The sequence below is a fragment of the Calypte anna genome, chromosome 1 (assembly GCF_003957555.1).
Source record: "Calypte anna isolate BGI_N300 chromosome 1, bCalAnn1_v1.p, whole genome shotgun sequence".
Classification (NCBI taxonomy): Eukaryota; Metazoa; Chordata; class Aves; order Apodiformes; family Trochilidae; genus Calypte; species Calypte anna.
Window position 1 is genome coordinate 183,838,353 of NC_044244.1, and position 288,358 is coordinate 184,126,710.

The 288,358-nt window shown below is 37.5% G+C and overlaps 4 protein-coding genes across 4 annotated transcripts in view; 3 read left to right on the forward strand and 1 right to left on the reverse strand.

Moving 5' to 3' along the window:
• Nucleotides 1-43,062: 43,062 nt before the first annotated feature.
• Nucleotides 43,063-194,646, reverse strand: DYNC2H1 (dynein cytoplasmic 2 heavy chain 1). The gene is given in 95 exon segments (XM_030446994.1): nt 43,063-43,288; nt 51,360-51,476; nt 59,656-59,737; nt 60,069-60,178; nt 72,214-72,303; nt 75,091-75,300; nt 80,926-81,042; nt 95,162-95,266; nt 97,037-97,248; nt 99,061-99,136; nt 101,093-101,248; nt 103,147-103,257; nt 105,547-105,672; nt 107,428-107,588; nt 108,360-108,432; nt 110,578-110,709; nt 111,909-111,986; nt 114,096-114,146; nt 116,890-116,955; nt 119,797-119,886; nt 121,270-121,413; nt 122,151-122,285; nt 124,447-124,566; nt 125,852-126,015; nt 129,125-129,248; nt 130,115-130,213; nt 130,573-130,682; nt 131,183-131,324; nt 132,908-133,034; nt 134,266-134,352; nt 135,079-135,200; nt 136,931-137,054; nt 137,221-137,381; nt 139,824-139,937; nt 142,309-142,446; nt 144,038-144,192; nt 145,052-145,133; nt 146,035-146,177; nt 147,048-147,161; nt 148,142-148,250; nt 149,083-149,331; nt 150,519-150,643; nt 150,773-150,940; nt 151,789-151,891; nt 153,119-153,263; nt 153,775-153,926; nt 154,649-154,895; nt 155,549-155,808; nt 156,315-156,470; nt 157,809-157,938; nt 158,299-158,382; nt 158,384-158,475; nt 158,477-158,505; nt 158,813-158,848; nt 158,851-158,874; nt 158,877-159,025; nt 159,027-159,071; nt 159,324-159,325; nt 160,095-160,294; nt 161,096-161,211; nt 163,802-164,025; nt 164,184-164,366; nt 164,567-164,749; nt 165,266-165,468; nt 166,793-166,943; nt 169,118-169,237; nt 169,323-169,435; nt 169,594-169,711; nt 169,804-169,936; nt 170,555-170,937; nt 171,123-171,293; nt 171,678-171,792; nt 171,891-172,046; nt 172,856-173,061; nt 174,020-174,169; nt 176,536-176,663; nt 177,866-177,981; nt 179,099-179,226; nt 179,653-179,881; nt 179,970-180,109; nt 181,631-181,729; nt 181,840-181,992; nt 183,792-183,887; nt 185,080-185,275; nt 186,285-186,460; nt 187,792-187,916; nt 188,156-188,267; nt 188,460-188,573; nt 188,670-188,804; nt 189,055-189,287; nt 190,018-190,162; nt 190,685-190,803; nt 191,113-191,248; nt 192,226-192,393; nt 194,194-194,646. Coding segments are annotated over 95 exon segments (12,906 nt in total). The 5' UTR covers nt 194,395-194,646; the 3' UTR covers nt 43,063-43,129.
• A 1,474-nt stretch (nt 194,647-196,120) lies between these two features.
• Nucleotides 196,121-213,640, forward strand: DCUN1D5 (defective in cullin neddylation 1 domain containing 5). Its single transcript, XM_030458939.1, has 8 exons — nt 196,121-196,298; nt 198,920-199,011; nt 200,850-200,920; nt 201,303-201,394; nt 207,878-207,986; nt 208,091-208,195; nt 209,136-209,238; nt 209,964-213,640. The coding sequence occupies exons 1-8, from the start codon at nt 196,213-196,215 to the stop codon at nt 210,017-210,019; spliced, it is 714 nt and encodes a 237-aa protein (XP_030314799.1). The 5' UTR covers nt 196,121-196,212; the 3' UTR covers nt 210,020-213,640.
• Nucleotides 213,641-246,469: 32,829 nt separating this feature from the next.
• On the forward strand, nt 246,470-254,293 carry LOC103534500 (collagenase 3). Its single transcript, XM_008500469.2, has 10 exons — nt 246,470-246,615; nt 246,714-246,955; nt 248,123-248,271; nt 248,357-248,482; nt 249,246-249,407; nt 250,116-250,233; nt 250,808-250,941; nt 251,582-251,741; nt 252,674-252,777; nt 253,348-254,293. Exons 1-10 carry the CDS (start codon nt 246,493-246,495, stop codon nt 253,446-253,448), a joined length of 1,419 nt encoding a protein of 472 aa, XP_008498691.2. The 5' UTR covers nt 246,470-246,492; the 3' UTR covers nt 253,449-254,293.
• Nucleotides 254,294-282,453: 28,160 nt separating this feature from the next.
• The window catches only part of LOC103534502 (stromelysin-1), a 6,461-nt gene continuing 556 nt past the window's right edge, over nt 282,454-288,358 (forward strand). Inside the window, exons 1-9 of the mRNA XM_008500470.2 lie at nt 282,454-282,558; nt 282,712-282,956; nt 283,434-283,582; nt 283,674-283,805; nt 284,606-284,767; nt 285,368-285,587; nt 286,660-286,793; nt 287,396-287,555; nt 288,259-288,358. The exon at nt 288,259-288,358 is cut by the window's right edge and continues 4 nt beyond it. Of these exons, the coding sequence (XP_008498692.1) occupies nt 282,454-282,558; nt 282,712-282,956; nt 283,434-283,582; nt 283,674-283,805; nt 284,606-284,767; nt 285,368-285,587; nt 286,660-286,793; nt 287,396-287,555; nt 288,259-288,358 (1,407 nt within the window). The remainder of the gene's footprint in view (nt 282,559-282,711; nt 282,957-283,433; nt 283,583-283,673; nt 283,806-284,605; nt 284,768-285,367; nt 285,588-286,659; nt 286,794-287,395; nt 287,556-288,258) is intronic.

Genomic DNA, 288,358 nt, shown 5'->3' on the forward strand with positions numbered 1-288,358 from the left:
CCTGGCACAGCACCCTGACTAGGGAACAGCAAGAAGCTATTATAATTGCTCAATAGCTATTCTTTTTACGCTGAAGTTGCTCCATCACTGTGGCACCAAGTCCTGGTCTGCTTTCTGTACTCCATGTGCTTCATGTATTGCAACTGGCTTGAAAGTCTAGTGAGTAAGCAGTATTCTGAGGAACAGTCTGTCCCTCTTTACTACTTCCATCATAAACGGTGAAGAGCAAGTCCTGATTTTGGGGTAAGTACTGTTAACTCCCTCCCTCCCTTGGCAGAAGCTACCTTGTCCGGCACAGAAATAAGTAGTAACATATGTATGTAGTGTGGGTCATCAGGGCATTGCATGTGCAGGGACAGCCTGAATATTCCCACATCCAACAAACCCTGCCATATATTTTCTCCCACTTACGGCTTCAAATAATGTATTATTTTTACTTCACCAAACATTTTTATGCCATAGGCTAGACCTTCCCATTATAAAATGCATGAGTCACAGATGAACAACTCTAATGGATATCTTGGATGGTTGAACTATGAACCTATTGCAGGAGGATTAATATGTCATATATATTTAAAAAAAAGCCTAGCACCAGCAGGCCACCAAGCCTGATATCCATGTGTCACTCTTTCTTCAGTAGCATGGAAGCAATCATTCCACAAAGACAAAAACTGAAATGCAAAGTCATTGTACTGTCACATGGCATGATGCCCAGTGAGAAACAGAGTTACGAAACACCAACCATCTCCATCATGTACTGTTCTTAAAAAGAACAGTACTTGAGGTCAATAACAAGTCTGGAATTATTTCAAAATGTTATTTATTTGAGTCCTAACAATAATTATTCTCTTCTGCTATTCTTTAATTTTTACAAAAAATGTGGATTTTAATTTCAACATTAGAAGAATAAAGAAAGCAATCTCTGACATATAAACTATTTCACAGGATAAAACTTCATTGTCTGTTCATCCTTTTGTTCATTTTATTGTGACCATGTTTGCACTTTTACAGTTTGCAGCATGACAGTGGTCATTTCTGTTGAGACTGGATTACACAGCAGAGACTTAATAGCTAAATTTTCACTAATCCAAGTGCTGTGTTTCATTCCCCTTCTAACTTCATTTCTTCTGAATTATTTGCCTACAGTATGTTTATGAGACCATGGACAACATGCTCAAAGCTCCTCCTTCCCTGTCTCCTTCTTCTCCTTCGCAAACATGATCTAGGAGAAAAAACAATGCTGCACCTCATAAATCGTTGGAAGGGCAGAAAAAGGGAGAAGGAAAAATGTGTATGTACTTGAAACTATGGGATTAAACCCATTCCAGACTCACCATTAATTTGCAGTCTCAGGCTAAACCTGTGTTTCCAGATAACACACAATTTTCAACCCCATCACTCTGTAAAGGAGAAGACTTCACCTTTGAGCTCTGCCTAACAGTTAATGAAGAAATATCACCTCCAAAGGTCTATTAACTAAACTTAGGAGAGTAATAACAGTGTTTACTTCCATCCATTGACTGTCAGTGACACCCTAAACATCTGCTAGGTTGATGATCTGATGGGCAACTAGAAAAAGGGTGTTTCCTTAATAACGAAAAGTGGCCATTCATCATCAATTATAACATTTAATATGTTGCTTTTAAATAAATAATGCCATTAATGTCTTCAGAAGACACAAGAGATTCCTGTCAGCCTCTGACTATTAAAATGGTCTCCAGCTTTACCTGTGGCTAAAACACCAGAGTAGAGCTGTGCTACTGACACCTTCATCTTTGTATAATGCCAATGTGTAGAAACATGTTCTGAAAGGCAACACAGAGGCTCATGACCAATACCAGAGGCAGAGGTGGTTGGGGATCACACGTTTGCCATGTGGGATCCTGTTGGCCTCTTCTGAAAATAAGGGCAAATAGTGCAGATATTTCCAGCCAAGCATTTTTGCTTGGTTTGCCAGCTATTTGTACCCTTACAGGAAGGTGTTCAGCATTACATATGTTCTGATATTTCTTGTACTACCAGCTTCCCAAAGCTGGTCCGGAATTCTGTCAAGCCCCTTTCCCTCTTCTCTTTGATCTGGGACATCTGCCAAGCTGGTACAGGGCAACTGGCTGGCATTTATCCTTGATGTAGGAAAATTGAATATGGCACAAAGGAGACAGGTTAATGCAAATAGCAGAGAAAGACACGATGGTATTTTAACTCGATTTGAACTCTGTGAGAAATTCAGGGTTCTGCTATGTCCAGTAAGTCAACAGGACTTTCCAGACAAGGTTCTGGGAGCTCTTTGTAGGACGGACACTTAAGTCTTGCACTAGATAAGGTTTCTCTGATCTGCCACTACAGGAAAATATTTCTCATCCTACAAACTCAAGGAAAAATATTTAGCTCAGAGGAAAAAATATTTCATTGTGTGAGAAATGGCATCATTTTAAAATAAGTTTCTGCTCTGAATTAGATTGTTTATGAAGAATGTTAAAATCTATGGAAAGAAGAATGCCTCTGTTTAAAAGGGAAAATGCCAACTAAAACCAGTGACATTTTCAATACAAATTAAAGTATTCTACTTGCTGAAAGAAAATCAATTCGTACCTGACAAATGGATGGAGTGTTCCTGTGACTTACTCACTTTTGAAATGTTGGGTCCAATTTTTTGCCTTTCTGTTTTCATCATCAGATTTGTTTCTTAAATAATGGAAATCAAGTTTAGGTCAGATAAATTATTTACCTATGCTACAAAATCATGTTTCCCAAAGATAATTACCCTGTATCAGGGGCTTCAGGAAGCCTTGACCACAGCATGTGACACATGCTTGGTGTATATTTGCATGCCTCCATACAGATACACCCCACTCTTTCTGGGGTAAAATTCTCTGATTTTTCATAGAATCATCGAATCATAGAATTGCCTGGGTTGAAAGGGACCTCAGAGATCATTAAGTCCAACCTTTGATCCACTGCTGCTGCAGTTACCAGACCATGGCACTGAGTGCCACATCCAGTCTCTTTTTAAATATCTCCAGGGATGGAGAATCCACTACTTCCCAGAGCAGCCCATTCCAATGCTTGATCACCCTCTCCATAAAGAAATTCTTTCTAATATCTAACCTAAACTTCCCCTGGCACAACTTAAGACCATGCCCTCTTGTCTTGTTGAAAGTCATCTGGCAAAAGAGACCAACCCCCACCTGGATACACCCTCCTTTCAGGTAGTTGTAGAGAGCGATGAGGTCTCCCCTGAGCCACCTCTTCTTTAGGCTGAACAGCCCCAGCTCCCTCAGCCTCTCCTCATAGGGTCTGTGCTCGAGTCTCTTCACCACCTCCTTTTACAAAAGGAGGCTTTAACTTCCTTTGTGTCAGGCTCCCAGCAGTCTCTCCACCCCACTGCAGCAAATTTACTGCTTGTATTAAGCTTTACTGCTTTGCAGTATGTATGCACTTGCAAAGTTTATTCTGGCTACTGAGATACTACTGGAGCCCTAAATTAAGCAGAGGAAGAATAGCTGGAATTGGAAATACTTCTGAAACCACAGTGAACTCCTGAATTGTACCTACTGTTTCTGTAAATTACATCTGCCCAGGAGATGTAATGCTCTATATTTTGGGATTTGTTTTATTTGGCTTGCTGTTGGTGTAAAGGTAAGACCATTAGTAGAATAAAATCCAAGCAACTTTAAAATTCAACTGTGAAGTAAAAAACAAAGGAGAAAGATTTCCTTCCCTTAGTATCCAGGTGGAGGATTATTATAGCTAAGATAATTATTTTCCTAACTTCTTGATTGTTCTTTGGAAAAAGCCAGCAAGCACAGCCTCCCCAAAATACAAACCCTCTCCTGCCCCCAGAAAAAAATTTAAGCCTAAAAGAAATAAAAGAAATAAGCCCTTTTCCCTCTAAACCGAAAGCTATAGGAAGCACCTTGGATTCAGATTTGTCCTCAGCTTTTTCAAAGAACATTTTGTCAATTTAAATTCCCTTCACGGCCCTCACTATTTAGCTTTCTCCTGTTTGCAAAAGCTGCCTGCTCACCATTAGTACAATGTGAATATTTTTCAGCTGTCAGCCTTTACCCTGAGTCACTGTGCTGCGAAAGCATCTTGACTGTGGTGCTGGATGCAGAACATAGAATGATTTGATTAGGTTCCCTTTTAAAAACCTGACACAGGCAACAGTTTTTATATTATCTCATAATGAGAAAACAAAATGAAAGCCTGAAATTAACAGGCTATGGAGAATTGCATCAGCTGTGTGAATGATAGGCTAGCACTGTGGTGTGCTATGTTTAACCTTCAGACTCTGGAAAGGTAAGAGCACAGTGACCACATACAGCTGGGCTAATGGTTATTCTCAGGCTGGTGTTGATCAGTAAGGCTCATGGTGTTTCAGTACAATAGTTTATAATATATCAAAGGCTTGAGTTGAGTGAATGGATTAGCAAACCAGGCAGTAGGTAAGAATAGCCTCAAGTCCTATGGCAAGACAATAAAAATGCCTTGTGCATGTTTTCCTCTCCAGACTGACCAGTCCTAGCTCCAAGATACCCTGTGTCTCAATTGCACATCCCAGGGGGGACAGAGGAAGACTTTGTTTTTTGTAAATGCAGCAGAAAGCAACAGAGGTTGATCAAGACCCATGAGAAGGTAGAACATAGTAGAAGAGACAGTATGGATTATTGGCAATACTGTCCTAACCACAAAATATGACACTCACCACTGAACACTTATCATGTTGGGAAGGAAGGAAGGAAGGAAGGAAGGAAGGAAGGAAGGAAGGAAGGAAGGAAGGAAGGAAGGAAGGAAGGAAGGAAGGAAGGAAGGAAGGAAGGAAGGAAGGAAGGAAGGAAGGAAGGAAGGAAGGAAGGAAGGAAGGAAGGAAGGAAGGAAGGAAGGAAGGAAGGAAGGAAGGATAAAACAAACTAAGTTAAGCTGTACTAAAAATAGACATTCTTAGGTTGCATTAGCAAGACCAAAAGTAACTGATGAGGTATATTCTTCTATACAGAATAATTGCAGAAGTCCACAGATGTAATTTTGACCCAAATTATGACATGGTTGCCCATGAAGTATGTCTCTTGTTAATGCTGGGGACCTAAGAATGATTAATAAAGCCTATTTAATTCTGCTTAAAAATGCTAAAATTTTCACACCAAAGCCATCTTTCTGTGGAATACTGCTAAAAATATTGATTAATTCAAGTTTTTTCAAGTCAAATCCTGACACTATAAACCAGGTTCATGGGTTTGAAAAATCTTTTCATGAAAAGCAAAACACCTAGATTTCTCAATACCTGGAGTCTCACATTTGACAACTGACCTCACAGAGTCTTCAAATCACAGAATTGCACAAGCTGGAGAAGAAACCAGGAGAAACTCCCCCATACAAACCAGGGATAACAGATACAGATAACCTGATACAGATCAGGTTGCCTGGGGTCTTGGCCAGCCAAGGTCTGAGTACTTTCAAGAATGGAGATTCACAGCCTCTCTGGGCAACTTGTGCCCATGCTTTACCACTACTGATGTAAAGATTTTCTGTCCTCTTAACTGAAACTCATATTTGTTACCGATGGATCCCCAAGGTTCCCTGAGCCTTCACTTTGGCTAAAGAGTCCTCCCTTTTGCAGCCCCTCTTCACACATCAGGTGCTTCAGCCCCCTCACCTGCAAGTCTCCACACTGGACTTGTTACCACATGCCCACATCTCTCTTGTGCTGGGCAGCAGCACTGGACACAGCATTTGAGGTGTGTCTGACCTGGGCTGAGCAGAGGGGAAGAATCTTCCTCAGCCTGCTGGAAATGCTCTTGCTGAGACAGCTCAGTACATGGAAGCTGCCATAGCTGACTTCTGTTCTGTTGGTCATCCCTCAGGTCTCCTGCAAAGATGTTTCCCAAAGTCTTGGTACTTGGGTTGTTCCTCCCTAGGGCAGGACTTGTCATTTGCACTTGCTGAGCTTCATAAATTTCCTATCAGCCCATTTCTTCATCCTCTTTGGGTCTCTCTGAATGGCACACCTGTCCTGCAGCTTGCTGACCACTCCCACCAGTCAGGCTAACCACATATTTGTGCTCCTTCACAGAAAAAAATCCCAATCTGAGAAAAGATCCTGAGGAAAAAATAAATAAAGCAAGCAAACAAACAAAAAAACAAACAAACAAACAAAAAGCATAAGCACACATCTCCCACACTTGTGCATCACTATAAAAAACATTCCTGGAAGAAAAGTCTCTGTATGAAAGGAGTACATCCAGCAATTAACCACTGGGCATGATGTGTTGAATCCAATGGCTGGACCTGAAGGTCTCTCAAGACGTTCAGTTGTCACCACTAGCAAAGAGTGGAAATGATGTGCTGAAACAACACAAAGTGCTGAACACTGGCTTGGCATTCCCTGGCATTCTTCTGGGGCAAGGAGCAGCCTGCCCTACACATCTACCCTGGGCCCAGACCTTGCTGCCCACCTCTGTTTCTCAGCAGGTTGGTGCTAAGATCCCCTTGCAGGATGTGATATGAGAGAGCTACTGAGACATTTCTGTACATCCAGGAGAGCTTTACATTGTGAATACTAATTTCTCTCTCATCACTTTTCTCTTTTCTTTTCCTAAGGTATATCTGAGCAAATTCACCTTCCTGACAAATTGCTATCAGCTACTCAGCATTAAAAGAGGTAGCTTTTAAATGACAATCAGCCTGTTTTTCCAAATGAGTTGAGCAATCAAGATAATATAAAAATAAAGTAATTTTTACTTACACTACATTTTCAGGCAAAGTAGGGGGTAGACATTAGAATTGTTGGAGAGCATGAAGGTTAACAATGCCTGATTTTGCACTGCTGGCAGAATATTTGTACTTAGGGGGAAAAATGAACATTTTTTAGCATAACCATACTGTGACTGTGATTCAATGAAACCAGGAAAGCCGTGGAACAGGGAGATAATGCTGGTTTAATCTATGACTAGCAGAGACTGATTTCCATTGAGAGTACAGGCAGGAAAAATGTTAATGTAATTACTTTCCTTTGGAAAAATACAGTCTCAGTGAAATAGCATATCTTTATTTTCTGTAGTATTTTTGTGTACAACAGTTAATAATGTCGGAAAGCAAAATATTTGGACTGCAAGAATATGAAGATTTTATTTTATGATACAGGAAAAAACCTGCATAATGCAGAAACCTCTTTTTTGCACATTGTATTTCTGAAGCTAAGGTCTGACCTTTGCAAAACATGATTTCCTTGTCCCTTGCAAGTCACACACTGACCTGTGTAAGGTCTGTTGTAATTCTGACGCTCTTCATGATGTACCCATTTCATACAGAAGACCCAGATTTACAGGAAAAGCAAATATTATGGGATGCAACAACCTTAAATCAAATATTTTAACAAACTATAAATTGATTCTCATCCTTTTGCATAGACTAGAGGTCATAAGAGAGATCTGATGACTTCCTGCATGGCATAGTCCACAGAGCACAACCTACAGCTGACTTACACACCACAGTTGGTTACATACCAGAAGTGCCCTGAATTTCCACTGGTAGTACTCAATGTCTTTAATTGATTGCTTAGAAAAAAAGATCTGACAAAATATGAGAATTCTGGAATTTGTTGAACTTGAGTGTTCCACAGCAATGCTCCATAGCAGGAAAGTAGTGCAGAAGCTGTCAGTGGAGTCTGTGTCTCATCATCACCTTTCAGGTTTCACAAAATTTCTTTCTCAGCTAAATGGAGCAGTCTCCTCCAGCACTGCCAGGGACTGGCACAATCACACTGCCAAGCATCAAGCCCATTTAAGGTGTAATCTCTACATGAAGAGAAATTTCAAGTTCCCTAGAAGCCCTCCAAGTAAACCGGGAACACGATTCGTGGTTTCAATGGTAACCAAAGCCAAAGTGAAATTAAGTGCATTTTGGAGGCTGTAATTTTCTGTTTATAGGTTTGAGCAAACAAGATGAATGCACATGGGAATGTGAACAGACTAATACAAATCATTTACATTTGAAAACAACTTGTCAGCAGAAAAAATTCAAAGCAGAGGTATTTTATCTTGGTGAGATTTTCACGAAAACAAACCGTATAAGTCACCTATAAGACTGCTGGGCTTGCAAGAAAATATTAACTGACTTTTCTAGAAGAGCACAATTTTCCCATTCTAGTAAGTTTTGTGCAAGCTGTTAGTGTAGAAGGATACTTCACTTAACAAATTTAAGCATCTACAATTGCAAGGATTTTTTTTCTAAAACAGTGAGAACAATGCTATACTGCACATCAAAGGCTTATTTGCATGCACTGCCTCATTATTTTACACTTGTTGAGGCCTCCAACATTTTGCTTACTGCTTCAAAGAAAGATTCAGTCCTTGAAAGGCTTTTACTAGGTTTGTAAAAGGAAATATCCTCAGGCACACACCTTTTTCAAAAAAAGGGTAAAAGTGTAACACATGGCCTGCCTTGAATGGAGCTATATGGAGGTCTGAGGTAAATTTTCATTGTTGGTTTCAAGAAACTTTTAGGAAAAAAACCCCAACTTTTGTTTAGTGCACTACATGACATAGATTAAATAATGAAAGAGATGTTCTGTCTCTCTTCCTCATTGGTAAATGGTTCTAAAACTCAAAACATTGTTCTGGTCAAAAAAATTTATTAAAATAGGAATTCACTGCAATTAACCTTCAAATGATGTATCTGCATCAGTTGAACTTGTAAGAGGGGGTGAAGGATAAAAGCTGAAACATCTTGTCTGTAGCAGACTGTTATTTAAGTAATTCCTCCCAAGTCTTACAGTCTAATGGGTACAGTCTGGTAATGGCTCCTTCTGGATCAGATCTAAATAATGCAACTGATTGATTTACATGTGGTGACTGAGTGGGTGATGAAGCAGATGCTTTGAGGGCTTGGCAAGAGGTAGACTGCAGCTAACTAAGTCAGAAATACCTGACCAAATAAAATATGGGACTTGTCAAGGTGTCCCTGACTTTGACTTGGGACTGCACAGGACTGCATGCATGAAGCTGGGCTGTTTCCCAAAGGGGTGGAGGGGTAGCACGCCAGGATTAGATGTGTTAGAGCCACCCAGTGAGGACTGAGGCTGTGGCTGGGCTGGAGACAAGGCTGCCAGGCTTTGAAGAGAGGAAAAGGTGCTGTGGAGAGGGGAGCAGCGGAATAACTGCCCTGGAAAATACACAGCACTCACTCTCACATGGACAATACTGTATTTCTAGGACCAATGTCCTCAGGACTGTGATCCTTGAAAAAAAATTATCAGCTTTTCCTCTCTACCTTTCCTTTAGTTTTTCCTTGAATTATATATGTATTACCTCTGACTGATGTCCTCTATAGAAACTAAACGCTTTTAAAAACACCAATGGCATCTGTACAAAATAGAGGCCACAGTTATGATTCTCCAAGGCTTTTAACCCCTTGGAGCAAAGGAGGTGGTGCTTACCTCCATACAAACTTTTTTCTGTATCAATGCTTTCAATACATTTGAGCCTCACCTGAAATGTCGTAAACCTTATTGAATTTTTTAAGGTAAAAGCCAGTATTGAATTATAAAAGAAATAACAAATACCCACTCAAAAATGATGGCTCCCAATTTACTTAGATGATTGTGCTTTTTATTCAACAAAGTTCAAATTTTAGCAGTGGCATGCAACAGCTTATATATTTTCTTGTATGATGAAATACTTTCACTGTTCTATTTTTCTTCAATATAGGCCAATTCTAATGGGACAAAGCCAACATCAGACCTGAATTCTGATTGTCTGTGAGATAATTAAGGATTTGAGTAAAACACAAACATTTTAAAAAGAAAAGAAGAAATACACTCCAAAGCAGAAAGAAATAATCCATAGTGTCTGTTAAATCTAACACCACAGAGCTGTCCGTGTTATGTTTCAACCTGTGTGATTTGTGATTCTATAATTACAGAACAAAACCCAGGACTTGAATATTGTCACAGAGAAATATGGAGTCCAAGCTGATGCTTTCATTGGCTGCACTCAGTGGTAGCAAGTAGTGGCTCTGATCCCCCCAAAAAGGTGGGAGGGGTCTGGTGGCTCATCACTGACACACCTCGCTGCTCCAGTGCTTTTTGATAGTTTATATTTTTTAGCAATATTCTACCATATTCCTGCTGCATTTGATGACTAGGAGCCCAAGATGCCACCTGTTTGGGAACCTCTGCTGAGTGACCAGGTCAGATACTAATTACATATTCAAGTGAGAGTATATCTCTCAGCTGTGATGTACAGTCTTGGTTAACCTGCTCAGCACATGGGACATCCCCATCCTCTAGTGAGAAGTTTCTATTTGTGCCTGCACAAGAAGTGTTCTTGCTCCTGGTGACTCTTAGGAAATCCCTTTTCACCATGCCTGGCAGTCACCATAGACTACCCTTGAAAGCTGGAGTTTCTCCAGGCAGGAGGTCTGGAGCTCTCCCAAGCCTACCATGAGGCAGAGGAAAGCAGTCTGGAGAGTCCAGGCTGAAGAGGAGTCATATGAGTGACAATGGAAGGATGGGCAGGAATCCAGATTGATCTCCATGTGCTGTCTCTGATTTGCTTCCAGAGCTGTCCCAGCTTTTGGAGCCAAGTGGCATGGGGTGGCTTGTGTCTGCACTGTCATCAAAGGGAGGCTGAGCCATCCTGCAGTGCATCTGAGAGATGCTCAGTGCATGTCACACATAACACTGTGTCACATACTTGTGACACTGAATAGCCTGGCACTGTGTTTGTCTGATCAGGGCAGTTTGCCACATGGCCCTTCCTTTTTCCATGTCAAGTAGCACAGCTTGGGGCTATGCTTGAACCTCTCAATATGAGGCCACCTGCCTGTGTCCTGAGATGGCCACGAGAGTCCTGGCCACCACAAGTCCCTTCCCAGCACTAATGGAGGGCACCATGTTTTCACCCTGTTTTGAGGCCCTTAGAGTCACAGACAAGTTTAATTTAAAATGCTTTTGAAGTTCTTAGTGTCTTATGAAACAACAGAAGGACTGGGTCTGTGGCTACCTGCCAGGTTTGTTACCCTATAAATAACCCAGGGGTGAAAGGCCAGCAGCCCATGTGTAGGGGAAAGGCTTCTGGAACAGCCTCCAAGAACCACTCTGAGCCAAGGCACTAGGACTTGGTGCAGTCCCATTCACATTACCAGGTGAAGTAGTCACTGGACGTGTCCAACCACAAACCACCCTCAGTTTTTACTTACTTATTTCTTCCATTCTCAAATAAACAGTTTAGGTGATATAGCATGCAGGCCGTGGCCCTTCAGGAGAAGAGGGACCTGGAGTGAACTGAAGAGAAATCCAAAGCAACAATTTAAATAAAGCCAGTGGTTGCAACACTGGTATAAATTTTGCATTTAATAAAATAATCCATTCTGAAATTCTGGAATATAATTCTGAAAATGAACTGTGACAGAAGAGCTACTGGTCCATATACAGCTGATCCAAACATGGTCTGAACGCTTTCCAGTTTCTGTGTTGCTGCTCAGTCCAGCTCTCACACGAAGTGTCCTGACTCATATCCCAGCCCATGGCTAACCAGAGATGATCATGTATTATAAAACAGGAAATATGAACTCCATCAAAACTTTACTAGAGCAAGGACAGTAATAGACCTCTCCTTTTTCCTTTTCCTCAACTGAAGCTTTAACCTAAGGCTAATGAAATCTGCAAAATAACTTCTGGAGGAATTTAAGTTTTCACTTGTATTAATTATAAGCATATTCTCAGTCACATCTTTTGCTGAGAGGAAATACCGTAGCATACAAACCTTTCTGAATAAAATATCCTTTCTACTTTGAATAAGTTCCTCCTCTGAAAACTGCATTTAAATCATCTACCTATGCACATTCTGTGAGCCCATCCCATTAGTATATAGGTATCAATAAAAAGCTTAAAATCTAGAATAAAATATGCTTATTTTACATCCTCTCAAGTTTAGCAAGATTCACAGAATCAACCATAGAATCTTAAGGGTTGGAAGGGACCTTGAAAGATCATCATTCATTTATGTTCCAAGGAAATCTAATTATCCCTTCCTGAAATGTGACTACTTTTTAAAGTGGATGCTTTGTTGCTTGTCTTAAGAAATAGCTTCCAATTTCATTTTTATTTCTTAGTGCAGAGCATTATAATGTCATGGAACACCTGGGACTACTGTCCTGGTAAATCTCAGGAGTGCTAACAAGGTAAAAGAGGATCTTACAGGGAATTCAAATTTGGATTTATCATTGTGAAAAATCCCAGTTTTACATGTTCATTTCTGGCTGTCTCTTTCATCACAAATTACATTTCATGAGGAAGAACTGACTGTTTTAACACGATCTTCTCTATTACAAACACTGTAATATCTCAGGCAAGTCCAGTCAGACTATTTTTTTATTATTAAAAATAGTTTTTACTAAAATTTTGCAATAGAAGAGTAAATTTTTAAATTCAATTTGAATTGAATTTCTCCTTCTCAAACAAAACAAAATACTGAACATTAAAAATCTTATGGATCTATACAGTTCTGTAAGATTTTGTTAAACAGCCACCAAATTTGCAAGTGTTCCAGAAGCACTTAGAGGCAAGCATGACAGTCACTTTTCATTGCAGGACTTGCTTAGCACAAATCATAAGCACTGGCAGTCTTTCAGATGGAGACTGGAAGCCTATCAGGAGGTATGCACCCAAGAGGTGGGCTGAACTTCTTGGCATTAATATGATCATGCTGCTTAGTGAATGTTTTTTCGCTCATTTTTCTATCACACCAATCTGTATCACACTACTGGGCCCATGGCAAAGTTCCTACTGTTACACCTCTCTCCCAGACTGGCTAAAATCAGTACAGTTCATACTCTGCACGTGTACTTGTGGTCATATTCGTGTCATGCTGTAATACACACAATTCTACAGCTGGTAACGTCTTAACAACCTTTATTTGAAACCTCCCTTGTCATGTAACCTCTGGTGGTAAATATCATGGGTTAAATCCTCTTTGCTCCTTACAATGGTAGGCCTTGGGCATTCAGAGGTATTTTAAATTCAGTCTGCAGCTTTGTGTTCAAGATGTCACTGCCCTGAGCAGAAGGGAAGCCATCCCATACTCAGCAGATTGTGGTCACTCTCAGATTTTGTGGATTTCCATATCCTGCCAAACAATTATTACCATAAACTCGACATGGCTGGTGAACTTTTATTGTGGTAGCATGTTCAACTTGCAGAAAGGCTGCCTTTGTAGTTAAATGCTGTAGCTAAAGGCATCTGACTTACTGTGAATGCCTTTCTTCCCTCCAGGATAAGACTGACAGAGTCTTTGAGCATTTATTATCCAATAAGGAATTTATTATCATAAAATATTGTTGAAACTATTGATTGAAGAAAACTAAATCTTTCTTAACATATGATCAGGTGTTCAGCACAGCAAAAATAATTTAATAATTGCAAACTGACAGAAGAGATAATGTACGTTATATCAGTTCTCCAGGAAATACTGATCACAAAGGTTATCAGACTGAAAATTCTCTTGTGTGTATAATGCAGCAGGACTGCAGTAGCTTCTGAGACAAGTATAGCTGAATAATCCAAGCTGACATCTGTCTGGGTTCACTATCACAACTTGTTCCTTAAATTCCTAGATGCTGGTCTGAGATGCTTATTCACATCCATGATCACTGAATGAACAATTCCCTCCCAAGACAGGTGTCCATTAGCAAAATGGCATGCCTCATTTTGCCTTAAGCATGGATGACAGCTAATAAAAGCATATGAACATGTGCTATGCATATATATGCCATAAGGCATAATCCTCTTTGCTCCATGCAGAAATATTTCCTATCGCCTTGATTATCATGAGTGCTGGAAAGTATTTCAGCATGGACAATTATGTCCATAACATCTGTGTCCAGGCTGGAAACAAGTAAATATTGTAGAGTAGTATTCACAAACATCCATTTAGAGGTTATTCAGTTCCTGCCATCTATTGACTGTACGAGCCATATACAGACATTTCACTGACACATGTTGCTTTCCTGCAGCTGTCACAGGAGCTGCTGCTGGTCCTTGGTACTGAGCTAGGACAGACAACTGGTACAGGCAAAGGCTGCTGCCCCTTACTGGTGCAAAGCTGTAATCTAGAAAGCAGAGATTGTTTCTCTATGCTACTTGCTGAAGCAAATCACACCTACCCCGAAAAGGACCTGGTACGTTTCAGCATTTGTCTCCAATATCTTTCCCATTCCATGAAAAGAGATGTGTAAACACCTTCTAATACCCTTCGTGATAGGAAAGATATATTTTCTTCTAAATCTTTTATGTGACACTATGTCTCACCAAGTAGATCATAAAAATTTAAATTGCTTAAGAGAGGTGAAGATATGCAAATGCTACAAAGCTTACTGAGAGCTTGTACAACTGTGACTGCTGCAGACTTTTCCCTTAGGCAATTGCATTCTGTCTCCCAAAGAAGAGCTCATCTACCTCAGAAAGGCTCAGTCACTGGACATTTATTTCAGCTGCATCTCTGCAATAGAGCTTTACTGTGATGAACTTGTCAAAGTTGATATCCCCATTATATCTAAGCAAGTTGCCTCAAAGCAAAAACTGCAGAGCTCTTGCTAGGTGAGTTTTACATTACCAAGAAAGGAATTCTCTCTATCTAAAGCAATATAGTATATTATTCCCAGCTAGCAAGATTAACATGCCCATGGGAGTGTTTATCTTAGATACCTTGACGATTACCCAAAGACAGAAGCTCAGTAAGACAAGAAAAGCTTAAGAAAGTGCCCATCATATCATGAAGCTGGTTTCTGTATGTGACAGCCCAAGTGAACAGCCTCTGTCTCTTGCCTGTTAGATTTTCTAACAATTACCTTCAAGTGTTCTCTAAACATGTCCTCAAAACTATGAGAATGCCCCTTGAACCTGTCATGAATACCCCATGGCATCGACTTCACACAAGCTCTCCACTAATGAATGATTACAGAAAATTAATATATTGGACATGCCTATGCATGTTTATTATGACCAGGATCCATTCACAGCTTCATCATACTCCTTATCTTTATGCAACACTGTTGCACACTTTGAGTGCAGATGCAGATTATCCTCGCCTTCTGGGTTTTGGGCTGCACTTAGACAAATGGTAAATGAACTCTTAAAGTCTTGCCAGATGAGGATCCAATAGCAGCATGTGGTGGCTTGGATGGCTGTTGAAGATACAAAGAGACAGCTGAGGACTGTCTCTTCCAGTAGGACTTGACAGGTTTGTATAGGTCAGTGTTCCACAGCAAAGAGCTCTTGAGCATATTTTAGACCTCATCCCTTTTGCTACCTCAGCTGTGGTCTTTTCCTCCACATACCTTGGTGTGCTTCTTATTTCTTTCATTCTTCACTGATGTTTTTGTTTCCTGATCCTTGGTTTACCTTCCAGCCATCTTTCCACCATGCTGTGTGAATCACTGCCTATCCCTGATCTAGCCTAGCCCTGACCTCAGCCTACCACCTTGGCAAATAAAGGGAAAAGGGGAACTGAAAAAGTTATTTGTATTTACTCAGTGGAAGTGGTAGGGGAAAAGCTGAGAGGATACTCACAAGTGAATATTCACCGGGAGACCAGAACTATCCAATAACCTGGGAGCAGAGGACACTCTGGTCATGACGACAACAGAGAGGTCACTGAATAAGAGGAATCACCAAGAGGTGCTCTCAAGAATCTTCTCTGTCTGCAGCCAAAATGAGCAGAGGAGGATGAGTGCAGGGAGCAGATCATGTGCGGCTCTGGTCTCCCAGGGTCTTCCCCAGCATGGAGCACAGAGCCAAGCAGTGGGACCCAGCCAGGTGGAGAGCCTTGTGCATGAAAACTGGAGGACAATCTCCCTCCTTCCAAGACCTCATGCAGATAGATATATGTATATATTTCTCTGAAGCTGAAACAAAGACCAGGCCAGAAGTGTGTTTGGAGCACAGAAAATACAGCTACCAGCATTGTGATTTGGAAGGGTTTCAAAACCATTGTCCTAGCTGGAGACAGATGCCACAAGCCACGGAGTTTAGTAAAACAGTCCTGACCCAAGCTTTACTGCACACTTGAGGACAGGTTAGTAAAAACAGGTGGGAAATTATAAAGTTGCAAAGACTAATTGGGTGCCCTGATGGTGGACACCTCCTGTAATCAGAGGTGTTTTGAATGACACATGTTTATCTTCCCCCTCCTTGGGATGCTATTTCATGATACAGAGTATCATGGCCTGGTGATTGCTGGGCTGAAAATCCTTAAGAGGATTTTCACTTGGTGTGTGAAAGCTTTTTTACTGGTATAGATGCTGTACCCTGACCACTCTCTGGGGCTCAACAGAGGACTGGCTGTCAGGAAATAAAAGTGATTGGAGTTTTTCTCACAAGGGAAACCTCTGCCTTGGGCTGAGAAAGGCAGATGGAAGTCTCTTTTTAGACAGGGAGGAAATGTAGAGAGGGAAAACCAAGAAATAAAGTGAGAATAGATCCAGGCACATCACAGACAGTCTGAATAGAGGCAGTGAGCAATGGGACTCACATGACTTGAGCTACCATGCTTTTTTAGAGGTGACAATCCATCCTGGTGCCCTGCAGCCATTTGAGTGACCTACCACTGCTCAGGGCAGCCAAACCCCCCACAGAAATCCGTGTCCAGAGCTCTTCATCCAGCAAGGCTGGAGGCTAGGGTGGAGGCTGTTGTTTACTTAGTGATTACCAAAACTTTCTGTTCTTAGCCCCTGTTCAAGCAAGGGAGCCCATGATGGACATTTGCAAAACGGAGTGGCCACTTCTGGTATCTTAAAGGCCACTTCACAGAATCACAGAATTGTCACATTTGGAAAAGACCTCTAAGATCACTGAGTCCAACAGTGAACCCAGAAAAAAATCACCATACCTACTAGAATATGTCCTGAAGTAACACATCTCCACATTTTTTTAATACCTCCAGAGAAAATGACCCCACCACCTCCCTGAGCAACCCATTCCAGTGCCTGACTACTATAGAAATTCCTCCTAATATCTATTCTAAACTTCCCATGTCTCAACTTCTGGCCATTTCCCCAAGTCCTATTGTTATTTGCTTATTTCCAGCACCCTCCTCCCTGCCTTTCAGATAGTAGAGTGACAAGGTCAGCCTCACTTTCTCTTCTCCAAACTAAACAATCCAAATTTCCTCAATGTCTCTTCACAGGACTTGTTCTCTAGACCCTTCACCGGCTTGGCTGCCCTTCATTGCCTTCATTTCTCTCTTCCTGTGGCAAAAATTCTATCTCACCCCATATCTGATGGTTTTGTATAGCTGGAAGTCCAAGTCAATTTATGCCTCAGTCTAGTTCCTTCTACCTTTACATACAGGTTCATAACACCTGATAGACACAAGATGAAGTGGAATCACCTTGGAGGTGTTAAGAAAAGATATGGATGTAGCACTGGAGGACATGGTTTATTTGGCTGGTGGTGTTGGGTTGGCAGCTGGACTTGATGATCTTAGAAGTCCTTTCCAACCTTAATGATTTTGTGATTCTGCCATCTGCCCTGGAATGTGTGTCAGAGATGGAGCAGAGCAAATCTGTATCTGTTCTCAGCCCTGAACACCAATGGGATTGCTGGTATAAGGCTCCAGAGAGGACCTGGCTCTGGCCACAGAGGCTAAACAAAGCTCAACACCAGATGAGTTATTGGAGACAGGAACTGAGTAATCATGTTCCTACCTGTATAAACTGGAATCAAAAGTGAGTTATTCAGTCAGTGGAAATAAATGGATTTTCCCAGCTGGTGTGGCTGATGTGTACTGTGTATATCACATTTATATATCTTCCTTCCACCAACCAGCTCCCCTTCCAATAATCAAGCTCTATGGCTATAACAATTCTACTGACTGGAAAGAAATGTGTGTTCACAACATGCACCAAGAGATAAATCCTGATACAGGACAGGCAACACATTCTGTGCATTACATGTGCCAAAGGAGTAGGATTTATTCGGGTCATTTATGCTCCACTGGAGTGGAAAAGGGAAAAAAAAATAGGCCTTGCTATAACAAATTGGACTCTGAGTCCTGCAGAGAATAATCCCTATGCAAGGGCTGGAAGGGATTGCCATCCATCACAGCAGCAAGAGGTTGCTTTACAGGTCTGTTCTGGACCCACAGCCTGGTGTATACTGGTACCTGCCCAGACCTCAGCTCCCTACAGCAGCCCCTCATCCACCACGGCCAGGACTCTTCCCAAGCTTCACATGATCACATCTCACAGCCTGTTGTGCCCTGTCCTACATGAAAGCCCTTCCTTTAGCTCTCTGCCCTTTCTGGATAGGCCACTTCAAGAGAGTTCAATTTTGCACCAGTCTTTGTTCATCCTGCAGAGTGACCATTGTCCCATCTGGCTGTGCAGCCACAGAGCCACAGACTCTTGATCTAAATAGAACAAGAAGACAAAAGGGCAGAGAAAGGGGACCACAGCAGGTCAGAGCTACAGCTGAGACCAGAGCTGAATTCAAAGCCTTCACTATCCCCTCCTACAAAGGAAGAGAGAATAAATTATAAATTTCTGGGAGTTGCTGCCTCCTCCTCTGTCTGTTCCTAAGGTTTTGAGCTCTCAGAGCAGAAAACACCCCTTCCTCAGTGTTAAGGAAACAGCACATTGTGGTTTCTGCTGTGAGTAGCTGCATATACACCTGAAGGTACCTGGAAAGTATTTCACAGCTTCTCTATAAAAACAGCCAATCTAAACCCTCACTCACCAGCTTGTTTTGTTTCTTCATCAGAATTCAAATTTGTTGTTCCTAGGTTTAGGGAGAAGAACAGAGCAGGACAAAAGAAAAAAAAAAGGCTAAAGCTGTGTATTTGTGCTTCACCATCAAATAGAATAAATCCATCAGGACATCACAAGGCTGTCTATCCCCACAACGGGAAAAGGAGCAGCAAGGACACCTCATCTCTGACAGGAATAGCAGCAATGTCACTGAATGAAGTAAAAAAAAGACAATTATAACAGAAATTATCACACAGATATGCAAGTGAGTAGTTGTATTCATTGACACTTCAACAGTTCTGGAGTGTTTGGAAGTGAAAATTAAACATATTTTTCTGGATTGCTGTCAATGTAATAATGTATGTACCTATTCAAAAGAACAAGATCTTTAGTCTTTCAAAAATTGTGAAGTTGTTTTAGATAAGAAACAACATAATAGAGTGCAGATTTTTCTAGTTTTTGAGTTAAAGACTACAGACTTCCAGGATCATGTATTTCAAAACTTCAGCCTACACAGGACATCAGCAATTATGTTGCCATTCCATCTATCTGCCCTACATCTGTATCAAAACAGGGGGAAAGAAACAGGAACTATTACACTGCCCCTAAGAAATATCCATCTTTTCTGCAAATTCCATGGCATGCTTTATTCCTGTAAGTTTCAGTTTTTCATCAGTATTCCATGTTTTTGGTCTTTTTCTCATTCAAAAGTGGGCTCAATTGATTTATTTTCCATTCTACTGATGTGTAATGGACGGTACATGGATTCTTGGAACACACTTTCACTTTTCCTTAAATGGAAGTGCTGTGGGTTTTTGCTTTCTGGGAAGGTATTTGAGAGCAAAATGTGGTAGGAAGAAGAGAGATTTACAGAATGGGATACACAGTTCTAGGGAGGGAAATGCAGTTGTGAGCATCCCTCACATGAAGTCCTATATTGAACTGTAGCTCAGGTTTAGGTGTGTATAACATACATCTATTTCCACATATATGCACTCCATAGAGACACAGGTAAACTGTTTAGAAACAAAAATGATTTTAAATGTTGTCTTTTCTTTCTAAAAGGAACTGGAACTCGGCCTTAACATGGAATCTGTAAAACCACACAAAAGGCAAACAATGTGTGGTTGTGTATTTATCTTTAAGAGAGTGAAGATATTCTCCAAAATTATAAATGTTGAAAATAAGGAAGGCAGATATTCTCAACATATTTGTGAATGTCCTGATACTTCTGCCTTGATGGAATCAATAGAAAGGGAGAGCAATGAACATGGAGCTGGTGTCCATGAGTGGCTCCCTAAAGCTAGAAGAATTGGAGAAGATGGCCCAAAATAAACAAAAGGAGTTGTTGACATCTTCAGATAGATAGATCTGACTAATGAGACACTGGTGGGTTTTTGTGGTGTGGTGTGGCTTGGTTTGCTTTTTTAGGGGGGAGGGGTTGTTCGGTTTTTGGGTGGTTTTGGTCGTGGTTTTTTTTTTCACAGCCTCCCTCAAAACTGTGTTAAAACTAATCAGTATGACACTGGTGAAGAGGTCTGTTCTGTATTCAGTCCCAGCCACAATGGCTTTTATAGCAACCCAGATCTCTTCCTCAAGTCATTAGGATGAATACAAAGAGCCAAAAACATGCCCATGCTGGGAGGAGATCTCTCAAGTTTTCCTCAGTAACTTGTTTCCAGGCCTAATTCCATCACAGTTTGAGATCTGCCCTTAGCTTCAGTGTCTCCACATGCTGGTGTAAGTAAGAAACATCAATATCTCTAAGCAGAGACCAAAAAGGAGTGATAATACTATCATTGCTCATGCTTTGAGATCCTCCCAACAGAGAAGCAGATCTTTCTCAGGTGCATTTGGTAATAAGATCAGAATATATATAAGAAACACTGGTTTCTCTTCTGCCATATCCTCTATGCATATATTTCCTAGACAAATTACCCCAGAAACAGGAGACTAACAGTGTTAATCAGGATAGCATATTAAATATTCCTGATGCTTCTGGAGGGGGAGGGGAAAGTCAAATGTAATTGTCCTGAGCAGAATATATTTCCATAACAATGAAATCTGAAAATCAGTCTCCTGTTCATTTCAGCAAAGGAAAAATTAGCATATCTCCAGATACTTTGGGGCAGTGGGGATACCATTATAACCTTTGAATCTGCAAAAACCATTTCAAGCCGTATTGTTTTATGATGACTCTGTCACTGCAATGTGACAAAATGGCATGGGGTTTAGTTTACACCTGTAGATGGGGATTAATCAAGCTGTTATTCTTGTTGCTGAATACCTCCAGTGAAGGCTTTTAACTAACCAGCTGAGCAACTTGTGAGTGTGAAAACTGTGGGGTTTTTGCATATTCATGAAGAAGGAGAATTGTTCTCCCTTAGCAGAGCAATCTGCATAAAAGCAGAGGACCAAAACTTCCAGTGGAGTCAGGCAAACAGCCTGGTTACAACTAAGGCACATCTCTGGCAGTGAGAATGAGTGTCTGAGTGCTCTGGGAATCTGGATTAGTCTGTAAATAAGAGAGGATTTTCCTTGCAGGCAAAACCCCTGCGGAGTTCAAAGGGATGGCAGGAAGCACTACAATTTCTCCTGAAGCCATATAAACATCAGGTAAAACCAGAATGATCTACTGTGTGCTCACCTTGGCTGAGACATGAGACACCATTACCTCTGCATCTGGAGAGAATCAATTTAAAAGAGGAATAAAACTCCCTATCATTCTTATCAATCTCCAGGCTAAAAAACTGACATTCAGGAAAGAAACTTTAAGCTGCTACTGGGAATTTGTGACTGGATTTGGGGGCAGAAGAGGAATTTGTGTCTCTAAAGGAGACAGCCTGGAAGACACAAAGTCTAGGCATCTGAGCCAAGCATTTGAGGTAGTTATCTTCAGAATCAGCCAAGGAACCATCATCATCAAAGCACAGGTCAAACTGTCAAGAAGTGCATCTGGCCTGTCAGAGGAGCTGTGCCCCAAATCAGTTCAGTATCTCTCCACCACCAGCTCCCAAATGCTGCCTCATAGCATGGGGGTTGCTTTGTTGAGATCTAAAGTTCAGTGAGATAAATGCCACTGTATCAGTAAGCCCCAAACTGAGCCTTGGGATCCTCAGATAAATGTACTTCTTGTGGTCTTTTTGCAGCCTCCTCCAAGACACTGCAAAGCCATGTGCTACATGTGGCTGTAGAACACAATGTTCCCATGTGCAGGCAGAAATAGATGCCCTGGACCAAAGTCTGTAGAAAATTATTGAATTCAGAGAAAATGGATGATGGAGACAAGTTTAGTGCGTTCGGTAGTTTTATATTTTTATAAGTCATGGATCAGACTGGGCCTTGGGAGTCTATTCTTCAATGTCAAATCCCCTAGGAGTATAATTTCCAGAAATGCTTAATGACTATTTAATAACAGCTGCATAAAATATCTCTGATCATATTTTAATGTTCCCAATGACAGAATTGTTCAGCACTGAAGTATTTTATGGTTATAAAAATATATATCACTCCTTTTTTAGAGAGCTGCCTTTAAAGCAAACCCTGGCCATCCAGCATGACCCTCCTCTCCTGCCTGCCATGGCAGCCCAGGTGCAAGCATCACAGAGCAAAGGGAGGAGAGAGAGGTAGGAGCTCACCATGGCAAAGCCTGTGACTGGCTTTTTAGAAAGGCTGGAAAATAACAAAACATTTGCAAGCAGGCAGGTGAAGACAAGGTATGGGTAGTGAAATTCCTTGTTTGAGGGCACCAGCTGATCACCTGTGGGGTGCAAAGCAAGAATTTACCTCTACAATGGCTGCCTGAAGAGCCCAGAGCAGATGCTCACACATTACTGGAGGGCTTGGTCTTTCCTTGAAACATGAGTTGATGTCCAAAGGTGAGATACAAGTTCCACAGGAGGTTGCCACACATCTCATCTCTCCCTTGTAGGCAGCCAAGGCAAATCAAGCACTGTGGGTACAACCAACACTCCCTGTATGGCTTATATGAGCCTGCCAGAGGGACATGGGGCTCCTCTTTGTGTCTTTCAGAGATGCTGCTCTCCTCCCAACTCAGGGTGGATGCTTTTTGCTTTCCTTTTAGTCAGGAAGCCAGATCTAGCACAAACACCCATGAGTTAATTTGCCTTAAGAGAGATGTGCTCTAAATTCTCATGAACTGAGCTGCTCACTTCTGGAGATGTGATAATATGGTTATGTCTTCAGGGCAAGAACTGCCTAATTTAAAAGATCTCATTTTTCATTAGGCAGTTATCACATGGAGCCGGGGATGGCAGCTCCCAGGCTCAGAAAGTCTTGGATACCACTAGTGGTCATGTACCCCCATTCCATGCAATGGCTGTTTGGGTCCACATTTGCTCATAGTGACATCTGCAATAATCCTAAAAAGCCTCTGGTCCTAAACAGGATTACCTGAAGGTAGAGCATGCTAGGATGTTTGCATCCTTTGGGCAAATGAAGGAAATTCATTAAAGTAATTCTCCCTTGAGTGAAATGTGAATGTGTGAGCCTGCATGTGCATGTGTGCATAAAATAAAACCTAAAGGAACAGAAAATTTACATGAATTTTCAGACCATTGGAATCCAGTTTCTGGTAATCAGATTATCAACCCAGTTGGCTCATATTCTCCTCTTCTATCATTTATTGCTAGTTTTAACAGCTGCCGCTCTTCTTATGATCAATTTCCTGTGAGCTGGGGAAGTAAAATACATTCTTAAAGCACTTTGCATTCCTAAGGGGGATTGAAGTAATCCTAGACCTCGTTAGATTTCCATTTTTAACTGAATTAGTGAGCCTGTTAATATGTGCAGCAATTAGACTTTTCTTTGCAAATAGAGATGGTTCCAGAAGAAATCTTTTTTTAATATATCTATCCTCATCACTACCAGGAAACCATTTTCTCTACATTAATTACATGTGCACTTAAATTCCATTTTGAGTGGGCTTCACCACTCTGAGATGCTCAAAGTGCAGCTACCTCTGAGGAGACATAACCCATAAAAAATATTCAGTCCATTGCAGATATTGATAAGGAAGAAAATTCTGTTGAGGGTATACATCAGTCCTTGCAAGAATTTTTAGAGGATATTTATGTCTATTTGGAACTGATATGTTCTAAGGCTCTCCTGTCAAGGAGCATTCCATGGCAACCTGGAGGTTTCAGTTTATCTGCTCTGGATGCTTGCTAAAAGGGATCTATGTCTCTTTATAATTCTAGAATTTACAGTAAATCTGAGTTTATATAAATAAGCATTGCTAAATTCTTTCATTAGGTATAAAAAAAAATATTTTTCTAGAGGATAATGCAGAACTCCCTGTATCTAAAGTATTTCTTTTTGCTCTGTGTTTTCAGTACAAATTGTACATCAGAGCCAGGGAATTTACTTGTACCATTCTTTTAAGTGAAGTGAGTGATTGATGTGACTGACTGAAGCAACTCATGTAACCCTCAAACTTCTACCTTGCTGTGTTGCAGGAAGCCACAGGGCATAGAATACTCTCCCTTCTGTGTGTGGACATGCTTGAACAGTAAGGTGCAAAGGAAAGTTATTGTTTTATAGATTCTTATAGTACTTTGTTTTATCATCCTTTTCTAATAGCTGTCTGACAGCTTACACTTAATGAGCCTTACAAGGGAGTACCAAAATGAGTATGGCTGCTGTCTCATCCCTAGAACAGCAACAAGTGTTGTGGCTAAAACCCAGTAGGCAGCTAAGCCCCAAGCAGCCACTCTCTCATTCCTTGCCAGTGGAATGAGGAAAGAATTGGAAGGGTGAAAGTGAGGAAACTCATGAGCTGAGATTAAGACAGCTTAATAGGTAAAGTAAAAGCCATATACACAAGCAAAGAAAAAGGAAGAATTCATTCACTGCTCCCCATCAGCAGGCAGGTGCTGAGCCATCTCCAGGAATGCAGACATCATCATGCATAACAGCTACTAACAAAAAATATACCCTAACTCTGAACATCTCCCTTTCCTCCTTCTTCCCCAGCTTTTATTACTGAACATGACATCCCATGGTATGGGACATCTGCCTGGTCAGATGAACTCAGCTATCCCACCTGTGTCTCCTTCCCAGCTCCTTGTGCACATCTGGCCTACCTGATGGAGGGGTGAGATGAGAAGCAGAAAAGGCCTTGATTCTGTGTAAGCCCTTCTCAGCAATAGCTTAACCTCTCTTGTCTTATCTGGACTGGATTCATCGTGAATCCAAAACATAGCCCCATACAAGCTACTAGGAGGAAAATTATTCCAATCCAAACCAGTAGAACCAGAAAAATCAAACACAATCACAAATTGTCACTGCCTGAGTGGATGCAAGCTGTCTCTGAAGAGCAAAGCCTGTCTCAGCTGACCTGGCTATTGCACCAGGCAGTGAGAGATAGTATTAGATAAAGTCAAGAGTACGAGCACACCACCTGCTTATTAAAATACCCTTTTCTTCTACATGGTGTTTCAAATGTAGAAGAAAAAATATTTGTTTGTTTGGAAAGCTAGTTAAGTTGAATTATGTGGTACCAAAAGTTGAAAACACAAAGCCCAGCAAGACCCCTTGAGTAACAAGGACTGGCAATCTACAGATGCCAAAGAGGAAGAAGTTCCATAAATGACAAGAAATCACAGCAGTACTTTGCTCTTGATATTTATTTAGAGAAATTTGTTACATGTCTTTTTGGTGGCAGAGTTAAAAACTCAGAGGATCTGTACAGGTATGAGGAGAAAAGGATCTCTGAAGCAAGTTTGAGACAGGTCAGGATACATGACCAAACACTGAGTTATGATTTCTTATTAGTCTACTTTATACATTGCAAGGTGGTGATGGAGTCTCCCAAAAGAGATGGTGGCTCTGTGCCCATGGTGCAGAGAACTGGGGCATTATGGTGTCTGCAGACAGGGATGTGAGAGTCTTGCCTAGAGATGCAAAATTATTGGGAAAGGAGTTCAAATACTGACAAGACCAGCACATTTGATCCTCCTGCCCAGATCTTGTCCTGAAATCTCTAGGTGAGAATGGTCCTTTCTTCCACCCAAGGTCCTGGTCCTATGCTGAAAAAGACTGCCTGACCTCTGATGGAGATAGACTGTGGGACTGGGCCAAGCAACATGCTTCTTACTGGCTGGCTACACCAGCATCATCTACATGAAACACAGAACTGTGGGGAGATGATTGCTCTGATGTTGCTTCCTTGTGGCAGAAAGAACACAGTGATTCCCTTGAGGGTGCCTTGTTAGGACATAAAGAAAAGGTTTGACTGGTTCTTTGTGAGCCAGTCCTCCTTTGGTCTCTTTGCATGGGAGACACATGGCTGGTTTGGTATTTATTTATTCATGTGGTCCCTAGGAGCATCAGTAGGTATCTCCTGCATCGAGCCACTGAAGATTTATCCTGTCACATTGCCTAAATCAAAACACAGATCCTGAACCTGTCTGACCTTGTAACCTTAGTAGAGCCTTGTTGGCTTTGCTGGAACAAGTGGACATGACATCAGGTGCCAAGGCTTTGCCTGTCATCTCCATGGTAGCTTCACTTTGGAATGCTTTCTGGGCTATACAAATCTGTCACAGTCTAATCTGCTTGGGATGTCAAGGAAGCCAGAGCTGAAGCCTTGATGTATAAATCTTCTGTGCTGATAACTCTCTGCTGAGCTTTGATGAATGCATAAAAAGTTGGCAGATGAGTGGAGTTTTGGATTAACTGTGCTAGTCTATGCACACTCAAGCTTCAGTGAGATTGTATATTGTCAGCCTGCTGTCTCCTGTGTACTGAATTCTCATTTAAGCTTTTGTATTTAACTGGAAATTCTGATTTCTCTTTCACTATGTAGTTTAAAATGAAGTTCAGATCAGGCACAATTTACAGCATTATAAAGACTGTGTAATATTTTCTGTCTCCATAAGTAACTTTGAGATGGAATTACCTTTAATGTTTATAACTTCCTGTATTCACATTTGCATTAATGTATTTTCCTTAACAAGATAAAAATATTTTTCTACCGAGCCCATCCATATGGAGTTGTACTCATGAATATTTTTGTCCCAGATATCAAATTCCTTCATTTTTGAAAAAAGGAAGTTAAGTTCTGTTTTTTAAAGGGCAACTTGGATGTAATTGAATCATCCAGACACGGATGAAGATTGAACAATTTCTATAAAGATCAGAATTTAGATCATAACATGCAATGATGAATACATGCATACTGAGCAAGGCAAATAAATATACAGCAAATTCTGTGTTCCCGAATGGGTAAGAGATGGGGAAGAGAGCAACTGGCTCTTCTTGTAATAATGCTGTTTACTAAAGCAGTGTCTAAACAGCCACCAAGATGGGGAACTGTTATCCTAATCATGGACAAAGACATCAAGTTATACAATTTCTGTCCTGCTTTGCTTCTGTCCTAAAAGCAAAGTGAGTCTTTGGGAACAAGGACAGACATATAATACAGAAACCGTCAACACTGCAAGGTACAAATATGGCTCCAAGGTGTCTTGCTGGGTTTTATGTTTTCATTTTGTGGTTTGTGTCACTGTTATCCCAAATATAGGATCTGTTCTTACAGGCCTTACTTTTCATCAGGTTCCCATTCAGTCAGTGTCAATCTGCTGGTGAAAACCAGCCCAGCTCAAATACAGGGTTTTCCTGATTCATATCAACAGGAGCACAGCTCTATGTACTGTATAGAAACTTCTCAGAAACAGTGTTTGTAATGTAACTCTGCTTATTATAGGAGTTAATCCAGTTTACAGCCATGCATGTGAGTTTGCACCTATTTAAACTTGACCTCAGCTTGTCCCCATGATTGTGGTAAAGCTTTTGCCTGATGATAGACTTGTCTGTTGTATTCTCATGCACAGCCTCCCTCCAATAAAATTACTATGATGCCTTTACCCAGTAGTATATGTTAACAATTATTGTATATTAAAACAATTCAATAATAATAAAATATTCAATTGACAATACAAATATTCAGAAATTTTAATATAATGTAATTTTTCTTGAGACCCCTCTATTTGCTGGTGTCAGGGATATTCTATTTGTAGGAATTCCCCCCCCCCTTTCAATTCTTATTTGTGTACAGCAATGCTCTGATCTATTATTTTAGTTCAGTTAAACAGAGCATAAAATCTAACTCAATACAACATAAAACAACACAATGGAACAATCTGCTAAAGCACATTGTCAAACAAGTCATCTTTATGGTATGATACCCCTGGAAAGGAAGGGACTAGAGGTAAATAGCATGCACTGGGTTTAATCTGCCATGTTCTGCATTCCTCAGTGTACACGTTGCAGAGAAGTTTCTCAGTCTCTTTTCACTTCTTTTCATTACAATGGGTAATGGTAGCACTTATTCCCTTTTCTGTACCTCTCACTGTTTCTAAGCCATGCAGAACTCCAGTCAAATATGATGGTCTGGGTGTGTTACTGGGGGTTTGCTGCTTGTGTGGTTCTGCAGCTTGATGTATTGACAGTGTTTAAATGTGTTTATAGCCTCTGTGCATCCCATCAGCTGTTCTTACTGCAGAAACTCCCAAGAGGTCTTTAGAAAGAACTGGTCACAACTGAAGAGTTTTGAAAACACAATTTCCACTGTCCTTTTCAGGGATGGTGTCATTTACAACTGTTTTTGGCAGAAAGCCCCTGTGCCCAACAGAACCAGGAGAAACCAATGAAGTGTGGCTGAAATCTTTCTTTTATTACAATGGAGATCTCCTCAGTTTTGAGTTAGACACGAGGGATTAAAGGAAATATATTCCAAAATCAGCTCGTTTCACATCTGCTGGGATTGAAAAGACATTTAAAGGTCTGTCTCCTGCTACCAAAGCTTGATACACGATTCCTTTGCTTTTAACAGTCAGCCTGTCTCTACTGAAAGGTGTGTGAACAAATAAATGCCATAGAAAAGACAGTTAAAAAAGGAAAAAGAGAAAAAAACACACCTTGAGCTACCAAAGGCTCCAGTGCACTTCCTGTGAACATAATCTAACATTTCCAGTGCACCAGTCTTCAGTGATTTTTAAGTTGTATTTCAAAGTGAGCAAGTTTATTTCAGGGCCCATCTTCTTGTGCCTGGGGGAGCCTGAGCTCTGGTAACAGTTTTCTTAGCTGGTGATCATTCTTTCCTATTTTACTCATTTTAATTTCTTCCTTCTGTATGAAGCTTCACTTCTTTAAAGAGTTTTAAATAATGTGGATATTGTCTACTTAAAGTACAGCTCCAAATTCTGTGATTTTACGATCTAATTACCTAATTTAAAAAATTAAAAAACAATAGAAGACTACATTTTCTGCAGTTCCTACTTTGGCTACTTTGTTCAAGACACTTTTAAGAGTCCAGTTTTCATGAACACACTTTACTGGAGCCTCAGTCCCCTCAGAAATGAATTAGTAAATTACATCGATCACTATAGATGTGATGCATCTTATATAAACCTGTGTTCTGAAAATAAGGTGTCAAGACATAATAGCTGGCCATTTATCTAAAGCACTTGAAGAGAAAGATTTAATTCTGTTTAGATTTCAAAAAAGGCCTTTTGCTGAAAATTTCATGGAGGGAAACATTAGTAAGTTCAAGAAATGGTTTGTTCCACCTACCTTACATATTACATTTAGCATGGGATGAATGGATTGCTACACCTTCACTTTAAAAATTAAATAGGGATGAAAAATAAAGGTGAGTAAAACCCAGTCACAGGGAGTGTTCCATGGCATCTGGTGCCCAAGCAAGCTGCCCTGCCACCAGCCCCAGGAGTCCCAGGGAACCCGGGCAAGACTCTCAGAACCAACAGCTACAATGGGATCTTGATAGCTGAGAATGACTTTCCAGGCCAAGGTAAAGCCAGGTCTGGTCCCAACTTGGACAGGCTCAATTGGTTGGGAAACACTTCAGTAGTTTTGCATAAAGAAAAAAACCCTGCTGCTACTCCCAGTTAAAAGCCTGTGTCAACACTGCAGCAAAAAGCAGAGGAAATCTGGGGTTTACTGAGTACCAAATCCTCATTAAATCCTTAAAAGCACAAGATGGGATTTTCCATAAAGTTCATAAATCCAAAGGATTAGTGAGCCTGAGGCACTTCTGAAGCCCCATTCATAATTCTCAAAATATCACCTCCCATATTCTGAATTCTGAAGGGAAATGGTGGTGCTTGTGGTTTCAGGAACATTTTCTGTACTTTGCTCTGTGAAATAGAGTCATTTTACAAACTGAATTTCTTTAAAAGTCTTCTTGTTTGCCTGAAAAAAAATATATTTTTAATACTTCTGTTCAAGCACCAAGGACACAAAATATTGCAGTAATCTTCAAGAACAAAATAGTATGAAAAAAACAGAGCAGATGCCCTAACAAATATAATAAATACAACCTACCATAATACCTCCTACCGTAAACATGTGTTGCTGTACTTACTACTCAAGATAGTATTGTCTGGGAACAGAGTTTCAAGCACCTCATGCTGGGGAGTCATAAGCAGGGAGGTGACTTATCCAGAGGGGTCTAAAATAGTAGTCACATTTTTGAGGAAAGGCTACAATATGTACACTGAAAATGTCTAGACTCTGGAAATGAAGTTATCAAATGACATAAATGGGTCCCTGAAATCCACAAAAAAATTGTACTGAAGTATTGTAAGTTAACTTAGATCTTTGTTTACAAAGCAAATTAATTCTCTTGATATATAATTTTATTGTCAACTGCTTGAAGACATTTTACTTCATGGTTGGATAATATGTAAAAAGAAACTGAAATAGGACCGTGGTATTTCATTTAATTTCTTTTGGTATCCTTTTAGATGTGAAGAAACACGTTTAGCTTTCAAACCAGAAAATTCCTTTGAACTGAGGAATAAAGTCTTTTGTATTGCAACCATCTTGAGGGACACTCTAAAGTGGTAAAAAACTTTTTAAATCTTTTATTAAGGACTGATTTCAATGTTCTTTCCTCCTCTGGAGCATTTTCGTTCTAATGAATCCAATGGAAAAAAAAATCAGCATAAATTTCTATATCAGCCCCATGAAAAAACCCAACCACTTAGTTCTGCTGTTCAGCACAGCCATGTTCCCCACTACACACAACTGTGTGAGATCAGATTAATTCAGTGAGGTATTTCATCAGCTGGTGTGAACCAGCACAGTTGCCCTGAAGACAGCAGAGTCATGTTGATTTAGAGTTGCTGGGAGTGTCTGTGTAAAATTTCCAAGTTTTCCATGACACTTAACTAAATCCATCTCATCTGATGATTTATGTGAATGATGCTTCCCTAGTCAGGTCATCAAGGTCATCTTAATGGAATTAACTAGCAAATCATTTCTGTAATATGAGATCTAATGTAAAAATTGCACATGGATTAACAACCACACAATGGATCAGGCCAAATTTACACCTCCCAAGATTTCCCTGTCTCCAACAACAAGCAGCAGCCAATGCCTTGAGCTGAGAGCAAAGACAATTCTTCAACAGAGTTCTCCCTCCTTTCCTGGCCTTCTAAGAAAACCCAAAGACTCTTCCTATGCTTTGGAAATGTCTTCCATATTGTTAAGAACAGTTAATGCATAATATGCTAAGAAAAGAGATAAAATGTTGTTTTCAGCTCTGACACAAGGTGTATTTCCTGCTGTCTTTATTCTCTGTAAATCCAATTCTGTTCTGTTAAAAGATTGGAGCCTAGCAGCAGTAGGGAGAGGTGTCTGCCTGCTCAGGACAGCTGGGACCACTGGATGAAGGACACCAGACCTTTGTGGTTGTGGTTGGAAAGACCTGGAGAAGGCACAGGAAGAAGACAGAGGGCAGGGCCACCAGAAACCAGGCAACATCAGTAAAGAACAGAGAGCAAAGCCTGGGCCTCTGGATCTGAAGGAAAGCCAGCTTTATGGAGAGGTCCAGGGAGGATTGTGAAGTGTTATTGCAAAATAACTATGATTTTAAAGTTTTTTTTTAGGCTGGTGATATTTGCAGAAAAAATAACAGCTCCTCTGCAAAACACCAACCACTGAATCAGTTCCATCTTTAGGTGGGAATTAAATGCCAGCTATTTTAAGAGTAACTTTAAAATGAAAAGATATTTTAAAGATAAATTTAAAGCCAGTGGTGTTTTAAAGTAAAATTGAAAAAAACTTGGATGGAACTTGGATAACTCCTCCTCCCAGTGACAAGTGGTGAATTTGCAATCATTGGTTTGTCAATGAAAGAGCACTGAAGTAGTGCTGTTCATCAGGATATGAACCTTGTGGGAAGCAGTTCATTTGAGTCAAATATTTTTATTTCAAATGAAAAAAAAAAAAAGAATATATGGTGGTACCTGAAACATTCTGACCACTTAATCAAAAAAAATCTGAATTCAGAAAAACTTTGCAAACAGAGTTGAAGATTAGCAGATATGAAATATAATATTTACTCCTAACTAGAGACTCTGAAAGACTGTGTTTTTTTTTTTCAGGAGGAAATTATTAAGTGGAGATATCATAAACATCTATAAAGAATCTAGAAAGAAACATACACTTTCTCACAACTCTGAGGCTCAAAGCTTCAGATTGCTCAAAGATTGGTGCATACACATATATGCTTTACAAGAGCATTCAGGGTTAACCTATTTAACACAGAATTCCATGGACAGCGAATGAAATCTGTCCTTTGGAAAAAGTAAGACAACCTTTATTTTGTAGGAAAAAGAAGGAAACTTAAATATCTCTACTGTACTGCTTTCTGCCTGTTGCTGGGTACACAACCTTTTTTTTTTTTTTTTGGTAACATTTTAATAGAGGGCACTGGCCAACACCATTGACATACTGTATCAGGTGGTGTGTAGTCCTGACCTAAACCAGCAATGTTCACCTTCTATTCAAGACCTGATTGGGTGTTTTTCTAAACTTGAGTCATCTATTAAATATTCCACTGCACAAATATTTTCTGTTTCGGAAGGCAAGCCATTCTTTATCAGGTTAATATTTTTATACTGTGGATTAAATTCTACTCTTTAGGGCATTCAGAATGATGCCAGTGACTGACTGGGTCTTCAAACTGCACTTGCATCAGATTCATCTAGTGAAGCACCTTGTACTATTGCTCAGCAAACATGGCAGGCTCATTATTTGTGAGCCTTCAATTTTGATTTTTTTTTCTTCTAATTTAATGTTTAACTTTCTTTTATATTTAATTTTATTCTGTTTTACCATCTACTTTTTATTGGTTTGCTAATTGCCATGGTTCACTTGCTTCTTTGACATCTGCATCAGCTTTCTTGTACTTCAGTTTAGACTTCTTCCTAGTTTTACCAGTTTCAACCTTTTAATTTCCATCCAATGAAAGAGAAAGAATCCAATTAATAGTAGAATAAAATATATTTCAAACATTCAGTTTAAGGTATTTAAAAATGAGCTTTACAGGGACTAAGTACATTGGCATCAGGCACGTGACAGGATAATTTTGCCTTGCCTGTGGCAATACAAATTTCACCTCTCGTCAGCTTGCTCCTCAAAGCAGCATTGAGCTCGGAAGGGAACATCTTGAAACCTTCAGGTCTGTTCCTCATAACTTCAGGAATCCATCAGGAAATGCAGTCAGGCTACTTTTGTTGATATTAATTCCTGTGATTACATTGTTGCTGCTCCAGGGCAATCCCTGGAAGCAGATGTGGTATAGTCTTGATTTTTTTATTCAAATTTGATTGTAAACCTAACCCTTAATTTAGATTTTCCTCATTGTAATGGGAGGGAGGGGGAGAAAGCATGGGGAGAAGGGAGGGAAGCAGGGAGGGAAGCAGGGAGAGAGGATGGAAAGGAACGAAGGAAGGAAGGAAGGAAGGAAGGAAGGAAGGAAGGAAGGAAGGAATAGATCATCTGGTAAAATTGAGATTCTCAGCTGTTTTAAAATGTCACAACTCCGCTCACTCTCTCCCTCCATTTCTTTCTCAAGGTTTTTGTTGTACAGCTCAGTTCCTTTTTGCCAACTTCTCTGACGCTGAGCACATCCCTGTACAATGCATCAAATTATTTTCTTGACACTTTTATTAAGTTTCAAGCTTTTTAAAAAGTTAGCAAATGGTTCTCTAAAATCCAACTTAAGAAGTCATGATGACCTTTCTTAATTTCAAGACAGCTGAGTATCAGGTTTTATTGGTTTAAAAGGCTTTATGGAGGAGTGCTAAAAAAAGTGAACCATTCATTTCCCTGGAACCACAGTCCACTTTAAATTGTGGGTTAGACATCATATTGGATAGTGAAGCAGTGGTACACTTGAATTCCTTTAAGACTCTTGGATGAAGACCATTGGCCCTGACAACTTGTTATTTACTAGCAATTTTATCAGTTTCTTCTAAAACTTCTTATTTTGACAGGTCAGTTTAAGATGATCCCCAAGGCTCATCTCTCATTTAAAATAAAGAGGGAGAGAAATCCCTTTGGGAACCTCCCCCACCTTTTCTGAAATTAATTCTGATGTGTAGAATTTATGTTTGTGTTGTGGTCTTACCTTCTCTGACTTTTACACTTCAGTCATCTAATAAACCAATACCCAATACTCTCCTCTGCAGGCATCCTGCTTCTGATGTGTTCAGAACATTTATTTTTGTTTCTGTGCCATGAGTGAGGTTCCTCTGAATTGTTTTTGGCCTGCTCTGTTCTGGTCTGACATTTTATTCATCCATTTACTCTGAGAACTCTTTCATTTTCCACTGACCTACCCCTTAACTTGTTGATCACTTCTGAGGCAGCAGTAAAACTGAAGGACTTGCAGGTCATTTCTATGGCACTCGAAGCAGAAAGAGCAGACTAATAGTATTTTCCTATTGTAATTTACACATTTTTTTTGAAGCAATGAACACATAATTAATATGCCATTCTTTTGGTCAGAGTTAGAAGCACAGGAAAACTCAGGTTGGAGGGGACCCTGGGAGGTGCCCAATGGTAGGGTCAGCTCTGAGTCAGAACAGATTGCTCAGGGTTTTATCCAGTCAAGTTTTCAAAACTTCCAAGTATAGCAACTGCACACCCTCTCTGGGCAACCTGTGCCTCTGCCTGACTGTTCCCATGTTGAAAATATTTTTCCCTATATGCAGTTATAACATCCCCTGTCCCTTGTCCTCCATCCATGGAACTTGATAACCTCCCTGTAGGCAATCAGAAGCTGCTGCTAAGTCTCTCCCAGAAAAGCTGCCTCTGTCCTGGCTTAGCAAGTCCAGTTCCTGAAGCCTCTCCCCATAAGGCAGGTGCTCCAGCACCTCGAGCATCTTGGTGGCCTCTGTTGAACTGTCTCAAGTTTCCAGTGTCTTTCTTGTACAGGAGGACTCAGAGCTACCCTGTTCAGTCTTGAGATAAGCATTATTCTCTTCCGCCTGCAAACTGCTGGTTTGTGTCACCCTCTCAGAAGTCAAGCACAATTTTTGGTGTTTAATTGCTGTTCCTTGTCAATGTTCCCAGTGCACCTTCTAAGTATTCCACAATCTTAGTCAAAGGCAGCCATGGAATATTTGGCTGTGTCTTAATGAGGTGAGTGTGCCCAAGACATTCTCTTGCCATGGAAGATGGGTTGTGCATCAGGCACTCTCTTGCATCCTGACTTCTACAGAGAAGAGCTGGGAACCTGAACAGTGAGAGGGCCACCACATGATGTAGATCAGTGGCTCAGTGTAGGTACCACCCATATAATGTGAAAGGGGTGGGGATTGTTACTCCCTGGTGTGTGTCTGCTTAAAGTACAACTCTGACTTGTGTAATGAAGGGGTCAAAACAGGATGTTAGCTGCTTACTGATGTTCCTGTAACACCATGAGAGGCAGGCATAGTGTTGTTTCCTCTGTTTATTGAAAAATTTTAATCATAGTTTTAAGGTGTGGCAACCAAAAGTGAAATGTTTTCCCTAGACAATCCTGCTGATGAGTTTGTTTCCCCTTTATCAAGGGCACTAAAGCAAAGATCACATTTACTTTGTGGATCACTTGTTCCTGCTGATGCTTCTTCATGGAACTCTGACTATGAGAGGAATTATCTGCGCGAGAGAATCTTTCCTTAGTGCAAATGTCATTTCCAATAACCAAGAACAAATTATAGCATTTAACCTCAGATACCAAAAGGAAAACTATAATTTTGCCTTCCCATGGAAAACCAGATGGTGCACCAAGAAGTCTGGTGAAGATGCCCTGCTGAAAGGGCATGAGGCAAAAATGTCTTGATCCTCTGGAAAGAGGAGAAAAAAAAAAACAAAAAACAAAAAAACAGAAGCAAGAAGTTAGAAAAGAATCAGAGATGATTTAACGTAGATGATACAGGAACACAACTGGTCAGTGTCTGGTTTCATTTAAACTCCACTGAAACAGCAACAGATGACAGTGCTCTTTAGGACAGAAATGACATTTACTCCTTCACATCTCTTTTCATGCCATCCTCACCTTAACTCATCAGGTGAATTCAATCCAGCACTGATGTAAACATGACTGAAACTCCTCTTTCAAGGGACAGAGGTCAGGTGTGTCAGTGTCGTACACTGTGTCCAAAGGGATAAACTAAACCTGTTTCTGGAGAGGTGAAAGTCAAGTATGGTCTCACACAAGATATTTTGTGTTTTCCCAGTGCCTGAGAGTTCCTTCCAATGAAGAAAGTTCACACTGAGAATATGTCACTGCAAACAATTTTTCTTGAGTATATTTTGAAAATGCTAATATTAGAGTAAATATAGACTGGCTCCTGACTTCCAGTTTTCTGGCTTTTTCTCTGATACAATTTTTCCTGACTTGCAGAAGTTATTTTACAGACAGTATATGTTTTTCTAGATCTGTATATATATATATGTGTGTGAGCAATCAAACTGTATACATAACTGTCTCCACAGTATCAGTGAGATGTTTGCTGTATATATATTATGTTGGAAATATACTGAATTCAAAACACCCCTTTAAGTTGCAGTTTTCTAAGTTTTCTTCTCATTTTTGATATGCAATTTTTTTTACTGAAAACATAAGGATAATACTTCAAAGTCAACTGAATAAGAGAAAGATGGAGTGGACAGGGAAGTATCAGTAAATTATATTAGGATTTTCACTCATTTCAGACTTATTTGAACTCGAAGGATAGAAACATTGCTTTTAGAGACCTATGTACAGTATTTACAGAACAATGGTTTTCTCTAAAATGGGTTTCCTGTTCTCATGTCACAACGTTCCTGATCTTGAAAGCTTAAATGATTCTATTTCCAGCTACTTCACATGTTTACACAGTGAGAGAACTGTTGAGTTTAGAAACTCTGAAGATTTCTAGTCCTACCCTAATTTGTGAAGCATGGTCATGTAGAGCAGACTGCTAAAAACTGTGTCCATATGGGCTTTGAATGTTTCCAAGGATGAGACTCCACAACCTCATTGGGCAGCCTGTGACAGTGTGTAGTCAACTTTCAGGGTAAAGAAAAAAATATTTTGTTTAAAAGAAATTGCATGCATTTAAGTTTGTGCCCACTGACTCTTTCTTTCACTGGGCACCATGGAGAAGTCTGACTACATCTCCTTTACTCCTCTGCATCAGATATTTATAAACTATTGATACAATATCCAATCTTCCCCAGGCTGAATAATCCCAGCTCTTGCAGCCTCTTCTTGTCTGTCAAATGCTCCAGTCCCTTAATCACCTTCCTGGCCCTTCTCTGGTCTCAGAGCAGAATCCCCACGTGTCTCTTGTATGGGGCAACCCAGAATTTGACCCAGCACTCCAGATGTCTCACCAGGGCTGACCAGAGAGGTAACAACATCCCCTTGATCTGCTGCCCTGGCTCTCCTGATACAGCAGCCCAGGAAGCTGCTGCTCTTCCATCCTGCAAGGACAAACTCCTTACTGCTCCCTCTCCCCATGTAGATATTTGGGATGCACAGAAATAGCTGCAAACAGGCCAGGGTGGTCACTCAGTGCCTTACCCATTAACACAACCAGAGTAGAGAAATTCACTTAGTAAATTACTTATTTCTAAAAAGAACTACTTCACAACTAACCATGAGCATTGTTTTTTTTTTAATACATAGCTGCTTATTCAGCACTGCTGATAAGAAAATTTCATTCGGAACAGACTGTTGATGCAATGCTATATATGCTATAAATTGTCTTTACCTTCCAAACTCCCCAACTTTCCGTGCCAGTCTCTCACGACGGTCTAGTCCACAGTACCATCTAGTGGTAGATGTTGACAGGACCATGCCCATCGCAAAAACAACCATTGACTTTTCTTGGCAATCTCAGTACAGAGATAAAAGTGTATGAAACACCCTCTTATGCTTGGAAATAGCACCATGTGGGTTAGAAATGAGAATAACTCACCTTTTCAGGCACTGAGAGGAGTTAGACAGCTCTGACGACCAAATTGCCTCTCTGATCCACTCCATAAGCATGATTATTAATCAATTGCTTTCCTCAAAGATGAGGGAAGCTTCCTGTTCAGAAGCTGCTCTGAAAAAATAAGCAAATCCAACACTGCGTGAAGATACAAAGAATATTTTAGAGACCTCTTTTGAAGACAACCAGGAGAGTTTGCTTCCTCCTAAGAAAAAGCAGTAATTCTGACACGCTCTTCTTTAGAAATTCCTCCAGTTAAGAGTAAACAGATTTGAAATTCATCTTGGGCACCTGGTTATTTGTGTTTAGGTAACTTCCCTGACAGGCTCACTGGACACTGTATTTACACTGTACTCAAATATGTGCTTTCAGCAGTTAATTTATGTGTGGAACAAGACCATGGTAATGTGGATGGGTTTGGTAACAAAAAAGTAGAATAGTAATGTATTATAACACAGCATGAATACCTTTATTCTTGCATTTATTAGTGCTCCTACCTACAATTCCATTCTAGAAATAGCCCGTGCAAAGTCTTCTGGACATTCTGTTGTGATTGTTTATTGATTATCATAAAGAGTTCAGATAAATGAACACAAATTAATTAAAAACAAAAAACAAAAAAAAACCCAAAACAAACAAACCAACAAAATGAAAGATCATGCCCTAAAAGATATGGCTCCAGAAAACTGCCATCCATTTCAATAATTTAACAATTTTAATAACTGTTAAGATAAGTAGCCAGCTTTGTTCTTTGATTTCTAAAACACATTAGAGAAAAGTATTTCTGTTCATACTAAACCTACCGAAAGTGAAAAATGACAGTTCTGTTGCTTTCTGGACATCTTGCATAAAGGTCCCGAGAACTGGAAATAAATAAAAATCTAGACCTTAGAGAGACATTTCTTGGAACACATCAATTTAGAGAGCTCTGCTACAAGCAGCATCAGTGGCCAAACTGAAGACAGAGGGAACTGTGTGAGTTATGCAGCCTCACACCCAGGAGGAGATGAGCTGAGGTGAGTGTGGGTGACCCCTCAAACAGCAATTTCCAAGGAAGCTTCTGATATGTGAGGAACTGTGCACCCATGGAGTTTACACCTGCAGAGGGGAATGCAGCTCCGTCAGCTACTCGCACAGGGGGTGAGCTTGGTTTCTCAGATGTGACCCACTCCTTATGTGTCAGGCTCTTCTACATCTAGATTCTTGTTCCCACTTCTCATTTTCAAAGGATTAAAAATGCAAAAATTAAAAGGATTTTTAAAATGTAATGCTAGGTATAATTTATGTAAACCTGCTTTTGTCAATATAAGTTAGTCCAGCAGTTTAAGAGGTTGTAGAATGATTCATGACTGATGTTTTTGAGCATGGGGTTCAGCTGTTTTTTCCCCTTTAATCTCTAAAAATTGTATAGCTGTTCTGGGAAAAAATCATTACTGAGTAAACTACTCTGAAAGCTGAAAAAAGAAATGGAGGGAGAAAGACCAACTTGTGTGACCAGTTCTAATTGTACTCAGCATAACTTGCATAATTTCCCTTCTATTGCAGCATTTGGATTTTAATGAAATTCTAAAAATGTGGCTAAAAAATCTTAAATCAACTCCACAGCTTTCCCTTATCACTGCAACAATCTGAGGCATTCTATCATGAACATAGGTCTTGCTTTGAAAGGAAATTTCTCTCAAATAATAACAAAAACGTGGTTCTGAGTCTGCAGCAAATGCATTCTTCTGTTTGGAAACACAGAATAATCTCTGACAGCAAACTTGCTATCTGCATCAAACAGCATCTGTTCAGCATGACAGCACCAATACCCAAAGAATACTTAAGTGATATAAAGTGAAAAGTAATAAACCGTTCCTTTTAAAATATAAAATAAATACACTAGTAGGAAAACCTTATATTTGAAAACAAATATAGAACTTGTATTTGAAACACACTCGGATACTATTGCACTATCTTCACTATTTCCAGAGGTTGTATTATTCTTCAAAGGTTTTTTCACTACACATTTTGTCACTTTGATTTCTATTTATAACAACTTTCAGTTGATCAAGAGATGCTTTTTTTTTTCTCAAGTATATTAAGAAGGGTGTTTACTAAATATCTGCACATATTTTAGACCTGCAAGTTCCTATACACTTGAAACTGAATAGCAAAACACATTGAAACACTGATCAAACAATTAAAGGCATTTGTCATGTTTTTATTTTCTGTTTCCTGATTCTGACTGGCCTCTGCTTGTGATACAGCTGCACTTTGGTGGTAATAAACACTTTGCAGTTTTGTCTTTTACTACCAAAACCTTCATTCATATGACACACAGTAGTATTTAGATATACAGTAGAAGTTACCTAGAGTATCTTTCATTTAGATTACAACATTGTGTAGAAAGAAAGAACATCATAGAATGCATACAGACAATACACATGATGGAAAACATGAGAAGTAAACTGTTTCCTCTTTAGGTCACCTGGGAGCTTTCCAAAACATTGGTGTTACAATTCAAGCCATGAGAAGGAAAGAGGAGTGAATCACTTAGTCAAAGGGAGTATCAATCACATAGCTTGCAAACATCTCTGTGAATGCAAAACACAGCCCTTGTTTTGGTTTTTTGTGGTGGTATTTTTACATCATTAAAATCTATTAGATTTTAAGCTGCCAAACAAGCTTTAGATTTACTTAAAAACATTGGGATTTTTCTGTGCTAGAAAAAAAACAGCACATCAAAGACACCAAGGAAGAGAGCACTTTTCACATTTGTAACAGAGATCTGTCTAGATGAGCTCCCAAAGGAATTCTGTCCAAATAAAAATAAAATTCAATGCTCTAGTTATAGTTAAACATTAAGAAGATTTTTTTTTTTATCATTTACAGAAGAGCAGGAAGAAACAGATAGTTTTGATAATATGGAAATGCACTAAACCAAGAGGTGAAACAAAACAAAAGGAGATTTAATTGAGCTGACTGAGTACTTCCTGCTCACGGAACAAAGGTTCTCTGCCAGAAGCAGGAATGCGCGGTCTGAAAACAAAACTCTTGATGGTGTGAGCTGAGAAATACTCCACAGTTCTGAGGCACCAGGAAATGAAAGATACAAGAGGTAAGGAACCCCAACAGCAGCAATTGGCTACTTCTGAGGGCTCAGGATACAGAAAAGCTATTGGTAAGAAACTGAGCCAGTTCCTGCCCCTGAAATAGAAATAAAGATAGTGTGGTAGGTCTGGAGGAGTCTCTTCTCTATCTGTTTTCTGCAACAGCATCAGTATCTGTGTGTTAATAGAATCAAAGACTTCCTGACTAAATATGTAAGAGGAGATTTATAGCCCAGGGCTCCACATAGTATTTGTATTTACACTTGGGGGGATGGAAGGCATCATTGAAGCTTACATTTAAGACAGAAAACAAACATAAAAACCAAACTAAAGCATTAAAATCCACACAATGCTCTACTCATGTTGTATTTCAAGGTTTCCACAACCCATTACAGTAGATGTTTAAGCAAGACTGGTAATTAAAATCACCAACTGGATTTCTGGCCCTTCCTTCCTGTGCAATGTATGCTATCAGGTGATGTCTGTTTTCCAGACATCTTTGCCCTAACACAGGTAGGTTTTTTAACATCTTTATTTTTCTACCTGTCCACAAAAGAGAATCTGGAACTAGCAGGAAACAGTAGATCCCTCAATTTTGAGAAACACAAAAGCTAAAATCCAGTCCATATGCCAAGAAGAACTGAAAACAGAGTTGCCCTCAGCAGAACTTGTGATGTTTTACCAAGACAAACCTGAACAGCGGAACACTTTTCTTGAAAAGTCTCCCTGTAAATTCTCACAGAACTTGTACACACATTTATACAAGTGCTTTCTGTTTCATTGGAAAGTTTGTCACTTTCTTCCAAACTTTTTCCACTAGCAACTCTTTTCAGATAATTGTCTCACGTTCCATTATACATTGGACTCTGATTCATTGAAGAATTAAAATGTAGAAAATCTGGAAAAGTATTCAGTAAATCTATTCTGCTTTTAGATAAGATCCAATTTTTAAATTCTATGTGTGTTTGCATCAAATTAAAGTATCTTTTTATTAGAAGAAGAACTGAAATTAGAAATTTTCCAAATAGAAGACAAAAGACAAAGCTTAAAGGATAAACATGAGAGTAGAACAGAGAAAAATACTTCCTTCAGGATGTTAACCTGGAGATGTGGCCAATAGTTTTTCTTCTTTCCTTCTGGAAATAAGTCCTGCTGGATTTTGTTTCCTGCGTTTTCTGAGATTTCATCTAAATGTACATCACAGCTATGTCAGCATCCTACCATGGAACTTCATGAAGCAGTGAAATCAAATGAGTATTCTGCACTGAGAACAAGACTGCAGGGGTTTGTTGCATAAGACCTAAGACATTATTATACCTCTCCGTTAACAACTGGTTAAAAATATCTTCTGTCTAAGGAATACTTATGTATTTTATAAAATGTACCTTCTAGATAACAACCATGATGGCAGTCTAACTGAACTGGCAGTTCCACAGGAAATGTATCAATCTCCTATTATTTACTATCAATACAAAGAAATATAATTACAACTAAAAACATCATTAATACAGACTGAAAGATTTATCCTGATTTCTACATTCAAGTAAAACATTCCATTACATTCAATTTACAATGGGTAGGCTTTATAATTTTATTTTATTCATAGACACAGAATAACAGTTAAAAAACAGTAATGGAAAAAACTGATCAAAGCAAAAACACTCAATTTGAATGTATATTCAGTATTTATGGCCATAACATAGGAGATTTCAGCACATGTGAGAAAGAAATACAGCATATTACAATCCAGAGAAACAAATTAACAGTTCAGTGAATAGGGCCATGTTAACTTTTACAATACCCCACAATGCTACAATTAAATTCTATTTAAGTAGGATTAATTATATATATTCTTAAAAATACATAGGAGAATTTATAAACCATAGCTTTAAAAATATATAAAAAATGAATTTAAACTTTTCTTTTAATATGAAAAATTTGAGATACTTAAACAATCCTTAACTTCAAGAATTAATTTAATGCCATTTCAGATTACTGATTTTTTAAAAATAAAGCAGCTCCACACTGAATCCACTGGTCTTGGTTTCCTCCACAAGGCACATCAATATTTGTCACCACACGATCTCTCTCTGCACTAGTGTAGACTGGCAGGGATATGCATTCCTCTGGGGAATATGGACCATAAGCATCCTGCCAATAAACAAACACTTGGTTATCACACAAACACACCACAAAACATGAGAAAGAAACAACCTCCAATGATATGGGATCAAAAGCTGGATCCCAAGATACAGTTTAGACACTGCTGTCTTGGACTGGAGACTTGGTTCAGGCTACAGAGAAGGATTACTAACAAAGCTGAGACCAGAAAATTCTCTAGACTACCCCAAAACTAAGTGTCTACTTCTTTGTCTCCAGTTTGGTAAACTGAAAAACACAAGAACATACATAATAGGGGTGATTATGATCACATATCAGAACTATGAACTACATATCAAAAATCTTCTGTAAACCAGGGGCAAGGGAAGTGTCGACCCATTCCCAGATGGAAGAAAGTCCCTTGAGAGCCCCAGTGCTCAGTAGCTCAGGGAGCTACCGATCTGGGCAGGCTGGAGTGCTGGCTCAGGCCTTGCCCTTGCCAAGCCCTGCACCACCCCCCACCTCCCCCTGCCCCCCCAGCCCTGCAGTATCCATCCCCCTGCTGCTCCTCAGGCACTGCAGCCCCAGGTGTGATCTGCAGCTGAGATACCTGCAGGTGGGACACTTCAGGAACTGCATCAAGTAAAGTCATAGCCCACATTTTCCAGGCTACTGGAAACAGTAGATTTAAACAACAATTTCTAACATGAGTGAATCCAAACATGGAAAATATTCTCTGGTGAGAGAGAGCTTGAATACCTTACATTATAGCTTCACAGGGCCCCCATCTCACACTTAATGAAGGATATTGAGAGGAAACAAGAATTATTTCATTTAGTTAGACAAGCACTTCAAACAAGCCTTGATTCCTTAGGCCTTTCCATGTACTTCTAGCACTTCAAGACATGAAGCATATATAAAAAGTTACAATACTAGTAAAAAAATAGTAGGTTTTATGATTTTTTAATATTTTTTATTTAAATGCCATTCACACAAATAATGATCACAGTCACAATTGGGGTTCTTTTGCATGTTCATTTGCAGGCCATTTCCTTGAAGTGCCTGAATAGGAAATCATCAAGTTAACTTTTAAGCAATCAGATCTGAGCTGTGCTTTGAACTTCCAGATGAATTAATTTACAGTTTGCATTCTTCTATATCCTTACTTCCCAATTGCTCAGCATGAACAAAGACTACAATTTTATAATTCTGTAATTGCATATAGTTTTATACATAGATATAATTAATTAATATTTAATAATATATGTTGTTACATACTATATCCATTATTTTTTCCATAATGTTATATATTATTATATTATTATATCCAATCAAATACGTAACTTTATATATATAGTTTTATATGTAGAGAATTATATAATTGTATATAGAAAACCTTGACTCCCTCAACTAATTCAGCCATCAGACTATTATCCACTGTTGGTAGTCCAGGCTGGCAGTGATGACATTGCTGGACGAAGTACAAAGGTGATTAAAAAAGACTTCAAGGCACTGGGCCGTTTAGTTGATGGGTCAGGAGCACAGGTGGTGTTCGCCTCGGTTCCAGCAATAGAAGATTTAAATGAGGAGAGAACTAGGAAAACTAATCTGATCAATAGGTGGCTGAGGGATTGGTGCCACCGGCGGAACTTTGGGTTTTTTGACCACGGGACAACTTCCGTACTACCTAGTGTACTCAAAACAGATGGACTTCACCTAACTAACAAGGGGAAAAGGACTCTAGCGTATAGGTTGGAGAGGCTCATAAGGAGGGCTTTAAACTAGGTTTGAAGGGGGATGGGGTTGAAACTGGGCTCTCCAGAAAGGAGCCTAAGGGTGGTCTGCCCAAGGTACGAGACAAACCAGCAGCCCAGCTAAAGTGCATGTACACCAATGCACGCAGCATGGGCAACAAACAAGAGGAGCTGGAAGCCATCATGCATCAGGAAAGCTATGATGTAATCGCTATCACGGAAACGTGGTGGGATGACTCCCATGACTGGAGTGCTACTATAGGTGGCTACAGGCTTTTCAGAAGGGACAGGCAGGGTAGGAGAGGCGGAGGGGTAGCCCTATATGTTAGGGAGTCCCTTGACACTGTAGAAATTGAAGTCTGTAATAATAAGGTGGAGTGCCTGTGGATCAGAATCAAGGGGAAGGTCAACAAGGCTGATATTGTGATGGGAGTCTGTTACAGACCACCCAATCAAGATGATGAGGATGATGAAGTATTCTACAGGCAACTGGTGGATGTCTCCAAATCGTCATCCCTTGTTCTCATGGGCGACTTTAACCTACCAGACATCTGCTGGGAACTCCACAGCACAGAGACGAAGCAGTCTAGAAGATTCCTGGAGTGTATAGAGGATAATTTCCTGCTCCAGCTAGTAAATGAGCCCACCAGGAATGGAGCCTCGCTTGACCTTCTTTTCACAAACAGAGAGGAGCTGGTGGGAGATGTGGTGGTCGGTGGTCGCCTGGGACTTAGTGACCATGAAATAATAAAGTTTTTAATATTCAGGGATACAAGGAGGGTCGTCAATAAGACCTCTACGCTGGACTTCCGAAGGGCAGATTTTGACCTCTTCAGAAGACTTGTTCGGAGTATACCCTGGGAAACAGACCTTGAAAACAGAGGGGTACAGGAGGGTTGGTCGTACTTCAAGGAACAAGTTCTGAAAGCACAGGAGCAGGCTGTCCCAGTATGCCGAAAAGCGAGCCGGCGGGGAAGACGACCGGCCTGGCTGAATTGGGAGACTCTGAAAGAAATTAGGGTTAAGAGGAGGGCCTACCAATTATGGAAAAAAGGGCTAACTACTGAGGAGGAATTTAGGAATATTGTTAAGTCATGTCGAAAGAAAATCAGAGACACAAAAGCACAATGCGAACGGAATCTCGCCACCTCTGTGAAGGATAACAAAAAGTCCTTCTACAGATACATTAGCAGCAAAAGAAGGGGCAAGGAAAATATACATTCTATACTAGACACGAGTGGGAATATAGTTGTTAAAGATGAAGAAAAGGCTGAGGTATTTAACACCTTCTTTACCTCAGTTTTCAGCGGAAAGACAAGTTACCCTGAAGACGGATGGCTTCTGGAGCTCATAGAAAGTGACATGAATCTAAACAGCCCCCCTGTAATCCTGAAGGACAGTCTGTGACCTACTGCGATGCTTGGATCCCCACAAGTCTATGGGACCAGATGGGATCCACCCAAGGGTAATGAAGGAGCTGGCAGAAGAGCTCGCCAAGCCTTTTGCTATAATCTATCAACAGTCCTGGCTCACTGGGGACATCCCAGATGATTGGAAATTGGCGAATGTCACGCCAATCCACAAAAAGGGCCAGAAAGAGGACCCAGGAAACTACAGGCCCGTCAGCCTGACCTCAGTGCCTGGCAGGGTCATGGAACAGATCATCCTCAGTGCAATCACACAGCACCTGCAGGATGGGCAAGGGATCAGACCCAGCCAGCACGGTTTTAGGAAGGGCAGGTCATGCCTGACCAACCTGATCTCCTTTTATGATCAGGTGACCCGACTGGTGGATGAGGGGAGGGCTGTGGATGTGGTCTACCTAGACTTCAGCAAAGCCTTTGACACCGTCTCCCACAGCATCCTCCTGAAAAAACTGTCAGCCCGCAGCTTGGACAGGAGCACCCTGTGCTGGGTTAGGAACTGGCTGGAGGGCCGGGCCCAGAGAGTGGTGCTGAACGGGGCTGCATCCAGTTGGCGGCTGGTCACTAGTGGTGTCCCCCAGGGATCAGTGTTGGGCCCAGTTCTGTTCAACATCTTCATTGATGATTTAGATGAGGGGATTGAGTCCATCATCAGCAAATTCGCAGACGACACTAAGCTGGGGGGGGAGTGTTGATCAACTAGAAGGCAGGAGGGCTCTGCAGAGGGACCTGGACAGACTGGAGAGTTGGGCTGATTCCAATGGGATGAGGTTTAACACGGCCAAGTGCCGGGTCCTGCACTTTGGCCACAACAACCCCATGCAGCGCTACAGGCTGGGGACAGAGTGGCTGGAGAGCAGCCAGGCAGAAAAGGACCTGGGAGTCTGGATCGACAAGAAGCCGAACATGAGCCAGCAGTGTGCCCAGGTGGCCAAGAAAGCCAATGGCATCCTGGCCTGTATCCGGAACAGCATTGCCAGCGGGTCCAAGGAAGTGATTCTGCCCCTGTACTCAGCCCTCGTGAGGCCACACCTTGAGTACTGTGTCCAGTTCTGGGCCCCCCAGTTCAGGAAGGATATCGAGGTCCTGGAGCAGGTCCAAAGGAGGGCAACCAGGCTGGTGAAGGGACTCGAGCACAGACCCTATGAGGAGAGGCTGAGAGAACTGGGGTTGTTCAGCCTAAAGAAGAGGCGGCTCAGGGGAGACCTCATCGCTCTCTACAACTACCTGAAAGGAGGGTGTAGCCAGGTGGGGGTTGGGCTCTTTTACCAAACGACTTTCAACAAGACAAGAGGGCATGGACTTAAGTTGTGCCAGGGGAAGTTTAGGTTAGATATTAGAAAGAATTTCTTTACGGAAAGAGTGATCCGTCATTGGAATGGGCTGCCCACTGAAGTGGTGGATTCTCCGTCCCTGGAGATATTTAAAAAAAGACTGGATGTGGCACTCAGTGCCATGGTCTAGCAACCGCAACGGTGGTTCAAGGGTTGGACTCGATGATCTCTGAGGTCCCTTCCAACCCAGCCAATACTATGATTCTATGATTCTATGACTGAAGCCATGGCTTTACCTCTCATTCTGTGCCTGATGACCAAGCCGTGCTCTACCCTGAGAACAGTAACAGTAACTTTCCATACTACAAACAGTGTAAGTCTTGGATGTAGTTTTTTCCTAGGGTTTTACACAGGGCATTGACCCTACCCATGACAACAGAACTGAGCTCAAAGACTCAGTCAAGACTTCCTGCAGCATATAATGGGTGTCAACACATGGTTTTAATTTACTGTAAAAAATCCAGGGCTTGATTCAATTGATATATATTAAACTTGTTTTCCATCACACTCAAAATCTCCCTTCCTTTCAAGAGGAAACTGTAAGATTTTCAATAATAAAATAACAAAGCAGTACACTTCTCAGAAAGGAATTTGAAATAAAAGAGTTGTCTTAACATGAACATAGAATGTGAGTTAGTGAAGCTCCAATATTAGAAAATAACTAAAAACAGGAAAAAGGAAACATGCAAACAATAACTGCTTCAAGCACTTTGCCTTGCATGTCAGTTCTAAGACATTTTTTAAGAATTTTGTTGTTCCTTTCAAAAATCAACCTCTCATGTCTTTTGAACATCTGTTTTTAAATCCTTACAGAAGGTCAGTGCACTGTAAGAGCAATACAGAATAACATAATACTCAGGGGGTTGTGAAAAGAACTTGGATATTCACAGAAGGATCATACTTAGCACATTTATCCCTTGGTTAAAGCAATTGAAGAAGACAAAATGCTGCTCAGTCTGAGAACTTAAGTTCTGCCAAAGCTAGGTGTCCAAACGCTATCAGATTGCCTTCAAAGATCTGTTTTTACAACTTTCTGGGTCAAAATAGTTGTTCACATGCCTTTCTCAATCCCATTGATGTTTTAAGGAGCCACAATTTGAAGCTTAAAACCATTATGTGAAACTCTTTTTGAACCACAGGTCCTTATGTCTTTGGCTTACACAGAAGCTGCCCCAGACAGGGTTTCATACTCTCTTTAGTGACACCCTTCTCAGCTTGGGATCTATCACTGACTTAAAATTGGAAAGGACCTTCACAGTTTAATGAGAATAAATAACATGTTAGTAGCTGAAAATACTCCATGTTAGGCACTGCAGTATTTTCAGGGAGTTCCCTCAGAGAAATCCTTTAGGCTAATTTTGGTGGTTTTTTTTTTCCAGGGAGTTCACGTTAGTTTGGTTGAAAATGACCTCAAAGCATTGCATTATAAACATGGAGATTTTTGCTCACTAGATCTCATGAGATATTTATTGGGAAAAGAAAAAAACCTCAAAACTGAAGAATTCTAAGGTAATATGCTCAACTTCATGTACACTTCTCCTAAGAAGAGAATGATGAGGTAAGGGGAAGTGCATAATGTCTTGATTCTGCCTCAGGTTCTGAGCACAGTGTTTGATTATGATCAATTCTTACAAAGGAGCCAAATAACTTAAGGGCAGATCAATTCAGAAATGGGCTGCTTAGAGATTTTTATATTTAAAATCTGGCTGGTTGACAAGTTTGGAGCTGTGTTTTAAAAGAATTTTATTTTTTCCAACACAATGACTTCAGTTGTTACTCATTTCAAATATGAAGTACATCAGAAGAAGTCTAATCATTGAATTATCTTACTTCTATGTTTTATAGATGTAACTATCAGCTGGTGTCACATATAACTTCAGGATCTTATCTTTGAAGTTTAAAAAGTATAGACTTTTATTCAGAAAAGGAACTATTAGCCTATTTTTTCTCTAACACAAAACAATTTTTTTTTTCAGAACAAAGAGAAGGTTACTTAGTACACTGAAAATGAGAGTTGTAAAATAAACATTTGGTGTTACCAGGTATTTTACCACCCTCCCCCACACACCACTGAGTCCATATATTAAGACGGGGGCAATTCTGTATTTATCACACACACCACCTTTCAAGTAAATAAGAAATTTCTTTATTTCTTTGAAGAAAAACCACCTTGTAAACTGCAAAAGAACTGAAAAATCTCTCTGGTCTACTATGTAATAGGTTTTGTTTCAGGGCTTTTATTTTGTCTTTTATATGTATATATAATTTTCAGCATTTTATTTCCCACTAAAGGAAACTACTGCTAGGAGCAGCAGTGCAAATTGTGGCCAGTATTTAGTTGTGTGTTCAAAGTCTAAATCTTCACCACTGTACCTCTAATGCTGTAGTGTAATATAATACTGTAATTCCAGTGCTAGAAATAGCAACCAGGAAATTAAAAGTAAAAAAAATCCAGTATACAGTGGCGTGTTAGCAATGAAGCTCCTTGCACAATATCTATCATAATATATCACAAATTCCATTATCTCCATAATTTATGATAATAAACTCAGTTCTGACTGAAATTTCATCTGCTTTGGTCCAGTGAACTTTTTTCTTTAAGAATTTTCTAACCAAACCTAGAGAGAACTCTGCAGGGTTCTCTAAGTTGCCAAATAATAAATTCCTTCAGTTAGGAAATTCATTTGCTTTATGAGTTATATGTGCATCCACGTCTAGTTCTCACTTTCTACATTTATACTTGATTTTTGGTGTAAAAGTCTTATTATATTTTCTTTTAGATCTTTTAGGGATTTTTCTAACCTGCCTGTCCCAGAGCTAGCAGTCTATGCTGTCTCTAGAGTCACAACTAGCCAGAGATTTATCCCAGTTACTTTGGGATGGGCTTCATGAGATGCTTATCATTTACTGAAATCAAAGAAGGAACTAAGACAACTATGTCATACTGGACAAATAATTTTTAGGCTGATAAAATTCATTGAGATGAATTCCACAATAATCTTTTAGCTGTAAGACGGTCAGTTTATGAGTTTGTAATTTACACATATCCTTGAATAAGTTTTATGTAACTTTTTCCTTTATTTATCAGATGGTTATTACAATTGGAGAGTTGTAGCAGTAACGATTTTTACTGTTTGGATTATTTCACTTTCATCTTACACAGTTCTGCTAGCATTGGCATCTCTAAAAATTAGTTTAAGTAGGGGAAAGGCTTTCTTAGTTTACAGATCACACCATATTTTTTATCTTTTTATAGCTATTACACTTTAATTTTAAAAACACAAAGAAAATACATGCCAGGAATAAACTCCCGAACTCACATATGCATTGTACTAAATAAACTTTTGAAAAAAATGTTAATGCTTTTTAAAAGACAAAGAAAAAAGGTATGAGTGAAATAAATCCCTTGGCTTAATCTAAACAATAAAAGAAAATACTACCAAGTTCTTGTTTTATATAGAATAGGTAACTGCTTTTCCTTTTAAAGAGAGGGATTTTTATTTTGAAATGAGGGAGAAAACAGGTCAGCAACATTGTACTGAAAAGCTGCTACACAGAAAAAAAGAAAATTATGAGTCTTGAAAATATAGTAGTTTTAATAATTCAGTACCTGTGGAATCCAGGCCATGTAACAAGGGAGAACAGATGACACACTGGGAGAATCATGCAGATTTTCTGAAAGTCGATTTCCATCAAAACTGCAACCTTCCAGTTGTAAGCCAGTGATCTGCCATGGAAATGTAAAATATTCAAAGATATATAAGAGACTTCAAAATGTCAGTGATGATTACACTGCTTTAATAAATGGAAATTCCTTTAATATGAACTTTTAAATAGAAGGAAAGCAACTATCGTAATGTTCTGTGTGAGAATAAGAAACATAATTTTAAAGCAAGATCTGGACAATACTTCAGTGTGAACTTTCTCTGATTTAGGTTCACATTCTTTGAATGCTAGAGAAAAAGACTGATAAAAGTCATTATTTATGATGCTGCAGTTACCTGGAATTAGATAAATGGAAATAAGAGCAACAACCAAGTACACAATTATTACAATGTCAAGAATAGGAGAAGAAGAATCACTGAAATAAACATGATTGAGCTTGGAGACCTGAGCACAGCTTCCAAAGAATGGAATGCACAATTATACCACTTCTGCAGATGCAACAAAATATATTGAAGTATAATAGAAAATGTTATTTAACATAATTAAAGATTTTTAGATAAACTAGTGCTTGGAAAAATTAAATAAGAACCATATCTTCTGTAAATAACAATGCAATGCTTTATATGTAACATGTTATAACTGTTTGCTTTTAATTACTAAGTAATTTCAGTCTCTGAACTAAACATTCACTTTTTTCCCTTACTGAAGTTCTGCATAAATTAATGACAATTATAGATAGCTATTCTGGATTGTTGTTGATAACTTTATTTTCATTGTACAAATAATAGTTTGGCACTATTATTATTAATAATAACAAAAGAACACTAATAATCATCATAAGTTTGGCCTACTGAAGGGAGAACTTCAATACTAACAATAAGAAAACAACTCAGTAATAACTTTCAGGCAGCTATTCAAAAGGGGAACTCTTCAGAGAATCCCCACAATGTTCTGGTTGCAAAAGACCTTAAAGATCACCGAGTCCAACTATTAACCTAGAGTCCGGTGCTAAACCACATCTACATGTCTTCTGAACATCTCCAGGGATGGTGATTTATACACACCTCTGGGCAGCCTGTTCTGCTGTCTGAAAACCCTTTCAGAGAAGCTCCTTCTAATATCCAGTCTAAACCGGCACAGCTCGAGGCCACCTCCTCTCATCCAGTCTTAAGATAGAGCAGATATCTAACAGGAACTACAGTGTGAATGTCACTTGTTATCCTATAATAACACAGTTCTGAAGTAAATAGATGATACCGAGGTGGGCTCTCACCAAAGTGGTGCTGGAACTGGCAAGCACAATGCTGCTGGAACTTAAACAATAACACAGGGACTGTGACTCTCATGCCTGAAAGGCAATGCTTTCCTCCCAAGTGCTTAGGTTTTTTTGTTAATACTCTACTAACTGTATGCTCTCATGAAAGTATCATGAAAAGCACAAAAAGAACAAAGTTTTACTGGTGATTATAATGAGGCTTTCTCACAGACTCCTCCCTACTGTTCTCTACTGTTAACATTCTTAAGGCCTCACATTATTTCATGGACAAGTCCTAGATCACACTTTATCTGGCTAAACGTCTGACTGAATGCTTTCAAAGCTCTTGCTTATGCCTATCACAAAAAAACTAGAAAGAATAATCTCTTGTGTTCTTCTAGATCCCCTTCCTGCAATCTGCAGGGAATTTTTTTCTGGAGCTTACTTTGATAAATGTGAGAGTTGGGCAAAAGTTTTGAGGGGAGACTGGTCTGATGAAGAGGTTTTAAAATTTATTTTTAGAGTGTTCAAAGGTCTGACCATCCTGAACATCTCTAAAAGAAGTTTCAATAGAAGTGGGTCACCTATTGAAAATCTTGCCAGGGCATACACATTTCTTCTTTTGATAATGAAAGTTCATTTAACATTGTAGTTATATAAAATAACATAATTTGATGTCCTGGAAAAATTGAACCAATCCCAGGGACTCCTTTGAAGATGAAGACCAGAATTTTTACTTTGATTCCATATTAAAATACACTTAAGAAATCAGAACATTGGAACAATGTACTTTCACATACTGTTTGGCTGAGTATACTCATAGCCCTTCTCTCATTTCTATGATAAAAAAACAGAAAACACAGCTACTACAAAGGACACGGACTTCACAGTATCTATAATTACCATGCACAGAACTGTTGTGGCTCAGATCAGAGTAAGGGCTGGAGTTGATAACAATTTTAAAAATTTTAATTCTTACAAAGTAACTGGCATTTTGCAACTACTAGTACCAATTTGTTTTCAAAAAAGCCTGTTGTTACACATTACAGATTATGTTTCTTTAAAATACCTTTGTAGAAAGTGTGCTGGTATGATACTCCAAAGCATCAGTGTTTCCAAAATTTCAAAATTAGACCACTAAGAATGTCTTATATTGGTATTTATGTCAATTGCTAAGAGCATAGTTTTGATATCAATGCTGATATGTACTGTGTTCATTTCTGGGCCTCCCAGTTCAAGAAAGGCTAAGAACTACTGGAGAAAGTACAGAGAAGTGCTGCAAAGATGATCAGGGGAGCATCTCTCTTATGAGGGGAGACTGAAAGACCTGGATCTGTTTAGTCTGGAGAATATTGAGATGGGATCTTATTAATGCTTATAAACAGCTACAAGGCAGGTGTCAGGAAGACAGGGGTCAGACTCTTCTCAGTGGTCAGTGATAGGACAGGAGGCAAGAGGCACAAACTAGAACATTGCCAGAGCTATCTAAAGATGAGGAAATTCTCTGCTTTGAGGGTGGCAGAGCACTGGAACAGGTGCCCAGAGAGGTGGTGGAGTTTCTGTCACTGGAGACATCAAAACCTGCCGGGATGTTATCCTGTGAATCTGCTTCAGCAGGGGGCTTGGACTAGGTTATCTCTAGAGGTCCCTTTCACTCCCTAACAGTCTATGATTCTGTGAATATTACAGTTTTGCAATAAATTTCTTGGTTTTCACTACTTATATGAAGGTCTCCCCAAGCTCATTGCATTTAATACCCAAAAAGACTCTTATCATGTTTCTTTTCTTACACTTTTTTCTATAATAACAGAAAATGGAATGCCAAATGGAATTGCTACCTACTTTTGTACAACAGCAGAATCATTGCACAAAGCAGAGAGATGCATTTGCATACCAATATGTGATTATATTGCTATAGCCATTCATTTTCAGTACCTTTTGTTAAAGCAATCTGAAGTGATACTGAGGAAAGTGTAATTCTATGCAGATTGATTCAATAGCAAATATTAATGACATCCTACTAAGAGAGATCTATTTCACACCATACATCTAAACTATCACCTGAATGAAAATGGTAATTTAATATCAGAATTGATAATCCATCCATATTCAGGTGTATTCTTGGCCCAACTGAATGATCCTCTGCAATTCTGTAGTTATATTGGGAGTCCTAGAACTTCATACTCCTGACTTCCAGATGACCATGGGGTACATTATTTGAAATATTTGGCACACAAGGATCATTTCAAATTTTTACAATAACTGAACCATAATGCCATTTTTGTTAAGTGCAGGAGGACTGAAAAAATATTTTCATTGTAATAAGAATTTCACTTTCACTTCTTATCGGAGCAGATTCTAAGTCAACAATTTTTTTTTAATTAAAGGCAAAGAAAAAGATCTCAAAGAACATCTTCAAAACAGTCACTAACTGCCAGTGCAACTAGGAAAATTGTACTATGTATGTTTGAATCTTAGATTTAAATTTAATGTCCGTCTGCTTTCCTGATTCTCCCAATTCTTCAATAAGGATATTTTTAAAGAATAATTAAGTATGTATGGATTCAGGGACTTTAGCACAACTCTCCCACATCCCAAAACAGAGTCCCCCAGCTATGGGGATACAGAATCAATTCTTTCAGTGCAAACAGTCACAGAGCAGGAAACCTCACTATTAGCATTAACTGAGACTGACACCCCTCAGAATAGACTAAATCATCATCTGGTTCTTGTAGGGGATGTGCAAGATCACATTCTAAAAATGCAGTCTGAATCATGAGCCGAAGGAGCATGCAGGATCAACAAATCAGATCTTCTGACAAAAATAAACTGTATTTACCAATTCTACCAATTATTTTATCATTAACTTTCTGATAATTTGAATATATATTCTACATAATAAGAGTGTGGCTTAACAAAAAGAAATTAATGCACATTCATGAGATGCCAAGTGGAGGAAAACAGCAGGACTGGGCATACCTGAGTTTAATATACAGAAAAAGAGCCATATGATCAAGCTTATTCTAAGCTGAAGTCAATAAATCATAATGAAAATTTCCAAAGAATAAATAAAAGGCATTTGTGCAGACACACAAGTATGCCTACACATATATGCCATTAACTACGTTCAGAGATGCATACACAAGAGGACAGCAAGACACATTTTACATTTATTTCAGTTATTTCATTCTGCACACAACTGAAATAGAAATAGATCTCCTTTTGCTTACAAACTGAATTTTTAAATGGGAAAAATGTCTTTGTAGGCTTATCTCCAGAACGAAGGATATCCTAAGAGGAAATAACAGTTAAGTACAAGGCTGAGATACACACTGTTAAAGTCGTGGCCCACTGCACTGAGGATTTTATGTATTTAAGTGTACAATGTGTAGCTTAAGCCAGCAAAAGCATAACAGAATCGCATAATGGTTTGGGTTGGAAAGGACCTTAAAGATCCTCTTGTTCTAAGTCCCCTGCATAAGCAAGGACACCTTCCACCAGACCAGGTTGCTCAAGGTCCCATCCAACCTGGCCTTGAACACCTTCAGGGAGGGGGAAGCCACAACTTCTTTGAGCAACCTGTTCCAGTGTCTCACCATACTCAAAATAAAGATTTTCTTCCTCATGTCTAACCTAAATCTCCCCTCTTCAAGTTTGAAACCAGTTCCCCCTGTCCTCTCATTACACATCCATGTAAAAAGCCCTACCCCAGCTTTCTTCTAGGCTCCCTTCAGATATTGGAAGGCTGCTATAAGGTCACTTCAGAGCCTCTGTTCCTCCAGGCTGAACAACCCCAATTTCTTGAGCCTGTCTGCATAAAGGAGGCACTCCAGCCCTCTGGTAATTTTAGTGGCTCTCCTCTGGACATGTTCCAGGAGCTTTATGTCCTTCTTATGCTGGGGATTCCAGAACTGGACAAAGTACTCCAGGTGGGTGTGCTCTCCTCACAAGAGCAGAGCAGAAGGGGAGAATCACCTCCCTTGACCATCTGTCTGTGCTTCTTTTGATTCAGCCCAGAATCCAATTGGCTTTCTGGGCTGCAAGTGCACATTGATGGCTAAAAGTAGATGGGTTATTTTTTTGCTAACATTTTTCACCTTGTTTTTACAACATTCTGTTGTGACTATGCTTTGTTTTCCTCTGTTTCCTGTGTAACATTTTCCATTACACTTTCTGTAACAGAGATCTTATCACTTGTAGTGTTTTCATAAAATGATTACACCCTCTTTAATCAAGTAAATAACTGGTGCTACAGCATTGTATAAACTTAATGTGTTTTTTTGCATGAAGTCTGGAAAATCTTTTATTAACTCTTTCCTTAACTCTATGTCTCCATGACACCTTTTTATTTAGACTTCAAAAATGTGACTGGTTTTTAGAAAAAACACCTTTTGCCTTTGGGCAATTGATCAGAACTACTATTGCAGCACCATAGCAATTGCAGATTTTACTCTTGCCAGTGGTGAAAGACAGCTGCCCCCTGAAAGTTGTTTAATTCATTTAAGATCTGAATTGGCAAATGTCTGTCTTCATTGACAAAATCAGGCTGGTAACTTCCAATTTCTGATTTAGGTATCTAAAGTCAGGTGGGATAAACCAGGGTCCCAGCTACTTCACCAGAGATTGTGTTAAACAACTTAGCTATTCTGTTGAATGGAATGGTTTTTTTGAATCCCCACTCTAAAATAGCTCCTCATTCTATAAATTTAGCCTGAATTACTGAAACTGCTGATACATTAACTTTACCAGTATTAAAATTCATATTGTTCATGTGAACCAAGGTTAATGTGCAATCCAGAGGATCCTTACCAAACACGACACATTTTAGAGTCTGAGTTTTCTGAATCACTGACATTTGTATGCCTTAGTTACAGCCCATGTGGCATTTAGCTTTACTAATGTGGAAATTTCTTCCCAGTTCTCCTTGAGCACAAGAGAGGACTCATGGAAAGGAATCAAAATATTCAGCATGGGAAATAGTTCCAAAGCCCTTCTCTACATTAAAGATTTGAAGGAGCAGTGAAGATAATCGTGAATACTTACTCATACAGGTTCACTGAATATTGCTCTTACTGAAGACAGGATAATATTCAAATAAAGTGAGCAAACTTGAGAGGATTCTCACCTTTTTTTTTTCAAAAAATAACCTCTAATCTAAGTGCTTCTCCTATTCCAGTGGCAGAGAATTTGCTCTTAAACAAAACTATCTTTTTTTTTGAATTCCTCTTGGAACATGAGATTCACTCTTGTAAAGCAATAGAGAACACTTGTTAACCTTTTTGCCTACATATAACACTGCTAACAGTGTATTCTAGTGACTCTTACCAAAAATCTAGCACATAAATTTGCATATAATAAAGAATTATAAGATTTAATGTACTCAACTGTAGTGTTGTTAAAAAGTAGCTACTCTCATCCTTTAATTCTTTGCTTTCCAAGCAGCTATTTCAATCTATCAACTGTAAAATATTAGATAATATTATTCATGCATGGTGTTCAGGTGTTTTTAAACACACTTGTGATATTTTTCAAATCTAGTATAGTTCTGAAGAAGTCCAGATTTCTAGCATCTGCAGCTGGTAGCTGGCCTACTAGAATGTGTGGTCTGAGATGTATCACTCAATTTTGTATCACTGCCATGGACTTAGAAGTCTTGTCTGAATCTGGAACCTCAGAACATTTGACTTGCAACTCCAAAGTTTATCACGTCTCAGGTTTTTCCCAGGGCATCAAATTGCCCTGAAAATCCCATGGTTTATTTATTTCCAGGGTCCAGATTCCCATCTGCTTCTTACTTCTCGAAGTAGGCAACCATTACTCTAATTTAAATATCAAGATTGAATAATTTCCAAAAGTATATTCATTGTATTCTCTAGTTCCAACAGGAGTTAATTCAGCTAATTTCAGAAGACCGTATTGGATAAAGGTCATATTGGATTATTACAATCATCTTTTCTGGCCTAAAAATCTTAGTATTTAGTATTTTAGGTATACAAATATTCACACATTCTGTATTCATACTTTCAGATAGTGTTAGCAGTCAACCCTACCATCTCCCAAAGCCTTGGGCTTGCCTGCATTATCAGACTAGAGAAAATGCCCTGACACTTGCTTTTTCTCTCCTAGAGCAGTAATGTCCCTACTTTAGCTGCACCTAAGTACACTGTCCTGTGCCAAGTACCCTGTGTTAGTCACAGTGCTGCTGTAAGAGAGCAGCTTTAAGTGTTGTGCTCCCTGTTGAACACAGCACTTATTGCCATCAAACCAACATACCCACTGGAAGACTTAGTATAGGAAGCTGACATTGTGAATTCCCTACAAAATTAAGTACAAAACAGGTGCAAAGAAATCTGGATTCATCCAAAGTGGCAGTGTCACCTGAAATGTTAGGAAGATAAACAAAGCTGTTTGAGGATTCATCCCTACTCTGCTGTCTTAAGTGTAAGTAGTGACTACATGGCTACTGGCTGTAGCCCTAAGTGACTATTAAAAAATTGTTGGTCTTTATCAAATAAAGAACAAGTCATATTATAGTTTACTTTGGTTTCTTTACTAGTTTGTAAGTCTAATTTCTGTAATTGCACCAATGCTAAGCCATGGCCCTACGCTTAACAGATTTATATGTGTATTATTTCCTCTCGCTACATGTCACACGTCTTTCTGGACAACAGGTAAATATTAACTACTGGAACTGCAGCTTCAATTTTTATCAAGATGTTGGCTGAAGATAATGGGGCAAGAATAATTTAAAATTTTAAATAAGGACTATAACTAAGGAGGGGTAAAAAGAGTAACTGCTTTTCTTTTCCCGTTTCTGAGAAATTTTTGTGCTATTATTGTAGCCATATGCCATTAATCTGCATTTGTATCTCAAGTACACCAATGTATTTAGAATTCAGTCTTCCAGAACATTTATGGACAGATGACTTGGAGTATGCTAGTAAACTTCATTGTAAAATTCCAGTGAAAAATCCTAGCAAAATACCTTAACTTGCAGCTTGCCTTCCTGTATTCGCCCTTTCCACGATGCTGTAAATTTCAGGCTGTCCACTGAACAGCTCATTACTCTGCAAAGGAAACATATATACAGTAAATCTTAGAGACATATCACAGGAAATAAAATCCTTAAAACATTCCACAAACCTAGTGTATTTTCAATGTGTACTTTATCATAATAAAGCTCACTTTGGAAAAAAAAAAGACATTTTACATTCCATCTAAAATATAAAACCTCAGCAGTTAAATAAATAACTCACAGCTATTTTACTTTAAGTGTGATGACTAATGAAAGCAACTGACATAATTTGTTGAATCTATGTCCTGAAAATGAAATAAACAACTTCATGGGGAACAATAGCACATTAGAACACATAAATAGGTAGCTTATTTTTCCTTCACCTTGCAGTCTCCTGGCGCAAAGCATTGAGAAATGTGTCAGGATGAAACAGCTCTGAAAGGTCAAGGGTGTCTGACAGTAGTTTCTGTTTCTCTGCTTTTTCTACCCAACTCTAAAAAAGAAAAGAAAAACAAAAACAAACAAACAAAACAAAAACAAAGAATCCTGGAGTTATGTCCTGATTTTTCAACATTTATAGTTAATATGCATTTTTCAATCATTATGATTAAAAATGTTAACCTTAAAGATTAATATTAATTTCAATATTTCAAAACAGTAAACATAAATTTAACACAGTTTAAAAGTACAAAGAAAACCAGCAGCTTATACATAATTTAACTCATCCATCCTAAATAAACTATTGCTCCATTCTTTGTGCACTGCCACTCACTTTGTGGAATGAAACTTCTATCAAATTTCTAACATTATGTTGAAAACCTTGCCATTACTGTCCTTACTTTACTAGGTTCATCCTTTCAAGGATGCTTTAAGATCATTCTTACATGTAAACTCCATATGAAATTCAAGAAACAATTGTTTCTCAATCTGCAGTGAGAGTTTTAATAAGTACTTAAAAACATTTTAAATTTTTTTTAATATATCTTAGCATTAGGTTTATGCTGCCATTTTTAGTGTATTAGTTTGAGACATGAATTCATAGAATTTCTGGTAAGATAAAAACTGTCCTGTGTTGTGTTGGGTAATAAATGAAACTAATAGAACTGGGAGAAATAGGTGGCCTTAATTATCCTTACTGAACACATGCCCCAACCTACTTATTTCACCCTGTATTACATGCAGCTATGAAGCCCATTACTAGGAGAAAACAAGCTTGGAAATTCCCATCAATGCAATGCACCATGTGCCAACATGAGAGAAAAGACACACATTGCACTGTGCAGTCACAATAAACCATGTGTCCTCAGGCATGAAATCTGAGTTTGATACTCAAAACTCTAACAACCTCAGATCAAAGAATCTGTTATCCTCAGAGGAGTTATTTAGGTACCTGGGTGGCTATGCAACAGTCCATACTGAAAATCTTGTTTTGAAACTTTTATACTGGACATCTTTGGTACAATTTCCTTGCATGGTATAGTCATGTGGTGCTGTTTTATACTGTGTATTATACTGTGTAAAATAAACATTACATTGCTGTATAAACTCCACTAAAAGTGGTTGCAAACCATAAGCTCCTTCACAGGAAGATTAATGTTTAACACTAAGCCAAAAGATAATCAGAGACTAAGATTCTGCATGTTATCAATAAACAGAGAAAGACAAAGCATGTTCCTTTCTAAATACCAACTACTAGAATATTATGAAATTATTTCAATCACTGAAGAAAAAATCTTGGAAGCTACATTCTCATTACACAATGCATCTGCTAGGCATTCATATCTTGTTTCAAAAGTACTTTACTGTATTTTTTAACTGTTGGTAGATGAGTAATTCCTTAGAGACATCTAGGATGTGATAAAATCATCCAAAATACAAGTAAATATCACCCAGTGAATTTTATTTTCTCAGTGTGTCAGACACATCTCCATAATGTTTCCACCATGTTCAAACATTTAATCTGTGTTTTTATCTGTCACATCACTAGTTACGAGCCTTCAAACCAAATGATTATGAATCAGGAATTTTTTGCTTTCCATTTTCATTAGCTAGATGTACACAGCTAATGACTGTTGTCTGCAGTCTCTTTTATTATATGGCAGTAACTCTGTATTCTGATTTGGACAGATTTTGTGAGCTGTTTTGTGTAATACAAGCAGACACAATCATTTCAACTTCTATTTAATATGACCATTCTATTACTGCTATCAAATAAACTCTAAATTTAATTGCTAGAGAGAAACATTGTCAGGAACATACAATGCTTATATTCCACCAAATTAAAAGACCAATGTGATCGATATGAATTCTGAACTCACATAATTAAATAGCTCTAGGAAATACACAATAACAAAAGCTTTCATTAGATCACATAAACAAAGTTGGTAATTACTTGTGCTGTTCTACATAAAGCTGAAGACATAGCTCATTCACAGCTGTTCAATAAATAATTTAAGATTTAAATGCAATAAAAAGTGTAATAAAGTGCATTTTACAACACCTTATATGACCACATGGGAGCATGGTAGTGAAGTGCTACAGTCTAGAGAGACAACAACACTCTTTTAAATGGATCATTTGTCACTGCAACTGCCATAGAACTTGGAAGAGATCAGGTTTTGAAGGTAAGGAAGTTTAAGATAAGCTGTAGAAAGACTGAAGTTATGTTTCCTGAAAAAGAGAAATTCTGTATCAGATTAGCTGTAGTATCTCCATTTCTCTCCCAACTCCAATAAAAACATATAGTGGCTTAATATGTCAAAGTGAGGCAATGTTGTTTGACTTCTTATTGATCTTGAATGGCCAGCTAGCATTTCAGCTGGAAGGGCCTTCTTCCATCACCAGCTCAGCAGAAAATTTTGCCTTTCTGACAGAGGACAAAATCGTCCAAGCATTTGTCACTTGCCACCTGGATGATAGTGAGAAAACTATTACTGTGTTGTTATTTGGGGGTTTTTTGTTGTTGTTGGTGGTGGTGTCATCCCAGAAGAGCTTTTAGTGAAAACTAAACTTCTTTAGTTTTTTCTTTTATTTCTATGCTTAGGTAGAAATTATATTCAGTGGTGTATGAATATGCATAGCCAGGAACAGTACAATTCTGATTTTCCACTAGTTTTAAAGTGATTCAGAGTTACTAGGGAAAAAAATGCAGGACTTCAGAGAAGAGCAAATGATGGTGAGTAGCACTTCTAGGGGAGTTAAGTATAGTAGCAAATTTCAATCAATTGGGCTTTGGATTAAGCACAGGTCAATCCATCAGTGATGCTCAAGTTCTGTTTTCCTGACAGCACAGCAGCTGTTCCATAGGTGTGCTCCTATACATACTCATATAGGGGTAAGTGCCAGCAGGAGTCACTGTGTTACACTCCAGACAGACCAAATACGGAGGGTAATACATCCCTTCTCAGGAGCAATTGGCACACAACAATTTGCTCCCTTGTGGCAATTTTCTTGTATATGAAATCCTTCAGCTATTATTCTTGAGCTAGTTATTCTTTATTAAATTAACATGTGAATACTGCAATATTTTATGTATATGGTAAGTGTTGGCACATGCTATCTTTCAAATGCTAAATCACACAGGAATTCAATATGGAATCTTATTTTTGGTGTTGACATGTTCTTTCCTTTCCTGTCCTTCCCCTTCTCCTACCCCTCCTCCTCTTCCCCCTATTCCTTCCAAAATCCCTTCCCCTTTCCCTTTCCCTCTCCCTTTCTCTCTCCCTTCCCCTATCCCTTTCCTTTTCCCTTTCCCTTTATTCTCATCTGGTCTCCTCTCCTCTCTTGCCATTTCTTAAAAGACACATTCAAAGAAACTGTAGTGTCACCTCCATCTGATAAAGATTATGGTTCTACTTCACACCTCCTCTGGTTAAGAAGTTGCAGGGGAGGGAAAACAGCAGCTTGGAAGATTCACTTGCAGGTAACAGACAAGACTGCCTACCACAATCCTTGGACAAAATCAAGACTATATCAGACATTATTCCTCTGCAGAGCTCTGGAGCAGGGATGCTGAAATACACATTGTGATGGGGCTGGCGTGACTAAACAGGGGTACAGAATACTCAATATATCAGGCACTAGTAATGATGGGATACCCTGCAGTAATTTCTTTTATAGTACCTGCTTGAAGGTCATGCTACAATAAAAGCCAAATATTCACTTGACTATGGTTCATTTTTTCTGGTCAATATCTCATGTGATACAATTTCCACTAATCACCTCTCTCCCACAGTCCTTGTTCCTCCATTGTTCCTCTTCTGAAACATTGACCCCTTGGACCACAGTCATCAGTCTTTCATCTTTTTTTTTTTTAATGTTTACCAGTCATTTTCTGCCTGCTCACATCCTCTCTTGAGGCTGTCAAAATTCAGAGAAATCACTCAGCCATGGCTGTTTCATAGAACTTTCCACCATCAACAACTCTTAAGGCTTAACCTAACTCTCACATATGTATGCAATGTTTATCAAGCACAAGATAGCAATCTAATCAGAAATTGTTTAATGCTGAGGGTACACATCCCAAAACATACCCTACTGAGAAAGCAAAGAAGAAAATCTGTTTTTTCACAGTGGCTGAAACAGTGACTAATGCAAAAGATTAAACAAGGGAACTCTACAACTGCATGGCTGTGTCTGTGCCACAGCTCCCTGGGACTCACCATGCTGGCTCCTGAACACTCCACTGAACAGAACACTGCAACATGGGATTACTGCTCAGACTATCAAATGGTTTGTTCAACAAAGCACAGCTTTGTGTAGACACAGAAATCAATTAAGAGGTTTTTTAACTGCTGTAATAAGCTGCAATAGATTGTTGTTTGTTCCTACAAAATAAAGTGATGATACCTAAAATATAGTGTATGACGTATTTGAAGCCCATAAGACTTTTCCTTAACCCAGATAAGGATATTCTTTCTTGTAGCCAAATCCAAGAGAACTGCTCTTCAAAGGAAGATGTAAGTCTCTTTCACAGTCCTGTCACATTCGAGGCCTAAGAGAATGCCCAAGAGGAGCAGCATGGCATGAAGTTTCATTAAAACCTGTTCTCAGGAAGTAATCCAGAGAAACAGAAAAATATTCCACATTTTGTTAAACAACACACTTTTTCTGTTTTTAGATACAATAGGTTTAGTTTTAAAATTATTTCTGTTTTAGATATTATTTATTCATAAAATGAAACATTTGGCAACAGTAATATCTATGTCATATTAATACCTACTGCATAAATTTTTAAAGCGTCCTACAATATCATGGAATCACAGAGAAATGAGAGCTAGAAGACCTCCAGAGATACTCTAGTCCAACTTCCCACCCTCAAAATAGAGGCAGCCATGAACAGGTTGCTCAAGGAGCTTGTTCAGTGATAAGATTCCACAGCCTTCTCTGGGCTACCTGTGCCTGTGTCTGACAACCCTCAATGGGATTTTTTTCCTTCCAAATGCTTAATCAGAGGTTTTCCTTCTTTCAACTTGTTTCTCTTGGCTGAGTTCAGGAAGAGTAGCTACACGTGTCTAAGCTATCTATGAAGCATTTTAAATTCTCAGAGCATATAACTAGATATACCACTACTAAATAGTTAGCATTTAAGAGAGAAGTGCTACACTGAAGTTATGCAAATCAAGAGCTTATTCCTAAGAGAAGATTTGATGCAAAAATTACAAAATTATAGAATTTAGATTGAAAGGGACAACTGAAAGTCAACTGATCCAATCACAGCTCAAAGCAGGGCCAGATTCAATGTCAGCTTATATTGCCCAGGGCACTGTCTCCTCAAGTTTTCTACATCTCCATAACTAGAGATTCTGCAAATCCCTCTGGGCAACTGGGGCTGTGGGTTTTTGCAACTGAACAGAAAAAAACTAGACACGTATTTCAAATGTGCCCTCAAAAGTGCTCAGTAGGGAGAAATAACAACTCTCTTAAACTTTTAATATGATCCTCAAGAGTTTTGCTTCTCTGTTGTATCATGATATCTTGGTTGGCACATATTTTTCAAAAATTTACAGCCAATAAGCAACAATAAGCAATAAAATTTAATTTTCATTATTCTTGTAATATCTTACTGTATTTTTTAGTTGAATCCTTCTGTTGACCTATTAAAATTTTCTACTATTTCATCAGTCTGATGGGAATAAAATATATGATACTGTTGATTGAATAAATCCTCCTAATTTCATAATCTACATATCAGAATAATTAGCAATATTTATTTCTGAATTATTTTCTGTATTTTGCCTTATACATAAGTATTTTTCAGTTGATTAGATTTATCATATGGAGTATTAGAAATTACACTGAAAGTGGTAATGATAGGGACTTATAAGAAAATACATTTTATTTGTAAGGAAACCATTTATAACACTATACAGCAGCACTAACCTGATGGGAATTTTGAAACTCAAGTTCAAATGTAGAGAACAGATTCCCCAATGAATCCTAACTTCTGTTCAAACAGAGCCACTACATGGAATTATGAATATAAAACTCTGCTTGCAAATGTGCTCTTACACATTCTCCTCCATGTAAGGGCACACGTTTGATTCCAGTTGCACTCTTAGGGATTCTTACCCTTTGACTCCAGGGTTTGTGTTTCCTTCCTCAATCATTTACCTTGTTGAGCATTTAGAGACACAGATCACCTTGAGAAGAACTCAAAAAAAACCCAAAAATACCCCAGACCCCCAAACCACAATGCCTCTGTGTTTACTCCATTTTTAAAACACAGTCATGACAACAGAGCTGCTGTGTGAATCTGCATCCTGCACTGGTTACTTGAAATGAATGTGAACTCCCAAGAGTAGGAGCACTGCAAACACAACAGATAAACAACTTAGTTTAGCATTTGTCAAAAATTACTTTCATGAAGCTTTTCCTTCACAAACTTAATTTGAGATGACAGCTTTGAAAATTTATATATATTTTTTATATATATTTTTAAAGGAGAACAACATGAAACTATGTTACCATTTCAGTTATATGGAAGCTCCATCAAAGACAGAAAGTCATAGCTCCATCAAAGACAGAAAGTACAGCTACATTTCTGCCTTCCTCCAAAGATATGTGAAAAGATTGCTAAATAGGAATGATGCCTGCTTGTGGAATGGCAGTGGGTTTTTATTAGAAAATGGGCTTGGTTTTATATATATATGTCAGCAAATGCTATTTGAGGAATAACTACATCATGTTACCATCGATCTTTACCAGTTAAAATTCTCAAATCAAAGACAAAATATTTTGTAAGCTACTTCACCAAGCCAGCTCCCAGCAAAATATCCACCGTTCAAAATAGAACCACGATCACACCTTGTTACCTTTTAGTTACAAAGCTGTCTCATTACTCTAAGAAATTATCATTATTCCTAGGTATGCATGAGTGACTATGAAATCAAATTAGAAGTTAGACAATAAAGGATTTTGAACAGATTGCTTATTATTAGTAAACAGAAAATTTGTGTCAATGTAGTGGTGATCAGAAGAGCAAGTTACTGCAACTGAGCTGTCTAGAAAAAGGCAAAGCAGATTAATGGAATGTACCTGCAAACTCCAGGATTAACGTGTTGCAGCCTTCTCGTTTCTTAACTGCAATTTAAAATTACCGAAGTCTTTGACAGCACAAAATAAGGAGACTCATTTGAATATGTAAATGATAATATCCCTTTCCACCACTTGTACTATAATTAATTTAGCTTGAGATTTTGTCAGACAAGACCAACCATTTTCCTCTGCTTTCTCTTTTGCTGATAGCTTTGTCCATGACAAAGGAAAGCAACACAATGAAAAAACAGTTATTAGAAACTGATCAATCTACACTTTTTTTTTTTTATCACTGTTTCTTTTCAGATTTCTGTCTGTATTGTGAGAGTGTACATTGTACATTAAAGAAAAAAATCACTGTTTGGTGGTTATTTCATCAGTTTAAACAAAGTATATCAGCTTTAAACCTTGGTACAGTCTCTTGTATCTTATGGATTATATCACTGGCATCCATAGAAGACGTAAATGCAGAACACTGAACCTAGTTTTTAAATGTTTAAATGTTTAATTTTTTTAATAGAGATTTTATTCAAAATAAGATAATTTCTCAGCAAATGTGTAAAGACAGTTACTTGGGTTTGACTTCATTTGTTATAACTGATCAGCTTCTGCAATCAGTACTCTACAATCAAAGAGCTGAACAAATGGTTAGTAGCATGATAAAGGATGCTGCTCAAACTTCTGCTTACGAGGTAGCTTTAAGTAATTTTAAAAGTATAGCCATTTTCACAAGGTATGCTTAGAATTCTGAGAGTTCAATGAACAGAAGCTGACTTCTGTTGAAATACATTATTTTTCAAAACATTTAAGCCTCACTTTTATATAAACTCCTGAAAATTGAGGATGCCTCAGTTTAACAGTATGTAAACCTCACTAAGATTGCATTTCAGCAGCTCACAATGAAACTAAATAAAATCCAAGTAGAGATAGCTTTCCTTTTCCAATGCTGCTTTTAAAACTTGTTTTTCCATACATAAAGAAATTTTCTTCCAAATATTTGAGATAATCCTTGATCACAATAAAAAAAATATTTTTATTTAAAATAGCAAAATTTGCAGACTCAGTGTGAAAATCCACAGTATTCTGCAAGGAAATAATAATTTCACTTTAATAAATAGTAATTTCAGTACCTCTTGAAGGAAAAGTCTTGAACTGGTGCAAAAAACAAAAAAGAAAACTTAAGGAATCCTTCCATCTCGGGCACCCATGAATGAACACAGATTTCTGCAAGTCACGACTACACAAGCTCTCTGAGTCTTAACAAACACTTCAGCTTCTGTTTTAGTTTTCTTCCAAACTGGACCTTATTTCAGTGGACAACTGCTATGACCCATCCAAGTCCAATCCTTTCATTTTACATTCTGTGTGGCCTTCTGTTTGGGTGGTGCATCTGTACAAAGCACTGCTACTTTAGCCACTACTTAATCCATACAGTGAATAAAAAGGGAAATGATGCAATACTTGGAAATATTAGACTTATAAATTTGCTTATTACATAACAAAGTAAATAGCTACATCTTTATAGAAGTCGTTGCACATTTCAATTCTTACAAAGTCATTATAACTTAAATATAAAAATGTTTTATCTAAGTTATGACTTGGATACAAAATGATGAAAGATATATCCTGGCTGTGAAACTCTGAACAAAGTAAAATCATGCTTCAAGATCATCAGAGCTGTGGGAGCCAATTAAAGTTCAGTTTCTTAGCAGATGATGTTAGGCTGTTGTAATTCTGTTTTGATATTCAAATCAGCTGGAGACAAGAACAGCAAAAGAAAAAACCTAATTCTTCAGAACAGGGTGGGAATTTGAATTAAAATAATAGAATGGATAGGTATAAGTGGCAGTATTTTAATTAATTTTGTGTTTTAATATTAGAATACTAAATCTGAAGCGTTCTGCACTGTACAGATACCCAAGTAACAGCTGTTGAAACAGAGAGTGATGAGAGGAACAATGACAAGGTGGAGAATGAAACCAACCTAATCCATCTAACTCAGATACGCCTAAAGTCCTAAAGACAAAGCACTAAGCCCCTGTTGTAAAATATGCAAAGGCAATCTAATAGAAAGAAATCTGAAAAGCTATGAAAACTAAATGGGATTACTTAAAGGGGTATAGGCCTTATTGTGGAATGCCCAAGTAAGTGAACTTGGGGACTGAACATGAAAACTCTGGGACTGCACAAGATTTATGAAGGGGAAGGGCCAAAGGTGAGGAAAGGTGGGTGAGGGATGAAAAAGAATGTGAAAACAGAGAGAAAAGTGTCAGTACTACTACTACTACTTCTAGCAGTACTAACCAGAGGAGGGTGAGAGGTTTGGGACTTGTGTGCTGCAGACTGAGGAAGCAAGACAAGGGAGAGACAAAAACTCAGTGTGACTTGTGGAAAGTGTTTTCCTTTAGCAGTAAAATCCACAGAAATAGGATAAGGATTAGAAAATATATGAAAATAGCACATTCGTGCCATGCTTATGCAGCTGTCTGTAAAAGTCGTGTCAACCTCTGTCAGCCTGTGTGTGGCTGTGTCTGTACAGACTATGTGTGTGCATCTATTTTGGGATTCATGCTCAGACTCCTTCCCTCAAATTTTATTTTTTGTTCATAGCATGCAGATTTTCTTTATTTTACCTTGTTTTTATTGAGTGAATTCAGACCTGAGAAACACAACACCTGTTATTTTTCTGTCTGTTGTGTAATGCTCTCAGTACATCTTTACACTTCTGTAAATTCTGCTATAATTATTCTGCCATCTGCTCTATATTTTGGGTTCCTTCACATCCCTGTTAAATGTTTGTAACAAAACAGCTATTTCTATTATTTTTTGCTCTAGTAGCAAACATCTTGACAAGGCAGTCTTTAACAAATAATCTATATAGGTACTTAGTACATCCTTAAAAGATGCAATCTTTCAGTGCAACCTTGTTGTTTCAATGTCTCCTGTTTTCCTCTTGAAAAATACCTAAATCAAACCAGTCTCAAACTGTGAAGGTAGAAGTCAGTATTTTATAGTGAAAGAAATATAGAGAAGTATGAGTAACTATCAAAAAAAACCATGACAACAGAGTTGGTCATTTTAAACCAAATCAATCCAAAATATGCCCTTCATTGAAAAATAAAGCTGAAGATAATTTTCAGCATCATGAGAAAATCTTTATTGAAGCCTGTGTTTAATTTTCAGAACTAAATCTAGAATTAACTCTAAGTTACACGAATAAAATCAACAACAAAAAGTCACAGAAAGAGCAGTTAACTAAAAATAATTATGGCTATTAAAAATAATATGCAAAAACATGGACTGGAATCACATTTAAGGAAAATGATTATTCGACTGAAATGAACAACTAGAAATAACCAGCATTTTCTGGTTAAATACATACACGACTAGAACAACAGAAATTATATTTCAGATGTAATCTGATTAGAAGCTTGAGAAGCAAAACAGATTGATAATGCAGTACTAAGAATTGCTTCAAATACAAAGTTATCACATCCTTAAAAACCTACAAAGTGTAAGAATCAGTATCTGGTCATTTGTCACTATTTTTGTCACTAACAAAAAACCTGACACAATCTACTGCTTAAAGATACAGTTAAATATATGCTATAAAGTGTTGCCTTAATAATCTATCCCTCTCTTAAAGTAAATACGCATTTAAATTGTAAATTACTTCTTTGTAATAACTTTCATAAAAATAAGTAATTTTAAAATATGCTTGGTTGAAAGTCATATATTACTGCTAACAGTAATTTCATCCTGTGACACTGCAATATTATCTCCACTTTGTATCAGAGGTGTACTCCACACAGAAGCTTGAACTCTAATCTCAGACTTCCATTTTAAAATAATCATCTTAAGTAAGGAAAATCACATGCAAATTGGTCACAAATAAATAAAAGTAGAAGCTGCAAACTGCAAGGTACTCTTTACGGTTAGAAGCATTGCAAATTCAACCACAAATTATGCTTTTTTAGTAACAATTACTATAATAGTCTAAAGAAATAAGTTCAATTCTAGTTATATGGCCAATAATATCTGACCATGAATTATAATTTTCTGTAAACAGATTAATTAAACATTAGCCAAAAAAAAAAAAAAAAACCAACCAAACAAACAAACAAAAAAAAAGTGGTTTGCATAACAAGAAACTTATTAATACTTTAAAAGCATCCACTTGATAGTTTCTTTAGAAAAAGTGATGTCTAGGCATCGTGTGCCCCTCAAATCTTCCTTCTTATCTGACAGTCAATCCTAATGTTCACAGGAATCTTCATATCCCCCTGGATAAGACTGTGTTAGTCAAGGTCACACCCAGCAGCTTTCTCTTTATTTTGTGGAGGTAACAGAAGTCCTGTCTCTCCTAAAGGAATTTGCCTCTCTGGAAGGTTCAATCTGTTTCCTTAAATACTTATTAATTTAGGGAAATAACTTTTTTGTCTGCCTGTTATCTAAAACATACCTCTATTGTCAATCAAACTACAGATAGACTTATCTTACCTAAAAATTATCTTCTCTGTCAGACTGTCAGACAGAGGTCAGATTTTACACCTTCTCTTTTAGCCCCTTGTAAACTTGGAGAGTGCAGATGTTTCCTTTATGTGCTTCAAAGACTAGTTTTCTATCAATTTTTACATTACTTCTATTAGGATTGCTTCACTTTCTCTCTTTATCCATACCTCTCTACCAGATTAAAGATTGCATCTTATCTTGGACATAAAGATTCAGCTGAGGAAATAAACCTATTTTACCACAGTTCATCAGGAAAAGTTACTACAACAATCTAAGATTGTAAAGTAACTAAAAACATTACTGTATTTACAGTTCCTGCTGTCTTCATATTTTTTTCATCTATCTTTAAATTTTACATGTCTTTTCACACATCGAGGACTTGGGACTTGAGTATGGAAAAGTTTACCCTAATGCAATTCACATAATAAACTGTGTCACTCAGCACCAGTGTAATGAGGTAAAATGACTCTTTAAAATTACCTGTATAGCAAGTGCTCGAGCTACAAGACTTCTAAGATATTGTAAAGGATCTTCTGGACCTTCCCACTTGCTTTGCCATGTGACAGGACACTGAAATAAAAATATGCTTACTGAAAGTATGAATTTCAAAACCATTATCATTATATTAAGAGCCATCAATTTGAATGAAATTAAATAATCTGGAGATCAAATATATCCACAGAGAAAATAAGGCAATGCAAGTAAAACAATCATCAAAGCATACAACAACTAATAGGAAGGTACTATTTTTTCTAAATCTTTATTTGTCCCACAGATATAAAGTGATGAAGAAGAACAGACAAAAACCTCTGCTTTACATAAAGGAAGAATCAACAGGTTTCACAAACACTTCAAAATTGCCTAAATTGGCACTTTCTTGGAAAGCCAGAATGCCACAGTCCCACTGCAGCCACAGGTTCCCCTGCTTCACTGCTGCCTCCTCTGACCTGAACATGTAGTTGTGTGGCTCTGTGGTGAAGTGAAACTGGTACAATTTCTCTGCATTACTATTTTCCCATTTTATCTTGAAGTGTTTGCAGAACACACCTGAGAATAAAGTCCTGCAAGATATGCCCATAAAAATTTCTCACTGACTTCAAAAAGCAAGGCTGAAAATAGTCTGTTGGATTTTCTCCTTATAAAATAAAGATAAAAACATTAATTGTACTTACTCCACAGTAATCTGTAAAGCACATGAAACTGACTCTGCAAGATTCTCCTATTAATGTGATAGAACTGATGTAAATCATTACCTGACATATATCATATACTGAAGATGCTGATCAGAATAAATAGTTTATTTACAGTTGCATTTTCAAGGACAGGTTCATAGTCTAATAGCATTTGTGCTAAACAGATTTTCCAAACCTGATCACAGAAGTCTGTAAGAAGTATATTTCAAAGTAAATACTACATGTGTACTTTTATAGATAAAACCCAGACAATATCTGGACACTTATTAATAATGAACTGAATAAACTAGAATACATACAAGATAATTAATAACATACAGTGATATGTATGCTTTTTTGCATAATTATAGTTTCTGGAAAACACTGTATTTGGAACTATTACCCATGCATTTCACAGACTCTTCTTTTAGATACACATTAACAGGAAACTCACCAATCTACCATTTAAAAAGCATTCAAGTAATATCACTAATACATGACTCTACATTATTCTGAGTTTAAAGTAACAGCTTTCCTAATTGTTAGTATTGAAGCATATTTCAGATGTACACTAATATTTTTAAAAATAAGGTACATCTGAAACCATCAGAAGTCATATTTATTGAGTTTCACACTTCTATTGGTCATCTAGCAGCTTCTTCAGGTGCTATAATCTTAAAAGAACTGCAAAAGAACTTGGTGCTTTAAAATCAAAGATATTAAAAATAGTCCTTTCTTACTTAATATGTAAGTAAACTGAACTAAAGAAGACTAGTGTACTGAAAATGCATGTAACAAATTACTTTAAGATGATAAATATAGTGAGGTTTTGTTGCCATGAGGTTTAGCTGCCATGCCAAGAGTGTGACATCAGCTTCTAGAGGGGTGCTAATAGGATAATTTTATGGTCACAATCAAAAAAGTGATCTGTATCAAGGAAAGTGGCTACATAAAGCAGACGAAATGCCAGAAACACTCCTTTCCATGTATCAGGATGCACTGAGCTGATATTTTTGAGGGACAAAAACGAATAACATCTTTAAGTACATTTTTGTGACTGGCCAGATTCCTAACTTCCAATTGAAGAGAGCAGGTTAAGCACACAAGAAGTCATCTTCTTTTGCTCAGTAACATCCTTGTAAATACTAGAAAATAGCCATTCCATGTAACATTTGCATTCTCTATGGCTTTTACTTAGCACAAACTTCTACCACATAGTTAAAATGTGTTTAAGAAGGCAATGAGATTGCTAACACAGAAGGGTTCATTTATTCTAATTTTACTGCAATTTTGCTAACACATGCTGTCTTGTGAATCTGAAAAGACAAATAATTTAATTCCTGTTTTCATTAGAAATTTCCTAGATCAATAAATGCATAACAGTCTTTCTAACAATCCTTTTTTCTTACACAAAGATAAAAAAGATGTTAATAGGAATTACAATTCATGGTAGGGCCAACCTCAGTACCTATGCATTTGCATCAATCCAATTTATCAATTGCTGCAGATGAAACAAAAACAGAGTTGCAAATCCGTGTTTGACTATCTTTGGCATTCAGTTATCTAGCTATTGATGATAGAGCATGTAAATTTGCAGTCACTAATTGTACCAGCTGATAAACAAGCCCAGATCAATGTCAGAAAACACAGAGAAAATATATGTGCAAATTTTGGTTGCTTTTCTTGTGCATGAAGAAAAGAGAGCGAGATGATAGGGTGATATGAGTGGCACAGCTTGTTTGCTGTGATACATACTGAATAAATGCAGAGAGCTTTTTGTGATTACAACTGCAGTAAAATTTAAACTTTAGACAGATTTAAAAAGATTTTAAAAAGACATATTTACACGTTCTACTGGCTAACATATGTGACTTAGCATGATTTCTTTGAAATGGAAATAGTATTCAACAACTTCTAATTCGATTGGATTTGTCCTTAAGAGAAAGCTTGATACAAGCATAACACTCAGAAGGTTTTTTAAGTACTTGAAGTAACACTTCCCTGGGTTTTCATTCCAGGAATAAACATGGTTCTGTTTTAGAGTTTCTATCAATTAAAGAACTCCACTACCAATAAAAAAAACTTGCAGAAAATGGTGACATGAAAATACCTATCAAAATTTTGCTTGATTTCCTTAGGTTTTTTTTCATTGCTTATAATGTAAATTAATGACAGAATTAATTACCTTCTGATTTAGCAAAGCACTTGCTAGTCTTTGGACTTCAGAACTGAGTAATGAGGTACCTCTGATGACTTTACTTAAAGAAGCAAGTGACTGATGAACACTTTGTACAAGGCGAATGGCATTGAATTGTTCCAGAGTAATGAATGATAAGATTGGAGATCCTTGTTGCTCCACAGGAGGAGACACCTTCTGATGAATCAGGTTAGAATTCTAAAAAAACCAAAAAATATATGTGAGATCCAGTTAATAAATTCAGGAAATTTTATATTATGTTCTATGACATATTATTTGTTTGTTTCATAATACTTCATAGGACCTTCTTAATTTTGAAGCAGTTCAGATATCCTTCCTTTTCTGATGCTACATAAGAACTATGATACTTTGAGTATTGCCCATGAGATGTTCAATAAACACACCACTTTCTAAGATAACTCTCTTTACTTCAAATTAGAGAAATTTATGATAAATTGTCAGCTAACTGAATAAATGTTTTTAATATTAGTGTTAATACCTCAATTTAAAAGCAGTACTGTGTGTTGGGTACTAATGTATTGCAAGATAGGCTAAGCCCACCCCAAAAAGGTGGGGTCAGGTGTTATAGAAGAGGTACACTCAAAACCTTGGGCACACACCCCCCATCCAAGGATCACAACTTCCTACTAAGACCATCACTGGTTCCAAGGGTGGTGTTATCTTTCCTGTCTCTCTCTCTGTTTATCTCTCTCTCTCTCTGTGACTCCGTTTCTAACCTTATCTGGGCACATATGGGCAACCTAGTGTCTAACTTTAAGTTTTACTACTCCTTGCTTTGTTAAATTTTGTTAGTTGTTACCTGTTGTTTTCAAAATTTCCTTAAAATTTGCTAAACTAAAATACATTGCTTTGAAAGTACTGTCATTTATAATTCTGCTAGTTGTAATCTGACATGCTTTAGAATCTCACTAATTTTTAAGTAAAGTTGTGTTTTTATACAAACCTCCAGGGCAATAATCTTACTCCTAGAGTACCATGCAGAGAATTCCCGAACTTAATCTCACCGAGTGGGCTGTTAAAAGATTAATTAAAGGAGGAAGACTGGGCCACACCATCCATGGGCTCCTCTCTGAAGGAGTTGAGAAAGCAAGGGGATCCAATCCAAATCTCCCTGGTTCAGACCCCACTCTGGGGAACTCTACCTGTGCCCACCCTGTGGGATGTAGCACTGTACCCACTCTGTGGGATGCGGTATTTGGTTTGGCCCCCACGCCTGGGGAGCTGTGCTCACTTTGTGACATGTGACAGTGCCACATCCACCTTGTGGGTCATGGCAAATATAAACCATGCTGCCAGCTACAGCTGTTGTTTTGGTAAGACCAGCTCACCTTGAAAGAAAATTAAACACAAATAAAATAAATTCAAAATAAATATAATAGTATGCACAAATCTTGAGTAACTCAGATTCTGACAGGTACTGCTGCTCTCACACTGACATTTTTATTATTTATTTCTATTCCATTACAGCCACTGAGAATCCAAATTTATTCAGTAATTTCAAGTGACAGTATCATTTTGCAAATCTTAATTCATATGCAGCTTGTTACAAAAATATATTTTAGTATGTGTTCAAAATTGAAAACCTGAAATGTGACATGACGCTGCACACTGATTTCCAGCTATGGAATTCAAACTTCTATAGGAAAATTCCACAAATGCAAAAAGAAATCCCTAGACTTTGGGAAAAACATATTTTGCTATGGTAATTTCTAAAGATTTATTAAAGGTAAAATCAGATTTACTTTTTCTGAAGCACCTCTTTGTAAAATAACAAGTAGTTTTGGCATTTTTTTTTTTATATTACACTTTGAATTGTCACATAGAATCTTGCTTTACAGAAAAGACAGGAAGTCTGACTCCATAACCATTCCCAGACACAGTAAGTTTGTCAGAACTTTTACGTGGTTTTGTTTCAAGCTCAAACTGCACCCAATCACCACGAAATAAAATGAGATGAACTAAATGACAGAGCAATGCAGATACTTCAGTCTATGACTGAAAGGAAAATGAAAGATGAGGTCTTCCCTCACACATAATTTAAAAGTTATACAAAAAAGTTACCTGCTGTTCAAAGAGTGAGAAACTCACAGTAGTTAGAAATGTTATGTTTTGCATTTTGTCTTTGCATGGTTCCTGAAATCACAGTAACACTTTCACTTCAATTTTTTGAGACCATAGTTTTTTGAGTATGTAAAAAATGTAAAAGTCGCACAAGTGAGATGGAAATTTCTTACTGGAATCCAAAAAGGAAGAACAAAGACAGTGTAACTTGAAGGCTTTGCTCAGTCTTTCACATATTCTGTCTTACTTGACAAAAAACTTAGTGACAGATTAGGCCTCCAACTTCCTCAATACTGTTCTTTACATAACAGTCTCCTATGAATTCCATATTCATTTCATCACCCTTTTAAATGCTTTCTTTCTCCTGAGAATTTGTTAAAAAAACCCATCTGTCATTTTTATAGGAAAAATTAAACATGAATACTGATATCAGCTTATGCATTTAATGTTCTATTACATTTCCTTAAAATCTATTATGTATATAACTCACATCAGGTTTAAAAATATCTTCATGACCTGCTTGGGAATTAAGATGAAGAACTGCTGAATTACTTAGTGCTTTTCCTAATCATAAGAAACTGAAGATAGCTTCTAATCTTTAACATTAAATACTATATTATGCTACCAATACTAAATTAGGTCTATTTTGAGACTTCGATAATTTTCCCTCTTTCACTTCTGTACATGTTACTATAAGATATCATACAGTCTCACCTAAGATGCTCCAGAGTTTTTCTCCATTACGTTCCTAAACTCAAGGCTTTTAAACTCCAGTACATTCTGAAAACTGCCTCCTCAGACATGCAAAATTTATGATGAAAATAAACTCATATTCCTCTGCTAGGTTTGCATTCGATTAAAAATTCAATGTTGATGGTGGTGGCAGGTTTTAGAAACCTATTCTGGCCTTTTTATGTACCTATTCTGCCTCACATTTGAGACTCTCTTCCTTTTCTTTTAGATAATACCCTCATGGTTTAGATGAGAAGGTCCAGCACCCCGTCAAGCTGAATCTTAAAATTGTAAAAGGTTCTTGGTAGCCACCATTTAAGTACTAGAACATAGCAATAAGATCTTCCCTAAGCCTTCTTTAATCAAGGCTGAACAAACCTAGCCTTCCGCATCAGGCTTCCAAGTCCTTTGATCATCTTTGTGGACCTTCTCTGGACTCTCTCCAGCCTGTCCACATCTTTCTGTATATAAATTTTTGAAAATTTTCCATAAAAAAGTCTCTTGTGCAAGCTTATACAGAGAATTTGAGGGTTTCTTAACTTAATGGTGGGTTCATGAGAGTTCTATTAATTTGACTCAGCTGCTATTACTTCATGCTGAAAGAAGTAGTTTTAGGACAGTATTCATTACAAGAGTGTTTTCAAATGGCAAGAATTAAAATGCATGTTTTCAAATTAAGCTAATAAAGATGAAAATGTCAAGATATTCTGTATTAGTCCAGAACAGCTAAACAGAAATGTTATGTAAGTTTCAACACAGGACTGCACTGATTTCAACCAGTATGTCCACACTTAAAGATTATAATCAGCTATTCCAGTTTATATTCTACAGGACAAAACTATGTCATATGGTAAAATTGTTATGCTTCAGAATCATCAGCACTTAGATGAACACTCACTATTTTCAGGGTGTTTGTAAGAAAATCCTTCTTGAATTAATCCTTGATTTACATACTCAGCACTGGAATAAAAATGTTTAAAAACATACTTGATCTTTGCCTACATATTAACAAGCTTCTGAGAGGTTTTTTTGACTATAGAATAAAAACTAGCTGATTTTAATAACACCTTTGAATTTATAAATATACAAGCTAGATTTAATTCAGATCCATATTGGACATTTCCTGAGTTCAGTAGTATGAAACAGATATTTGACCATTACTTCCAACTAAGTTTAGTGACAGGTACATTTGACAAGTAGAAGACTAACATTTGCTTCTTGTAAATAAAATGGAAGATACTGTCAGCATCAAACCAATCTGCCTCTATTTTCCTACTATCTGTATCCAACAGCTAAAAGTTAATAACAATAACAACAACCACACCATTTAGTTCAATATGATCAAATGCAAGGATCTGCACATGCGTCAGGGCAACCGCTAGTATCAAAAAAGGGTATGGGAGGAAGGGATTGAGAGCAGCCCCATGGAAAAGGACTTGGGGGTACTGGTGGATGAAAAAATGTGACATGAGCTGGCAATCTGCAGTCACAGCCCAGAAAGCCAATCCCACCCTGGGCTGCATCAAAAGAAGCGTGGCCAGCAGGTTGAGGGAGGTAATTCTCCCCCTCCACTCTTCTGAGACTCCACCTGGAGTACTGTGTCCATCCAGTCCAGAGGAGGGACCCAAAACAATCAGAGAGCTAGAACACCTCTCCTATAAAGAAAGACTGGGAGTTTATAAGAAAGATGGAGAAAGACTTTTTACCCGTGCCTATGGTGACAGAGTAATGGTTTTAGATTGGAAGGGAGAAGATTTATACTAGATATAAGGAAGAATATTTTTTTTAGTGTGAGGATGGTGAGACACTAGCACAGGTTGCCCAGGAAACTGTGGATGCCCCCTCCCTGGAAGTGTTCAAAGCCGGGTTGGATGGGGCTTTGAGCAACCTGGTTTAGTGAAATATGGAAGAGAATTGGACTAGATAATCTTTAAAGGTCCCTTCCAACCCAAACCATTCTCTGACTCTTTGATTCTACAGTAAAGATTCTGCAGGTAATGTAAATGCTTCCGAAATTGAAGGAGGTCACATTAAAATACAGTGCTTTTTCTTGTATGTTCACAAATTTGGTTAAAAGCTGTCCATGTTCAGAGGCCACAGGTTTCAACATAAATTTATTTCATAACAAAAGATTACTTTCACATAAACATGATGTACACACTCAATATGAATTAAATAGGAACTCAATGACAGATTTCAAAATGCAATGGTAAATTCTAATATGCACCTTGTCACTTGTATATATGCACATACGTAAGGGAAAGGTTTTTTCTTATTGCAATTTTGTTTTGCACAAGACACGTTTTTAGGCCACCATGTCTGTGATCTATTATTTATCACTGAGGAGAAGAACAAAGGCCAAATGTCTATGTAGGTACCTGGCATAAGGTGAGAATATGTGCAGTATCTGCATTTCAAAGCAAATTTGCCCACATTAAAGCAAAAAGGATAAGAATTCAATAGCTGGAAATCAAGTTTTACAATATATGTGAAAGAACTCCACCAAACCAAACAACAAAGAAACCAGAACAAACTGGAAGAACAAATCAAAAAAAAAAAAAAAAGAAAGCGTTGTTGGATATTGCAAATGTTGTAACAAGGATTTTAATGAACCTTAGTTTAAAGCTAGCATCATATGTCATTATTATACAGGAAAAAATATTAAAAATCATTAAACATTGCCTTGTGAATATTAGAGAAATTAAGAGACTAAATTCAAATTCAAAATACATTAGTGTTCTTAGAAACACACAAGATACTAGATCATGTCTTGTGAGTGTGGTCTCAGCTCCATATGGAGTAAAAAGCTATAGCCTTTTACCTCACATATATATTTCATAGTTACTCATACATGTGTAACACTGTACATCCTACCTTATATGTGCTTAATTTACTTTTTCACTTCTTACATTTCAATATTCAGGATAATTCCTTAGACCTTAGTTTCACTGTACTTCCTGAGAAAAAAAAACCAACAACCTTGTCTTTCTAAATTAGCTACTTTCCTACCTGATTAAGTTTCTTCCATAGGTTGAGAACAGGAGAAAGTTCAGTAGACCATATATCTCTGTCAAATTTGCAGCCAGCAGTCACTGACCTGCTCAGGATCCGAAGCTGTGAAATGACCTGAGTGATGAGAATACAAATGCAAGTCTTGAAGAAGGATAGACAAAGTTTTTTTTAGTACAAAAGAATGACATAATAGAAATACTTTCTGATTTATCTATGGACCAAGTACTTTTCTGCATACTTAATTACTAATCCAGATATATTCACAACAGAAAAAATACCCAATTACCCATACTGATATGTAAACATAATTGACTCTCATTCATACTAATCCCAAAACAAATAAAATCTATATTTTTCTTATTAGTCATTGCCTTTTTTCTACTGTAATTTAAAATTAATGAGGTATATAGTTAATTAAAAAGCCTCTTTTCCAAAAAATCTACAGACAAAACTAAAGCTCTGCCTTTAAGTAGGCTCCATCTGTAAATGAAAAAATGGCCTACTTATTAAAGAAAAAAAACCCCAAACAAACCAGCAATTAAAACTACTAATATTTCAGAAAGAAGGGTTATTCGATAATGAAAAAAATCTTAATCATTCAGAAGGACTTGACTATTTAAATGTTAGACAGAATGAGCCAGGAAGTCAAGTTATTTCTGATGGATACTGACTTATTTTCTATTCTTGAAAGATGTGCAATGATGTGCTTTCTGTTTCATTTTCTTCCTCTGAAGCAAACAGTTAATCTTCAAGAACCAATTCCTCAAAACACAAGAACAGTCTTTTCTGATGTGCAGGAAGAAATCATGATAAGCAAGCCAGAGAACAATAGCAGAAGATCAATATGGATGAAGAGGAAGGCAGTGATCCCACATGTAAAAAGGTAACCCACAGAAAAGGGGAGCATGGATGGGACTATCCAGCAGGGATCTAAAGACATTGCTCAGCTGTGTTAGGATGAAGTAGGGAAAGCCATATCCTAGCTGGATTTGAAACTAGCAAAGGATGCAAAGGCCTACAAGAAGGGCTTCTGCACATATTCTGGCAGCTAAAGGGAGGAAAAGAAAATACAAGCCACTGCTCAGTATAGCTTCAGTTATGGAAAATACCATTTCATCCACTCATTCTCATAACTTTCTTTTGAACTTTAATAATTCTGTGTGTTCTCAAGCTATTATCAATAGCATAAAAAATGCTTATTTAATTTAGAAAAAAAATATTTTCTTCGATTAGTCTTTTGCTTATAGAACCTTTATCATTCCTGTTATGCTTCCTCCTTTTCACTCTGCAGATGTGCAGCTGTTCTGACAAGCAACACATAATAAACACACATTTGTGCCTGCTAGGTATCATTTTTTTTAGCTATAGTTGTGGCTCGTACAATTTGTTTTTTGATAGCTGTCCACTATAATTTGCAAAGAAGCAAAACTTTTATATCAAATATACTTTACCTGCTAATTCAGTAAGCAGTACTTCATATAAACTAGCATATTTATACTGTAAAAATGGAAAAAGCTTACGTGATTGCCTTGTGAATATGGGAGATTTAAAATATTAAGTATTGCTTTATTTTTGAAGGTATACCTTCATAGGTATAAACACTTATCTCCATGTTGCTGAAATGAATTTCTGAAGTAGTGACTGCAAAATCAAGTACTTATAGTATTATCTAACTCCAATAAATAAAGTTAAATGCCAATTTCTAATTATCTAATTATGGAATTTGTCAATATAATTTAAACAGGAAATACACTATCTATCCATTATTTCAACCTTTTTTGTTCAGTGCATCTATATCTCTTTCTGCTTTGTATATTTTATCAATGTAGCTTAAAAACATTGGGATTTGATTGCAAAAATTTAAGCACTTAAAAATACTGACTTAAATTTTAACTCTGAGTGTTCTAGAGTACTGTAACATACTGTGATTTTTATTAAATATTCATATAAATTCTTTACCTCTTTCCAGTTCATACCATTTCTTCTCTCACGTGTAACACGTATGAGGGTAGCATAACTTACTATTAAAGCTTCCGTGACAGCACACTGTTTCCAATTGACTGTAATTTTTAAAAATCAATGTTTTAGGCTGAGACTTCATGTACTCTTTCAGCCTGAATATTTTTTTTTAAATTTTAGCCTAGACCAGCCATTCACCTCCAAGAAACAGAGAAAAATATATTTCAGTCATGTCAAAATACTCACGTTGACCTAATCTTTGAACTGCTTTAGCATCCCAAACTTTTGCTAAGTGACTGAGAATTTGATGCACGTTTTGTGTGTGTCATGTTTTATATCCATGAAATCTGTCCAAATTAGAGATTGTAAAATAGTAACTCATATTACTGCTTAATTAATGATGACAACTTTGACTTTAGGACTTGAATGGTTTAAGTATTTTAGTCTCACAAATTGCAGTGATGTTTCTTGCAGTGCTGACTTCAAATGAAGTCAAGATCTGATGGTCAAACTAAAAGGCAAGATGGACATACACAGGCAGTGGAAAAGGGGACAAGTGTCCTGGGAAGAGTATAGGGATGTCACCTGGTTGTGTAAGGAAGAGGTCAGGAAAGCCAAGGTGCAACTAGAATTGAACTTGGCATGAGACGTCAAGAAAAACTAACAGGGCTTCTACAGATAGGTAAACCAGAAAAGGAAGGTTACAGAAAGTGTACCCCCCTGATGAGCCACAATGTGATAACACATTAACAACAGGTGAGGAGAAGCCTAAGACTGTCAACAACTTCTTTGCCTCAATCTTCACTGGCAACCTTTCTCCTAATGGCTCTCATTTTGATGGCCCTCAAGATGGAGATCAGAGAGACATAGTCCCTCACACTAAGTGAAGACAAGGTTCATGACCATCTGAGGAACCTTAAGATACACTGGTCCACAGGGCCTGATGAGATGCATCCCAGCATCCTGAGGGAATTGGCAGATGTAGTTGCCAAGCCACTCTCTATGATATTTGAAGTCATGGCCATTTAAAAAAGAAAGGAGCTACTGAACAGCTGAACAGTCTGGAATTGACTGGATGGTCACATCCAGAGGGTTGTGGTCAATGGCTCAAAGTCCTGATGGAGACCAGTAACAAGGGATGTCCCTTGGGATTCTTATCTAGGACCTGTATTGTTTAATATTTTTATCAACAACAACATAGACAGTGGGACCAAGTGCACCATAAGCAAGTTTTCAGATGATACCAAGTTGAGTGGTCCCGTAGATAAGCTAGAGGACGGGATGTCATCCAGAAGGACCTGGACAAACTGGAGAGGTGGGCCCCGAGGAGCCTCATGAAGTTCCACAACAAGTGCAGTTCCAGAACAAGTGCAGGATCCTGCACCTGGATTGGAACAATCTGTGCTATCAGGCTTGGGGATGAGGTTCTAGAAACCAGTCCTGCAGAAAAGGACTTGGATGAAAAGCTAGACATGAGCCAACAGTGCACACTTGCAGACCAAAAGGCCATTCACATACTGGTCTACATCATAAGAAGTGTGGGCAGCAGATTGAGAGAGGTGATTCTGCCACTTTGCTCTGGTAAGACCTCACTTGGAGTACTGCATCCAGCTCTGGGGCCCTCAGTACAGGAAGGACATGGATCTGATAGAGTGGGTCCAGAGGAGGGCTATGAAAATGGTCAGAGCAGTTCTGGGCTCTGCAGTGTAAGAAAGACATTGAGGTCCTGGAGAATGTCCAGAGAAGAGCTATAAGGCTGGTGAGAGGTTTGGATGGCATTTCCTACAAGGAGTGACTGAGAGAACTGGGATTATTACACTGGGGCTGGGACACCTCTCCTATGAAGACAGGCTGAGGGTGTTGGAGAAAAGAAAGCTCCAGGGAGACTTAATAGCAAACTTCCAGTATCTGATGGGGGCCTACAAGAAGGCTGGAGATGGACTGTTTGCAAGGGCCTGTAGCGATAAGATGAAGGGCAGTGGTTTTATACTTGAGAAGAGTAGGTTTAGATTGGATTCTTTACCATGGATAGTGGAAAAATGGAACAGGTTGCCCAGGGAGGTTGTTGAGGCCTTTGTTATCACAACATATTATTTTAATGTATTTTAAACTGAAAGCTCTTATATGTTGTTCTAATCCAGTCCAAATACACATCTAAATATTTTGAATAATGTGAAAAAATGTACCATAAAGCAGAAAAATATAAGCAGTGGACTTTTTAAAGAAGTGTGAGAAGATTATTCACAACTGTAAGCTGCTTGTTTATAGTAAGGTCAACTTATTTTAACAGCATTTATAAGAAAAATTAAATGGAGCAACTTATTTATGAACAGTACATCTAATAACTATGAACAGCACAGTAATTGCTACTGAATATATTCTCCGTTCTTAGTGGAAAATTCATACACTGTATTTTTTTAATTATTGTCAGCACAGAAAATAGAAATGGCACATATTAATAAATGTGAGGCAGCCAAATGTAAAATGTCAATATTTGTTTACCTAGTTATTTAATTCATTGTGCATCTCAGCTTTTTAATCTACTGCATACTTTATGGGTTTCTGTGGATAAAGGCTGCTGTGACATTGACCAACACATTACAGTAAAAACTCACACATTTTGAGAAATTAAGAGAGAGAATGAACAGAATGGAAAATTATAATAAAGACAATTGATGATCCCATGTGTCTTCATATAGGACTACTAGGAAGTTATGTTTGACCTGGAAAGGAGACTAAAACTTAATGGAAAAATAAATGGGGAAAAGTCAAGATTTTAACTTTGCCTTCCTTGGTACTTAGATAAGAACAGATTTCTCATTTTTATCTGTTTTTACTTACGTAAAAAGTGTTGTAAGTCACAGCTACTACAAGAACTGCTACATCACAAAGAGATACAAGCCTATGTTTAATTTATATATTTTAAGTCATGCATTTATTTCATAAGCAATCTATCCTAAAAATAATTTTTAAAAAACAGGTTTTACACATTATATTAGAATTTTTAAAAGAAATAAAATATAAAGTATATTGTGAAATTCTATGTCACTGACTTAAAAAGAAATTAAACAATCTAGTATCAATAATCCTGAACTAAATACAGTTGCTGTTCTAAGAATACTAAACAGGAGAGATTTGCTAGTCAGATAACTGCTGGTCTTTTCAAGACTAAGGAACAGATAAAATGATTTTTATTTTTGTACAAAAAGCTAACAAACTCCTCTCAGTGGATCCATAGAAAATACCAAAGCAGATACACTACTGCCATCTATCTGTTTTAATAGGATGTAGTCTTATCAGAGAAATTAGTTCAATGCTTTATTTCTCTGAATTAAAGAAGATATGCATGTGCACAGTTGTTGAAAGAGTTATTTGTTTTTATAAGAACCTTATAGATTAAATTAAAATATGATGATATAGCATAGTCACTTTAGTACATATTGGGAAAGTGACTTGATGCACTTGAAGTGTCTTTACTGAGTCACGAGAAGGAAGGGGTTTCAGTCTGATGTGCCTTTGGAGAGAGCTCCATGCTCCCATACTGTTCCTTCTAGTCCAGCTGCAAAAGTCGTGCAAGATGGAGCCACCAATGAGACCACTCTGGCTTTCAGTCTCTGTGCTGCAATGAAGCCTCTCTGCAAGAACAGGGTCCCTGGAGGTTGTTATGATACAGGTACTTCAATGGTGTTCATAACCAAATCATTAATACCACATGTGGATGAGTAAGAAACAGCTGTATATCTATCCTTGCTCTTTTTTTGCTCCCTCAAGGCAACTTCAAAGCTGTGCATCCACTCAGTAAGGATATGAAGTAGGACTGGGCTTAGAACAGAGATAGATTCCTTCTTCATCAAAATACAAAGCAAACAAGGGGAAGACATTGACATCACCTACATCTTTTTCAATACAGAATAGGATCATATACCTCTGATACTAGGAAGGTTCTCTGTAGAGCAAAGATTCAGTGCAGAAGGAAAGAAAAACAGCAGGATGCTGCAGATTGACCGCACAAGCCCAGTACTGACCTAGTCAGTATTCTAGTTGCACCTTCTCCCAATAAATAACTAAGAGTCTGTAGAGATGGTTGCCATCAACTAATTACACACACTGACAAAATTTAAGAAAACTGGAAAATTGCACCCTTTTCTTAGAAGAGAATAACCTTCTCATATGCAGAGCAACAATATATTCTCACATAGGAATTAATAAGGCTACATGAAGCTGTGCACTGATTCACTGCAATGGTAAAGAGCTGTGTTTTCTGAACGCGCACAGTACTGTGGCTTTGACTCGACTGGCACATTCTCATGTAGCACCATAGGTATATAAAAAGTACTGTTATTTTAAAAATTCTTGTTAAGTACTCAGATTACATATTAATAATAAATACAGTTTGGTGTTACTCATCAATTTCTGCTAGAGCCAGTTATCTGTTTGTGATGTGGGATGCATTTAATAAATGTCAGTAACAGCTGACACAAGACTTATATAAATGTTAAATTATTTTAAGAAAACAGATTTATGTTCAGCCTGACATCTATAGAGATAACATAACAAGTTCAAGGATAATTTCAGTTCCATGGTTTTTAATAATTATACCCATATTACTCTCTGTGGTATGATCACTATGGAGAAGCTGTACATAAAAAATTAGATACCTCTGCTCAGAGTCCTGCTGAGCTATCTTTTGAAAAGAAAATTTAGTCTGTTGACCAATTCACAAGAAACTACAGCTGTCATTGTATTACAATTGCACCTTGAAAAATAACTACATACCTCAGCCCCACTATTCTATACATAGCAAAATCACTGCAGTCAGATATGTGACTGTAATATCAGGTGGACATATTCTAATTTCAACTGAGTATTAACAGCAGTGGAGACCTGGATAACCTCAAGCATGATCCAGCAATCTGAAGAGTTCACACCCTCCTCTATATACTCCATCTCTGTTGCTGTCATTAGCAAGGTAAAAAATAGCACTGGAACTATACTCCAATCATACATATGACAACAGTTTTAGGAAGATACAGATCAGTTTTAATCTAAGTAAACAAGATATGCAATAAATGGTGGGAAGAGGTACAGAATCTGTAAGTGAAAATAAAGAGCAAGTCAGCAGCTAAGCTAAATGAAGAGCCCAAGGATAAAATGCTGTTTTGCTGAAGTCAATGAGATTGCTGCAAATACATTTAATGAGGGAAGATTCCCTTCATGTTTCCTGTCCCCAGTTCTTACCTTAGTTACCTCCCCATACTGTTTTCCATTATTAGTTTACTATCAATTTTAACTTAACAAGTACTCATCACAAAATACAAAACAGCTATAAAAAAGATAATTTTGTTTCTTTTTCTTTTCTACAAAGTTTCTAAGTTCCCAGAACAAACAGAAGAGCAACAGCAATTATTTTAAATGCACAGTATATTAAGCAGCTACACATAAGTATGTTAAGCCATTCCTTTGGATTTCATTAAAGAAATTGTTTTTTTCTCTTTAAGCAATCACATCTATAAAAATAACTCATCCAGCGTGAGATTTCTGTGGTGTATTTAAGCAACATGCTTTCTGCTTGGCTTTATAAACATGACTTTGTTCAGATATCTTAATTTACTCATGCTATCCTGATGTAATGTACGAATATCATCTCTGTGTGTTGAGCTTCTACTGGCTCAAACTCAAATATTTATTTTTTTCGTATTTGTTTTCAAATAATTCATCTGCCATTCATGACAAGTATGAAATGTCAAGGTACGAATACATGGAAATAAGTATGCATACAGATGGGTCATCTCTATACACTTCTAAATAAACTCTATAACAATGTGCATTCTAGTCCTGTCCCCATTCAAATGGATATTTATAGCAGTGATCTGCAAGATGAGATTTTAACTGAGTATGAGAAATATATAATATACAAGCTTAATACTATGTGAAAGAACTGCATCAACACATTTTTCATGTGAACTGTATCTTAAAAGCTTGAATAAAATTCATGACAGATTTGCTAGCTTAGAAAATTTTAACTCAAATTAATAGTTACCTTTCAGACACAAGCACTTTTAATATCATTATTTGTAACTGTATATATTTATATTTCATGTACATTAAAAAGTTGTATTATTAGTTATGACACTACTGAAAGAAATTTTGAAAGTGCTGCTTAACAGCCAACACTGCAAATGAATACAGGATTTATTATTTATTTGTATACGTTGAAAACAGACATGAGGTAAACTGCAGTCTGGACTCTGAACTTTAAGAAACCAGACACTGGTTTATTAAGGGAACTGGTAGCAGAATATTATGAGAAGAGGGAATAAGGAAGAGAGAAAACTGGAGACAATATAATGAAGAGCACTTTACTTTGATCTAATTAAAAAAGAGGAATAGAGAAGCATTTTTGAGTAAGGCTCAGAACAAATCACCTCATTGTGCAGAAAGACCAGACCCCCCCCCAAAAAAAAAAAAAAAAAAAAAAAAAGAGACAGGTTCTAAAACACATACAAAAGTTGAAATAAACATGGGGCATTGGGGCATTTGACAAATGCAAGAAAACATGAGGCAAGTATGGTCGGTAAAAGCCTGAAGTATTCAATAGCCTCTGTATGTGGTTTCAGAGGTGTCCTGGTTTGGGCCAGGATAAAGTTAACTTTCTGTCTTGGAAATTTGCTTTCAGCTAAGTCTCTTGTAAGTAGCTGCACTTGCTGAAATTAACAGCAAGTTTCTCAGGCAGTGTCTGCTTCTAGGACTGATAATGCTCGATGTTTATAGTTACAGGTGGAGAATGGTCTGCAGGACCAAAGCCACTGCTCAGTTCTAAGGAATATCTTGTACTTCAGAAAGAGAAAAGGAGTAAGGTTATACCTGCAACCCTCCTCTAGAGAGGAGGAGATGAGATAAATGACCAAAATTGACCAGAATATTCCATCTTATCCGTGTCACATTGAGTATAAATTTAAGGGATCTAGAGGGTCAAATTCCTTTCCTTCCTCTTCTCCTTTCCCTTTGCATTCTCCCTTTTTCACCTGTCCCTGTTTGCTTTAGCATCCTGGAATGATTCTCTCTGTTCATCCTGATCCGTGCCAGCCTGAATCTGTGTGTTCCTGCCTCCATCTCCCAACTGCTGCTGACTCCAGGAGTCCAGCCTGGATTTTCCCAGGGCTGCCCTGCAGCTTCGGTGGTGACGTGAGAATTATTGGGGTAGACAGGAGGAATGTGTTATCATTTTCCTGTATATTTGCATATATTTTTTTTCTTTTTATCATTACTGTTTCATTAAAGCTGTTTAGTTTAGTTTCCAGCCCGTAAATCTCTCTCCCTTATTCTCTCTCTTTCCTTTATCAGGGAGGGGAGGGGTATTAATAGAGAGCATCTGTCATTCAGTTAATTGCTGGCCCAAGGTTAAACTGTGACAAGAGGGAAGGGGCAGCTATCAATGGGAGAGAAAAAGTCTGGCTGGAGAACATGAACAAAATCCTGCATGAGCATTGGAGTTAAATCCAGCTGGCAGACCGTTACCAGTGGTGCTCTGCAGGGCTCAGTTTTGGGGCCAGTTCTCTTTAACATCTTTATCAATGATTTGGTTGAGTGGATCAAATGCACCCTCAGTAAATTTGCAGATGTAACCAGTTTGGGTTGGAGTGTTGATCTGCTTGAGGATAAAAGACTGCAGAGACAAGCTGGATTGATGGGCTGAGACCAGCTGTATGAGGTTAAGCAAGGCCAAGTGCCAGGTCCTTCACTTGGGCCACAAAAGACCCATGATATGCTGCAGGCCTGGGAAGAGTGGTTGGAAAATTCCCCAATGGAAAAGGTCATGGAGGCACTGATCAACAGCTGGCTGGATATGAGCCAGAAGTGTGCCCAAGTGAACAAAAAGACTAATAGCATTCTGGCTTGTATCAGAAGCAGTATGGCCGTCAGGACTACAGAATAATTATACCCAGTATTCCATATAGAAAAATGGCATTAAGCAAATTTAGACATATTGACTATAATTAGCAGTGATATTTGAAGAGCCTTGGATACCTTGCTGGTTATTGAAAAGCTTCTTTCAAAAATGCTTCTTGGATAATGTTTAGATTAACCAGTCAACTCATCATACACAGCTACTAGTTACAAGCTGTAGTTACTTGTAGGCACAGTCATTCAACAGGATGTGATAGCATTGCACAACACTAACAACAGGTTTTGAATGCTACACTCTAAGAGTGCCTGTATTGACTAAGTCTGCTTAGTGCAAAGTACAAGGAAAGGAGGGAGACAAAACAATGGCTCTGCATTCTCATTTCATCATCCTAGAGTGGTTGCTGGCAGTAAATCTTGCAGCTATACTAAAACCTGCACAGAACAAGATAGCTCTTGCTGTTTTTCCAAGGTGTAAAAAATCATACATAGGCCTGTCCATTTCAGTCTGTAAAAATTCTGTCACATGATAAATGGCATTTTGACTAAGACATTTAATGTATGGTTCTATTAAAACTATAATAAAGGATTAAACTGGTTCATAGGAGTTAATAGAAGAGAAATATGGCCCCAAGAACAAGAAAAAAGTACATGGGAGCCAAAAGCCCACTTTGCAAGAAGGTGAGTGGAGCAATATCTAAATTACAGACCTTTCCCATCTACAGGAAAGCTAGAGTAAGGCTCCACATGCTGTGACTACTGTAATCATTAGTTACAGGTTAGATTGGAGATAAAACCACCCTAATGCCGGCCAATATACAGGCAAAAATACAGGGCTTATCAGATCAGAAAAAAGGAGAATGACTGTAATCGAGCGGCTAAGACTCTTGCTGAGCATGGGGAATATTCAGTTTAAGCTGCACAGAAAATCTGTACCTGATGTAAAATAGACAGGATGAGCTATGCTGACTCCTGCAGCTGCACTGTCAGCTAAGTCCTTTTCTATTTTAACAGCCCTGTTCTGCAGAGAGAACATATCAAGAGATGTGAGATTATTCATGAGGGATAAGGAAGAACCAAAGAGTCACAGTGGACTCTGGAAATACAGCCTCTAAACATTTCCCTGCCTCTATCTACATAAAGCAACTAAGTACAAATTCAGGAAAAAAAAAAGGTCATATTCCTGAAAAGATCATGCCTATTAATGACTCAGGTTTCCTTTTTTAAAAGAATGGCTCTTACAAAACTTTGTATGACTTAATTTCTTACAATTCAGTAAATAATTATCCATATTAAAATAGGAAAGCTAGCAATACTCAGATTCAAATTGAAGTTCTTGGCTGGATAAAATAAAAGCTGTGAATATCATCAATATTTGAAAGGCTACTGACAAAAGCCCATTTCTTTTTAGTGCTGTTAGGTTTACCCAAACATTACCAATGCAGTAGGTTACAGAAGCAATCTCTACATAACTGCAAACTGCTGCACTGGGCTGCAGCAAACTGCTGCTCCAGCAATACAAACTATCATTCTTATACATGTGAAATAAACAAAAAAGTCTATGTGAAATCTACATTTCTGTTATCCAAGTATTCCATCTTGGGTAATGAAATTATGTCAGAAAATGACATTGGTTTTCTTGTAATAGAATTACATTAGTTTAACTTCATGGTTAACAGCATACATCACACTCTTGTTTTCATACTTCTTTAAAAAAGAATTTGAACTGTTAACAGATTGCTAGTCATAGTTACTTAAAATTAATGTATATCTGAATGATTATTTTAACTCTCTGAGGCTAAACATAGGGCTAAAGCTGGAATTGCTTCAAAGTATGTATGCTTTTAAAAAAACTACTTCCTCTAATCCTGATCTCAGTGGAGTAGACTGTTCATTTCTGCATTGGGAAGACTTCAGAAAAACTACAGACTGAGAAATTAAAATGGCTAGTAGATGAGAAACAATATAGGACAGTAGAGATAAATTAGAAGAGAATAAACCACATACTTAGCACAGAATCAGTGAAGTACTGGACACAATATTTAATTTCACCTTTCAAGTGCTAGTGACATAGCAACCTAGCTGGTAGCAACTGACTTCCCTCTACCTTTTTTCATTCAGCTTTTTCTTGGCTTTAGCTTGGAAATCAATTGATGAGAAATATTCCTGTTAGAAAGCAATCATTCCGTTTCAGACTGTGAAGCACAGGTTCACCTGTGAATCTAAGACAGCTGCCAAACTGTCAGAAATTGAATGGGAGTAGATTCGTAACTGGGTAGAAACACAGTTTAAGAAAAATCTCCCATTTCTGTTCCTTAATTGCCTAAGGCTTAAAGAAGGGCCACAAACTGTTTCTGCAAAGATAAAGAAATCTCTTGTAAGACAAAGAATCATCTCACATATGAGGCAAAAGTCTGATTATAAGCCATAGTTTATAAATTAAAATCAATGCTATGACAGAGCCATTCAGTAGAGTGTGAGTCTGCATGTAAATGTGTTCATTACCTATTTCCTGTCACACAGGAACTCTGAATCTGTTCTGAATTCATGGAGGTTAACTAAGGACTCATTTTCCAATACTAGCATTTTTAACAAACATGGCTCTATGTAAGCACAGCTGAAATACATAAAATAATCAGCAGTATACAGTGTATTTTTATGTAAAAAATACAAGTTGATTTTTATGTAAAAGATCTTAAGGCAAAAAGTAGAGCTACATTAAATATTACTTCATTTTATGGCTTTGTAATAGAGGAGTTCTTGAGCTCACCTCAGCACCTTCTGTACCCTCATCCTACTGATTTGTCTTCATATAACTTTACAATTTCATGTGCTAATAGTATTTTTAAAAACCCAACAATTTGACAGTACAACTATAGATTTAAGTGAACAGATATATCTAAACAAATTTATCGATATTACAGGTGGACTTTCACCTACCTATGGGCATTACCAAATTTCACCTCAGGCCAAGGTACAGCCACTTTACAGTCAATCTCCCCTGGACACTAGGCCTTAGGGGCTCAATTCAATTGTTAGGCATAATTCCATCTGAACCCAAGAAAATGTTATGGATAGGTAGATATGACACAGAATCTCAAGACTGATGCTCTATTGGATCAGGGTACCCAAGCACTAGGAATCAGTTCTTTCAACAACGGCTCCTAGTGCCATTTTGACTGAAGTCTGGCTGCTGGCCCAAGAAAATGTATTCACTCAGGTCCTGTGTCCTAGCACAGCTCCTTGTAAATGTGTTAAACACACTAGGGCATCTTTAGATGCCAATTTTTAGGCAACTGAATTGACACACAAGGGAATTGTTAAAATATTAATTCAAATTACTTAAAAGCTTCGTCCAACAAACCAAACAATGTATTACTAATGAAGACATCCAGAGTTGAAATCAGTCCATCATCTCCCTTTTTAGACCAACAAAATTAAACTCATGAGGAGAACAAGAGAGTCAGTACTTTCTGGGTCCAAAAAGGATGAGAAGAATAGCTGCCATTGGTGTGTCATTTATAGTACGTAGCATTATGAGTGACCCAGGTCACTCACCCAAGCCAAGGCTTCTACAGACAACTCTAAAACAAAGAGGTGAAAAATCTTAGACCATTGATTATTACTGCAGCACTAAGATAACTCCATGCTCATATATTAAACATATATTCAAAGCGTGACTAAACTGCAATTAAATGATTACTGAGAACTCTTTAACTATGATACAGACATCTGCCACACCTTACAGCTAGAGCAATAATGAAAATATTTAAAATTAGTGAATTTTTAAACTAGCACCTATGAGATCCCTGGAATTTACTTTTCATTATATTGAGAATTTCACTACATGTTGAAGTATTCAATGTTATTCTCGAGTGAGAACAATTTTTCCAAATTTTCACATTTCTAGTAGTAAAGATAGGATTGTGACTACTGGGAGGATTCTTCAGAATTTCTCTTTTAGAAAAAGCATAAAATGTTATGTATACTCTATGTGTCAAACTACCAGGTTAGAATTTTCTGTGAACTTTCTCTAAGAACTATCCCTTTGATAGGAGTTAAATTAAAGAGTATTAACACATCCAGTAAAACTACTTACATACTGGCTACTCTTCAACATGAACTGAATTATAGTACTGTAAACTTTCTCAATAATTGTTTGTTTATTTAAGTCCTAAACAAATGTCTTTATAGCTTAAGATAATTGTTATTATAGTAAAATGTTCTACAGTAATAAGTCAGCATATTCCAAAAATCCCTCCATATACTCTTTCTTATAGAAACTCATATTTATGAACAGGTGGTTGGGTTCTCTAGCTTATAATGGATGTAGAAAAGATTCAGAGGTCAACAAAAAATGTAACTTTACCTGGGAACTGATCATACGTTGGGATGAACGAGCAATGTTAGCAGGCAGGCCAAAAAAGTCAGGTTTATCATCTTCTGGAAGGCTTTCAATAATATTACGGTAATCCTGTATTAGCAGCAAAGGATATTTTGTTCAGCTCATGAAATTAACAGTATATGCTGAAAAGAATTCCCTTACGTGTACTGCATAACACAAAGATTAAAGTAAGTATCTAACACATGACATATCTTGGTATGTATCTTATTTATAAATTTCTTTATTTTATATATTAAAACCTACATTATTTTATATAGTATTTCCTCTATAGTGTTTACTCTTTTTACTAAAAGAGTAAAAAGCAATTCTGATCATAGTGATGCTATCAACTGAAAAGAAAATTTAGTAAGGCTGTCTCCGAAAAGTAGTTGAAATACTTCTGTTGAAAACTTAAAAGTAAATTAATGAAAATACAGAAAAAATATTTCAGCATTCAGAATTTGAATAGTAGACCATAATACATAATAATAAAATTAAGAGCACCCACTCTTCTCACTTAAATTTAAATATATGAAGATATCACTCAAAGAAAGTCAAATCCCTTAGGTAAAAACAGGTTTGCTCAACTGATGGAGCTGGATAGCTTCAGTAGTGGTTACAGTTTAATAATCACTATTGATGCTTTTCTTGTACAAAACAGAAAGAGGCCTTGCAGGCTAAGGTAGATTTTTGGTGTGGATGTCTCTTTTATTGTGGCTTTAGAGGCAAAAATAATTTACTGTTTAAAAGTCTGGCTGCATCCCACTGCATTATGTCATTATGTGCATTATTTTCTTTTGCTTGCAGGAGCATGTCCTATGTACTAATGACTTACTTTGACAAGAAATCTCACTTCAGAGATAATAGTAGCAGACCTCTACACTAAACACTGATAGAAATTGGTGATACTGTTACAATTAGCCTGAGTAATCAAATGGAGCTTTATTATTAGTTCTCTACAAGTCAAAACTAATTGCAGTAAAATATAGAAGACAGAAAGGTATAAGCTGTCACATAAATAATCTTATAAGAAATTGAGGTATATTAAATCTAGTGAAGAAGAAAGATTCATCTATTTGACCTCTATATGAATAGAGACCAGCCTGGTTTATTTATTACTTCCCTCTTTGTGATATTAATTCAGCACATGTACAGAAAATATCCACCATATTTTGAATTAAAAAAACCCAAACAAACTCAAACCCAAACAGTCAGAATTCAGGTACAGAATGCCTAATGCCAGCAATTTATTTTAATTGGCATAATTCCATTTCATATTAGAGTAGTATGGAGTCATTAAAATGCAAATGAATCTTAATAGTAGCAGTATGTGAAAGGACAGGGATAGATCTGTTGAATTCCCTCCTGTTTACACTGAAGGAGAATCAGAATCCATATTTATATCTTCAAATAAAATGTCCTACACTCTCCACAAGATGTTAACAGATCATGTCAGTGTCGATATATTTGTAAATAAGGAGATATATTTAGATTTTCCTATTTCATACAGAAGTTTTAAGAATGTTTAGCAGTCTATAGAAAAGTGCTATTATGTTAATAAACTAAGTTACATAACAATGTAATTTTCATAAATGTAACCAGTTTATTTTTCTCAGTTCTTTATAGCTATGCTTTGTACCACAGTCCAATCAGATTATCATAAAATAGGAGACTGACAGCATATTGACCGAATGGTTCTGACAACTCATGAATTAGTGCCCCACACAAAAGAAGTCTTAAATAGATGGAGGTATCCTTTTGATTTTAACTATGGTTTTCTTTGTGGAATTATTCCCCCAAACAATTACTGAAAATAATTTATTATAGTTTCTATACTAGGTGTTAAAATTTCATACCTACCAAGATACTGCAGGAATTTGGTAGAGAGACTGAGCATGGGAAACCAGTCATCTTCTTGCCTCTAGCACTGAAACTGCCAATGACTTGGGAATTGAAAAGCTGCTTCAAATAGGAGCGAAGAACCCTCATATCGAAGTAATTATCTACCCGGCCTCCATAAATTGCATTTTCAAATAAACCATGCACAAATTCCCACTGAAAACCTTTGGAACCTATGAATCAATTAATATCTTTGTATCAATGGACAGTATTACATTATAAGCATTTCTTATTATAACTGCAGTTCTTCAGTGAAATAAAAAAACATGAACATATTAAAGATTTATAATTTTTCTTGTATATTACCAAATAAAAAAAGTTGCAGAAACTTCAATGTTAGTATTTGTCATTGAATGTTAGTATTTGTCAAATGAATAGTTAGCATGTTTATTACTGGAAATGTAATCTTTCAAACACGATGAGGTACATGGCAGGTACTTTTACACAACATAGCATAGAAAACCAAGCATATTACTATTAGTTTCCTGGCCAGACTGACATGACAGTTAGATCACCCTGGTTTAGCTCCATCCCACAAGCTCAAAATAACTGTATTTTCCCTTCCTTCTCTCACAGCTGTCCAAACAACTACATGGGGCAATGACCTGCTTATATTCCATAGCTTTCATGTGCAGGTAATAAAAGCTTGATCAGAAATGTACTTCTTGAAGTCCTTTTTAAAAAGGAAACAGTAAGTACTTTCAAGGAGGTTTTATTGATGGTAACTGTTGTTAATACATTCTCCTCTTAAGAAAAGTTATCTTCATAGCAAAAGTTAATGATTGGCTTAACAATTATCACTGACACTTAAAGAATCAACCTCTTTAAATGACTGTATGTTTCAAGTCTGTCCAACTAGGGTTCAGTTCCAGGCGTACTAATCATTCCTAAATCTCATTAAAGTCAATGACCATAAATTACTCCTAAAATATAAGTTCCTAAGTTTATTTTGAAATTATTTTAAATGTGAAGACTTTAAAATTTTATAATTTTCAATATTAACTCATATTAAGAAATTACTACAATATTTAACAGAGCAAGTGGGCTCTATCTAACAGTGAATTTCAATTCAAGGAATTAATTAATATTAAATTCTCTTATTCAACATACGGGCAAGCTCACACTGGGAAGGAACAGAGATAGAAGACTTTATCTCCCAGGCACTCCTGTATTTCCTATTTATTCCTCTGGACTCCAAAATCTGAGTATAATAGTTCTTGGCATGTATAAATCAGTGGTTTACCCAACCTGCCAAAATTTCGTTTATGATTCACCCTTTCCAAATTTTCTTACTGGTGATGAGCTCTGCAGTTTCTCCACTCCTATCTGAGTGCTGTAGAAAGATAAAGCTCTTCATGCAACACCTCTACTAATGGTAAAGCCATACAGGGACCATTTGAACTCAAGGTGAGATGGCACGAGGTGCCTTGCATCCATACAGCTAAACTCTCTTTTGCCCTGAACAGTATTAACCACCTAGGCTGCTGCCTATCAGAGAGACTCTCCAGGCTCTCCTGTCTGACAGCCCATGCCTTGTCACTGCCTAGAAGAATGCCACAATCTGCATAAGCCAAATGTAGGAAATAATAAACCTGACAGCAGAGTAGCTTTAAGACTGTATTCAGCTGTAATCACTTTATTAATGAAGAGATACACTTAAGTGTCAGGTGCTACATCCAGAAAAGGCTCAGATGACTCAGCACACCTGATTCAGGGCAAGACTATTTCCTGTACTGAAGTAGTTAACTAACGACTGCTTCTATGTTTATATTTGTGAAAATGTTCCAATGACAATTCAAATGCAACATTTAAATCCCTTCAAAGCAGCCTTTAAACAGAATGGCCCCACTTCAAACAAAACAATCATGCAAAGTTACCAATTTATTAAAATTACCATGAAAATTTTTAATGTTCTAAAAATTTCAAGTGAGACCTTCAGAAGGGTTGTACCAGAGAGGGGGGAAATCTTTCCTTCAGTGACTTACCCTCAAAGAGTCTATCAATAATATCAAACCCAGCACGGAGATCGGATAAAGAAAATTCATAAAACTTGGTCCAACCCTACCATTAAAAGAAATTCAAAGAATTAATTAGTCACACAATAATGATCATAAAGTAAAATGCAAATATTATGTGGTTAATTAATACTGTATAATACTTAATACTGAGTGAAAAAAGAGACAACCTGTATCCTATAAGAGCATCTTTGGAAACATTTAGTGGAGGTAGTATAAAAAAATCTAGTTCTATCAGTGCATCTAATTTTACACAGTTACATGAACTACCATACACTGAGTATCAGGAATATAAACTTGAAATTATTTTATTTCATAACAGCATTTACTTCAACAAAAACAATAACATCCATGATCACATCATTGAATTACGAGATTTTATTTCTGAGGGCTTGTTTGCATTTCTGTTTCCTTTGGATTTTCATAAACAGGCCTGATTCTTCAAATACATTATATTTTCATGCTCTTGCTACTTCTTTCATGTAACTTCTCTGCTGACTGAAAAGATTACTGTGAGTAAAGAAATTACTCCTACTATTACAGTGAAAATGCTGACTGCAACATGCCAATTGTAATCATTCTCAATTTGTACCTCCTTTATGTTCTTGGTAACATTTTTCTTCATACAGCATTAATGTATGTAATTCTCACAAAAACAAAACAAAAAACAAAACAAAAAACCCACAAACAAACAACAAACCTTTCAACGTTAAGTGAGTAAGTAAAAATAAATACTGATACATGATAAAGAACTTAGGAAATCCAGATCCAAAAGGTATCTCCTATTTCTGTATTTTCTTATGGCTGTACCTTTGCATTTGGAACATATAATATGAGCAGGTGCATATGACTCATGATAAGAAATGTGCAAATGTGTCAGACAATTGGAGATGGAACAGTCTCAGGCCAAGACTGCAGCTACTCCACAGAGCACAATCAAACTATCAACCCTGAAGGGGTCCCGAACGTCATAAACTGGAAAGATGCTGCAGTCTCTCAAAATTGTTCATGTTGTTTTGGGTTTTTTTGACAGATATGTACTTGGACCCAAACCAACCTAAAAATCATTATTAAATATAAGAGCTAGGATTAACTGCAGTCCAGCGGAGTGAGAAGAAGGTAAAAAAATAAGAAAAAAAAAATTGAGCAAAAAAATAAAATCATTACTAACTTCATGAGACGAACACAGTTACAGTGAGAAAGAAGTAATTCTGTCTTACATCACTCAGAAAGCTGGTGCTAAATGAACACAGATTAGAAAAAAATACAAATGAGACTTCAAGTGTCTGATCAGTACTTCAAATATTTTTAACTTATTCAGGACTGTCACTGCAAAAGGCAAACAACCTTATAAAACAAAGTCAAAACTAGCAAGAAACTCTCAAGCACTCTAAGCTCTGATAGATCAAATCTTTCAGATTACAGGCTAATTTCCCAAACAAGATATAAAACTGTTAAGTGGTTGTGGGTTTTCTTCTGTTTAATTTAAAGATCCACAGCCAAAAAGACATGTTTGCTTCAAACAAAAATTTATCTAGGAAAAAAACACATCACACTCTCTGAAAACCACTATAACCCTCACAAAAAGAAAAAAAAAAAAACTACTAAAATCCCTTGTTCTTCCTTCTCCTTGTACATGGTTTGTATGCAGAAAGAGCAGACAATGTCATCTCCTGCTTTAAACCAAAGTGTCTTTTTTCTCATGCCCTCTGTTCAGTCATGCCTGTCACTAAAATATTTTTTCCTGTGCCAAGCAAAGGATTCACAGAATCTTTTCCACAGGTTCTCACTCCTATAGGAGCCCTCTAGGGCTCAGTATCAGTGAGTACATAGGTCACAAAATTACCACATGCAGACATTAGCAATTTTCATAGGGACCAGCATTTAGGCTACCAAAATTCAGTCAGAGACAGTAATGAATAACATATACCAGCATATACTTGATGAAAAATACTTCCAAGTATAAAAGTTAATAAATGGAGTAAATTTTTTTTTAAATTACCTGAGGAATATAATTTCTTCTTTCTTGGCATACAGCATGGAACCATGCTAAACAGAAGAGAGAATGTGCTTGAGACAAATTTCCCTCTTTATTGATTTGCTCTGGTGTCCAAGATTCATAGGTTCGTAAGAGATTCTTTTTGAGGCCTGGAGGTGCCTGCATCAGAAGGAAAAACAGTGTTCTAGACAGAAATATTAATAGTTTTAGATTCTATTTTCTAAAAGTCTAACATATGATAAATAAGTTAATGAAATGACACAGTTCTTAATAAAACAAAATTTAACAAGAAAAAAATCTGCTTGTAGCCTAGCAACAGAATTATCTTATTCTGAAAATAACTTCAACCTACTGAAGGAAATTTTAAGGACCAACTCATATGAGGACTGAACTACACTAAAAGAACTTAAGAGCAGAACAGACTCTTATCAAAATATGGAAGCATAAATATTTTTTTTCAATTTTATTTCAATTGTTCTTTTTTCAAGAACAAAACCTTCTGATTTTACATATAATTACCATATAATTTCTGTGATGACAGTTATCTCGCCTAACACTACCATGACATTCTGTTAGCCAATATATATATGTAGTCTATAAATGTATGATAAAATGACAGTTCTCTGATACAGAGATAGGTAATGTTCATAGTGAAAAGAAATAACTGCACTTAAAATGTATATAATAACAAAGATTACAGTGGTTAAGAGTAAAAACAACTAATTAGACACTCAGCCACTTTAAAATTGTTTGCAAGTGTGAAGGCAGGCAGATTTTTAAGATATTTAAATCACATTTTCATATTTATAAGGACGTTCTTTTGAAACATAATGGTTGCTAACATTTCCATATGATTACCAGAGCTGCATATGTTGCATATGCACACTTCTAGCAAATATTGCCAAAATACTGTAGTCAACTGTTATTTAAAAAAAAAACAAAAAAATTGCATCTTCATTGGTAATAGATAAAGGACATATCACAACCACATAAGAATCAATTATTAGCCAAGTCATTGGCTATAACTGTGGTTTCAGGGCATCAAAATATTTAATACAAACAAAAAGGTAACAAAAGGATTTAGAAAATTGCAACAGTGCAAAATTCCTATCGATCAAAAAATAGTGGAAATAATAACCTCAAGAATATGAAAGAAATGTGACCATCCTACACAGTCCTGTGGTTTCTATACCACTGAAGACCTAAATATAAGCAAGAAGATACCTCCGAAGTTTTAAAATACCTGCAGTCAAACATAAAACTGTAACAATTTTGGTTTCTTAGGTCAGCAACATGGGAATCTAAAAGGTCACAGCTTCTTGGTTCAGCTATAGGCAAAATCTCTACAACCAACAGAAGAGTTAGTAGCACTCCTATCCATGATTTCCATAATGGGCATTAACCCATAATTGCATTAATGATTGCAGGACTTTCCAAGGAGCTGGAGGAGCACGGTCCCAGTCATTCCTAAGGCTGGTGCCATCTTGAAAGCAAAGTACTCAAAATTTTATAAAAGCCTTTAACTGTATGTTCTGCTGTATGGAAGGAGAGCCATTTTTGTTCAAAGGACCAAGTGAACATAAAGCTATGGGGCCAAAATAAAAATAAGGAAGAAAAAGTTTGATTATGTGATCTTTAGATGAGGACATACTTCTTGTTTTTCATACCAGCACCCGTATAGGTTTTTGCTTTTGAGATACACTGATTAAAAGCATAAATTCATTTGGAGTGCAAAACAGAACAAATACTTCCCCCAGGTAAATTTATTTTTGCTTCTGACTTCGAACTGGAAAAAAAATATCTGGAAAGAAATTTTACAAACCTCCCCTTTAAAAAACAGTGCATGCACATTTCTATAGACACAAATGCTGAGTGAAAATCCTTCAAGGTGAATTCATAGCATTTTATCTACTAGATCAAATTGAAATATAAAGCAAAACCAGCTATGTCAACAGTCCACATTAGTCAAATTTTATTCTAATGAAGCATGAAGTTTACTATACACTCAACTTCATTAATTCTAAACATGCAATAAATGCTTTGAAAACAGATCTTACTTCACAAGTGATTTTCAGACTTGACTGAAGTAAAATTGGAGTAAATTTTGGATGAACTTCAGTAGTAAGCCAAAGGCGAAAGTTTGGTTGAGGCTGTAATGTATTCAGTTCCTGTTAAAGAGATGTTACACATTAAAGTAGGTTTCAGGTTTTTTTTTCCCTTCATATGCAGAACAGTATCTACAAAATTATAATGCCTTAAATTGGAAAGTTAACTCCAGTTTTTGATGGCATCTCCTGTATTTCAGTTTGTGCCCTTAGCCTCTTGTCCTGTCACAGGACACAACGGAGTGGAGTCTGTCTCTCTCTCCTTTACTCCTTCCATCAGCCAGTACACACTAAATAATAAGTTTTCCCCCATGGTTTCTCTTCCCCAGGCTGAATAGTCCCAGTTCTCCAGTCTCTCCTTGTATGACACACACTGTAGTCAATACATCACCTTTACTTACTAGTCCTTTACTGGACCAGATCCAGTATGCCCACTCCTCTCTTGTACTATGCAGCCCAGAACTGGACACAGCACTTCCCTATGTGTCTCACCAGGGCTGAGCAGGTGAGAAGGATCATCTCCCTTCACCTGCTGAAATCACTGACAGGACAGGAGGCCACTGGCCTTTTTTGCCACAAGGGCATATTGCTGGCTCGTAGTCAACTTCTCATCTACCAGGACTCTCAGGTCTTTTTTGCTAAGCTGTTTTGCAGCCAGTTAGCCCCATATTGTGTGGATACCTGGAGTTATTCCTTCCCATGGGAAGCACTTGGCATTTCCCTTTGCTGAGTTTAAGGTTCTTGTAAGCCTACTTCTCCAGTCTATCAAGGTCCTGATTGAAAGCATGCCCATCTGCTCTATCAGTCATTTCTCCCTGTTTTGTATCATCAGCACTTGCCAAGGATGCACTCTGTCCCATCATTAACCTCATTAATAAAGATGCTAAACAATGTTGGCCACAGTATCAACACCTGGAGCACACCATTGAGAACTGGAGATGAGCTGGACTTTTCTGCCACTGACAACAACCTTTAAAGCCATGCAGTTAAGTCATTTTCCAGTTTACTTCACTGTGGTAAAATCAGGTCTGTATTTAACCAGCTTGTCTATGAGGATGTTATGGGAGACAAACCAAGAGACAAACTAAGATGATCCACAAAATGACAAACTAAAAATGATGCCTTAAAAGAAGGAGATTTAAGAAAAGAAAACAAGATAATTTACGTACTGCTTCAAGTGCAATTATCTGCAGCGTGCATCCTTTGATACATTCTGTTTGGCTAGAGAACAGCTAAGAGCAGTCAGTTTCAAGCTGAGAAGTTATCACCTTCATATTGATGAAGTTCACATTGACCAAAAGACATATTTCATCTTCTCAAATTGAAAAAATGTGAGAACTAAATTTATGTACCTGGATGGAACTGAATTATAAATAGGCAGTTCTCTCTTAAGAGGATGTTCAAACATGAATTACATTGCCTCACACATGCTAATAGTATGCAAACCAGACAAGTGGATGTGCTGAGTCAAACAGCAGCAAATCTCAGTCTATATTAAGCTCAGCTTGAAGTTTAACACATTCAGTATTATATTCCTGTGAAAGAGGGAGAAACTTCTGATATGTATCTATATTATAATACTTACAAGGTCTGAAATTTTAAAATTAGTAAGAACCTACAAATACTTCCTTACTCTTCACTATCATATTCAGACTAGATGACACATATAGATGTTTTATAGCTCTACTTTTTCAAAATATGTTATAAGAATGTTAAAGGCCCATGGCCATTGCCAGACAGGAGACAGACCTCAAGTTGTGTCCATTAAGATTGTAGTAAGTGTTGATAGGAATTCTCCACCTCTCTTTTTGGAGTTAATTTGTTTTGTGGATTTCACAGCAATATACACGTGCAGCCACTCTGATTTTGTTAGCAAGATAATGATTTTACTTGCCATAAGTGCACGTGTGTTTCTATAAAGCATTAGACATCCTAATTTCAAATTAGCAAAAACCTCTTCGTGACTCAGACCCAAGTTACATTTAACAAAAAAGAACTACTGAAAAGAAAGTTCTGGAACTGAAAAAAAAAAATTAAAAAGTAATTAAGTATACATAGATTCAGAGTGAGCAAATATAGGCAGTAAAGTACCAGAAGTTGCATCAGGAGCATTTTTATCACTAACTGTCGCAGAAATACTCTGCATTGTATGACAATTAAAGTGTTCACAAAAAGGAAAGAGCAGCTTAGATCTCAAGTGATTCACCTTATTCACGATTGAGAAAACTGCAAAGTTTTGTTTTTATATTTTTAAAACTTTTAACAACACCATGGAAATGCCTGAAATGCTTCAGAAATGTTGCACAGTAATTTTGTCTAGTTTCAAATCCATTTTTCTCTAGTTACTCTCACTTTTTCCAATACAGGAAGCCAAGATGTAACGAGATGCAGGTTCTTTAGACACAGCCATTCTCCATTGCGTGCACATTCTTTTAAAGTTTGAATTGCCAGGTCAGCTTGGCCTTGGCCCATTGCAATCTGAAATTACAAACACAGTAGTATCAGAATTTATCACACCTGATTTAACAGCTAAATACATAATACTGCTTTGAAGTTGATGTGCATATGTAAAACAGAAGGTTTGCTAAAGATAACCAGAATCTTCTCTAATGTGACAGCTACTAAACTAGGGGGAAAATTAAGAAAAACATAATTTTTTCTTTGCAATTTAAGTAGAGTTTCTTAAGAAGCAGTATCAAATAGTCTTTTTATGAAAAAAATATACATCACTTGGTAACAGTGATGCTATTCCCTAGGAACCTGAAAGTAATTTAAACATAAATGAATAAACTATACTGCTTCAGAAAGGCTGATCCAATGAAAACAAGAGATAAATGAGAATAAGTTTTCTTTTGACTGTAAGTTATGAGTACTTCCTTTGAAAAGAAACATTCAATTTCATATTAAAAGGAGTAAAAAACTATGGCTGCTCTCCTTCCAACTGGAAAATATAAATAGCTTAAGTCTTTTCATTTTTTATAGTAACATATTGCTGCTAAAAAAAATTTCAGTCTTCAAATGGAAGCACAAAGATCCAAAATTGAATTTTCAGATAAATTGCCTGTATCATTGCAAGGGTTTCTTGCTTTCCAGAAGGAGGACTTTGCCTTTGTTGAGTTCTGTGAGGTTCCTGCCAGCCAAAGAAGGCTAAAGAGAGTTGTGAGCCCATTGCTCAGTCAGGCAGGGCACACAGTGACAAAGTACAGGGACAACGTTGAGATATTCAGTGCCCTTTTAGTCTAAGGTGGCTGCAGTCTGCTGTAGCTCATACTCAGCCCTCCCAGGTCTCTTGAACCTGCGAGCATCCTTGGAATAGGGACCTCCCCTCTCTGAGCAGGGGCTGATGTAAATGATCTCCAAAAGTCCCTTCTAGCCTAGGTTATTCTATGAATTTAACAGCTACAATAAATTTGTACTTAAAGACAAAGAAAAGCTGTATCAACACCTCTGCATAGACCCAATTTTGCAAGAGACATAGACAACATAAAGCAAGTTCTTAACTTTGCAATTCCTAATTAAGGTCTATTCTAGCAGAATTATTGTCACCCTGTTCAGTTTAGTGTTCAGTGCAAAACAGGGAAGCAGTTGTATACCATGACAAAAACCAACTGTAATTTTGGCTGGGCAAATAATTTCAGTGCTCTATGACTATTCCTAAAATCTGACGGCTTTTTTTCCATATGCTAATTCTTAAACACTTTGTAAAGACTTGAAATACAAGAGTTTGCTTCAGGGAATCATACCAACAATTAATTTAACATTAAATCGTAAGATTTCTCTAAATATTTTATAGAATTTCATAAAACACAAGTATCCACAAACATCAATTTTTGTCTTTTGTTGTAGAAATAAATATGCAAATCCTGTAATGAGGAAATGATGAACTCTAGTTTGCAGAGGGTTTCATTCATATTTTGATTACTGCACACTTTTTAACAAGATGATTTTTTAGCATATATAACAATTGCCCTCTTCCAGCTATCTTGTAATTTCTCTTTTCTCCAAGTAATGCCTCTTGCCGATTCTGCTTCTGTGAGGATCACTAATTCTGCCTCTTACAACTCATTTTCCCAATGGAAACAGATGACAGTGGCGAGATAGGAGGAAAGAATACAGACACCAAAATATATTTTTACATACTGACTTCCTTAAAAAAACAGGGTAAAACAGATACTACTGCTGTAAAATTTTACACATTGTTGTTCTTAATCATTCTGCTTATCTAAGACTGACCTGATGGTAGCACTCAGTATTTCGTTCAACACTGGCAAGTTCTTGCAATTCTTGAGAAGGATCAGCACCAGGAGAAATTATTATCAAAATGGGCTCAATTTCCAGAGTCTCTTTATACAGACGTTTCAAATTCAGAGGCAGCGGAGAGAGTTCTTTTATTCCTAAAATTAGAATTATTATGGATATAAAGTGACTATATGGGATGAAGTGCTTTATTACCCACGTCAGATATAATATGTCTGTCAAAGTTTTGTTCAGTCAAGACCATAAAACTGGCATACAATGAGAAGTCCTTACAATATGCAGGTTGAAGGCACCCCATACTGATAAGAAAATTATATAAGCAGCAATATATTGCTTGTACTCCCAGCTTAACTCATATAAATTGCAGATTTTATTTACAGTGAAGTCTCCAATAAAACATAAAAAAGAGAAGATATGGAATAAAAGAATATGAGAAGCCAGTTTATTTGCTAAAACTAATTTCCACATGTCTGTACTCATATAGAACTTCACTGCTGTATTGTCCTGAGGACCTTACTTATTAGACTGAATTCACTCAGTTCCTGGTACTACAATTACTTTAGCCTATGATTTGCTTTAATATAAAACTTAAATGTTTAGACTGTTGACTTGGTATAGGTAAGGCATTTATACATGAGCCCAAAGCTACATATATAATTGTATCATAAAGTTAAACAGTGGAAACCACAGACTTTCAATGCATCTTTAGACTGGACCATAAACAGTGAAGTGTTAAATGCAATGAGAAAATTATCCTGGGTTGCAAGAACAAAATCAGTAAATGCATTTATAGAGTATTATCAAATCCTAAAACTTACAGACTCTGTAAGAACTACAAAATAAGATAAACATAGTATTAAATATAGTAAATTTTTGTGTGAAAACACCCTAGTGAAAAATTAACTTACCTAGGGTTTTACATGCAAATAGAGCCATGGCACTCTGTAGCCTGTCTGGTCGGACAGCCTGGACCACAAGTACCTTAAAATAAAATATATTCAGGGGAGATCAGGCTAAGGCAATACATTGTGACAATTTTAAAAGCAGGCCTCTTTTAAAGAAGGCTGAATTCTTTAAACTTTTGAAGTTTGAACTTCTGAATACTTTAAACTCTGAACAAAGTTATTTTATCTGAATATAAACACCTATCTGCTCATTCTTTTTCCAGATAATCTAATGTAATTTCTCTTTAGTAAGCACCTTGCCCTACTAATAGACTAAGAAGCTTGATCTACATCTAAGCTCTATTTGTTAGTTAGATATTTTCTACTTTGTTCTGTATGAAAAGGTAGCTATGTGAGTATCTAGAAAGAAAGAAAGCAAACTTAGCTTTAAACTAATAATCAAAATTCTATACATGTACTTCAGTTGCAGCTTCCTAACTGGAATACAGTGTTTCTGATTTTAGTGAACTAATACAGCTAAACAATCAGTTTTGAAACTGATTGTTTAGGCACATATCTAGGGTTTTACATCTAATTTGTTTTTCTTAGACACTGTGACTGTCAAATCTTATAGTTCTGCAGAAGCTTTTATTCTTTTTCAAACACTACAAATCATGAACAACTAATAATTCAGATACAAATTAAACGACCAATTTCTGCACCAGCTACTTCTTTCTCAATTAAATTCCCGCAAATCACAGAACCATCCAGGTTGGAAAGGACCTCCGAGACCATCAAGTCCAACCCTTAATCCACTACCGCTGTGGTTACCAGACCATGGCACTGAGTGTCACATTCAGTCTCCTCTTAAAAACCTCCAGGGACGGAGAATCCAACACCTCCCTGGGCAGCCCATTCCAATGTCTGATCACCCTCTCTGTAAAGAAATTCTTTCTAATATCCAACCACAATCTCCCCTGGCACAACCTGAGACCATGCCCTCTTCTCTTACTGGCAGCTGCCTGGGAAAAGAGACCAATCGCCCCCTGGCTACACCCTCCTTTCAGGGAGTTGTAGAGAGTGACGAGGTCTCCCCTGAGCCTCCTCTTCTCCAGGCTGAACAGCCCCAGCTCCCTCAGCCCTTCCTCACAGGACTTGTGCTGGATCCCTTCACAGCCTCCTTGCTCTTCTCTGGACCTGTTCCAGCACCTCAATCTCCTTCCTGAACTGAGGGGCCCAGAACTGGACACAGGACTCGAGGTGTGGCCTCACCAGGGCTGAGTACAGGGGCAGAATCTCTTCCCTGGACCTCTTGGCCACACTGTTCCTGATACAGGCCAGGATGCCATTGTGCTGATCATTTCAGATTTGCTTTCCTATAAATGCAGAATTTTGATGGCAATACATTGCACACAGAATTGTTCTGCATTCATCAAATCAAACATGACTTGGACAAATCCTTTCCAAATTGTATTTTTCCTAAATTCCATGCATTCTGCTTTAGAAATTCTCCTCCATCAAAACTCCAAATAGAGGGCCCCTAAGAACCAACAAACATGAAACTACATTGTTTTGCACTCCATCCCTTCTTTGGACAAGCCTTATTTTTACATGAAGTGACATCAAATGAAAAATGACAGCACAATTTGAAAGTAACTAATGACATCTCTTTTTTCATAAACACAAGAGGGATGACATTTTTCTCTTCCACATGAGAAGGATTCTTGGGTGGAGGAAAAAACTTGCCTCTCCAGCATTTATGATGCTTTATTTATTAGGATTTCAGAAAAGAATTCTATTTAATTACTACTCCTCTAAAAAAGCAGTGGCTGATACTGCGTTTTGTGTTTTTCTGATGTGTGAATTTGTGCTTTTAATGATGAACTAAATAAATAATGCTCAACAAACTTACAAATTCTGCAGAAACAAAGCAGCTATGAAAGCATCTTTATATACATATTCATAAAATTAATTCTGTGAAGAATAAAAAGAGCGATCTACCTTACAGGGCATGCTCAATGGAGTTAATATACAACACAAACAGGACTCAGATTAGAGAGTACTCACCATGTATTATAGAAAAAAATCCTTGGAAGAAATAAACTAGTTAAGTTGAAAGACAGCGTAGATACTCTTACTACTTATAATTGAATGAGACCTGAAGCCTAAATTTCCAAGATTTAAAACTTCCTTTTAATCCTGAACTTATAGTTGTTCTTAAATAATTAATATGAAACAGTACCTGCTGAAATAAGGAAATTCGCTTTACAATACTAGCAGGAAAGTCTTGTTCACACACAGAACTCTGAGAAAAAGTATGCCACAGACCTTCATCTTCAAAGCAAAGTGTCTGGTAGAGAACTGGGAGAGAAATCTACAAAATAAAGAATGCATATTTAACAATAACAAAGAATAGCCATTTGGATATATCATGTTTTAATTAATTTCCAAATAGCAGTATGACCCCAAGTCCACAAATACTTGTACATATCACAACTTATCCTCATATAAACTCAACTTTATCCTCAGAGCTAAAGAATAAAAGGGCAAGTTTTAAGATTAAACATTTGTTCACCTATTCCCTGAAAATGCCAAGTCTGTATTTGCTCAATATTTTTCTTTTTGAACTTCTAAGTTCTTTGTTTTAAACCCTGGGCACAATTTACTGTAGTCCTTTCCTTCAATCATGACCAAATTCTTTTTCTATCTGTACACCTTACTGATCCACCACTTACTTCCTTTGTTTGCTTGCTCATTTGCTTGGTTATTTTTTTAAACCCCTAACAATCATGCTTGCTACACCATTATTGCAATTGTTCCTGATCCCTGGTTAAGAGAAATGAAAAATAATGAATTCTGGATTTAGCAGCAACATTCCTTGCCAAAGATCAGTCAAGTTTTTCCTCCTGGCTGCTGAGCTACATGCAGGAGGAGAAGGACCTAAAACAGAATTTTAACTACAAGTATTATCATTCCATTCCCCTCAAGATCAGAGGACTTCAGCACTGACTGTTGCAGGATGAAACAAATCAAGAAAGAGTTGGGGGTTTATTTAGTTTGAAATTTCTTGATATGAGATATCAAAAACTTTAAAATAACTTTCTAGATGTGCAGAGAAACCTAAAAAGGAGAAAACCAGCTTTTCAATTAGGTTTCTCGCTTTTAATAAAATATTAAGTGGTTCGTGAAAGTTATTACATTGGAGGAACATGAAACATTCTTTGCAATTTTTCATGTGTATTTTTCTGTCTATAGAAATTGTAGTAACTTGCGTAGGCTTATAGTATATTCTGATCTCAATAAAATATATTCATTCACACTAATTGAAATTCCTTGTTAGATGGGGCAGAGATGTACTTGAAAAACCTCAGGAAAATGAGACGACATTTTTAAAAAAAAACAGTTGTTTTTTTCCAGGGGGAATATATTAAGCCACAGTTTCTAGAATGAACAGTTTAAAATAACAAAATATTTCATGCTAGCAAGTAAATATCTGAGTATTCAGGTACAAATTGCTAGTTGCTAAAATCAAGGGCAAATCAAGTTAAATTCACACCATCACATGAGGTATACCTTCAAAGATGCTACAGCCCAGGCTCGGTCCTGTTCTATCCAAGAGGGAATCTGGTCACGAGCACTTTTTTGTGAATCCTGATTGAAGTTAAGTTATGTTACAGAAACAAGTTACACAAATTTTTGTGAAATACTACATCCTCTAATAAGACTGCAAACCACATGTTTTTAATAAAAATAACATTCACAACAGCAATCTTTCTGTGGTCTTTAGCTAAGTTCATAAATGGCATAACAAACCAAAAGCCACTGATGATTTGCATTTACGATACACTGCTGGTATTAACATTTGCTTCACCCCTTGAGACTGAAAATATTTTATCATTTAGAGTAACTGAATGACACGCTGAATTCTAAGTACTTTTAGTTTCCATTCAAAACAAGTGACCCAAATGACTGGATATTTGCATAAGCACTCTGAGCAACTGACTTCAAAAACCAGATCCAGTACATATTTTTGCAATAATTAAGGTGGCTTTTCACAGAAAGGGCAACTCTGGAGTAGTTCACTAGGCAAAGGATAACTTCTGGACATCCCTGCACTGGTGAAGTTTGGCCACAGTACTACTTTTCTGCTCCTTAAAATGCTGGGGATGGAGGAACTTACAAGGATGAAAAACATAACAAAAGTTCCAGTGGAATCTCTGCATTCACTGTATCATTTTTTATAAAAAGGTTTGCAGTATCCATTAAATGGTTTGACAGTCTCTGTATGGAAATTCATCTGGATCTCTCAACAACCAAGCAACTTTAAGTCATCTTAAATCTTCAGCAGAAAAAAAAGGAAAGCTTTCTTGTGAAAAAATGTTTCCTCCATGAGTCATATAGTCTGAGAAAGAGGTAGGAAACTCAGAAACAATTGTAGGGATTTACTGGATGGGTCTGCAAAATACACTCCAGTTAGAACTGGGGTTGAATGATGTATGTCTACAATCTTTCCAAAATCTATGAATTTTGTGTTAGAGGTAAAGGTAAGATTGGTGTCAAATTCAATTAAACAATGGAATTAAACAATTAAACAATCCATTAAACAATCCGATCTCACACAGGTTCAAAATTACCTATAGCAAGAAAATACTTGAAAACCACAAGTTCATTGACATTTTTTTAATTATAAAGACCACACAGAGATAAAGAGGGACTTCTGTATTCACACTGAATTGCAAAAACCTGAAGAAAGCCATCTAAAGGCTGAAGAAAATGGGAATTTAAGGATATTTTTAGAAACCAGCTACCTAAGAAAGTCTGAGTAATACATTTGTGTTTTAAGTGATCTGACATTTCTGTCAGCATTCAGGTGAATACAATTTGTGTAATGGATATTCTAAAATCACAGCATTCATACTGGTCATTGTCTTGTACCACTGGACATAAAAGATACCATGATATCTAAACTAGGCTACTGGTTAGAAGTAACTGTGAATGATGAAAGCTGCAGCTAAGCCTGAGGGAAATCAAGTTGCCTGAACCTGAATGAAGGAGGAGATTAGCAAAATAAGAGGCAAAGACTGAGGTCATGATTCCTGACTAGGCTTCTGTTTCCTAAAAACACATTTCAAGCCTTTGCAAAATACTGGGTTTAAAGAAAGGCTACAGCACATAAAACTATGGGCATCTTAGTTCTTTTTCTATACTCCTTTCTATTGAAAGGTTATTTTGAAAGTATGCTGATCTAATAGAATTGAGAGGCACTTAGTAACTACAGCAGATTAGTTAGGAATGCAACAGGGGCTTCTTAAGCTGGGTCTGTCACCTAGGAAAATATATAAATACATTTTTAGATGTAGAACATTGCTGGGATAAAAAGCACATCAAAGTAAGTAAAGTGTGTGAACAGTTCCATAAATTCATGCAAAAAGTACAACTCATATGTGATACCAGGAGAAAGAAAGATTCAGAAACAGTGAAGAAACACAGAAGAGGACTTAAAGCCTTCCCAAAGATACCATTGAAAAACAATTGTAATCCTGAGAAGAAAAAAAAGGCACCAAAGGCAAAAAGTTATGCAAATTTGAAAATGTGTCATGTGCAAAGTTTTTTATATTTTTATATTACTATATGAAAGTTACTTGTCACCTTACTGTTTCAATATAATAATTAAACAATATAGAATAAGAATATAATTTTAACTTTTTAGGACTTAAGAAATGTTCCTTATTTCAAAATACACAAATAAATGTAGCTTACTGATTTTCTTATGGTATCTCCAATGACCACACCTGTAAAAGTCTCCCATTCCTAGAAGGAATAAATTAACAACTCAGATAAATCACAACATATCTTTAATAACATAGACTATTATGTAGTAGCAGCTAAGGAAAACAGGAAGATAAATACATTAAAGCCAGGATTCTGAAACAATTACAAGACATTTTTAAAACTCTGGGTTTTAAAACAGCTGGGTAACTCCAACTGAGTCTTGAAACAGCTCTTTCAATTACAAACTGATGGTCCTCTCCCAGTTAAACAGAAAATGCACTTGCACAGAAAATTACAGAGGCTCCTCAGGTTGAAAACCAGAAATCATGTAATATTTTTGTGAAAGAAAAGCAAAAAATATAATATGGAGAGACATGTAAAGATACCTCAGAAATATGGATTCAGAAAGAGCCAAGGAATTCTATAGCAATATGTTGAAGCTGTACTATAAATTTTCCATTACTATGCAAAAAATTCTTAAGTGTCAAAGGCTGAACTCTTTTGGGACAAGGATGTAGAATAATAAATTCTCTAGCAATATAATAAGTAACTTCTAGCCTCATCAAACTAAAAGCTTGAAAAGAAATAACTTTGAAAGAATAACCACTCCAGCTTCATTTTCCTCAATAAATATTTGGCACCAGCATGCTTTTCTTAGCAACTGAATCAATAACTTCTACATTTTACAAAAGTGAAGAAAAAAAATACTGCTATTATTTCCCTGGTTTAATTCTTGAGATTCATATACTACAGGAAAGTGCACTATATGTAACCAAGATTAAGCTAATTAGGAGCTCTAATAGCTGCTGGAAATGTATGCTACACAATTGCAACTAACACATAAAGCAGTACTTAAAAATACTTAAGAAGCTTGGGCTGCCAGGCTTTAAGTCAGTCAGAAAACTATTTGCAAGTTACTGTCTTTATAAACTCAAGAACTAGAAAGATAAAGCAAGATATTTCAGAAGCTGTAAAAATATAATAAACGTGAAGTAGGAAAGTACTAATAATTTAGAGTAGCCAGGGCATGCCACTGCCAAAAAACCATTTTGAGCTATAAGGCAGCTTCACTGCTGAAAGACATCAGAAAGTTTTAACTAACACTTCTTAAATCTTGTATCCTAAACCCACATCCTTCATTTAATCAAGTTCCATTACTTACTTCAAATACATTATCTGACTTTACCTTTCATCCTATAGTGGATGATTCTCTAGCAAACTATCTACTGCCATTTGAGGCTCCTTCTTGTCAGCAGCTTCTGGTACAGAAAGTAATAGCTTTCTCTCTATTTCATGTAGGTATTTTAAATTATTAAATGTGTTCTGACTCACATTAATCAGCAATGTGAGACAGGGTTTTTAATCATCTATATTTAAGCAATTGTATTGAGTCAATAGTGCATACTGTTACACTGCATGCACTTTATAGGATAAATTTCAGTATATTGTCAGCAACTATAACTTTGGCATCTACTTCTCAGTCAGCTGATCTAGTCTGCCTGTAAGGGCAGTGGAGAGAATGAAGCCATTTTAGCAGTAAACCATCTAACCTATCTCACAAAATGCATTTATGATGAAACTAATTGAATCTTTGACAGGTCAGGTTTTTTTTTCCTGCCTCCTACTAAGTCTAGGTTAACCTGCTCAGATGAATTTTAGCGGGTCTTTACATTTTATTTACCAATTCAATCACCACTAAAAGCACCATTGTACCAGAAATGTTCAAATTCTCTATGAACTTCTACACTGGGCAAAAGCATTGTCCAACACCCAAAGAGAAGACCATCTCATTGCTGAGATGTGTTCTGCCTTATAGAAATTAAGGTTTGCAGTACTTAAGCTCTGCTGTAATTTTGATGGAAATGGGGTAGCCTATAATCAACAAGTAAATTCCCCATAAATGAAGCATTTTCAGATTAGGTCTCATTCAGACCACTGTCTAAACTGTTGCAGGACGTCTCAATTTTTTGTGAATATGCTAACAATGCAGCACTTCCCTACAAACTGAATGGACAGATATTTTTATTAAATGTGGTTTGAAACTGTATCAGCTGCATCCCACTATGCTACCAAAATGATAAAATATTCCTGCATGAGTTCATCACTCCTCTCCAAGACAGGTAACTATGGTGCAAAGAATCCCATATTTATGCGGCCAGAGAGCAACATAGAAGATAAGCATTCTCTGTCCTGTGCACTCCTGAAGATGCTGATGCAAAGAAGACAATTAATTATCACTGGTCTACAGACTTTTTAGACATTGAAGAATCAATGGCTTAAATGCACAAAAGGTGACTTCATTGCTTCACCTTTCAGGAAGAGTCTTTGCTTTAAGTGTCTTCAGCTGCATATTGCAGAATCAAACTTTTACTTTATTTTTCCGTAGCTTGCAAGTAACCCTTGGTCAGAGTGTAACAGGTGTGTATCCATCACTTTACTTATAAAGTAATATCATATTTAACTGGAAGGCTGGATAAATGTCCAGCCACATGGTGATGGGAAACACTGATACAGTGCCTGAAAAGAACTATTAGAACCCTCCATAAACATCTTTTTTGGACTCCTATTCAAAAGACAACCATTTATCTACCTTTCTCATAGTAATCTTGAATTTTACTCTAATAAATATAATGTTGACATCCAAAAGTAAATATCATAGAAAAACAGCAGCATATAATCTAAAGCATTCAGACCTGCATTTGGTGACAGAAATTTTTATCTTCTTATTTACTAATCATATTAAGTTTATATAAATATGGGGATTTTCTCCTCTATCACTTACATTCTCTTGGAAAAGTTCAGGGTGCATTCCTCGAACAAAATGCAGAGCAAACATTAGCTGATCTGCCTGAAATAAAAGCAGTAAAAAAGTATTTATATATTTATCAAGAGAAACCTTTCTGCTTTTATAGAACTAACACCATTTCATTAGTAAGACACCTCTAATTCCATAGTGGTGACTTAATGACACATAACCTAATTTAAAATTCTACATATCTCTGCAATTTATAGAAAAACACTAACACAAACACTGTAACTAATTCCATCTAATCTCAAGTGAAGAAGAAAAAGCAGGTACTTGCAGCAAAGAAAGCATACTAAAAACTACATTTTCTTAAGCTATGCATAGGAAATGCTTGAAATCTTACAGCAATTTTTGAACAGCTGTAACCTTTTGACTTTTTCCTAGGTCTGTTGCATCACTTGAATTTCAACCAGTCTCCTAGCACTGCAGCAGTCAACCATGAACAAGAGTTTACTGCAGCCATGGATTAAACCATGCAAACATTCAGGACAATAATTTTTAAAAGAATATGGGCATGTTAAAACTGGGATTCCTATGTCCACACACAGAAAACTTCACAGATGTGTCTTAACAAAGCTGTGCTGGAAATGCACTTCATTACTGCTATGTAATGCCTTTCATTATTACTGTGTAATGAAGTCAACATGAAAAACTGGAATTTGGTACTCTGGAAAATCAAGAGGGTACTCTGGAAAATCAAGAGCACTCAAAAACCTTGAAAGAGGCCTCCAATTTTCAAGTCTGGCTTTAATATGGAAGATCAAATTTATAGACAATAGGAGGTATACACGTATTTTCTTTCAATAAAATTTTAAGTAAGCATAAGGAAGGGATACATCTTTTTTCCAGAGGACTAGAACACCTGCCATATGAAGAGAGGCTGAGAAGACTGGGTTATTTAGCCTTGAGAAGAGAAAGCTTAGGGGAGACCTTATTACCATGTTCCAGTACTTAAGGGGCAGCTACAGAGAAGATGGAGACTCCCTATTTACAAGGAATCACATGGATAAGACAAGGGGCAATGGGCACAAGATGCTCCAGGTGAGATTCCAATTGAACACAAAAGGAAAAAACTTTGCAATAAGGACAGTCAGACATTGGAATGGTCTCCCAGGGAAAGTGGTGGATTTCCCCACTTTGGAAATTTTTAAGTCTCAGCTTGAGACATCTCACATAAACAATGTAAGAAGGGTTGGTGGACCAGATGATCCTTGAGGTCCCTCCCTACCCAATATTCTATGATTCCTTTCAAAAAAGTAAAATATAAGTAAAAAGCATAAAGCACAGATGAAAGGGAAGAACAGAACAAAAACCAACAATGCAAGGAACTGGGTAAAGTCTGCAGTGCACAGACATCTCAGCCAGCTGACAAACACAACACACATGCACCCCTATAGAAATCAATACTATTCTTGACAATAATGTTTGAATTTTCCACAGCTTAGCTTCTCACAAATATGCCTCAAAATGACAGTCTGGTTGTCCTTAGCTTTAGAGAATTACCACTCTGAACAATACTAAATTACCAAGGATGCTACTGAAAAATAAATTGCATGGGACAGGACCATGTATCTGAAAACACAGTCTAGGAAATACTACGTGGGTGCTGTAAGATGAACTATTTGACTTACATTGGCTTTCTCATCTCAATGTCTCTATTTTTTTAGGCCAAAATTACATTAGAGGATAAATTATTTTTGTTTTCTTTCTATTGTTTTCTTAAATAGATGCTTTTTTACCACCCTGACACGTAAGTGCAAGAACAGACATATAATAACACAAAACAAAAACATGGAGTAAGGGTGTTCAAGATGGTCATCATCTTTGGTAAGTTTGATTGGGATTCAGAATTATGGATGACTGTAAAAAGGGACATATATGTCTCAGAAACCACGTCCTTCCTAGTTTTAATTGCTCTTGGAATGACTGACTTTGCAAATTACCAAGAGGCTATATATAACTTGATTCATTTAAGCCACAGCTGTTTCAAACTGGATTTGGGTAACTATAAAAATGCCTAATAGCAGCCACAACAAACTCTGTATAATTTGTATCTCTGTTGACATTGACATATAAAGTTGTTGTTTGCTGTTTTAAATAGTTTTATTTTATTAATTCTTTCAATTACAACACCATATGGTACGAAGTATCTGTAAGGATAAAATTAAAGCAAATAAAGAACATTATATTTTATTTTTGCATTTATTTACGATTAGTTTTAATACATGGGTTGGACTGGAGGGCAAACAGGCCCCAACTAGGAATCATGGTCAAACTGTGCAAAGCACTATAGTTCTCTTTGTACTGATAAATAAAATACATCCATGAACATATGAAACTGAAAACAACCAACACAGAATGGCTGAAGTCTACACCATCCTCTTTCAATGCTAGTGTGACTGGGAAAGCAACAAGAGAAAAGCCACCTGATTAAAACTGAGGAAACAACAAATGCATTGAGAACTTTATACAGAGGAACAGGGGAACTGACAGAAACAAGCAAGCCATAGACATTTTGGGTAGGATATGAAAAGAGAAAGGAGAATTTTACAATGGCTTTTACTTGCTCCTTTTTTTAAAAAAGAAAAAAAAAATCACATAAAACCTTATCATGACATCAAGGTCATACAATCATACTTAGAAATGCTAAAAACAAAAGTGAATAATAAGACTGCTCAAATGGATTTGAAATTGGAGACTTCTGCCATATAGTAATTTGTAGTTCTTGTTTTTCATGCTGAATATTGCAAGTTATTTTTTTTCCATGTGTTACATATCACTGTGACACTATAATGCTTGATCGAGTATATCAAGTGGTGGTTGCTGAAAGAATACTTTCAAACCCAGTGCACTGTATAAAAGCCAAAAAAACTACAATCTTACCTTAAACAAACAACGACAAACATATTCATACACTGTATGCTTCAATTTGCCAATGAGCAACTTGATTCTCTCTTCAGTATTATTTGAATCCTAAAAAGAAAGTTTGGATTTCAAAAATTCATCCGGCAGTAAAAAAAAAATATATATAACAGGTTGATATTATATGTAGTTAAAAAACCTTCAGCCAAATTTGGTGCAATTTAAGTAAACGTTGTAGAAAATAGTAAATATACCCTGTCCTTCAAGGCTTACAGATTAAAAGACTAATTAAAACAGGAGAAAACTTAAAGAAAGATAGAAGAAAAAAGAACAGGTAAAAAAAATAAAATGGTGAGGAAGGCAACAGTTAGTATGAAATTTATCAGAAACAAGTTCCTTTCTACCATACTGGAATTTGGAGACATGAATTTATAAAGGAGGTCAATTTGGATCCACAAACTGATTTGACTTGTAATTTTACCATCTCTAAAAGACAGCTTGGGAAACAGCAAGAAATGGATAGAGGATAAGAAAAAACTGAAAAAAGCAAAGAAAGCAAAACCAAAAGTTTTCAGGTAAGTAATATAATAGAAAAAAAATTAAGAAAAGAATTTATGAAAGACTGTGAAAGTAAGAACAAGAAGCAGCTCATGCTGTGCAAAAGAAGTAGCAGGTAAAGTACTTCGAAAAGGGTAAGTTTGCATAGTAAGAATGATATTCCTGGTAATGGAGTAGAGCTGAAGGAAAGCTCTAAGGACAGATGCCAGAATAAAGAGGAATCGAAAAATGTCATGATGAAATGCTGATGAATGGCTTTTTTAAAGTGGAAACAAAGATAAATAAGCTGAATTTTGGAGATGATGGATAAAAAGAAAATGCATCATTACTCGGTATGGGGTTTTAGATCTAAAAAGTGAAGTGACAAGGGATAAATCCATAATTCTGTGCTTAAGTAGAAAGAATATACTACCCATTAGAATACAGAAAAGTAAAAATTACATTTTCAACAAGACAGGCTGCAACATGCTTACAAGCTCTATAAAAGTAGATAAAGTTCTGATTTTCCTTTAGGTAACTGAACCATGTAGAAATATAAGTCCTTGCTTATTCTATCCCTTGTTGATACAATTAGCATTATTTGGAGATTAGATCATTAATTTATTTACATAAGACTTCAGTAAAATGACAATCAACCTTGGCTTTCCTAATTCACCTCCAGCAAAGAGCAAGCTTGAAATTACATGTAAGAATTCCTTATTTGCAGAAGGCACAGCAAATGTACAATATATATGTGATGTAAGGACACTAAAAATTCCATGTCTACATTTTCTGCATATCTAAAGCACAGAAGTTGAACATAACTACTTAGTACACATTTAATCATTATTTATTGTACATTATTTTATAAAACACATCGAGAGCAAGTAACACATTCTAAGGATCACAGCAGATTGATTCTTCTGCAGTATGAACAGCTTCAGGAAAGGAAAATACCTGCTCGCTTTGCAGAGCCTTTTGAAAAAGCCGCAGGAAAGCCGCCAAACTGAACCGGTACATATTATTAATTTTGGAAAGGTCAGAAATAACAAAGTACATTTTGCTAGCACTCTCAGCTAAAGGGAGATAAGCGTCCCTCTCCTGTGGATTAAAAAAAAAAACAAAAACAAAACCATACATATATAAAAAACAGTATCTTTCTGCCATCTACTGGTTATTACATGAACATTTACTCCTCTCTCTGAATACTTGCCAATTCTTCAAATTGAAGGACATGCATTCAAGACTTAAATACTGTCTTTAGATTTTAAATTTGCATTTTAAAATTATAGAGATAATTTTAAATGATTCCTACGTCAACAAGGCTTCAAAGCACATAGAAGTAGGAGTAGAACATATCCCAAAATCCAATAGAAAATTTTAAACTAAACAAATAGGAACATAGAGAAAAACTCCCTAATATGTTACAGAAAAAAAAAGCCTGCCAGCTGAATAGCATCACCATTAACCTAAATTTTTGCAACAGCAAAATATAAGTTAAGTAAGAACAGCCATAAGAGCCATGCGGTAAGTAAAAGCAGATTGAAAAATAATAAAAGTCAAAAGCCATTACATGCTAACAAATAGGTGGGGAAAATTCCTTTAACTCAAACTGTCAAAAAATTTAATTTAGCTATTCACCATGTGTAAAACAAATGAATTTAGTCATTGAAAATACTTCCTGTACCTGCATGTCCTAAATAACTTTTATTCCAAAAAATTAATTTAGTATGTTACTCACCTTATACTCCTGTGGATGCATATATTATCTCTGTATAGAAGATCCCTATTTTAGCAGTAAACAAAAACAGCAATAAAAGACAGAAATATTCTTCTACCTTATCAAGAAAACTCTGAAGTCTGTGAGATTCCACAAGTGATTCTTGGATGAGTGCACTGCTTGCTTTAGTCTGATTCAAAGATTCAATGAGATCCTTATTCTCTAGTATATTGCCTTGTGATGTTGCAAGTGCCTGTATTAAAAAAAAAAATCAAAACCAAAACAAAACAAACTGTAAAGTAACCATTTGCAAAATGTCCTTTCTGAGCTGTACATATTCCTCAAAACTACTGAAAGAATCCATCCAGAGTATCAGAAAGCAGGTGCTTAACAGCTTCTAACAACTGAGGTATTATTATAAAGAAGCATGGAAAATAAAACCCGAGAACAAACTGAAAAAATCCAGACAGCCAGGTTCTAGTACCTGAGTTTGTCAGCAAACTTTTGAGAATTATTTCTATGACCAGAGTCTGATTCACTGTACCCTACATTAAATTCAAAGTAAGAGTAAAAACACCCTAATTAACTGCAAATGTAAACTGAAATTGGCTATTTGTAATGACCTCTTATACTCAGTCATTCATAAATTCATTTTCCTTCAAAAACATCAAAAACATTACAATACCCCCTCCACAATTTAGTTCTCATTTCCCACTGCAATGATTATTCACAATTACTATAATTTCAGTTTTGTAATCAGAAATCCCTTCAATATCCTTGAGATTACCCCACATTTTCCCTGAGTTCACTTCTAATATGAAAACTTCAAATGATTCACTATTATTTACGTTTTTTAACTAACTTTCAGTTAGTGAAAACCATTTTTACTAACATCCCTATATAACTCTTTAGACAGAGGATTAAGTTGAATTTAGCTAAATCACCTCCAGCACAGACTTCTTTGTTGACAAAGTCCATGTAGTACCTGTAAATTACCACTAAGCTTTAGATTTCTATCTTCAGCATCAAAGAGTATTCTGATTTCAGAATGCCAAAGTTGAAACCAACCTTGGTGCTAATGCTTGAACACTTTTCTTGCAGATATTTTATGCACTTATTATGTGAAATTTTGCACTTGAAATTTCAGCCTGTGAAAGCTTTGGAGTTCCAAAACTACACAAAATGTCTGTTTGACAAAAGTGGACTTCTTTTGTTGCATCTTTGAACTCTCAGATATCAAAATGCTTAAAAACATATCAACTTTAAATATGTAATTTTTTAGGGAACAAGTTTCCATCTGCCTGCAAGAAAAATCTCCCCCATAACAGTTTTTAAACCAGGTTTGATTTTAGTATTTGAGACTTAACAGGAAGTTAAATAGCGACAGTAAATGTGGAAGTTCAAATCATATTAGACAAATATATGCAAAATTCTAAAACTAAGCTATTAATGGCTAGCCTAATAAAGTTTAATATTACTTTTTGAGATATTTGGAAAAACAATTAGCTCATAGTCAAGTCTGTTGTGCTGCATGCTGCAAAGTTCAATGACTCAGCTACAGAGCACGGGTTTGGGGCAGCAGGTCTGTCTCCCTACATGTGACATTTTAGGAGAAAGGAGGAATTCAGGATCCATTCTGATGGGCATAAAGGACACTTCTGTGAAATTCATTACAAGATGGAAACAAACAAACAAACCAAAAAAAAAACCAGCCCTCCTCCTTAGAAGCTACTTTTCTTATAAAGGCATATAACCATTTCTGAGTATATATACTTTCATTAAAATAAGAAGGTAAACTGAAAATTAAAAACAAACATTTTACATAGAAGAAAGGAAAATGCTAACTATAAAGACTGTTACAGTTCATTGCTGAGAAAAAATCATTGGGGAGGTTTAAAGTTCTAAATTTGTCTCAACAAATCTTTCCATTTTCTAATGGGAATTTTTCTTTTTCTTTTCTTTTTTCTTTTTTTTCCTTTCACAACACATTATTACTTCTTAAGTTTACAAAGTATCATCTGACATGATACACAAGCTTAAAAATGTAGCTTTTCTAAAACTCATAATTTGAAAAATATGCATTTTTAACAAACTTTTCTTTTTTAAAATGCATTAAAATTACTAAAATTTCTAATCTGTCTAAATCACAACAATTGTCCAACAATTCACACAATAACCTTTGACAATGCTTAATGTAGTGAAATACTACGAAACATCTGTTTCATAACAGATGTACATATTTTATCTGCTTTATTCTCCCAACAGTGACAGGCAAATAATGCTTCCATTTTCTCAAATAAAAAAAATTTGAGGGCTTATTATTCCAACACACTGACTGTCTTAATTCAAACATGCAACAATACGAATACTATCTTTTTGACCTAACAGACACAGAAGAGGAAAATTCATTTTACCTCCAAAAGAGATTCTTCAAGCTTAGCTAACTGTATCTTCTTTTCTTCTTCTTGTTGTAACAGTTTTGTCTTCTGCTCTTCCAAATCAGGCTTTTCATGCTGAAGAGTTAAAGCCAAAAGCTAAAAAAGAGATTATTCAAGAGGATGAAAAACATTCTAACATTTCATATGTGTCCATTAATTAAATAGCATAATATATATTCAATAATCATATGGCAGTACATAGCCATTATTTTTGAAAGTAGACTTCTGAGGTTTACTCAGTTGTACCACACATCCAACAGCTTTAACTCTAGATAGAAATCAAAGCTATGCTGCAATGGCAAGTGTAACTCAGAAAATACAGCGACCCTTCCATGTAACAGCAGAAGGAAGCCAGATCAAATACTCAAGGTCATCTCAAAAGGCACAAGATCACCTCACTGAGGACACTGTCTCACACCTTTTAATGGTGAGACCTAAAACTTTGCACCTCAATCTGAATCACATCTGTGTTTAAATGATAGGCAGTCATCATTAGTGTCATCAAATATAAAAAGAGGCACGTGATAGAAAGCACAAACTGGAAAGACTGGCAGCGAAATGCTTTCCAGATAATCTACCAAAAGTTGAACCCCTCTCCTTCAAACAAAAAGATTAAAAAAATGAAAATCTTTTTTTCCCTGGGGCTCAGTTCACTTGGTTGCATTTTATGATGTCAATTCCCTATCTCCACTGTAGAAAATCCATATGTATATATGTATGGAGAAAATCCATATGGTTCTCTGTGCTTCACAATTTGAATTATATATTAGTTATCAATATCTTATTTTCATCCCATTCTAAGCCTCTTGTTAATTTGGAAAAAAAAATCATAGCAAATAAAGAGGGTTTTTTCTTCCCTCCATTTATCTCTTTTCTCTTTTTTTAATCTCTTTTCTCATTTTTTACTCTCTTTCATCTGTACATGACATTATGCTTCCCAAATGCTAGAGAAAAAAAACCTTAAATGCTTATAACATTTCAGAGAAAGTAAAATATACAGCTTTTTGTTTCATTATGTTCTTAGGGTACACAAAATATATTGATTATTCTTTAATTAGGACACTGGAGAACAACCACAGAAATGTAGAAATGTTCCCATGGTACCATAAATGTATTGTGAACACAAACTTAGCAAATAATCTGTTGCATCTGAAGTTAATAAGACAGTTTACATTTTCTCTATTGGATTCACTACTTAGTTCCAAAGTGCACATAAAGAGGATTTTAAAATTAGAATTTGGTTCCAGCATTGATTTTTTTAATTTATAGTTGTGTGCTATAGAATATCTCTGTGACCATTAATTCAAACAGTACCAAGGCTTCTTCCAGAAGCTGGATGTAGCTATGAATCTCTGCTATTGTTTTCATTCTAGATGCTTACCTGTCCTCTCAAGCCACTTCCTGTTGTGGTAAAATTTACTTCTGTAACAATAGAAGCAGCATCAGGTGGAATAAAAGGATGTGGGTTCCTTGTCGATAGAAAAAGACAGAACTCTTCATTATAATCTATCATTTTTTCACCTATTTGTACAGCATAACGGGGTCCTGTAAATCACAAATAAATGTCATACTCTGATGGAACAGTATAAAATTAGCTGAAAATGATGGTATTTGAGTAATCATTTATGAACAATAAGATGTAAATATACTTCATAACTTTTATATCATCATAGTTTGAGTACCAGGAACTGAGGAAGGAGGTTTTCAGACTCTGAGAGGGGCAGAACACAGAGGGGTCTCTTCCCTCCTATTCCCTGCCTATGCTCTATCAGGGTCAGGCAGACCCCAGCCCCTCCTCCTCTTCTTTCCCCGCTCCTTCGCCGCTGTTCCCTGCACTCCTTTGCCCCCAGCTCCCCACCTGCTCCTCAGCATCCGCATCCATTGGGTGCTGGGAAGAGCCCTGGAGCCCTCTCCTGACTCGGCCCTGCTGCAAGGGGCCCTCAGGCACCTGTCCCTGACACCATCGAGATAGGGTTGTGTAGATAGATTTGTAATGTTGTCCCTTATACCCTGTGTTACTGCCTTTCCCCTGTTCTAGGAAATCTGTTTCCAGTCTGATTTCCAACATCAAGTCTCCTGTCTTTAGAATCATAGAATCATAGAATTGGCTAGGTTGGAAGGGACCTCAGAGATCATCAAGCCCAACCCGTGTTCCACTACCGCTGCAGTTACTAGACTATGGCACTGAGTGTTTATTCCCCTTTTATCTTCTCTTTCAGGGGGAGTACTAGAGAATAAGTCTGTCCTTTGGTTTTTGGTCTGCTCAAACTGCTAAGCCATAACACATACATAAATTGTTCAGAAAGAAAAACAAATTTTAAACATTTAAGGAATCTATCCTGCATTGTTATACAAAAAAACACAGTAACATAGCACTAGTGTAAGAATGCTACATAATGAGAATATTTAATAAATCAGGGTACTTTAATTGTCTTTACACACTAGAAAAAACCATAAATGGCAATATATGCACGAGAAGTAAAAGTAATACTAACAGTTCTTTGACATCTTCAAGCAGTAAGTGACAAAATATCACAGAAAATGCACCCTTTTCTGTAAAGAAACCTATCATAATTTAAACATATCAATTTACATTTCTACATAGGTACTTTATCAGGACACACTATCCATAATTACATACTGAAAGGAAATAAATATAAATAAATAAATAAATAATTGTTGAATTTCTGCTATCATGGTCTCTATTTCTGTTTATACTCCTAATATTCTGACACTTTTCAATATACTTGTCATGGAACAGTATGTGGATGGCCTTCCACCACCCTCCTTCCACCACTGGCCTCCATTCTAGCAGGGCCATAAAAAAACAGACTCAAAAAATTAAAAGAGTAGAGTAAGGTTTTCCCTCCTGATACTAAAAAGAACAAAGAACAGAATTATAAGGTGAAAAATTTCAAAGTGAAAATTTCCTTTCCAGAGAAATTTGTGCAGTGGCATAGTTAGATGCTTCTCTATTTTTAGCACCAGAGCCGATCAGAAATCCTTTAAATATAAATCTTTTGCTAAAACATTGGTGGAGATGAAAATCACATACCAATTTTGCTTCTGTGTCAAGGATCAGAATAAATTTTAGGCCTATGCTGTAAAAATGTCAAACAGAAAATGGAAGCTGTACAAAGACAAATTTATTGCAGTATATATATTCACATTTTTCTTAACGTTTCATGCCAAAGTAATGAAAAGATGTACAGTCATCACTAACAAACTGATGCAGACAGGCCCCCACTTTGACATTTTGACAAAGAGAGGGGTGTGTGCTTGCTTGGGAAGTGACTGAAAAGACTGAAATAGTGACACATTCCCCTTTCTCAAAAATGATCTCCCTCATTTAGACCTAGCACTCCCCAGCACAAACACAGCTCATCAACATGCAAAAGATGCCTGAGTGTTATATGCAATTTCCCTGAATAAACTGGTACATTTTAATTTAATCTTTCTCCACCATTCTGCAGACATATTAGTATTATTTTCATTTGATTCTGTGAGTAAAGATCTTGATAGCTTCCCACAGCATTCTCCTGGAAAAGGAGAATGTACACCTTGGACAGGTGGACACTTTGCTGCATAAAAAACTGTCTGGGTGGCTGGGCCCAGAGAGCTGTGGTGGATGGAGCTGTCATGAATTCAGCTGGCAGCTGGCTACAAGTGGTGTTCCCCAGGGCCTGTACTCCTTAGGGTCTTTATCAGTGATCTCGATGAGGAGATGAAACGCAGCCTCAGCAAGTTTACAGGTGACACTAAGCTGGGCAGAAGAGCTGATCTGCCTGAGAACAGAGAGGCTCTGCAGAGAGATTTTGACAGGCTGCATCAATGCACTGAGGGCAGCTATATGAGGTTCAACAAGACCAAGTGCAAGTCCTGCACCTGGGTCACAACAACCCCAGGCAACACTACAGGCTGGGCTGGAAAGCTGCCCAGAGAAAAAGGACCTGGGGATGCTCCTCAACAAGGAGCTGAATACAAGCCAGCAGTGTGCCCAGGTGATTGGCCAGGAAGTGATTGTCCCCCTGTACTCAGCACTGATGAGGCTCCACCTCAAGTTCTATGTTCAGTTTTGCTCCCCTACCCCCTCACTACAAGAAGGACACTGAGGTTCTGGAGCTTCTCTAAAGAATGGCAATGACCCTGGTAAAGGGTCTAGAGCATAAGTCTGAGGGGGAGCAGCTGAGGGAACTGGGGCTCAGTTTACCCTGGAGAAAAGGAGGCTGAGGGGAGAACTTGTCACTCTCTACAACTGTCTGAAAGCAGGCTGCAGCAAGGTGCAGGATGGATATTAAGAAAACAAATCTTTACTGAACAGATGTCAGGGACTGGAACAGGCTGTCCAGAGAACTGGTGGAATCACCATTCCTGAAGGTATTTAAAAGACATGTAGACATAGTGCTTAGGGACATAGTGGATTCTGTAGTATGCTAGATTAACTTTTAGATTATTTTCAGTATTTTTCCTTTTACTAAACAAGAATATATCTCCAATATATATCATGCACTCAGTGTTAACAGTGGGTTAATGTTAAAGAGGAAAAAACCTGCACAATACTCATGTTTTCAGAAAAATCAAGTTTTTAACAATATATATAGATCTAACCTACAAAAGCTTTGAGCGAGCATCTGTAGAGATCTTTGTTGTTTACCTTGAGCAACAAGATCTTTTCTTAGCAATGGGTACAGTACAGGCTCCACTCCATCCATTTCCTGTATAATAAGTGTTTTTCCAAATCTCACTGCTAGCTCAAGAGCAGTTAGGAAGTTGGTGTCCTGAGGAAATAAAAATAAATTCTTTTTATTCATAATTTTGTTTTTCTTATAATATTAACACATCAGAATGGACAAGAAAGCATTATACCATATGTCTGAGTATAAAGATCAGTAGTACAGATGAAAGATTGTTACAATCATCAAGCGATACTTGAGGGTGTAGTCACAAGTGGTTAAATACATTTGACCTACTTAGTTACTGATATATAGGTAACCTTTTCAACATGCCAGCTCTCCAAGTGCTACACCAGAAGAGAGCAGCTCTACCTTGTGTCACATTTGTCAGGCATACCTGGAAGTCCTGGCTGGTTAATTACTCTCAAGTGTTAGTAGGTAGCTATTGGTCAAAACTGAATCAAGACCTAACATGATTCACATTGATACTAAGATATCTAAATGCATTCTTTTGCATGCAGGTGTCTAAACATGCATCTGGTGTTTAAGATTCTAGTTACAGTCAGTAGAGAACCTGGATAATACAAACAATAGAGCCTAAAAGGAAATCAAGCCATTTAGCTGGCAGATGAAGCATTCAGTTATCCAAAGATCTGTATCTAGTACCATCACAGAGTATCTAAAAGGCCTGCACAGAGCTGGAAAGGATCTGTGGAAGATGTTGAAACATTATCTTGAGACCAGGTGGGATTTAATGACGGACTTTTGCATGGCACAAGGACGTCTGTGTGTGTGAAACTGAGCCAAGCCTCATGGACCCTGTGACAATCTTAGGTAACCTAATCTCACACTGAAATCCAACCTACTGTTTCCAGTTCAGATAATGCAACACAAAAATCTTAGGGAAGAAATTCCTTTACAAACTTCTCTCAAGGAGAACAGAATTCTAAGACCAGCAGTAAATACTTCACCTGTTGGTTAATAACTTCCAAACGTGATTCCTTCAAATGTGTCTTCAACCACTCAGTAGCCCGGAAAGAGGGGTCTATTAAAAATGGGCAAACTTTACTCTAGAAGAAAAAAAAAACAGATCCACAGAAATATATTTCATAAAAATTAAATTAAATTCTTTTGGTAATTTCCAAACTGGTGATACAGTAATTTTAAAATCTTCTATCACTAACAAACTGCTTAAGGAAACAATAGCAGCCTAGTAACAAATTAACAAATAAGGTCAGTAGAAGGAATTTTCTGGAAGTGTTTTTTCCTTTGTTATAGAATTCCCATAGTTACAGAACAATTTATTTCTCTGAGTTCTGTGGTGCTAATAACACAAATAATTCAAACTTACAGAAGACGCCATGTTACTGAAATTTATAGAAATCGAAATAATTCTAAGACAGGACCAAAAAGAAGAAAAACCTTTTACCTGCAAAATGACAAGAGCATTTTCTATTGAAAGGTCATCTGAAGGTAAACCTTCACTTTTCCAAACTAACTCCTCACTTTCTGTACACAGGAACCGCCGTAAATCGAATTCTGATAAATGAGAGTGCAAGTTTGTGCTAGTTATTTATAGTCTACATAATTTTTTAAACTTTACCACTCTATATACAATGAGGATTTTGTCTAACACAGTGCAAGGTAGTAGATTTGCCTTACATTTATTATTTTATTGCTTCAACATTACTATTAACGATCTTATTAAAATATTTAATGGTTTCATTAACACATAGATAAAAATGATTACTGAAAGCAGAATGCAGTGGCAACTTTATAACAGTTAATGTGAATACATTCATTCATTCAAACTTTTTATGCAAGGACAGTGGAGCTACATCTTAAGAATTTTAAATATTTATAATCTTAATAATTAATAGAATAATCCTAAGAAATAGTCTGTCTGTTTATCCAAGTATTTCTTAAGACAATGTTGTCACTTTTCATTTTGCCACAATGTTTGTCACTTTTCATCAAGCTTAATTACTTATACTCTTAATTACTTATACTCACACACAGACACAAACAAAATAAATTACTTTCAAGGCCTGCTGATTTGGTCCATTCATCCAAGCTGGTTTTCCTCTTATCCTCAGGAGCAGCAGAAAGATAGGTAATAAATGCAGCAGCCAACTGAGCTCTTTTAGGCAGCGTAGCAAGTTCATCTGTTATCTCTGACACCTTCAAAAAGACAGTACAGAATGTGTAAGAGTATTGCAAAGTCTATGTTCATCAGTTCCTAAAAAGCTGGAATTTAGTTTGCCTGTCATTGAGAATACAGTGGAGACAGTCTCTCTGTCTCTCTTCTTGCATTTCAGGGTATCTATACCTAGAACTAAACCACAGCAATACACACAAGCAAGTTAGGGAAAAGTTCTTTTTAACTCTGGGCTAGTATGTGGACAGAGAGTTCTGGGAATTTAGCCACGATAAAAATCTATTGATCTGGGTAATCAATGTTATTGTAATAACAAATATGTGGTCCTAGTCACAGCCACAGTCAGTACAACTTAAAAGATGGATACAGATGCTAAATACTGTGTCTAACTACTACACTTAAAAATTTTATTCACTGCAGACTTACATAATAAAATTTATTTATTGTATATCTTCAACTAATTTACATGCCATGAATTTGGAGAAAAAAATACAGTGAATCACAGTAATATATGATTGTCATAAATGTTTTAAAAGCACTCTTTCCCTTCCTCTTTACTTTACAGGAAGATGAATACTGTTTTTTCACTGTCCCCAATATGGGATGAGTTCCTGTCATGTATCTGGCATTTTGGTCTAGAGCACACCATTATGAGACAGCCTGAACTTTCTAAAGGCAGAGGTAATGTACCAAAGTGAAAAACTGTAAGGAATATTTAAACTGGGTTTAATATATTAAAACCTTACTATAGCAGATGTAATAGCTGTAAAGCTACCTTTAAAGGAAGATCTTTCATTTCTTTCCATTATATTGGTCAACCTAGAAGAAGGGCTCATCTAACCCTAACTTTTGTTCTTCAAAATGCAGGAATTTAGTCTAATTGTGTAGGCTTTTTTCAGTGTCAATGGAGAGATAGAACCATGTCTCTCAGCGAAGATATTTTTCCATTTTAAGATATGCAAGAAAGCTTGGTATTGCTTTCTGGAAGTGACAGCCATTTCCAGCTTCTATGTGCCTTGAAATTTTCTTTTCTACTTCAGACTGAAGAAGGGCCTGTGTGACCAGAGGATTGCCAGTTTCTCCCAAATGAGCAAATAAGATATGCTCAGAAAAATATGATATGATCAGAAAAATTTCAGACACACAAGTGAAGATTTCAAAAGCAACCTAACATTTTGGGTGGGTCTACATTTGACTTGCAAACATCAGTGTAATAACAAGATATTTTTTCTGACTTTGATTGCTTAATGATTTCCCAAAATCTGTCCCTTTGGATTGTATCTCGGCCTGGATGGTCCAACTGCTGGCGTGTCCAGCCATCATATCAATTACAGTATTATTGTGACTGAAAAATCCAAAGAATGTTGTTCTATATTAAATACTGAGGGGTTTTACACATTCTGTTACTGTGTGATATACATCATGTAACTTGTACAGTGAAAATGTAGATTTCAGAAGGAAGAAAAGCCTTTATATCTAATAAGTAAAATAAAAACACATTTAAAAGACATGCAAAAGGGTAGTTAAATCATATTCTCCAAACAATCTCAAAATTGTATTTTTAAATTATCAGCTATAAGATGTATTCATGAAAATTTTCACTAACCTGGCTGCTCCATCTTTTGTGTTCCCTATCGAGTTGATTTATCAGTACCTCTGCAGCTTTCAATGTTTTCTGAGCTTTACTTAGTTCTGCTTCAAGTTTTGCTGCTTCTGTTGTCCTACTCTGGAACCTGTAAAACAGCAACTGTTTGTAACTGGTATCATGAACTGCTACATTTATGGACAGTTATTTTCAAGTTAATTTAACTGACCGAATTTATAACTAATTCCTCCATAACTGTTCATGAAGAATGCAACCACAGTTCTTGTTTATAACTTCTGCTTCTAATTGGCAGATGACCTTGTTAGACTTAATTATCAACATTTAGAGAGATGTACAGGTGAGATCTAAAAATACATTTGCAATACAGACTGTAATGTCTGAAAATCTTTTTCTACTGAAACAGCCTGACTTGATTGTAGTAATTGTGTTTTGCTCTGTATCTAGACAGGTTAACAGTAGGCTCAATGCCATACTATACATTTTTAACATTTTGGTAAATTTAATCTATGAAACCTTTAAATGAGAATATTGCTAATTCACATAAATTACCCTAGTTGAATGCACAGTACTCTATTTTGTAAACTACTACGAAGTAAGAACGTGACCCAAAAAGCTTACATATTACTCTGCAATGTTTAATAAGTAATTAATTAATATTTCATTAGAACAATAAATGCATTTTGTAATACACCTTTTTTGTGTAATATATTTTACTATTATAGTGTATAGTTAATACAAGACATCACTATATACCTTAATGATAGAAAAGAATTCTCCAATTACTATTTTTAGCAGGCTACAAAACACGACATCTACTCATATGCACATGTCAGGCTGTAAAGTATCTCCTATACTAACTAGATAGCAGAAACACTAAATTTTGATTAAACTGAATTTCAAGAAAGCATTGTGTCACCACAGCTGCTGTCAGTCCTATACTTGCTGAGGTGCTAAGAAAAAAGGAGATAGCTAATAAACTAAATCAGTAAAGCAGGCCAACCTAAAGGAAAGAGAACTGCCTTTATTCACACTGTGATCAGTGCAAGTCTTGTAGTTTTCAAAGTTCTAAGGAGACATTGAGTCTTCTTAGATTTAAAAGGTGAGACATCCTGCTTAACATTGGCCATCTACAATGGCTACACTGAAGGCTTCCAGTAAGGATCATTTCATCTGAGAAATTAACTGTATTTTAATTTAGTATTTATTTATCATCAATTGCATAGATAGTGTTATTATTCATGCTACTTCTGATGTAAATATCTTACAGAGCCAGGAGCTACAATTGGTTACACTGCATTTTTCATACTGTAAAATCATCAGTATTTATTTCCGTCTTGAAAGAAACAACCCCAACATACTTATCTTTCAGTTCTGATACTTTTTGACCAACAGAGTTTAGAAGATCTTCTAACTTCTGCTTTCTGTCTTGAGTTTTCTTGAGATTACTACAAAAATATAACATTTTTTTAAGACTATGGATTCAAAGGGAAAAAAAAGAGTAAATATAACAAAGTAATTTAGATATATTTGAGAAAGACCTCTTTCTTGTGATTTCTATAAGCAAAAATTTCACACATAAATTCATTTAAAAATTTCACACAAAAATTTTCACACGTGAAAGTTTTCACTACTGATCACATAACTTGAAAAATTAAAACCATACACATCATTCAAATGTATTCTTGAGATCAGAATAAACTATTCCAATACAGAATTTTAAGACCTGGCAAAACAAGGATTATAGATTCCTCAGATTATGGATGGTTATTCCATAGGTTATGGAAGACCATGTCATATTTTTTGATCCTAAGGAAAACTGTTAAGCTTCGTATATGACTGAAAAAAGAGGAACTAAACATCTCATAAAATAGCATGGGTTTCACAGACAGAATAAATTTTAAGCATATCTGTGATGTTTATTGCTCCCTTACACATTTCTCCCAAGACAGGTAATATGATTTGCCAAAAAACCACCCAAGGGATAGTTTCCAGGAAAAATGATATATTGCACATTTGGTTTATCTGTCACAGCACGAATGTTTTTATTACTTATAGATGAGGTACAATTCCTAATATCTTTTGGTTTTGATAAATTTTTAATTCCTATTTTACGGCTTTAGTTTCACCACAGTTGGAATTATGAACTTTTTATATATAAATGTGTAACTTACGCTTCCAAACCAGCCTTTTCTTTTTCCAAAGGCTGTATTCTTTCTAGCACATGGGAATACTGGACATTGGCATTCACCCAAGCTGCTAATGGAGCAGCTGCAGCACTGGCTCGCTTAGCATTCTGAAAAAAATCAGGAAATTAAAGTCCTTGAAGTATAACCTAGGTGAGATACATACAGAGTAAAAGCCTGCAACATATTTACAAGATATCAACTTAAATATGCAAATTAGCCAAGTAGTCCACTGAATTAAGCCTTTAAATTGTTACTAACTGTAGGCCATCAATCTTTAGAAAATAATTAATAATGGGTATCTTTAAAACTATGTAGCTTCACCAAAGTTAGGAGGCTGAAATTCATACAGAATCACAGAAGGGTTTGTGTTAGAAGGCACTTTAAAAATCAAACAGTTCCAACCTTCCTGCTATGGACAGGGACATCCCAATAGTCTGTGTTGCCAAAGCCTTACTCAACCTGCCCTTGAACACTGCCAGGGATGGGGCATCCACAGTTTCTCTGGGCAACCTGTGCAAGCATCTCCCACCTGCACAGTAAAGAATTTCCTCCTAATATCTAATCTACATCTATGGTCTTTCTGTTTAAAACCATTACCCCTTGTCTTATCACTACATGATCTGGTAAAAAGTCTCCCCAGCTTCACTGTAGGCCCCATTCAGGAACTGGAAGGCTGCTATAAGGTCTCCCCAGAGCCTTCTCCAGGCTGAACAACCCCAACTCTGTCTGCATAGGAGATGTGACCAAGCCCTTGGATCATCTTTGTGGCCCTCCTCTTGACTCGCTCCAACAGTTCCATGTCCTTCGCACGTTGGGGGCTACGTGGGGTCTCACAAGTGCTGAGTGGAGAAGGAGAATCACCTCCTTTGACCTCCTGGTCAAGGTTCTTTTCTGCAGCTCAGGATACAGCTCATGTTGAACTTCTCATCTACTAACATCCCCTTCTCCTTAGAGCTGTTCTCAATCCATTCTCCATCCAACCTGTATTTCTGCTTGGGATTACCCCAACACATGTGAAGGTCCTTGAACTTGGCCATATTGAACTTCATGAGGCTGGAACGGGAAAACCTTTCTAGCCTGTCAAGGTCTCTTTGGATGGCCTCCTTTCCTTCCAGAGTGTTGACCATACCACACAGCTTCAAGCTTGCTGAGGATGCACTCAATTCCACTGTCCATGTTGTCAACAGACATTAATTAATGCATAATTTATCAGTGTGTTCCTTCTCAGGAATCCACAACTTTCCTTTTAAAAATAAAGAGCTAATATTTAAGAATTCCTTTTTATAGCTACTGCCAAATCACAGAATCACAGATTGTTAGGGGTTGGAAGAGACTTTGAAAGATCATCTAAGCACATCCCTCTGTAAGGGCAGAATCACCCAAAGTAGGTCCCACAGGAACACAATGAGGTGGGTTTTGAATGTCTCCAGAGAAGGAGAATCCACAACCACACTGGGCAGACTGTGCCAGTGTTCTGTCAGATCATGCATATATTTAATCATCATTAGTCCCTCTTCTTTGAATTAACTGTACTGTTAAGACTCATACTGCGACGAGGATGCCAGGAGCCAGGTACAGTTCCTTGCCCTGAGTTCTAAATTATACCAGACAAAAATCTCAGAGAACTTGACTCTATAACGACTTCTCAACCCTCTGCTCCTTAGTCATTACTAAAATTCTCAGTTAGGTGCAGTACACAACAGTAATCTCTGCTACACTTTTGTCTCTTTATACTGACAAACTCTGTAAGCAAAATTAATCAATTTTTTTTCTAATTTAAGTTGATTCTAAAAATTATGTTGGCAAGTCAGGCAATCACACCTTTTTCTAGAATTACCTTTGGATCAAAAGATGATCTGTTTTTAGAAAGAAGTTCTTCAACACTCTCTCTTATTTCTTTTGGAATATTACGAGCATCAAAAGTTGCTATATCCTCTCTCACACCTCTTTTGGCCAAGAAGCTGAAAAAAAAATAATCAAATAACTAAGTAAAGAAGAAATAATGATAAAGAGGTTATTTCCCCATTAAGCCCAAGAATGCTGCATACATGTTATTCCTGAATATAGTAGAAGGTATTTCATATTGTGAATTACTATTCAAATTTAAAGCTTAAATAAAATCCTCACCTCTTCATGCTCACCCATGATGTATCAAAAATCCCCATCAGCCTTAAAACTCCTTCCAGTATGTCTCTGATTATGTCAGGGGGCATCCGTAGTGACCGAATTTCTGACAAAGACTCTGGCTTTATATCTCCAACTGCTAATTTAGCTTCATTAACCAGTGGCTTAAAAGACAAAAACACATTAAAAAAGGAGGTAAGAATCACACACAGAATCACACAGAATTGTCATGGATGGAGAATATCTCTGAGATCATGGAGTCCAACTGTCAACCCAGAAAAAAACCACCATGCTCACTAGTAAAATACCCTGAAGTGCCACATCTACATGGCTTCTGAACACCTGCAGGGATGGTGACTCCACCACCTCTCAGGGCAGCCAGTTCCATTGCTTGTCTGATTACTCCTTCAGTAAAGAACATGTTCCCAATACCTAGTTTAAACCTCCTCTGGCACAACTTCAGGCCATTCCCTCTAGTCCTGTTATTACTGGAGTAAAAAGACAACATGCACCTCACTATCACTTTCAGACAGGTGTGGAGAGAGACAGTATACTAGATAGGATACTAGAGAGCAACAGGATACTAGATAGAATACTAGAAATTGAACACTTGCCATTTCAGTTCTCATAAAATTTCTTTTATTTTTGCATATTTTATTACCTAGCCAACTGTGATTGATGCATATTCAATCACACAAGTTATTTAAAAATTGCCATGTGGTCATAAATATATTTCTCTATAAGCAGCACAATATAATCCTAACATTTCCTTTCTTTTTATTCAGTGCTGTCATTCATAAGCATTATATAAACATTAGTTTCAATCATGTTTGTTTGCTCTTCCATTGCTTAAATGTTCATTATGATACAAGTATGTTTTAATAATGATGCTAATTACTATTTCTAGACATATCTGATGATATCTCTGTAAATATATGTAGTAGAGGTCACAAAAGCTTTCTATTTTCAAGAGCTACACAAAACCTGGCAGCCCTTGCCCATATCAATAAAGTAACAATATTATAAAAAAACAAAAGAAAGTTAAAGATTTTTATTAAAGACTGTACACACTGCACATCCTTCAAATTTCTCCAAGACCTCAGAAAAGCATTTACCCTAATCTTTGTCATTGTTACCCTAACCTATGTCACTGTTTTGTGTTACTTTAAATATAAGGTTGTAATTCCTTGGTACCTATGATACTGAAAAAGAAAGAAATTAGGTTGCTGTATTTTTCCCTTATTCTTTAGTACAATTTTGAAATGAATAGGATGAAAAGTAAAGAGTAAAAGCAATGACTAAACACACATACCCTGGAAAAAAACTGTTTATTCCTGGTTTGGGCCAGGATAGTTTATTTTCTGTCTTGTAATTTTGCTTTCAGCTAAGTTTCTTGTAAATAGCTGCACTTGCTGAAATTAACAGCAAGCTTCTCAGTCAGTGTCTGCTTCTAGGACTGATAAAACTCGATGTTTATAGTTACAGCTGGAGAATGGTCTGCAGAACCAAGGCCACTGCTCAGCTCTGAGGAACATCTTGTGCCCCAGAAAGAGAAAGGGAGTAAAGAGGTCACACCTGTAGCCCTTCTTAAGGGAGGAGCAGACATGATAAATGACCAAAGTAGACCAGAATATTCCATCCTATCCGGGTCACACTGAGTACAAAGAATATACTCAATATATATACTCAATACTCAAGGGTCAATCCCCTTCTTACCCTTCTTCCCCTTTTTCACCTGTCCCTGTTTGCTTCAGCACCCTGGGAGGATTCTGTCCATTTGTCTGCCTGTGGTCCTGATCTGTGCCAGCCTGAATCCCTGCGTTCCTGTCTCCAGCTCCCGACTGCTGCTGACTCCAGGAGTCCAGCCTGGACTTTCCCAGGACTGCCCTGCAGCCTTGGGAGTGATGTGTTATTGGGGGAGATGGGAGGAACATGTTACCATTTTCCTCTATATTTGTGTGTATTTAATATTTTTTTTCTTACTGTTTCATTAAAGCTGTGTAGTTCAGTTTCCAACCCATGAGTCTCTTTCCTTTCTTTATCAGAAAGGGGAATTAATAGAAAGCATCTGACATTTGGTTGATAGCTGGCCCAGCATTAAACTATGACATGCTTAATGGCTGTAAGGTCTCTTGTAGTTAGCTATAATGTCATTAGAATATATAATTTTAAGAATTTAACAGCAATTGGAAATTATTTCTAATTAAATATTGTAATTCAGTGGAAAGTAGCAAGACCATAATATTACCAGCCTGACCACAGTGTAGTGATGTAGTTTATCTACAAGAAAAGTTAGTTGAAAAACATTCCATAAAATCTGCAAAACTCAGCTGTAGACTCAGCACAAAAAAACACCAGCTGGAAGTGAGATTTGGCCTGAAAATTCTGTAGTTAAGAACGAATAGAAAACAAATGCCAAAATGACAGCCCAAAACTAGCAAACAGAATACCGTTTTCTAAGGCATAAAAGTTTTAATATCAAATTAATTTAGAGCAAAATTTAAGAAATGCAGGGATATTTCTGCAGAACCATTTTGCATGGCAGGACTTGAGTAGATTAAATAAAATCAGACTGTGAAATATTACTTTTTCTTATCAGCTCTCACCTGAACCTCTTTTAGTTCATTTTCAATTTTTCTTTTTCTTTCTTCTATTTCTGCAGCTTCTTCTGCTATCCGGTGTTTTAATTTTTCCATTTCTGTTTTTTGCTCACTAGCATTCTGTGAAGAAAATAATGTTAGTTTTCAAATTTCCATATTTTATTACTTTAGATCTCCTATTTATTTTAGCCTTACGAACAGTCACAATTTACACGATTCCAATTACCACAAAATATCTGAGAATATTTGATACTAGACATATCGAATAGGTAGCTAAATTATATGGAATAAGCATCTTATGTTTTCCTGTGTCTCCTTCCCTGTCTTGATGAGAGATGAGAACTGTACCTCTATTTTTGAGGGTCATTATGATCTTTTTTTCACCTTTGTTCTCATTTCCCATTCCTTATTCAGATGTCAGTCCCTCTCCAAACAGATAAAGAGTGACAGCCTCTGTAAGATTCTTACTGCATTTCAAAGTAATATCTTCCTGCTATTGTCTTTGTAGCTGCTCCCATTTCTATTTCTTTCATGACACCACTAAACTTCCCTTTTCTATAATGTTTACAGAAGCAGCAGTTGTGCTGGAACTAAAGCCTGTTAGCCTAAAAATACTAATCTATTATTCACTTGTAAATTTGCACCCATCTGTCTGTAAGGATACCTATTGTGTACTACATATATGTTATCTTTTTATTCTCCTGGATTTATACTGTGCCTACCATACAGCAGACCTTAGCTATTACCCATCTTGAGGACTCACTTCAGTACAGCAATAAATGCCTAGTATACAAAATTGCAATAAATGAACCTTATATACCCCAAAGTTAAAAAAAATAAAATAAATTTTAAAAAAACTCAAATATAAGAAAAAAACAGAGGTTACCAATATCAGCTAAAAATCAAGTATTTAAGGATAGATGCAAAAAATCAAACACTAATAAGCTATGCTTAGCTCACCTAAAAAGTAAAAGACAACAAATCCCAGACTAAATTTTTTCCAGTATGTGATCCATTATTATAACCAGCAACTGTCAAGCTGAGCTTGCAGGAGAGGGTAACAGATGTACATAAGCACAGAAAAACATGAGATTAATGTTTACCTTTCTAAGCACTTAACCCAGGCTATATACCAGTGTGTCATTAGAGATTACATTCAAATACATAAAACATTAGCTACATAAAACTAGATTGGACATTTCAGGCACATGTCTAGGTAATTAATGATAGCTCTGAATAAGAAAACCTTAGAATTCAGTTGTAGGTCAAAAGCCTTGCTCTGAAAGATGATTATGAGTCTGTATGTATCAGAGCCCTCTCTTTTACATAAACTAAACATCTGAGGTGACATTAAAATGTTAGAGGGCACCTATACTCGATGCTTATCTAAATAATCAGAATTCTACTGTAATTTTTCTGATGTCAGTGAACCTAACATGTTTCATTGCTATTGGTCTGCTCTTTTATTTTGTCCTACAGTGTAGAATGTGCTACCCATACAACCTGTAACTCTACTGGAGAACAGCAGACACAGATTTAAAACAGAAATCAGAGAAAATGGTATAATAAAGTCTTTGAGGTCAGCAGTGAACACACAAAGCCAATCATCATTATTAAAATTCACATACAGTAGATAGCTAAAGCCTAAAAGTATTAAAAATTCCACCTAAAAGTAGACGTATAAAAATGGGAAGTAATGCACCTTTTAAAACACTGAAATGTCAAACCATTTGAAAAAGCAGTCATCTGCATATATAGAGAACATCTTTTCAGTAAGCTTCTTTATTTAAGTTTGGTTCAGAGTGGTAAGACTAAACCAGTGACAAAACAAACACTGCAGTGACAGCACATTCATTACAGCTTATGCTGCATTTATGACTCCTAGAAGCATGAACACAGAAATCTATTTCCCACACAATTATTTTACTTAATTGAGAAAATGCTACTAAAGGAATTTCTTCTACAGAAGGTCTACCTCTGAGATGAAATAGAAAAATTGAAGGAGTGATGGATACAGGTATTATTTAGCGTTATTTGATGTTAACTACAAAGGACCTCACGAAATACACACTTCCTAGTAGCCCACAAATTTAATTCCTGATATTTGTTACTTAAAATAGTGCTACTTGTCAGTATTTAGTTTACATTTCCTGTCTGTAATAAAAATAAAATGCATCAGTTTGGATTTATGAAGTTCTAGGAGAACTTTCAGACTAAACTACAGCAGTAAACACTACTTAGGTGCAAAACTTGCACTCCTATCTTCCTACTCAGTCAGTTCAAGTATTATTTAAATTATATAATCCCCTGTTCTATTGCAAATTTATTCAAACCACAGGGCTCATGCACTCCCTTAGGCAAAGTCTTGTAAAAGCATCAGTCTTTGTAACCTGTATTCTTTTGATGAGAATACAAAGCACAAGCAGCTATGTATACCAAAACCAGAAAAGCATCTTTTTTTTGTTCACTTTGATGTGATTATATACAGCACCTGCATAGACACTGTAATTTCTTGAAGGGCAGCATCAGCCTCATCCTGCTTTGTTTTGAGTAAAATGCTTTGTTCTTCAGCTTTTCTGTTCAGTTCATCAACCAGGGCTTTAGCTTCATTAAGCTTTGAAACACCAGCCTACAAAAGTTTACAAGAAGCAGTTATTGAGCAATGAATTTGAAACAGATTTTAATGAAGGATAGTTGCAAATAGTATGCACAAACTAAAAGTGATGTAGACTAATATATTTAATCTATGTTCCACATTTTTTTAATATTATTCACATTTTCTTTGTCTTGTTCAACCCAAGAATGAGATTTCGTAGTTCTAGATGAGTTTCTCTAAGACCCATTACTACATCAAAAAGTTCTCAAAATAACTCTCTTTATAATGAAACAGCAACTAGTACATAATCTTTTTCTCATTAATTCAATAGTGTTTCAGTTAATTGATATTAACTCCATATAATTATATATTAATACGTATTGTAATTTATATAGCATATGTATATTGATTATATAATTTTAATATATATTAATCTTCACTAAAAGGAAATCTACCTAAACAAATTGAACCAAACTAAATTATCCCATTTCTACATATTCATACATTCTCTAAAGAACACAGATGTATGTAAGCAAAGCCTCAATTACACTTAACATTACATTTTTTATCAATTCACACTCTCTACATTATTTACTCTGTGGTAATCAGATATAAGGTTTATTCCAAAACACATTTGAAAAAAAATTTATTATGTGGAAGATGTTTTGACTTAGGGTACACATTTCTAATTTTCACACAAATTATTAGTTTTATTTGGCCAGAGCATTTAAAAAGTAAATTAGTGTTTGTCACAAACAAACTGCAGCTACTTTCTAAATAAATAAAAAAGCTATTTCAATCATTAAAACCAGAAATATTAAATTGGCTGCTACAGTGGTGGGAAAATATTGGCGGGCAGAATGAGAACAGAGTAGAATAGAGAGCAAGGAAATAATTTCATTTTGATGGATGCTTTCAGAAGATACATAGCTTTGCAACTGAGGCTTCAGAACAGCAGCAAGGGTCACTGGGAAAAGGAGCTGAAAGCGCAAGAGAAGGGTAAAGACAAAAACTACCTGTCCTAAAGGATCTTACAGGTGTTTACAGAAATATACTGGGATGAGAGGGGAGGGCAGGACTGGAAAGGTAAATACAGAACTGTATAAAGGTCTGATGTATGGAAAGGAATATGAAATCAGAACACAAAATGAGAGAAAATCTTAACTCTGGCCCAGCAAATCTGGGCCAAAGCTACACAAAAGCACATGAGGTAAAAGATAACAGCTTGTCAAACTAGGATGGAAGGATCACACAAAGCAGAAACTTATAGAGATATAAAGAAAGGGATGGAATATGGAGCTACATGAGGAAAATTTATACAAGCAGAGGCAAGATTTGAACTGATGGAAAGAAGATGGGTTGTAAGTGCTTTCAAGAACAAAACATACTCAGAGGAAAAATATTAACAAAAAATAAGAAACCTCTCTTCACTCTTTGAGGCATTTGAAGAGAGATGTACATCAAGATTCATATTAGTGCTCTCTTGAAACCACAGAATAAACCATATGCCAACCGAGGACACCTCACACAACATGTTAGCAGCTACAGCCCATTAATACACAAGGCACTTCCAAATGTGAAAGCAATTTGAAAAGCCTTATTTTAAAATGTTTTAATTACCTACCTGCAAGTGCTTCTGCCTTTTTATTAGCTCTCTTCTTTTACTGTTATTGATGGTGCTGTATATATGAAGGAACGTCATATACCTGCTAGGTGTTGCTCCATACATTTTACATGATTCATGAATTGTCAGAAATGACTTCAGAAAATCAGAATCACCTGTACAACATAATTTGTTAAGTAAGTAAAAACATACTCATTCTTATCTCACATTCAAATAACTAAGGAAAAGGAACAGAATATGTTTTTTGAGATAAAAATTAAGGGTATTCAATGTATCAAAATACACTTTTTTCAAAGTACTCTCAGGGAAACAACATGTAATTTCATTTGAAATACATATTCCTCCAAAAGAAACATACCAAAATAGTTTCAAAGTAAAATCATTAATTCATGTTTGGAATAGAAGGCAAAATCAATTGCAGATTATTCAGGGCTAATCATAAAAGAAATTTTATTTCCACATAAAATGAATTTTAAAATAGTTGGACTTTTTCAGAAATTAAGTCCAGTCCATGTGGTTTTGTCTTCTCCCTTTACTCTGATGACAGGTAGATTAAAAGTTTTTTCTGAATATTCCAGGTCCTTCAGCTTGTTGAACAGTTTATCAAAAGAAGCAGAAAATGTAATGTCAATTGTATTACCATACAAAAGAAAAACCTGGTAAAACATATCTACACATAAATGAATGAAGTACTGAGACACAGATTAAGTACCATGACCTAGGATAAAAGTTTATGATAGCACAAAAACTAAATCCTAAAATGTAACTTAACTAGTTTATAACACTGAATATATGTAGTGACTGCTAGTTACAGAAGACACTGGGTTTGATCAACTAGGTTCTATGCTCCAGACTAATGTTAACTTGTGAAAAATGACTGCCAAATAACAGCAAATTCTATGAATACTCTGGAAAAAACATCCTTGATCTATGCTGTTATCTATGTCCAACACAGGAATGAATAACTGTATAATAATAAATAATCATAGCTAGTTGGTCCACCTATATTATTACCTGAATGTTTTCTCTTAAGTTCCTTGTGTGCTTTTCCAGTATTTTCTTGTTCATCTGAATAACACAGAAGCATTTCAGGTATCTAAAAAAATGAACATGTTTTTTTGTATGAAAATCAGAAACACTGAAATTTGAGCTAAAATAAAAACCCCAACTATATATATATATAGTTCTATCTAGTTTCACATTTGAAAAGACTGAATATGATAGCTTTATTCAGAATAAGCTATTTACATAACATTTATAGTATTAAAAAGATCAATTCTGCCTTTCCCTGTCACTTGATAACCTCCTGCTCTCTCAAGCAGAAGAGCTTTTGATGGCTACAAAAAAGAACCCAACAAATTCTTAGGGGACTCTTATGATAACACAGAGGTCAAAGATGTAAGAAGATAAACAACTCAGCAGGAAATCTGAAAGTCTTAAGTCTGTCTATGTATGTCCTGTACATGAGGTTGTACCTGGTAATACTTCACCAGTAGTTCAAGTTGGGGCCATGAAGCTGTGGCAGCCTTGCCCCTGCCAGGGTATTGGATTTGGCAATCTCTTAACACAAAGAAGTAATATATATCTTTCTTAAAGATACACTATGAACATCCTAAAATAAGCAGATTTTGATCCTAAAAAACCACACTTGACTCCGTTTCCTCAAGCATAATTGGCTTGAACATTTTGCTTGCTTGCAGTCTATTTGTATTTTGTTCTTAAATGGTGTGCTTGATTAGAGTCAGAGTTGTCAGCATTTTGTTTGTCAGCCCTTAGAGAGAATGAAACATGATGCTACTAGTAAAGTAACAATGCTGATATTACTACACTGTGCTACAGAATTTTCTTTATTTGTAGGACTGCACAAATTAATTAAATACACACAATAACAATTATTCCTTCACAACTTTAAATATTTTGCTCTTACTAACCAAGGCTCAGTTATTTTTGGAGATACTAATTCAAAAAGGTCACAGTTTTTAATCAATAAAATTTACCTTTTTCATACTGCTTTCTGACCAGGTTTCCATCCACAAAACCTGACATTTCTTGTAGAGTGCTGGATTACTTTCACAGTTTATTGTGAAATTTAAATTGGTAGAATCCATGATCAAGACAACATGGAGATTTTGTTGGATCCCTAGGAAAGTGCAACATATTCAATATTTAGCAAACAATGATCTGACTACATGATGGCAGATGTAGTGCAAATTCAACATAATTTACTGTCCTTCATATACTTATCACAAGGTCATTTCTGAAAAAAAAATAGTATTATACTGCACATAGTGCTAGGGCAGGAATATTTATAAACAGAAAAAATTATTTTGATATCATGAATTCTCGTTGTGCATATTAGTGTAATTTTTTTAAATTTAGAAGTGCTGATAGTATTTAAATAGACACCAGTAGTTCTCATTCTCATTTTAATCAATGAAGACCAACAGAATCAATTAGAAGCAATTCCAGAGCCCTCAGTTATGGCTGCCAACATCTGTATTCTTTCAGTCACGTTCTTCCTTTTATTTATAAACTACTTAATCTTTTTGTTGCTCCAAATAATGAAGAAATATGAATATATTTCATAATAATAATTATTCACAATCATGAAGAAAACTATCTGAAAATGTGCTTACAATTACTTAGAATCAAGTCATTTGTAGTTGCAATGGGCAAACAGAAGAAAACTGTTACTAGATATATATGCTTTAATAAACCAAAAAATGATGGGGACAAAACCTCTTTTCCTTCTCATTACTTTCAACAGCACAGATTTCACAACAGATTTGTAGAATATTCATAGCTACAAAATTTCTGAGAGAAGAATGAATTTTAAATTGAGGATTCCGTGTCCTCAAGTATCACTGTAATCATTCCTGCCTGGTTTTAATAACTAACTGAAAGTATAAAATGTATACAAAATAAGGATCAGCTTAGAAATTATTTGTCCATAATTATAACCTTGTTTTAATTTTGTAATAAATTATATGTTATGATTTTGTTCACTTACGGTAGGTGAAATAGTTGAACACTGGTCCTGTAAATCCATCTTGTGAAGCTTGATCCTTCAGAGGAGAGAGTAATGGTTCTAATTCTTCTGTTTTATATAGTCCAGGAACTTCTCCTATTACATGAATGAATTTAAAATGTCAGATCAAATACACTGTAGTTCTTCAAAATCTTTTGAAGGATTCTCTTGAATCCTCTGTATAGAGAATTTGAATATGGCAGAATTCACCTCCACACTTTTATGAGCATCATCCCATATCCTTCATCATTCTTTTCATGATATCACGGAAACAACAAACTACAATATATGGATTCCATTTAATTTAAACTGCCTAACTTGTTTATATTACTGAACTGTATTTCAAAAACTCATTCAAATCTACCCAAAGACAGTGACCCAATACAGCACACAAATCAAACCGGACTTTATCATACACAAGAAAACAAAAACATGTGAGTTTTGACAATCAATAACAAGAATCTGGTGCTGTAAGAAGACTTAGACTAGCACCTGGGAGACAAGAAAACCTGGTGCTCTTAGCAATCAGCTCTTAAATTACTGCAGTTACAAAAAAATTTAGTGAGCTAGTTTAGTGAGCTCCAGTTTTCTCCCTGATCAGGGAACAACACTAGATAACAAAATAAATTAATTTTTTGTTTGTTTTTATGATTTCTCATAGGATTATTAATTTATTTTGTTATTATTATTCATCATCTAATTACTTTCAGAAAAGTGAGCTTTCATGGTGTTCATTTGAATAAATGAAATGAATTCATTTGAATTACACGATCTAGTAAGACACTGGGGAAAGCTCTCAATTTTATCAGAAAAGGGAAGCTGTAGAGTAGAATACATTACTATTTTGTTGTAACACCATTGTAAAAAACTCCTTTGAGGTAAGTTTTTAATTTGCAACTTTAAAGAATAGAAAGCACCCATACTTTCAGGGTACAAGCAAACCAGCTAAAACAATGTAGAATGCTAACCATCAGTTCTGGTGTGGACATCAAGTTAGAAAACATGATCTAATTCTGCCTTATTGAGCCACCTCTGGGTAGTAAAGTATTCCCATAATTTTTCTGGGCTTGTCCCACCTGAAGATAGTAAACTGTTGATCATCTCAAGGAACGTGGAATGAACAAATTGATAGTCTTCAAGCAGCAATACCACCTGCTGGGCTTCAATGCCAGCAAGCTCCATCACCTAGAAGCAGGGAAGACATTTAAATTTCAGTATATGGAAGACACACACACACACACACACACACATATATATATATATATATATATATATATATATATATATATGAAACTTTTCTTCATTGTACACTACATCCTTATCTTCTCCACAGCATCTACTTTATTATATATTTATAAAATATTACTAGGTGATTCAGTTATATGAGATAAAAAATATAAAGAACATTCTTCCTAGATGTAACAGTTTGGTAATAAAAAAATAATTAAAACCTTCTTCCTTAGAGTGTATTTATATTCCAGATGTGACTCTACTAGACTTGTAACACTTCTTTGTGTGGGCTTAGCTCTAGAATTTTCATTAGCATTGCTGAAGGTACTGGGAAACTCCTGATTCAAGGTCTGCATTTGTTTTAAAATAACAAGTACGCTTTCATCAGTCAATAAAATTTTACTTGATTCAGCTGTTATCCTATTTACTGGCAGACCAGGGTAGAGACAGAAAAAAAAAGTATATACAAATATGAAAATATACCCATGAAAAAACCCTTACCAATATTCACATAAACTTTGAATTTAAAAAGTCCACAACACCCATTAAAACAGCTCTGGTATTCAAAAAAGTAGTTTCAGGTAATTTTATATGATGAAGAGCACTATACACACCTAGACCCTGAGAGCTTTTAAGAATCTACCTGTTTCACTTACCCTGTTAATATTTTGCTTTTCTTAAAGTATCTATGCACACAACACTTTTGTGTCCTTCTAAATTCTCATATTCTTTTTTTTTTAAGTACTCATCTACAAGGGCACAAAATGGAAGATACTGAGAGACTTACATATTTAAGATCATTTTTGAACTGCTTCAGCTCATAACCTCTGGAAATTTTGGGAGTAATGAGAACAGCTCCATGCATATGGCTGACTAAAGAGGTAACTGTTCGACGACCCACACCACTTCGTCCTGCCAAAAGAAGTGATCCTCCAGGAAAACTTAGCACTCTGTCCACTTTAGACACATAACTGAGGACTTCTTGGAACAGTAAAATCTCTATCTCTTTTTTGTCTCGCCCATAATGAATAATTCCCTATTTAAAAAAAAAAAAAAAAAAAAGAAAAAAGAAAAAACAAAGAAAAAAAAACAAAGAAAAAAAGAAATGTGTTCACTGATAACAGATAAAAGCAGTAAGATGTGAAAGTATTCAACACATAAATGCTTAGAAAAGAAGAGCTTAGAAGCTTAAGAGACCACGTTGGTATTCATTACAGATAAACTATGTGACAGAATTCAGATACCTCAAATACACTTTATCAGTACTAAACAGATCTTACTACTCCCAGCACCAAGATACCCTAGAAATCTTTGATATATAGAAATAAAAATCTACCATGGAATTAATAAAAATTTAATAATGGACCAGAACAAAATTAATAATGGACCAGAACAAAGTCTATGCTCTGCCTCTAACTACAGATAAGTATGTAACGTTCTAGGCAGTGAATTGCAGCCTAACTGCAGATTACTTAATCTCCTAGTGAAACACACATAATAACAGATCCTAAAATTAAATTCTGGCCTTGTTATACTTAATAAAACTTCATCTTGGAAGCCCAATGTAATTATGTAGTTAAAAAACAAAACAAACCAAAACAACTCTCTGTTTAGTGAAACCAATGAACGTCATTGTTTCCCATGAAGTCCACTGGTCTGCTGCAAGCTGGTAATGGAGAGGGAGCAGTTTCCCACCTAGCAGCCCATCAGACATTGCCACTAAGATGAGATGATCTCAAAGCTCTCATCGTGAAAATGAGTCAGCCTAGCAGAGTTAACATCTTTGCATTTCCTCATGAAGCTCATTTTTTGTACTTCAAAAGCATGCCAAATCTCCAACCAATCTATTTGTATTTCTTCGAATAAAGACTATGTTAGCAAATTACAAATTCAGAGAGCAAGCATCAAAGAAAACACTCGTATTCAAACAATGCACGAACAGATACGGACATCAGTGTTTCTCAAAATGTTCATTAAACCATTGTAAATCACCAGTAAAAGCAACTGATGCCCTTCCACTGATATAACCTTGCTGCTTGATACATCCTACATACACACAGCTCCACAAACACTTCCTTCACTTGATCAAATGCAAAAGTTGATTCCTCAAACAAGCAGCAGAGCCCCCATCCTAAACCTGGTCTTGCATATTATGTCCTGCAAAAAATGTTTAGAATAATTTCTGTAAATCCTTCCTCTGTGTATTCTTCATTCTTTTCTCACTTTTTGAATGACATCTTTCAAGTCTGTTGAGTTTAATCTGCCCAGTGCCCTCCCATGGGGTGGCAGTGCCTGTCCTGGTGCAATGAATGCCTCTTGAGAAGCTCCCCAAGTCACATAGAAGATATCTGTGAAAATAAAAAGAAACACTCAAAAGTTTAGGTGCTCAGCTCATATGCTGACTCAGTAAGACTGATCTGACTAGGCAGTTCCTGAACAAATATTTCAGTTCTGTGTAGCATGCCTCAAATATTTACCTGCCATACTGTCCAGAACATCTGAGCCCCAATCACCTTGGAACACTTTGATCAAAATATTATCAAATACATGAAGTTCTTTCATGCCAACAATTTTGTCACGGAACAAACGATGTGCTTCGTAAGCAACAATTTCCAATACATAGTCTGCAGTTTGTATTGATGGTCCTACAATTTTTAAGGAGATATTTTACTTTAGATATTTATAATAAATTTTAGATTTATCAAATTTCCCATTTTAAAATACGAGATTGAAAATAAGTAAGTGAAATTACATACCATCAGAAAAGCATCAGTAAGGAAGAAATAAGAGAAAAATAAAACATTATTAAATACTTTTTAATAACACCTTTATGGATCATTGCAATATAAAATTAAACTTTAATATTCTATTAAAACAGGTTCTCTATTTTAGTATTAGCATTCTAGTGAAAATGAACAAGGTGTTGCACACAAAGTAAAAATTAAAAGACAAAATACCAGGCCATGAAAACAAGAAAATCCAGGAGACACTTTCAAATGGGAAGAATGATAAGACTAAAATAACAATGAATACCCAAAACAGTCTGTATTATGAAATGCCACTAGAAAATAAGAAAGCTTCAGTATTCTTGACAAAAGTAAGAGTGAAAGTGAGATGAGTAAGTGATATTCTATAGGGGACGCACTTCGGGTTCCCATAATAGAGAATGCAGTCCCAACCTACTAGCCTACTTCATCTGTAAATAGGTCACACATTTTAGTAAACATGTAAATCTGTAAATCTGTAGTAAATCTATAAATAGGTCACATATTTTAAAGGATCATTGGAGTTTCTAAACTTGCTTACTGTATGCTATGTAATGAACTCTTGGGCAAGATTTTCCTCTGTTGAGTAACCAATACTTCAGAGTTTTGTAACAGTGCCAGAGGTGAAAAACTTGCATATGGAATCAGTAAGACTGACACCTATAGCAATTTAGGACATTTTAGAATTGCTTTATCCATCAAAAGCAAAAAAGTGGTAAGTGACTTACCATCTGTTAAATCATATCTGAATAAACCAAGAACCCACTGAGTAAGGATACATGGTGTAAAAAGGTAATGACTGTGATCATCAACTGTGAATTTCGCTCGAACCTAAAAATGGAATTCAAGAGGGGAAAAAAAGTCATGCTTTAAAATGTAAAGCACATGTAAATGTAGCTTTTGTTTTTTCTAAAATACCAGATAAATTGGTTTTCTATTTGGTATACATATTTAGACATTTTATTGAGAAGTACAGAAATTGTTTATATCTTGTTTACAGACCACAAAGTATTTTCGCATTATTGGAGCATTTCTTCTCTACCTTTTTTGCTGCAAACATCTGCACACGTCACCTAGGACTGTTAGTTCAGTATTTTTAGAAAAAAACACTTTTTTAAAAAACAACTCTAAACATAAAATGTAAAGGAAATATCAAAGTGTAATTTAAAAAATTAATAAATAAAGCACCTACTCACCACAAAAGATTTCTTACAGAAATACTAATTCTTGACCCAGAGGGATATTTGAATTTACAACAATATTTTTAATTCACTGAATAACTGCTTTCACCACTTATTTGGCTATAGTGTGATTTGAACTTAGACTTCTTAGACTACGTTGATATTATCATATAAAAATCCTACTAACTGGTGCATGCTAGCCAGTGACTATACCCACATCCCAGTCATTCCAGTCATAAAGATCAGTTTTTTATCATGGTTCTGTCTAGATGGGGACGTGCATTCAGTCTTGGAACATCCAGTAAGCACTAAGCACAGTACCTACCAGAGCACGGCTATGTATATGATTAGAAAAGCAAGTAAGTGCTTCACTACATAGAAGTCTGTAAAATTTTAAATGGGAGGATAAAATGAACTTGTGTGTCTAAACACCTATTTTTAACAGTGTAAAATCTTAATAGGTAGCCCTTGATGTGGGGAAAGGATTCTCCCTTTTCTACTCAAAACAGCATCTATATCATCTGAGCACATAACAATCTCTGAAGTACACTGTCTCCTTGTACACTAAGTCAGAAAACACTACTCTGCACATTTTACGAATTAGGAACAGAAAGCACAGATGGGTTAAAACAGCTGACATAATCATATAATAAATCTCTGGGAAAGCATGAACACCTACTGCTTACTCAGTTTGCCTCTAATACCTAGGATTCTCTGCAAATAAGTAGCTCTCTAACAGGTATCAGCATCATGAAAAAGATTTAAACTTGGATTCTAATACAGATAAACAACAAAATTCCCCTGTTAATATCAAAAGCTCTTTCTTTTTATTTAAATTAATTCTGTCTCCTTGAAAAAAGATTTTAAATTTCCGTACTTGTTCGTATATTTGAACCATAGATCCTGCTAGCTGATGTATTTTTGGTAAAGAACCCCAAACAGGGTGATTCTTTAGGTTTTTCTGTAGTACAGGTTCCAGGTAGGCACTATAAATAGATTGCAGTTGGTCCCTTTCTGGATAGCTATAAAGGAAAAAAAAGTAATCATTACCAACTGTGATCATTTATTTTTTAATTAAAAAGATTCAAAATTATATATGCAATTACAGAAAATTCTGAATATCGCTTCTGTCTAGCAGCAAAGCTAAATAACCATTTTATTGCAATAGGCCATGCTCAGAAATTTTCTAAATACATCTGTAAATGTAAAAACAAACGTACTTCAATTTCCCTAATTTTGTAAACAAACATCACCTTAATATAAAGCTGCAGAAAGTAGTTTACTGTAAGCAAAATCATCCAATATAAAACATTTCAAACACTTCGCTATCACCCGGTAGCTACAGAACGCTCCTTGGATGGTTTGTAGTGCCAAGAGGCACTGAAAACAGCACCAAATCTGAACATCCTAAAATATCAGGAAAGGTGAAAGACTAGATTAGCCACATCTTCACAAAGACTAAACTGAGTAAGGGCCCTACAAACAAGGGTCAAAACCGAGTTCTGAAAGTAAAACTGATTTCCTCATACTTACTCAATTGCACAAAGACGAACAATAGAAGTAAATCGGGAGGTAAGTTTATGTCTTCCTAATGTTCCTCCAGCAGACATGGAAGCCACAATTTGGATGTTTTCTATACCAACCCATTCCAGGTTTTCATCATAAAATCCTTGATATGTAAGAACCTTCAATGATTAAACATTTCGTTTAAAGAAAGACAACAGAGCATCACACAAAATACATTTTAAAATATTAGTGAGATGTATACCATCATTACTGCTTTTGTAATTGTCAGAGACATACTGCTCCTCCCAGTCTGGTGTCAGCTGCAAGCTTGCTGAGGGTACTGCTACATTGTCCAGAGCATTAAGGATGTTAAACAAGTACTAGTTTCCAACTAGACTTGGGGTCCCTGATCACCATCCTCTGGGCCTGGCTTTTCAGCCAGTTTTCAGTCCCCTTCACTATATGCTTATCCAGCAGCTTTTCTGTGAGGATATTCTGGGGGACAGCACCAATAGCCTTAGAGGAGGCCAGGCAGACCACATACACTGCTTTCCCCTCATCTACCAGATATGTCATTTCATCACAGAAGTTTATCAATCAAGTTGGTCAAGCATGGCTTGCCCTTGGTGAATCCAGGTTGACTATTTCTGATTATTTTCTTGTCATTTATATGCCTACTGCAGTATAAATCACTGAGGTGAGCACTGCCTTTATTACTTATGCAAATAAGCCATATAAAATGGTATCTTACTTTTAGCTGACACTTACATATTCTATCAAAGTACAAACACAACTAATGTCAACACAGATGCAGGATGTTAACCCTGAAAACAATGTGTATAGGTATTTACTACATACACTGAACTATTTATTTATTTCAAGTATACTTGTCTCTTTATACCTGCTGCAGAAAAGCCACGAGAGTGCTTGTTCCCCATTTATCAGGTTTGGGTAGATTGATGTCCTTCAAGTATAAAACAAGCCTTTCACAGTCCTTTGGTCTGTATACTCGTCCAATGTTTGTACTGATTACAATGCAAGTTTGACTTAGCTTTTGTAGAAGATGCTGAGAAGTGGTTTGTGCACTACAGTGAATAGTAGCAATCTGAGTGGATCGGAGTTGAGAAAATGCATAATGAAGCAGCATCCTAAAAAAATAAATGTATAGATAGATAGATGCATAAGTAATATATAAATGTAGTAAAATACTTCTTATTCAAAGTTACTATATATATACATAGTTTTTTAATTAAAATACATATACTATATATAGTATATGTATATACTATATACTGTATTGATGTTATAGGTAATGCATGATTGCTGAATTCTTGCCTTTAAAATTGTATTTTCTATGCAAGAAATCTAATGTAAGAGTAGTATTACAGTTATACAAAACAAACACCTAACCTAAATACCTTGTATATGGTAATCCATCCTATCTAAATGAAGAACCTAAGACAGGTAATAGAATGAGCTAAATTTGGTTGCCAGCACACAAGCATCTAGTGCTTGTTTAGATGAGACAGCACAGGTTTTCCAAAGGTCCTGTTTCATATCTAAAAGCCTCATTCATATGAATTAAATGTATAGTGGCAGCCTGAGGCTTCCCTGTGAATATTCATAAGAATTTACCTGTTTGCCACCAGAAAAGCTTTGTTTCATTAGTAACTTAAACAAGTGATACTCTAGCAGAAAGTCATAGGATAAAACCATATATATCATAAAACATATCAAAATATTTAAAACTTTGACAAGTAGCCAGAGGTATATTTTCCTTAAAATAGGAAATATTTTTTACCCCTTTCCACATCCTTCAGGGCCCACAAGAAGAAATGGCTGCTTATTGTTGAAGTCTAGCCAAGGTCTAAAGTAATCTAAACTTCTCTGCATGTCAGGAGTTTGGATGACAGGAAGTGTTTGGAGATTACTGAAGTCATCAGCTGTGAGATTTTCGGGTTTTTTCAGCTGATACAGCATTAGCTGTCCAGTGTCAGTGTTATAATATGTGTCCAGGGGCTTCCTTGGATCTGGTGGAGATTCTTGTGCCCAACTGAATATCTTTGAAAAGAATAAAAATAAAGCTTCTATTAAACCCATACTCTTAATGACAAAAACAATTTCAATCTAAAGAATGTCCAAAGAATACTTCGTAAAATCAAACATGTAATCCTTTGATTTGCTACTTTTAAGGCTGCCTTTGAAAATTCAGTCATGTTACGCATATGCTTCCCAGTTAAGCCCTTAACGAAACAGTAACATACTACTTTTCCATATAGTACTTTTACATAATACAAACAACATAAACTGTATTTAGCAAAGTTTTTTATAAACTTTTTCACATTCGGCAGGCTACTTAATAATTATCATAAGAATAACTCCTTCACATTAGTGACACATTAAACATTCATTTGCTTCTAAGCTGTTTTCCTTTCCTCAACACAGAGTGCAAAAAATTAGAGTACAGATATTCTATTATTGTAAATTCGCATTGTCAAAAGACAGCAAACCACTGTTCTTACTACACATACTGAAAAATTTTAAATAAACTTTCTGAAAAATATTACCTCCTTTGCAAATTCTTGTCGTGATTTCATGTTGAGATTGCCACCAAGACCACGTAGCAAGTTAATGATAAACTGTTCACGATCAGTACACCCATGAAGATGAGACAGTCCATTCATCACAGTTCCAACCAAACTTGTTTCTACCACAAAGTCATTCTGTAAATTGCAATAGTAGACTTGAATAAATTCTTAAAAATAAATGATTTATTGATTGCAGACTATTAATCATTTTTAATGCACCTCCCAAATTATGAAAGATCTCAATACTGCTTCTGTTCTAGAAAATTTGACATGAGATTATTTTTAAGCATTGATTTGGAAGTTTTAACTCTAGATTACATATCAAAGTAACTTAGGATAGGAAATTGGAACTTTTCTTAGAGGTTTTGAGAATCTATATGAAATCAACATAACTGTATACTGGAAATCTCCCTAATGAATGGATTCTTGATGGATTTTGCTCTTTCATACCAAAGGCAATTTGCAGCCTTAGGAGCAATACTGTTTTTAACTCTGTATCCGCCTGAAGATACATACCAGAAGTCTAAAAATCTCCATGGGTGAAAGAACCAAGAGGGGAAATATATTAAAAACTTAATAGGACCATTGTCTTCCCCAAGGGGAATAATGTAGGTCACCCAAACACTAGTTTACTGACTTCAGCACTGGGGAGTTCTATTAAATAATGTTTTGTGCAGCATAAGCCACTTGCTCAGTGCAAGTGTAACTCCAGAAGAAGAGGAGGCTTGGAAACATGTAGAATCCTTAAAATCTAGCATCTGCAGAAAAATTATCTTGAATTATGATCCAGAATCACAAAATCCAGATAATGTACAAGGTTTGGACTATCCTTTTTAATATTATTACATATTACCTTTTGTCTATCAAAACATCTTTCAGTTAAGGCTTAAGTAGAATCTTAAGGAGTTAAAGTTATGTCCTTAAATCTATGAGAGATTAGTAGAAACTGTTAAAATTTAGCATTCTGAAATTTCATACTTCTTCTTTAGATACGTCTCTATCAATCTCTCTAGTTATCTAGCATTGCTTTTCTCCCCAACCTATTACAGCTTCAATCTACACTGCTATTTTCCAAATTTTAGCTGGGTTTTTTTACAGATAAAATCTAGAAAACAATTTTTTTTCACTTTGCCATATTTTTGCTTAGATATTCAGATCCATTAGATCCTCAAATACATACAGAAAAATGTCCATAATAGAACACTAAAGAAAGATACTGTTTCAAAGAAATACATACATTTGATTAGTTAAAATTGTATTATCTATATGTTTCAAAACTTTAAGTACAGCAGTTTTTGGAAGCTCATCTATTTCTGATATTAATCTTACTAAGAACATAGCTATAAAAAAAAGTACTAAGAATTTTTTCACATAAAATTTAAAAACTAATATCAAAGATCCCTTCAGTGTAAAGGTAGAAAAACAGATCATCATTAACTGAGGCTAAAATTTGAGTAAGTAGTCGCTACTAACCTTCTTCACAACCCAGTTTAAAGCCTTTTGAAAATATTCCCCAATCCACTTTTCAAGGTTGTGTCTGCATTCTTCTGGCTGACTTCTTAGCCAAGACTTTATCAGAGAATTAAGATCTGTATCTTCATCACTAATTCAAACCAAACCAAAACAAATTTAGACAAATACAAGGCACCCACATCTTCACATAGGCTGTTGAAAGGAACAACAAAATTCCAGGAAAAGTTCAGGGAAAAACATTAAAAGGATTTCTAACCAACAGCTGAGGTCTCTAAGGGTCATGTCATGAAAGAAAAATCCTCTGTGTGTGTTTTCAGTGTCTGACATACATTATCCAAAAGATTATGACATGAAAGCAAAGGACACGCAACCTAAAGCAAAATTCCCCATTGAGTTGCTTAGGACTTAAGTTGCCCCATCCACTTTACACTATCTTTCAAAGTAAGTGCACTGACTTCCTTTAAAAGTATGTAATACTCCCATGACTCACCTCAGAAAGATCATTCCCATTCTAGATATTGTACAGGAGAGGCACAGGCTAAGATCATGAGTTTCAAATATAAAGTGACATTTGAGCCAAACGAATTCTTTCTCCACTGGGCATGGTCAACAATCTGTTGTCATCCAAAACTGAATTCAGAGATTCAATCCATTCAGGATCAATATCAACCATCACAAACTATCCACGAAGTAACATCTATTTCAGACACAAAAATAAAATACGAAAAGTGAAAAAAGCCACTGAAAGAATATTGCCACTTGTTATATTGAAACTACTTAATACTCTCCCTTCATTATAATTTAAATGTAAGCTCTATGAAGACATTCCTTATATGCTTACCTTTCTTCCTTTTGCTTTAAAATTCTGAAAATGTGTTCTTGACACAAATTTAAGTTTTTGCTTACATTATGCTATCTACAAATATTACATAATAGAAAAATGTAACAAAAATAAACAGGTCAGTAATATAAGCAGAATGATGCATAGCTCCCTCACAACGTACCTCGGGGTTCTCGAACCACTTGTCTAGCACTGTTGTAAGCACCCCATCAGACCATTCTCTGTGTCCATGTCAATATGGCCTAGCAGCTGATGTCGAGGCATAGCTTTGGGATTCACAGTGTACTGCTTCACTACTTTTCCAGTTTTACCAAGTGCTGTCTTTAACATCCGCCAAAGTGTTGATTTACCTCCACCACTTGGACCTACAATAACAACCCATCCTCTGACGTAGTTGTTCATATAATTCCAAAGCTTTTGATCTAGAGAATAAAAGAGACAATGGTATTTGAGGTTTTAAACCTAAAACAATCCATGTTCTTTTTTAATTTTTTTAAAGTTACTTCCATGCATTTTTTAAAAAAAGAATAGACATATGTAGAAAGAATTAAAATCATGATACTAAAGAATATGAAAAAACTTATGCATGTTTAACGCATTTCACTAAACTTCTTATATAAAAATATCAGCCCTCTTGGTGTTTCCACCTGGCTCATGTTGTCGCCCACGTTCACATCTTAATTTTCCTTTTTTTTCCAGTTACTCAACTGACCTACTATGCTTCCAACACACAATTTTTTTTCTTTTTTCTTTTTTTTTTTGAGAATATCAGTACCTCAAGGATCACCTGGTCCAACTCTTCTAATATTATTGTTTATATGATATGTCTCAGCACCCTATCAAACTGAGACTTAAAACTTTCCAGAGTGGGGAAATCCACCACTTCCCCTGGGAGTCCATTCCAATGTCTGACTGTCCTGTTGCCAGAACCAATTTGTGCCCAATGTCCCTTGTCTTGTCCATGTGCCCAATGTCCCATGTCTTGTCCTATTTACTCCTTGTAAATAGGGAGTCTCCATCTTGTTTGTATCTGCCCTTTAAGCACTGAACATCGTAACAAGGTCTCCCCTAAGCCTTCTCTTCTCAAGGCTGAACAAAGCCAGCCTTCTCAGCTTCTCTTCATATGACAGATGCTCTAATCCTCTGATCATCCTCGTAGCTCTTCTCTGAACCCTCTCCAGCCTGTCCACATCCTTTTTGTACAGCAGGGACTAAAACTGGACACAGTACTCCAGCTGTGGTCTCACAAGCACCGAGTAGAGCCAGATGATTACTTCAATATATAGATACTTTTATATCCATGTAATTAGAATCTATCAGTTAGTCTCTCTCTTTTACGAAATATTTCTTACAAAAGTAAATAAAAATGAAACAAAATAATTAAATACTAATAATTTCTAATTCAGAACAATTCATGTTGTTTTGTTGCTGCAGTTGATGTTTACCTGAGTGCTTATAATTTCCAAGTTTGCTTCTTCAAAGACTTGTTGTAAAGCAGTAGTTAACTCAGCATACTCCACATCTTTAAAGTCAATGCCAGGAAATACATCTTTAACCAGGGCATCAAAGCGTGTGCAGTCTGTGAACGTAAGCTTAGACATGGTATTAAGCCGCAGAGCTTGAACCACCATGTGACTTTCATTAACTGGAAGTGAAAGCAATGAAGCCAGATCAGTTTAAGGTGTTTATTGGGTGTTTTGCTTTTTTTTTAACTTGGAATATATCAGCACTTCAGCCCATACTGCTAAAATGTTATAGCAAGAAACACTGCAATATGTAGCAATATGCTTTGGACTACTTTGCTGGTAATACTCTTTTGGGAGAGCCAAATGAAAGTCAATTAAAAATTCTTTAAAATTGTGAGAGCATTTGTTATGCCAAGATTTGTAAACCAAAGCTGTCTCCAATAGCTTTCAGATACTCATTTAAGTGAAAAAGAAACACTAGCTGTATCCTAATGATGGGAAATGCTCATCTGCCCCACACTCGTAATTCCCAGTCATTTCACATCTAAATAACAACAAACATGAATTTAAAATATCTTTAAAAAATGGTGACAAAGTCTACCAATCTGAATGTAATGCCATGTGACAATTTTAGCAAACCTAAAATAGAAACAAAATGGATGAGTGATGAGTAATGAAACCATTAGAGAATTAACTTTCCTCTCCTAAGCCCAGAAGAGTCTTTGAGAATACAAAAAAACCCACCTAAAATAAAGTCCTGTATATGTGTTCTAATCATAAAAAAACTCAATCTAGAATATTACAACAATTTTTTGTGATATCCTAATGAGGGAGGACTTTCACAGATATTTTTTTTCTTTTCTAAATTGCCTCCACATCCAAGCCATGACTTCTGAAAACTCCAGTGAGCAAGACAGCTGCAGCGAATGACATCTGGAAAATATTCTAGATAATCAAATGTTTGGCATGGTCAACCTTACTTTCATGCTTTGCTTCACTTTTCTTCAGCTGATGAAGAAGATTGCCACAGCCTCTCAAAACAGTCTTCAGTGCCCGTAAACCCCAGTCATAGTGCTGCTGTGGTGTAAGAAGCTCCCTAAATTTAAAAACAGTGATACTGTAACAGGCTTTAGTTGACAGCGCCAACTAAATTTTTGTTTGGTAAATGGCTATGCTCATAACATAGTTTTGGGCAAAAGAGAAGGCCAGGAGTATTTGTATTGCCATCTCAAATCTGTTTCAGAGATATAAATAATGATACTGACATTTGAAGAGGGAGTGTATTCCGTAGCTGATGCATTTATTATTATTGTTCCTAACAGCATTAATTAAAATGTCTGTTCTCTCTAAGACACATACTTATGACCATTTTCTTGCATCTCAATATCATGAGTATAAATTCAACACAATACTTGTGTGAACACAATCTCACACTCATATTTAGTGTGTGTAACAAGAAAGAAGTACCTCGCTGCATTGAGATTATAACTTCATTCCAGATATTTTCACACCTGCAGCTCCGAATACATTGCAATATTTTTATTTTGTAAGTAATATCTACAGAGATTTGCAAGGTATGCCATTCAGATTTAAGACCTGTACTGATGTAAAACTTCAGATGACTCCAAACCATAGAATCATAGAATCATAGAATCATAGAATCCTAGGGGTTAGAAGGGACCTCGAAAGATCATCTAGTCCAACCCCCCCTGCCAGAGCAGGGCCACCTAGAGTACATCGTGCAGGAACGTGTCCAAGCGGGTTTTGAATGTCTCCAGTGAAGGAGACTCCACGACCCCCCTGGGCAGCCTGTTCCAGGGCTCTGTCACCCTTACAGTAAAAAAATTTTTTCGAATATTCAACTTGAACCTCCTATGCTCCAATTTACACCCATTACCCCTTGTCCTATCACTGGTCATCACTGAGAAAAGCCTAACTCCATCTCCCTGACACTCACTCCTTACATATTTGAAAACATTGATGAGGTCACCCCTCAGTCTCCTTTTCTCCAAACTAAAGAGACCCAGCTCCCTCAGCCTTTCCTCATAAGGGAGATGTTCCACTCCCTTAATCATCTTAGTAGCTCTGCGCTGGACTCTTTCAAGCACTTCCCTGTCCTTCTTGAACTGAGGGGCCCAGAACTGGACACAATACTCCAGGTGCGGCCTCACCAATGCAGAATAGAGGGGGAGGAGAACCTCTCTTGACCTACTAACCACACCCTTTCTAATGCACCCCAGGATGCCATTGGCCTTCTTGGCCACAAGGGCACATTGCTGGCTCATGGTCATCCTCTTGTCTACCAGGACCCCCAGGTCTCTTTCACCTACACTGCTCTCCAGCAGGTCAGCCCCCAACCTATACTGGGACATTGTGTTGTTCTTCCCCAAATGCAAAACTCTACACTTCCCCTTGTTGAACTTCATCATGTTTCTCTCTGCCCAACTCTCCAGCCTGTCTAAGTCTCTCTGAATGGCAGCACGGCCTTCCGGTGTGTCAGCCACTCCTCCCAGCTTAGTGTCATCAGCAAACTTGCTGAGGGTACACTCTATACCCTCATCCAAGTCGTTGATGAAGATATTGAACAACACCGGTCCCAGTACCGACCCCTGAGGGACTCCACTAGTCACACACCTCCAACCAGATTCTGCCCCATTGACTACAACTCTCTGACTCCTTCCTTTCAACCAGTTCCTGATCCACCTCACTACCTGATCACCAAACCCATACTTGGTCAACTTATCTACAAGGATGCTGTGAGAGACGGTGTCAAATGCTTTACTGAAATCAAGATAAACCACATCTACCGCTCAACCATCATCTATCCACCTAGTAATTTCCTCATAGAAGGCTATGAGGTTAGTCAAACATGATTTACCCTTGATAAAACCATGCTGACTGCTCTTGATGACCCCCATGTCCTTGATATGCCTGGAGATAGTGACAAGAACAAGTTGTTCCATCACCTTTCCAGGGATGGAGGTGAGGCTGACCGGTCTATAGTTACCCGGGTCCTCCTTCTTGCCCTTCTTGTAGACTGGGGTGACATTTGCTATTCTCCAGTCCTCAGGCACCTCTCCTGTTACCCATGACTTACTGAAGATGATGGAGAGTGGCCTAGCAATGACCTCCGCCAGCTCCCTCAGCACCCTTGGATGCATTCCATCTGGACCCATCGACTTATGGATGTCCAGATTACTCAGCTGATCCCTAACCCAATCCTCATCTACTACGTCAAATTCCTTATCTATCTTGACTACTTCTGGGGCTAAATGAATCTGGGGCTCATGTGGAAACCCTGCAGGAGTAAAGACAGAGGCAAAGAAGGCGTTCAGCACCTCTGCCTTCTTTATATCCTCTGTCACCAGGGCTCCCATCTCATCCCTTAGTGGGCCAATATTGCCTCTAGCGTTAGTTTTACTAGCTATGTATTTGAAACCTGTGGTTTCATGGCTTCGTTTTGTTTCTGACACATAGCTTTCTGCAACATCCAAGTTCTAAAATATCACAGCAAATTAACAGAAAGTATGTGTAGATTGTATCCCTATAGCCATGCTTTGGTATATACTAGATGGAGAATAAACAAGATATCAGTGAGTTAACCACACAGGACAATACTAAAATAAAAGCAGAAGAGAAAAGAATTAGAAAGGTAACATTACAAAGGGGTGAGGGGGGACGCTTACCTTGCTAGATTAAAAATAGCAACTAATTTTCTACCGAGTGTTTTAGCATCCTTAAAGCCTTCTGAATGCAATATCACTTCTGCAATGAGTTCATTATCTGGATGAGTCATAGCAACTGGCCTGAAAAGTTGTTTGAGGTTATCAGGCAGTTTTTGTCTTCCTCCATAACCTTTTCCAGCAGGATTCAGAGTGATAAAAATTCCAGAATTATGATCCATTTCAACCTAGCATTACAGGCATATAATAATATTATATTGGCATATGAAATAGTATTGAGAAATGTCAGGTAGACTATGTTTAGCTACAGAAGTCAGTTTTTATGTTTGACCGAGCTGTTTATAGACTAATTTTATAGGAAGAAAATAAGCAACTATTTCTGTACCTTTTTGCCCAGCATCTCACATACAGGACTATGTTTCTTCAATGCATGTTGTATTGTCTGAATCTGCATGGATACTGCAGACAGCACAGCTTCCTCAAGTCTATTGAATTCATCAAAACAGCCCCAAGCACCACACTTCACTAAGCCCACAAATATGCGCCCCATTGACTTCACATCAATGCCCTTAAAATAAAAAAGAATGTTATTAAAATTCAAATAACAAGAAAATAATGAGAGATCTATTGAAAAATATGCCACTGGAAATATCCATAAATTCCCAATCAAAAATGACAAATTATCAAAAGCATTCCTCAAATATAATATTGCTTTCTGAAGCATGGACACAGATACTAGTTTCCTAAGTTATACAGAACCATATTCACCTCATCACAGTTAAAGACTAATACTTGTCTTCCAAGAAGTCCACCCAAAGCCTTTACTGATTCTGTCTTTCCAGTTCCAGCTGGACCATAGGGATTTCCTCCAAGTCCCATCTTCATAGCTTGAGTGAGAGTTAGGTAACACTTATCCGTCAAAGGTGTATAAACAAGTTTAGGGGAATTACCCTGCAGAAAAAAAAATTATTATATTGATTAGTAGACAGAAAATATCAATGATTTAATTTCATTAATTTCATTTGTACATCATTTGAAAATATAATACAAGCCAAGATCACTGTCTCATCAAGTATATGAAATTCTTCACATTTATGAAATCCTCCTGATTATCTAATAAACGTCAAAGCATTGAACAAATTTTTTTAGAATTACATAAAAGGGTTAAACACAGATGAAACTGGATTCCAATATATAAAAGTAGCAAGCATACTAGAAAATATTTATATGTAGCTGCTTTCCACACCACTTACATTTACCTCATTAATATCAAGCCACTTACATTTACCTCATTAATATCAAGAATTAAAACAATCACCGTACATTTCAGTATTTCCTATGAAACAGCATGATATGACACAGTAAAGTTGAAAAAAATGGCAACAGTTGGGAGGCAACCAGCACCATGTGTGAAATGAGAAAGTGACACATATAAAAGCCACCAGGTAAAAATTAAAAATACCACACCTGATATTCATAAGTATATTGGAGTTCAGCATCTACCATCTGAACATAACATTTTTGGTCTTTCATGTAAAATCTCAGCTGCTTCTTCCAAGCCCAATCTTCAATACTGTGAACCTGAGCTTGATTCAGCTGCTTCACCACATCAATGTTATGAATGATATCAAGAATCAGAGCTTTAAGCTTGAGCTCAAGGATTCCTGATTCTGCAAATAACAACAAAAAAAAATCCACAAGTGTAATAAGGAAGATACACATTATCCATTCTCAAATTCATTGTGCTGCTTTCTATCATCATTAGATTTTATTCAGATCTCATTTCAAATATAGATAGAAATATTATTTATTATCTAAAGCATGCAGCATAAAATGAGATCTTGACAGAGAATGTGAATCACATGTAACTTCAGTCATTTACAAGTGATTTCATCTCCCATTACCCTTAGTAGAGAAAGACATTATTCTGGAAAGCAGTTTATTCTAGGAATGTTTAAAACTATGCCCACTTCAGTAATTAGGGTCACATAATCTGTTAATTGATCTGCTGAGGATCTGGAAACCATACCACATCAGATGATTTTACTCAGGCTAATTAGGATGATGTGGAACAAATGTTCAAGAGTGAAATTGGGTGCATTAGGTGTCCTTTGAGAACATATTGTTTAATATAGTTTCATCTGAAAGAAATACAGCTTTTGTGCTCCTGTCTGATTCCATGATGGGAATTTAACCCCAATGTAAGCAGGAACGATCAGGCAACTCACTTCAAAATCCCACCTATCATCCAAACTAAAAAGTTACTGTAAATATATTATATAACTGATGGAATGAACTCTCTTCTATAACTGATGACATTACTCCAATGTCATTCTTCCATGAATCATAATTCTAATTAATATGTCAGATGTTAACAGCCCATAAATACTAAAGCCAAATTTAATATAGTAAACTTCTATACAAACATGGCGGAAGATTATCAACTACACATGGAATTGAGTATTTTCATACATATAGATTGAGAGCCATCTCACCTAACCTAGAATATAGAATTTAATATCTGAGGTAGCCATTCAAAGCCCCACTTCTGGTCAAAAGAGAGCAATAATCGCTCAAAGGCATAAGTATTCTAACTACTATGGACTGTATAAGATTCAGAGCAATCATGTCTTGAAGGTAACTAGTTTATTGCTTTTGCTACAAATATTATCAGTTGTATACATGTAAGATAGAAAACACACCTACACAGCTGTACAAAACATAAAAATATAAAATATAAAATATAAAATATAAATCTATCACTTACACAGTTGTACAGAATATGTAAAATCTAAATGAAAAAGCATCGTTCACTCTGAAATCTTAACTAGACTAATCTTGGCACTCATAGGTGGGTAACTTCATGTAGCTCAACTTTATTAACTCAGCTAGAGATAGATTTATATCATTTCCTGATTAAAAAAGCAGAATGCTACATGCTACACAACTACATCATCATTCAAAAGAATTATATAATAATTATCATTTCTATACCTGTACTCCCAGTATCTTCTATATTAGTATCAATGCTAGTGTAATGTTCCAGTTTAGCCATGAGTTCTAATTCTAATTGTTGCAGATTATGGTCTTTGATAGCACTTTCCACATCTTCAGTGAACTGAATTTGTTCTGCCAAGCAAAGAATCTTTGGAAGAGAAAGTTCAAATTCCATTTTATAAACAGAGAAGACATTAAAAAAAAAAAAGTTTTTCAATTAATTTGCAAATGCTTCTAATGTCTTATATTTAAAATATTTTACAGTATCATTTTTAAACAAAGCCACCTATTTGCTACACTCTTAAGAACAAACATAGCCATCTTTAAACCTGACAAAGTTTAGCAAAAGCTTGCAATGTAATCTAATTCAGCAAGTCCCTTAGCTGTTCTATAGCACGAGGCCGCAGAATTTTTAAAGTACCTTTTTCTACTAGATGATATTTAAGGTGGAAACTTCCATATTGCAGGCATGCTGAGCTCATACTCAACAGGCTCCAGAGCACCTCTTGACTTTTGAGTCACTGATTTGCTAGCTCAGTATTCTGCATTCTGCTTTCTAACACTCCACTTATGTTCTAATTACTTTATGTATACTGAAAAATACCTGTCTCAGCTGTGACAGTCAGTCACACTTGAAAAATGGAAAGATCTGTAACAAAAAATTCCACCCACTATGCCAGTTTAAAGATCTGTGACAGTAACTGCACTGACAGGATCACTGAGCAAAGGCATGGTGTTTCATGACAGGAAGAGATCCCAAAAAACAACAAAATGGACCTTAGGTGGAGTCACTTTCAGCACTTGCATTTCAGCAAGAAAGTACCTACATGGCATCATTATGGAAAAATCCCCCAGTCCCTTTCCAGAAATGCAAGATACTGGGGCTCCTCTAAAATGCCTGTATACTAAACACAATCAAGTATGGGGAATAAACAATGTACTAGAGATAGTACTGCAGCTGGAGTTCTGTGAGCTTGTTCAGATCACAGAGATGTGGTGGGGTGGCTCCTGTCACTGAAGTGTTGGAAGGGAGGGATACCAGGTCATAAGGAAGGACAGGAAAGGAAGATGAGGAGGGAGAGTTGTCCTTTACCAGAGAGAGCAGCTGGAGTGCATGGAGCTCTGTCTGAAGAGAGTTAAGGAGTCAGCTGAAAGTTTATTGGTTCAGAGTACAGAGAGGACAGACAGGTCAAGATGACATTACAGTGGGTATCTGCTACAGGCCACCTGACTAAGAAGAATACGGATCAGGTCCTCTACAAACACTCAGAAGCAGCAGCCTCAAATTCACGTCCTTGTTCTCACAGGGGACTTCCACCCCTCAACACCTTCTTGAGGAGCAGCATAGCAGGACATAAGCAAAACAGGAGGTTCCTGAAGTCCACAGATTGCAACTTCCTTGTGCAAGTGGTAGAGGATCCAATGAAGAATGGTCCTTTACTGGATACAGTCCAATGAAGGGCCACAGAGGTGATAAAGGGACCGATTAATCTCTCCTATGAAGAAAGGCTGAGAGAACTGGGACAGTTCAGCCAGAGAGAAGGCTCAGAAGAGATCTCATCACTTTTTATAAATACTTGAAGGGACAGTGCAAAGAGGACTGAGTCAGCTGCTCTCAGAGGTGCCCAGTAAAAGGATGAGAAGCAATAAGCATGAATTGAAGATTTATAGATTGCCACTAAACATCAAGAAACACTTTTTTACTGTGAAGGTCACTAAATACCTGAACAGACTGTTCAAGTAGGTAATCGGAGTCTCCATTCCAGGAGATAATCAAAAGCTGTCTGGACATGGTCCTGGACAAACTGGCTATAGGTGGTTGTGCCTGAGCAGGCAGGTTAGACCAGGTGACCTCTAGAGGTCCATCATAACCATTCTGTGATTCTATGCAACTCTCTGTGTTACCACTCAAGTTTGCATAAAGGAATTTCACGTTCATTACTATTTCTGCTTAATCACATAATATCTAAAAACTGTATTTTAATTAGATTCAAAATAGGCTTTTTTATGTTACTAAGTCTTAGCAGCCCTGCATATAACATTCACTACCAACTAAACTCAAGAGTTACATTTAATTTACTAAATAGACAGATCAGGTGTTGGAACAGGTGCCATGCAAAAGACTTGAGTATTTCAAATGTTTACAAAAGAATTATAAGAACACATATTTTTAAGAATTTCTCTATACCATAAATGGATCAAATGGATTTGTTTGGTGCTATTTTTTGCCAAATTCAGATGTATGCTTCTTATGAGATTTCCAAAAACAAAATATTTGGTAAATCTAAGACTACACAGTAGCATTACTGGACCAACTCCTACCTGGGAAGGAAAGAGCAATGGATCAATTGAACCTTGTGACCTTTTTCCAGCATCAACACAGTCAATTAACATTTTTTTCAGGGTCTCCTTCATCTCCAAAGCCAATCTGTTAAGCCACACCTGGCAAATGGATGAAAAAAAACTCAGAAGCAATATTACAAAATAATTTCTGGAAAATGCTTGAACTTGGATGCAATTTTCTTACCTCTACATCATTTGAAAGAAGAACTTTATTTCTGAGTGGCACGGTTTCTCCTTCTACAGACTTCATGGAAACTATGTATTTAAATTCTTCATCAAAGCTCACACTATTAATGCCTATTAATCAGAAAAAAAGGCATACATAGTGTCAAACATTAATTCCTTAGTGTCTAATTGCAAAAAGAGAAGGAAAAAAAGTCTGCAACAGATGATTTAGCTTTGATGAACCTTATTTCCAAATAAGTACATTTCACAAATTGAAACTAATGCATTACCAGCAAAAAGTTTCTTAAGATGAGACTGGATAACCAGAGGATTTGTAGACTGTCCTAAGATTTCTAGTAAGTCATCATCTCCAATGAAATAGAATCTTGGAAATGCACACCGCTTTTCCTATATAAAAAGAAAAAAAAAAACAGTTTTGTTTATTTAAATTCAAAGTTACTGACTTTCTTTACATAAAACTATATTAATGTCAGCTGTACCTCCAAAAATTCATTCAAAGATCTCTGACATCTCTGAAGCTGGTCAATAATGGTAATTAAGGTATGTCTTATTCCTGTCCGGGCATTCAGTGAAGTTATCCTATTGTCACTCTTGATATCTGACATAATGGACCTAGACAGGAAAAAAAAAAGGGGAGTAATTCATAATACAATCGTTACCATTTTAATCTGAATATTATATCCAAGTAGCTATGTGAATAAAAATTAAAGTACAGGAATCAAGAAAATTCAGTCCTTGACTTTTATTTCCTTCTAAGAAAAGTCATTTTAACTCTAATCAAGACACATAATTGAACGTATCTTTCTACATTTCTAAAATCTCCTCCCTTTTTATCTTCTTGACTTGTTTGGAACAAATCTGTTTCTCCCCGAAGTCCATCTGGGTATTTCCCTAGTGAAAAAATGCTTGTCTTCAACAAGAAACAGTTCTCAAAAAAACAATTCCATAACCTCTGCTTCTGTTGTCAAGATTGATCTTGCATTTGCCTCTTGTTCATGATCTCTGATGCTTCATGTGATTCCCTTTCTCACATGTACTCCATTAACTGAAACCTACATTCCCACCTTTATTCCTATCTATATTACTGGCACTCATCTATCTGTACAGAATTCCTGTTACTGACCTTCATATGAATTACAGTTGTTCTGTATATTTTAATACTGAACAATGTTTTAGTTGACACATGTCAAAGATACTATATAAAAATAGGTTGCATTCCACAACACTAACCTAAAGTCTTCATCAACTCTGTTAAAACGACCCTGTTCTTTGGGCAGAGCTCCACGACCAAATATTGGTTCCAAATAGACCCATTTTCTTTGAATCTGGTTTAAATTCTGCAGATACTCATCCAGCTCAGCCATCTTTTTTTCCCAGATGGACACTTTATCTTCAAAACCTTTGTAATATGGAGAGTCCTTGAGAGACTGTAGAAGACAGCGATGATCTCCAACTTGGTTGACTATGTCCTTCCAGTCTTTAATAAGCTTGATAGTTTTGCCTTGGCTATCTTCATAATCTGTTAATGTAAAGACAGTTCCAACTCCCCAGAGTTCAAGCTCACGTAGTGCTTCTCTGATTGTGACTTCACCTTGGGCCCGACAATTCAAATCCTATTAAAAAACATAAATAGATTTTATTTGAAACTACAGAGCTTGCAATAAACTTTCCATTCATAAACGTAAGATACAGTCCATTTCTATAGTCCTAAAAATATAAATATGCATACAGAACAAGATGTAACACATAAAATAAACCATAAAATAAAATACTGTACCTTCATTTGAATTATTCATACCTTAAGTTCCATTGCTTTTTCTATAATGGCATCTGTCACTTTTAGCAGATCTCCAAACAACAAACCCTCAAGCGTAGTACCTCGGGGAAGACCCAGAAGACGAAAGAGATCCAGCCAGTGGTCTGGAGAAAGATGTTCTCCTCTTACATATTTGAGCAGTGGAATTACCATCTATAGGAAAAATACATATGTAGATCCATGTAGTCTTTATGAAAATTGTATCTGTTTGATTACAGAATGACGTTCTATTCAAAGAGAACAAAAACATTACATTCTTAAACTGAATGAGTTTTTTTCAATTCCTGGATTTAACAGTTAGGAGTGTAATTGAGGAAAACTCATTGTCAAATATGTGTCTATGTAAACCCTCATGATCCTCCTGTTGACTCTAAGGAAATACATGGTTCTCAAAAGTGAAATGTTTGAAACAGTATCAGAATATATTTTGTTAAATTATAATTGATTTTATTATAACTGAACAATGAATGAAGTCTATTACACAGTAATACCAAAACATTTCCCATTTAATAATCCTTTTTGTCATCATCATCTTACTTTATATTTGTCCACTTCTTTTTGCAGCTTTACTGTCATTACAGTATGTTCTTCCATCTTTCTCAGTTTGTCATGCCAGTTAAACAAAAATTCTTCAAAAAGGTATGTTTTACTCCTGCATGAAAATCAAATACAAAAAAAAAAAAAGTCATAGCAACACAGTACTACAGCCACACATTTATATCCATAAAAAAGAAAGCAACAAAATCATACCTAAAGGTAATCCAATCTTCTTTGGCTTTTTCCTGCAAACCTTGATAAAACTCTTCATACAATGCCCAGACCTCTGCACAACTCCTAATATCCTGGCACACAACTTCTGACAATGAAAAGTCAGGCTCTTCTAATTTAAAATGATGGCATTCTTCACTGAACAAAAAGATCATTGTATTATACATTACAATATTGCATTATACATTCATGGTTTAAGAGATGGTATCATATGAATATAAATCTTTTTTAAGAAAAGCCATTGGCTTCATTGGAGAACACTGCTGCCAGCTGCAATTCCCTTATAGTCTCCTTCTTGAACAGAATAAAAGAATACAAGGGATCACTCTCCTACACAGCAATAATATCCCATATTCACAATTATTTTCTATACATTTTCATTTTTCTTCTCATTGCTGATAAAAGTGAATTCCTTAGTCCTGCCAAAAAAAAGTTTGAAAATAAATTTTCATTGATTGTTTCTTCTTCTTAGGTAAAAAGAATATGCTAATTTTATATTAGCAAAAATACCTTCCTCCTGCATAACAGTCTAATAGATAGGGCACTTACTCAAGACATGGGAGAGGTGACCTCTTGCCCACTTAAGGTACAGGAGGACTGAAATAATCACTCTGCTGTCTTGGAACAACACCCCAAACCTTTTCTAAGTGAGAATTTCAGAAGTCAAAATCAAGCCTTTAAGTGTACAGACTCCTTTATGTGAAAGACTGAGAGATTTACCAGATTTTTCATTAAAAAAAAAAAACCTAGAATAACTTGAGAAATTCATGTTATGTAAAATCAAAAAAAAACCCTGAAAAACTTAGAAAAATTATGTAATACAAATAAAATTAAAGTCCTTATGTTACGTGTTGTGATAAAAATTAGTTATCATTTTCTATGATACTATTGCTGCAAATGATCCATACATTAATGAATAAGATACACAGAGAAGTAAACATACATACATGAGCTTTTCTTTCATGGTTTCAAGTTCATCAAATTCTTTTTTTTTTTCCTTTATAATCTGAGCACTTTTCTCAAGCGCATTCTGGTCACCTGTTTCAATGACATCATCACTTGGTTTCAGCTGATCCCAACGAGCTTTAAACTTTTCCAGGTCTTGAAGATAGATATTAATACGTGAAACTACATTTCCTTTCATCATTTCAATCTGTAAAGAAAGAGTTAAGTGGTTTGTAACTACAACTATGATCAAACCCAAAGTATCAACTTCTAAACTTGTTCAAAACTTGGTAATTACATCTTGATCAAAATCAAACTCAAAATACTTCTTGTTTAATAAATACCACAAGAGTTCATCTTTAGTATTCAGGGTCTTTTTTTAAAAAAGGGGGCATGAACATTTTTTATGCTGGTACTTGAGACCTATTTATTCAGCATATTTTACCTATTTAGCCTGCACCTTATAGAGCAGAGAGAAAAAGTTATATTTTTGTCATATTGAAATCTTCAGTAGAACTTCAAATGAGTTAAACAATTTGCCTATTGACTGAATTACAGAACTACTCACAGTTTTGCAAACTTGTCTGAAAATAAAATAACAAGCATAGTACTAAAAACATAATAAAGTAATAAAAATGCTATCTTTTAACAGTTATTTGGTTTTCGTCAGTTAGCCGTTGCATTCATCAAGCCATCTCTATCACCAGAAAGCTGAGACAGAAGTAGAAAAGCATAACATTCATTTCAGCATCTGGTCAACAAAAGTTACACCTAGTTATTATCCTAGAATCATAGAATCATAGAATGGTTTGGGTTGGAAGGGACTTCAAGAGCATTGCATTCCACCCCCCACTAGATCAGGTTGCTCAAAGCTCCATCCAACCTTCCCTTGAACACTTCCACAGAGAGGGCATCCACAACTTCCCTAGGCAACCTGTTCCTTCTATTCCAGCATGAGAGTCACAGGAGATATACCACCACATCTCTTTGATTTCAATTGTTTAAACAGTTCAGGTATTCTTTCTTGAAAGGCTCCCCCTCAACTCAGTACTGTTGGTCTTAACACTGAACTGAGAACATTCATGGATTTAATCTGAGAAAAATATTTCTCCATACTTATTAAAAGAATTTCAACATTTTCAGGTAAAATATTAATCTTTCATTACCTGTTCTGTAATCATAAGCTGGTGGCTTTCCATCATTAATTGAAATTTATCCCATGTAGCTCTTAGGTTACTGATCATGTCTGAACCTGCACCAGCCACAGTTCGCAAAAGCTTGTTTTTATCTTCAGCCTCTTGAAACAGAAGAAATATCTAAATTCAAATTAATTAAAAATATATTTAAGTAAAAATTCAGAAAATCCTGTTTATCGAAACTATATGCAAATATGTAAGAATCCTCAACTGTGTATGCACAGAAAATATGCTTATATACAGCTGTTTTTAACACTTTATAAAATAGCATTAAAACAGTGGAAAAACTCTTGATTCCGACATGAAATACAAAGAAGTGAATGTTCACAAGAACCAGATAAGTGCCTCTTCATCTATTGCAGAAATCCAGTCAATCAGATTTGACAACAGCAACAGAGCAACAGATTTCAGTGACATATGTATGTATGCATTCTGGGTCTTCCTAGGATGCTCATTTTCTTCGTAGCAGCTCATGTTTATGTTTTAGATCTAAGATGAAAACGATACTGACAACAAGCTACTGTTTCACCCATCATTGAATAGTGTTTGCAGAGCATCAAGGCCTTCCTTATTTCTCATTCTTTCTTCCCCCTCTCTTCTCTGCCCTCAGTGAATAGATCTGGGTATGCACAAAAGGTTTGGAGGGGACACAACCAGGCAGAGATATTCCATGCCATTCATCCTCAGCAATAAAATGGGGTGGAGTGTGGTTTAGGTAGGGTAAACATTTTTTGCACAGGAACAGGTTGGGAATCAGTCTGTCCATGGAAGGTGGTGAGCAACTGACCACTTTTTTTTTTTCATTCCTTCTTCCTTTGTTTCTTCTTCCATTTTTCCTTCACTTATCAAACTATTTGGTTTTCAGTATACAAGGTCTCTCACTTTTACAATTCCTTTCCTCTTGTCCTGTCCCATCAGGGTGGAGGAGGCTGATTGAGTAAGTGAGGAAGTGAGCAAGCAGCTGTGGTGCCTACCAGGGTTACCCCACAGTAATATGGAATAACAAAAAACAGGAATAAATTCACTTCAAAAAAAACCTCAGAAATTTGGGAATTAGATTAAGTTTTTTTCACCTGATAGAAAAAAAGGACAGATTTTTTCCCTCATTATCAGCCAAATACATTTAAAAAGAAAAACAAAACAAAACCTCATATAAACTATGTAAGTCAGAATAAAATTAAAATAATCACATGCAGTTTTACATTACCAAAATGTCCTGTTATATACGCTTTCCTTTAATAATTAAGAAGTGACAACAGGCAATAATGCTAAGGAGCTTTACTGTTTTATAAATTTCACAGAATTAATTATCTTCAACATTCAAAAATTCTCCCAGAATTGCTACAAATTGTAAATACTTATACTGAGCCTAACACAGTCCTTCCTGAGCAGTCAAACAGTTAAACTGTATCAAAAATGAAGATTGAGCTAAATTGTGAGATAATAAAGTTTTATGATGATAATATGTTGTTCCAGTCATTAAAATAGCTCACCTGTGAAGAACTGCAGAATTAACCTAGAAGTAACAGTGACTGACAATAATAGTGACAAACACACTTCAAGTAGATAACCATGAAGTGACATATATGTGAAAAAACTAAATGTACAAATTGAGTTGTAAGCTAACAACTGCAGCTCAGAATTGGTATCTTGGAGTTACCACAGCCAGTTTAGAAAAATGCCAGCTTAATCTGAGCAGGAGCAAGTAAATCAAATCCTGGGAGTCACAAGGATCAAAAAGAGGATAAAAGAGTTAATGTTGGTATTTATTCATGTAAATCCATAGTTTGTTCCTATCTTAAAAACTGTAAAAAAATTCCATTGATTCCATAGAAAAACATTATTACAAACCTGGAAAAGACTTAGCAAAGAGCAACAAGGGTGATCAAAGTTATGAGTGGGCTTATGTGTAATAAAATATTAGGTAAACTAAATCTCTTCAATCTAGAAAAGAGATGGCTGATACAAGAACAGAACAAAGAACAGAATTGTGTGTCATGTGAAGGAAGTGTAGGGACTTACTAGTCTGTATCTCTTCCAGTATAAGACTTAAATGGTGTGAAGTTAACAGATGGTAGGTGTAAAAAAATAAAAGGAGAGACCCTTCTTGTAATAGGATCAATCTACACTTCACCAGAGGGTATTTTGGATGACCAAGGCGTATTTGCTTTCAAGAGGAGATGAGGTAAGGTTGTGGAAGAGAAATCCACTGAGTATTACTATTTGCTCAGGAACCATGGAAGACTGAAAAAGGTTGTAATTAGAAGCTAAAAGTGTGAGAAAGCATCAAATATGCTACCATGATTTTATATTTTCCCCTTTATTCCATTATTGGAAACAAAATTCTGTGCTACATGGACGACTGCCTCCATCCTATGTGGTCACTGCATGTTCTAAATCAGTTATATTAACTATAAGTTTCCACACTAGAAAGCATTACTTTTTTCAATGGCTGTTGTTCCAGACATGATAAAATAGTATCTTACCCCTTCTTTTTCTTCACGTAGCTTTAAATATTTTAAATTGTCTTCTGCTATTTCCTCAACAGTCTGGGGCCTTATCACTAATGTTTCCATGGCATCAGTGAGAAACGAAGAAACATCACATAGATGAGCTACATTAAGGTGGAAAACAAAGTGAGAAAATGGTAGCAATAAATATCCAAAAAAGTACCATGATACAACATGGTACATTGTCACAAGATGTGATAATATACACAGATTATTTACTTTAAAAAATGTAGACCCCAATCTTATATTATGCTACAAGAAAAATGCCATGTTTGTATTTACACATAGCTCTCTTAATGTAATCCACTGTTTGGTGTATGATTGAGACCATAAGTACCACAGTCCCTTCTGAGAATGGAACATAAACATATAAGGCATTTATTTATACACTTTCAAAATCTGTATAAGTTCTTTGGGGGATTTTTTTGGTAAATGGAGAAAAACATGTTAAAATAGCCCTTGAGGTTGCTTGGGATTTTTGGTTTTTTTGGGTTTTGTTTTTTTAAAAAGAAATTGACTTCAGCCACCTTGCTTTAAATATTGAGAAGACCGACAAACAAAAGCCTGACTAAGCTATAATGTTGTATTTTCCTACCAAGGTGGATCTTTTTGGTACTGAGAAAGTACCTGTACAATTCCAGGGAATAATACATCTTCCAGAAAACTATCAATCTTTCAGGCTATGGAAATAATTGACTTTCTTCATAACCCATGTTCTGTGTTTCTTGTGCTGATTGTTTATTCACAACACAAAGTACAGGCATTTCTTATCATATCAGATGGGCCATGCAAAAATTTGAAAATATTCTGCACTCTGTAACACTCTGTATTTTGATAATCTGAATGACAAGTAACTCTATGGAATAAGTTTAGGTATTTAAGGTTCTTCGTGAAATATTTTAATTTTTGAATGAAAAAATCTAATACTACTTTTTTAATTACATTTCATGGTGCTTGTTTCAATTTCACTCAAATGCTTATGAAATTTTCCTGCATCAAATAAATTTTACTCCCTGAAACAACAGAGAATATTTCTTTCATACAAAAGAAACAAGCAAAATAATGCTCATATGTATCCTTTTACATCCTGAACAGATGTGGTCAAAACAACTGAATGGGAAAGATGAATATCAAGGAGTCTTAGGTTAGGTTTGTAGTGAAAAATTACTACCAAATTGCTTTCTCTGCACTGTGATTTTTGCAGCTCACTATGCCCAAGAGTAAAATATTTCCTAAAAAGAGGAACACAAATGTCCACAAATCCAACAGAAACAAAACAAAAATACTACTCATTAAAGTTATTTACCTTGAATAGATTTTCTCAAAGAAATCACAAGAATGTCATACAACTTCTGGATTAAGTCATCAATTACAGTTTTCACGGGGTTGCAGTTAACAGTTAAACAATCTATCTTGATGGTGCTTCAAAACAAAAGATTTTAAAATAGCAAATATTCAGAAGAAATAATAGAAAAAAATTCAGAAAAAAAAACAAAAATTTCCCTTATAACGCTAAAAAAAAAAAAAAGTCATACCTTATTGGGAAAATTACTCATTATTTAAATATTTATAACTAGGTCCAATGTTCTGCTGCTCTAAATAGAAAATTGCTTGATTTTATGTAACTCATGTCACTAAATTTAAAAATACTATTTCTGTACTTCAAAAATATTTTCTTTTTCAACAATCATGTCTTTACATCTCTAAATTCCATGAGAATTTACAAGAGTCTTAAGAACATAAGAAAAGGCACAGTCACTCATTTCAAGGCCCCATATCTCATACCTCACAGTGACTATAAGCAAATGCCTAAGGAACAGTAAGAAAAAGGGCTACATGATTCGATACCTTCCTGAATATCCTCTCCTCTCTCACCACCAATTATTTTCACCCTAGGGCACTTCATAGCCAAATCTGGTTTCTAGCTATAAGACCTTTACTACTCAGAATATCACTCAATCAACAAGTTATACCAGACCATTCTCCTGCATTAAATGTCCTCTCTTTTTACTTGTTCTAAATGTGATTGCCACCCATTTCATTAAAGAACTCTAAAGATGCAATACATACATTCCATGTGAATAAATGTAAGAATTAAAGCCTACACTAGCATATCTGAAACTTAAGTTATATCAGCTAATCAGATGTTTCAATAAAGGCTTTTTTTCATGTATAAATATTTATTAAGTCAGCTCCCAGCAGTCACATACACCCCACATTTACAGGACTTAGCTAAAAGAATTGTTAAACTGTCACCATGTTTTGTAGTATTTCAGAATCAGTCCTGAATTTTGAGGGGCTTTCCCATCACATTCGGGGAAGACATTAGAAGTTTTCAGAGAAGGCTGGGCACATAAAAGGGAGTGTCTAAAATACAACTGAAATACAAAAATCTAAACATTTTAAAAGTACATCAAGATTTTAAAAGCACTTGAAATTCTACCTGTATCTCCACGTAAAAAGAATATTTCCGTTTTACTATTACCACTGAAGTATCTGATAGAATGTACAACTCAAAAAAAAACAAAAAACACTATACCTTGGAAGACGTTCTGCTTCTTTCCCCCTCACTTTTAATGCTTTGAAGTTTTTTTCCCAGTCCTGTTTGCTAGAAACATGTGTCTCCACCAGGGCTTCCATATCTACCTGGCCAATGACGATCCATTCCTTTTCAACATTATTTTTGATTTCATGGAAAAGAAATGTTTTCCAGACTGAAAAACTCTTTCTCAGTAACATTAAAACAGTTCAATTAAGTTTCCAAGCTACAATCTCTGTAAGCCTTGTGTTTCTCCAACAACTCACATATTCACAGTTTTAAGGATAATCAAAACAGATTTTGAACAACACTATAAAGTCAGCTGTAATAATGAGGTTTCAACAGTAACTGTACACATATGCTTCAAGTTAGGTATATGCTTTAAGTGACTGGCCTGACATGGACCTACTAACTTTTTGTTTATTTACCTCCAGGAAAGGACAATAATGCACAACCATTGCTCAGTTACGTCTAGAACATCTAAAGGTTAAAATTATATAAATCATCAGGAAAAAAGAAAAAACAAGTATGAGTCAGTCAAATATTGCAAATACCTTGAACTGATTAGGAACTTCTGTCAGCCTTCTGAATAAATCCTCTGCTTTACTGTAAGCAGTTAGAAATCCATTTGCATTTTTCTCACTCATAACAGTGAATATAGACTCGTCCTCTGCTTCACTTACTCCCCTAAACTGATTTGGAATGGAGATGAATCTCTTCATTTCTCTGTAATATCTGGCTCTTACTTCTTCAAAAGGAGGTCGGAATTGCAGCTGGCCTTGCCTAAAAAGTGAGACAAAGCATATAAAAACTAATATTTGATCATAATGTGAGCCAGAATTCTTTCTTAATAGGGAAAAAAAAAACTTACTTGAATGTGAGATCAATATTTATTTCTGGTAAATTCTCATTGAGTGCTTCTAAGCCCATTTGATACTGATGCTCCAGAGCTTTGTAAAGTTGATGATTCCAGTGCTGTCTCCAAGCTTTCATATCACATGATCTGAAACCCTAAAAGTTAACAATGTTGGGGTTTTATTTTATTTTATTCCTCAAGCCATAATTATAATCTGAAAGTCATGGAACAATGCTTGAACACCAGGATCTTTGTAAAATCAGAAGTATTACACCATTGTCACAGGCTCTCCTGGTAAGTGGTTATGGCACCAAGCGTGTCAGAGTTCAAGGAGGATCTGCAAAATGCTTTTAGTAATATGGTTTAATAAGAGATAGTCCTGGGAGGAACTGGGATTTGGAGTCAATACTCCTTGTGGGTCCCATCCAACTCAAGATATTCTATGATTCTATGACCTGTTTGAATACTAAGATGATCTAGAGCTATTACATTTATTTCAAATTAATGTAATACAAAAAATATTCAAATCAAATTACTCTCTAGAGCAGTTCAGCATAATAACTTCATCTCCCGTTGGTTTACTGTAAGATTCTTCAAGTTTACTCTAAAATGCAGAGGACTCTGCTAAAAGAAGGATACAAAGCTGTCACAATGAGAGAGCTAATGTACCTCTTCAGCAATGACAGGCTGAGAGAGTTGAGGTTGTTCAGCCTGAAGAGGAAATGACTCAGGAGAAACCTTAGAGCAGCCTTCCAGTGCCTGAAGGGAGTCTACAAGAAGGCTGGGGAGGGACTTTTCACAATGGTGTGTAGTGACAGGATGAGGTGCAATGGCTTTAAAATAGAGCAGAGTAGATTTAGATAGGATATTAGTAAGAAGTTCTTTACTGTAAGGGTGCTGAAACACTGGAACATATTGCATAGAGATGTTCAAGAGGCTCCATCCCTGGAGTCATTCAAGGTCAGACTTCACAGGGCTCGGAGCAACCTGATCTAGATTTTTTCTTGGACTACAAGTGATAAACACATCCATCTACAAGTATAGCCCTTTTGTTGTTAAAGGATACAACAAACATTAAACTGACTTAAATGATATCAGAATAGCTTAGGTGATAGTAATATGATCCTGTTGCTTTCGTAACATCATATTCTCAATTATAATCTTAGTCATCTAACTCAATTATTTTAAGGGTCTTTTCCAACCAAAATGATTCTATGATTATATGCTAAAAGTAGACAGTTGATAAGTGAATAAACAAAAACATGGCTTTTTCATTATTTCAGGCAGGAATGCATTTTAATTGTAAATTTTCTCACATTTGTTCTATTCTGACTGGAGAGCACTCATATCTGTATCAATTTCTTTATTTTACCTTGCATTTATGGCTCAGACACAAATGACCTACACATCCTAAGGTCTTTCCATTTTTTCATCTAACCCATCATCTGACCAAGAGTTCTTCCTCTCCCATTACTAATATGTTATAAAAAAAATCATCCTCCTCATTGGAAAGTTTACCTCAGACCTGCATGAACTAAGCAGTACACACTATTCCTAAGCTAGCTAGTAACTCCTTAATCAAAATTAATTCAATCATGCAATGTTTGAGTCTTAAATCTTGGTTACTGTTGGAAACTCAAGTGATTACAGTTTGCAATATGGTAATAAAACCCTGCCTGTGACTCGAGGCTGGCAAAACCAGTTCTGAGCTCCTGGAGTCCATCTTTCCAACGCTGCTGATGGCGAAGCAGGTCAACATTCATGAGAGATATAACCTGACAGAAGAATTTTAAAGGATAATAAGTATATTAATTGCCACATAAATGAAAGGAAGGGTAAAGGAAGCTATAAGAGATGTGATTTTAATCTCTTTTAGAACATTTACCTTTTCAATGAAGTTTGTGTGCCACTTTCTTAGTTTTCTATTTTCAGTGGACAGACGTTCAGCAGCAGCTTGGAGTTTTTTGATATAAGCTTCTAGCTCTCTAGGACTATCCCACGTTATTTGAGCATTTCCTCCAGGACCAGATTTTGAATGCTTGAAAAACATACTTTTGTAAGGTTTAAAGACAAATATAGTCTACCAACTAGCATTTAGCAAGTGATATCATGAGAAAGATAGCTTTACTCCTTGTAAAAATCAGAGGACCTTTCTCTCATTAATGCGCTAGAGAAACAGTAATCTGGCAAATCATCAACATGTGGACATATGATTATAGCTAAATCAAAGCACTGGGGAAGGATTAATGCCAGGTTCTTAACAGACTGAAATAAATCCACTGATGTTAAGACTCCTTCCCCACACACATAAGCAGGCATCTTAAGCAAAGAGGTTACCTTAAACGTCTCTTTTCCCCTTCTTCACAGACCAAAACCAAAATGTAACAGTAATAATTGCTATCCACCTTTTTATGATGAAATATTTTTTTTAAATTACGCTGCAAAATTCTACTGACTCATAAACAGCTTTAAGGAGTTCAGTTTCTCTGATCTTTTTTTCAAGATTATTGGGTTCTTATGCCTTTTGCTAAGTTTACAGTAGAAAATCAGAAGATAAAAGTTTCTGAAATTACATAACTGGACATATTCCTAAAAGATGTAGGGCAGAAAACATAACAAACAAGAGGTTATGTTGTGCTGTTGAACAGTTTTGCACAATCACTGTCTCAGGATCTGTACATTAATAGAATCTGTGATATAATCTGCTGTCAGCCCAAGGAAAATTTAAAAGACAGCTTCAGAACTTTTGCCAGGACACTTCTGAACCTAAAGTTTAGTCTGGAATCTTCATCATTTTGTGTGAATTAATCCCAACACCAACATCTCTCCTACTTTCAGCCCCATTCTTATATTCTGTTTTGAAAAATGTTTTTAAGGAGCAAGTTTCCAATCATTTCTGTAATGCTTGCTCTAGAGGCATTATTTACCTGCTCAATTACAGTTTTACATGCATGTTATAATTCCCCAGCCATTCTCTCAGTATAAGAGTGCTAGAAGAGGAAGAACTGCCTCAAACTGATCAAAACTAGTAAAAGGAAATTCATGATATACAATATATATATATATATATATGTATCTAGACCATATCTAGAGATATGTCTTTAAAAAACTGTAGGTTATTTTTAAATTCCTATTGTCCCTTCAAAGAAGGAAAATTAAAATAAATAAATAAATTCCTCTAAATCATTACTTAAAAGAATCTAAAATTTCTTTAGGTACAAGGACATTCCTAGCAATTATTAAAGAAATTCTTCTCAAAGCACTATATTATGTCTAAAACAAACGCACTGTAATAAACTGCATAAATAAATCAGTAATCAGGCAGATTCAAAGATTCTTTGTTCTTAATCTAGAACAGAAAATATCTACCTTTAACCTGCCAAAACATGAATTAGAAATACTAAAGAGAATTACAAAATATACAGAGCTTTAATAACAACCAAGGCATTGAAGCCATTCCTTAATACTAATTTATCACCAGATTAAAGTAAATGTTATTTTATTAAAATACACCAAAGTAATATCTATAACTGTTAAAACAGGAGTTACAATCCCAGCTATTAAGGAATTGACATAATTTTGGTTCGTGTGTAAATCCTACTACTAAAATAATTCCTTAGAGAGCATATTACACTAATATCCAGAGTAAAAAGGATTAAGGGTTTTTTCAAATTACAAAACAAAAGAAAAGGCCCAGCAATTTCAATGAATGCTAATTAAACACATGGTATTGCTTGTATGGGAAGGCTGCATACCCTAAAAGCCCTGAAATAAACACAGAAAAAGCAGCACGGAATATACAGATAACAAAATGCAAAGAGAGAAGAATTTTTTCACCTTAATTATCTGTTCAAATGCTAGAGCAGACTGCAACATCATTGGCTTCTGACTCTCAATCATTTGTTGATCAATAGAATTATAAAAATGTGCTACCTGTAAAAACGAAGAGATTAAATTTACAGGAACTGTTAAAAGTATTGATTTAACAAGTGAGTGCAATATAAGATATTTCTGAAAGTATTGTTCAGTCGGCACCTATAAGAACTGAGAATTAACCATAAAAGTAAAATGTTTACAAATATGAAGTATATATGCAATATACTAATGTGATCCTACTTCCTTGTCTAGACAAATTCTAGTAGCAAAAAAGACTGCTAGTTACATATGTTTGAGGTTGTTATACTTCACCTTAAGTGAAATAGGCCTAGTTGATGATTTATTGTAAGTGGTATAGCTGCACTGTTTGATGCAAATGTAGGCACCTAGTGGCACTTCAGAAGCCTTCAATTATCTATGACATTTGCCAGGATATGACCCAAGACCTAAAATATATCTGTTTACTTCCAGATTGGCAGCTGGAGTATGAAGGATAGCCTACACCTTAGTTCAGCTGTCCACACAGCCATCTAGTGCTTTTTGAAATTACTGAGGTTTCTGTTTGGGCACCTGTCAATGATTGAGATGCTTGGGTATCTTGTGGGTCTTTTGCCATTTCTGCCTTAGCTGTGCAGGTATCTCAGATACCAGTGACACCTCCTATGGAACTGAACTGAGCCTGTCTAACTGCATAAGAATTTTACCCACTTATGCATATTTATTCCTGCATCTTACACAAACAGAAGAAAACTTGACATGGCCATTCAACTGAAATGAAAGCCAAATAAAAACTTACGTAGCATTAAGTACAGACAAAAATAACCCTTAAAAAAAACAAGTACACTTTTCCATTAAAATACTTCCTAATATATTTTCAGTTGGAAATTAATAATGGTGAGGACAAGCTGGTCCATTTTATGACCAGCATTTTCCTTCAGTTATACTAATCAGAAACTGAGACTAAAATGAGATCAATTAATTACCTGTCTTATTTTTGTATATCTATATACTTATTTCACATGGCTTTAATGCTATCATTCATTCGGTTTCAAAAGAATACACATTCCAAAATTGTAAAGCATTTCTTTATTTTTGTTGCATTTTAAGGACTTAACTAAGAAACAAGTCACTTCTGGAAACACAGCAAAGAGCTTAACCACACAGTCAGAAAAGATAATGCTTTAGAAAAGTGGTACTATTAAAGCTGGGAAGTCAGAATAGGAAGTTATTATGACATTTAATCTTATACCTGTTTGAGGATGACTGCCTGCTTGCAGAACTTTTGTGCAGTGTTTGCAACATGCTGTATCTTAGCTGGTACAGCAAATCCAAGTGCTGATAGCTGACGTACTTCTCTTAGGAGAGTCACCAAACGATCTGAATAAAGAATGTTTAATATTCCAGAAACATGATCCAACTCCATTACAGGACTATTAGCTTGGATGCTAAATCAAAATCAAATTAAACATATTATTAAATATAATTTGATTATGATCCTTTCTTAGAAGCATTTCATAATAATACAATACAGAATTCTAAAAAGTCTGATGTCATTTTATTATGCTTTCCTATGTTTATTAAAACTTCAATTTGTTCAGAAATTATTCCTTTTTTGTACCAAAGTAATGCTTTTACCACCATCCTTCTATGCGTCTTTCATAAAAATTTCATATTTACTCATTTTTCTTTTTTTTCACTTTTTTTCACATCTTTTCCTAGTTGTTATATCCACTGCATTCCCTTTTGCACTAGATGCACTAATTTTCTTTTTAATTAATCTCTTCACATATTTCAAATTATCAGAGTAACAAAACATATGTTACTAATAAATTAGATGACTGATATTTATTGGAGTGATGAATCTATTTATTTACTATATTTGAGTGTTTTTCATAAAATAAAAGTTTACACCAAAGTATTAACTCCTGTATCCTCTGAAACTGCAAACTGTTTTCAAAGAAAATCTGCAACACTTAAGGATGCAGACAGAAGCTACGTGGCCAACCAATCAAAACCAAAAAATTATAGTATATTTGAGTATCTCATAAAGTAATTTAATTATTTTGGTGAACACAATTAATGAGGTTTAAATTGATTTTCTTTTTCTTCTTTCATCTGCTCTGTTTTACACTGCAGAATTACCTATGAATAACAATTAATTTGTTACTCTACAAGTGGCATCTGAACATCACAGCTCTGCTCTCATCTTGTTCCTAGTCATTATCACTCTGTGTATTACAGTGGATAACCAGTAGTAACAGCAAGCAAACCAAACATGTATTTTCAGGTACTGACAGGAACTGAGAGGTTAGTTATTAACACTACACTGTATACTTCACCTTATCAACCAAGCCTGGCAAGGTGACGAAATGTAAATGAACTTTTCCACTTGGATTCTCCAGTCATTCCATACAGATTTCAGCATAAACATTTTTTAAATAAGAATGTATTTACCTAAGTCCTGACTTGGGATTTGATAATTCTGAATGGATATTTCTAGACCAATCATCAAATTGTTCTTGTTCATATACTTTTAACTGTTGGAGAAAAGAATCTGCACTTCGATGAAAAGTCTGAAATCCAGGTAAGTCAGACAGAAGAGCCTCTGCCAGCTTGATAGCATCATCCACCTTAAACAAAGAAGGGAAGCTTAACTGCCCCATATTTAATCAGAAGAGAAAAATCATAACATAAATCAGTATTATAAAAAATCCAAGTGGGATTCAAAAACCAATTAGAAGGAAAGGGAATACTTAATTGTTTCACAGAGGTCAAAGTCTCATTACAGTAAATTGGGTCTGAATAAATTGTCCCCCACCAGTGTTTACACTATTAAGATGCCTCAGAGTATCCCACTTCATCTTTACTTAATTCTCCACACAGGCACAGATCTCACATGTATCCTTTGTTGCACCTATCAAGTCCATGCCAGTGGAATTTCAAATGGGATTTCAGATCTTCATGTGGACAAATTAATCAAAACCCTAGTAAATACAAACAGTGGAGACTTGAGAGCTATTAAAAAAACAGCCCAGCTTTCAAGTAGGCACAAAACTGACAGACATCAGCTGAACAGAGCTGCTCTCTGGGTGTTTAGCAGACCAAGCAGAAGAAATAATTGTGAAGCCCGAGCTGCTGCTGTTCTCTGTAGGACACATAACAAAGTATCACCTTTAATACTTCCATCCTATGTCATATTCAGCCGAAATAGGCCAATGAGATTACTGCAAATAAATGGTGAATGAAAAAAAAAAAAAAACAAAAACCAAACCAAAACAAAACAAAACAAAAAATGGGCTAATAGTTATTCTGGGATAAGTAACCTCTAGTCTCACCCTTATACTGTAAATGGCACTTTTGTTCACAGAAAACATTTTAACTAGCTGCTACTTTTCAAAAACATTCCAGATTTTCCAACTAAAGTATAAATACAAAATAACAAAACAAATTAAAATAAGAGTGGAATATGTTTTTAGCTCATTATGTTGTAAGGGAACATAGTATCATTTGTAATTCACTGTTGCTACAATCTGTAGTAAATTCCCTGCAAGGAACTGACTGAAACAATTCAAGCACAAAATCCTTTTGATTTCAAGGGGAAACTACACAGATTAGTGGTAACAAGTGAGAATTAGGATTTTGGATATCTGTAAATTTTAAATAAATTTTTACAGTTCAAACTACAGAGTAAAATTTAACAAAAACATCTCCCAAAGTTTTGGTCTCTTTGTTTGCAGAAAAAGTCATAAAAGCAGGCAGTACAGTGTATTACAAAACAGCTGTCTTCCAGGTCACTTTATAAAACTCAACTTAGGAAGCAGCACCACTGATAAGGAAGTCTGTGTACATAATTCTTGCAAAGTCCACGGTTTTCCTGTGGAGAATTCCCCACAGAAATCTCAAATACTGTGTTTGACATCATTTGATAATATTGCATATAAATAGTAATGGAATCTTTTACCTTCAGCTCCAGCTGTCGTACCCATACGATGTTATTGACAACTTCAGACAGGTTTTTGCCTGACAGCGGTCCAGAAACATCACCAGCAACACCATGGCATCGAGTTTCAAAGTCTGTCTGATAGTCTAACACAAACAAAAGATCAGAAACCTAATAGAAAAACCTTATAATTATTACTGTACTTACAAAAACATACTAAGGATACTGACATTATTCTAAAAGTAAATATTTAAAATATAAGAATATGTTGTTAGATATTAAATATAATAAATATATATTATCTTATAAATATAACATTATTTTTTATTTTAAAAATATATCTAATATTTAAAAAAACTCATGCCATTTTTAAAATAATTTTTACCTTCGACATAATCTTTCAGTTTTGCTAGCAGTGTTTCCCTTTCAAAAAGCAATTCTTTGCTTATATTTGGATGCTTTATCAGTTCCTTGTATTTCTGAAATGTTTGGAGAAGCTGGAATATGAAATTTTAAAAAGTTATCTGTCTCCTGAGAAAAAAATAAACATATTCTGAATCTACTCATCAGTGCTGCTCACAAGTACTGTCTCTGTCTCTAAGTACTTATTCCTGTGCTCTAAACTGATTATTTAAGAATTCAGTAACTTTACCTATAGGAATATTTTCAGACTACAAAAATATCCATACCTGCTGAGGACTGTCCTGAATTTCTGAAATAAATTTCTTCAGTTTGCTTGCCATTTTTTGTTCTGCTGGTGCAATAATTCTTTCATACTGAGAAACTGCTGCTTTCCATAACGGCTGGAGATGAGGAGTTCATATGTTAGTTTAGGACTACCCATATATATAATAAAGTTCATAGAAAGAATGTGAATAAATTAGAAATAAGCATCATACCTCCGTGTAAGGATTATAGTGTACAGGATTTAGGCCAGCAAAGGGTTCAAACACTTGGGCAGGATGTAAAGCATTTTGTTCTCCAGCTGGCAAAAATAATGTAAGCTTTTCGTGCAATGTTCTAACACTCAGCACCTACAATGCAAAGTATACTTTATACATACAACGTTTTTTTACATAAAACATTTTTAAGCAAAACACACAAGCAGCACATCCCATCTCTTTCCTTTTTACAAGAAACTTTTGGAAAGCTCAGGCAAATGTGAATTATGGAATGCTGACTCTCAAAAGACTATACAAGAGTTTTAATTCCTTTTTTCAACATATAAAGAAGCCCCTTAATTCTGTGTGTAATGAAATAAATGTGTGCGATTCAAGTATTTACCTCATGAAGGCGTTTGCCAAGTCTGGCTAACATTTCAGGGAAATATTTCTCATTTTTCCATGGATGTAGAGTATAGCGCTGCCACAGTTGTCCAGTTAGGTACTGACAAGCTGACACCCACTGCTCACAAATCAAGATGCCACCCTTTAGATTTTCTTTAACACTGTGAAAAGCATCCTCCCACAGATTTAAAGCTGTTAATTTTCTCTGAACATATCTACCTAGTGAGCCACCTAGGACACAAAAAATATACAAAAGTAGCAGGTTACGTTGATTGAAAATAATTTCTTTAAACTCTACACCAAGTTCTAAACACATTTTTAAAAACTAGTACAATGCCTTAATTTCAAAATGAACAGATGTATCAGTAACTGGCTGTTTTGTTTCAGATTTAATACATTTCTTAATTACATCCAACTTAAATGAAGGTAGGTCCAGCATCAGAAGCTGGTGGATCTACACACAAGCATCTGCCTTTACCAGCAGTAATAGCCACAGCTGGCTGCCCCCAGCAACCCCTCCCTGCAGGCACACACACCTCTGGCAGCAGCAGACAAACTCAGTCTTATGCCTGTCCCAAAATCTGAGACTGCTGTGTTGAGAATGAGGGAAGCAGACTCTGCACATCCTGCCCTCACCTCCACACAAACTGGATTAACCTTCAAATGAGGGTTTGAGCAAATAAATTTTCTCCTCTCAGAGAAAGACAAGAAGTCAAATAGAAGGAAGACAAATCCAGTCCCCAGCTGAAAAGTATCCAACTCATCATCTTCCCAAGCACGTGAGGGCATCTACCAGAATGGGCTGAATTATTGGATAGTATAAGGCAAATAATACTCATGGATCATAACTACAAGAAGAAAGCACCTTAATGCTGTAGGTGCCTTTAGGAGGAGGAAGCTCAAGGATTCATTTTACTTTTTTCTCAACTGTTCATTTAATAAAGACTCCATAAAAGTTTACCTATTATATCCAAGAGATTATGCATGCGTGGCTGTGGATAAGGCTCATGTTCTGTTTGTCTCCACACATTATCAACAGTATCCTTTGTAGTTTCCACCAAATCCACAACTTCAAATAGTGACAAACTATCCAAGTTGTAATAATCCTGGAAAAAATATCCTTAATACAAGTATGTTGCAAATTGTATTACAGAAACACTTCTGCTTTTCTGAAGCTGGCAATTGCTATGATTTCCTGCATTTTATTGCATAGAATATGGTATAACCCTATTAAATAACAAGTATTTGTCATTTGTCAAGTTTATTCATGTAAGGACTGCATTCATTATAATCCTCTGCACTGTCACTTTTCCTTTTTGAAACCTGATTAGCCATCTTCTGGTTCACAAACTGTAGCATACTGTTGCATTTCTACAGAATCTCTTAGGATTCAATGGTCAAATCTGCTCCAAATTAAATTGGACTATTGCAGTATTGAGACTACAAACTATATACAAGTAATTTAAAGTAAGATTTTATCTAATAAAAAATAACTATGTAGTTATATATTCAAATACTGGAAAAGAGGACACATATACTGACATATGTTTCACAAGAAGAGTATTTTTACTAAGTCTATATATTTTACTAAGTCAAATATATCACTGATCACACAAAAGAAAACGTACTTTAGCAATGTCCTCAAAAAGGTCCTTAAAATGAGCAGCTCTCTCCTTACTACACCATTTACCTCCACGATGAGAACATTCTATCCAAAACTGAAATTCATCTGTTGGTGTAAGTATAGCTGCAAATAATAATATAAAAAACATTAAATATGAAATATACAAATAGTCACAGAATATTTTCAGTCAGAACATACATTCTGAAACAAATTTTTACTACATGGCTACGTAATTATATTTCCACTTCTGACTCCGACAAGATGTAGTATAAAATTTCTACCAAGAGACCAAAGTTGATCGGCCCTAACATAACCTGCTGTATTTCACACTCTGCAGTCACTGGGATAATCAAGACTGAAAACTAAACCCATAGATAAATTATTAGCTCTTAATTTAAAATTAACTACAAAAGACATAACTGCAAAGCAAACCTCGCACATCATCTTCACTGAATTTTGCTCCTGTGTAGTTAGGATCTGATCTTCTGAGAACAGTACCCAAGCCAGCCTCAAGCTCACTTAAAAGTTTCTGGAGTTTGGGATCAAATGTTTCACTCCATCGCTCATCCTGCAGTAAAAGTATTAAAAAGATTTCAATCACACTCACGTGATTGAACAATTACTATTTTGTTTCCATTCATCTTCTAAAAAAAAGAAAAAAATTATTCAGATTAATAGCAGTAACACATCGTGGGGCAATATTATATTAATTTCTTTTAAAGTCAAGGAAAAGCACCTCCTTCTTTTCACTTAACAATTCAGAATGATACTGTAAAAAAAATTTATCACAAAGTCAGTTTTGAGGCTTCTAAAGGCACTTCGAAAATGTGTTCAGAACTCTCTTATTAAATTCTCTTAAGTTAAAAAAAATTAAATTTACTTCTGCAGCGGAACTCAGAAATCATTAGAGTAAAATATGAAAGGTTACTGTGTTTTTTGAAATTTTTTTTATTAATAGTATGACATACAGAATATCAAAAAATATTTAAATTATGGAACTGTTCAGCTTATGAAATGCAGACATGGTCACTGCTTTTGACAAAAAAATCCACATGGAAATATATTCTCTAATGGAACAGACGGAAGAGCCTCAGAATGTTTCTTTAAAGCTAACTGAGAAAAGTGCAGCTGTATAAATTATTCTGTAGTCTAGCACACTGCTCTACCACATATTATGGAACCACAGTTTGCATGACACTGACTTATGCATTTCACACAAAATGTAAGAATACCTAAAACAAGAAAAGGTGACAAGATCAGAACCATTGGTTGAAATGAGTTAGGAGTTGCTGTCTCCATTTGCCACCACTGCCCAGTGTATTCAACATTTCTAGTCAGGCATATATATGATCAGAATTCTCCTCTCATCCTTACTGATAGGAGGTAAAATATATTCTTTGAAATCAGAACTATCATCTATTATTTAAGCACTTAAATTATTTTCTTTTTAGGACATTAAATATTTACCTCAGAATAGTTAACCTTCCAAGGAATTTCACTGTTTCAATATAAATCTACACAACATTTAAATTGGTGTTTGCTCACCTTCAGTAATACTGGTGCAAAAACTTGTCGTACTGCTTGATAAAGGGTGTTAATTGGTGAATCTAGCATTGATGACACAAGAATATTACTATGAAGATTATCTTCTGTAATTACATCAGGCCGTAGCTTAAAGAAGACCAACACATTCTTTGAACCAGTAGCTTCGATCTGCAATAATGAACAAGACAGAGTTTGTTTAGAAAACTGACACTGACAGCACACTACACTAACTTGGGTACAGAAATATTTACATCAAGAAAAAAAAATTATAAACCTCCATACTACTCGCTATGGGCTTGATATAACATTGTAATAATATTTGATTTACACAGAAAATGAAAACTTTTATTATATTCATACCTGAGTTCATAGGAACCTGAATTCCAACACCAAATACATAATGCCTTTCTCATTATAGAATATTTGTAAATACCATAATTATTTGCACCATTTTAATTCTGGAAAGCCCGCTTACTACTTTCTGGAGAAACTCCAGAAACTCCCATCTTGTGCCTAGAGAAAACTAAGCATGAAGTCTATCTTTTTAATTGCATTTTTATGTTACATAGTTTTAGAAATATTTTCCTAAATAGTCAGTATCCAAGTCTGTAAATACAAAGCTGTATTGCAATTCACAGATTTCTCAAGGACAAAGAAAGGCATGCTCCTTCATCAGTAAAATCCTGACTTGTAACGTGACTTGTTCCCTTCACAATACAACTTATAAGTTCCAAAAGCTGCAATAAAATCAACTATTGAAACAATCTGTGGCAGAGAAAAATTCATAAAACAAGATAACATTATTAAACATCCAATCAGCCAATAGCAAAAAAGGTACACTAGCTGAAAACACAGATTCTGTGCAATTCTATACATCTTTTAACTTTTTTTTTTCTGTTAAAAGCGAGCTAGTAAAAGCAGCTTCTGATTTTGCTCAACAGTATCAATTTTACTTTATAATCAGGTCCTCCCTAGCCCAACACCTACATATGTTATTTCACCGAGACAACAGGTACACATTAGAGCCCCTATACCCATCTGATCCTCCACAGCTGCTTTGTGGCTTTGGGTATTACACAGCGGTTCAGCCGCACACCCCAAAACCTGGTACACGTAAATGCCCGTTCTTGAATCAACAAAGCAAACCTCACAAACTACACACAGACAATGACACCAGGTAGCAAAGTTACTGCTCCGCACAGAAGTTTACATTGTACAATCCCTCAGAGCATAAAACCAGTGTGACTGACACAAAGCCCTGGGGGCTGCCCGTACACCCACGAGCACCGCAGAGCGGGCACCACGCTGTGTCCTGACCACACAGGGACATCCACTGCACATCGCACCCCACAGCACCACTCGGGTCACTCAGCCACTCGATGAACACAAACACTCAGAGAAGGACATTCCACACAATGAACCTCATTTTTGCTCACAGCTGAACACATCCATCTACAAAATGCATGATTTGGACAACAACAACAAAAAAAACCCCTCAAGACTTGTCCAGTATCAGCCCACGTGCCACACGCTGAGCCACGCTTCCTGCTGGACATCGACAACGCAACCCTCCCGGCCACCTGCAGGCAACACTGCCCAGAACCAACCCAAACATCAGACTCCCCCTGGCATTGGCACCAGTTTAACATCCCATTCTCCAGCATTCACACAGCACCAATATGCCGCACATGGAAAGCTACGTATCAGCACGGGCACAACATCCTAACAAAAACATCACGCAGCTGACCATGTGGGATTCACAGACTCCCGGGCCAATAATTTATGCAGCAGACACCAAGACCAGCACAGGTATTTGCAGTAGGAAGTAGGAGCCAAATCAGGCACCCGTCTGTTATGAGCAGTAAGCCTGGGCTGGCCCCAGGCTCTGCATCCCCGCTGGCAGACCGGGATGTGGTGGGCACGCTGGATCCGCAGGTGGCTGAACACCCTCTCTGGACACGCCGGTACCTTGTTGGAGGCGGTGAGGTGGCTGCCCGAGAGCTGCACGACGAGGAGGAACTCGTTGCCGTCATCAAGGAATCTGGTCAGCTCCGGACGGGAATGGAGCTCCGCGGCCAGAGCACTGGAACCCGCAGCCGGATCCAGTCCGAAGTAGTTGGCAGCCGTGGCCGAAATAAAGCGCTTCCTCTTGTCCCTCTCCCCGGCCATACCGGCAAGACGCACCGTCCCAGGCAGGATCACGGCGGGAGTGGATCCAGAACCCCACGGGAGTACATGGAGGGGCTGACGGGAGAAAACCCAGCGTGCGGAGGGTGGGAAGGACGTTGGCTCACGGTGGGGCACAGGGCAAGGCCCGAGGCCTCTCGGCGTCCCTGCGTTGCCAGGACCCGTCACTATGGTGACTGAAAATGGCGGCCCTGGCGAGCTTGGTTCGGCTGGCAGCGGGCAGGCGCCGCACCGCCCTCCCGGCGCAGAGGAAGGCAGCGCCCGGCACTCGGCAGCCGCTAGGCTGAGCTTGGCGGGCGGGGCCGGGGGCGTTCCAGCCCGCGGGGCCGTGACCCGCCGGCGGGCGACTTCTGCGGGCAGTCCCGGGGCTGCTTCAGGGGGAGTGGTTACGGCGGGCACACACAGATCATCTGCACGGCGCGGCGGCAGCTGCATCGGGTACCCGGGGCTCAGCGGCTTCACAGGGCTCCGCCGTGCCTGGCAGAGCCGCGGCGTGCTGCATGGCTTTTCTCTCGGAGCCTTGGAAGCCTCTCTCCGGCCTCAGCTGCATCACGGAGTCACGGACACCGCGGTACTGCGGATGATTCTCGCTTCTCCACGGCCCCGCTACGGGCCTGTGGTTCCCAGCTTGGCGGTTCTGCGGAACCACCACTATGGAACGGCTGCGGGCCCGGCCCAGAGGAGGCTGTGGACGAGTGCTCAGAGCACCCAGACCTGGGCCAGCAGGAAGGAGCTGCAGAGGAATGGCCACTGAGAGCCACCCCACAGCCCCCGGGCTCCTCCCGCCTCAGGGACTCTCGCCCGGCAGCACGGCCTCCTGGAGCTGGATTGGGTTTCCAGATTGGAGACTGGCTGTAAGGGACAACGGGCGAGGAGCCACGAGCGATAAAACTCAATACTGTAGAATAAATCTGAACCGCGATAAATTGCGATGGCGTTTTGTGTTCCACACCGGGAGCCCGGCGGGTCCTGCGGGCTCCAGATCCGCCCCCAGCAGCTGCGCTTGGCAGCGCGGGGCCGGGTTATCCGCTCTCTGCCCAGTTCCAGGCGATCCCTCAGCCGCTTTTCCATACAGAGAGGATCTCGTGTTCTCCAGCTGCTCTGAACTCGCCCACCCGCTGCCCCCCACCCCCAGGTGGCCGGCCCAGCCTGGGGCCCTCCCCCAGCACCGCCCCCGCGGGCACACGCAACGAAGGGTTCACGCTTGTTGCTAGTATTGTACTGCGAATAGGCGCTCTATTGCCACACGCTCCCTGTTCTTCGCGCTCGCGCTGCCAGCTGCCCCCCACCCCACCTCACCTCACCCCACCCCACCCACCGCCCCGCAGCTCCCCTCTTGCCCCGCACCCCGGGCACGCGCTCAGGCCCGCACCGGCGCCACCCGCGTGGCGGCGCGCGTGGGAGGGGCCTCACGGCGGGAAAGCGCGCGTGGCTGGCTCCGCCCATCCGAGGGGCGTGTCCCCGGCGGCGGCCCCGCCCCGGGATGCCGTCACTTCCTGCTCCGCCGGGTCTGTGTCCGGGTCGCTCGCCGTTCCCTGAGCAGCCGTTACCGCCCGGTGCCCCGCTCCCGCCGCGGGCGCGACGCCCGCTTCCCAAACCGGTGCGGCGGCGGCGGGGCCTGCCCGTGCTGCGAGAGGGGGGGCTGCAGGGCCCGGCGGGGGCGGGGAGGAGCAGGGCGGGACGGGGCTCCTCTCCTCACCACCAGCCTCGGGGGCGGCGGCGACCGGTGAGCTCGGGGGGTGGGGGGGGCCTCGCCTGCGGGCCCCGGCAGCGGGGCGGCCCCCGCCCCGAGGCGAGACGATGCCGGTGAAGAAGAAGAGGAAGTCCTCGGGGTCGGCGGCTGCCGCGGCGGACGACACCGGCCTGAAGAAATGCAAACTCGGCAGGTAGCGTCTCGCAGCGGCGGCCGGGCCGGGCCCGCGGTGGCGGCTGTGGCCGAGACTGTCACGTCCCGGGCGGGCGCCCGCGGGCTGGGCCGCTCCGCTGTAGGCGGGGGCGTGGGGACCGGCGGCCCTGGCCCTGCGGCGGCTCCGCTGCGCACCGCGTGTCCCGGGGCTGCCCAGCCCTTTGTGCGGCGGACGGGATGCCCGGGGCCGGTGGGCAGGGTGAGGCCCCGCGCAATGCCTGGGTCCTGCTGAGGGGGGACGGGCAGGTGTGTGGCCGCTTGGCACGGCCCGGTGTGGGGCGTTTGGGGGAGAGGCAGGAGGGAACTGCTGCCATTCCCTGCCCGGTTTGCCTTCCTCTGTACCAAACTGTAGCATTCGTCTCCATATTCGTTCTAACCTTCCTCTTGGGGCAGGCACAGCTTTCCTCATTTTAAGGCTGCCGACACTCCGTCTGTCTGCGTTAATTTTATTAATCTTTTTATATGTACATGCTTATATATTTTAGTGAAATGGAAGAGGAGGTCTGCACGATCCAAAATCAGAAAAGATTTTTCTAATAAATATGAGTCTGAAGCATCCTATTCATTAGCTAACCTATAAAAAGTAAATAAAAACACCACACTTATCCAGTGATAACTGAAAATTGACATTGCAGTGATAAACTATTAGCAAGGTGTAGGAGGAGCTTCCAGTGTGTCTTCCTTAAAGTAACTACAGGCCTTCTTCATCTTTTAGAAGTTAAGTATGTTAGTAAACCAGTAGTTACAACAAACATCCTGAGGACATGAGAATACAAAGGAATTACAAAATCAGTGCTATGGGAATGGTTATTGCAAGAAACTGTGGCATGTGGCCTTTCTCATAGGTTCACCAAATTTGAGCTTAGACGTATCCAGGCTTTTATTTTGTTAGGACTCTTCATTTTGGGTAACTGTTCCAGAGCTCACTTCCTGTAGTCAATAATAATCTTGTAGTTGCAGTCTGAGTTTATTCATAACAGTTATTAACTGTCTTTAGGTCTGTGTTACCCTTTATATAATGCTCCTTCCTCCAGGTTCTACCTTATAGTGTATTTGTAGTAAGCACTTGTATCTTCTCATACATGGTTTTGTCAAATTAAGCTAAATTCTTTTAGTTTCTAGTAGCAGTTTTCAGTTTCTTTGCTCATAATAGCTCTTAGCTCATAATAGCTCCGTTCCAGTTTCAGTTCATCTTTCTTGAGCACTGCTGACCAAAACTATAATCTTTATTTCTTTTACTTCATAAAAAAAAATCTTTTGGAAGCTCCTTAAGACTCTGCAGGAAGCTAGTCATACTCGTTGGGCAAAAGCTACAATGTAAATGAGAGTTCATACTCCCTGATCACAAAATGAGAGATACATGAGCATTTTTAATGTACTGTTTATAAATAGCAAGATATGGATAATGTTCTTTAATAAAGCCAGTGATTGCAAATGGATAGATGTTAAACGGGATAAAACCAGTAAGTGATAACATACTGTGGTTTTTTTCTGGTGACTTGTTCTTAATTGCAGTTTAATGGGTGATTGTCTGTAGTACATCTTTAGCTTTAGGCACATAAGGCTTCACCTTGGAGAGCATTGCTTTCTTTTCCAGTGAAGCTTCAAGCAACACATGGGAAATCAAGGCATTCACCTCCTCTCAGAATTCTCTTCCTGCTTGACATTTTAATTTCAAAATTGCAGTGTAGGAGCTGCATAATCCTGAATCCTCTCATACCATTAACTTTCACCTCATTCTTAGAAATAATCTTAGCTTGTTCTGAAAGTTTGTAACTTGTGTTTGAAAGAAGTGTGCATTGAGAAGCTGCTGGAACTCCTTACTGACTAAAGAGGCTTTCATGTGGTCAGTGTTTCCACTGGAAGAAATCAGTTATTCTATAAATTCTTTTAAAGAATGATAAATAAGGAAAATTTACTTCCTATGCAAATTGGGTTGTGTTTCACATAATGAAGACCATGTGGGAGGGCAGCTGTGTGTGCTGAGCAGTTTCAGGCTTACCATAGGTTATATATTAGAATTCTGTTATGTGTACCAAATGTCTGTAGGATTTACAGATATTTAGTTACATGCTCAATGTAAACAAATTGACCTAGTTTTCTTCTCAGATTTGGATGCTTAACTATAAATAGCCTGACTTTTGAATATGTCACACTCTGCAACTCCTGCTGACCTAAATGAGATCTGTGCATGTTCAGCACTCTTGAAGATCATGCTTCTTATTAGAGACATAATTTTAAATGCCTATATATATATAAACATAAGTAGATAATAAGGCTTTTGAGTTACCCATTAGTGATCCTTTGACCATCTGTGTGGGGGGTTTTTGGTTTAATAACTACATGTATTTCAGAAAAAGTAATAGTTGTAATAAATTGGGCTATGAGAGGGTTGTATTTCTAGGTAATTTTGTGTTATAACAAGTGTTAAAATAGGATTACAGGCACTTGCCCTTTAACAAATTCAGCTTCGTTGTTGAGTACATTGAATTTGTGAAACAGTTTAAGTAGCTTGAACTAATGATAAACATTTTGAAATTTTACATAATTTTTTTTTTTCTCTTACTCAAATAACACTTATCATCCTTGTGTTTCTATAAGCTATTGCAGATCACAAGCCTCGGGTAAAGTTATAAGTGGAGAGGAACATTTTTCAAGCAAAAAGTGCCTGGCTTGGTTTTATGAATATGCAGGTAATATTCAATGGATTTATATTAAGCTATTTTAAACAAATACATCAAATACTATTAGCATTTTGCTTTTTTCATGCTGATGTTGACATTAAAAGGTATGTTCATATTTGCTTCTTTGTAAAATGTACATAAATTATACAGTATCAGTTTTACTATTGCCTTTTCAGTCAGTATTTGTACTTTTTGACTTTTATGTTTTATAACTCACCATGGCATTCTTAAAAATGAAATAAGTGATGTTGGACAGTACAGTGTTGAGTCAGCATATACTGAACTATTCTACTTCTTGACTTGAAATGGGCAAGTAGAAGTTAGAACACAGAGATAATTTATATTGAAGTTTACTTATCTAACTAGATCTCATTTATCAAATTGGAGGGATAACAAAAAAATTTGTGATTTAAGTCTATTGTTTTTCTGTTTTACAAAATCAAATAATAGATGCTAATACTGTTTTTCCTACATATGTCCTTCCATTTTTTCTATTCTAAATAACAAATGTTTCATTCAAAAATGTTAGAAGTAGCATCTTCCAAACAAATTAAAATTGCCATCCAAGCAATAGTTTTTCAGTGAACATGCTGCATATTTTTTCAGAGTATATTAGACTATAATTGCTAATAATTTACCAATGACATGGTTAGAAATTCAGCAAACTGCAAACTGATAATTTTCTCTTGTCTAGTCCCTACTTGAAGCCCACCATAACTAGATGGTGATTCAGGCTCATTATGGCCAGTTTTCGGTATGAAATGAGCTGACTAATTATCTGCCAGCAGTTGGTTTGACTGTATTTATTAGAACTGATATTTTCCTTGCAGTCTGCCTGCAGTAATGAACTACTGATTCTAGCAGTCTGTTTGCTAATTTAGGTTTGAGGCATATTGCTTTGTAGTAAGGAGTGTTTTCTGAGGGAAATAATAATCTTCAGTTGATTTTCTTCATATATTTGTGCCTGCTACAATACTTGTAGTTTTTTGTAGACCTGTAAATTTTGTTATTGCTGTTGAGTCAAGAGCTGAGCGTAGGAGGTTATAATTTGTTGGTTAATAAGTAATCAAAATATGCTGCATTCCTAGCATAAAAAGTAATCTAGTAAAATTACACACCACATGACATTAAATGTTTCCATTAAAGAGAAAATCATATGCACACAAATACATGAATTGTACATATGATTTCTAGGCCAAACCCACTGATTCAAGTTGATATTTGTAATTACAAGCAGATTCGTGTATTTGATTCTCTGCATAATTTAAACTTGCATTGTTTTTAACATGTGGGTATTTGAAGATTCAGCCTCTACTGAGTTCGTGCAAACTCATAATGTTATCATTGAAAGAGTAATATCTGTAATAACAGCTCAGATAGAATGTTGGTTTTTTTATTATTGTTGATAAAATAACTCTTTGAGGAACTTTATTCATAGAGTATATTGAGCACAGAGTAGCAGTATCCAACTTACCTTAAAACATTTGACTGCCATAATTAGAGCTGAGCTTTGGCAATGGGAAACTCAGTGGAGTCTTTTGAAAAAACTCACATACACAAACTGAAATATCTCTTTGCTCTTCTAGGGAGACAGTTCAGAGCATGAAAGTTCTGTCTTAGTTTTGCTTTTAGTTCACAGAGTCACTTCATATGTAATACATGTCTCCACATGGCAGCTGATAGAGTGGTTCTAACGTTAAAACTACTAACATGAAAACTGCTTTATAGTATAATTCAGTGTTTTTAATGTTTTTAATGCTTGTGTACAATATGATCTAATTGTGTGTGACCCTTGTGAACAGTGAGTGGTACTTAGATTTCACTCTGGTTTTGTTTTGGTTTTGAAGGTCCAGATGAAGTTGTGGGGCCTGAAGGAATGGAAAAGTTTTGTGAAGACATTGGTGTTGAGCCTGAAAATGTAAGTTTCTTGTACAATTTTAAAAGGGGATACTGGATAAGGTTTAGTGCTTTTAAAAACTCTAAAATTTCAGTAAGTAGAAAGGTGTTTATCTTCCTGCTTTTAGGAGCTTCTTTAAGATACTTCAATTGAATATATCAATTATTCATGGCTGTTTTGTGAGGGGTTTTGTTTTATTATAGTAATGTTTCATTTTCAGAAATTAAAATTAATTCAGCATGCACACAGATGAATTATTAATGGGAACTTATTAAGAGCAACTGTGATCCACAGTTGCAAGAATGTTCGAATGCTTTGTTTTCTTGAACATCTACAAATCAACCTTTTCTTACATACTGACTTTTTCTCCCCTTTTTCTTTTTTTTTTTTTTTTTTCTTCTAGATAATTATGTTAGTTTTAGCCTGGAAACTAGAGGCTGAAAGCATGGGATTTTTTACCAAGGAAGAATGGTTAAAAGGAATGACCTCATTACAGTAAGAGTGTTTCTACATATGGAATAGAATGTTTTAAGTTTGTGTGTACCAATAGCTTAATTGTTCTTGCTATCAGTTTCTTGTGCATTGGCAGAAACTCTTGCTTTTAGGTCTAATCTCAGTCAACAATTGGAAGTAGATACTATTGCTCATTAAGCTGAAGTAATGAGTTCACTCAAATTATAAAGTTTTGTCTAACCCTAAAGTCAGATTGTAGTGATTTTTTTCTTGAGTGACTTACAAAAAGTATGTTAAAATATCATTCCAGTTAGCAGATGTAAGTAGATCTGGAGATACCCATAACTGCATCTTGGCACTAGTGTTCTAGAAAGTTTTTACTGATTTCTAGGCCTTATAGGTGAGGACTGCATTGGTAATAGTTTTGGTTATTAGTGTTGCTTATTAGATGCAGGTCAGAAGCCGTGCTTAATGATAAAGTTAAATAACACTTTATGCAATATATAAATAGGCTTCTCACTCCTGTTTGTGAGAACTTTTGGTGAGATGCTCTGCTTAAAGTTTTCTCTCATGAAACTAATCAACTTTTTGTATGAAACTGGCAGCTTTTTGTGAGGATTCATTCAATTGGTGCTTATTGTTCTTCATGAAGCTACTTATGGGACATGAATGTTTTAAGGGTGACTTTTTATGACACTTCATTCAATATTAAAAATGTCAGTGAGCTTACAGCATCATGAGGAAGGGGGACTGATTTGACCCTTAGAGTTGGCACAATTGTTTTATCATGTGTGAACTGGTTTGAGAAACTGTACTGGGCAGATCCCCTCTGGTTATTTGAGATTATTGAGTAAGTAACTGGCAAGACTCTCGTGCAAATCTCATTTGATTTGGGGTCAGGCTTCCAAATAGACATGCTGGTTATTTTGTGACCATCAGCAGCCCTTAAATTTAATAACAGCTGGAATGATTAAATTGCCTGAAGTTCAAGACAACATACAGTAAATCTTGGGTGCATAAATTTTTAGATGTAGTGAAAGGGTATAATTTCATCACTTCTCTCAAGTATTTAATTTTTATGCTCAAATGGAAGCTTCTCAGAGTTAGCCAATCTAGCAGGACGCCAGCACAAAGATGAATGAAATTAGGCACCTTCTCAGAGCCAGTATTATACTTTGTTTCTAATAAACTGCTGTGATTAGAAATCTGGTTCTTTTAAGAGCAGATGACACAGCGTCATGCTGTAGGCTAAATTTGTATAAGACAGAAAATGTGGTATTGCTGTGTGTTTTCATATAAACATTCTTGTCATCAGAGCACTTGCCTAGGCCTAATCAGTTAACCTGTATGTTTTGCTTCCCCCTGGGTGTGCTCTGATAGGCTGTAGACTAAGCAGCGGGGTGAAGCACTGACACTCATGTAAAGGAATTAAAGATTTGTTGGCTTAAAAAGAGAATATAAATCTGTTAAATCTCTGTCATTTGTGCTTACTGGGCAGGGATGATAATAGTATGGGATTCCATTCAACCCTGGCCATCCTATGATTCAACTGAAGTGGGGCGATCTAGTTTCACTTGAAAGGTTTGGCATTTTTGATCCAGGAAAGGATTTTATACTCTTAAAGCAATAGAGTATTATTTCATTCTTGTACAGTTTTTGCATTAAGGAATGGCATTAAAGTGCATTAAAAGCTGAGAGTATATAATAAATCAGAGTTATATTAAAGAATCATTACTGCAAAATGTGTAATGTCACAGAGGGTAATTGCATGGAAAGGGCTAGGTGGAATTCGGCTCCATAGTTAAAAATCCAGCAAGATCAGGGTTTCTTAAACTCTTTCTGCAGTCTTTGAAGGTCTATTAGTTGTAGTGGAGCCCAGAGAAGTATTCAGTTCTTCCTAAGACCTAGTGACTCAGTCACCTGAATTCTTCTTATGTGTTGGTTCACTCTATGAGTAGCAACACAAAGCTTAGACACCTAAATCTAATACTCAGTTACATGCCAACATTTGGGTGCCTGAAACTTGAAGTGATTTTCCTTTTGTGTGTGGTTTTGGGATATGTGAGATGAAGTTTGTTCTTTAGAGAGGAGAAGAATAAATATGTGATAAGTTAGACACTGTTAAAATTAAGGTAGATTGATCACTAAGTAGCAGGTTATGAGACACAAGCTACAAAAGTGATGTTTCTAGAATACTGTGTCGGTAGAGTGAATACATATATATATATCTATATCTCTCTCTATATATATATCTCACAAAATCACAGAATTATTGAGGCTGGAAAAGACCTCTGAGATCAACCCCAGACCATGAACTAACACTACCACATCAGCTAGACCATGGCACTAAGTGCCACATCCAGCCGTTCCTTAAACACCTCCAGTGATGGTGACTCCACCACTTCTCTGGGCAGTCCATTCCAATGCCTGATCACCCTCTCCATAAGGAAGTGCTTTCTGATATCCAACCTAAACCTCTCCTGGCTTCAGGCCATGCTCTCTCCTCCTGTCACTGGTTGCCTGGGACAAAACCCTTACCCCCACTTGACTACAACCTCCCTTCAGGCAGTTGTAGAGTGATAAGGTTCCCCCTGAGCCTCCTCCAGACTAAACAACCCCAGATCTTTCAGCCTCTCCTCACAGGATTTTCCCCCTAGTCCCTTCATCAGCCTCCTTGCCCTCCTCTGGATGTGCTCCAGCACCTCAGTGTCCTTGAGGTGAGGAGCCCAGAACTGTACACAGTACTCAAGGTGAGGCCTCACCAGTGCTGAGTACAAGGGGAGAATTATATCCTTGGTGCTGCTGGCCACACTATTCCTAATACAAGCCAGGATGCCATTGGCCTACTGGGCCACCTGAACAAACTCCTGGCTCACGTTCAACCAGTCATCAACCAGTACTCCCAGCTCCGTCTCTGCCGAGCCACTCTCCAGCTACTCTTCCCCCAGTCTGGAGCACTGCATGGGACTATTGTGGCCAATATATGTGCTCTGTATGTGTTTTTGTGCACGTATATGAAAGCTGTGTGCCTGAATCTATATTAAACACTTGAAGCTCTTTTCTTAGCAGAGAGAAACAAGTACCTCTGCTGGGCAATCTTATTTCACTTATTTTAAATGCCTCCTTAGAATGAAAGTAATAGTACTCAGGAAGTGACTGTTTATCTGTGTTTGCTTTACGCCAGCAATGGGTGAATAAAGGAAAATGATACTCCTGTGTTTGCCAATGTTAGGCTTTAAAGACCTACAAAGAAAAAAAAATATAGATACAGAATGAAGGTGAAAGAAAAAGGATTACAATTTGTCATTCTATCAAACTTCATAGAAGTCATTGTTTAAACTAGTTTAATACAAATAATTTCTCATGTAAAGAAATGAGGCATAAGCAGCTGGATTGTCTGAATGCTTCCTTCTGGCTATATTTTTTTAATCCTAGAATTTGAGCCAAATGCTACATTTAAGTTGAGCTTTTGAAAATTAGTAGCCAGGTAAAGGGAAGAGAGACAAATTAGATTTGAAGTAAAGGAAACATGGGGTTATGGTCTCATATTTTTAGGCACAAGAGAAGAGAGAGAGAGTGTGAGAGAGAGAGAGGCAGGGAAGTCACATTTGTAAGTTCTTGCTGTTTGTGGAATTACTAGTGAAAAGAACCTATTTGGGTTACTTTTAATGATAGCATAATATCAGCTGCTCTTCTACTGGGTATTTTGCTTGTTACTGACTGCCTTTCTGTTAATGTTTGTGAGGCTAAGGAAAACTTAATGTAAATATTATTACTTCTTTTATTCCAATATAGTATTCACTGTGCACTGGAATCTAAACAATTTCTGGTTTCCAGACCTCTAAATCAATTGACACGGTGAGACTGTAGCATTGTCTGGGCACAGAAAAGATGTCACTTTTCTCTCTTAAAACATTATGTCCTTGGACCTTTGTATGCTCCAATTGTAACATGGAGCTTAAACTTTGGAAGGTTGATGCTTGAAGAGCATAGATGGGCTAGATGGATATAATTTCTATTTGTCCATCTGGAGGGCTGGTTGATGGCAGGGGAACTCTGTAAATTAAAACACCTTCAAACTGCTTTATATACTGTCATCAAATGATTTTGTTTTAATGTTTGTATACATCTTAGTAATTTTTCTTCTGAATAATAATGTGATAGGAAACACTGGAATATCTGAGTAGGAGTCACTCTGTCCATGCTAACTATGCTTCAAATGAACTCTTTACTTCAATAGAAATCAAAATAGGACTGCTATGTTTTGATACAAATATTTTGTAGGAATATAAAGAGAATGTGGAAGCTATTGTCTAGTTTTGTTGATCTTGAGGTAACTTTATTTAATGCTATCTTTAAGTAAGTGTAGTTCAAGAAACCAAATCTTTCTCTAATCTCTGTATGGTAGTTTAGTGTTAATTCACTTGTGCTAATTAGACTTTCATTCTGACTGAAGGAAGATTATTCTAAATATGGGTGACTTAAGTCATCTTGTTTATGGTGCAGCCGCGCAAGCAGCTCTGTCTCCGTAGAGGAGTTGATCGGCAGCTCCTTACCTCACTTGTGAATGTAAATGGCTTAGATGGCTTCAACAGAGATTGTCCCTGCATCAGGTTTCAGAGTGTGGTCCCTGTCTGTTAAACTGTGATCTGGTTGACTTCTTGGTTTTAAATAGGTTGATAGTAGCTCAGGAGTCTCGATGATTAATAATGGCACTTATTCATAAGAACTTCTTCAAGGGAATCACTTCTGCACTGAAGTACATCTAGCAAATAGTACAGTGGACACAGAAATTTTACTTTGCACTTATATTTATGATTATTTGAACAATTTAAACATAGTATTTTATAAGATACTTAATCATTCTGATTTTTTTTTTTTTTTTGTTATCCATGTTATGGTAAATAATTTCAGTGAAATTATATTTAACAAAATGTGTGGCAAATCCACTGTAAGTAGTACACTAACAAAACAAGCATTTAGGTGTTAAATAGGTAGTTTTAAAAAATGTAGATCACAGTATTTTTGCAATATGAAATTTCAAATATAAAAAGATATATTCATATAAACTGAGATGCCTTCATAGTATAGCACAGCTTTAAAGGTTAAACAGTAGACAGCTAAACACAAACCCCCTAATTTAACTTTATTTAAATTTACCAAAGCATTTTAACAAGATTACTTTCAAGTTAGTGAGTTAATGCATAGTTTATTGCAAAATATTTTAGTTTGTGTTACCTGAACGTGCAGCTTAATTAGCTAATTTATTTATTTAGCACTGATCTTGACTGAGACTCAGTGCTGCTTTCTGCAGATGCTGCTAGAGACAAGAAATAACAAAAGGCTCCATCAGCTGCAGTTGCTGTGTTTCTCTTGTCTCTGCTGCCCTGAGAGGGGCAGATGTGCACACACAGGCTGGCAGAGCTGAGGAAGTAGTGCCAGGTAGTGCCTGTGGACAGAGTTCAGCATCACGGTGCAGCATCTCAACAAGCTGCTGCAGCACTCCAAAAGGGCCCTTGCTATGTGCTGCTGTAACACCTCCAGGAGGAGCTGTTAAAGAGTCAGATGTATTCTCTGAGCAGCAGGCTGCTGGAGGGGGGACATAACCAGAGGAGGGATTTATGTACTCTTGCATTTCTAAAATTTTTGCTTCTGTCACAAAAGGACACAGGGCAGGATGGCTTTATGTCTTTTTTTAAGTGTGACTGTTTTTACTTTATAAGAATGAAATGGGATCTAGTATAACAATGATTCTTGTTTCTTTTTTTGACTGAGTCTTTCCTGGAAGATTAGCATGCATAAATTACATTCTTCTCTGCCATTGTTGGTGAACCTAACCTGTTTTTTCATTTGGAAACACTCCTTGCTAAGTAGAATACATGGAGATTGTTTTTTCTGTGGAAGGGTTACCCTGCCAAATTGCAGACCTGTACATTCTCATGCAACCTATGAGTTTCCAGTTGAATAACCACTGACTAATCCAGGTGATAGGCTTATCAGAGCTTTCGTTTATCAGCCAAAACACAAGCGGACTAGAATGTTTTGCAATGGGCCTGCTCAGTCCTGCCACTTGTAGATATGTGGTCTTGAACTATGTGTTTAGGGTCTGCTTTTTTTTTTTTTTAAGGAGGTATAGCATAAAGCCTTTATTTACAGCTATATTTTACCACCTTAGTGCACACAGAATACTGTTTTTCCAAATTTTTATTGAAAGATAAGATAGTGCTGGGTATAAACATAAATTGCACAGTGTGGCATAAAGGGACTATTTGAGAAGTGAATCAGACACTTCATATTATGTTGCTGATACATATTTAAAAACTTGCTTACAGAAGCCAGGCATTCATCATTTCAATAAACTGCAAATGTTGAGCATGTTGTTTTCAATTCACTTGTGTAACATTACTCCTGTACATCTGAGGATTGTGCTTTCGTAATTTTTATTTTTTATGTTTGCTGGCACTTTTCATTGCCCAAAGTTTTTGTTTTTAACTTCTAATATAATTTGGTTTTCTTTATTTTAAGGTGTGACTGTACAGAAAAATTACAGAGTAAGTTTGACTTCTTGCGGTCACAGTTGAACGACATTTCATCCTTTAAGAATATCTACAGATATGCCTTTGATTTTGCAAGGGTAAGATGAATGGAATATTAAATAAGTTCTTATTTTAATCATTCAATGAGCTTGTACTTGAATGGGTTTTGTACATTCTTTATTATTCTTTATTTATACCTTAGGATAAAGACCAGCGAAGTCTTGATATTGATACTGCAAAATCCATGTTAGCTCTTCTGCTTGGAAGAACTTGGCCACTGTTTTCAGTATTTTATCAATACCTGGAGGTACATCTTTCCTTGACTTTCTGAATGATGGCATAGTAGCTGTTAGGGCTGTTCTGTGAAAAGATTTCAGGGTTTGTATATTCCCTTGCTGAGTGTGCTTATGAGAAATAGTCATGCTCTTACATGCATCACAGACCCTTTTCTCTCCCCCTGTGCACCCAATTCTCTTTATCAAAGGCAAATTCCATTTAATTAGACTATATAAAGTTATTTTTTAACTTACGTGATAGAGCCTCAGTGGTATCTTTAGCTGTATCTCTGCTGATTTTCAGGTTTGCTTTGTGTAGATACTGTTTAGGTACCTTGAGGTCTGTCTGTTTCTGGAAGATTCTGCTCAGCTGCAAGTGTCTTAGTAAAGTGGATGTATGTAGGCTATGGAGCATGCTATGCTTGAGACTATTTCATGGCTTCAGTTCAATACTAATACTGCAAATAGATGTCCCTATGATTATACTGTCTTGTAACCTGGAGAAAAGAAGATTTTTGTAATAATTTGTTTTGGAAATATATCTGAGCTAGGTATGCTTCACTTTGGGGCAAGACAAAAATTTATCAAGAGGAAGCTTAAGAGTTGTGACTTACTGGTTTTCTGGTATTTTGATTTCAATCTTTAAAAAAAAAATACATTTTACATAGTTTCAGAATTATGAAATATGTTCACGTGCAGTATTTCTAAAAATGGAAAACAAGGAAATAGTAGACATTGTTACCCATTTAACTGTTGGGAACTGACTAAAGATAAGAGAAATGGGGCTTGGAGCAGCCTGGTCTAGGGGGAGGTGTCCCTGCCCAGACAGGGAGGTTGGGACTAGATGATCTTCAAGGTCTTTTCCAAACCAAATCATTCTGTGGTTCTGTAGTGATTTTATGAAATGGTAAATGAGATGCAGCATTACAAAATATCACTTGACATTTAATGTTCTGAAATTATTTTCCCTAGCAATCGAAGTATAGAGTTATGAACAAGGATCAGTGGTACAATGTGCTAGAGTTCAGCAGAACTGTCCATGCAGATCTTAGCAACTATGATGAAGATGGTGCATGTAAGTATTTGTATCATTTTGCTTATTCAGCTATTATTTCAATATTTTCATTTTGCATTAAAATATTTTCCATAACAGAAACAATACTGTAAGGTAGAAAATATTTCTTATCCAACTGTGCATAGAAAAACTGTCATAACCATCCCTCTTCAAACTGCAGATAGTAATTTTAGTAGTATGTTAGTGGTATGATACTGTACTTAACCCAGATGACATTCAGTTGAGGATGTAGTGAATCTGCTTGCTACATGAAACTGTAGACTTGCAAATAGAATTATAAACAGTTTGCTGCCTTAATAAGCTTTAATCAAATTAACCATCAAGTAGCCTAGCTGCTGGCTGGCCTTTGGTGCTGAGATCTACTGTGATCTATTAGCATACTAAGACTGAATTGCTTTTGACACCCCATTTTGGTCCATGTTCTAATTACATAGCTCTAGGAAGAAAAGAAGTTGTGCTGATCTACAGTACAACCTGATTTTTATGCTTTCTTGTCACCTGCCATACATCAGGAATACTTTTTTTCCATAGTTCTGTGTAATGTTATTTGTGCACTTTTTCCCACCCTTGGATTGAAATGATTGCAATAATTTTTGGGTCTTACTTATTTGATTATAATGCTGACATGGATGTTAGCTAGACCAGGAGTTTTAACCTTCATATTTTACGAGAAGCTGTTTGAAAGACATTGGCAAACATAACTCCCAGGTTTCATCTACTTGCAGGGCCTGTACTTCTGGATGAATTTGTTGAATGGCAGAAAGTCCGTCAATCATCATAGCAAGAATTCAAAAGAAAATGCAGAAGTTTTTTGGTGCCCACTTGTAAAAAAACTAATGAGAAAAACAAAGGATTGCATTTTCATTCTGAAGAAAGACTGTACAGTAATTTTTTTTCCTTTTTTAAGGAAATTTTCTTGTTATGTGTGATACGGGCATTGACCCACACCCTTCTGAGACTGAAATTTGGAGTTCTTGTTTTGAGTCTTCTGTTTATAGCATTTATTTCAGAACAATAAAGATTCAGATTTGTGACAAAGGCCTAAAAGTGAAGAATGTCCCTTGAATGTGAGTGTGGTGTCCGTTTTTAAAACCAAATCTTTAAGATTATCTTTCTCAGAAGTGCCCTTTGCTATCAATTTTTAAGACCTTAAAAATGCTTAACTGGCACTGTTTCTTGCTGATGGTATGATTGTCTTGTGTGATAAACATCAGAAAGAATGACTTTTGGAGCCCTGGGTGGGAGTGTGCTAATTTGAGTACTAAGTATTGGTCATGGATTGTGCCACAGTTTTCAGCTCCTCATGGAGATAAAGGCCTTAAACTCTTTTTTCTTTCTTTTGTTTTTCTTTTTTCCTTTTTTATTTTCTTTCTTTGTCTTTCCCTTTTTTTTTTGTTTCCTCTTTTTTTTTTTAATCCACTTTTTGTTCAGTACCCACCCAGTGGCATGGTATTTAATGGTAGCCCTTTTAAAGCAGAAAGGTGTAGAGCATGGGGCTCTATACAGAGAATGGCTACTTGCCTGTACTACAGATACTGAACATATACACTCTTTGGTACAGTAATGCAGCTTCACATATTTACTACAATGTAGACTTTGGATTGCTTGGTATAATAAGTGCAATTTATATTTTAAAAGGGAAAGCTGGAAAGACTTGGTTTCAAGGTTTGCTTCTTAGATGCTTTAGACTGGAAGCATTCACAATATGACTTTTTTTTTCTTTTTTTAATCTCCCTGAATGCTTTTCATAAAATGGAAGTAAAAAAGAGACTATGAAATCACTTACCTTTGACCTGTATATAACAGGTTATTAATCTTTACCCTGTTATTCTGTGTATTGAGTCCAATAACTACTGTGATTGCTCTTACAGGCACTCAGTATTCATGGCAGCCTCTAAATACTGTAGAAGTTTGTCACTTGGTCTTGCTCAGGAGGGCTAATGCCACCCTTGAAAAGGAAAGAGATTTTAATGAGTAAATGTGAGAAACCAAAACAGAATGAGAGAATGAAGCATTTGTAACTTCTACTTTATGAATATACAGACTGTGATAATGTCATGAGACTCAGTAATCAAGGCCTAATTGTGCCAGATATTTCAACAGCTTGAAATAAGAATAGACAATGTAAGCTAGGCATGACTTGAAGATCTTTGCCTCAGGGAAACGACTACTGTTTTGCACATCCCTAATTTAGACTAAAAAGCATGAGTTTTCCTGTCCTTAAGGAAAGCTTTATTCCCAGGATGATTTTTTTCTTTTTTTTTTTTTTTCTTTTTTTTTTTTTTTCTTTTTTCTTCTTTATAGGAAGGGGAAAACAAAAGGAAAGATGTGAGGACAAATAGTGAGACATGAGTAGCCTGTGCTGTTGTTCTACTGCAAGGGACTGGTCTTGTAAGTTGCTTTCCAGAGCTGGTTGCTGTGTGCTGCAGGAAGCAATGCCATGGTGGTCCATGGGCTGCTCTGCAAGTCATCTGATAGTGCAGCTGAACATCAGAAGTTTGCATCTGACCAAGTGAAAAAAAGCTTTCAGAGTGGGGGGGATCAAAACCAAACAGCTGAGATTTTTGGAAGATCTCTGCTTATACAGTACCCAGTGTCTGTGTGCATGTGGACATGTGCACTACAACTATTCTGAAATATTCTTCCCCCATTTTTAATGGAAGTGCTGATTTTAAACCTCATGCAGTACAGCAGTTCTCTTCATGTGTTACAAGTTGTCCATTGGCATTGCTGATTAATCCTAATTTCACTCATGAGAGAGTGCCTTTCATTTGGAAATTGCCACAGAAAGTTAGTGCCAGAATGAGATTAATTTGAAGAGTAAGGTTTTAAGATGCACAGATAAACATGCACCAATTAACTTATGTCAAGGGAAGTACTGCTGTATACTAAATCTCTGAAAGGGCACTGATTCTGTAACTGCTTTCTCAGTTTCACTGCAATGGCTCTCTTTGCTTAGTATGTTTAGTCCCCATTATAACTGGGAAAATATATTTCCAGAATTTTTTGAAATACTGGTTAGAAGATGGATATTTTGTAGTGTGATTAAAAAAATAATCTTTTAGGTAGCTGCAAACTGTTGTGAATTCAATTTAAACTGGGTGGTCCTAGAGGATGGTTTTAGAGTCTAACAGTAGGAGTGATGCATCTACCAATCTAAGGTGTTCAAGTACTTACCATTAAGGTGTAAGACACCATGTGATGTATCAGTTTTTCTCTGTTAAGGTTTTATCAGTATTCCTATAATAAATCCATGTTTCAGGGATTTATAACTTGGTTGTGTGTGTGTGATTGAAAATCATCAGTTACTGTAAAACTTTGAGAATGAATGTATTTAAGCTACTTAAAATCAATATAGTTTTTCAAATTTGAATAAAATAGGATTTTAAGTTATGTTTTTGTGCTCAAAACTGCAATTGGATTTATTGTTTAAATGTGAACTAATGGCTTGTACAGTTTCATTGTGAGCTGATCACTTTTATTAGCTGGATTTTGTTAAATCATCTTACACCTTACTGTGGATAAGTGCCAATAGCTGTTTGTTTGGGGTTTTTTTATTTTTTATTTTGTACATGTCCATAAGCCAAAACAGTTCAGCTGAATGCTTTCTCTTAATCTTTGAACTTTAATTTTGCACTGCTCAGGTGCATTTCAGTCTATTGAATTAAAAAAGACACCTTTTTTTTCAGTATTCTAAGATGAAAGTTCACAAGTGAAATCTGCTGCCACAGTTATAACAAATAACTGAAGGTGAAATGTCTTCCAAAACTAAATTATAATAGTGTCTATCTTGATGTTATAAACTTCCATTTAATACCACTTTTTGATTTCTTGATGTTATTTCTAACAACTACATTTTTCTAGTTTCCTTAGCTAACAGTTTTGAAGTTTAAATCTGAAAAACACCCTTCTGTTCATGGAAAAAGCCATACTGGTAGATTGGATTGTAGTATTTCTTCAATTTGAACATGTGATCTTGGATTAAACAGTCATGTATGTTTATCTGTGTCTTTTAACTGTATATGTAGTTTTGATCCAATTTATTTTCACTGTTCAAATGTCTTAATTCTTTATTAATGGTTGTAATTTCACATTCCCATGTAGTGAAATTTGAATTTTGGATTTGAGATTACTGTGGATACAAACTGGGTACCAATTGCAAACAGCCCAAAAGAGAGCACTGTCATCTGTCTTTTCATTGTTGGGGTTTTTCTTTGTATCAAAAGCTTTGAGCTCATGTATTGATATACTGCACAAGACTTGCAGAAGGGACCATATGTTTAATATTTCTTATGTTTTATTAATTTTTTCAGCTAGTGAACAGTTCCTTCAATGCAATATGTACAAACTTGTACAGGTTTAGCTTTGTTAAGTATGATGAATAAAATGGTATGTAATAGGGCAGAAAGTTTTTTGTTTGTTATGCTGCCTCTTTAGTTCTTTCTTCTGTGTATGTGTAATTGTTCTTAAAATCACTGAGACACTTCATTACAGCAAGATGGGTCAGGCTAATTTCCAGCTCTTCTGTGCATATGTGAAAAATAGATCCTGGTCTCAACTGGGAGCAACAGCAAACACCATTCTTGATAATATTCTGTGTTACTAGGTTCTGATAGAACATAATAGTCCTAGAAATTTCATGAATTATTCATTAGATGAACATTTTCCAGCAACTTGTTGAAATACATGTGAATGAAAAGAGAATGAGCTTGTCTCTCTTCTCAGCCTCCCCCCTTATCTCCCCTCCCCTAGCTTTTATCTCTTGGGTCCCTCTGTTTTTAGGGAAAGACTTGGTTTCTAACAGACTCTTCCATAGCCTTTCAGATCTGCCTACAGAGGGAATCAAAGCCAACAGCCCCTCAAATGTTTGGGTTGGTGACAGTTTAGCTTGCAGATAAAGCTTGCTTCACAACATGACACTTTCTAGTTGTTGAGGTCTTCTGCTGTACCCTTCTCACCACAGTCTTCCATCCCAAAGATCATCATCAGTCTCTCCAAGATGGAAGGCACTGCCTATTTTTTGTCTCCACAGTTCCCTTTATTGAAGTTCCCAATGCTTTCCTGGGTCAGTAGGATGTTCAGATGTGTGCAAACCAGCCCTATCATATCTAAATGTAGAATAGCAACAGTTCTGTTACTTCTCTTTATTCTTGTCTTCTCTGTTAATTATTCTATATTTTGTTCTGCCTCTGTGGGAGAGGAGAGGGCAGTGTTATTAGTGTATTCAAGTCTGAATGGGTACTGCAAGATGATACTGGCAAGGGTTATCTTAATTTTTGTTTTTAATCCCTGCCACGGGCATTACAAAAATTAAATTAGTTGTCAGATTTAAATACCACTTCATACAGATTCTTAATTTTATCTTGTTCCTGTTTTTATCTTTCCTAATCAGAGTATGGCATCCCATATATAGTGGGATCTCCTTAACTTTTTTCCCTCTGAATAGTAACTGACCATAATAAAACTCACAGAAGATATAAGTTATTGAATTTGTCTGCTTTATAAGCCTAGCAGAGGACAATTTTTTATCTTAATGAGCTGAGTACTATTTCTTAATCCAAGCTGGTTCCAGCCATGTTTCTATTTAATGCCTTACTACTTTGTAAGTTACTAAGTTGTAAGTTGCCATGGTTGTGTCCTGTTGCTCTATGATTATGCTTTAAGCACAATTTTTTTTCAGCTTCTTTAAATTGATCTTCTTCCCTAATTTTGGCAATTTAAGAAAATTACCTCACTTCAGGAGTCTTGTTCTTGTATGTATTTTTATCAGCTCAGTAGTGTATTAGTGCTGATTATAAAATAATGTAAAGGTATTTTCAGCAATTTAAATCCTAGTTAGTGCAACTTAGCTTTTTCCTCATTTTCAGAATTACTTATTATTTTCACTGCATTTTATTGAAGTAAATTAAAGGACAAGAACATGATATTGCCAGCTACTTTTAAGTTTTTTCTGAGGTTATTAATTCCCATTTTTTTAAAGATTAAAATATTTTAGGAAGGAGTACTGTGCCTATTCCAGTAATTTAAATTGCAGTAAAATGAAATGGTAGAAGTCACTTGTAGCCTGCTATTGTAATGTGAAATTATTTTTTGCATTCAAAATCAGTTAACTCTAAATCAGTTTTTCTAATGAAAGGACATTAAAAAAAAAAGTATTATCCTACCTATGATGTAATGCCTCTCAATAATAATAATAATAAAATAAATACCATAGACTTCAACAACTATATCCATACATATAATTCAACAATTATATCCATATACCCTTACACCTGCTCAATGTCCTTCAGTTTAAACATGGACAAAATCAGGATGTTGTAGTGCTTTGGAAGGCATCTGAAATTAATTATTAATCCATGAGAAACATAATCACTTTAAATTTTTGTGGATTACAGCAACAGTAGGAAGAGGAACGTCAGCTGTAACAAGTGTGTCCTCTGAGTACCTGGCACTTGCTTCTGAGTTATGCTCTTGTGTAGTAGTTTGAGGGATTGGTTCTACTTGCATGGATCTGCAAAACAAAGAAAACAGTTTATTCCCCATGTGTTTTCAATTTCTGCATAAGGACTTAAAGGTGATACAAGAAAAGACTGGTGCTGGAGTTCCACGGACTGCACATGGGTCCAGAAACTGTGATTTTGTGATGATGTCCAACAGAAATAGTCATGGCATAGAGGAAAGAATAGGAAATATATTTGAAAATAATTTGCAGTCATATCCAGCCATTTTCCACCTAATTTCCATGCTTATTTATTTAATCAGTGAAACGTTTTGTTCTGCTTTCAGAATTATATTCTTTTTATATATGTGGACACATTTTTATATATAAAAATAAATAGATGTTTACCATCTGGTGTTCCACCAGGTGTAAAATGCCCATAAAGAGTCTGAAGATGGAGAATTAGAAAGACGGTTCAGTTCTCCTCAAAACATTCCTACAGCATATCTACATTCTGGGGTCTGTTCAAGTGTTTGGTCACCTTTTTGTCCTATGCAAATTGCAAATCTCACGTAATAGTGGTTTTTTTATATTTGAATGGTTTTCTCCTATAAGCTTGTGCAAAATTTTGATAGTGAAATGCTGTTCCCTTCCTGAACCTCCACTTGGTTTGTTCAAAACCCACTGACTTTAATGATATCATCTGGTTTTGTTTGGTTTTTTTTTTTCCCTTGGTATGGTGATTACTGGCTTACAGAATGAATTCTCTGTTATGGAAAAATGTCCTTGGAAAACTGGAGATGCCAAAACTAAGTGTTCATGGGAGAGCGATAGTAATGACACAGCTGAATGAACCAGCAGGATGTTTATGTGCCAGGATCTACTCTTTGCCAGTGTTTCTCAGTTTAAAAAAAAAATTCTTTATGAAACTGTGATTTTAGGTTATGTATTAAATCATTCAGTGCCTATTCTGTACAACTGAGTTTATGCTGTACTGAAGTTCATGATGAAGTATAATTCTTAAATGAAATGCTTATGGCTTTAACAATAGAGGGTGTTACAGTTTGTGGAGCTCTGTATATTTTTGCGATGAAGTGAGCACAATGCTTACTGGAGAATCACTGGTTTCAGAAGTCACGGGGAAGCATCTTAAGTGTCAGTAGCTCTTTGTAAGCAGTGAATAAGCTTCAAAACACAATTTACTATTTTATTTTTGAAGCTCATTTTAGTTTCCTAAAGTTTTACTGTTCATCACTTTCATAGTACTTGCTTAATAGCAGAAATAATATTTTTCTATTAATTTGAGAGTTTGGGGGGACATAGTGTACTGGTGTATAAGGCTTCAGTTTCATTGTACTAGGTATTGTGTTGTTAATAAACTTTTGTCCAACCTGATGACTTTAGTTGACTTTAGTCTTACGAATAGTGTGCTTATGGTTTGTATAGTGCTTGTCTTTAAACTAAAACATTCATGCAATCATGACATCTAATATTCTTCCATTTAAGTACATCATCTTTAGTAGCTCAATATTCCTGAAAAATCTAATTAAACCAGTAACTTATTTTCTAGTTTTAACGCTAGCAATGTAAAGGAGAAAGTCACCTCATTCCCATTTACTTCATTTTTATGTTTCTGGAATATTTTGACCTTCTGCCTCAAGGATTTGATTTCTACTGGTTGTGTTGACCAGTGATGATTGCAATCTAGTTGAATGAATATTCTGGTTAAATTTTGCTCTTTGGAAGTCATTAACAGTTCTCTAAACAACTTAAGATTTCATCCTTACAAAAATTATGTTCTCAGTCAGGCTGTGAGAGTTGGGACTATTCAGCCTGGAGAAGGCTCCAGAGACCTTATAGTGGCTTTCCAGTACCTGAAGGGGACCTACAGGAAATGCAGGGAGGGACTTTTCACCAAGGAGTGTAGTGATAGGAAAAGGGATAATGATTTTAAACTGAAAGAAGGCAGATTTAGGTTAGATATTAGGGAAAAATTCTTCACCATGACAGTGGGAAAACACTGGAATAGGTTGCCCAGGGACATTGTTGATGCCCCCTTTCTGGAAGTGTTCAAGGCCAGGTTGGATGAGGCCTCGTGCAACCTGTTTTAGTGGGCAGTGCTCCAGACCATGCAAGGAGGTTGGATCTAAGGTCCCTTCCAACCCAAACCATTCTCTGATTTTTTTGGGGCCGTTCTAGCTTAGATGTTATACTGGCACATCCCTGAATTTTCTGCCATTCCTGAAATAGTGATTGCCCTAATTACAACAGAAGCAGTAAATACTAATTGCTAGGCTTCTGCTGCTTTGAAATACCATGTGGAGGACAGAGCAAGTGCTCCTGTTTGAGCTGGATTGCAGGCCAGATTTATGTGTGCATCACTTGGGCTACAGTTTGAAACAGGTGCGTGATGCTGGCTGTACTATTTTTAAGTTGGTTCTTTTTGTTATATTGCAGTGAGCAATTAAGATTGCCATGCTACAGTTTGCAACATCTTCATGGATTTAAAAATGGTAGGGCATAGTAAGGCACAGAGAAATAGCAAGAAGTGTCAGGCAGTGTCAGAGATACTCAACTTTTGAATGGTATTATGCAACCAAAATTATCTTTTTTTAAAAATTTCAGGTTTTGGGTGTTTTCTTATAAAGATGTCTACCATGCTACACAGAGGGCCTGTTTTTAAGAAAATCTGAATATCCAGAAATGTTGGCACTTTTTCTTCACATGATGTAACCCCTTGGTAGTATTCTGGTAGCTGCTAGGAATAGGAAACCCACCTGTATGAGAGTCTACAAGAAGCACAGGACCAGTGGACCCTTATTTCTCCTGCATGTTTGTTAGAGGTGTCATGCTGGACATCAGGACCAGATGCACTTTAGCTGTCCCCAGCCAGGTGTGACCCCACAAGCACAATTGGCTTGTGGCAGATTTGATCTAGACTAAGGAGTTGGTAAGTGGTGCATCTGGCAAAAGTTTCCTGAACATCTATGTGATGGAAATGTTACACACCACTACTTAGTAGCGAACTTGAGAGGAAAAACAGTGCAACAGCCATTTTGAATCTAAACAAAGCAGAACTAGATTTAACCAGCTTTAATAGATAAAATTTTGCAGCTGAAGTTGTTATTTTTCAGTTCAGAAAACCAAAGTTACTTGGGTTTTGCTGAGTTAGCTCTGCGGGGTTTCAGCTGGAAGCATTTCAATGCCGTATACAACTCATTTTGTAAACAAGGAAGTGACTGTGGTTTCACATAACAATGCAGTGCCAGTAAAATGTGGTTGGGAAGAGATAGAATTTCTATCTTATATGTTTACTTTATTTAACATTCCTGCTCTGTTTTTAGGAGGACTTTTTGCCTCACTCCTTTGAATTTAATTTTGCAAGTGCTCAGCAGCATGAACAAGAGAAGCGCAGGTGCGTCCTTTGAAATTATAGTCGATGCTTTATGTCCCACCAACACACAGAAGGACACTAACTGATATCTTCCAGAAACTTTAGAGCAGCAGTATATGAATGGAAATTGAAGTTCCCAAGTAACTATTCTGTTCTGCTTTTGAATTGCTCATGGTAAAGCTGGCAACACTGGTGGCAGCACTCGCACTAGGAGAGCAGCAATGAGAGCTTACTGGTGGCTGAGCAGCAGCTTTGTTCTTCTGATCATCAGCACAGGCTTGGCAGTATGCAAAGAGACACAGACCATCACAGCCAAACAACTGGAGATCTCTGAGCCATGTCATGGAAGATAATTTTTTATCTGCACTGTACCTCAGTCACAGTGACTGTAGCCCAGAGATTCCATGCACGTTCTGGGAACAGCTTTTCTAGGGCATGTGGTTTCCTTTTCAAAAGGATTGATTAAATAGGTTGCTGTTAAAACATTAGATGACTATCTCACTTCTTAGTCCAAAAATATTAAATAGATGTTTATAAAGTTTTTGAATGTTAATGCAAATACTAAGCATGTTAATCCTAGAAGAGACTTCGTTTGAAAATCTCACCATAAAAAGGTTATTAAATATAGCCAAAAAAGAAGTCAACTCACTGTAAGATGTTTCATCATCTAAATGCACATTCTTGGTTTATGTAAGAGAGACATTCTATAGACAAAAGAAGGTGTGTGTTATGGGCTATTATATTTCAAATATAAAATGAGCACTTAGAGACTGCCTGTCATGTACTGCCATTGGCCTTCTTGGCCACCTGGGCACGCTGCTGGCTCATGTTCAGCTTCCTGCCAATCCAGACTCCCAGGTCCCTTTCTGCCTGGCTGCTCTCAGCCACTCTGTGCCCACCTTGGAGCTCCCCATGGGGTTGTTGTGGCCAAAGTGCAGGACCTGGCACTTGGCCTTGTTGAACCTCATCCCATTGGAATCAGCCCAACTCTCCAGGCTGTCCAGATCCCTCTGCAGAGCCCTCCTGCCTTCCAGCTGATCCACACTCCCCCCAAAATCTGAAAATTTGCTAATGGTACTTGAATTTGCTAAGAAAAAATTCAGAAGGATGAGCTTAAGAGAAACCGTGAACACAAGCAAGAGTTTTTATTTTATTTATTAACATTTTAGTGAATAATTTTATTGGAAAGTTATTTGATTGGAAGCTAAGCTTCAGAAACAAAGTGCGAGAAACTTAAACTACAATATTGCAGGGCATAGTGTCAATGCATCTTGTAAACAAATTAATGGTTTTCATCCTAGTTTCAATAAAAGACATTAGAGGATCAGTCCCCTTTAATCTTTTAATTTCATTTTTATTACAGTTTCTGAATTTTGTGCAGGCCTTGGGTATTTATTCAGTGAGTAACATGAAACTGAGATGGACTGGGCTAGATATCCAAGGGAATTCCAATTCTTTGTTAAAATCTTGTATGAAAATCTTCCAGTGTTCCCAAAGAATCCAAACAACTGTAGTAAGCTTGTTCACCTTCAAAACTTTGGTTTTAACCACAAAATAGCCATACCTTCTCCTCTACTAAATATCTGCCTGAAAACCATGAACTTCATGAGGGGGTTTTGCCCTCCCTTTTTCTTTGTGTGATTTCTTCATTTGTGCATATAATTTGCTTCTGGGAGTGGGTCAAGTCCATGTCAAGGACAGGAGCAACCAGAATATGTGTTTTTAACCTCTGGATAACACTGGCAATAGAGTTCCCCCCCCTAATTCTAGCTACGGAGATAGATATTCTTTTACATAGTTCTCCAAGAGTCAAATCTGATGCTAACCGGATTTTATTTATATGCATAAATATTTATTGGAGCAGCGTTGAAGTGTTGTGAATGTTTCCAATTATTTCATTTTTCCACTAGAAAAACGATCAAATCCGACAAGGAGCGGGAAGCACACGGAGCAGCCCTCGCCTCCCCAACCCAGCACTGCGCAAGGAGCCCGGACCCGCCGGTTCCTTTTGTTACCTCACATTTTATCAAAGCTCAAGAGCGGCAGCCCCGAGGTGACAAAACATCGCCACCAGAGGTCGCCGTGACGTCAGAGTTAGACCTCAGCCCCGCTGTGACGCAACGGGGGGCGGGAACGGCCCCGGTGAGGCAGGGGAGGGGAGGGCGGTCAGAGCGGGTCCAGTGCTCCCAGCCCTTGGCCAGCTCCGGGGGATTTGTTCCCACTTTTTGGGTCCTAGCCTAAGCTGGAAAGCAGCAGAGCAGAGCGTGGCACGGCAGGGCTACCCCTGCCGGCATTTGGTGGGGTAGTTCGTCTGAACAGGGACAAAATGAAGGGAAACAGCGTGTTAATTAAGATTTATGTGTAGGAGAAAAGCAGGTAAATGAGTTGATGGGTTATTTGAAATGTGGTTGAGACACATGGGACTCAGAACTCTAAGGAAGCATCTGTTCCTGAGAAACCTCATGAGATAAACCAGCTTTAAGTTTCTTGGAGTTACTCAAGGATATGGGTCAGGTCAATCTCTGGATTATTTTTGTTGTTACATGTTTATAGCCTTAACTCAAAGTCAGTAGCAAACGTTCAATGGTACTTAGAACAAGAGGACACAGCAATGAAGGTTCCTCAGAGCATCTTTGTACCTAACTCCTTAAACACAAATCTTTCTCTGTCGCACACCAAAAAAACCCAAGAAACAACCCAGAAGTTTAAAATAAGACACAGAATGGAAGACAGTATTCATTTTTAGCTGTGACTGAATGATCACCATGTAAGAAGGCATAAAAATTATGCTGTCTTATTTGGAGACAGTAGGATCTTGTCCCATTGAACTGGGATTTGTTTCATACCAGTAATTAGAAAGGCTAAGAATGAAAAAAAAAAAAAAAAATTATAAAAAAATCACTCTTCCACTTTTTTTTCTGATGTGGAATATCAATGCACACTAGGCTTTTATAACAAAATAAAGTTCCCATTCTCAGTGATGTTAAATATCTAATGTTAGGGTCCTGTGATTCTTGCAGAATTCTTCCACAACTGCTAAAATAAAATATTAATTTAAAACAATCTAGCAATTGGAACACTTCATATGCTCTCAGTGTACTTATGTATAGCAGCCAAACTGAGCCACTGCACTATAACTACTGAAATAAAACATAAAACCAATTTAGTGTGCCAGTTAAACCACTCCTCTGTTCCTGTCTGTATTGCTGAACTTCTCTGTTGACTTTCATCCTGTATTTTTAATATGACACCACAAGGATATAATCAAAATGCAGTCAACAATCACCTGGGTACTTTAAAGTTCTGGTACTTCTGCAAGCCTCCTAGCAGAGTAGGGATGGGGTTTAAGGATTTTATTGTTTTAGAAAACATTCTATAATGTAATGACCTGTGAACTGATTCAAGTGGTCAAACCATGCTGCAGTAGACAGAATTTCAAAGGAAATGGAACACGGTTCTTTCCCTTGCTGATGTTAGTGCTGAGCTATGCAGCTGGTGATGAATATGCATCTGATTCCAAATGGAAATGAGAGAGGACATCTACACAGTTTTGTGCTTTAGGAAAGTTTCTGAAAAATAATTAAACCAACCAAATTATATCTGGCTATGAGGTGAGCTACTAGCACATCAAGAGCAGCCCTACAGAGAAAGACTTGAGGGTCTTGGTGGATAAAAAACTGAATATGACCCCAGCAATGTGCACTCACAGCTCAGAAAGCCAACTACATCCTGGGCTGCACCAAAAGAACTGTGGCCAGCTGGTAAAGGGAGGTGATTCTTCCCTCTGCTCTCATGAGACCCTACCTGGAGTGCTGTGTCCAGCTCTGGAGCCCTCAGCACAAGAAAAACGTGGGCATGCTTGAGTGGCTTGAGAGGAGGGCTATGAAGGTGATAAAGGGATAGGAACACCTCCTGTATGGGGACAGGTTGAGAGAATTTAGCCCAATTAATTTATTGGAGAAGGCTCTGGGAAGATTTTACTGCAGACTTTCAATCCTATATAAAGGAGCCTGGAGGAAAGATGGGAAGGGATCCATTATCAGGGAATGCAGTGATAGAACTAGTGGTAATGTGTTTAAGCTGAAAGAGGGTAGATTTTGATTATATATTAGGAAGAAATTTATTCTGAGGGTGGTGAGACACTGGGACAGCTTGCCCAGAGAAGTTGTGGATGCTCTACCCCTGGAAGAGTTCAAGACTGGATTAGATGGGGCTTTGAGCAATCTGATCTAGTGGAAAGTGTACCTGCCCATGCATGACAGGGGGACTGAAACTAAATGATCTTTAAGGTCCCTTCCAACCTAAATCATTCTGTGGTTCTGTGATTCTCTGACAATAAGGAAAAAGCCCAGAAGATTTGCCCCAAAAGACCATGGAGACCAGAAGAACCAGCCAATGGTTCATGATTTGGAAAATTTTGTTTCAAGGGCAGTTTCAGACAGAGAGGGCAAGTACCACAGAGCTCCTCTTGGCCACAGCTGCCTGTGGGACCGTGGCACAGTGCAGGCTGGGGCTCTGTGAGCTTCCCTCATCTTAGGGCAATGGCTTTGTAGAAAGCTGCAGGAACCTCTGGCTGAGAGACCGCAGAAGGCAGAGGGATGGGGGTGTGCCATGGTGCTGTCCCTGAGAGGGCCTGCAGCCACAGAAGGCTGGGTAATACCAGCAGGTGAAGGGGGCTCACACCCTTGCCCACCAAGAGCAGCTCCTGCCCAGGGCCAAGGCTCTCAGTCCCATGTCCCCCTGGCAGGCAGCAGACACCCATGGTGACATGGGCCATCACCAGCCACACTGACAGTGCCACTGCATCAACAGGTCTGTGCCAAGAGCTGGTAGCATTTTTGATGCCTTAACTTTCCGTCACTGTCCTTGTCCTCATCTCTGACTGTGTGGCCAATGACAAGAGTGCATCATGGTCTAGTTCCATCCCTGATTGAGCCCCTGGCTCTCGAAGAAAAAAGAGGAGCAGGCACCATCTGTTATGTCCCTTGCTCCCTGCCTGGGTCCAGCAGCCCTCCTCTGCCCTCCTCTTGCCTCAGCTCTCACTCACCTGCTCAGCTCTATTTAAACCTGTTTGCTTCTGCAGAATAGTTTGTGTTGGTAAAGCTGCTCAAGTAGATTTAATAATTTCTCTTTTTCCTCAGCAATTATTCATTTCTACTCTCATCTAAAAATCTAACCTTCACCCTGGTTACTTGTGAGACTAACATAAGGTCTCAAAGAACTTACTGCTACAACTGTTTATCATCAGGCTGTGGTAAGGTTCATTCTTCATGGAAGATTCACATCAGAAAAAGCAGGCTAATTAATGCAGCTGATTAGACTAAACCCCTGAGTTATTAATCATGAAGTTGGCTTTCTTTAGCATAATATAAACATTTTATATTTATATGTATGTATATGTTTATTAACAGTTTGGATAGGAAGATATATATAATGTATTAGAACAACAATACAACAATTATTTATTTTTTCCTGACAGTTCTAAATTAGGGAAGAATGACAGTGTTTGGACATTTTACAAGTGATAGGTGTAGGCATAAGTGAGAGTCACATTCCACAGTTGAAAATATAAGCTCAAAAGGACAATAAATGTGTTTTTTCTCCAGAAAAAAAAAAAAACCCTACGAAGTCCAGACTTCCTAAAAACTATATGACACAAAACTCTCATTTGGGTATGGTAGGTAATAATCTGGTGTTGGCAGGGAGGATGATCAGATAATTTGCCAATAGTCCTCCCCATCTCCAGTTTTTAGGATTTTCATGGTGATTCCAGCAGAGGGCTGTCTCTTTGGAAGCAGAGAAGGTAGTGCAGCATATTGGATCCAAGTTTCTGTATCTCCAGGTACTCTTTATGAACAGAACAGATTGGCAAAAGCAAAGAGAAGTAAAAGCACTCACCTCCTCTTGGCACGCAGCTGGGCTGGGCTCAGATTTGCAGCCAGGGTGTTTTTGCCTAGCCCTGTGTTTACTCTGCACAGTCACTCAACCATCAGCTCTCCTAAACTCCAACCACTGCAGTTTATGTTTCCTTTTTGCTTTTAGAGCCAGGGGTAATCTGAAGCCCAAATCAGAGCAATGAACAGACAAAATCAGCCATGTATTGAAAAAGAACTGCAGTTCTACCATTCTGTTACACTTCTGTGGTAAATAATTGGCACCAATAAATGCTTCAGGTTAAAACAATTCTGCTTTCTATCATTCAGTTTGGCACAAAGCCGTGTGACAGCCCCCAGTTTCAGTGTCAGCAGATGCTTGGCAGCCCACTCCAGAATGTTTATAGCAGTGTTTAATTGCTGGTGTGGCTCCCCATCTCTAGTTGGAAAAATATGTCTTCTGAATTCCAAGTAGCATAGTTACAGGCAAGTAGTCAGAATTCAAAATCTATTTCTCATTTTGCTCCTCATCCATTTTTTTGTGGGATTTATCATCAGTTTTTATATTACCTGAACTGAATATATAAAATAACTACTTCTGTTATGAAACCATGACAGTTCTGTAAAACTAATACACCTGAGATGTAGATAAATATTTATCTACTCAAATCTGTACAAAACCCAACAGAGTAATGCTTTCTTCATAATCTGAAAAACAATTTGTGACTTAAATAACTGAATTCCTTTTATAGAATGTTTATGCTTCTATAGGATGCTAAATAGCAAACTAAAAGTATGAAAGGGATGATGTCTATACACTAGGAACTTATCAAAATTTATATTCAGATGAAGTAACTGAGTGATATACAGTAAAAAAGAAGGGAAATACTTTGGGTAAGAAAAGCTAAAGTAATCTGTATTCTCATTAAGGTTTTTACAGGATTTTTAAGGATCAAAGACAACTTCAGTTCTGAAGATCTCAACTAAACAAAGATAAGAAGAAAGAAACTGGAGGGGGGGTGTTTAAAATGTTTCATGGAAAGCTGAAAGGCTAGAATGTTCTTTCCTGATTAAGAAATATAAAGATGCTGGATCCCTTGTTTTTAATAAAATGAAGAAACAAATTACAGTTGACTTGAAATCAGTCTCTCCAGCATGGTCAGAGGGGTTATTCCAAGCACAGGATTCATCTCTAAAGTGAATACTGTGGTCCTGCTCCTGGCATCTATAGGAGGTTCATTTACATCCTGCAACCTGTGCTGCTTAGCACCATGGAAGGATTGAGCCCATGATGAAGTGTTTGTACAAACCTGCTTTATCCCCAACAGTACTGTATATCTTATAGAAGACAGAAAATAACATAAATTTGGAGAAATATTTAGAAGCATAGAATCACAGAATGGTTTGAATTGGAAGGGCCTTTAAAGGTTAACTAGTCCAACCCCCCTGGAGTGACTTCAAGCAGATCAGGTTGCTCAGAACCTTGTCCAACCTTATTTTGAATGTTTCCATGGATGGGGCATCAAACACCTCTCTGGACAACCTGTTCCAATGTTTCTCCACCCTCAGTATGAAAAATTTCTTTCTAATATCTGGTTTGAATCTCCTGTATGAATCTTCTGTTTTCCTAATTTTACATGCCCTGCTAAAAAGTTTATCCCCATATTTCTTATAATCCCCCTTTAATTGTTGAATGGATGCAATAAAGTCTCTCCTGAGCCTTCTCTTCTCAAGGCTGAAAAACCTCAGCTCTCTCAGCCTGTCTGGTTCCTTCTGCCTTTTAATGCTTTGTGTGTTGGTGTGGGTTTCATCTTTCCCACAGAGATGATTTGTTATTGGTTTAGATTGCTGTCAGTAGCTACCCTCAGTTCTACTTACAAGCACTATGATGCTCAAACCAGACAAAATGTATTCGGAGGAGGGAGATGTGTTTTTCTGCTAAACCTTGGTGTGTAGCAGCAAAAGAAGGCCAAGAAATGCTCTGTTCTGTGGCACTCTGAGGTTCTTCCTGGTAGCAGCAAAACCACTGCTGGTGTCATGTTCCTTGTGGTGGACTCTGCCCACGCTAGCTCAGATGGCTGGTCACCTACCCACTAAGGTGACCTGGGGCTTGAAGCTTCTTTTCTTCTCTGCCCTGACTAGAGAGAGACTTGCTGTCTGCACTCACTGAATTTGTGATGTAAACAGCAATTTTTGTGGTTATCATTCTTGGCAAATGTGGTGCTTCTAGGAACATAATCCCCTTTGCTTGGAAAACAGGAAAAAGCAGTAAGAGCCACTCAGAAGTCTTATTACAGCACCCATACTGTATGGGCTTGAAACCAATGAAGAATTGCTCTTCACCAGAAATCTGCTGGTGATTTACACAATGCTTAAGAATGAGAAAAAGAATTTCAGGGCCTAATATCAGGTCCCTGCTCCACCCCTCTCTGCCAGCTTAGTGTGCAAACTGAGTTTTTAGTTGCCTATTGCAAACTATAGCAGTAACCAGAGAGCCTGGGACAAGACCCTGGGATGCCAGTTAGCAGTGAGACAAGGAAGGCTGTCCTGTGAGTTATAACAGGATGGATGCACAGCTCCAGAGTGAGCAGATCACAGAAGATTACAATTTGGTGGTGGCTGGCTGTGGTATGCTGATACTGCATTTCCATCCATCCCATGCCCTCATCTCCAAGCCAGCCTTCTGAAACCTGTGGTCATGACTCTCCCACTCATTTCTGATATACCCCCACAGGTCTGCCCAGAAGACATGGTTCCAGACCATTTCTCTGTTATGTCTGTTGTACAGCCTTGTGTTTACCCCAAAGACCCAGAAAGCCATAATCCTCCATTAGCACAGCCTCTAATGTGCTGTCTGCTGCCCTGCAGAGTGCAGCACACAATGCAGGGGTGCCCATGCAGCGTCACCCATCCTGTCCTGCACAGCTCCCGCGGCTTCACTGCTGACACCACAGGATTATGTTTCAGCATTTGCTAAGGGTTATTCTACATCATGCAGGGCTTAACTGTTACTGTGAATGTGGGGCTGTGAGGACCCTCCAATGAAGTTTTTATGAATGATTAATTCATGTCAATTGTCCAGTGAAATCAATAATCAATAATCAATAGTTATCTTGACTTGGAATTCTAGATTGTGTCGTTAAGAAACAAGTTATCCTTGGAAGCTCCAGACTGTAATAGAGGTCTCAGCAAAAATGTGGCACCTTCAGGGGAGACTGGAGATACCCTCAGAGAGACTTGTAGTAAGAAGCCTGTGTTCAACAATAAAAGATAATTTAGACGAAAAAAAACCCCTACATATAAAAGAGAATATAAAAGGACTCCATGGGAAATTTACTTCCAAGCTGGGGAGAAGTGTTGATCAGCTGGAAGGCAGGAGGGCTCTGCAGAGGGACCTGGACAGACTGGAGAGATGGGCTGACTCCAATGGGATGAGCTTCAACACGGCCAAGTGCCGGGTCCTGCACTTTGGCCACAACAACCCCATGCAGCGCTACAGGCTGGGGAGAGAGTGGTTGGAGAGCAGCCAGGCAGAAAGGGACCTTGGAGTTTGGATTGACAGGAAGCTGAAGAGGAGCCAGCAGTGTGCCCAGGTGGCCAAGAAGGCCAATGGCATCCTGGCCTGTATCAGAAACAGCGTCACCAGCAGGTCCAAGGAGGTGATTCTGCCCCTATACTCAGCCCTGGTAAGGCCACACCTTGAGTACTGTGTCCAGTTCTGGGCCCCTCAGTTCAAGAAGGAGATTGAGGTCCTCGAACAGGTCCAAAGGAGGGCAACCAAGCTGGTGAAGGGACTCGAACACAGATCCTATGAGGAGAGGCTGAGGGAGCTGGGGCTGTTCAGCCTGAAGAAGAGGAGGCTCAGGGGAGACCTCATTGCTCTCTACAACTCCCTGAAAGGAGGATGGAGCCAGGTGGGGGTTGGTCTCTTTTCCCAGGCAACTCTCAGTAAGACAAGAGGGCATGGTCTTAAATTGTGCCGGGGGAAGTTCAGATTGGATATTAGAAAGAATTTTTTCACGGAAAGGGTGATCAGACATTGGAACGGGCTGCCTGGGGAGGTGGTGGACTCTTCGTCCCTGGAGACATTTAAAAAGCGACTCGATATGGCACTCAGTGCCATAGTCTAGTGACTGTGGCAGTAGTTGATCAAGGGTTGGACTCGATGATGTCTGAGGTCCCTTCCAACCCAGCCTATTCTATGATTCTATGATTCTATATTTTCCATGGTTCTTTACAAGTAAAATTGGTGTTCATGGATTTATGTTTCATTTTGCATGGTTTTTACTGCACTGAGGAAGCAGAGTTCATGTTTTGTTACATCCCCTGATCAAACCTGCAGACAATATAGCTGGTAACAATATAGCTGGTAACATTTCATTTCATGACTTACCTGTAACTAGTGCAATGTTTTACTTATGAAAAAAACAGACTAGTTAGCTATGACAACAGAAATATATATTTGCTGCTTTCCCTCTATGACAACATCTCAATAACAGAACAAGAGTGAGCTTTGTTTCTGCTGCCCTTGCTGAGTTCCATCTCAGGACCACCTCTCAGCTCCCTGCTCAGCAGCTGTGATGAAGGTGCCTGTCAGGACAAAGGGATTTGCTACAACCCCTCTCCCCCATCTCCTTTTTTTTCTGTCTTCATCACAGGCTCTCCAGGAGCAGGCTTCTTCTCACTCTTCTGAGTATGAGAAGAAAAACATTAGACCTCGTATAAAGAAATCCTGCCAGACCCTGCTGCAGGAAGATAGGTGATTTAGAAAAGCTTTCACTGTCTGGGCCTGAGACCTGTGGAGAGAAGTTTATGAGTATAAATATCATAGTGTGTTTGGATAAGTGATAGGAATATATTCTTCTTGCCTTTAATTGTGGGAAAGCTGACTTTTCTACTTATATTGTGTTTGAAACAGAGTTCAACGCAGCTGGGTAGGGACAGGGATGGGGAGGGGTAACCCTCCAGTCAAGTCTTCAGGTTGGCCAGCAGGAGCAATGAGAGACAATGGAGAATCAATTTTCCTGGAAATTAAAGCAGGGCTCTGGTAGGGGGGGTGTATTTATGTTCCTGAGTGTTGCAAGAAGTAGGTCACAGCCTTCCCCACAGGCTGTCCAGGAAGCCATTCCAGAGGCTGTGGTTTGGCTCTGGCTTGCAGACACTCCACAAGATGTCTTCATGATGGCAACACCTCCTGGCACCTACTGCCAGCATGTCCTGAGCCATGGGACTGAGTTTACCTACAACTGGATATAACTTCAGCCTTGTTTTCTGATTGTTGTTCTACTTAACTAGCTGAATTATTATTTCAAGGTAAATATTTTATTTACCACTTGGTAAAACTACTATGTGTCCCACTTCCCACAAACAATGCAGGTGGGCAGTGACAATGACAATGACAGCGACAGTGACAATGGCTTTCTTGATCATTTCAGTCCTGTGTAGTTTTGCCAATACCAATTTAGCAATTCAATAGGAAAAAAATAGCTGGAATAGAGGAAGAAGTTACCAAAGTGCCTAATGACATCTCTCTCTTCCTTGGGCTTTGACGAGAAACAAGATAAAGTTTGCTGATTCATTACTTCCCAAAACAAAGACTGAATTAATAAGAAAGCCACAAATTGCTTCTCATGTTGCTGACTCTCCACAACTGCATGCAGCAAAATCAGAAGCAGACAGGAGGAAACCCACACTGGTGCCATTCTGCAGCAACAGCTGGAATTACACTGGGACTTAATGTGCCCTAAAAATCTTTGGATCTCTTTGTTCAGGGTGTGGGATCATGTTTTTTTCTCCTGTTCCAGAAAAATATGTCCTCATAGGTGAAGATATTATCATGATAGGCCTAAAAATAGTAGCTACAAATAAATTCATGGAATTACAAACAGATGGATGGGATTATTCTGTTTTATTTCAGCTGACTACAAAAGCAAGTTTGTTTGTAAATAATTTGTTCTTTTTCTAATATCTTTTTCTAAGATATGGATCTGAAAATGTAGTTCCCAATACCACTTCAAATGCTGCAGTTGCAAATGGGAGATTAAAAATAAAACCACTAATATACAATGTCTATTATACTTCTATGTACATAAAATATGTATATGTATTTACATGTATCTAATTGCTCTTTGTTGGTTCCTTACAGTAGTGAGCTGTGATATGACAGAAATATAGAATAATATATATACAAATTATATTTTTTACTGAAGTCCAAGAGACAAAGTACTGAACTAAAGGGAAATTATTTAATACTCAATAAAGGTTCTCTTTTCCAGATGTTGACTGTAACTCTCTGTAGAATTTCATCACTCTGAAAAATTTTCCTCCTATTTCAGACTATCCTCTTTTTTCTGCATCCAGGTTTTCACATGGTAGCAACTGAAACCATCCAGGACCCTGTAACTCACACATATAGGAGCATCAGTGTTAACACCAGGTGTCTTTTCAATTCTTTATGGGCTACTGTTCATGACTGATTTAGAACAACAAAAGTATCAGTAATAGTATGTGCAGATATTATCTTTTGATGAAAATAAATACAAAGTCTCATATATAGAAAAATTAAATGTCCTCCAGAACCATCATTAGTTAAGCTTAGGGTCTTAAAATGTAATTTCTATTTTAAAAATCATCTGGTAATCAAATAGAAAAAAAATCCTAGAAATCTCTGTTATTGCTAGTGTCATTAGTCTGAAAGCACAGTCAAAGGCATTAGTATGTAATGGAGTTTTTCAACAAATTTCAGCTTCTGTATTACAAACAGATGTTTGAGACATCATTCCTTTGATTTGTGGATGGCTGAGGATCCATTCTGGATCATTTGTAAACTCTGGCATGAACTTTTGATTTAGCTAAAATGTGCACTTAGCCACAGTGCATGTGAGAGGATTAACCTATGTGTATGACCACTGAGGACAACATACCCCCCTGACTCAGACGTTTTATATTCCCACAAAAACTCCTCCTTTATGTCAGTATTTACATTGCTTAAATCCCAGTCTTTATAGGTAAATGTTTTTTAGCTATGGTGTCTACAGACTAAACGCTTAGACACTTCTGGTGGTTTTTGAGCATCTTTATAAACTATAGACCTGGGCAGAGCACTTTATGGATTTACAACCACTTGTAAGTCTCCAGTAAGTACATCTCTAGCCTGACAAATAGGAACTGCCACGTAGTATTTAACAGCTGCTGTGCTGCAATAAATGTAGCTGTTATATTCCCATTCCTTATCACTGATTTGTGATGACTGGGGTGGTATGTGAGGTATGGAGTTGTCATATCCAGTGTTCTTAAATATCCTTGTTTTGTCAAAAGCAATAAATATTTCCTCCACGGAATGCAAACACTCCTTCCAATGGAAGACAAAACAAAGCAAGTTCAAGGTACCTCAGAAAGAGGGTCTGTTGTTTCATTAAATATTTTTGCTTATTCTACTTATTTCTAGATATTTTTAGTTCAGTAGCAGGACACCAATCATATGTTGTGTTTAGCAGACTTCTTAGTTCCTTTTCTGACACAATAGATACTACCAGCTTCAGGGAACTTGGGATTATAGATATTTCACCTTTCCAAACTTTGAGCTGTATTTTCCTTCCTCTCTCTCTTTCCTTCCTCTTTATTTGTAATAATTTTACACTAATAAGATTATTAGCTATTATTGATAGAGGGTCACATAAAGAACACAATTATACTGTATTCTGTTATAATTGCTTTATTTATGTATATTTAGGAGAGGTTATTTTTACCAAGAATTGGTTAATTATGAAGCTACCTTCAGATACCTAACTGAGGAAAACTTACTAAGCTGTATTTTCCTGAAGGAAGGTCTCATTTTTAAAATGCAGTGAGTTACCATTAGAACATGCCTAATTTCATACAGATAGAGCTGGTCCTTCGAGAGAAGTGGAGAGGGGAAAACAAGAATATGTGAGAAAAAGAATTCAGCACATAAATCAGCTTTTTTTCTATGTCTCTCTGTCATGGGAAAAGTAAAGACATTCTCTAGCAAGACTGTTGCTTGATTCATTCTACTTGAGTCTGGGACTGTACATGGGACAACTTGTAGCATCTTTCATGTCAGAAGGATAAAGAAGTAATTCCATCTCTTCTTTCCCCCTTGGTCTCATGACAATCATCCTCCCACATGCATTACTGTAGTCCCCTTTCCGAATGCTGTACTCTTATGCTGCCTCTTTTTTTCACTGCTTCATCTGAATGCCCTGTGCTCTTATTGCCTAAATTGTAGAAAATGATGGAGTTTGCAGACATGGACTCTCTTAATTGCAACCCTGAATATTTTTCAGCCCCCAGGCCTGTCTAGAATGCAAGTTTATCTAAAATGAGGTAATCCTGAAAAACTTTATTCTGTTCGGAGATATTACATATTTATAAATATGGTATAAATAGAAATTAACATATATTAGAAAAATTCCTTGCCACCTCAACTACCCATTTAATCAGACGTTACAGTAGAAGGACTGTAATAACTGCTGGGGTTTTTTTATATAACTGTTGTGTTTTGGCTTCTGCTATGAGGAAGGCATGACTGACCTCTCTTTCTGATACTGCTGTTAAATATTTCATTATCTCAGACTGAGTAAGAGTAAAAAATGTTAGTGTTTATTATGCATTCTCCTCTGTGCCATGTCACTTCTAATAGGTGGACCTGTCCTAGCATCTCAGGTATGGGATGTAGGCTACAACATTTTACCACTGGAATTCTGCCCCTTGTTAATCAAGATAAGGGTCATTGCATTGGAATTTCAACACCTACTCTAAGAAGATTACTGACAAGTAAGGTTACCCCTTGTGATGACTTTGGTTTGATTTGGTTTGGTTTCAGTCTGAGTCAGGTAATACTCAAACTTAACAAAGTGCCCTTGATACTTAGCAGCTACTCAGAGAAATCAACATTTCTGTAGCATCATTGCTATCAGCAAAGAATGTCCACATTAAAGTATCCCACAGCTTCTGTGGTCAATAATGTCAGGGCTGAATCTCCAGATTCAGTTGCAGAAACAGAAGATGCTTACTCAGAACAGGATGTTACAAGAAGAAAAAGGCATTTGAGGTAAACTGAGCAGAATTTTACCCATTACATGTTTTCAGTGTCTGCATAGGCTGGTCCAATGACATGGAAAGATAGAAATACCTAACTAGAGAGTTCTAAATAAATATCTAAATATCTGAATAAATATCTCGTTAGTTTTACTCTCTATATATGGCTGCATTTGAAAATATATTTAATCAGAAACAGGTTTGAAATATGTTTCTGAAATTTGAAAACATATTTAATCAGAAAAATCTTCAACTTATCAGAGCCTTGGCACTCTAGAGCAATTCTGATAGTGAGAAACCTGGCTGCATTTTAGCATATGTATTTAATATAGTTTGCATGAAAATAGAAGTGTGAATAAATGAACAGATATTTTCTACAATTTTTTTGACTCTTTACAAAGAGATTTGGAAGTTTTTCAGAGCTGTGTCTATCTACAGCCATAGACTTGAAAAGGAAGACTCTAATGTGAAGTAACATCATGTCAAATAGATCGCTGGGCTAAAGGATTTCAGAAATGACAACACACTCTTGTTCCTGGGCAAAGTTCAGCACTGTGTTTCTTCAAGCAGAAAGACTTAGGATTTAAAAAAGATGAATTTGAGCCTTCTCTAACCTGCAGGTCATTTAAGAATTCAGCCATCTGTTGTTATGATTCTAGTTATTATTTAATAGCAGTTGTGGAAAATCCACTAGTGACTCACTGGAAAGACCTCTGCTTTGAAATGTCTGTGAGACACCCGACTCTTCATTCCTTAGGTAAACAAGACAGAGGAGTTCCCTACCTAAATGTCTCTCTATTTTTTTAATAATCTAAAAATACTGTCTGAGTTTCAGACTCAGACTTGAGTCATAGTTCTATCTGACTTAAATAGTCATCAACCGAGTCTTATCAAATCACAGGAGCATGTTTTCAGTTCTCTTAGGTTAAAGTGGGCACAACAGTCATTAATCCTGTACAACTCTGTGTTAGCTTTAGCAGCCTAACTACTCATATTATGTTCTCATATACACTGTCATCAGTCACATATTGAAGTTTCAGAATGAAACAATTAAGACCAAACCAGGTTCAAGTCTTTGTCCTTATACAAGGCCTTTGTAGATAGAAATGCGAAGAAATTTTTAGCCACTTTGCCTTTTTTTTTTCCTTCTCAAACAAATGTGCTAATCATATGAATCCATAGAATGCTTGGCATAGAATTTAAAGGAAAAAAACCTATCAAAGATATATTTATTTTGGGTTGTCAAATTGATATGTAGAACTGGAATACTAACTTTCTGTGACTGCACAGAGGTTGGATTAAGAAACCCTTAGCAGTGGACAACATTTTGATAGATTTCTTGATCAAAGAATTGCAGACTTCATTTGAGCATAGTAGCATCAAGACTTTCAGATCTCTGAGCATCTTTATTGAGTTTGTTGATGTTACTATCTGTAAATTAATATTTATTAATTATTTTACTTATTTTACTTATGTCCTCTATATGCATACCACTGAGTTTTTATTGACCATGATTTGAGGACTAAATTAAGAAGCTTGACCAATTGCCAGAAATTAGTGCACTGAAACTGAAGGTCCAGTCCTTCTCAGTTTTACTAAATATCCTACAAGAAGCTGCTTAGTGAGGTAATAGGTTTATGATAGGTGAGGATATGAGGGTTAATCAGCTAGTGACTAACAATTTGAAACTAGAAGACTAATTTTTAGAATTTTAGCATTGATTTACTATTGTGAAATTGGATAAAACCCAGAGCTAAAAAAAGTTTTAGATAAATATTTTGTTCATTGAAAGGTAAAACTTCAATGCACCTGAAAATATTCACAGATCTGAACTAGGCAGAAGGCAAATTTTTCCAACTAGGTCCAGAAAAATCAGCAGGCAGAGCTGTGTGCTGAGTGTTTTTCCTTAGCAGCTCAGATGGGAAGGTATTTAAATTCCTTCTGGAAGAACTTCCAATGACTGACTGAATCAAGAACACCCATCAAAGAACTTTCAAACTTTCAAAGAGCTTTCAAAGAACTGCATAACCTTAGGTTAATTTAGATTGTAAGGAACCTTCAGAGGTCAAATGGACAACCCCATACTCAAAACAGGTTTAATTTGACTGTGTTGCTTAGGGACTTGACTATGTGAATTTTTAACACCTCCAAAGATGAAAATACAAAACCTTTTTGGGCAGCCCATTCAAATATTACACCTCTCTCATGATAAAGAAAATTTTCCTAATACCTAAGTAGAATTTCCCATGTTTCAATTTGTATTCACTACCTCTCATCCTTTCCTTTCCCTGTGCAAGTCCAAGAAAATCCTGTCTTCATCTTCTCTGCATTTTTGTGGCAGGTAGTTGTAGATAGGCATAAGGTTTTCCCCTTTGCCTTCTCTTCTCCAGGAAGAATGAACTCAGTTTTCTCAGTTTCTCCTCCTATGTCCTGTGCTCCAGCCCATCTTAGTAGACTCTTTCATGTACTGGGGAGTTCAAACCTGGACACATCACTTCTGGATGTGGTCTCACAAATTCCAAACAGAGGGAATGATCACTTCCTTGGATCTGATGGCTGTACTTGCTAATGCTACCCATGGGATTTGAACAGGTTTGCTTAAGCCTTATCTCTCATTAAAGATAAGTGAAATGGTCATTTTCCTTCTGACAAGAAAGATAAAACCAAAAAAAAACCCTTGGTTGAACAAAAATACCCGTTATTCACACAACTTTAGAAAAATACACATTTATCTGGTGCACAGCACATTGTATATCCTATAATTTAACTTACAGTTTGTTTAGCCACATGAGGGGTTTTTTGCCATGTCAGCTTTGAATGGAAATTGATCTTTTCTTCCTGTTATTTATTCTTTTCCCGTAAATGATAATAAAACAATGCAGCTAAAATTGCACAATAAGGTAAAAGAATCCATATGTTTATGGATGATAATTTTAGAGGGCAGTGTACAGTTGGTTTTTTTCCACCACTAAGGCAGTAGTAGCAAAAATCTACAATCATGTCAATTTAGAGTCTGTTAAGTTTTTTCACATTCTTTCTGCTTTCTGGATTTAGAAGGTAAGCAGCTTATTGTACGAGACCAAGTGAGAACTCTACACAAACAAATATTTTTCTTGGTTATCAGTAGCTCAATATTCTGTTGTATTCAGTCAAAAGAAGTCAATAAAGTGCTGGGCATTGTCAGGACAAGAGCTGAGAACATGAATGATGGAGACCAGAATTTTGCCACTGTATAAAGACTTGCCATGCCAAATTCTTGAGTATTTTGTGCAACTTTGTTTTCTAAATCTCAGAAGGGGTGTAATGACAGTGAAGAAAGTATCCAGAAAGGAAATACAAATTATTAAATGAACAGACCAAGTACCAAAGTAGTAGTTTTGTGGAGATCAAGAATTTGATATAACAAAGATTTGCAAAATAATGAAGGTGAATCATCAGCTGAATGTAAAGCTGTTATGTACCAAATCCTACAGTATTAGAACTTGTGCAGAGAAATGAAAAGCTCTCTTACAGAGTCTCAGGTGAATATCTGGAAGTTGCTGCTGCAGAAGGCTGTGACTGCCAGCAGCAGTCAAAAACTCATCAGAATTATGTTTTCCCAGATATTGTCTCATTACTGCTGCTGAGAGACAGAATACTCAGCTAGATGGATCATTTAGTCATTTGTATGTTAAATGGAGTAGTTCAGAAAAAGTGATTGAAAGTATTTGTACTTAATGGTACGGGTGCTCAGAGTTTTGTACTCTGGGAATTAATCCTGCCTCCATGTGACAGGATTAAAAACTGGGTTTATCCCTTCTCACACAAAGGCAAGAGAAACTGATTCAGCCCCACCAACAGTACAGCAACAAGGGCATTTATCTGGGACAGGGATAAACCTCAAGTTCCTCCTTGGCTAACTTCATAGATATGAACTTTTGTCTTCTAATCCAATTCTCTAATTCCCAACAGTATATCTGTCATCCTGTAAGATCTCAAGACTTAGACTTTCTTGAAGTCAAATGCATAGGAACAATACTTATTCTTTCAATTCAGGTGTAAGTCAAAAGCTGATTATGTATGTGATGATTCCTAAACAGCAGTGGTAAAAATATTTCATTTAGAGTTATTTTCTTTATAGAAAAGCAACCTTCACAGAAAATCTTGGTGTTTCATAATATTTTGCTAAGTGTTTTAGACAAAGCTAACAGATGTTTCTTCAATATTTCTCTCTCCCCATCCAGCACTAAAGGAAAACAAAAATACACAGATCTGTCTTCTTTATCTAAATTTGAAATTTCTGTAGTCTTGTTATTTGTGAATAATAGATGTATTTTTAATAGTCATAGTTTTCCGTGCCAATTTTGAACAACTTCTATAAATTATTTTGCTCTGAAAAGAAAGAAAGCAATAAAAAATCTTAATGTGTAAGTTCTGTCAGATTTCCAGTAAACATTTTTCATGGCTTGTTTTCAGCTAGGAATTTCCATTTTATATGCTAAGGGAACCACAGAACATATGGAGCCAGATTTTTTATTAACTTCAGAGATTCTGACAAAACTATGGGCAGATATGTTTTTACCCGTTTACACAATAAATTATACACCTGGCTGGTGAAAAGTGGACTAAATAAATTGGAAGATGCTGAAACACTGGGAGTGTGTGACTTGAAATCTTCCCAACGTTAATCTGACTATCTGAGAACCAGGCTGACACCGTGATCACTTTCAGTGCAAAAGCCAGCAGAAAGTTGGCTATAAGCATTTTAAAATAGTCAAGGATCAAATCTGTTCTTACTTAAGCTTTGTGTGATTTTAGTTAGGTTTTTTAATGGTTATGAATCTGCAAATATGCACCATCACCCGTGCATCATCATTTATGAGACTCATGAGTACTGCTTGCATTTTGTGTGTATTCTTTTAGACAAGTATCAGCTCTTTCTTTTTCTAGGTCTAACAACAAACTGAATCATGTTTGACCAACTGAAGTAAATCTGATGTTGCCTCTTGTTGCCTTAACTCTCCCACTAGTGCACCCTGAATTTCTGGGAAAGACAGTAGGAAATTTTGGGTAATTGTACAACTCTGAGCCTTTGTTGAGAGGTTAATCACTGATACTGTTGGGAAAAAGGTTTTTACCATAAGGGTAGTGAAAAAATGGAATAGGCTGCCCAGGGAGGTAGCTGAGGCCTCATCCCTGATACTCAAGGTGAGGCTCAACAAGGCTCTGAGCAACCTGATGGAGTTGAGGATGTCTCTGCTTTCTGCAGGGGAAGGGAGTGAACTATATGACCTTCAGAGGTCCCTTCCAACCCAAACCATTCTATGATTCTATGATATAAGTCAGGGACTGGAGCAATCTTGTAAGACGTATACATAGTTTTCACAGGGGGAGTGATCTGTAGCAGCTATGTCTGGTGTTTGTGAAGTATCTGAACATAGTTAATACAGAGATGGGCAATAAGTAGACATATATAGTGTATTTTAGACAAAAAGTCTAATAGATTTAGCACAGTCCTTAGGCAAAAAACATGACTGCCTTCAGGTAGTATTCATTAGGACAATAAAAAATTCTAATAAGCTACTGTATGAAGTCCTCAGATGGCTAATCTACATGGGACTCAATGGGACCAAAGGAATGGGCCACAGAAAATGACTGAGCATCTATTTTCTATAACAAGCATTTTTTGTTGTGATGTTTTAAATCTAGCTAAACTATGTAAAGCAGTGAGTTCTCCACTGTATTTTCCTAAGTGCGTTTTATAGATATAGGTCCTGTGTGATTTCTTACTCAGATACTGAATTAGAACCAGAGAAGTTTTCAGGGGTGAGAACAGCAGGTTTTTTCCCTATGGTGCTCTTTAGCAAGAGAAAGACTTGCTTATTTTTTTATGCCTATGCGGAGTCCACAACATCTAATGTTTAGTCTGTCTCTTGGGAAAGGGCAGCTTTCAATATGCATCTGGCTGAAAACTAACTCTGGATTAATATGTTGGATTTTGGCATGTATGGACAGTAAAAAAGAACTATTTTTGTTCAGATATTTGGCAACAGTTCTAAAAAACAGTGTGACAGAGAGACACAGAAAGAATGCAGCAAATAATGTAAAGGGATTAAAAAATACCTGAACACTGTGAAATCAGAAGCTCCAAAGGAAACTCATAGGATTATTCAGCCTGGATTACAGTTTCCGATCCTGGTGTCCCCAGTACAAGGGGGACATGGACATACTGGAGTGAAGCAAAGGGCCACAAAGATGATCAAGGGTCTGGAGCATCTCTCCTCTGAGGAAAGGCTGAGAGAGCCAGGACTTTTCAGCTTGGAGAAGAGAAGACTTGAGTGGATCTTATCAGTGCATGTGGATACCTAAAGGGAGGCTGCAAAGAGTATGGATCCAGAGTGTTGGCAGTAGTGCCCAGTGATGGGACCTGAGGCAGTGGCCACAAACTGAAACACAGGAGGTTCTCTTGAATATCAGGAAAAGCTTCTTTACTGTGAGGATGATGAGTACTGGCACAGGTTGCTCAGGGAGGTGGTGCAGTCTCTATTCTTGGAGATATTTAAAAGATGTCCAGGCATGGTCCTAGGCAACAGGGTGGGGTTGGATAAGATGACCTCAAGAGTCCCCTTCCAACCACTGAACTATTGAAGTTTAGTTTCTCAAGATGAATACCAAGGCTAGGAAACACTTGGTTGGAACTTCTCAGCAGATGTAATAATATATATATTTTGTTGAGAAATTAATCTCTAGGAACTTGTAAAAAATACTACAGAAATTCTTAAAAAAAGCCCAATCAGAGACTATTGCACTGTGATAACTGGGTATGATGTTTTACAGAGAAACTAAGTAAACTTTATGAAAGAATAAAATACTTCTACAATCTCAGAGCACTATGGCTAAAGTCATTCTTAAAAAAAAATATTTTTTTTTTCACATGTTCCATCTGTTTCTTTCAAGAATCAATAAACTTCATCTACAGTGGCTGCTTCCTCAAATGGTTATTGGAGGCTGGATACAGGGGCACTATGCTGATTGCAGTAAGAAGAACAACAAATGAGCAAGGTCCTACATGTTCGTATGTATTGACATACCACTGTATATGCAAAAAAATTAAATAACTTGCTGTTAAAAAGGCAACACCACCCAGGTTATAACAGATAGTTTAGCATCCTAAAGCAGAAGTTATTGGTAGCTCATATACAATGATTACGCCAAAATAAAAAGCCAGTTCCTGTTCTGGAGAGTGGTCAGAGTGGTAAGAAAGAGCAGAGCATGTTCTGACTATGGGAGTTTGCAGCTGATGCCTTGCGTGGAGCAGCTGACTGGGTCACCTTCCGTTTTCTGGGAATTTTCCTGACTCCCAGAAGTTTCAACTTAAGCTGGAGCTGTTTGGACATAGAAAACTTGGCTTGTTGCACCTCTCTGAGGTACTTTCTCCTTCAGTTTGGCTGTCAGCCTGTGGTGGGTGCCCTTATTCCTCCAAGGCCAGCTGTGAGTAGGAGCACTGTCCTGGCAGGGTGCACAGCACCCAGCTGCCTTCAAGCTTCAGAGCTGCCACCTTGCACAGCAGCATAATGGCCCCTGGTTTGTTCAGGCATTGGCTGAGAATGGCCCTGGAGAACAGGTCACCTAAAGTGAAGTATCTGAGTGCAGCAGATACTGGGTCTCCAATGCAGTGAACAGAGCCCAGCTGTGAGGGTCTCAGCACAGCAGCCTGGGGAAAGGCATCTTGTGCAATCTGAGATTCATGAGCCAATCCCAGACATATGCATGAGATTATCAGATATGACATAGAAATGATGAGCTCTCTGTCCAAACAACATTAGGTATCAATATGTGGGCAACTGAAACAAGGTGTCTACCTTGGTGTAAGGCAAACTGCTGTCCAGTGTTTAGTGAGTCTATTGGTGTCACTGTTTATAATGAGAGTTTAGATTTAGTCCTTTTAATACACAGCTGAATCTTACCTTATTGCTCAGTGAATGCATCAGAAAGGTGCTCACAGAGTGGCAGCAGCTCACAGGTCCTGCCAAGCTCATGTAGGTGCTGTGCTGCAGGCTGTCTTCTACTGTAGCTAGACAGAAAGGCAGCTGATTCACACTGCCCTTTACTCTGGATGACCTAGTGGTCCCCAAGGTCTATAGGGACTCATTCAAACAAGAGCCATTGCTTCCTTGAGTCATGTTTATGTTTCTTTTCTCTGGCACTGGATCCTGCTGAACACCCCTGGGCAACCCCAGTTGCATCTTTTTGCCAGTAAATGGCACAGGGATTCTGCTTTTTAATAGGAAAAAGGAGTCAGGTTGGTGTAACATCCTTTGCCATCTCAGGTGAAGAGCTGCTTGCTGAAGACCATTCTCCATTATCTTTGATCCCCTTCTAGTGGCAAGTCCCACAGATACCTGTGAGTCCTGGGTGGAAAGACAGAGCCAGAGTGTGTTTTTAGCTGCTCTGAGACTCTATTTACCCAGCTGCACAACCACCCTCAGAGATCCATCTTTCCTCGACCATGCTGATCTAAGTGTGATGGGGTAGCCCTAGGTACTGGATAATTTCCACCTGAAGTGTAGCTTGTGGAAAGAAACATTAGCAAACCGACCCAGTGACTTTTGTTTATTTGTCTTAGGTGAAATGTCTCCTGTTTCAGGGTCACAGAGCATTCACCACTGTATAGTGCTATTTTGGGCACCAAAAACATGCTGTAAATCAAAACAAGACACTTTTCACCTATATGTGGTACCAAAATGTATGCTAGCATCATATTGTCACAATTCTTGTTTTCAAAATACCTAAATGCTGCTTTAAGGCACTTCACTTCTGCTTGCCACATCTCCCATCCCTTTCTATTTTTTTTCTTGGGGAAAAACCCAGTCTGATTGTTCCAGTCTCTGCTGTGCCTGTAAAAATTACCATCAGCCCAGCTAAGTTTACCCACACCCACAAGATGCCTGAACTGCAGAAATTCACAGTGCGTGTTGAAATCTTACTATTCAGCACTTTTGTGGGTTTGATGCTTTTATAATGTAGCTTTCCATGCTTCTGTGTTTATACTGGGGTCAGCACAAGGTCTGTGAAACACTGCTGACTTCCTTTACCTTTATCTACATCTACTCTTTTTTTAGTCATTATTATTTTGAACTCAGAGAGTGGTATCACTTGAACTTGAGCCATAGGTCTTATATTTTACAATGCCCAATGGAAGCGTTTGAAACAATGGAAGACTTTGAAGTTTTCGTTTATTATCGGCAGCTTCAAAAACTGGCTTTGATTTAGAGTCCATGTACCTTGGTAATACACAGCAACTTGATAGGTCTGCACTTAGTTTCCAGCTTCCCAGCTCTGTCAAGGCTTCTTGTCTGTCCTTAAAAAAAAAAAAAAAAAAAAAAATCTCATGCTACATCCAAGATGTATTTTGGAAAGAGGGAGAATACTGCTCATTTTAATTGGCTCTTTTATGTGCTTTGCACAGTCCTTTGCCAGTGTTTCTCCAGTTTGTGTGCAGAAGACATAAAAATCCATGCCTCAGTATGGGCTTCTAGCCACTGGTGTAATTTAATGAGCAGTAAATTGTCTAAGAAAACAAAACAAAATTGAATCTTGCACATTTACACAGCCAGGGCTTCTAAAGGAATCAACTGAATGTGCAGGAAACACAGCTCAGACACAGTCCACTCAGATGGTTCATTACACACAGCCTTTCAGAAATCAATTTCTATTTTAGCATTTTGGTTTACTCACTGTGACAAAATGTTTACAAGCTCCCTGCCTTTTTTCTCTTCACATCTTTTTCTACTCATTTGCAGAATCTGTTCAAAACAATGAGCTGTCTTTTTACTTGTGTGTTTCATTGTCTTATAGTAGAAAAAGACCCAGCTTTATGTATATCTTCTTACACAAATCTAATGAGAGAAGTTGTTTTCAGAAAAGCTGTCTGCTTTAGTTTTTTGCATAGTTATATTGTCAAATTATTCAAAAACACCTTGGACATGCCTCAGGACAACTTTGTAAAGGGCACTGAAGGCAAATTTTTTGTAAGAGTTTTCACTGTGAGGTTCAGAGGACTTCAGAGCATTTGTGAAAGAAAAATCAGAGAGAGTAAAATGTGAAAAATCATTCTTTCCTACCTAATACATCATTCTCTTAATGCAAGGCATTTCTATTTGCCACTGCTTTGACTACTGCAACTTAAATGTTTTGAAGAACAGGGCTCCACACTCCCTGGAGCAACATTTGATAGGCTAACACTTCTTTAATTTTACTCTTGTGCTTAGCTAAGTATTTTTTTTTCCTGTTCTACATTTATACCATCCAAATATTGCCTCTGGTTACTTGTTTTCGTCTTTAATTACCAGTTAGCTAAATGGTATTTCTTAATGCACCCTGAAACAATACAGAAAATGTGATGGGCTGATCACATTTTGTCAGTAACGATTGGAAGTAAAGATTCCAGCATCAGAGCTATGAAAGAGCAGTGGCATCAGGGTCTGATCCAGAATAAAAAACTTCAGTTTAGTCTGGCAAAGGGCAGTAATATACCACCAGTGATGGTGTAAAATTGTTCTCCCTTAGGTACAAGAAAGATAATTTCAGAGAATTTAGAATTCACAGGAATGTCCCCTGTGAAGTTTTAAGCTATTGATTTTACTCACAGATTTCAGAGATATGCCTGGTACTGTTCTGCAGAGCAGTCAAATTCATAGTTTCATGGTCTCAAGAAATCATTCCTTACAGCCACAAAAAACCTGACAGGGCAATACTACTGCTCTGGAGCTCCAGACAAAGCAAAGGAAAAAAAATCACTGTTTTCTCTGCTTAATGCACAATTTAATGCCCAACATTAATGAAAGCAATGCTCAAATAGCAGTACAGAAATGTTGGAAGGAAAGAAATAGGATATGTACATAACCTGGTGGCCTGCATTATCAGGGAGTGCAACATACTGAGAACATCAGCAGTGAGGACTCAGTGCTTGTCCTGGAGCACTTCAGGGAGAGGACTGTAGAAGGTGGGATAGGTAACAGTGTTTATGCCAATATTGCTGGATAAAAAAGTCTCAGTGCTGGTGATGGACAAGGTAAAGGAGAATAGAGAACTGTCTGAAGAGAGAGTTCTGTCCCTAATTATAACCATATTTAGCTAAGGCTGAGAAGGGCAGTGAAGTAGAAATAACCTACATGACAAATTCCTCTCAGCTTTATTTGCTTTTGCTGTTTGTCATTGTAAGACAGAAAGTTAATGCTGTTGGAGTAACAAACTGAGCTTTAACTCATTCAGTTTCACTAATTTTTGTCCTTTTCCTCTTTTGTCAACAAGGCAACATCCATGACAAGGGTCTGCTCTCTAGAAATTGTGTACCAGTGTCTACCAGAAAGCTGCCTGAATGTTTCCATACAGGAACAGACTTCATGAAGGGGGAAGATGTATTCAGCCAAAACAGCACCTACCCTGGGACCCACACGTGTGGGCTTGTGACATGATACAAATCTTAGCAGCTGCTGAGATTGGAGGGACCCTAAGGAGATAGAAATAATCTTGAGGCTTTGAAGTATAATAATGTCCGTGTCTGTGGTAATGCCAGATTTATCCTATTATCCACCTTGTAAGTCAAAATCACGTATTTCTGTCATTCTAGACACACAGATTCATGTAGCTAGTTGATTGTCTCAGAGTAGTAGCTATTTTATTAAGCTATGGCTGAGATTGTCTCAAAAAGTAAATTACATTAATGTTTTTTAGGGAAGGCAGATTGTATGAACTAGTTATTTGACATGACCTGCTTTACTAAAAAACACATATTCAAAACTATTTTCTGATATTTAGTATTTTTGTTTTTATGAACATCTCAAGCAGCAAATTATTTTGAAAGTCACTTTAAAGTCACTTTAAGAATCTCTGAAGTAAATTTTGTGTGAATACCTTAGAGTTATATCTTTTTACAGAAACAAGAAATTTAATATACTATTGAATACTCCTCCATTATATAGTTTCCTATCAGCCAAGGTAACATTTAGTAGCAATTGACATGTGTGATCTTTCCCAGCTGTTAAAAATGACTGTTAAACTAGTGTAACTACTGAAATGTTGCTGAGTTTATATAAAAAATAATGAAGTTTGTCATGTATTTTTATTGTCTGTCAAATAGTAGAACGGCAATTTTTCTAGCAGAGAAGAGGATGTTATTGCTAAGTTATTGCCAGTTATTGCCATCATAAGTCATTGCAAAATAATCATAAAATGTGGTTTCCTTCTGCCCATTTCTTCCCACAACTTATGTCAATATTCAGAGACTGTGTTTATACGAGGATACAGTTTCAGAGCTCTCAGTGGGACAGCAGATGCCTAAACCACTGTGTTGGGGAGGAGAGAAAAAGTAGCCGTCTAAGCATGTTTACTTGCAGCAACAAGGAAGTTCTAACTTGTCCCTGAGTGGTGACTCACTGGGCTGGGACTATAAAAGTAAAGGTAACTGCTCTCTGAAACATCAGGGCTTCAGACTTCACAAATCCAACATGATACAATCAAGGCTTTCAGCTGCCTTTTTGTTTTTGTTGGGTTTGTCATTTTGCCTGACAATCCCCATTCCCCTTGAAGACAGCCATGAATTCACAGAGAAAGACCTTCAGTTTGCAGAGGTACAGTATAAAATCATTAATTTGCATGTTTTATAAAAAAGTAAGCTCTGTAGTTGCAACTGTTTTGAAACTGGGTTTATTACTTCTTTTCCCCTTAGCGTTATCTCAGGACTCACTATGATCTCCGTCCGAATCCTGCTGGGGTAATGAAGAAAAGTGTCAATACAATGGCATCAAAACTAAGAGAAATGCAAGAGTTTTTTGGCTTGGAGGTGACAGGCAAATTAGATGTTGAAACATACGAGCTGATGCGGAAACCAAGATGCGGTGTCCCAGATGTGGGGGAATATAACTTTTTTCCTAGAAAACTCAAATGGTCGAAAACTAATTTGACATACAGGTAAATGCATTTTGAACTTTGTTACTGTTCCTGACTTCTTTCCAGATAGCTCTTCCCATAGGTTGGTCAATATATGAGATTGACTAGAAAAGGATTTACTTGAGTTTGACAAAATTCATGTTGCAGTTTGAAATCGGCACAGCCCCATTTTTGGAAAGGTTCCCCAGCCCTGCAGCTCACGGAAGTAAATGAGTTTATTTTCAATTGCACAGTAGCATGGAGGAAAGCTGGTGTGGTGTAAGCCACTAACTCCTCAGCTGGCCTCCAAGTAGATACTCTGGGTACATTCGTGGTGCCAAATGAAAGAGGGGTAGGGACTAACATCAGGTACCTCACCACTGATCATCACAGCTCTTAATCTCTCAGTGATTCACCTCTGCTTTGGGTCTGGTTTAGTGTCTGCTTCATATAGGACTTGTCCTGGACAAAGCAGTGTAGATGCAAACCAGTCTGCAATATGGCTGTGAGAGCAGGAACTCACCCTTGTCCCTCTTCCATTTCACAGTCCAGGTGTAGATACCTATGCCTGGTCAGACAAATCCCTGCACCACTCAGAAAGTTGACCTTGGGAAACTACCACACTAAAAGGTTACATGTAATTCCTCTTCCCTTAATAACACAAGGTCATCTATAAGGGGTGTTAACCATCTGCAACCTGAGTTCCATTCGCAGATTCCAGTATAATGTTGCTGAACTTGTATCAGTTCAGTATCTGGTGATAAATATTACTTTAATATGGATTAATCTAGCATATAAAAAGCTCTTTTGAGCTTTTAGTCTTTCAGGAAGTGAGGATCGTGAGATAATATATATGGTATAAAACAAGTTTGAAGTTAATTATATGATTTGACTTAATATAGAATATCTATAATTTTATCATATAATTTATCATATAATTTATCATATAATTTTCTATGTCTTCTGATGCATACAAAACTAGTTGCAGAAAGCTGTTGGATCATTTAAGATGCCTCCAGATGATTTTAATCAAAGTAGAAATGGTTAATTTTTTAAATACTGTATGCAGCTGCTAATCTCTGGCTTTAGATAAGAACATAGGAAGGAAAAAAGCAAAATATTTTAATGAGATACAGAGTCTAATAAAAATATATTGCACTTTTTCTGTAATTCACACAATCTAACTGGAGATACTAATCTGTTTGATAGAATTATGAACTACACTTCAGATTTGAGACGTGCTGAAGTAGACAGAGCTTTTAAGAAAGCATTCAAAGTCTGGTCTGATGTGACACCTCTTAACTTCACGAGAATACGAAGTGGTATAGCTGATATCATGATCTCCTTTGGCACTAAAGGTAACACAGAACCAATTATTTTTACATCACCTCTCTGCCACTAAAATGATATATTGATTTCATAGTTTTGAATGTTGTTTTGTAGAGCATGGTGACTTTTACCCCTTTGATGGACCTTCTGGATTACTGGCTCATGCTTTCCCCCCTGGTCCAGACTATGGAGGTGATGCCCATTTTGATGATGATGAGGCTTGGTCAGATGATTCTAGAGGTAACAGAAGTTCCTGAGATTCTTTGAAAAGGTGGTAAATGGACAGTTCCATCCTGTTTGGTATCTGTAATCAGTTTGTTTTGCCTGTTTGTTTTTCATTAGTCATTATCTTCACTGCCTACTAATAGGAAGTTGGGTTTGATCTCCAACCATAAATTTTAATTTATATACCTTGGAAGGGTAGTTATCAAAAAAATGCCATAAATAAGGACTTTTGTCATTTTAGCATTTCACTGAGCTTAACAGCAGCTAGTTCTGATCACAGATTGATGGGAAGTACCTTACTGAAGCCTGGAGAAAACACATATGCTTAGCTGCAGATCAGCTACTTACATCTAGTTTGAACATTATTCACTTCACATATTAGAGGCAGAGAACAATATGGAAGAGATAGAACAAACCACTGTCAACTGGAAACAAATTCCTGGCAAAAATGTTCTGATTTGATTAGAACTAAGATTTCACCCCAGAGCTTTTTAGTGCTACTAAAAAAAATCAATAAATCTAAATCTGCGTATAGAGCAACAACATCAAATAAGATTTAGATTGAACATCAGCATATGAGGTATTTAATAAGGTCCTTCTTAGAACTCATGGCAATTTGAAAGAGGCAACAGATTCTCCATCCTTTTTCCATTAATCCAGTTGTCCCCTTCATTGTCCCATATGTTAAAGCACAACATTAAGGTTAGTTGATTAGTTCAAGTCCACTTTGTTGATAAAAGGAGCTATACGTTTACTTTCACTGTGGGTTTTTTTGTAGGGTATAACCTGTTTCTTGTTGCTGCCCATGAATTTGGTCATTCATTGGGACTTGAACACTCCAGAGACCCTGGAGCTCTGATGTTTCCAATTTACACATACACTGGAAAAACTGGTTTTGTACTTCCTGATGATGATGTGCAAGGAATCCAAGAGCTCTATGGTAAGTCTGTATAATATATGTATATTAAACCATAGGCTTGCATATATATAATGTATAATGTTACTAAAATAATTATAAAAATATTGTAATATTCTGATAAATTTATATATATATTTGTAATGTGTATTTCTGGTGTTACTACAAGCTGTTCTTGATGCACTGCATAGTTACTAAAGAGCTGCAAATTTTTAGTTGCAAAAGTCATGACTGGTTAAGACCAATTCACTGAATTCTTAGCAACCAGACTTCAGGACAAGATGCTTAAGTTTAAGAGTTCAGAGGGAAAAAAAAATTACAAAAAGTGCAAATAACACTGCAGAGTAGAGTAGTTGGTCACACTGCTGTCTCTTTTGGTGGTGGGTATTGGGAAGCAGAGTCCTCATACTTTTAACAAGCCTCAAAAGGCAAGGTAAAAGTCTAAAGAGATACCCAAGTTTTATCATAGGAAAATTAAAACTTTTAGGTGACCTTGAAAACTTGGAATAAAGAAGGCAAGTCTTTCACATTTTTGCAGCACAACTCACTTCCACACCACATTAATGTATTTGGCAAAAGGAGAGAAAGAGAGCACAGACTTTTTCAAGTACAAATGGTTTGCCCCTTTTACTTGTATTCATCATGTTCTTTGGGACCTCTTCTATAACCTATTCAACAATCCATAGAAAGAAATGAACACTGTCAAACTTAGACCATACTATATGATTCCAGGTGCTGGAGACAAAGACCCCAACCCCAAACATCCCAAAACACCAGAAAAATGTGATCCTGATTTATCACTTGATGCAGTAACAGAACTTCGTGGGGAAATGCTGGTCTTCAAGGACAGGTAAAGAGACAGCTGTATCATGGATGGTGTGTACTGACCAAGTGAAAACAGCATTTCATATTTTGTTTAAGTGAAAATAAACTTTAAAAATCACAAATCACCAAAGATGATTCTAATAAAATATATCATAGATTTTTTTAGTCAGGATTTATAACACGGTTGCAGACTTGACTTCCTAGTAATATGAAGCAAAGGTGTTAGAGCTGAAAACTGTGTACACATTTTTCATTCCACAAGGCTCTCTTCAGCATGCATAGATCTACTAATATTTATTCAGAAGCCTTACATAGAGTAGTACTGTTTCTTCATAGGGTAGTACTGTTTCTTCTCTTCTAAATGAAAAAAAAATATCTGATGTTGTTTGAGATGATAACTGTGTGAGTGACAGAAATGGTCTGCAGCTTGATGTCTGTGAGGAAAGGAAGGGTCTATCAAGGGCTCTGTGTATTGAAAATTCTGCACTGTGAAAAACGTTAATTCTTCATTAACTAGTTTGTACTATACCACATCAAAAATATTGCTATTCTCTAGTATGCCAAGAACCCTAAGATATATTTTCTTTTTTCTGAACTAGGTTTTTCTGGCGACTGCACCCTCAGATGGTTGAGGCAGAACTGGTGTTACTTAAATCATTTTGGCCAGAGCTTCCAAATAAAATAGATGCAGCTTATGAAAACCCTGTCAAAGATCTTGTGTACATGTTTAAGGGTGAGTTTTAAATCCTGCTGGTGGCAGAAATATCTACATAGTTACTCATGCTTAGTGTGTGATACAAAGGTCATCAATTGAAGAACTAAATCTCCTACCTTCTTTGCTCAAAAACAATTATCTGTTGATTTTGCTGTATAAATATCTACTCAGTTTTCAGTTAATTAGGAGATGTACTGTTAAGTTCAGATGCCTAGGACCACAGAAATCACAGAAATCAGAGTGTTAGGGGTTGGAAGGGACCTTGACATATCATCAAGTCCACCTCCCCTGCCAGAGGATCACCTTGTGTAGGTCACACAGGAGGGTGTCCAGGTGGGTTTTGAATGTCTGCAGAAAAGGAGACTCCACAACCTCACTGGCAGCCTGTGCCAGAGTTTTGTCACCCTCATGGTGAAAAAGCTTTTTCTTATGTTTATCTATATTTTTCTTATGTTTACCTAACCTATGCTCCAATTTGTATCCCTAGTCCTACCATTGGTAGGATCAGAGTTAGTATAAACAGTTTAATACCTGCTGAGTATCTGACCTAAGAATCTGTAAATTATAGGAAAATAAAGATGTTGTCATCCTTATTTTATTCTGCTCTGGAATCTGAAACTTCACAAAAGACTGACACATACTTTGTTCTTATTTTTAGGAAAGAAAGTCTGGGCTTTGAATGGCTACGACATAGTTGAAGACTTTCCAAAAAAGATATATGAAATGGGGTTCCCAAAGGAAATGAAAAGAATAGATGCAGCTGTCCATATTAAGGACACTGGCAAGACTCTTTTTTTTACTGGAAATAAGTACTGGAGGTAAGCTGGAGACAGACTGGTTGCTTCTTTTCAGTGGTCAGAACCTAGTCAGAACCTGTCCAGAAGTTTCAGATCAGCACATTGTTTCTAAAAAAGCACTTGACTGTGGTTTTCACTGGTGCTACAGCTGTATAGGATATGCCATAAAGCTATATACCATGCTTCTATAATGTGGGCACATGTGGGCTGAAAGAGTGAAAGATTTAGTGACCTAATCTAGGACAATTTGTAATATCATAGAATCATAGAATCATAGAATTGGCTGGGTTGGAAGGGACCTCAGAGATCACCAAGTCCAACCCTTGATCCACTCCCCCCGTGGTTCCCAGCCCATGGCACTGAGTGCCACATCCAGGCTCTTTGGAAATATCTCCAGGCACGGAGAATCCACTACTTCCCTGGGCAGCACATTCCAATGGCTGATCACCCTCTCCAGAAATATGGTCATGTCTCCTAGACTAAATTCCCATCTTGCTTCTTTTAGTCACTTGGGTGACACAAAATGGTCTCAGTGCTGTGACAATAAGAAATACCTCTCACTCTGTGATGGCTGCTTCCTGACGTCCATGGATGGGGGTTCCAGCCAGGTCTGATGTGTGACTCAGAGGTTCCCATCCCTTCCCAGTATCTCTACCAAGCAGCCTCAGAGGAGGCTTGGAATGCCAGTACATCCAAATACAATCATCTCCAGACTATATATATTTTATAGCTTAGATCTGAAATAGCAGCTTTATTTGTTTTGTGTTTATTGAGCTTGTAGTCCTGGGGGAAGGGTGCCATGGTTCTGGCCCAGAGTTTCATTATTGCACTTAGATGTAAGTTACCTGAAGGCTGCTGGCTACTTCTGACGTGGGTAACTTCAAAGGGCATAGACCACACTCCTAGGCTGTTTAAATCATCTGCTTTTTTATTTTATTTTGTGTTTAATACAGTTATGATGAAGAGGCGGATGTTATGGATGCAGGCTACCCCAGGCTGATAGAGGATGAATTTGCAGGAATTGGTGATAGAGTGGATGCAGTCTATCAAAGAAATGGTATATAATCTGATACTGAAACTTTATTACAATTAGTTGTCAGTGAAACTTGAGATTAGCGTCCTGTGGGATATTCTGTAATTTGGAATTTTGATTTTTTTTCACATAAACACTTCTGTTCTTGACTGAATTGGGTTTCTAAACTGTCCTCTGGCCAAGGTACTCTTATAAATCTGTGTAGATACAAATATGAGAAGCCAAAAGCAACCTGCTTCCTTGGTTAGGGAACCTAAAGTGACATGCTTAATACAGAAGTATTATAATGTGTCCATTCCTTCAAATGGTGCCCATTCCTATCCAGCTCTTCTAGGAATGGTTCCAAGTCAGAGCCTTAAACACTAATAGGCAAGTGCAGTATAATAATGAAATGCAGAGCTTGCCACTAAATTAAAATATCAGTTATTTCAAAACACAGATCTAGGTCTGGCAAGTGGAATGACAATCTTTGAACATCGCATTTAAAAGAATTATTAAAAAATTTTTTAAAAAAGAAGATATTTTTATTTGAAGGATAATTTTGATATAACAGAGCAGTTTTCTCAGAGTTAATTTAACTTTCCTTTCCTTTAGATTATCTCTACTTCTTCAATGGGCCTCTGCAGTTTGAATACAGCATCTGGAGCAGAAGAATTGTCCGTGTCCTGCATACTAACTCACTATTTTGGTGCTAATTGCAGTTGAGAGCCATGTCATAGGCTGCAGAGCAGCTATAGTACATGGAAATAGAAATATGGTCATATAGATTTATTAGTGGACAGCAAGGTTCTGTGAACAAGCACTGCCTACCTACCACCAAATGTATACTGTATATATGGAACTTCATAGCTCTATGTCAGTCTGAGACTGATTAACTTAATAGGAAAGAAGAAAAGAAATTATTAGCATTTTAGGGGGGCATTACATAATTAGAAGTTACATCATTTCATAGGTAATATTAAAATGAAATGCTGGATACAACCTACATGATCATGAGCACTAATAATTCCCAGTAATCTGAGCATCTCCAGCATCTTTCAAGGACCTCCTAGCATTCTCCTAGAAATAGATGTAATAAACTCAGGAGTGCCAAATTTTCAAACAAATCATTCGGATTTTTTAATGAAATTCCTGTTAATGTACTGGGAATCAGTTGTGTAATGACTGAGTCAGGACCTTATGGTGACACCCTAAGCTGGGTAACACCAGAATGGAACACTGAAGTTAGAGAATTCAAAGGTATTTGAATGTATCCCCTTTTGAATGGGAATGTCCCCTTGGAAATGGATGTCTCTGCCATGTCTGGAATGAGCAGAAGTTATAGAAGCAATGAGGTGTTATTCCAAAGTAGACAGAAAAGCAAGAGAAGGAAATGTTCCCTCCAGAATCATCAGCTGGAATGACACTGGGAAAACCAGACCATAGCTGCATCAACAAGGGAATCACACAGATTGAAACCTTGCACAAAGCTTTTCAGCTGCTGTAAACTGAAGGAGTTTAAGTCAAGTGACATTTATGGAGGCTTTATGTGCCAGCAGAGATCCTAAACATTCAAATGGAAGTATTCAAAAGTTTGCCTTTTTATTACGTTGGTTGCTCTTTGAATACTTATAGCAATTGTTTTCATACAAGGTCAGATACTGAAAAAACAAATGTTTTTGTGTTTTTTTTTAAACAATTTAAATGATGTGGGACTGTGATTATTTTGTACTTTAAAAAAATTTAAATAAACATTGTGAAATAATGAATTCTGTCTCTTAATATTCCTAAAGGAAATGCAAGGAACTAGACGTGAAAAAAACTTTACAAGTGGAGAAATTTAAAGTTGACATAATATTGATAAAGCTGTTAGGAGAAAAAGTACAATTCTCTATGAATTAACACCGTCTCCCACAGCATACTCCTGAAGAAGCTGTCAGCCCACAGCTTGGACAGGAGCACTCTGTGCTGGGTTAGGAACTGGCTGGAGGGCCGGGCCCAGAGAGTGGTGCTGAATGGTGCTGATCCAATTGGCGGCCGGTCACCAGTGGTGTCCCCCAGGGATCAGCGTTGGGCCCAGGTCTGTTAAATATCTTTATTGATGATTTAGATGAGGGGATTGAGTCCATCATCAGCAAGTTTGCAGATGACACTAAGCCTGGGGGGAGTGTGGATCAACTGGAAGGCAGGAGGGCTCTGCAGAGGGACCTGGACAGACTGGAGAGTTGGGCTGATTCCAATGGGATGAGGTTTAACACAGCCAAGTGCCGGGTCCTGCACTTTGGCCACAACAACCTCATGCAGCAGTACAGGCTGGGGACAGAGTGGCTGAGAGCAGCCAGGCAGAAAGGGACCTTGGAGTTTGGATTGGCAGGAAGCTGAACATGAGCCAGCAGTGTGCCCAGGTGGCCAAGAAGGCCAGTGGCATCCTGGCCTGTATCAGGAACAGCATGGCCAAGGAGGTCCAGGGAAGTGATTCTGCCCCTATACTCAGCCCTGGTGAGGCCACACCTCGAGTACTGTGTCCAGTTCTGGGCCCCTCAGTTCAGGAAGGATATCGAGGTCCTGGAGCAGGTCCAAAGGAGGGCAACTAGGCTGATGAAGGGACTTAAGCACATATCCTATGAAGAGAGGCTGAGGGAGCTGGGGGTGTTCAGTCTGGAAAAGAGAAGGCTCAGGCGAGACCTCATTGCTCTCTACAACTCCCTGAAAGGAGGATGTAGCCAGGTGGGGGTTGGTCTCTTTTCCCAGGCAGCTCTCAACAAGACAAGAGGGCATGGTCTTAAGTTGTGCCAGGGGAGGTTTAGGTTGGATATTAGAAAGAATTTCTTTACCGAGAGGGTGATCAGGCATTGGAATGGGCTGCCCAGGGAAGTTGTGGATTCTCCGTCCCTGGAGATATTTAAAAAGAGACTGGATGTAGCACTCAGTGCCATGGTCTAGTAACTGCAGCAGTAGTGGATCAAGGGTTGGACTTGATGATCTCTGAGGTCCCTTCCAACCCAGTCAATTCTCTGATTCTCTGATTCTCTGATTCTATGATTCTATGATTCTATGATTCTGTGAATTTATATATCAAAATCTTTTTTTGACAGACACCGCATGCCTGGAAAAATAGCGTTTGACATTGGGCTGCATCTTATAGTAATTAATCTGCAGTGAAACTTATTCTCATTATAAAAAGCTTGTGGAAAACTGTGTCAAAAAGTATAGAGAGTCTTCTGTAAGGGTTAGTTGTTGATTCTGAGTGCAGCAATTTTCAAAGGTCTGACCTGAGCCTCACTGCAGCAGGAAATGTAAAGGTGCACAGGGAAGCGAGGAGACGTCAGTGAATGTCTTTCGTATCTATGTGAGTTTCTGTTCAAACAGCACATTTGGCATGGGTAAAAGGTACTGCATGGGAAGCTGGATCTTCCAGGGGGTTCAGCATGATCATATCCAGTTGCTCCCCAGACCAAACAGTCAGAACCCTGTTTGCTGCTCAGCTGACTGGAAGCAGTCTTAGCAGAGTTCCAAGAACTGCTCCAGCTCAGGCATCTGCACCCCAGTGAGGGACATGAGCTATGCTGTGGTTACCTCTGCCTCAGCTGAGAAAAGCACCACACTGTCAGTTCTTGGCATTTTGACAAGAAAAAATCAAACCCAAAAATTCTTGTGCTGTGGAAGTGGAAAGCTGAGATCAGAACCAGAGGGGCCCTAGAAATTCCATCAACCAAAAAGAAGCTCTCTGTCTCAAGAGAATAACACTGAACAAGCCCCTGGTAGGGACCCATATGGGATATCATCCAAAAACATCAAGTATTGAAAAGAAATCTGTCCTTTTCTTGAGGAAGAGACTGAACTGACTGCTTTCCCTGAGATACTGTTAGTGAGCAAAGGTTTACAGAAGGCTGAGACAGCTGTGTCCCAGGATGTAATATAAACAGAATTAGTAACTCCTCACCAAGTTGCAATTTTAATGTTGATCTACACAAATCCACCTAATAGTACATTCACTGCTGGCAATTAACATGCCTTTTATATCCATTTTGATCTCTTCTAAGAATGATCATGTGGAGGGGGATAAAGGATACATCAGGAAAAGCAATGTCAGGTGCTTCTCAGAATGAGTTTCTCTACTGGTTATATGATCCTGAATAAGTGGGATTTATAGGATACAAATATATATTGCAGGAGAGAAAGAAGTGAGCAAAAATTAATGATCAGGTGACCCTCCTGGTGGATGAGGGGAAGGCTGTGGATGGAGTCTACCTGGACTTCAGCAAAGCCTTTGACACCGTCTCCCACAGCATACTCCTGGAAAAGCTGTCAGCCCAGGGCTCAGACAGGAGCACTATGTGCTGGGTTAGGAACTGGCTGGAGGGCCGGGCCCAGAGAGTGGTGCTGAATGGTGCTGATCCAATTGGCGACCATTCACCAGTGCTGTCCCCCAGGGATCAGTGTTGGGCCCAGTTCTGTTTAATATCTTTATTGATGACTTAGATGAGGGGATTGAGTCCACCATTGGCAACTTTGCAGACAACACCAAGTTGGGGGGCAGTGTGGATCAACTGGAAGGCAGGAGGGCTCTGCAGAGGGACCTGGACAGACTGGAGAGTTGGGCTGATTCCAACGGGATGAGGTTTAACACAGCCAAGTGCCGGGTCCTGCACTTTGGCCACAACAACCCCATGCAGTGTTACAGGCTGGGGACAGAGTGGCTGAGAGCAGCCAGGCAGAAAGGGACCTTGGAGTTTGGATTGACAGGAAGCTGAACATGAGCCAGCAGTGTGCCCAGGTGGCCAAGAAGGCCAGTGGCATCCTGGCCTGTATCAGGAACAGCATGGCCAAGCAGGTCCAGGGAAGGGATTCTTCCCCTGTACTCAGCCCTGGTGAGGCCACACCTCGAGTACTGTGTCCAGTTCTGGGCCCCTCCGTTCAGGAAGGATATTGAGGTGCTGGAGGAGGTCCAGAGCAGAGCAAGGAGGCTGTGAAGGGATCCAGCACAAGTACTGTGAGGAAGGGCTGAGGGAGCTGGGGGTGTTCAGCCTGGAGAAGAGGAGGCTCAGTGGAGACCTCATCACTCTCTACAACTCCCTGAAAGGAGGTTGTAGCCAGGGGGGCGGTCGGTCTCTTCTCCCATGCAGCTGCCAGTAAGACAAGAGGGCATGGACATCCGCTCTGTCGGGGGAGAATATTAGGCTAGATATTAGGAAAAAATTTTTTACCGAGAGGGTGATCAGGCATTGGAATGGGCTGTCCAGGGAGCTGGTGGATTCTCCATCCCAGGAGGTTTTTAAGAAGAGACTGAATGTGGCACTCAGTGCCATGGTCTGGTAACCACAGTGGTAGTGGATTAAGGGTTGGACTTGATGATCTCAGAGGTCCTTTCCAACCTGGATGATTCTGTGATTCTGTAATATCATTTGAAACTTTCCAAAGTGAGAAACTATAGAGTCATCCTCTAAATTCATAATATGTTGTAAAGCCAACAAACACTGTAAGAGGAACTATGAGCTACAAGAGCTTTACTACCAGCTAAGTAACTGGAGAAGGAATTCGATTTTATGAAACCGTGTTTCCTCAGCAATGCTTTCCAGAAACCTGCTCTGAGGACACTAGATGGCAGTGACAGCTTTGCTTCTTAGAGATTCTTCACGGAACCAAAAATGATGCAGTGGGTAAGGAAGCTGCAGCTGGTTGGAGCAAATTCTTGCATTTGATGAAGATATTAAAAAATCCAAAAGTAACAAGTAGAATTTAATGATTATATTCTGTTGAAATGTGGATCCCTTTGTAGAAGGTTAGGATATTAGAATGTTTAGAAAAGTTCTTCTAGATCCACTTACAGTCAGGGCCTATAATTTTTCAGTCTCTTGATATTCCTCATCAATGCAGTGAACTCAAATCAGCGTACTCCACAAAAACTTCTGGAAATATTGTAATCTCTTAATTTAACTTCAGTTGTTGGAAAATTGCACACACGTATAGATGTATTCCAAGATTATGATCTTGATCTTTGAATCACTAATACCACTCAGATCAGTAAGATTGTTGAGCTTTTCTAGGCAGAAATTGATTTTCCTATCCTGAAACTGCCTTTGAGACTTTCAAATATCTTTACTGTTTGCAATAGAAAAATATGTTAAATTTTTTAAATTTTTAATGGAAAAATGTTTGTCCTCTGGAATAGTCAGCAATACTGTCAATCAGCAAACTTACTGGGTCTTGGAGGAAGAATACACTGTTTCAGTTCTTTGTTCAGACTGATTTAAAGGAGGGTCTAGACCGCAGTCTTCGCTCCTCCAGGTGAGAATTACATATTCATTTCTGTTGTGCTGAGTGTCTTTCAATCTGTCCTGCTGGAGAGATTTCCTCTTTACACAAATACAGTTAAACAGTAATTTACAAAGACTGACTACAAATCAAAAAGCTCATTTGGGATGTAGGATTGAGCCCTTCTGTCAGTTAAGTTTTTGCTTTGTTTGGGTTTTTGTTTTTTACAAAGAAGGGTGTCTGCTCACACCGTGTGCAGTTCATGGTTTTGGTGGTTCTGTTGTTTCTGATGAAAAATATTTCCAGAGAAGATCTCACATTTCTCACAGGATACAAAGCCCAGTGTGAGGGTGGCTCACTCCCACAGGGTGCAAGAGACTGTGAGAAAGAGGCTGTGTCTAGGCTGGGATCTTCCTCTTTCCTACCTAATGGGGTTGACATATCCTTTTTAGTCATAGGCTTTTGGCTACACACTGCAGTGTGAACATCCAGCCAGGACTGTTCAGGACCATCTCTGGCATTCACTGCAGCTGTCCCCTTGACTTCATACACTGTTATCTCCCGTGCACTGTGCTACAGGGAATGCACTCTTCCCCTGTCTTATTCAGAGAAAATGGATAAAGGAGGATTTTGCTCCAGTTTTCCAGGCAGCAGAGATCCAGGCATAGCTTTCTGATTACTTGTGAAATAGCAATTTTCCTACTGACTCAATAATGCAGTTTGTGTATCTGTGTGTATCTGAGTCACTTAAGTTGTATCTTTATTTTTTGCACAGACTATACCAGGATCCTACCAGCAGGCAGCAGGAAGCTTATAGAGCAGTATCCCAAGACTTGTCACATCAACACTGCATAGTCAAATGCTGGGCCTTGCATCATGATTGCGTTCTGCTCTTCTTAAAACAAACAGATGGGGCATTTTTTTCCTTCACCCCAAATAACATTATTATGTAAGTTCACCATTATAAAGACCACCATCTAGGAAGAAAGTAAGGAAAAATTCTTTGTATACAGAATCAGAATTGTTTGAGTTAGAAGGCACCTTAAAGATCATCTAGTTCCAGGCCCCCTCCACCATGGACAGGGTCACATCCCACTAGATCGGGTTACTCAAAGCCCCATCCAACTTGGCCTTGAGCACTTCCAGTGATTGGGTATCTGTGTCAGTGTCCCACCATTTTTACAGGAAAAAAAATTCTTCCTAATATCTAACCTAAATCTACCCTGTTTCTGTTTGAAAATGTTTCTCCTTGTCCTATCACTCCATGTCTTTGCAAAAAGTTCCTCACTAGGTTTCTTCTAGGCCCTTTTTATGTACTGGAAGGATGATCTTAGGTATCCCCGTAGTCTTCTCTTCTCCAGGCTCAACAACCTCCACTCTATCATCCTGTCTTCATAGAAGAGGTTCTCCATCCCTCTGATCATCTTTCTGGCCCTCGTCTGGACCCATTCCAACAGCTTCATGTCCTCCTGTGTTGGTGGATCCAGAGCTGGACACAGTACTCTAGGTAAGGTCTCAGAAGAGCAGAGCAGAGGGGAAGAATCACCTCCCTCCACCTGCTGGCCATATTTCTTTTGGTGCAGCTCAGGATGCAGTTGGCTTTTCTGGGCATCAAGCACACATACCTGCATGGCTTGTATTGTCTAAATACATTCTTCACATAACAGCAAGCTCCTCTTCTGAGCTTGCCATCCTAAGAGGAACCAACTGAGGGTTATTAATGTTAAAATGGTATTTAAAATTATTAATTATACTGGTACAGTTTTGGTATTATCAGGGCTGAAATGAATACCATTTGGTGTGCTAAACCATGACATGCAGCTTCTTGCATTATGACTACTGATTCGGGGAAGGACTTAGGTCCAAAAGACTTCCCTTAATACTATTCAGACAATTATCTGGATTTACCACATATCAGAGACTTAGCTGATGTCTGGGCTATCTGGTTGTAGTTTCCAGGAATCATCAGAGGAACCCTTCTAGAAAATCTGTGTGCGTCATGTGAAAAATTCAGCAGTGTTTTATTGACAAAATGCCTTGGGAACATATTTGTAATTTCAATGTGGAAATTCTGTTTCAAAACAAAGGGAAAGAAATTCCGATATAGATATCAGTCCAAAAATTATCTTGCATATGAGAATAGATTTCCAAATTAGGTCAATTCCAAATTAAGAGAAGTAAAAATTAAACAAGGCTGTCATACGTACTGTGGAAGTGTCCTGTCTATGATTCTGTTGGAAATTGAGGTACAAATAAGCTTCATCCATAAGGAAAAGATGGGATCTCAGTACTTCTTGGAAACAAAATCCATTAACTCTATGCTCTATCTACAGTGGAACAAAGCAGTGAAATGACAGAGTAGTAATAGATATGGAGCTGTTAAGAGATACAGAGCTATTAACAGGAGAATAAGAATGTAGTGGGAAACATAAAGCAAGTGATAACATCTGTTATTAGCAAGTGATAACATCTGTTATTTCCATTTACTTAATTTTACCACTATTACAAGCATCTGAAGTGTGAGCACTAAGCAAAAAGTAATCAATAAGAAACCCTTCTAGGGTCTGAACCAGAATTCAAACAAAATAGAAATCTCAACATTGAATTCACTTGGCTTTGATTGAGGAAGTAATTGCCCAGATAACAACTGCTTTTCAAGCCTTACTTGGGAGATTTATTCCTCCCATCCAAGCAGTCTCAAGTTTAATAATAACTTGAGATAAGATGCTAACATCCTATGTGCATAGTTTTGGAAGAACACCTAGATCTGGTGCCATTCAAATGAGAGTAGAAGCCCTTTGGCAGCTTTCTGCTGGGTGCCAAGAAGGAAAAACACAGCTCATAGCTTCACATTTGGGAATTTTCTGCATTACATTAATGAATCTTGTATGAGTTACACATTATGAAACTGAGTCACTTGATGCACAAAGTAAATATCGGATGTGGGCTCAGGATCTCTGTGAGGCTGCAAAAGCATCAGCTCCGGAAAGAAAATACTTGTTGAAAATTCAGGCTCAAACAAAACAGTACAATGCATACAGCCTTAAACAAATGCTGGAAAATTTCAATATTAGGGTTCCTCTTGCTCCATTTGCAGCTCTCCGCTCTGGACTTTTCATGGCACTATAAGGAATGACTTGTATCATACTGACACATGTTTAAAGTCTGGAGTTTCTCCTTGGATCTAATGATTACAGTTTGTAGTAATCAAGTGAGTAAACTGAATCCTGTCATGGAATATTTCAAGAGATGCTGAATTTTGCATTGTTTAACTTGAGTTCTTCTTTGCATAGATACAGGCATTCTTAATATCCCCATTCATACTTGAATCTCAGACTAAAAATTATAAAGTAAAATATGCAGATTTTTGTGCTCTTTATAAAAGGGTGCTCCCTACTACGTATTTTTAAACTATTGCCCTCGTTCACTGAATATGTTCTTATACCAAGAAAGTGTAAATAATAGGAGTTGCCTTCTGTGAGTCACTTGTTTAAGTATCTTTAATAGATCTCTCATTTTCTCTAAATTTAAAATTGATATTACAATTTATTTTTTTTTTTCTGCATTTTGATATGAGAAATATTTTTTCATTCTCTTGTCAGTTTTGGCAGTCTTTTATTCTTGCTATTTGTTTTGTAAGATTATTATGTTATTATGTCTCCAGAATTATCATCAGTGTCTTTCTCTATACTTTATTACCTTATTGTTTATAGACAGCTGTGTTACAACAGGTTTACTTTATCTTCTGTCATCAGAAATACCACCTAATAAGGGAAGACAAGACAAGGAGACACATATTTAAGAATTCCTCCCAAACTACAGACAAATAAACAGGATCCAAGGACATCATCAGTATTATTTCTGTGGTTAGTAAAAGAAATTTACTCTTTTCTCTGAGCTTATTAAGGATCAGAGATTTACAATCTCACAATGTGTCAACACTAACTGCTAATACTGAATCACAAAAATGCTCATCCACTCTGTTATAATAGAACGACTCAGGACTAAATACATTAGACAAAGATGGGGGCTGAGTGAAAGTATGACTTGCCTTACTTCCTCTGATGTGTCTTTCTACAGGGTACTTATCACTCAGATTGCTGAGCTGATTTTATGATGCCAGGTTTGAGAGAAGCCTAAAAAAAAGACAGGAGGAAAGAAATCCAGTCTGAAAATACACTTCCCAGAAGTAAGAGATTTTGGAGCTATTTTATGACAGGGTAGAAGATCAGTGAATTTATGGAATGAAAACTTGGGGGAAGGGCAGGATAGGAACAAACTGTGGCAGCAGGAAAACAGGGAAGGTGGTCATTGCCAGTAAACTCCACCAATGCTGTTATCCTGAAAATGTGGGATGCATAAAAGCAAAACTCCCCAGAGAAAGAAATGTCAAACCAATTTTGACAAATATGCAAGACCCAAACATTTGATCCTGTGTTGAAATACACAGACAGATTATGTCTCCCATCCCTGGAGATCAGTCTACAAGGTTATGGAGCTGTAAATCTACCTCCATCAACACACACACACCTTAAACCAACCACAGCTGTGTGGGTGGCACAGATGTGTTTAGGCTTGGAATGTGTAGGCTAAGTTTTGGTGAGATGATATAATCAAAACAATTCTCAGTATTTCCAGAAATACAATTTGTTACTGAAAATAGTGCACATGTAAACGGTCTATTTTTTAAAATATCACAGTGATATAAATAGTCTCACTTCCTCTGTGTTTGATGACTAAACAACAAAACACTGTATGTCTTTATAGTCAAGATAGAAGCTGTAAGCCTGTATGATTTGACAATAACTGTATCACTAGTGACTCAGATTAAGAATGACCACAAGGGATTCTCACTTCTGAAATACTGGGGCTGAAACTGAGGCAGGGACTATGCAATTCAGAATTGTGTCTGTTTTGTCAGAGACATGCTGCTTCTTGTGGTCCAGGTAAAAGATGTCTCCATGGCTCAGAATGGAATGAGTCAATTCCTCCTCCAAAGAGTCTGAGCTCCAGGTAGATGTAAGACACAGTAAGCTGGCAGGTATAACCACAGCAGTCCACGAGCAGAGCTCCAGCCTTTAGGAGTCAGAGTCCATCTGCAGTTTTTTTATTTTCACTTTGTTGGGATGACATGCTTTTGGATGGAGAAACTACTAGGCAGAACAGCAAAGACAAAGAGAAGGACCCACATGAAGAGGGCAGGGAAGAGGAAGAAAGAGCTGGGGAGGTGAGAAGGCTCTCTGGGTATCTCGGATCTCAGACTGCCCTGGGCTGCAGGGTCAGTGTGTGGTGCAGCACACTCAGATGGTCAGATGGAATGGGGAAACACTGAAGTGGGTTAGGGAACTGAAACATAGCTAGGGACCTGTAAGGTGGGAATTTCTCTCATACCCATTTGCTTAGATGGAGGGAAGATGCTTATTGCCCAGACTTTCTTATAGGTCACATGAATGGCATGATTCAACACTATATGAGGAGAGGGTAAGAAAAGTGGGTTTGTTCAGCCTTGGGAAGAGAAGTCTTAGGGGAGACCTAATTACCATTTTCCAGTACTTAAAAGGTGGCTACAAAGAAGATGGAGACTCCCTGTTTACAAGAAGTCATATGGACAAGGCAAGGGGCAATGGGCACAAGTTGCTTCTGGAGAGATTGTGACTGGAAACAACATAAATTTTTCACCAGGAGGACAGTCAACCACAGGAATGGTCTCCCAGGAGAAGTGGTGGATTCACCCGCTTTGGATGGCTTTAAGTTTCAACTCAACAGGGTGCTGGGACATCTCATATAAACTATGGTATTACCTAGAAGGGTTAGACCAGATGATCCTTGAGATCCCTTCCAACCTGACATTGTATGACTGTATTTTCAGACTCTCATATTGATGGTGCTTGGTAACAGATTTCAATTTTTGGAGTATGGTCTATACTAAATTGTCTACTAAAAAAGTAGCAGGCTCATATGCAGAGCCAAATAGAAAAAAGGTTTCCAAGACTGCCTGTTTATTGTCTTAGAACTGTTTTCAGAGTCAGACTGAACTCTTCCTGTTTGAGGTTTCAGAGGAAGAAGGATGAGTTATTCTTACGTAAACAGTAAACATTTCCCATGAGCTGGTTTGTGAGATTCTGCATTTCCTGTATCAACAAAAGGGGAGTTTTACTGGGACCTGGTGATAAGTGGTGTATATTTCTGCAAAAAAAAAAAAAAAATGTTGCTATTTAACACAGATAATGTCAAGGAAAACCTTGGAACCCCATGTCTGAGATTAACTAAGAAGGACCTTTGGCTTATGCTGTCTTCATTGCTTCCCGTTAGGATGACAATGGAGCAAACAGGCAAGTTGGTGGTAGAGTGATAATACCAGAGCTGTGCCTTCACAGGCAGAGTCACTGTGGTCACTCCTACAGCTTTTAAAAGAAAAATGTCAAAATTTGTTACATTTCTTAGCCACTGGGGACTATGTTTAAGTGTTGCTTATACCACTAACTGTCTCTTTCAGTGGTCTGGTTGCACATCTGCAAAACCCTAATTCTTTAAATCTATAAAGCAACTGCTATTTCTGATGCCAAATAATGGCCAGGACTGCTTAAGAGGTGAGACATAGGACCAGCTCCCACCACATTATGAAGCACAGCAGCTGAACTGTACGTAATTCTCAGTCACCTTGCATGCTAACTGTGATCTAAGCAAGTCAGTCCCCACATAAAATCACTGAAGACTGATGACAGCTCAGAGTCATATGTCTCACTTGATTTTTGCCAGATCACTCATGCAGAATACAAGACATTCAGGTTCAAAATCCTTCTTTTCCTAAGAGATCCTAATACCTGCTTGCTACACCCTAGAGACCTGTAATCGTCAGATTTCTGAGCACCTCAAAGGCATTTTCTTGGACTCTTTCACTTAAGCTTTTCTTATTTGAACAACCATATTAACCCAGCAAGAAGACAGTGACACCAGAGCCCACATCTGGGGAGACTACTTGGTGCCAGGGCATTGTGGTCCTGTTCTTAGTTGCACTCATTCACATTCAAAGAACTTTCCTGTGGAGGTCAGAGAAAGGGACTCTGTTCCATACTGTTAGGCAATATTTTTTGTTATTCCTGGTGCTGGAGATCATCATGAGCAACTTGGTCTCTTTCCTTGGAACATCCCAGATTTAATGTGTGGGTGTAGTGCTTGTCTAGCATAATCCAGTTGACTAATCTGCTTCCTCCCTTTGAATCATTAGATATTTCCATCAAGCAGCTTGCAGGGATTCATTTTCTTTCAGCCCTCAAGTGCCCAAATTTGTTCTCATTTGCTGTGTCACACATTCTTCCTTCAGATGGCATGGAGTAAGTAGCAAAAACCTGGAGGGTCTTTCTGCACCCAGAAGGAGAACAAACACATGAAGCTATGGTGTATCATGTAACAGGAAATAATGCTTGCTAGGACTTGTGTGCAGATTAATACAGTTTGGATTAGTGCTGAAAGAACAACTTCACTCCCCTGCATGTTAATGTGCTTGTATGCAATTTCTGTAGCAGTGCCTGCATTTGGATTCCACTAAAGCAAGCAGGTCCCCCATCCCAACTGAATCCCCTGGGCACTGCTGTCACATTAATGACATATTCATGTCATTAGTGACCCTCATAGAATCATAGAATCATAGAATTGGCTGGGTTGGAAGGGACCTCAGAGATCATCGAGTCCAACCCTTTTACCACTGTTGCGGTTGCTAGACCATGGCACTGAGTGCCACATCCAGTCTCTTTTTAAATAGCTCCAGGGACGGAGAATCCACTACTTCCCTGGGCAGCCCATTCCAATGCTGGATCACTCTCTCCGTAAAGAAATTCTTTCTAATATCTAACCTAAATTTCCCCTGGCACAACTTAAGACCATGCCCTCTTGTCTTGTTGAAAGTCGTCTGGCAAAAGAGACCAACATCAACCCGGTTACAGCCTCCTTTCAGGTAGTTGTAGACAGCGATGAGGTCTCCCCTGAGCCTCCTCTTCTCCAGATTGAACAGCCCCAGCTCTCTCAGCCTCTCCTCATAGGGTCTGTGCTCGAGTCCCTTCACCAGCCTGGTTGCCCTCCTCTGGACCTGCTCCAGGACTGCAATATCCTTCCTGAACTGGGGGGCATCTCATTCCTTACTCACCCCAATAAGTTAAAATCTTTCCTGCAATTTCGTTTCAAAGGGTAGAGAATTCAAGTATCATTCAGAGGAAAACATCCTGCAGGTAAAGATGTAATACAAACATTTCCCAATTACAGCCTTGTCCTCTGGCCAGTGTCCCCTAGCAGTTAACAGGTTATAACCTATGATGACAAATGATGGAATATAGGACTTGCTTCTTATAATGAAGAATTGCAAAACAGAGTTAGTCAGCAAAGAAAGGTACAGGAGAACCTTCAGGGCTGTAAAACAAAGTATAAACCCAAAGACCATCACACACTTACATAAAAATTTGTTTCAGAAGACCAAATGAAATGCTTCCATGATGTTACAGAAAAATGAAGAAAACAAGCTAGGTATATAACAGAAGCAGGAAAACCTTTTTGTGCCATAGAACTACAGGAGAAATTGTAAAGCTCCTTTTTTTATACTTAGTTGTGGGACAGAAATGGCAGAGACAGCACACTGCAGTGATTGCCTCTTTATCAATAGTGAAAACCTCTTCTGTTCATGTAATCTGTTCTGAGTTTATGTAATTTCTTTCCTCTGCATTCATTTGCAAGTGTTCACTTAAATTCAAGTAACTGAGACATCATGAAACTAATTTTGATTTGAGCCTAAGGAAGAGGTGATATATCTTGTAAGCAGAACTGTCTGACTATGACAGAAAAAGAAATTCCTCTTTTGGAAAGGTAGAAATTACTTTGGTTAAAGAAAAAGTTGGTGTACAGCAATTATTTATTGATTGGGGGTGACAGGAATCTGGTGGCTTTGCAATTAGTTTCCAGACATAGATGCTAAGTTCATTGTTAGGAGGGGAGGTTTACCCCTTACCCACTCCAGTTCTGTGTACTTTGCTTATGAGAACTGTTTGACTAGAAGTGCTGAATTAACTGATATTTCTGTTCAATGTATAATACAGAAAAGGGCAATAAAATATATTTGATTCACAGATCATGATTCTGTGATGGTTTATGCTAAATCTGTGAAATACCAGGTTGATTAAAAAGCTGCAATGATGCCCAGATGAGAAATGGATACGCAATTAAAATTCTAGTGAATAAGATGGAGTCAATGATAAAGAATCTATTGTTGGTATGAGCTGACTCATGTAGTTGCCAAGAGAATAGACAATACCAAGGCAGTATGAACTCTGCCCATACACTGGTAATCCATCAGAACCTTTGAATTAGTGGGGATTAGTGAAGACAGCTGCTATAATTTTATAATCATAGAAGCGAAGAATATCTTTTGTTGGAAGGGTCCCATAAGGATCATCATATCAAACTTCCTGCTCCCTGTAGGACAACCTAAGACTAATCCATATGATTAAAAGTGTGGTCCAGAAGTTCCTTGGAGTCTGACTGTCTTGGTGCCTTGACCACTTCCCTGAGAAGCCTGTTCCATTGACCAACCACTCTTTCAAAGAAGAATCCTTCCCTGATGTCCAATCTGAACTTCCCCTGATGCTGCTTCATTCCATTTCCATGTGTCCTATAACTGGTTATATTGGCACTGTGAGTTATGGAAATGTTTAACAATATTCATGTTTAACACAGAAAGAAAGAAACAAACAAAAAAACCCGAAACCAAACCCCAACATCAACAACCTATGGCCAAAAGCATAAAATAAAAGTAGAAAGCTTTGGTTATAAGTGAAGGTAGATTGATGTCCTTAATAAGGACAGGACACTGAGACGCTTGTGTGTTATGCAGAAGGCAGAACCACTCCATTTCATAAGCTAAACATGACATTACCTAAGAGGCTCTTGTCATATTTCATTCTTGCTCTCTTTCTGCATCATCCCAGGGCATCCCTGCAGTTGTACAATTTGCTTACTCATCTCCATTGAACAGATTTGTTTGTCTTGGCTCAGCTTTCCACCTATCTCCTTTTCAGCAGATTGAGGATCAAGCCATAGTAGAGAGAAAATGCTGATGCTATCATGAGCTGTCAACTGCAGTATTAAGAAGAGGGATCTTCCTCATGTCTTCTTTTTAAATTCTCAGAGCAGTATTAGTGTCTTGTGACTTTAAAAAACAGTTTTCCCATCCATATTTGAGGAAATACTGTCCAGTCTAGTCCTTCTGACTTCAGTGCCATTTTTAACCTTGAAACTGACACTAGCAACACCACCTCCCTCCATGGACTGCAGACCAATGAACCATCTTCCTTTGCCACAAAATGCATTATGTCATTTGTAATCAAAATAAAGTGCAGGATGAAACTGAGTGTGGTGCTGACACACACCTGGGTAGTGAGGACAGTGCAAGCAGCAATGTCTGGTGAGCAGCAGCAGCTGGGACAAACACTAACAGGGAATGCCTTTCCTGTATTAATCCTAATATAGATAAATTTTGATGGATTTATGCCAAATTTTATTATGGGCAAAACTGTAACACACCACTGCTACAGATCTAATGACTTTTTGTTAGTCCCTATTGTTGGGACAGGGACCAAACCCAGAAACCTCTTCCATATCCCCAGATTCACTGGCTGGGCCATGCATTCCCAGCAAGCATATCCCAGTCTGGTTCTGCTCCTGTGATACCATGGAAGCAGTAGGGTCAGGGTCTCATTGAGGTCCTCTCCAATGAGGCCCAGCTTCTTACCACACACCCTAACATGCTTAACATTTTGACAGACAAAATTACTATACTTCTTGTAGTGATATTCACTCAATCTAATTTAATACAAAAAATCTTGAATTATGCCCTTGAAACTGTTACACTGAAAACCAACCTACTGAGCATCTACTCCGTTTGTGTCACAGTCTGGGACCCCTGCTTGCACTTTCCCACAGCATAGTTCAGACCTCACAGAGTAATTTCTCACTCTTGCTACAAACAAAAGCTAAATTGAAACCACTTGAGGCAAGATCAGTTGTCTGGGCAGTCACTGTTGCCTCCACAATTGCAGGCAGGGATGAAACAAACCTGTGTCTCTTCAGGCTGAAACAAGTCTGGAGAAATTCTCGGTTAGAACAAGGACTGAGGACTTTTTCCTCATGGCAAAAACTTAATTTAGTGGGCCACACAGTGCTAAGAACTTTGACAGAGTAAAATAATGCAAAATACACTACTTTGAAAGTATAATAGCATATATTTGCTTTGCATAATCATAAGTATTAAAATATTTCTTCAGGAAGTTTGTTCAGGATAGATACGTAGGAGTCACAAAATACTGTTACCCCAAAGAGTAAGATATACTGTACAAAATAATAGGAAATTATTTTTATTTCTGTAAAGCTTGTGGAGCTGTTTTCTGTACCTGCATTTATTCAGTACTTCTTGCTCTCTTGCCTGTGTAGAACACCTGAACTTCGTGGTCCAGTTGACTTCTGTTTGGTTCCTTCATTTTCCCAATGAAATTCAAGATGCTATTACTAGCCAGGCAATGCAGTTACATATTTTGTAGTCAGCTCTTCCTTAGTATCCTCAGTGCAAGAATTACTGGTAAACACTGTGTTAATTGTAATTCCAAGGTTCAACTGGATCCTGCAGCTGTTAATACTATTTGATAGAATGCTAGGGTGAGACTTTTCTGGTGAAACACTAACATTTCAACCCAATGTTAATCACCTTTAGTATCATGCTATTAAAGCAAAGAAATAGAGTCATCTAAAGCTTTATACATGTATTTTAACTGTGTACGTTAGAGTGAGCTGAAACACATTCTCTGTATGCACGTCTTTCAAAGGAGAGATCCAACATTAAGGGAAATTCATTTCACTCCTGAAAATGACTTTCATAGCTTTTATTTCTCTAAAAGCAGTCAAAACAATATTTTCAGAATCTAACCAGGAATTTCAATTAGCTACTCAAGTGCTCATTATTTTGATTCAGATAAATAGCTTTTCCTTTGAAGTGACTTCCTTGTTTTTAATCTGTCACATTACAATGCTCAAGGCTAATAAATCACCGCTTTTTTCCTTCTCATCTCTGCTCACAACATGTACACATCAGTAATTATGTCTCACTCATACTTTTTGCTTTGTTGTGTTTTTGCTAACTCTGCCCTTGATCCTTGTTCTTGAGATACTATCCAATATATTTGGAAGTCTTGAGCATCCAAAAATTAGCCATGTCTCTGCAGTCAAAAATTAAAGATAAGTTGAGCTAAAACTATTCAGAGTTAACGTTCAGGAGTATTCTATAAAATAAAAAAATAAAAAAGGTTTGCTGAGAAAGTATAAATAAAATAACAAAAAGGAAGAATAATAATGTATTTTCTTGTAAGTAATTGTTTTGAAGAAATGAATCTCCATTATATGTATGTTTTCAAACTATGCTTGAGGACATAAAAAACTGATGATAAACAAAGATTCAGGAAGCCTCTGTGGTCAATAACGTTCTTGGACAAATAATGTAGAAAATGTGGGAAAACACAGAAAGGAAGCCAAATTATTGCTGTTGCTGATAACAGGGAAGAGAATGAGGACAGGCACAGCTTTTTCCATTTTCACTCTGTCCCCGGATCAGGCAGCTGCTATGGCTTGCAGGGGCTTGCAGGGGAAATATTACTTGTGAGAATCAGCAGGGAGTGCACTGATGCTGCTGAGCTGACAGAAATGGGTCCCTGCATGGGGGGTGTCTGACTGTGCTGTTCCCCCTTCAGCCCATCCCCGATGCTGCTGGCACCTGCAGGCAAAGCCTCCTTGCACATCCAGGCACCCAGGGGACAGCATCAACAAGAAGTGGATGTTTTGGAGCAGGGGGGACAAGAATGCTTGGCTGCAGGAGGCCACCATGCTTGCAAGAACCAATATATGATCCTCTTTATCTACCTGGATAGGTGTTACCAGGAGGCTGTTATCACCCTTTTCCTGTGGGTGCTATTTGTCTTTATTTCTGCAGTAAGGCCTGGGCTGCCTCACCTACACTGGTACCAATGTCATTATCCAAAGATGGAGAAGAGCCTCAGCTTGGAGGCAATACATCCAATTCCATCACTGAATGTGTTCTCTCAAGCAAATTCTCAGTGAAGTATTGACTTGGGAAGGATCAGTGCCTAGGCCTTCATCAAAGCACATGAGATTTTTCAGAATATTCCCCTATCTGAATGGTATTTCCTCATTCCCAGAGACCTGGGCATTTGTTCAGTGCCCATCAGAATAGTTCTGACAGGTGTGGAAGTGGGTAAATGACTGCTGCAGTGAAATGCAAATGTGTTGCAGTACTCTTTGCTCAAAAACAGAGCCTCAAGCAAATACTAATAATTGAATCACTCTGCTAAATAAATTGTAAGCACCTGAGTCATGCATCCTTTCAATGATCTTAAGAAAGATCTAGCTTCAAGAAAACTGATACAGATTACTGAAGCAAAAGACTTTTCCAGCAGTACAATTTAGATTAAATGCTCCTTTCCTGAAAAGCCTGCTGGGAGGAATTGAGATTGATTGTCAGATTCCTCTTAATTTCACAACTAGAGTATGATAGCAACAAGTGCACCACAGTTTTTTTCTAGAAAACTCTCCAGATAAATTCAGTAAGTATATTTTCTTTAGTGTCATGGAGACAAGATGCCATAGGATAATGAAAAGCCTCTTTTATTTTTCAGGTTATTCTTTGTTGAACAGTAAACAGGATATTTTTGCCTTATCTTTTCATTATCCTTCTTGTAATGATAAAAGTGTTATCTTTAATTGAACAGACAGAGTCTCCTGTAAATTGCTTGTGAGCAGAAGACATTCTTGTTCACATTTGCCATTTTCTGTGCTAATGATTCAATACTTAACACAACAGTCAGCTGGTTTTGGCACAATCTTTCTTACTAAGAAGAAAAATACGGAATTATTTGCACAGCTGCACCAAAATGTGGAGTGTCTTTTGTGGAAGGGTTTATCTCACTGCTATAAAAGCCATTTCATGGTCAATGGAGAAACAGAGGAAAATCTCTAAAAGTTGGTTCAGCCTAAATTAAAGGAGTTATTTCAAGAAGTTTGTGTGAAATTTGTTTCCCATATGCCTCTTACACAACCTTGAGTAATGGGAATTACACAACTAATAAAATGCATCCCTGACTTTACACAGAAAAAAGTAGTTTAAGTGAGCTCCATCCTTACTACGCTGTGGATTTAGTCCTAACAAAAAGCATGGCTGTAAAGATTTTTTCCAGCCCTCTAAAGCAGTTTGTCTGCTTGTACAAAGGCCTCTTGTCATGTCCCTCCTCAGGCTCTGCTAGTGCAGTGGAGGAATCTCCTCCCTCCAATCCTTATATCTGTGAATTATTTCCTCTACAAGGTCAACTGTACATCCAGCAATCTTATTAAGTATTTTTAGAGAAAAATTCAGAGGACAAAAGTCTAGCAAGGTATATAAGTAGCTACTATAGCTACTTCTTGTGTTTAACTTTTCCTCAGCTGTGATAGATGAAATCACAAGTACTGCTTTCAGCATTGGTCTCTCCAAGCTCTGATTATTTCAGCCTGGAAGTTACAGTCTTTTTGTCGAAGTTGGTTGCCTTCATTTTCTTTTTGTAAAAAATGTTTCAAATTTTCTGTATGTTTGAGTGCTTATTCCTCCATGTTATATTCCTTTGATAGTAAGGTGAAGTACCAGTAAAGGAGCATATCACATAATTCTCCAGACACCTTCTCTTGGTGAGTATGAAGTGCAAACAAATAGTCCAAAGGACAGCAAATTTAACCTCCTCACAAAATAGAGACCTGGGCATCAGAAAAGTAGTGTGAAAAGGCAACAACTTTGAGAGTCAATGAATAAAGATGAGAAAGAAAAATTCTAGGTAGGAAAATAAGTTGCTATACTTTTTTATAAGGCCCTTTTATTACTGAAAGGCTGCCACAAGGTCTCCCAAAAGCCTTCTCTTTTTCAGGCTGAACAACCCCAACTGTCTAAGCTTTTCTCTGGCAATGTTTGTGGCTCTCCTCTGGAATCACTCCAACAGATCTACGTCTTCTATTGACGTGCTGGTCATGCTCCCTTTGATGCAGCCCAGAGTACTTGGGCTTTCTGGGCTGTGATCACACATTGCTGGCTCATGTCCAGCTTTTCATCCACCCCCAATGGCTGCTCTCAGTCCATTCATTGCCCAGGCTGTATTGACACCAGAGGTTGCTCTGACCCAGGTGCAGGAAATAGAGAGGCATCTGAGCATCATCATTACCTGTCGATGTGCCTGTGCTTACTTTCACTGCAGTGCTCTCTATACAAGGCAGGTTCACAAATAAACAGCACAGAGGGATGCAGGTACCACTGTAAATTTAATGGCTAGGTCCCTCCCATAATGATGAACTTTTATATACTGTGCACTTTTATCTACTGTGTTTTCAAAAAAAAATACCACTTAAATGTTTTCCTCCTAGATGCAAAATATGTTTTACAAGAAATGTACACTTGAGAGGACTTCATGCCTTAATACTATTAAAATAAAAAGTAAAAATAAGCATAAAACCAGAAATCAAAACTCACCAGGTTCTGGAGAAAAATTAACCTCAAATGTTTTCAGTGCTCTTGGCATTCAATACCCTCCAAACTTAATGTGGCCTAAAAATTTGTTGCATTTAAGCTTTTTCCCTTTATTTGTCTGCTTTGGACAGGAAACTCTCTTCTAAATATATGAAGTAATAGGTGGCATAGAAGTTTGGAGGAGCTGAACTATAATTGGGAAATTTTGAGTGTGTTTCCCTGGTACATTTTCTAATGGAAAGAGAAACTTTCTTAGTGGAGGAAAGATAAATAAAGAGTTGCCAAACATTATGTTTGAGAAATAATGAAAAGTTCCCTAGTAACAATTTACCAGTCTTCTATGATTACTTTTAAATCATATTCAGTGACTAACTCATGTTACATGGAATTTCTCAAGTGGGTAGCTACTTGTTTCATGATCTGCCCAGCTGTTTTTATTTCATTTGATTAATGCTTGAGCCATTCTTGCAACAATAAAACTTAAAGGATTTTTTTTCCCTCTTCTACCTGTGCAATTCCTATTAACACCAAAAGTAATTCAGAGCAGATTGTCACTCAATGTACTTAAAATGTCAACTAAAATTGCCTTACTTTTACACTACAATAACGTGAATATTTTGTCAAATGTTCATCAAATGAGAAAAGAAGTAATTTTGATGCATGACTTGGGAACAAACAGTACAAAATGTTCAGAAGAAATAAACAAAGTACTTACTAGATGTTTTCTTAGAATCTATTTAGAATTAGAACGATTTAGAATAATAGAATTAGGATTAACTGTTCTTTGAACAAATTCTTTTCTCCTCATCTTTACAGTTTTACAGAATATAAAAAAAGACTCACCTGTTTCTTGAAGGATTTTTTTCATGTTAAAAGAATTAAGCTTTTTGGATGAAGAATGGAAAGAAATCAAAATTTTGAACAAACCTGCTCTTTTTTCACTGCATATTTTCAACTAGCAATAATACCTGGACAACAAAAAACTTATTTTTATTATTCTTCCATATAATGTGAATAGAATGATAATGCCTTTCTCTATTTTTTTGCACTTTAATTGCCTCACAAATACTACTTGAGTTCTCAGAATGAGTAGGCAAGATATGGCACAAATGTTAGAGGAATGAACTAATGATCTGTTTCACACAGCATCCTGTTTCTAATGAAACAAAATTTGGATGCTACAAAGACAAATTCCCCACAGTGTAGCTCCTCTGAGAATACCCCTGTCTGAAAGGATATTCCTGTGCCACCTGAGACAAGTGCAAGTCCAAAGTCCAAAGACTTCAAGAAATACTAAAATATATTAAAAAGTCCAAATATAATTTTAAAATTGAAGTCTATTCACTGTGATCTTTTGATATTTTGAATATTAATGTAATTGAATCAGATTAATATTTTTTATGTTGCAGGTATCCATTTACTAAAGAGCACAGATAAAAGAAGCTATATTAGATAATCTTTGCATTAACTGATTTTTCTTTGGGTGTGAAAGAGAAAGAGATGGCTTCACATTATGAGATTATTTATTTATAGTTTAATTACATTTGTATCAAGTAATTACCTCTATAGCAAAAGACAGCTGGCATTTGTGGGGCTGATTACTATTACTTGCCTTTTTTTCACTAGCTGGACACTACTGGATAACCATTTCCAATCAACTCATGTAAGTCCAGTTCATTGAGACCACTATGAGCATGAAAAAGTAATTTAACATCTGAAACCTAATCCCTGTCCTTGCTCATGACTGCAGATCCAAGCTTGGCTCCTGTGCCATACTCAGCAGTGCCAGCTCAAGAAACTGCTTCACACTCATCCCTCCCTTTGCTCCACAACAGAGCTGCTTCATCCCTGACACACTTCACTCAAATCACTTGAATTTGACTAAATATTTAAAGTTACAAAGCTTAATATTCCAACTTATTTTGGGTGAGGTAATGTGAATTCGTTTGAACGTCTCAGATAGATATTGTGGAAAGACAGTAACCTCAGTGCAGGCAGCCAGTGATCAGATGGAGGAGGGCGCTGCTGGTAAGTGATGAATTAAGATCTTTTCATCTCCTTCCTTTGGCAGGAGTCTGCATTCTTTAAATCACAGACAGTTCTCTGTTAACTAGGAGGATCATATGCTCAAAGCATTTTTTTAATATTAATTAAATAAATTGGGAATTTAGTGTTTGCAGTATTTATCAAAATTTGTCCTTTTGTTTAATCAGGAAACATTCTTGGAATTGTGTTCCATGGCAGTTTAATGTGTTAACAGTAGTGTTTGATTATTTGAGCTGGTATTCAAAACAGGCATTTTCTTTGATATTTATGTGTAAAAGAGATGTGGAAAGATGATTGATTCCTTTTTAATTAACATTGCCACAAATAGACAATGACAGCACCTTCATGTAGTGAACATCTTTAAAGGGTGATTTGAAAACCTGACCAGCTTTTGTTTGTTTCTTTGTTTTGTTAAGATGAAATTAATATTTGGCACTCACGGTCTACTGCCAGCTGTTTAAGGATCATTACACAGCTTAAAAAGTGTTAATTATAGAAGGGTCAAGGAAATATGAAGATGTGAAAGAATTCCAAGTTATTAATATACAAGTCTCCTTAAAAGAATGGATCCTACTGCACAGAGTTTAAGTATGCACCAACCACTGGTCAAGTCCATTACTCAATATTTAAAAAGGTCATTCTAGTCTCTGCATTTTAACAAGTAAGTGTACTGCATCTTTCACAAGTCATCTGTTTCCAGAAGACTTTCTGCTTAAGAACCACATATAAAAGACAGCAGATATTGTAAGGGAGTCCAATAATAAAACATACAACACAAACTGAACACTAAGATTGCCCATAGATGATCGCCTAAATTTTCAAATTACAACCATTACATAAACCAGCAGGATGACAGACAGCTTCCTAGAAAGCTTCCCTGGGTTCCCTGCTCATGTTCAAAAAATATGCTAACTTGAGGCTTCTCAAGGAGGCATCTTGATTTTCCTGTAATTGGAGCATCTTGGCTGAATGTTGTAATCAAGGCTTACATGTCAAACCATCGAAGGTGTAAGCTTTTTCCAGTACACACCAAAAGGAATTCCAGAAAAGTCTGGAAACTTTTTAGATGGCAAAGCTCCTTAGATCTTCCTAATACTTAGTCCAAAGTCAAGTTCTGATAATATTAACATATAACATATCAATAATGTGGCTTCTGGAAATTCTAAGTCAAATGCTTAAGTAACCCTTAAGAGTTAGGATGACCAGCTACACACAAGAAAGAATTTCCTCTGGACTTGTTTTCTCTCCTACAGAACCAAGAAACTGCAGTAAATCTCCATGTGGCTAAATGACCATCACCTTAATTACCAGAGAACTAGAAGCTTTATATCAGAAGAACCACACAGGTTAAGTTCCTTGACGATTGCAGCCTGCATGTTGGAGGAAAAATTTTGCTGTCCATTCCCCTTCAGAAGGAAGGGTGAGATCATGCCCACATGTCAGGTTTTTTGGTGGTGTGTTAGGACATTAATGTAGTCTGAATCTAGTAGAGGCCAGGGTGGTAAAGAGGAAACAGTGAATTAATTGTGTCTTACAATCACAGTGCTTCCTGCCTCACCTATTGCTCAGGACCATATCTAAATTCAGAGTATGGTCCTGATATATTGCCAGTTATGAAATAAGAGGCCATCTGTAGCGTGCCAAAATTTCAAAATTTGTATTCCAGTTTAATTCCTGCAAACCTCAAAATTTTTAGGAATTGGATTTTGGTCTACATCTTGTTCACTCATGGATGATATAACACCAATGGACTGTAATCACTTTGTGACCATGCCTTCCTAAGAAGCTACTAAGTCAGACATTGCTGAGAGGAAATGACATGCAACTGATGAAACTTGTTTATGCACTAAATACTAGTGTTGAAATTATTTCAGTGTTGTTGTTGTTGATAATACTCAAGGAGAGGATGCAGACATCAAAAAATGTCTGAATTACTGTTTAATTAAAACCAGACCTTGAAACTTAGTTTGCGATGGAAACAGAACAAAATGCTCAGCTGAAGTAGAAAGATTAGTAACAGTTATTTGCAAGTTCTATATTACAAAAATAGGGTGAAGAGATCAGGCAAAGTTTTGGAATTCAAGTCATTACATGTTCGATGTTTGGTTTCAGTACTCTCAAAATACTGTCTGGCAGAAATAGATTGAAAGTATTTCATTTTCAGTAAATATTGTCTGTGTTCCCCTGTTCTTTTAATAGCAGACCTACCTTTTTTCCCATGTGGCAGATTTTCTGCTTCTAAACTCCCCCAACCACTCTTTGTTATTATCTAGATGTTATCCACCACAGATTGGTCATTTCTGTTCAGTTCTGTTATTGACCCTCGAGTCCCAGAACCTACTGGCATTAATTTATCCCCTGATTCCCTTTAAGTGGAAAGACCCAGCAATTTCTTCCATATCTGGGTATTTCCAAGACTTTCATAACCCATCTGACTCTTTGTTGCAGGAAGGTAAGAGAGAGAGAGTTTAGAAACAGCATGAGCAAAGACGAGGTGAGAAAGACATCTGCAAATATGTCTATAAATTTAGGGGGTGAAATCATAGTGTGTGTATATTTAGTTAGTTCAAGCTTCCTTTAACCTAAAGTAAGTTTATGTAGTTAATGACAATTGTTTATATGACTATGTTAAGTATCCTTCCACTTCTTTTTTCCATAACTCAAAACTGCCAAACAGAACTAGCATGACATTTGTGGATGGAATTTCAACTATATAAAAAGAGAAATGGCAGAATTCCCAGCTAGAATTTTGACAAATCTACTAAAAATTCTGGCACTTGGGCTAGACTCCACAGGATAATACCAATTATACTGTCAGAGGACAAACAGTTCCATGGATAGTGGATAGTATTAGCCTAGCTGCTGGTGGGCTTTCAGTGAAATGCTCTATTCTACTGCAGGGGGTTTCCTGGGAAAGCACCCACTCTTGGGTTGTTAAGACACTTGCTGGTGGTATGGAATATATGAGTGTGAGGGATAATGAGCTGAGGGAAGAAATGAGCAGTATTCCTGAATCTGTCCTGGCTGTTTTGCTGCTGTATAAGCTGGCAAGTATCACAGCTGCGGTCTGCATGGCCTCCAATCTAGATGGAGGGTAACAGCTCTTCTAGGGCACAGAGAGGAGCAGCTTTCCAGATGGGAAGATCAGAATCTTGGGGTTACCTATGGGGCCAAGGCATGAAACAGGCACGCACCCTGCGCAGCCTTGTCAAGAATTGTTTCTGGACACCCCTGCAGCAGAACTCATGAATCAGTAGAGATAGAGATAAGGCAAACGTGTGGTGTGAGATCATTTCTTCAGTTCAGCTCACCCCACTTATATCAGAGCTGATTTTTTGCCAATATATCTTCACCATGTCTACTGACATGGTAATTTTCAAGCACTTTAAACCTTTGATTATAGGCCACAATGCAGTTCCTGTTTGCATCCAGTAATGCCTAAACCCAAGACTGAGTACCTCTTTTAGTTTGAACCCTAGAAGCTGCTGATGCCTTTGGGGTCAGTACAAGAAGGTAAATGGTCTGCTGGACCCTCACACAAGGGAAAAGCACCCTTGCCCACACAAAGCAGAACCTGCAGGCTGCCCCAGCTGTGAATTTCCTCCACTCATGCTGCCAAATGCATTCACAAGGCAAGACTCAGCTCTTCCCTCCAGCACTCAGCAGCCACTCCATAGATGTCAGCTCAAGCGCTTGGGCAATAGGTTCTGGAGGGGAAGCCAAGAGCTACCAAGGAGCTGTAATGTGCCCATCAGCAGCCATGCAAAAGTCAGCAGTAAACAATAGCTTCCTAAACATGAAGGAGAATTGGACTATGGGATCTCTAGAGATCCTCCAATGATTCTGTGATTCTGGGATGAAAAAGGGTTTGCTAAGATGTCTCCTTACTGACTCTCCTGCATCTCACCATGCTGACTGCTTCTCCCCTGAGCACAGTAAGCAGGGTGTTTACAAAACAACCAGCTGAAAGCAAAGAGGATGAGTGCCATATGGGAACTGCTACTGCTAGGTGCAGAAATACAAATGCACTATTTAAAATCACCCTGCTTTGTGTCTGAGGATTTTGTGGAAATGCAGACACCATACTCTATGAACACATTTTGAGGTGCTGCTCCTTGACTAGTAGAGACATTTACATTGCTGCTGCTGAAACAACAGGTCTCAGCCTCATCACTGGCACCCCCCCTGCATCTCCATTCCCATCTGCAATGTCCCACCTTTCCTTCATGGTGGCTCAGGTGTCGTTCTCACCCCTTAGGGTGAGCAACCTGAGCAGAAAACTTCTATTGGTGGAGTTCAGGTTATTTCCCTGGGCTACTTCCCCATTGCTTTAGCCATCGTAATCAACTCACTGAGGGCATCCTTGGTACCAGAAGAGCACAGGGAAACAGCAGGAGAGCTGGACAGGACAGGAGGAGCAAGAACACCCCATTACAGCAGCCATGAGCTACTGGCAAAGCCACCCTCATCCCACTGCAGCTTCAGACATTAACATCCATGCCACTTAACTCAGCAGTTCAGTGACCTGGGCTCTGACCTGGGTCACTCATGTGGTGTGACCTGCTCCAAACAGGCACTTCATTTCCAGTTTCCTTTGGAAGGAGGCCATAGCTTTCCCTCAGGCCGCCTCACAGACTGCAGAGCTCAGCTGCTGTGGTGCTCGGGTTGTTATTTTGAAGTTTCTAACATGTTTGCTCTCACTGGAAAAGTGGTTTCTTTTCCTTTTTTTTTCTCACGTCAAAAAAGAGGCAGATTATTTTTAGCTCACATTTCTTCATTTGAAGTTGAATTTGGGCATTAAGTCAACACAGGAGAATTCAGCTTCAAAAGATGGTTGTCTGAGAAATGACATGCAAGAAAGAGGAACTGAGTGACTGACAGTGGTTCTCTAAGCCCTGCATGAAGTGCTATTCACCAAGTCCAGAAAAGGACATAGGAACCAAAAGTAGGACTCTGGGAAAATTGGGGAACTTTGAATCTACATCTCAAATCCTCATCACCTTCCATCTGGCTTTGGAGATGTACGAAAATGTTCCCTTGAAGATCCCCTGCACCCCCAAGGTGTTTCTCTAGGGAAACCTTTAGTTGGGAAAATCTTTGACCAGGGTATATGATCTGAGGTGCTCTACTGAGAACTTCACATTGTGGTGTGAGGTTTGCCTGTGGCAAGTATGGGAGAGCAATGGGGTGCAGCCATAAATCTGTGATTACACAGGCCAGGTGATAGTTCTGTAAACATGCTGGTATGTCAGGTTCAAGAGAATAGATTAAGTCATTTGTGTAATCAGCTAATTCACTGAAGTTTTATTAGGGACAAGATGGGCAAAAAGAAGGGGTTCATCCCTGACATGCAGAGATTCTGTATAGGTGCCACACTGAGAAAACTGAATGGCAGTTTCTGGAGATCTCTCATCACCTGCTACAAGGAATTACAGATTGTTGTCCTTCAGAAAGAGCCAGGTCTTCTTAGCACCTCTGAAAAATGAGGATAATATTAGCCAGGTGACCAATAATAGATTTAGATGCCTGTAAGTATAAAATACTGGGCCATCTCAGAAATTATGGAAAAAAAAAAAAAAGACTGTCCAATAATATGATTGCGAAATCAGGGGTTTTTGGGCAAGGTAAACTGTCATGTGTTAGCTTGCCTCTAAAACCAAATTTGTTTTCTGTGTTTCTGTGGGTAATCAGAGGATGTTATAAACTGAGTCATGCAGTTATTGACTTTAGCAAGCACACAACGGATATAAATAGAGAAATACTGGTGAGCCTTGGACAGAGGAAGAGATTGAGAGGGCTTCCAGCAAGGGCTGATAGAACACAGAGGCAAAATGAAGACAAAGATGCTTTCTTTCCTTGGGCTACTATATGTTGCATATTCTTGTGCTTTTCCAGTGGTTCCAGAAAAGGAAAAAGAAGATATGCAATTTGCTAAGGTGAGGACTACAGACAGAATTTAAGAAATAACCTATTGATGATATAATGATGTGATGAATATAATGATGCATTTGTTATGTATTTTATTAACAAATCTCTGTGTTTGGAAATAAATGTTTATATTCTAAACTGCTGCTTTTTTTCCTCACCAGAAATATCTGGAGAATTTTTATGATTTTAAAGAAGAGAAAAATTCTCTTTTTAAATCAAAGAACCTCAATCACATGGCAGAAAAAGTCAGAGAAATGCAGTCGTTCTTTGGGCTAGAGGTGACTGGAAAGCTGAATCGCAAGACTCTGGACATGATGAAGCAGCCCAGATGTGGAATTCCAGATATCCGTGCATACAGCACCTTCCCACAGAGCCCTAAGTGGAGGAAAGAAGATGTGACATATAGGTAACATACAGCAAAGCATATTTCTCTGTACACTAGTGGGAAACTTTGTGAATATTAGGCAAAAGTAATGTCAATGGGTTCTTTACTATTTATTCCTTTATTTCTCCATAAAGAAGACCCATTAAGGATGAAAGGACCATGACTTGTGGGGACTATTCATATCTTTGCTTTAGGCTTTCAAACAGTGATGAAAAAAACCCCAAAGCAGCAAGTTATATTAGCTAGGCTACTAACAGGCTACTAGATAGTATACTCAGGGGATGGAAAGGATACAACTGAGAGTATGTCAGTATTTCTGAAAGGCTGGAATGAGAACTGTGAAAAATTCCTCAGTTATGTAAGCAAATAATTTGAAAATAAACATCTCAAGATGCATAAATAATAATAAACACTGATTAAAATATTTGACCTTGATACAAATGTGCCCCAGCCACATTTGAACTGACTGTTTCTAATTCCTTTCTCCTTATTCCACAGGATTTTGAACTACACTCCAGACATGCTACAAGCTGATGTAGATGAAGCAATTGCAAAAGCCTTCCAGCTCTGGAGCAGCGTCACCCCTCTGAGATTCACCAGGCTCTACAGTGGTCAAGCAGATATCATGATCTCCTTTGCAGCTGGATGTAAGGGGACTGATGTGCCTGGTCATAAGTATTTGTAACTTTTTCTTACAGATGATGAAAAACATCACTTTCTTTTCCCCTTTTTTCTTAGTTCACGGTGACTTCTATTCCTTTGATGGTCCAGGAGGAACTCTGGCTCATGCCTACCCTCCCAGCAGTGGGATAGGAGGAGATGCCCACTTTGATGAAGATGAAAACTGGACCAAATTTACCACCTATAGTGGTAGGTAACCTTAAATATTGAGTTGCCTGGTTTTTATTAGACAGCATTGTCTTGAAGCCACTGTTAAATCACAGATCCTATTGAAGTGGTTCCAGTATTTACTGAGGTGTAAAATGTCGCTGTAATTTACTAACAGTCTTCTGAAGTTATTGCACAGACTGCACTTGCAGCTTCTGAGATTATCACAAAACACCAATATTGAGTGATCATGATGACATCATAAGGCAGGGAATATTTACCCTTGGGTAATGACTTTAAAAGTTGAAATATTGAGCTCTCCCTTTATTTTTAGTTCTTTTTTTTTTTTCCTCACTTAAAGAGGTGGAAATCCTTAACATCCCCAAAGGAAAAAAATAATGTTGAGTCTGTTGGAAAATATAAATAAATACACTAGTGAAGTGTTCTTCTTTCCAGCAAAGTTCAAGGGTGATATTACATGGTCCTGGTCTTCATGAATTCCACATCATTTATGATTCCCAAAATCTGACCAAAATGCCTTTACCTAATTTTCAGTCATTATTGACATTAAGGAAACTATTCCTTGTTGGCTGAAAATTTTTTGCAACATGCAAAAGCTGCTCCCAGATTGGCTTTCTTGTGAGAAAGAAACACATAGAATTCAAAATTAATTTCTTCTCCAGGATGCCATAAAACCTCTGGACATAAATAGAATTTGCTGTTTCATTAAGAATATGAACAGTACATAATATGTATTATACATGAGAGGATGCTGCCTGTGTTCCACTGCCATGCAAGAAAATCTATTTTGTTTTTCTTCTTTGTGCTGGATTTTTTTTTAGGATACAACTTGTTTCTTGTTGCTGCTCATGAGCTGGGCCACTCACTAGGTCTTGGTCACTCTAATGTCTTCGGTGCCTTGATGTATCCCATATATATGGCCACAGATACAAGGGACTACAGGCTTCCTCAGGATGATATTGATGGCATTCAGGCCCTTTATGGTAAGAAAGAAGCATAATTTTTTGGTGGACAATGGATAAACATTTATAATTAATTTTACTTAACAGCTAAAATGTACAAAACTTTCTAACTCAAGAAGGATGCTGAGGTTTAATTTCCTGATACTAATTTTGGGCAAATCTTTGTGGTTAAGAGCCACAGAAATGGAGACTGCAAAATAGAATCTGTGGGCTGTATCCATGCCTGTAAGTCAGAAGGTCCAAGAGGTTTTCTCCAGTGACACCAGAGGAACAGCCCATGCCTATAGCTTTAAGCTGTCTTACCAACCTCTATTGAACTGTGTATGCCAAAAGATTGGTCACATGTACAACTGCTCTTTGGAAATGGTGTTTTCTCTTCTTTAACTCCTGAGCATATACAGTTTGAGAGGCTTGTCAAGGCAAAACAATGCCAGGAACCATTCTAACAGTCAGCAGCACAGACAACCAAGTTAAATTGTCCAGGAACGTTCCCTGGCGTTAATTTAGTCTTTGAGTTTTAAACTGAAGAAACCTATGCAATTGTCTCCACATGGTATATCCTGAAGCTCTGCAACATGAAAAACTCAAATTCACCTTCCAATTCCAAACTTTTTCCCAAAGGACCCCCCAGGGAATCTCCTGTCCTTCCAACCAAAGCTTTTCCCCCGCAAGAACCAACTGAAACCACATCTGCAGAAGCACCAACTCAAATGTTACCCAGGGAAGAACCAACAGCAATGACACCCTCCAAAACGCCTGCAAGACCAGAGGACTGTGACCCTCATTTGACTTTTGATGCTATCACTACTCTCCGTGGGGAAATACTGTTCTTCAAAGGCAGGTAAGTGCCTTCACTTCTAGCAGCACCTTTTTGTGAGTCTCACAAAGAAAAATCATAAAGTTCAGTTCAAGGGGTTCATCTCCCCCTGGTTACAAGGGCAGATGTTTCTTTCTGAAGGTATTAAGGCAACTTGGCAAAATTTTACTAGCCCAGTGGGTCTGGGTGAGCAATGTGTTTTACTGACTGGTGAGCCACCATCCATCACCACCCATGTCTTTTACAATTGTGCAAGACTGAATAATCCCAGTGTCACTCCTCAGCCTGCAGCTGTTTTGTATGCACCACCATCCTCATCGTGCTGTCCCAAGTGTGAAGCTGTGGGAAAAGTCACTGATGACTTTTGGTGGCACTCTGGAGTCCTCACTGGATCACTGCCCAGTACTGTCTGTAGGGAATCTCTGCTGTTACTAATGTACATTTTTGGGCCACTGGGCATAGTACTGGGTCATTGGCTGGGCACAGCCACCCTGGTATCAGGCCCAGAGTTTCACCACTTCTTGGCTTGGTGAAACTGTGTTTTGAATAAACAAACTTCCTTTGATGAAGTGAGTCTGATTCCCTCTCTAAAACACATAGTAAAGAATCATAAATTAAAAGCTTTATAATTTTCAGGAAAGGGCAGGAAGGAGCATCTCCTCTTTAAGTTGGGTATTTAAATGTTCCTCAAAAATGTTTAATGAACATTTTTAACCAAACTGAAATTATTAAGGCAGCTGTGCCTACCTTCATGGCATAGAGGGAAGATAAAGCTCCAGCTGTCAGCAGTACCACAGGCATCACGTGTTGCCTTGGGCAAAGTATCAGGGTGTCAGTGAAGAGGTCTACAGGGCCACCAGCTCTAGGTCCACCTGGGAAGTTGCACAAGATGACCCCCAGAGGTCCCTTCCAACCCCAACCTGGGGCCTCAGAGCAACCAGAGGTCAAGGGCAAGTGCTTAGAGAGAGCAGGGCTGATATTTCTGCCTCACAGGGAGAACTGGCAGCCAGAGGGTAGAACTTAAAGTGCCTTTCTGTGCTGCTGATCTCCTAGTGCTGTAGGCCCACTGAAACACTGCTGTTTTCATTTCTATCAGCTATGTCTGGCGCAGAAGTCCGTATTTCTCAGGCATTGAGCACGACACCATCTCCTCGTTCTGGCCATCATTGGCACCTGGCTTTGATGCTGCTTATGAGATTGACAAGAAGGACCGAGTGTTGTTTTTTAAAGGTATTTCTCTTACATTTCCATACATCCCTTTTTATGAATCAATGTGTTTACAGTAACACTGCTAGCTTGTATATATTTCTGCATATTAAGTAACAATAATGGAACAAGCACAATGACAACAACAATAACAACAGTAATAAGAACAGTAATAATAATGATAATAATAGTAATAGACATTCTAAATATTTAAATAATTTTTTATTTTCAAAATACTGCTACTGTAATTAACTAATGCTGCATCACAACAGCTCTGTGCAATATATTACTCTTCTTTTGTCAGTGTCAGGGAAGATCATAGCTGAGAAAAAATTAATTGCCTACATGAAGTTATTCAAATACGTTTATAAGGTGCCAAATACACATAGAAAATATATTGCGTTTTAACCACTGAGTATACGATACTCTAATAAGTATAAAAAGTGGAAAATCCTACAGCTCTGAAATAGTCAAAGTTATGTGTGTCCTAAAGGGTCATGTTATTAACTGGACATCTGTTTTATTTGGTGGCATTTACTACACAGAAAGCTCTGGGGTTTTAAAGAAAAGTAGCTCACCACCACCTCCTGCCCAGGGCTCCCTAACTGTTTCTGGTTTTCCTGCAGATGACCAGTACTGGGCTGTCAGTGGCTACAACATAGAGCCAGGCTTCCCCAGGCCTATTCAGAACCTGGGCTTCCCCACTAGTGTCAGGAAAATTGATGCAGCTGTTCATGATCAAAAGACCAAGAAAACCTATTTCTTTGCAGGCAACAAGTACTGGAGGTAAGATTCATTCTTCTTTTGCACAGCAGATAGTCAAAATACCTTTTAAAATGTCAAGTTATGTTTGAAGTTGTAGAGTAAGTTTGTGGCCTCTTATTGTCAGAGTTCTCAAGTGGTATTAAGCTGCAATGAAGAGGCAATTACTTGTGTCTTCTCATTGAACAAATTCTGTAACATCATAAAGGCAACATACATTTACAATTACCAGCCTGAGACTAACAAACACAAGGAAGCAGTATTATATAAAATTAGCATACAAAGATAATGTGAATAGGCTTTTTCATCATGTGTATTTATGATGATAAATAATAATTCATCTGTACTATGAGACTGAAAAGTCATTATTACACCAGAAGTTAACATTTCGCTCATGGAGTCATTTAAAAAATTGGATGCTGTAAAATTAAAATATGGAGTTTTAATAATTATTTAAGTTTATTATTCAGGATAAGCCCCATCCAGCCTTATTATCAGTCTCAGGTAATAGAAGTGAACTTTTTAGTCTGATGTTCTGAAAACAGCCTTGAACAGGCCACTAAAATTGTAAATATTCTTGCAGCCAGGATTTATACAGTTGTATGAGATCATAGATGTTCACAGTTACTCAATTTTCAGGTGAGAGTAGGTTTATTTAATATAAATTCCACCTATTTCCAACAGTGATCCTATTTCTTTGTTGTTTTTATGCAATTTCTTTATTTAGTTTCAACGAAAATACCCAATCAATGGAAAGGGGATATCCAAGAAAAATAGCATCTGACTTTCAAGGAATTGGCCACAGAGTTGATGCTGCCCTTCAGAAC

Coding starts and splice junctions, on each gene's coding strand:
- DCUN1D5 (XM_030458939.1), top strand. CDS start 196,213: ATGCCGGTGAAGAAGAAGAGGAAGTCCTCGGGGTCGGCGGCTGCCGCG. Junction 207,987..208,090: donor ATGCCTTTGATTTTGCAAGG/GTAAGATGAATG, acceptor TTTATACCTTAG/GATAAAGACCAGCGAAGTCT. Junction 209,239..209,963: donor CTATGATGAAGATGGTGCAT/GTAAGTATTTGT, acceptor ATCTACTTGCAG/GGCCTGTACTTCTGGATGAA.
- LOC103534500 (XM_008500469.2), top strand. CDS start 246,493: ATGATACAATCAAGGCTTTCAGCTGCCTTTTTGTTTTTGTTGGGTTTG. Junction 248,483..249,245: donor TTGGTCAGATGATTCTAGAG/GTAACAGAAGTT, acceptor GTTTTTTTGTAG/GGTATAACCTGTTTCTTGTT. Junction 250,234..250,807: donor ATGCTGGTCTTCAAGGACAG/GTAAAGAGACAG, acceptor TTTCTGAACTAG/GTTTTTCTGGCGACTGCACC.